We start from the raw sequence: 282,073 nt of genomic DNA on the forward strand, positions 1-282,073 counted from the left end.
GACCCGCCCCGGCTTCGCACGGGTAACTTATTACAATTTTCGTAGGGATCTCTAATTTTTTTAAAAATAAAATATAGCCTATGTCAATCAGGAATAATGTAGCTTTCTACTGGTGAAATAAATTTAAAAATGAGTAATTAGTTCACGAGATTACCCCCTACAAACAAACTTACAAACTTTACCTATTTATAATATTAGTCTACGAGTAAATGTATTAAGAGAGAAAAAAAGGTGACTGACTGACTGACTGACTGATCTATTGACGTACAGCTCAAACTACTGGACAGATCGGGCTGAAATTTGGCATGCAGATAGCTATTATGACGTAGGCCGGATGCGGGGTTAATATTTATAGTTTAACTAGCTTACGCTCGCGACTTCGTCCGCGTGGACTACACAAATTCCAACCCCCTATTTCACCCCCTTAGGGGTGAATTTTCAAAAATCCTTTCTTAGCGGATGCCTTCGTCATATCTATCTGCATGCCAATTTTCAGCGCGATCCGTCCAGTAGTTTGAGATATACATATATGCGTTGATAGATCAGTCAGTCAGTCAGTCAACTTTTCCTTTTATTTTAGACTACCTTTTATTTTAGACTAGATGGTTTTTTTTAAATCCCGTAGGAACACTTTAATTTTCCGGGATAAAATGTAGCCTGTGTCCGTCCCCGGGATGTATGCTAACTCTGTACCAAATTTCATCAAAATCGGTTAAACGGTTCGGCCGTGAAAAGCCAGCAGACAGACAGACACACTTTTACATTTATAATATTAGTATGGATATGAGAGAAAATGGTTTGAAAATGTTTAGCAAAAGCGCATCAGCTATGCATCACTATTAAATTCGTCAGCCATTGAATTTAATTTTTGGATATTATTCTTTAAATACCACGATAGCCCAGTGGTTAAGACGACCGGCTCCTGATCGGAAGGTTGGGGGTTCGATCCCGGAGGATTTTTGGACTTATGTGCGTTATAAGAAATTAAATAAGTAATATTACTTGCTTACCCGTGAAGGAAAACATCGTGAGGAACCCTGCATGCCTGGGTTTCTCACGATGCCTTCTCCATAATGTTCTCAAAGGTGTGTGAAGTCGTGCTCAGTAGTGAACCGGCGATAGGTTGATCATGATGCAGGTCATATAAAATGCAGAACTCTTAAATCTAAGACTTTCGCAGTACTACTGTACGCAGCAGAAAATAATGTACACAGACACACAAAAAAAACCCATATACACATTTAAAAATTAAAAATTACCTACCTACAATTTTTTTTAATTCTTTGGTGAGTAGATTTTTTTTTTTTAATTTTCGTAGACAAAGGTATAAAGTTCCCACACTATGTCTACGAAGAAAAAAATAGAGAAGCCCTAATGACAGTAACGCCCCGGACATCGAACCTGAACTAAACCGAGCGAAACGGTTGACATTCACACAACCGGGATCGGTATCAGCTGTAAAACAACAAACTTTCAACCTTAACAAAAGTCAAAACCATTATTTTTTAAAGTTGGAAACAATGAAACTTAGTTCATATTTAGAGATTTTCATTTTGTATTCTGTTACAATTTTTGGAAATTTTAATTATAAAAAATGGGGGGATTAAAATATAAGGGTTAGTATTTAAAGCCGATCCCAATTGTGATTACAATCGCGAAACAAGAGTTGAACCGTATCGCTGAGCATGCGTGGACTCTACCGGTGTGAAGTGCACGAAAGTGAATATGCTCTACTCATTTTTTTTGTAACGAAATTAAAAAAAAAAGTTATTACAAAATTGACGATTGTATTATTGTTGAATGGTGCCAAGAATACAGGTTACATTTCCGCGCTGGACAGCCAGACTGATTCGTTGCGCAAAAAATGAGCCAGCCCTTCTGTCACCACAATGAGGCTATTAATCGCAGTGAATAAATCGCTATAAATGTTATATAAATCTATAAGATATATATACTACACTAGATGATGCCCGCGATTTCATCCGCGTGCATTTCAAGTTTTTTTAAAATCCCGTGGTAACTCTTTAATTTGCCGGAATAAAAAGTAGCCTATGTCCTTCCCCGGGATGTAAGCTAACTCTGTACCAAATTACATCAAATCTTAAAGCTAGCCTTATCTAATTACTATACAAATCATGCCCACGTGGAATGGTGCCAAGAATACTGGCTGCATTTGTTAGCGATTGAGATATCAGCCTAAAAACTAACTAACGTGTCTTGGAATAGAGCAAACTGCAGGTCGGATACGCATCACTTACGGCTTACTAAATACGTCACACATGCACGATTACAATTACAACAGGTGGGCACTCACACAAACAAACAACACTATACAGGCTGATTCATCTAAATATATAAAAGAAAAATTATTAAAAAACCGACTTCCAAAACCACAACAAAGTAAAAAACCGGCCAAGTGCGAGTCAGGCTCGCGCAATGAGGGTTCCGTACTACAGTCTTATTTTTTCGACATTTTTCACGATAATTCAAAAACTATGGATCAAAATAAAAATCTGTTTTGGAATGTACAGGTGAAGACCTTTCATAATATGATACCCCATTTGATATAGTCACTCACTTCGAAAGTTGAAAATACTAATTATTAATTCATGACCACAATTTAATTTTTTTTGTGTGATCTAACCCTAAATTCACGGTTTTCAGATTTTTCCCCAAATGTCAGCTATAAGATCTACCTACCTGCCAAATTTCATGATTCTAGGTCAACGGGAAGTACCCTGTAGGTTTCTTGACAGACAGACGGACAGACAGACAGACAGACAGACAGACAGACAGACAGACAACAAAGTAATCCTATAAGGGTTCAGTTTTTCCTTTTGAGGTACGGAACCCTAAAAATAACTTTTGTTTCTAGTTTCTACACGTGTAGGTATTTAAGTTGAAGTCGGGCGAGCTAGATGCTTTGATTTCTAGTTTCTTTTATGCTCGCCCGACTTCATACATATGTGGCGGTTGCCACAGTACAAACTAGATGGCGCTGTTCAATCGATGACGTAGTCCCGAACAAATGTACCGCCGACAGTACTCGCACTAACAGAGTGTTCGGCAATCTGGACTATATATAGAAGTTTCAAGATACAACCGTCGGCCCAGCTGGCGCTACCGAGCACAACCAACCGCTCGGTGGGAGATCTCCCCTTTGGTACGGTCGAGCCTGTACACCGCTCTTGTACACATACATACCTACACGTGTAGAAACTAGAAACAAAAGTTATTTTTTACTTTGTGGTGGTTTTGGAAGTCGGTTTTTTATATATTTTTTTATTTTAAGCTTTTTAATAATTTTTTTTATTTTAAGTTTTCCTTTCAAGAAAGAAGTGATATTTAATTGCTTAAAACGCACATAACTCCGAAAAGTTAGAGGTGCGTGCCCGGGATCGAACCACCGACCTCCGATTAGAAGGCGGATTTCCTGACCACTAGGCGATCACAGATGTCACCAATATTTTATTTTAATTCTGATCATATTTGGAACATACTGTATCTCTTATCACTTGGTTACCTTAACATGTACACAATCTACAATTTTATTTAAACACTTCAAAACACTCTTATTACTATAGAGTTAAAGTGGCATTTCAAATAACACGAATGAAAACTAACTATGTAAAGTAATGCACATAAACCAATATAACGTGATCTTCCTCGCCCCTCTGTGCAAAACAAATTTGTATTAAAAAGCGGCAGTATTATTATAGTCCAGGGTTCTTAGTTATTTGGCTGTGGATATGTTCCGATTTTGAACAACGGATGGTTTTTCGTATTTAGAATTACGTTCGGCGCCATTTCGAACGGACGCGACGTTTGGGCTTGATTTTTTTTTTAATTTTCGTTTTTTTCGAGTTCAGTGCAAAGGTTTAAAGGGAAAACTCGTCAAAGGTTTAAGTGTCGTGATTTTTTTTCTAAGTGTAAGTGTTGCGTAATTTTTTTTTGCTGATTATTAACGATACATTTTTATTTTTTATAATACAAAACTAGAGGATGCCTGCGATTTCGTACGCGTGGATTTCATCATCATCATCATCAAGATCAACCCATCGCCGGCTCACTACAGAGCACGGGTCTCCTCTCACAGTGAGAAGGGTTTTGGCCATAGTCTACCACGCTAGCCATGTGCGGATTGGTAGACACGTGGATTTAGGTTTTTTAAATCCCGCGGGAACTCTTTGGTTTTCCGGGATACAAGCTATCTCTCTACCAAATTTCATCAAAATCGGTTAAACGGATGCGCCGTGAAAAGCTAGCAGACAGACAGACGTCTGTCTGTCTGTCTGGTATGGTCTGTGGCGGTGTTCCCGCTAGATTACAACATGGGGTCACATGGGGTTATTCAAGGGGTGGACCAACAAATTCCTGAAAGAATATAATAGAATAGAATAATGTTTATTCGAGGTATATAGGTGGTACATGGTGTAGGCAATATCGTCCTGTACAGCAGTGCAACACCTCGAACAGGTAGGCCACTCAGCTTGTGTTGAGACGTCGGGCCCCTCCACACTCAGACACAAACCTCTAGAGCAAATATCTGAGGTACCAGATGCCCCAACGCTGATTTTCAGTGACCGCCTTTTAAATATTACCTAAACGTCAGTGGCATAGAATATATAAAGTTGGCGAGTAAATGGATAAATAAAATGAAATAAAGTGTTTACAGTTTTTAAATTTAAAGTGATATAGGACATAAAAGAAGAAATAAGAAATAATACATTGAAATAGATGTTGTAAATTGTAGGAATAGGAAAATTGTACGATAGTTTTTTTTTTTTTGTAAGTATAATAAAGAAAAAATAAAATAAAATAAAATAGGTAGCTCGCAAGGTGTGGATGATAAAGTAAAGTTTGGTAAGATAAATAAATTTTGACTAAAAAGAAAGAAAGGCCGGTAACGCATTGGAGGTTCCTCTGGTGCTGCAAATGTTCATGGGCAGCGGTAATCACTTAACATCAGGTGATCGGCTGCTCGTTTGCCCGCCATTATTATTTAAAAAATCTTTATTTAACGTTCAGAAAAGCCTGTGACCTTGACGCCATTTTGAATATTACCTATTGTTTTTCTTTTTCACGATTCAACACTTGTGCATACAATTATTATTACTTCAGTTTAAAGTCTTTCAAGCAATTAATTTTAATAAAACGATATTGTTACGGTTGTGTGAAGTAGATATACGATTTTAAAATCCCATCGAGGTAGGTATAGATATGTATTTTATTTATAAGCGACCAAGCTTATGCTCGCGACTTCGTCCGCGTGGACTACACAAATCTCAAACCCCTATTTCACCCCCTTAGGGGTCGAATTTTCAAAAATCCTGTCTTAGCGGAGGCCTTCGTCATAATAGCTATCTGCATGCCAAATTTCAGCCTGCTCCGTCTTGTAGTTTTTCACGGCCCGAATAGTTTAATTGATTTTGATGAAATTTGGTACAGAGTTAGCTTATATCCCGGGAAAGGACATAGGCTACTTTTTATCCCGGAAAAGCAAAGAGTTGCCACGGGATTAAAAAATAATCTAAATTCACGCTGACGAGGTTCGAGCATCATCTAGTCTAAATATATAAAATGAAAAGGTGACTGACTGAGTGACTGATCTATTGACGTACAGCTCAAACTACTGGACAGATCGGGCTGAAATTTGGCATGCAGATAGCTATTATGACGTAGGCATCCGCTAAGAAAGGATTTTTGAAAATTCAACCCCTTAGGGGGTGAAATAGGGCTTTAAATTTGTGTAGTCCACGAGGACCAAGTGGCGAGCATAAGCTAGTATAATATAAGATCTGATATAAAATCTAAGTAGGTATCTATGAACTTCTACATAAAATCGCAACAATATTGGTTTTTTCTTACAACGCTCGTGTTAGCGGGTTTTTATCTTATCTTGTTTGTCGCACTATCACAATAAGATAAATCCATGTTAGAGATAAAATGTACATACATTAAAAAAACTATAAAGTAAAATCAAAACTACATGGAATAGGTACGACTAGGACTTGAGTCTTATACCTAGCTTTAGCTTATGCTCGCGACTTCGTCCGCGTGGACTACACAAATTTCAAACCGCTATTTCACCCCCTTAGGGGTTGAATTTTCAAAAATCCTTTCTTAGCGGATGCCTACGTCATAACAGCTATCTACATGCAAATTTTCAGCCCGATCCATCCAGTAGTTTGAGCTGTGCGTTGATAGATCAGTCAGTCAGTCAGACAGTCACCTTTTCCTTTTATATATTTAGATAAAACGAAAAGGTGATTGACTGACTGATCTACCAACGCACAGCTCAAACTAATGGACGGATCGGGCTGAAGTTTGGCTAGAAGGGCTAATTTTCCGGGATAAAAAGTAGCCTATGTCACTCTCCAGGTCTTTATCTATAACCATGCAAAAAGTCACGTCAATCCGTTGCGACGTGATTGAAGGACAAACCAACAAATAAACACACTTTCGCATTTATTATAACAAGGGTACTGATTTATTCAGATACAATTTATAGTCCTTGACTGCAATCTCACCTGTAGGGCGATTGTCTAAAACCTGCATCAATCATTATTACAATCTCAATTGTTCTGATTGGCTTGAATTTGTGCGATTCTTGTTGCAACAATGCATTGTGGCCAATATTGAGCGAGCATTAACCAATCAGAGATGATTGCGATCGTGACATTGTAGCTGTCAAACAACCGCGGTAAGGCGACTGGTGTGATGATGCAATCTAAGATGGATGCGGGCTAACTTGGAAGGGGTATGACAGTTTTTATCAAAGCCATACCCCTTTGGTTTCTATTCTACACGGCATCGTACCGGAATGCTAAATAGCTTGGCGGCACGGCTGTGCTGTACGTTAGCATTCCGGTACGACTACAAAATGAGACCTCAATAGATATTAGTCATGTTCTTAATGATATATCAAACACGCTGTAACTGTATAGTGCGACTTTAACACCTGCCGAAAATATCGGTTTTTAGGGGAGACAGGTTGCATTGCCGTTACAGGTAGGGCTTCAAGGTGCTTCAAACGCACCCTATTTTTATTTGGGGAATTCATCATCATCATCAGCCAATAGACGTCCACTGCTGGCCATAGTATTCTTGTAGGGGGGGAGTCTTCCAACGCTGCGTATCCCAACGTTTTTTTTTATTTTTGTTTTTTTTTTTTTAAGTATTAGCCATGTTAAATGACTAATATTCCCCTTTCCTCTCCAACTAAGCGTCAAGCTTGTGCTAGGAGTAGGTACGACAATAGTGCAACGGGCGGGGTTTGAACCGTCGACCTTTCGGTTTTCAGTCCACTCCTCTACCCGTTGAGCTATTGAGGCTTTTTACGAACTATGTGCCCTGGCCATTGCCACTTCAACTTCGCAACCCGTTGAGCTATGTCGGTTCCTCTAGTTCTCCTACGGATCTCCTCATTCCTGATTTGATCACGTAGAGAAACTCCGCACATAGCTCTCTCCATCGCCCGCTGAGTGACTCTGAGCTTTCTTATGAGGCCCATAGTTAGCGACCATGTCTCGGATCCATATGTCATCACTGGCAACACGCAACTAGGTTTTCTTTGGTAAAAAAATCTAGATATTTGAACGTTTGAGTCACGTCTGTCTAGCTATTTTGTTGTTTGGTTTAGTTTATGTTTGTAGCCAAGGTGAGAGCTGATAACAGCTGATAAGCAGCGCCTTCATTGTAATTGATATGTAGATCTTTTAAACTACGCTACGGATTGTATTGCGGTTTTCATCAACAGATTGATTCAAGAGGAAGGTCTATACTTGTGTTAATTTGGTGAAAATATTATAATGTTGTTGGGTCGGGTGACTAACTCTAGGGGACTCAGTTCAGTGCTTTCTTCATACAAACGTAGGAGGGAAATTACAACAATATTCGATATTGTACGCACAAAACTAAGAATTATATCGATTTATCTCGTCATTATCTAGGTTTATTGATATATAAAATATTGAAAAAATATTGATTTAAAAGTTACCTGGCTCAAAAGATTCCTATTTTAACACTAAATTAATGACAACTTTGGGCGTAAATAAATAAGATTAGGGATATGAAGATGCTAAAACAATTTATCATTAGACATAGTTTATTTATTCATTAGTTAAAATAAATATACTTTGCAAACATAAACTCAGTAGTTTTTTCTCAAAAATACTTGTCCTAAACCCTTGATTTCGGTGAAAATCATCGTGCCTCTCACCTTTCTCATACAATGGCAAGTAAAAAGCAAATAGGTTAGGTCGAGCGTACTGCGTCACCTTAACAGTAACTAATGTCTGAGCAAGCCCAACGTACTGTACGCTCTATAGAATCTCTCAGACTAATGACGAGATCTATAGAGTGTACTTTGACTTTGCTCAGACTTAAGTTTCAGTTAAAATGAGACAGATTTATGCCAGCGATATAACGCTGTCTCATATTAATATAGTGTCTAGGTCTGAGCAAAGTAAAGTAGATCTCAGACACAGATCTCAGACATCATCGGAATTTCCACAAAGTAAATAGTTTTCTAGTTTTTTACAATGCACTTAGGTTTAGTTTTATTGTTTACAGTCAAGGTAAGTGCTGATAACAACTGATAATGGGCGCCTCGATTGTAGTAATACCTATGTAGGTACGACAATGCACTTTTAGTACCAGCATTGTTATGGTATACAGGTTGTAACGGTAGCAAAAACAAGGACAGGTGATATAAGTCCCGCAAAATGCTATTGCGCTGGGACTATGTCTCATTAACATCGAAATGAAGTCATTTTGACGTCATTTGAAGTAAAAATATACTATCACCTCGAAACTTCAGGGCTGACGTCACTAAAATGGCGGCCACACGCAAGACGGAGTGACGTGTGGAAGTCCCTACAAGAGACCTATGTCCAGCAGTGGACGTCTATCGGTTGATGATGATGATACCTAGTTGCTTTCAGAGCCCTTAACTCTTCTTTTACTGTATGACGCCTGCGACTTCGTCCGCGTGGTTTAAGGATTTTAAAAATCCTATGGGGAACTCTTTGATTTTCCGGGATAAAAGTAACCTATGTCCTTCCCCGAAATGCAAGCTATCTCTGTAGCAAATTTCGTCAAAATCGGTTGAACGGTTGGGCCGTGAAAGGCTAGCAGACAGACAGACACATTTTCGCATTTATAATATTACTAGCGACCCGCCCCGGCTTCGCATGGGTTTAACGTAGATACTAATGTGGTATCATTGAGGTGTCATTGCCTCGGAAACTCTCAAATGAGAGGATTTTTTCCGACCTAATTCACATTACTTCAATTTCCCTAGGGATCTCTAATTTTTTGAGAATTAAACTATAGCTATAAACCTTCCTCTTGAATCACTCTATCTATTGGTGAAAACCGCATTAAAATCCGTTGCGTAGTTTAAAAGATCTACGCGTTCATACATACATACAGACGCGGGAAGCGACTTTATTTTATACTATGTAGAGATGTAGAGATATGGATTAGTACCTATAGATTCATTTATTACGTAAACCCACCTGTGCGAAGCCGATTCAAGTCAGCTAGTTTCTACAAAGTGAAAGAATATAATATTATGCATTTTTGAATGCATTCAATTTCTAGATTTAAAATGGTCTGCAAAAAGATTAAATTAACATAATCTGTAATTATTAAACTAACGTTTTATTATTATGTATAACTGAATAAGACGTATTTATGCTAAAATTTTCCATAATTTAGTGAATTTAGACAGAGAGTTATTTATTACTAGAAGAGCAAACGATTTCTCTTTGCATCGTATCGTGAGGGAACTCTCGGTTTGATTCTGAATCGACGATAATATTATGTCAAATATTAGGCTATAAGTGACGTGAAATCAAAGAAAAAAAACCGACCAAGTGCGAGTCAGGCTCGCGCAACGACCGTTCCGTATAACTATAGTTATATATTATTATATTCAAAAACTATGATGCATTAAAATAAATAAAAATCTGTTTTAGAATGTACAGGTGAAGAACTTTCATATGATATCCCACTTGATAAACTTCTTCTATATCTTACTTCGAAAATTGAAAATACTAATTATTAGTTCACGACCACAATTTTTTTTTCCGCACGGTTTTCAGATTTTTCCCCCAATGTCTGCTATAAGACCTACCTACCTGCCAAATTTCATGATTCTAGGTCAACGGGAAGTACACTGTAGGTTTCTTGACAGACAGGCAGACAGACATACAGACAGCTAGACAGACAGACAACTAAGTGATCCTATAAGGGTTCCGTTTCTCCTTTTGAGGTACGGAACCCTAAAAATATTTTATCCCTGAGTGTGATACTCAACATAGCTCGCTCCATAGCACGCTGAGCGACTTTTAGTTTGTGGACGAGGCCAACTGTCAGTGTCCACGTTTCACGTTGCACGTTCTAGTGAATGACAACTCATTGGTTTAAGCTATTTCAATCTAAGTTTTTTAAACACAATATTTATTTCCTTTTTTTCAGATGGAGATTGCGCTGTGAAAAAAAACGGTGAAAAAAAAAATTAACGATACAGACCAGACATATTTTTTTATCAAAGTTAAGTTTAAATTATAAAAGGAATAATAATTAATTTAAACAATTGACAGTATTATGTGTAAGTGAAGTGAAGTGATTAAAATTCAAAATGGCGGACAATGAAGGACCAGTAACAGTCAGTGATCTTCCGATGACTTTTCAAGTTAGTTAAAAAATACTTTTATTATGCTTAATTTTTCGCCGCTATGCATAATGTTCTCAAAGGTGTGTGAAGTCTGCCAATCCGCACTTGGCCAGCGTGGTAGACTATGGCCAAAGCCCTTCTCACTCTGAGAGGAGACCCGTGCTCTGTAGTGAGCTGGCGATGGGCAAAAAAGAAATTATATTCCACTAGTTGATTTGGTAAATGTCCAGCAGTGGACGTCTATCGTCTACGTTGATGATGATGATGATGACTTAATGGTGGATCGTTTAACTAAGTTAACAGTGTAAAACGCTGTGTTCTTCTCAAGCAGGAGCTAACTGCGGAATGATGCAAATTCGATAGTTAACTAACTAACTGCACTGTGAGCTATATACACATGCGTTGATTTTCGTAACGTTCCGCTTCGCATGCGTAACGTTACTAAACCGAAATAACTACCACTAATAACTAGAAATGTGTGATAGCCTAGTGGTTAGGACGTCCGCCTTCTAATCGGAGGTCGGTGGTTCGATCCCGTTCACGCACCTATAACTTTTCGGAGTTATGTGCGTTTTAGGTAATTAAATGTCACTTGCTTTAACGGTGAAGGAAAACATCGTGAGGAAACCTGCATGCCTGAGAGTTCTCCATAATATTCTCAAAGCTGTGTGAAGTCTACCAATCCGCACATGGCCAGCGTATTACTATGGTCAAAACCCTTCTCACTCTGAGAGGAGACCCGTGCTCTGTAGTGAGCCGGTGATGGGTTGATCATGATGATGATGATGATGATGAGTAAATGTTCTGCGCAATATATCTAGGTAGTAAGGAAACTTAATACATTTGACATAAATAGTAAAAACTATAGTATAATCCTCAACTGACATGCTAATAAAAGCCGAGGTCAATTCTTTTGACACCAATAAAAATCTTGATTAGTATACTTAGTAGTTTATATATTGTCATTATTCGTAGGCCAGTAAATAAAGCCTTTTTTTGGTCAACCTCGCCCTAAATTTCCGGTCCAATTTTAATTTTCTTTTAGGTTAAGGGTCACTCTGACCATAAAATCACAAAATGCTGGCAAATCCAGGTGGAGCTTCGATCGTAATCTTAAAGGAAAGTTTTTGGACGATATCTCGGAAACTATCCGCTTTAGAGCAAAAGTTATGTTGACTATTATTGTAGACAATAAAATTTTGCATCTTTTGTTTCCTGTAAACTTTTTTTTTAAACTCACCGTTTACGATTTATGGCCGATTTAATGAACCGGTTTTAAAAAAATATAAATTAGAAATTTAGAAATATTATAATATTTTATTATTAATATATTTCATATAATATTATTCACGCGGGATTTAGCTTTTTATTACACATAAAGTACCCATATATAATACGGAGCATCGCTTATGGGGGCCATGGTGATTGCGATGACGTCACATCCGGTCGCGTCGGGCCCAATTACACACACTTCATGGTGGAATGGCCACAGACTTACATACCTACCTGCTTTTAGTCTAGCTTCGTCCGTGGCCAAAAGTATTGTACATCGACCTTTAGAAAGAGACAGTCGTCTAATTTCGGCTTCGTAGAGCGTTATCTCTGTCGCACGAAATATTAATAGGTATCTATTAGGAGCTGTTAAAACAATTATGATTGGGTTTTTTGATAATTCTTTATAGGTATATAAATACACTAATTTTTAAGGTTCCGTACCTCAAAAGGAAAAAGAAACACATATAGGATCGTTGTCTGTCTGTCAGTCTGTCGTATACGTCAAAAAACCTATAGTGTACTTCCTGTTGATCTAGAATCATGAAATTTGGCTGGTAGGCAGGTCTTATAGCACAAGTAAAGGAAAAAATCCGAAAACCGTGAATTTGTGGTTACATCACATCAAAAAAGAAAAAATGTCTTGTCAGCTAATATCTAATTAGTATTTTCAACTTTCAAAGTAAAATTACCAAGTGGGGTATCAAATGAATGGGATTCACCTGTACGTTCTTTAACAGATTTTGATTTATCTTGTAAAATGTCGAAAAACTACGGCTGTAGGAACCCTCAGTGCGCGAGTCTGACTCGCACTTGGCCGGTTTTTTGTTTGGGAATCTTAAAAATAAATGAAACTGGCTACACTTGCAAATTATAAAATTACTAGACATACCTACTTACCTATTGAAAGTATAATCTGATAACAATGGTATAGAGATCTCCTTTGTAACATCTAATCCCATGTACCTATTGTTTTTTAGGGTTCCGTACCTCAAAAGGAAAAACGGAACCCTTATAGGATCACTTTGTTGTCTGTCTGTCTGTCTGTCTGTCCGTCTGTCAAGAAACCTACAGGGTACTTCCCGTTGACCTAGAATCATGAAATTTGGCAGGTATGTAGATCTTATAGCTGACATTAAGGGAAAAATCTGATAACCGTGAATTTAGGGTTAGATCACACAAAAAAAATTAATTGTGGTTATGAATTAGTATTTTCAACTTTCGAAGTGAGTGACTATATCAAGTGGGGTATCATATGAAAGGTCTTCACTTGTACATTCTAAAACAGATTTTTATTTATTTTTATGCATCATAGTTTTTGAATTATCGTGCAAAATGTCGAAAAAATACGACTGTAGTACGGAACCCTCATTGCGCGAGCCTGACTCGCACTTGGCCGTTTTTTTTAATGTAATTAAGTCAGGGTCATTTGCATTTATAGGTACCTAGTACCTAGCTAATTAAGAAATTTTAAGGTGATTTGATACAACCGGCCGCGAAAATTCAAATTTTAGTTAGTTTTTCGAAAATAGTAGACTAATCGAACATCGAAGGCTTATATGGTAATGAGTTTTGCGGGCAACACTTTAAAACATCATATTTTACAAAAGGATCTAGAAATCGAAAAATGATGTTCCCACACCCACAGTATTTTTAAAAAACCTATTCAACGATACCCCACACTATGGGGTAGACGAGAAAAAAAATTCATCCCCACTTTACATGTAGGGGAGACCCTAAAAATAATATTTATCAAAATTTTATTTCACCACTTTGTCGGCGTGATTAATATTTATACCCATGCCAAATTACAGATTTCTAGCACTAATAGTCTCTGAGATTAACAGAGGACGGACGGACAGACGGACAGACATGGCGAAACAATAAGGGTTCCTTGTTTACTACGGAACCCTAAAAAATTATATTAACTAAAAATTATAAATACTATCTGTCCCGGCTTACTCACGTGTGTAGTCGACGTTAGCCCGACTAGTTTCGAACCCATCCGGGGTCCTTTTTCAAGGGAGTCCGTCCGCGCACGCGCCGCTACGCGACAGATAGTATTTATAATGGAATTCACTCACGGTAGTTTAAACGCTAAATTAACTAAAAATGTTGAACGTTACAGGTCAAATACCTTGGACAAAGCGATGCGAGAGGGCTATGGGGTATCAAACATACAAGAAAACCTGTCGATCTCATGGTGGCTGCTGCCAAGGCTCTACCTCCAGGTACTGTGTTCCTCCAGCCTTAATAATGGCCAAGGTTGACGTTTTAGAATGTAAAGGTAAAGCCCTTTTAAAATAAAATAAAATAAAATAAAAATCTTTTTTATTCGTATAAATACTCATCCTCGCTTCTTTTCAATGTTTCACACACTGCATACGCATACCAATTTTCGTAGAAACTCGTTTATGCTTAGATCTGCCTCATCGTTTAATAAAATTTGTAAAAATGACAAAAATTTGGACCTATTCTGCATCACTGGAACCACTATTCGGAAAGCTCTGGCCAATGAATTCTTTAACGCTCATACTTCAGTTAAATAATTCGTTGGCCAGATCTCGTTTCTCATTTTTTTATTTTATTACTTCTCCCTGAATTTTCTTTCCCCCAGTCGAGTTTTTTTTTTGTTATTCTTATGTGTATTCTATCTGTGAAAACTTGTCATTAGCTTTAATCTTCTTCTGTTTTTACCTATTCATTTTTACATATTAGCTGTAAGTTTTCCTGTTAAATAAAATAAACTTTTACAAGTACTTACGAATGGTCGGATGCATCTACCACTGGTTCGGAATGCCTTTCCTGCCGAGGAGAACCAGCAAGAAACTCGGCGGTTGCTCTTTTCAAATATTTGATATAGGTACAAGATTATGCCATGTATAAAATAGTATTTGCAGTGTTGTGCGTTGCCGGAACGAGCTGCAGGTCAAATCCACGCTCTTTTATCATTTAGATAATCTTCAATTGTGTAATATGCTTTTTTCAGGAGCATATTTTTAATAGATTTTTTAAACTTGTGCAAAGGTAAGTCCAAAATAGTTTGCGAGATTTTATTATAAAAGGTTATACTTTCATATGATACCCCACTTGGTACAGCTGTTATCTTTAAAAGTTGAAATTACTAATTATTTGTTCATGAACCCTCTTTATTTTTTTGTGTTGTAACCACAAATTCACGTTTTTAAGATTTTTAGGGTTCCGTACCTCAAAAGGAAAAATGGAACCCTTATACGATCACTTTGTTGTCTGTCTGTCTGTCGGTCTGTCAAGAAACCTACAGGGTACTTCTCGTTTGGCAAATTTGGCAGTTAGGTAGGTCTTATAGCAGCCATTCAGGGAAAAATCTGAAACTGTGAATTTGTGGTTAGGTACATCACGCAAAAAAAAAAATTAAATTGTGGTCATGACCTAATAATTAGTATTTTCAATTTTCTAAGTAAGATACGAGTAGGTAGCTATATTAAGTGGGGTACCTACCATATGAAGGAGCTTCACCTGTGCATTCTATAACAAATTTTTGTTTATTTTTATGCATCATAGTTTTAATCGAGCCTCAATAGCTCAACCGGTAAAGGAGTGGACTGAAAACCGAAAGGTCGACGGTTCAAATCCCGCCCGTTGCACTATTGTCGTACCTACTCCTAGCACAAGCCTGACGCTTAGTTGGAGAGGAGAGGGGACTATTTGTCATTTAACATGGCTAATATTCTTTTATTAAAAATCGTGCAAAATGTCGAAAAAATACGACTGTAGCACAGACCCTCGGTGCGCGAGCCTGACTCGCACTTGGCCGGTTTTTTTTTCCTTTTGAAGTACGGAACCCTAAAAATATTTCTATTTCAATACTTTCAGGCCAAATCCTGCCCATAGTGAAACTAACGATCACAGTGGATGGAGTTCACCTGGAAACCCTCCACAATGGCCCCAACAAGGATGAGTTCGAACACATGGCCGTTTTCTTCAACATACAGTCCATATCATACGGAGTGCAGGACCTCGTGTATACCAGGTATTTTTTTTTTTTTGGGAACCGTACCTCAAAAGGAAAAACGGAACCCTTATAGGATCACTTTGTTGTCTGTCTGTCTGTCGGTCTGTCAAGAAACCTACAGGGTACTTCCCGTTGACCTAGAATCATGAAATTTGGCAGGTAGGTAGATCTTATAGCTGACATTTGGGGAAAAATCTGAAAACCGTGAATTTGTGGTTACATCACACAAAAAAGTTTAAATTGTGGTCATGGACTAATAATACCTAATTAGTATTTTTAATTTTCGAAGTCAGATAACTAAGTATATCAAGTGGGTTATCATAATATGAAAGGTCTTCACCTGTGCATTCTAAAACAGATTTTTATTTATTTTTATGCATCATAGTTTTTGAACTATCGTGCAAAATGTCGAAAAAATACGAGTGTGGTACGGAACTCTGACTCGCACTTGGCCGGTTTTTTTTAAAGAATATTATCCATGGTAAATGACTAATATTCCCCTTTCCTCTCCAACTAAGCGTCAAGCTTGTGCTAAGAGTAGGTACGACAATAGTGCAACGGGCGGGGTTTGAACCGTCGACCTTTCGGTTTTCAGTCCACTCCTTTACCCATTGAGCTATTGAGGCTCGATTATCATTTTACTCCATGTTCCGTACTTTCGATGTTTGTATAATTGGGTATATTCATACTTTTGAATTTGATAAATATTATTACTTTATTATAAACTAGGATAAAATAATGACGTACCTACACTGAAAAAAATATTAAAAAAAGATTTACAAAGTTACAGGCATTTTAATTTTGGAGTGGAAGGGTCTTCTATCCCTTTCTCGCAAAACGAAAATTTGTATGAAACCGCACGAAGCTACTATGGAATAGGCTACTTGACAATTTTTTTAAGTTGGTCTTAAATGGTTAATATTTGTCCTATTATATCAAAAAAATTAACACTATATTTTTTTGCGCCCTAAAAACCGTAAAACTTTAATTTAAAAAAATATTTTTCTTAGACAGGTGAAAACACTGTCGGCCATGTTTGGCCGATAGATTATCTGTGCTCTGACGTCATGCATTTGTAAACAACAGTATAACCCTGTGGTTATACTGTTGTAAATATTTTTTTAAATTAAAGTTTTACGGTTTTTAGGGCGCAAAAAAATATAGTGTTAATTTTTTTGATATAATAGGACAAATATTAACCATTTAAGACCAACTTAAAAAAATTGTCAAGTAGCCTATTAGTAGGTGTGACGTCAAACTGCTGTATATCGCTAACTCTGTCTAATCAGAAATATTTAAATGCTTATAACTTTTTTGTTATTTGATCGATTTAATTAGTTTTTTCAGTGTACGTCATTATTTTTATTCTAACCTAAATATATAAAAGGAAAAGGTGACTGACTGACTGACTGACTGACTGACTGACTGACTGACTGATCTATCAACGCACAGCTCAAACTACTGGACGGTTCGGGCTGAAATTTGGCATGCAGATAGCTATTATGACGTAGGCGTCCGCTAAGAAAGGATTTTGGAAAATTCAACCCCTAAGGGGGTGAAATAGGGGTTTGAAATTTGTGTAGTCCACGCGGATGAAGTCGCGAGCATAAGCTAGTTTATAATAAAGTAATAAAAAAATGGAGTCAAATACCCAATTATAGCACAAAAAAGTTCCCTTTTCCAAATTTTTAGTATATTCTTGTATGATGGTGTGGAACCCTTCGTGTGTGAATGCGACTCGAACTTGACCGATTTTTTGTACTTCTATTTCTAGGGTGTTCTGCATGATCATCGTGAAGGACAATGCTGACGTGAAAGGGTTGAACCCATTCGAGTGCCACGCTTTCGTCTGTGAATCTAGGTAATGAGATAGTTCATACTAAATACTAGGTATAGTCCGGGACAGGTCGAGATGGCAATCGAGGTACGGTGGGACGCCCCGCACACCCGCACGACACCCGCGCTCGCCCGCACCAGCAACCCAATTACGGTAAACTGATAGCTACAATGTCACGATCGCAATCATCTCTGATTGGTTGATGCTCGCTCACTATTGCTTTATTGGCTACAATGTATTGTTGCAACAAGAGTGGCACACATTCAGCCAATCCGTTTCATTAGAAAGGCAATAATGCGAAACTAGTTTAAGACCCAAAAAAAATGCAGCAATATTTTTTCCGTAGTACACACAAGTAACAGTCAGTCAGTAGGGACTGCCGACAAAGATGAAAACTATCTATCTAATCTATCTATTAGCACTAGCACTATTAACATTATCATGTTGGTGACGTAACCTAGAAGTTTGTAACTTCGCTAAAAACAAAACACTTTTACCTTGCTAAAGCTTCCCCTTTGGCCCTTTGTAAATAGGGCATGAACTAGGACACTATGTCTCATTTCGGGGTGAACCGATGACCTACATAGATTAGTTTATTGCTCCCCATAGATTAGGATCCATGGGAATCGATTGCGGTATTTCAGGTATTTGGGTTATCGCATAAAAATAACATTATCAAAATAATATACCTATACTACTATCTCACATCTAGGCGATAAATGTAGAAGTTTATCTACGACTAGCTTATTCCCGCGACTGCGTCCGCGTGGACAAATTTCAAACCCCTATTTCACCTCCTTAGGGGTTGAATTTACAAAAATCCTTTCTTAGCGGATGCCTAAGTCATAATAGATATCTGCATGCCAAATTTCAGACAAATCCGTCCAATAGTTTGAGCTGTGCGTTGATAGATTAGTCCGTCTGTCAGTCAGTCACCTTTTCCTTTTATAATATATTTAGAAGACTAGTTTATGCTTGTGACTTCGACCGCGAGATATCACTTATAGCCTTCAAATCAAATCAAACCACATCAAATCAAATCATTTATTCAAATAAGGTATCAATAGTACACTTTTTAATCATTACCCATATTAAAAATGCGATAGTGTGTTTGTTTGTAGGTTTGTCCTTCAATCACGTCTCAACGGAGCAACGGATCGACATGATTTTTTGCATGGGTATAGTTTAAGACCTGGAGAGTGACATAGGCTACTTTTTATCCCGGAAAATCAAATAGTTCCCACGGGATTTTTAAAACCTAAATTGTGATAATTTGTAAAACTAAAGCCTTAAAAGTTAAAACTAAAGCTACCAAGGTTCTAAACGCGACCTGTACTTTTTTACTATGAACCCCTAAAAACATACTTAATTCAGTATTAAGCTGTGGTACCTAGCCTAGTGGTTAGGACGTCCGCCTTCCAATCGGAGGTCGGGGGTTCGATCCCGGGCACGCACCTCTAACTTCACATTCAGTATTTCTTCGATTACAGAAATGCAGCGAGGCGCCTCACGTATTCTTTGGCTGCCGCCTTCCAGGATTACTCGAGAAGAGTTAAGGAAATGCAGGCAAATCCAGGTAAATTTACTAATAGACGTATACTGCTGGACATAGGTCTCATGTAGGGACTTCCACACGCCATGGACTTGCGCCGCCGCCATCCAGCGGCTCCTACAGACTCGTTTGATATCATTTGTCCACCTAGTGGAGGTTTGGTTTCTTCTGCGAGGTCGTCATTCCAGCACCTTGGGACCCCAACGTCTATCGGTTGTACGAACTATGTGCCCTGCCCATTGCCACTTCAGCTTCGCAACCCGTTGAGATAATATCTCGGTTACTCTAGTTCTCCTACGGATCTCCTCATTTCTGATTTGATCACTTAGAGAAACTTCGCACATAGCTCTCTCCATCGCCCGCTGAGTGACTCTGAGCTGTCTTATGAGGCCCATAGTTAGCGACTATGTCTCGGATCCATATGTCATCACTGGCAACACGCACTGTTCGAAGACTGTGGTCTTCAAGCACTGAGGAATTTTGGACAAGAAGACATCTCGAAGCTTCCCGAACGCTGCCCAACGGAGTTGGATTCGGCGGTTGACCTCTTTCTCAAAATTGGACCTACCGAACTGGATTATTCTTCTTAGTTCTTTCACACGACTTATCCGTCTTTTGCATGTTGTAACTGCTTATAATTTGAATTATATAATAACTTAGCACCTAGAATTTCAATAGTGATTTTTTTTGTTGTGGGTTCTGTTGGTAGTTCAATAAAAATAAAAATAAAATAAAAAATTGTGTATCCTAAGTATACATAGGTCTTGTCTACAATTTCGGGTGCAGACAATATCCATATCTATACTATAAATATTAAAAATGCGAAAGTGTGCCTGTCTGTCTGCTAACCTTTCATGGCTCATCCGTTTAACCAATTTTGACGAAATTTGGTACAGAAATAGCTTGCATACCGGAAAAGGACATAGGCGACTTTTTATCTCGGAAAATCAAAGCGTTCTCCCGGGATTTTGAAAACCCTAAATGCACGCGTACGAAGTCGCAGGCATCCTCTAGTAATCTATATTTTCCTTTTCAGAACTGGACGAAAGGCCGCCTAGTCTAAAGAAAAGATTCGCGATCGACCTAAGAACACCAGAAGAAATCGAGGCAGAGCTAGAAACTGAAGCATAAAGACAATAACTTAATAGATAGAACTAGAAGACATAAAAAATAATGCCAATGAAAAGACCACAGATTTTCAATACAAAAACTGTCATAACGCAAAAATTTTATATTAATTTGTATACTTAGTAGAATACTTGTTTTCAAGCTACCCGTGTAAAACTGGGGCGGGTAGCTAGTGTTATATCCAATACTAGCTTATGACCGTGACTTCGTCCGCGTGGACTACACAAATTGAAATCTCCTATTGTATCATCCCCTTAGGGAATAAATTCTCAAAAATCCTTTCTTAGCGGGTGTCTACAACATAATAGCTATCTGTACCCGTAGTACAAGATTTTACGTCTCACCAAACGAAACCAAATTCGAGAGTCGAAATACTTCCGCGTTACAGTAAAATGGACCTAAACAGCCTTGAATTGAAGTCAAATATTCAATGCCACTGATTTTAATTTCGCAATGTTTCCGCTTGGAGCGCTGGCTGTAGAAGTGTAGACAAACTTGAGCTTTAAAACAAGGCATTTAAGATCCAGTTTACTGTAACGTGGAAGTATTTCGACTCTCGAATTTGGTTTGGTTTGGTGAGACGTAAAATCTTGTACTACGGGTACAGCATGCCAAATTTCAATCCGATGCGTCCAGTAGTTTGAACTGTGCGATAGATCAGTCAGTCAGTCACCTTTTCCTTTTATGTATATAGATTTACCTGGGTTAATTTGTTGTCAATTAATTACGTAAGTTACTTACGTAAGTTAAACTTACAGGTGTAATCGCGGTCTAATAAAATGGTGCAAAGTTCAAGTCCAAAGACCAACCGTTCCATGTAAAAAAAATAGTAGGTACTTACTTACCTATTTTTAATAATCATACAAAATAAGTAGATATAAGTTTATTTATAATATAGTTATATATATAGTATATATATATATATATATAGTTTATAATATACAAATATGTAATACTATTTAATTTATTTGTATTATGCATTATTTTATGTTATAATTTAGTTAGGAAAAATAATCGTCGTGGTTTCGTTCGCCATGGATTATCAAAAATCCATGGAACCTCTTTAGTTTTCCGAGATAAAAAATAACTTAAGTCACTTTGCAGATCTTCAATTAGGTACCTACTTGAGTACCTATTTGAAAATCATGTTGATTTGCGGTGTAGGATAAACTAACAAACAGACCAGAACCAGTGTTTTTGTGATTTAATTAAGTATTTAGAAACCATACATATTATAGTAATTTTACGTCAGTTATGTATTTCAAAATAGTACCTAACACTTAGTTTAGTTTTAATTTAAGTAGCTATTAGATATAATTATGAGGCTATGTTAAAATACCTGTCTATAATTGAATAATAATATGTCCGATAGTACTTTATTTTTATTTATTAATTTATTCCTCTTTTAATTATTCCTCTTATTATTATTTTTCAATTAGGTACCTAATGCAATAAATAACATTGAGGTATTTTAACAAAACCTTATATTTTTTTACAATTTTGTGATTTTAGTATTAATTGTTTTATTTATTTATAAAAATATTGTTTTATTTAATCAAGTACTTTATATTAGTTTTTGTTTGTTTTCAATAGGTTAAAATAAAACCGTTATACTGAGATTTTTGGTGTCATTTAATCTGCAATTTGTACGAAAAATCCTTTTTTTATTTTACACAAAGGGCACTTATAAAAATTTACGCATTTCTTAAGATAGCTTATATAAGTCAAATATAAACGATGAAATTGTGGTTTTATAACCCTGGCTAAGTGAATCACTTGTAGCATTACTATCCCTTTCGACCATTTATATTGACCCTAGTCTTAAAATAAAATAAAAAAATCGAGATATTATTGTTTGCAAAAATTCGCGAACCAGTAGTTGTACCCCTCCGCGTCGCTCTGTCCTGCTCTGCCTCAGGACAGCGCGGTTGTCACGTGGCCCTCGACCACTACTAATGTTTCTCACAACTTCGAGTTTGTGTCAAGATAATATTTTTTTCTCCCAAAAAGTAAGTAGACTAGTTTTCCAAAACTACACGGATTCACTTAGCCAAACTCACTCGGTTGGGCTCTAAAACCACTAAAATGACGCTGTGTATAACAATAATTCTTTTAATCATTCATTTAATCTTCTCAACTCCTCCAGTACATTTAAAACAAATAAACATTCTTCTTTACTCTTCTTTACAATTTTTTTATTCTTCTTGACGAAATTTGTAAAATTTTCTTCCACTGAAGAAGAACTGTCTTCTATAGAATCTAAAAGTCTGGATAGACTTAAATGTAGGATAACTTTGGCTAGATTTGTCTTGTTTCCTTTTTCTAGGTATATAAAATTAAGATCTTGGAGCCAATTTTGTTTTTTGTATTCGGTTATTATTGATATGTGTTTTATTGCGTCATGCAACTGAAAATTAAAGACTTTTTAGTTTTTAGGGTTCCGTACCCAAATGGTGTCAACGCCCTATTACGAACCCTCCGCTGGCCTGGCTGGCCAAAAATCCCCCTTAATAGTAGGACCACGTTTTAATTGCTACGCTAACAACCCATATACTAACACTAGCTTATAACCGCAACTTCGTCCGAGTAGACTACACAAATTTCAAACCCCTATTTCACCCTCTTAGGGGTTGAATTTTCAAAAATCCTTTTTTAGCGGATGCTTACGTCATAATAGCTGTCTGCATGCCAAATTTCAGCCCGATCCGTCCAGTAGTTTGAGCTGTGCGTTGATAGATCAGTCAGTCAGTCAGTCACCTTTTCTTTTTATATATTATTTAGAAGAAGAAGATTAATTATTATGGTACCATTGCTAACCGACTAGCGGGAATTCACGGTAAGATCGATTGCCAATAGAAAAAAAAACTTACATCGTTTAAATTAAATAGAAGGTTTTCAAGCAAATCTTCAAAATCATTTAGTAAATTATTCTTTTGCCCTATTGTTTCTTCTTCATCTTCTTCACTTCTTAGAAACATTGCATAATTCTTCCACAATTTTATTGGTTCCTTGATTTTATTTGTTTTCTTAGTTTTAGGGAATTTTATAACACTCTGCTTTAACACAAGATCTTTTATTCTATTTGAGTTTTTATTCATTGATTCTTCTTGTGATGCTAGTTTTGATAGTTTGAAAAGGTAAATTGTGTATTTTATTAGTTCGAGATCTTTTGGATGTATGTGTTCGCCATATTTTAATTGTTGACTGAAAAAAATATTGCGTTAGATCATTAGTAATATTTGCTCATGGTTTTACCCACATGAAAATTAATATTTCGGAATTTATTAAATAGATTTTAATAGAGCAGTTTTTAAGTCTGACTAGATTATTATGGCTAGTGGTTTAGACATCGCCTTTATATTCGGAGGGTCCGGGGTTCGATCTCGGGTACGCACTTTCTTTATTATATTATTTTCTTTACGGCAGTTGGAAAAAATCGTGAGAAACGCTGCATGCCTGAGAGTTCCCCATAATGTTTACAAAAACGTGTGAAGTCTGCCAATCCGCTCTGCCTGTCGAAATGCTGTACTTTTAGAAGAATCGCATGCGGAAGGATCACGGAGCCCACTACTACCAAGAAATTCCCTACCATTAAGTGAGTAATGAAAAGAGGCTTGCCCCTCAGCAATGAGGAAGCTACGCATTTGTAATGATAGAAAAGAAGAGAACATTATGAAATGCTTACATTAAATCCAATAATTTTCTCAAAGCTGCCTGTATATTGACAGTCGTTTTCAACCAATTGTATTTGACTAAATTCTCATTTTTAAGCTTTATCGAATCTTTCAATACAACTATCATCGAATCAAATAGTTTTTTGAAAGGCAGATCATTAATTTCTTTATTTATCGATTCACTATGATCCTGTTTTTCTACTACTTGTTGATCTGGTATATTTTCGGATGCTGTTTCATGATAAAGTGGATTTAGTGTCAGTGGAACAATATTTATGTCAGTATTAGGTTTAAAATTCGATTTATTTGATCCAAATAGTTCATCCTTAGTACCAATTTCAGGATCAGCTCTATTAAAATCCATGAACAATTTATATTTTTTTGGTTTTTGAAAATATTCATTAGTTTTTCGAATTGGTGGTTCGCTTACTTGAGGTACTAAGCCAAATAGTTTCTGGAGATATGAAATATTTCTTACTGCTTGAACATAGTCTTTTATACTATCACTTTTTGGTATACTATTTATAGGATGTTCTTCTTCACTGGATTCAGGGGAATACGTTTTGTAATTATTATTTGCATTATGGCTCTTGCTTCTCAAAATTCTACTAGAATAATAATCAGCATCATCTGGATTGTAATCCTGGTTAAACAAATTTTGTGTGACTGGTTTCATAAATCCATAATACTGTGTTGGCTTTTGTTTTTTGTTAGTGTTTCTTACATTTGTATCATAGTACGCTCTATTTTTATCGTTATTGTAACCTGAAAAACGTCTTTTTGCACCTATTAAATTGATTTGTTTTGAATCTTCATCTTTGTTACTTGCTAGTATATCTTTAGTGTCAAAGTCTTCTTCTATGTTTGGTCCAAATTTGTTATAAGGTCTAAAGTATGCGTTTTCCGGTGCATAGTTATACACAGGTGCGTATAAAGGATGTTCGTTTTGTAAACGCTTGCCAGTTGTCATGAAATGCGATTTATTAGGATCTGTGAAAAGATATTATATTTTAATATATTTGAAGGTTACAAGCCAGAAAGATACAAAGTAGGTTTATTTCCATAATTTAAGTAACATTATGTAATACCAATAAAAATTAAGATTTCTATTTTTTTATGACTTAAAAAAAATGGAAAATGACTTTTTATATTATTAAGTTGTTGCACTGCACATTGTTCTGAACAATATGACAAAACGTGTTAAAAATATAATGGACTTACCAACTTCAAAAACTTCGTACACTTTTACCTTTTTGGAATCTTTATCAACGTTTTGTATAGATTCGTTTTCATCAATTCGTGACTCATCTAGATTATCTAGTCTTGCTCTTAAAACAGTCTCATCACTATCCCATTTTTCCGAAAAGTTCACTCTTTCTGTATTATGTTCAACAGGTTTAAAATTTACATTATCTTCAAATGTCGATATTATGTTGACACTTTTAGAAACAAATAAGATTTCTAAATCCTCATTTTTTAATTTTTTACTACTTCATAATCATCATCATCATCAACCGATAGACATCACTTGCTGGACATTAGTGTCTTGTAGGGACTTCCACACCCCACGGTCTCGCGCCGCCTGAATCCAGCGGCTCCCTGTGACTCGTCTGATGTCATCCGTCTACCTAGTGGGGGTCTTCCAATACTGCGTCTCCCGGTGCTAGGTTGCCATTTCAGCACCTTGGGAACCCAAAGTCTATCGGTTTTACGAACTATGTGCCCTGCTCATTGCCACTTCAGCTTCGTAACCCGATGAGCTATGTCGGTTACTCTAGTTCTCCTACGGATCTCCTCATTTCTGATTTGATCACGTAGAGATACTCCAAGCATATCTCACTCCTTCGCCCGCTGAGTGACTGTGATACTATTTCACTATTTTCTAATATAATACCATGATCATTTTTAGTAGAAACTCTTTCATTAATACCTAATTTTTCCATATCCTTCGGCTCACGTTGTGTATCATTCACAACTTCACTAACTGGTTTACTAGGTGAAGTTTTTTCTATGGTAGATAATGAAATACTCTCAGAGGTAGTTTCTATTGTAGATTCTGTTAAAGATATATCATTTTCTGCAGTATTCGTTCTTTCATTTATACTCGGTTCTGTGACAACAGTAGGACTTGGGGCAGTAGTTTCTTTCATTATTTCTATAATATAATTGCTCGTTGTGTTATATCCTTTAGTAGTCTTTTCTTCATGATCATCCCCCTTTTCTTCACTTTCGTTGTCATATATTTTTTGTGTAGAACCCCAAGTATCATTATACATCGTGGTCTCTCCATCATTAATGTTATAATCTGCGGTTTCATTTGAATTCAGTTCAAAGTCTACCATTTCAGCTGTCCCTAGTTTAAACTTATTATGAAATGATTTCCTTAAATTTTCTGAATTTTCAATGTTATCACTTTCTTTAAGCGAATCACTTTCTAAGGCATTATTAGCAAGTATCAAATTGCTTGAATGTTTAAAGTTTCTTACAAAAGCTACACTTTCGTCATGATTTAGATCTCCTTTTTGCTCTTTTTCTGAGTTCATAATAATTTCTTCATCTACATTAGTTATATTACCGTCATGCTCTACATCTAATGTGCTATTTTCTATTAATGACGAAAGCAAAAGTTCATTATCAACTTTAACATCACTATTTTCAAATTGATCATACACAATTTTTACAGGAATAACGCCATATGACATCTCAGTAGTAGCTTCTTTTTGTAATGCATTATTACCATTGGTCCTTTTTTGTCTCTTTCCTTCACGTAGAGTCAAATCTATATGTTCTTCCTTATCACCAGTATTTGATTCAATTCCACCGTCGTTATTTTCATTAAAATTATCATTATTCATTTCTACTCGATCATTTTCATCGACTTTTTTCTTTTCGGATCGCCTCTTTTCACTTTTCAAATTATCTGATTCTTCTTTGATAATTTCCTTGACAAAAGCATCGTGGGCATCTAATTGATCGTCTGTTATTTCTACATGTGATTCTTTTGGACTATCATTATTTTGAATTCCTTCTAGAATTCTTCTTGCTATCCTGTTTAAGAACTCTTGTTTTTCTTCTTCGGGTAGTAAATCAATATATTTTTCGTTAATTTCTTCGTCACTTGCTATAACGTGTTTACATATTAGGATTAAAAATAATATTTTATTCATTTTGTATCACAAATTTTACGTCATTTTTCTGAAAACATCATTTCAAGAAGAAGGAATTGAAAATACTGATTCATAAATTGAATGTGCTTGTAAAACTAATCGTGCGTTAAAAAGCTAAATTGGTTTTTGCAGTAAAAAAAATTAATTTACAGATAAGAAGTAAGTACCTACTATACGTAAGTGACTCAATTCACTTCAAGACATAATTGAGTTATAAAAGAAAGTCTATTTGGAAATGATTTGCAATGATTGCAAGAAAATAATTTATACAGCACTGATTAAATTTTAACTACGTTTATACACTATACGTTTATACACTATATACACTATATGAATGAGATAGTTAATAGGGAACTAATATATAAAATTTAGTTAAAGTTATATATATTGAAATTGAAATAATATTGAAATTGAAATATTAATCACTTAAGTAATTACACAGAAACTTTGACAAAAACCTTGATATGGCCGTCTCTGACGTCCCGTCTTTCAGTGTGCGCAACACTGAAAGACGGGACGGGAGAAAATTTTAAATTTATCAATTAAATTTAATATTTATCCAATCGAATAAAGGGACATATTTCAATGTTCTGTAATTGATCTCGGAGCATTGCAGCGCAGTTTTCTCTAGAGCACCGAGTATTGAAATAAAATAGTATAACAATAACGTTTTTTGCTAGCATTCTACACCCTGTATAGGAAGATGTTAGGATTGCTATTCATATGGATGGATACATGATGGATAAAAATAAAGTAATTACCAAATCTTATCCTTTTATTAGGCATCTTCAAGATAACTTATTATTACAATCGAAACTATTTACAAACATTATCCTGTTTAACATGCTGGCAATCATTTACAACTACATTACTAGGTATTTCATACAATTTTATATTTCATAGACCCTCTCCATATTTTCCTTCCCGTCCTTTTACTATTTCTTTCCGAACCCAATCTTGAGTTTTCAAATTCATCCTTAAATGCTGGTGCGTTAGGGTTATATCCGCTTGTTTCAACGGCAACTTCAGGATAGTACTGAACTGGTTCTATTTTTATGTCAGTTCCATATTGAGCTGTTTCTGTTTTGATTTGAGGATAATATTGGGTCGTATCTATTTTACCATAAGGTTCATATTGGGGTGTCTCTATTTTTAATTCAGGTTTGTTTTCACTTGTTTCAAAAAATGCTCCAGGTTGCTTGTTTTGAGTTGCTTCTTTTTTTACTTCGGGGGCATTTGGAGCCATTCCAATATTTGTTTCCTTTTCTGTTTCAATATCTATAGGTTTTTCATCTAATTCCTCTACCATACCCATCTGTTCCTCTGCGTCTCTTAATAAAGCGTCCATGATTATATTTTGTTTCTTACGATTTTTGTTACGATTTTTATTATCATTTTCTTTTAGCGGTATGTTTTCTGTTTGTTTGTTGATATTTTTATCTAAATCTTCTTTGCCTGGTTCCGCTATTTTACCAATTTCCATGTTCAGGTCGTAGAAATTTGGTGATTCCTCGCATGGAATGGATTCTCTGGGTCTTGCACATACCAGTACCTCCTGTAAAAGGAATTAAGACGTTAGTTCATAACCAAAAATGTTAGTATACGCGTTGTTAGCGTAGCGATTAAAACGTAGACCTCCTATTCGAGCTATTTGATCCCGGGTGGGCTGACGTCTAACTTTTTGGAGTTGGGAGGACCCTGTACCCCTTACACTGTCTTTACTGGACGTGTAAAGCATTATAATAAAGTAAAGAAATCCAACATCTGACTATCAAAAAGAGTTATTAATTACCTATTTTGAATAAATCATTTGACTTTGACTTTGACTAAGTAGATACTATTACTAGTGTTTTGCTTGGGTGCGTGGACCACTAAAGTGGTCAGCGAGTACGCAGAGTTGATTTTTCTATGTGCGTTTTAAGCAATATATCACTTGCTTTAACAGTGAAGGAAAACATCGTAAGGCAACCTCTATGCCTGAGAGTTATCCATAACGTTCGCAAAGGTGTATGAAGTCTGCCAATCCGACTTGGCAGCGTGGTGTGTTTTCATTCGGAGAAATGACACGTGTTCAGGAGTTGAGTAGCGATGGATTTGTACGGGAGCAGTGAGATGTAGGCTCGACTGTCACAAAAAGGAGATCTTTCTTCATGCAAGTGTCATGCTTGGGGTCCAGTTGGTCTAACTGTTGTATTTTGGAACTTGGATATAACCTTCTGGGATTAACACTAAGTTAGCGTGATTGAAAATTGCTGTGCTGCCATCTAGTAAGCTGGGTGTAAGTTGCTTTCCGTCTTAGATTCGTGTCGCGTGGTTGCTGTAGCCTGTAGTGTGAGAAGCGTCACCTAGTGTCAACATGGGGTGACCACTACAGGTAGATGCTGATGATGATTACAGTATAGATAGATACCTGGTTGAACACGGTCTCCTTGGGACATATGAAGCTGTATCTGAAGGTGAGGTTGCGCCCAGTCGCCAGCTGTACGGGGACGCACACGTGGAAGAGTTGGCACTCGTTATCGACGTCTGCGTAGTAGCCGTAGGTACGGTTCTCGCAACTGAAACAAAAAATATTCAAAAAATCCGAGAATATATTTATGATCAAGAGGTGGATCACCCATGAAACTCAATCTTCGTAAATAAATTAAATTTTATTAAATTTGTATAACGCGAACTCGCCATCCTCACATAAACTTTAACACTTTTATTAGTACAGTAGTTGAAATTTACGTGATCAATTAAAAAAAAAAAAAAAAAACAAACAAATATAATTTATTATATTAACAGAAAGACAAATACTTTTTCCAAATATAGAACGCTATTTTATTCTTTCTTCACTTTAGATGTAATGAGTTTACATACGAGTTCATATCACGTTCTAATAGAATAGGGTCTTCGACTGTAGTAATAAAATAAAGTGATTTTTTGTATAGCGGTAGTTTATGGTGCTAGAAATCATTATTGATTAAAGAGAATAATTTAAAAAATCATGATTTTTATTTATTTTCAGGGTTCCGTACCTCAAAAGGAAAAACAGAACCCTTATAGGGTCACTTTGTTGTCTGTCTGTCTGTCGGTCTGTCAAGAAACCTACATACTTCCCGTTGACCTAGAATCATGAAATTTGGCAGGTGACAGGTCTTAGCAGACATAAGGTGAAAAATCTGAAAACCGTGAATTTGTGGTTACATCACACAAAAAAAATTAAAATGTGTTCAAAGTAAGATATCTATACCAATTGGGGTATCATATGAAAGGGCTTTACCTGTGCATTCTAAAACAGATTTTTATTCATTTTTATGCATAATAGTTTTTGATTTATCGTACAAAATGTCGAAATAATACGACTGTAGTACGGAACTCTCGGTGCGTGAGTCTGACTCGCACTTGGTTGGTTTTTTCAATAAATAAACAAGTAGGTAGGTATAGCTTACCTGAAAGTATCTGTAATATTTTCTCTTATCGATGTCGCATTGGCAGGTAGATTTAAACTTTCAGCTGTTGTCTGGTTTACCATTTCCTAAAAAAAAAAGATTTTAAACACGGTTTTGGGCTTCTTCTTATACAAGGGTGCGATGGAACCCCTGTAGGTTTATTTTAACTTTAAGTACTTAAATAATTTTAGTATCACCCTTATGTACCTTACTTTTATTTGTATGTTAAAAATTTAACTGTTGGAATACAAACAGAACCACGAGTTTTATTGAAATTTATGTGCATAGGAAGGAAAAAAGAGGAGAGGTGGATTGATTGCGTGAAAGAGGATATGCGTGTAAAAGGGGTGGATAATACGTTGACGTATAACAGAAGTGAGTGGAATAAGAAGACGTATTGTGCCGAGCGTGGGATAAGGGCAGAAAGAAGAAGAACAAATTTTATTGAAAAAACTAGCTTATGCTCGCGATTTCGTCCGCGTGGACTACACAAATTTCAAACCCCTATTTCACCCCCTTAGGGGTTGAATTTTCAAAAATCCTTTCTTAATATGCAGACGCCTAGGTCATAGCTATCTGCGTGCCAAATTTCAGCCCGATCCGTCCAGTAGTTTGCGCTGTGCGTTGATAGATCAGTCAGTCAGGCTGTCAGTCACCTTTTCCTTTTATATATTTAGATTAGACTAAGTTATCTCTTACCCTTAACATTTTCAAAACTCGATTACTTTGCACCTCCACGTCTATTTCGTCACCAAAAACATAAATTGTAAAAATAACAAATAAAACACTCCTTAATAATATCGACGCCATTTTGAATTATTTTATTCTTAAAAATTGAGATCACAGTTTACCTGAAAGAAAAATATTTATAAATTTTTTTTTTTAAATAATTTGAATTGATTGAATAAAAAAGAAACATGTGGCTTAGTATTTTAACAATTAATGTAAAAATAAATTTTAGCAATAATATTAAAAAAATATTTTAAAAATAAATTTTAGCAGTAATGTTAAAAAATAAATTTCAAGTCATATTTAAAATAAAATATATTCACTTTTTGTAAAATTAAATTATGTTAAATTATATTAAATTTATCTTCTTATTTGGTAAGTATACAATTTAATAAAAAAATATTGTGAATAAAAAATAAAATAAATTAAAATGAATAATATGAATATTGTCCACTAGACGCATAGAGAGTAGAAACTAATATTTTTTTGGTGAATTATATTTTTACACATTATATTTTTAAATTCAGAGGGTTAATTTCAGTATTTCAGCCAATTTTTAGGGTTCCGTAGTTTTCATAACTAGCGTAGTGCTACTTCTATGAATAGTACAAAAACCAAATGGTTATTAATCATAATAAAATCAATAGATATTAAAAATAAAATAATTGTAATAAATCACTAAATACTTATTAAAAAAATATGAAAAGAAATATTGAAAAAGTAAACTCACTAAGTACTTAAATGATCAAGTCCAAAAATTTCACATAGCACCAGAAAAGAAACGAAATTACATAAAACAGATTTTAAAAAAAAAGTTTTCAAAAAATTTCAAATCACACTTGGCTATTGTTCACGGTTACGCAAAATACAGAAGAATGCGAAAATTTTCATTCCATCTCTGTCTTTTATAAACGTTCTGGGAGTCCGTGTTATTTATGCGCGGAATTTCGAATAAGGATTTTGTAGCGTCGGCAAAAAAATGCGAAAAAAAACCTTAAAAAGTACATTTTGACAAAGTTCAAATCATTGTAAAATACGATTTACACATAAGAAAGAAGAAGAAGAAAGAAAGAGAAAGCATTCATTTGGAACCACAAATGTAGAGATAGCTTACATAAATGTGAATATGGGGGGGAGTGCCGACAAAAGTGAAAACTTATAATTATAAATAACAACAAAATAACATAAGGGTTTTTTTTGGATTTTCAAGTAACTGTGGTATCAAAAATTAAAACTATGAAATAGCAGTGGGTTTTTTGGATTCTCAAAAGTGTGGTATCAAAATTAAATTTCATCAGGGTGAGAGTATTTCCATTTTAAGGTTCCGTGTTTCCAAAAAAAGAGGAACTCTTATAGGGTCCTTTCTATCTGTCTTTCATGACCTGTCATTGTCAAGAAAATCAAAACCTAGAGGGTAGGGTTACTTCCCGTTCACCTAGAATCATAAAATTTAGCAGGTAGCTATGTCTTAGCAAATTGTACCTAAAAGGAAGACTGAAAATACATCTCAAAAAGTAAGTGTTATTTCTTGTACGATGGTACCGAACCTTTCGTGTACTAGTCCGACTCGCACTTGGCCGGTTTTTTAATAAAGGAAAATGTCTAAAAAAATTTTTTTTCATAAATATTTTGTATGCTATCTGTACCACTCAAACTTGGCTGTCCCGCAAAAGATGTGATCTGAAACACTAATGTCATTAAATTCGGGATTTGCAGTTACAACCTTGACTTTAGGATTATTATTATCTATTAGTGCCATCTATTGACGATTCACTCGCAATTTGTGCAAAAAAACGCAAAAAATGAATCATTTTAGCGGAAAATGATGAGACGTCATTTACAGTTAGAGTGGTGAAAGCCTAGTGGTTAAGATTTTTCTATTTGGGGAGGTCTGGGGTTCGATCCCGGACATGCACCTCTAATTTTCAGTTGAAGAGAGAAGAGTTGTGCGTTTTAAACAATTCAATTTTTGTTTTAAATTCAGATAGAAGTTAGCCCGTGACTGCAATCTCACCTGGCGGTAAGGTATACTGCAATCTAAGATGGATGTGGGCTAACCTGAAAGGGGTATGATAGTTTTTTTTTATTAAACCCCCTTTGCTTTCTACATGGCATCGTACCGGAACGCTAAGTCACTTGGCGGTACGGCTTTGCGAGTAGGGTGGTAACTAAATTTTAAGTATTTTTAACATTAGAAATACTTTCCAGCAGAAGTTACTCTATTTTTATGATAAAAAATTGAAAAATATTTGTCGTTTACACATTGTGACGTCATTGTTCACCTTCCGTACAGCGTGACGTTCAAGTTAAAAATAAATAAAAATCATGATTTTTTAAATTATTACACAAAAATCACTTCATTTTATTACTACAGTCGAAGACCCTATTAATCACATTACTTACTCAATATTTTCAATATATATAGGTTAACTAGCTGATGCCTGCGACTTCGTCCGCGTGGATTTAGATTTTTAAAAATCCCGTGGGAACTCTTCGATCTTCTGGGATAAAAAGTAGCCTATGTCACTATCCAGGACTTTATCTACCTATACCCATACTAAAAACACATCAATCCGTTGCACCGTTGCAACGTGATTGAAGGATAAACCAATAAACCAACAAAAAAACACACTTTCGCATTTATAATAAGGGTACGATATAAGTACTTAATATGGGTACGGGAAAGAATCTCTAACATTCTTTATTGAAACTAAAGTCTACGATCATTGAACTTAGGCAAGTAGTTACATTGAATCATTTAAGCATCTCGAACGTGACGGGAAAGCCAAATAAACCATAATTACTGCAAATATTTGACCCAATAGGCCAAAAAACCTATAAAAGAACCGATCGGCCCCATCGGTAGATGGTACCTAGTGTGAGATCATTCCTTTTTAGTAGTTTACTTTCTCAAATAGATTCAAAGTAACTTTATTATCGATGACAGTTTGAAATTGTTATTTAAACGGCTTTTTGAAAAGCCGTGATAGTCTTGTGGTTTTTGCCTCAATATTAGCTTATTAGGCTGGTTAATTATCCATACTATATTTAACATTTCTTTTATTCTGTCTGTCTGTCTGTCTGCTAGCCTTTCACGGCCCATCCGTTCAACCGATTTTGACGAAATTTGGTACAGCGATAGCTTGCATCCCGGGGAAAATCAAAGAGTTCCTACGCGACTTTTAAAAACCTAAATCCACGCGGACGAAGTCGCGGGCATCATCTAGTGACTAATATACCTCTTTCCCCTCCAACTAAGCGAAAAGCGTGTGCTAGGAGCTTGGAGTAAATAGTTAGGAACTTGCCAAGTTAAAATCTACGTCATTTTATTTGTCTGCCAGTTTCAGGTTAATCTCAAAACGAACGCCATCTGATAACTGTACAGAGGTCGCTAACTGTACATCAGAGTTACCCAAAATATTTGCGCGTCCGTACATGACTTGAATTCTCGAGCGTACAGATTTTGATAAGGCTCACTCGAGTAGCGTATAAGGAAGTTTGGTTCCGTAGATTCTATTTTTTATTTCTTACTAGATGATACTGTCATCATCATCATGATCAACCCATCGCCGGCTTACTACAGAGCACGGGTATCCTCTTAGAGTGAGAAGGGTTTTGGCCATAGTCTACCACGCTGGCCATGTGCGGATTGGTAGACTTCACACACCTTTGAAAACATTATGGAGAACTCTCAGGCATGCAGGTTTCCTCACGATGTTTTCCTTCACCGTTAAAGCAAGTGATATTTGATTAATTAAAACGCACATAACAGCGAAAAGTTAGAGGTGCGTGTGGTGCACGGGATCGAACCCCCGACCTCCGATTAGAAGGCGGACGTCCTAACCACTAGGCTATCACAGCTTCGTCCCTGTAGGTTTCAGTTTTAGGTCTGGCGCAGTGGTAAGCGCTGTTGTCTTATTAGTGGGAGGTCCAGGTTCGATTTCAGGGTTTGGAATTTAAAATTTCTAAATTTCTGGTCTGGTCTGGTGGGAGGCTTCGGCCGTGGCTATTTACCACCCTACCGACAAAACCGTGCCGCCTAAGCGTTCCGGTACGATGCCGTGTAAGGCCCGGCGCCCATTATCGGCATCGGCACGGAACAGGATCCTTCGGCATCCTACATGCAAGCGCACACTGTCGGAAACTATGCTTTGGCATGCTGCAACGTTCTTAGGGATGACGAGGCGTCCTACAGCATGCCGCACCGTCCTGTAGCCCCGCAGGGCAAGCTATCCCCGAGTGGTGCCTCGGCGCCGGCGGCGTACCGAAGGATGTCGAAGCATCCCGAAGCATTCTTAAGGCTGCCGATACAGCAGCCTCAAGCATACCGAAGCGGTATTTTTATTATAACGACCATATATAATGGAAATTTCTACTTTATTGTCATTATGTTAATGTATATTGCTATTTGCCACCTAAAATCCTCAGTCGTGCCGATGCCGATAATGGGCGCCGGGCCTAAGGGTGTGGGTTTAATAAAAACTGCTATACCTCTTCCAGGTTAACCCGCTTCTATCTTAGACTGCATTATCACTTACCGCCAGGTGAGATTGCAGTCAAGGGTTAACTTGTATCTAAATAAATAAACAGTTGTTTAACAATTTTATTTTTAATATTAGTGTGGATTAAACAATACCGAGAGAATATTTTCACTAAAAAAAAGGGGATCCTAAAATTCAGACATAATAGATACCATCATGTAACCAAACTATGACTTCACTGAACACCTGCAACTGAACAACAAGAACCATAAGAGTCGGCATTTTAACTACAAAATTCAATAAAAAGAAAATACGGGACGAATTGAGAACCTCCTCCTTTTTGTAGTCGGTCAAAAAGTAGCTTACCTACTTTTATAAAAATATTTTAAAACATCCATACTTCCATATTCATACTTAATCAATTTAAATAAAAGCGAAATACCACTCACTCACTCACTCACTCACTCACTCACTTACTCACTCACTCACTCACTGACTAATCACGAAAACTCAGGAACTAAATACGAAAACTTGAAATTTGGAAATTAGGTTCGTTCTAGGGCGTAGGTAAGAAACGGTTTTCAGAAAATCGCCCTCTTAGGGTTTGAAATGGAGGGTGGAAGGTTATATGAAAGTCTTTGAAGTTATAGAACTGAAAATCGACAACACAACGCAACTCAACACAACGCAATGTATCGCATCGCATCGCCATGCAACCTAGACCACGCCACACAACGCAACGCACCACAACGTACCACAAGGCATCGTATCGCATCGAATCGCAACGCAACGCACAGCAACGCAACGCCACGCCACGCCAAGCAACGCAGCGCATCGTATCGGGTGGCGGGGCAGGTCGCTATAATTTACGAATATCATCATAACATCATCATCATCATGATCAACCCATCGTCGGCTCACTACAGAGCACGGGTCTCCTCTTAGAGTGAGAAGGGTTTTGGCCATAGTCCACGCTGGCCATGTGCGGATTGGTAGACTTCACACACCTTTGAGAACTTTATGGAGAACTCTCAGGCATGCAGGTCTCCTCACGATGTTTTCCTTCACCGTTAAAGCAAGTGATATTTAAACATCACTGACTGATATTTTTTTAGTGTTTTACCTACACTTCAAGGAAATTACTAAATAATTTTAAATACATATCAAGGCATTGGGCGCGAACCCAGAAGATGCAGGTTCGGTTCCTGCCGGTTACGCAATTTTTGATATGTATTTAAAATTATTTAGTAATAACTGACTGAGACGGCTCATGGGATAGGGTGTGAGGTGCGGTTGTACCTCACGAACAGTTAACAATAAAAAGTCTGCCTATACGTCAAGGCGACTCCACGCCATTCCTGTTCCATAGACCAGAGGTAAGTAACCGCGTGCGAATCAAAAATAATCGCAATATACTTACAAGTTACAACTCTATTTGTGAGCGTGATTTGAATTTGTCGCATAGATAAGTATTTAAAATATTCAATACTAATGCTTTCTTCTACAAGTCCCGCAAATTGCTATTGCGCTGGAACCATGTCTCATTAACATCGAAATAACGTCATTTTGACGTCAGCCGAAATAAAATATACCATCAGCTCGAAACTTCAATCTAGTGCTGACGTCACTAAAATGGCGGCCACGCGCATTAGCAATTTGCGGGACTTATAATATGATAGCTTATTTCAGCGACTTTTTAAATAGGTGTAGGTATAAGTCCCGCAAATTGCTAATGCACGTGGCCGGCATTTTAGTGACGTCAGCACTAGAGTGAAGTTTCGAGCTGATGGTATATTTTTATTTCGGCTGACGTCAAAATGACGTCATTTCGATGTTAATGAATTATGAGACATGGTTCCAGCACAATAGCAATATGCGGGACTCAGTTAAATAACTTTTATTTTCATAAAATTGAACCATACAATAAATTCTCTGAAAAATATGTAGGAAAATAAATTCTCCCGGTTTCGAACCCGCGATCCTTTAGGACCGGGTGCAACCGAGATGCAATCTTACCAAGAACCGCAATTTGCTTTAGGATGGTACCTTACCTTTGCCTAAATCTGTATCTATGGTTTAAAAAATAAACTCAGTGTTGCCAGCAAACAATATAACCCACTACCACATCACAAATCTCCAGACGATAACAATTTAGATTCCGATAGCATCTCACGTTGGTGGAATACCAACTAGTTCCTGATGCCAACGACCTAGGCAGTAGGCACTTTTACGTAATATCACTCTTTTTATGGAGTAACTAGGGTCATTTACCGGTAAATCATGATTTACCGGTAAATTGCAGTCTCAAGTTGAACGTAATAACCTTGTCCAAACTTGTAGTAGTATTTTCAATTTATCCTCTTCAGGAAAGGCAAAGGTCGTGAACCATGCAGCCTGGTTGCCCAAACTTGTGTGTTATCATCATTATCAATCGTTAGACGTCCACTGCTGGTCTCTTGTAGGGTCGCTACACGCCACGGTCTTGCGTTTGATATCGTCTGTCCACCTAATAGAAGGGTCTTCCAATGCTGCACTTTCCGGTGCGAGGTCATCATTCTAGCTCCTTGGGACCCCAACATCTATTGTGTTTTTAAACTATGTTTTTTTTAATAAAAATGGTGAGCAAACAAGCAGGCGGGTCACCTGATGTTAAGTGATTACCGTCGCCCATGAACATTTGCATTACCAGAGGAACCACCAATGCCGGCCATTCAGGAATTTGTTGGTCCGCCCCTTGAATAACCCCATGTTGTAATCTAGTGGGAACACCGCCGAAAGGCGTTGATTCCACAGTTTGTATGTGCGTGGAGAAAAGCATCTCGCACAACAGGCGGTCGAAGTGCACCAGAGACCCAGGTGGTGAGGGTCCTGGCCATTGCCACTTCAGCTTCGCAAATCGAAACCCGTTTACCTATGTCAGTTACTCTTCTTTCCCTACGTATCTCTTCCAAGCATAGCTCTCTCCATCACCCGTTGAGCTTTATGAGCTTTCTTATGGTACCTAGGTCCCTGGTCCAATGTTGGTACTAAAGACATTTTCACATTAAAAACTTTATCATCACAAAAAGTTAAATCATTAACTTTTATAGGTCCAAAAATACTGCAAGTTTCTGAAAAAGCTTGTGAATATCTTCAATTACTCTGAAATCTAAAAAAATTATCTATTGTTAAATCATGCGTTTAGTTCGATAGAATCTGTGATGTAAATTGAAGCGGGCGTGGGAATAAACACTTTTCGGAATTCATGCATTCTTGTGAATGTAGAATTTAAATGAATGCGATCACTTCTGGACTGGACATAAGCATATCCAGCATGCATTGCCAGACAATTTATTAAAGTTTAAGGGTATCTGGCAGGGGGTTGCCAGACACCCTTAAACTTCATAAATTGTTAGCGATACATGCCCTCACGGGCTCTTAGCCCATAAGTAGGTACAGTAGGCATGACTAAGTTTTTTTTTTTTAAATTTATAGATTAGCGCTTGGCTGCAATCAGACCTGGTGGCAAGTGATGATGCAGCCTAAGATGGAGCGCGCTAGCCTAGAAGATGCCTATTCACTCTCGACTTGAAGGTACCCATATTATAATTGGAGTGGAAAACTGATGCTGGAAGGGTGTTCTAGATCTTAGCGGTTCGAATCAGAAATGAGGAGGCAAATCGCTTCGTATGTATCCGTGGAATTTCGACTACGTACGGGTGCAGAGCTTGGCGATGCCTTGCCATTGATTGCATTGATTGTTTTTAGGACGCCATTTATAATAGTTAGGGAGGCGAGGTAGCTAAATGGCGTAATTCAACGGCGCCGTCGAGACGTATCAAAATCGAAAGATAAAATAATTTCGAAAAGAAAAGCTCGTATGGTAAAAACCATTTTAGCGGTGGGTTTGGCGTGTACGGTTTTTCAAAAATGTTTAAAAAAACAGTTACTTGGGCATTCTCGAGCGCGTCAGATATTCATACTACGTATGCCCCAAGTGCCTCTGATAACAACGGTATACTAATCTGCCGGTTTGCGTGGTGGGGGTAGGCATATAAAGTAGGTAGTCAAAAATGCAAAAAAAAAAAAATTACTCGAGCGCGTCAGATTTTCGGAAGGGGTGTTGAGTAGGCCCCAAGGAAGCTCCCTTTAAAAAAACTGACGATTTCGGCGCGAGTATAAGTTACGATGAATTTTTGAAAATGCAAAAAAAAAAAGTTTTTTCGAAATACTCGAGCGCGTCAGATTTTCATAGGGGAGGTTTATCTCGGTATCCTGAAAGCATATTTTCTTAATCTGACAAAAATGTTGGTGGGTTCTCTTAATCTGACCGAAAAAGGTTTTTTGGTTTCTTTTTTTTCCTTTCTTTCTCCTTGATAATTGAAATTAAGGAAAAATACTGGTAGGACGGCATATTTCCGCGAAGCGCTCAGTCTGTATTACATGTTTATGGCAAATTCCTCTTTTTTGCTTCAATTCTTCACTTCGTTTTGCTTACGGTACGTCCAAAAAACAATTTGAGGATCAACAGGCTATTGAATAATATACATACATGAAACTACATGTTAATGATACTTTTGTATACAGATACGCGTAACTTTTTCCGAGTCCACGAAAATTGTCGTGAAGCTTTAGAAAAAAAAATTTTTTGAGATATAATAAAAGTCACATAATTTAATTATCGTTATTTCATATCAATTTTTTAACGCCCTCAGCTTTTGAGATATACTCAAAAAACCGGGAGTTTGAGTTTTTATGATGCTTCAAGTCAAAAAGTTTTAACTTTGAACAAAAATGTAAAGAGACCTTTTTTGTGTAAAATAAAATTACCTTTTTTGTTTATTTAAACTTTTTTTTGGTAAAATGTATCGTTCGCGACTTATATGCCGCAACGCGTTTTTCGGAAGACGAAATGGCTCCTCCACACTTCCGGTCATGCGGAAACCGGCAGATTTTGTATTTTTAGTAAATTTTAGATTATATTCTTCAAAGTAAAAAAATAAAAAATCGCGCTCGAGAATTCCGGATTAACGTTTTTTTTTACAAGTTCGCGACCCTATAACTCGGCGGCGTCAAGGACTTATCGTCAGATTAGTTAAATTTAGTCTTAAAACACTAAAATCAACCCCCAATATCTTAATCTGACGCGCTCGAGTATTTCAGACTATCGATTTTTTTTTATTAATCTGATCGTCTATCCTAGGCGCGCGTCACTACATATAGAGCTAAATACTTTACAAGGTTGTTCTATTAGGTCTAAGGTATCTCTCATATCTTAAACTGCCACGCTCGAGTATTGCCGAAAATTCCCCTATTCGCCTCCCTAACTATAAAGTTTTGCGTTCATTTATGTTATAGTGGAATTAGATGGTCAGAGACGTTCCTAAATAATTTACAATACTATATATACCTACATTATACAATAATAATAATAGAAAGGGTAAATAGTAGTGATTTAGCGGGACACTTTGAATCAGCACAAAAAATAACTTTCATTTTGCATGGCCCACGTCTTCCAGCGAACTTGTTTTCAGGGGTAGTTCTTTGCCATTAAATTAAATTCTAATTCAGCCCCACCTAAATTCGTGACACGATTTTTTGCCGATCAAAGCAACCGTTGGCATATTTAAAGCACATAAGATTTCATTCATTTAAAATTTGAATGGCTCACTTTATTCAGGAGCGATTAAAATTCACATCACGCAATGCAAAGTTAAGAAAAATAACTTTATAAGTATTTGTTATACAGTTCAAGCTGGCGCGAAATTTATTCGTTAGACGATAAGAATAATATGCGAACTTGTTGCATTGTGTAGGCTTATGTCATTGAGAAGATGGCATGCTTTGCATCCGACTTCAGTAAATGGTTTAATATTAAATACATCGATGTTTAATTAGAGAGACTGGAAAAGCGCGGCAAATTAAAGAAATATCAGTATGGCAGCTCTAAAATTACAGTGCGACAAAGCTATCTTGGGGCGTGGCGAAAATCGGAACTAACGTTTCCGTCAAGTGTCCCCTGTGTTCTTGTTTGAATATTCTAAGCCTTTGTCGTAGACTGACTAAAAAAGCTAGACCAAAGTATATACTGTGTAACCACGTGTGAGATAGCAATAGCGCGACGTACCACGTAACGATCAATAACACGACAATTACCATTGTTTAGTAGTCAATATATTTTGTACTAACCGATCAACAATATTTGTATTAAACGTTTGTTATGTAAAACAAGTAAATAACTAATGAGAAATACAATGATGCCACGAATTCTCAAAGTTTGTTTTGCAACTAAAGTTGTATTCCTTGGAAAAATCGGTTACACGATAAGGGACAAACGTTCCTTTGTCTAGATTTTTACTCCGTCTACGGCCTTTGTTCTCCAACAGCGCCCCCCTGTCATGTCATTCAAGTGCCAAGAAAGCCTTGTCGCACTGACAGACCAAGAATAACCTAATTTGATATAGAACAGAAATAAAAATAAGTGAATTCTAAAGTATCAGATTAGGTTATCGTGGCTAATTCCTTTGTACACAATCTCTAAACTAAACTAAAATATCACGTCTAAATCTACTGCTATCCCTTTCATAATGTTGCTTGCGGAAAAGGAAAGCACTAGATTTAGACCTGTTAATTTAGTTTAGTTTAGAGATTGTGTACTAGAGAATCAGCCCCGATCCAGATCTATCATACTAATTTCAGAACTGCCATATTGATATTTTTTTAATTTGCCGCGCTTTTCCAGTCTCATCTTAGCCAGACAACACGATTAACTATTTCTAAAGAAATCAAACAAGATGGCCAAGTATATAGTAGATAATCTATGAAGATGGCTATGATGCTCAAAAGACTAGAACCCAGAGCTTTAATATCACCCTTTTTAAAAAAGCATAAGTAATTTTACGCTATCAACAAGCAACACCTTTCCATTACGTCAAAATTGTCAAAATTGCGACAAATGGTTCCGTTTCATTGTTTACTGTGTATTTTCTCTTTATAAAGTAGTAATTTCCAAGTAATGTGTACGGAATTATAATAAAAACAATAATGAGTGATGAGACTGAAGGTTATTGTCGACTATGCGCGGAGCCACGACGAATAAGTGAGATGCTATCACCAGACAAAGATGTCATAGCTAACTCGAAAGTGATCACCAAGTTATCGTGGATAAACATCGATATATCTTCGACTGATGGTCTCCCAAACACAATATGTTATGCCTGCTTGGATCTACTAGAGCGTACGTGGAGTTTCCTCAACAACGTGAGAGCAGCGCAAGAGAAATTAATAACTTTGTTCTCGAACACGCTGAAAGACAATGCCTACGAAATCGAACTCGAAAACAAGGATTACAATAACAAAACACCCGGAAAACCAGTGGACGAAAACTGGGCGATCTTCCAAGAGCTGAAACGCGAGATAAAAATCGAGAATTTGCACGATATCGTACCAAATTTATACCCGAATGCCTCAGTTGAAATTTCCAACGCGAATCAATTAGAAATTAAACTCGAGACTAATAGTGATAGAGACAATGATGTAATTACCGATTCCAACGACGATTTCGAGCGTTTAAGTACAGATAGTGACGTTCCATTAAAACAGAGTGTGAAGAAAAAACGTGGCAAACCGAAACATAAAAAATCCAAAGATAGAAGCTCCAAAAAAGGTTTTGAAGCTACAAATTCGACATGGGAGGACCAAGCGTGTATGTGTGCTAAATGTGATGCAAACTGTCAAAGTATTCTGTTGTTACAACTACATTCCTTACAAATACATGACTGTTGCTGTATTTTTAAGTGCACACAGTGCGCTAAAGTATTTCCTAGCTATCGCTCCTTCATAAGACATACAAGAACACATAACAAAGCTTTACAACACTGTTGCGAGTTCTGCAATCAATCATTCCTGTACCTATCCGAGTTATCGACACACAAAATGGAATATCACAAATCAGTATACAAAACTAAGTGTTCGAACTGCGGCGCCAACTTTGACTCACCAGAAGAACTAGACGAACATAAAAACTTATTTAATAAAAATTCAAAATTGAAAAGGATTTCGAACGGCGAAGATCAAATTGAACACAAATGCAATCAATGCAGCAAAGTCTTTAAAAGTCGTGCGAATCTTAACCAACATAAACAATTACATACGGAACGTAAAAAAGACTTTGCTTGCCATGTTTGCGGTAAAATGTTCTACACGAAAGGCACTTTAGGTACACATTTGGTTGTACATGAGGAGAAACGTCCATTCAAATGCAACCATTGTCCGTTAGCATTTCGAGCGAAAGGCAACCTTATTTCCCATCTAAGTTTGCATTCGGGTTTGAAGCCATTTATTTGTGAACAGTGTGGGAAAAGTTTTAGAGTTAAACGACATTTAATGTCTCATTCTATTATCCATACCGACTTAAGACCGTATGTTTGTGAATACTGTAACAAGTCTTTCCGATTTAAAACCCGTTTGAACCTACATTTGAGACAACACACAGGTGTACGTCCGTATAAATGTATTTATTGCCAACGGGACTTCACCAATGGTTCGAACTATAAGAAACACATGAAACGACGTCACGGTATTGACACGTCCACACGATTAAAGTCCAAAATTGTTAGTAAAAAAGAAATTACTGTAATAAGTGACACTATAGCACAGTAAATTACTGTACATAAATATGTCAAAGTAAAAACTGTTATCCAGCAAAAACTATTTTTGACCGACTTCCAATTAGAAATCAGTCAAAACTACTTTTTTCTATTGACATTGGTCAAAGTATTTTCGAAACTCCCATACACATACATGAAGGGAGTTGATGCCACAGTTTGCATTGCGTGGAAAGAAGGATCTGGCATAATGGACATGTATATTTTATTTATATTTGTTAGCAGAGAAAAATGGACTTGTATATTAATCATTTTAATTTAATGCTAGAATATGACTTATTTGATTTATTTAATGAAATCTAACATGGATTAAGTTAACTTAAGACTCGTAATTATATGAAATGATCCATTGTGACATTTTTGAAGAAAATCTAAGAAATGGTTTTATAATTATGACTAGACTAGACTTCGTGTGGACAACACAAATTTCAAACCCCTATTTTACCCCCTTATGGGTTGAATTTTCAAAAATCTTTTCTTAGCGGACGCCTACGTCATAATAGCTATCTGCATGCCAAATTTCAGCGTAATCCGTCCAGTAGTTTGAGCAGTGTGTTGCTAGATCAGTCAGTCAGTCAGTCAGCTTTTCTTAGAAATTGCTGCTAAGCTCTTGGAAAATAACTTTGTTTTAAAAGTATTCATAAAATGATAGATTTATTTTTACTTATTTTTAATAAATAAGTACAGAAGTGATACACATTTTATTTTATTTGATACGAGTCCTGCAAATTGCTAATGCGCGTGGCCGTCATTTTAGTGACGTCGCCACTAGACTGAAGTTTCGGGCTGATGGTATATTTTTATTTCGGCTGACGTCATTTCGATGTTAATGAGACATGGTTCCAGCGCAATAGCAATTTGCGGGACGTATACCCGCCATATTGTAAAAGGTACAATACAATAAGTAATGTGATATAGGTCATGCTCCAAATAATTTACATTGTTCATTGAAGCTGTGATAGCTTAGTGGTTAGGACGTCCGCCTTCTAATCGGAGGTTGGGGGTTCGATCCCTGGTACGCACCTCTGAATTTTCGGAGTTATGTGCGTTTTAAGTAATTAAATATCACTTGCTTTAACGGTGAAGGAAAATATCGTGAGGAAACTTGCATGCGAGAGTTCTCCATAATGTTCTCAAAGGTGTGTGAAGTCTACCAATCCGCACATGGCTAGCGTGGTAAACTATGGCCAAAACCCTTCTCTCTGAGAGGAGAACCGTGCTCTGTAGTGAGCCGGTGATAGGATGACAATGATGATGATTGTAGCGAAGTGGTAAGTACCTATGAACTTATAACGGGTTGCCCCAGGTTCGATTCCCGACACTGGCGTATTTGGGATGTCTCTAAATTTGCTCTACAAACCTAGAGGCACAGACGTATATGACCAAAAGGGTATTGAACTGTACCTAGTAATAAAATAATGTAATGTTTTGTATAGGGGTAGTTTATGGAGCTAAAATTCATTATCAAAGAGAATAATTAAAAAATCACGATCTTTATTTATTTTTAACATGGACTTCACGCTATACGGAAGGTGACCATGCCGTCACAATCCATAAACGACAAATATTTTTCATTTTTTGAACATAAAAATAAAGTAATTTCTGCGAGAAAATACTTTTATGTTAAAAAATTTAAAAATATTTGTCGTTTACGCCTTGTGATGTCCTTAATCGCCTTCCGTACTGTCTGACGTTATTTTTTTTTTTATTGATGTAACGAGCAGGCGTAATTATGTTAAAAATAACGAAAAATCTATTTTTTTTTAATTATTTTCTTCAATAATGAATTCTAGCCCCATAAACTACCGCTATACAAAACATCACATCATTTTATTACTACAGTTAAGACGTTATTTGTGCCATATAGGTATGATTATGTCAAGATTACCACTGGTTCGGAAAGCATTTTCTACTGAGAAGAGCCGGCAAGAAAAGGTCTGTAGTTTCGCTCTTTTATCCTCTGAGAGACATGAATTAATTAGGCATGAATAACTCGAATATGTTATGATTAAACACAATAAACTATGTTCTATGCAATCTTGCTAGTATGTCGCACGCGCGCGATCGTCCGTCTCCGAGGTGATACACACGTGATTTGTAGGTAGGGATAAGTCTTAAGATAAAAATCTCGCGAGTAAAAACTTATTATAAAATAGAATAGAAAGAATAGAATACAACCCACCACCTCCCATGGCCCCACCAACCAATAAAAAAAAAGTTATAAAATAGCTTATTAATAATAGATAATAAGAAAATAAATTTTGCATGCCCACTGTATGGCGGATTGTAGCTGTAAATAAACCACTGTAACACCATCATTTTACCTGCAATCGTGCAAATAAATGATTTGATTTGAACCTCGCGGTTATATGGGCCGAAACGCGGGAGGGCGCCCGTTCGGTACTTGCTCGGTGGCTCGTTCCCTTTTCCTTCTTGACTCCCTACAAATTCTTTCTATCCTTTCCTTGTCCCTTTGAGTCTTTCTCCCCTTTCTGGGGCAGACGTGCACAAAAACCCAGATCCCCGCGTGCCCCGCGGTCCGGATCCTTCCTCAAACACCCACTGTTCCACGGTCACGGTCCGAGACCGACAAAAGTTAAAACAATTAAATAGTTAAAAGTAAATTAAATTAAATTAAATTAAAAGTTTATATAGGTACTAGCTTATGCTCGCGACTTCGTCCGCGTGGACTACAAAATTTCAAACCCCTATTTAACCACCTTAGGAGTTGAATTTTCAAAAATCCTTTCTTAGCGGATGCCTACGTCATAATAGCTATCTGGATGCCAAATTTCAGTCCGATCCGTCCAGTAGTTTGAGCTGTGCGTTGATAGATCAGTCAGTCAGTCAGTCAGTCAATCAGTCAGTCACCTTCTCCTTTTATATATATAGATGAGTGACAGAGAAAACGCTCTACAAAAAAACCAAAATGTAATTCTAAAGCCCGATGTACCTACATTACTTTCTGCCACGTACTGTATAAATAATGTCAAAATTATGATTTAAAATAATAAACCGTCGACGTTGCTTGCTTGAATATTTTATTGTAGAAATCAAAGAAAAGACGTATATTTAGATACGTAACACGATTACGAAAGCAAATCCGAAGATATCATAAATCTTAGCCCGTGCCGCTCTCGTGTGCATCGGCCCGTGTTCACCAAACCGTGCGGAAAACAAAAGCGGCGGAAACATTACTCCAGTCGTTCACAAGAAACATCGCGAGACAGTTTTCTACCTAAAACCGGCGAAAAATACACTAAAAACTAGCTTTAAACCGATAAAAACATCCAAAAACATATTTACAACGGTCGATTTTGAAAGTTCGATAAAAAAGTTCGATCTACCTTTGAAATTTAAAAAGTGGCATTAAAACTTGTTAAAATTACTTCTAAAGTGTCTCAAAATCATTAAAAAAGAGTATCAATAGTTATTTTTGACTACCATTAAAACTTAAAATTGCTTAGGTAAGTAACTAACTACTTATATTAAAAATTGGAACATAAAAATATAATTTTAAAAATTATTTGGATGTACTTATTATACATATGTAGTAGAATGTGCCTTTAACAAAAGCGGCGGACCTCCGCAAGAAAGACCGATAGACAGTTTTCTACCTAAAACCGGCGAAAAATACACTAAAAACTAGCTTTAAATCGATAAAAACATCCAAAAATACAACGGTCGATTTTGAAAGTTCGATAAAAAAGTCGAATCAAACTGCGAAATTGAAAAAAAATTGTAAAGTGGAATAAACTGTCTCGTAAACAGTTAAAAATCACTTTAAAGTTTTAAAATTATAGTTATTTTTGTCAATAAGTATTAAAAATCATTATGAAAGTGAATCTACCTGCGAATATTTAAAAAAAAATTTGAGTATGCCGTCTATAAGTACATACAGTAAAATCTAGTAGTAGTAGTAGTATACAGTAAAATCTGTGTAAAAGTAACTAATACTATCTAAAAACTGTTAAAAAAGTATTAAAATAGATATTTATAGATAACTTTCTTAAGATTGCGAGCTGGGAGGTATAGATAGTACACTATACATTATATTCATATTTAATTTTTAATGTGTTTTAACTTTTAGTGGAATCAGAATAATATTATAAATAATAAACTTAACTATTGACTAAAATTGAGTTTAAGTTAATTATAACTATACCTACTGTTAAAAATAAAAACAGTTAATCGAAAAATGCATGATAACAACAAAATTAATTATTTGCAAAAATAATGCGCGATAAATAAAGTTCGTGCGCGTTGACTCCATATATCTGAGTGTTATTGGTTTTTTTTTTAAACATGGTCGGCAAAAGAGTTGCTCTGTTCTGCCTATTTGCTTTCTACACACGGTATGCGGCCGGCGATGATTACCTCAGGATGGTGAGTGAGAATATGTTTATCATGATCATGATTGTGATCATCACAGTTAAAGATAGTGGAAAACTGAAAACTAAACGCATGCTATGATTTTGCGCATGTCAGTTACCCACAGATTAATCGAAGATACTTTTTCAAGACCTCGCTGGCGCAGTGGTGATGTGGTCTTTTGAACGCGGGTTCGATTCCCGGCAGGAGCAGAATTTATAATTCCTAAATTGTCTCTGGTCTGGTCTGGTAGCCAAGGCCATAGTCTCTCGCTCTGTCTGGTCTGGCTAGTTACTACCCTGGCTAGTCACCACCCTGCCGGCAAACGATTTAGCGTTCCGGTACGATGCCGTGTAGAAGCCGATAAGGGGTAGGTATGGGTGCAATAAAATTGCGACACTCCTTCCAAGTTAGCCCGCTACCATCTTACACTGCATCATCACTTACCACCAAGTGAGATCACAGTCAAGGGCTAAGTTGTAATAGAATATTTTTATTCAAATAAACTTTTACAAGTAGGCTATGGTACTTTTGAATCGTCAAATGCATCTATCACTGGTTTGAGTTGAGTTGAGCTATGTCGGTTACTCTAGGTCTCCTATGGATCTCCTCATTTCTAATTTGATCACAAAACTCCGCACATAGCTCTCTCCATCGCCCGCTGAGTGTCTCTGAGCTTTCTTATGAGGCCCATAGTTAGCGACCATGTCTCGGATCCATATGTCATCACTGGCAACACGCACTGTTCGAAGACTTTGGTCTTCAAGTACTGAGGAATTTTTGACAAGAAGACATCTCGAAGCTTCCTGAACGCTGCCCAACCGAGTCTGGGGACCCACTGCATTACTATCTCAAGAGAACTCCTACCATTATGTTATTAATGGAAAGGAGTCGCGACCAGAGGCGTCTTTACCTATGGTGAAGGGTGTGCGCGACGGGTCTAAGGGGGCGCCGAGCGCCCTCTAATGCGACACCTCCAAAGATGCGTCGATGCCGGCGCTCTCAAAGACCCTGCGCTCGTGTTATGGCCGACGCCGTTATCATTTAAAATTGCACCTTTTGCATCTGAATTTCTGTTTGAAAATATAAATGTTGGTATTCGATTTTGACCCTGCATGCTCCTACTATACTAGAGGGCGCCAGGGTACTGGTTGCACACGGGCGCCACAAGGACTAGAGATGCCTCTGGTCGCGACTCTCAGCATTGAGGAAGAAGAATAGATTTTCTAATCGCATGTTGCGCTTCAGAAGTTGCCAAAAGCACAAACTAGCAATTAAGCTCCATTGCCCTAAATGACCCGGTTTTGGCGGAAAATTTTGTCAACCCGGTCACGCCGTGGTCACACCGTGAAGGTTGTCGTCAGTACACAAAAGACGGTTTAACCCGTTTACTGAGGGCACTACCGTGACGAGGTTTTGGCAGTTTTGGGGTATGAAATACCTATATACATTACAACTACCTAGTCATCATCATCATGATCAACCCATCGCCGGCTCACTACAGAGCACGGGTCTCCTCGAGTGAGAAGGGTTTTGGCCATAGTCTACCACGCTGGCCATGTGCGGATTGGTAGACTTCACCTTTGAGAACATTATGGAGAACTCTCAGGCATGCAGGTTTCCTCACGATGTTTTCCTTCACCGTTAAAGCAAGTGATATTTTAATAACTTAAAAACCACTGAGTTACTCAAATGTGTGCAAAGGAGAAAGCTCGAATATCAGGGCCATGTTATGCGCAACCCAAAATACGATCTACTGCAGCTTATAATACATAGCCGTAGACGAATATCCTGGCTCAAGAACCTTCGCCAGTGGTTTAACATGAGTACAAGATCACTGTTTACGGCAGCAGTAAACAAGATCCAGTTAGCCTTAATGATTGCCAACCTCCGGTAGGAGATGGCACTTGAATAAGAAGAAGAAAAACGCACATAACTCCGAAAAGTTGGAGGTGCGTACCCGGGATCGAACCCCCGACCTCCGATTGGAAGGCGGACGTCCTAACCACTAACCTACGTCCTAATAACTACTAATAGCTACCTACTTGCAATTTTCTCCTGCCTATTGATTCGCTCAGTATCTAACATTGAATGGTCGTCGGAAATCGCAGCGTTGAAAGGTCTCCGACTAGGTGGTCGACATCCGGCGAGTCACAGGGAGCCGCTGGACTGAGGCGGTAAGATCGATGTGAAGTCCCTACAAGAGACCTACGAGTAGGTCCAGCAGTGTACTCTATCGGTTGATGATGATGATGATGATGATGACTAGAATGACAGAAATTGTAAATGATACCTAAAGTTGTAAAATTTTCACTTGCAAACAGTAGGTTACCAGTTGCCACATTGTTTCAAGTTGGCATCAAGTTACGTTATACAGACAGACAAGACAATAGCTATATACAAAACCGCTTTCGCTACGCCTAAGTGTATTTTAATTGCCATACGAAAATGAACTTTTATTTAAGTATCTAAATATTCTAAACTAGCTTATGTTCGCGACTTCGTCCGCGTGGACTACACGAATTTTAAACCCCTATTTCACCCCCTTAGGGGTTGAATTTTCAAAAATCCTTTCTTAGCGGATGCCTACGTCATAATAGCTATCTGCATGCCAAATTTCAGCCCGATCCGTCCAGTAGTTTGAGCTGTGCGTTGATAGATCAGTCAGTCAGTCAGTCAGTCAGTCACCTTTTCCTTTTATATATTTAGACTAGCTGATGCCAACGACATCGTACGCGTGGATTTAGGTTTTTAAAAATTAAAACTTTTGATTCTTAGGGATGAAAAGTAGCCTATGTCACTCCCCAGATCTTGGGCTGAGATCTATAGAGCGTACTTTGACTTTGCACAGACTTAAGATTGAGTTAAAACGAGACAGATTTCTATGAGAGACATAGCTCTGTCTCGTTTTAACTCTGTCTTAAGTCTAAGCTGCCGAGTGCCCACGTATATCTACGTAGTGCTCTATAGATCTCACCCTTAAACTATATCCATGCAAAAAACCGGCCAAGTGCGAGTCAGGCTCGCGCAATGAGGGTTCCGTACTACAGTCGTATTTTTTCGACATTTTGCACGATAATTCAAAAACAGATAAAAAGAAAAGATGATGGATAAAGAATAGATAAAAAATTGTTTTAGAATGCACAGGTGAAGCCCTTTTATATGATACCCCACTTGATATAGTTATCTTACTTCGAAAAATGAAAATACTAATTATAAGTTCATGACCACAATTTAATTTTTTTTGTGTGATATAACCACAAATTCACGGTTTTCAGATTTTTCCCCAAATGTCAGCTATAAGACCCACCTACCCACCAAATTTCATGACTCTAGGTCAACGGAAAGGAAATTAGAGGTTCTGGTTTCAGTCTACCGGTGCAGTTGTGAGCGCTGTGGTCTTAATATTGGGAGGTCCCGGGTTCGATTCCTGGCAGAGGTTTGGAGTTTTATAATTTCTAAATTTCTGGTCTGGTCTGGTGGGAGGCTTCGGCCGTGGCTAGTTACCACCCTACCGGCAAAGCCGTGCCGCCAAGCGATTTAGCGTTCCGGTACGATGCCGTGTAGAAACCAAAGGGGTATGGGTTTAATAAAAACAGCCATACCCCTTCCAGGTTAGCCCGCTATCATCTTAGACTGCATCATCACTTACCACAAGGTGAGATTGCAGTCAAGGGCTAACTTGTATCTGAATAAAAAAAAAAAGGTTAGCACGCTTCCATCTTAGACTGCATCGTCACTTACCATCAGCTGGGTGATTCGCTAACTCAGTTTCTAACACGGAATAATAGGCAAGGCGCCCATTTTTTAATCCGTTGAAGGTTTTCTACGAAAAAATATTTTAATATCACCCAGTGAGACAGCAATGTAGAACTAACCAACCTCGGTGGCTATCATTTAGTGTTAGACACTGAGAGAATCACCTAGCTGGTGAGATTGCAGTCAAGGGCTACATTGAATCTGGATTTTAAAAAATCTTAAGTTATAAACACTGGGTACTTTATTCTGTTCCAAGAAAATAATTTAATGACACTAAGTAGTTGAGTTAATATAACCTTGGTTCCACATTATGAACATGTCATATTAAGTTAATCATTTTAAGTTCATCCGGTAGTTCCGATCTTGTGACAGATTTGAAGGCTCTAGAAAAATGATTCGAGATGAAATCCAAGGTCCATCCGTCGGCTGCGAAGCTGTGATAGCCTAGTGGTTAGGACGTCCGCCTTCTAATCGGAGGTCGGGGATTCGATCCCGGGCACGCACCTCTAACTTTTCAGAGTTATGTGCGTTTTAATTGATTACCACTTGCCTTAACGGTGAAGGAAAACATCTTGAGGAAATCTGCATGCCTGAAAGTTCTCCATAATATGTTCTCAAAGGTGTGTGAAGTCTACCAATCCGCGTATGGCCAGCGTGGTAGACTATGGGCAAAACCCTTCTCACTCTGAGAGGAGACCCGTGCTCTGTAGTGAGCCGGCGATGGGTTGATCATGATGATCCATCAGCTTATACAGGGTGTCACCAGAACGCTAGCAAAAACTTAGCGTTATTGTTATACTATCTAAACACAAACCAATACCAATAACCATATTTTGCCTCATTTTGTAGTTTTAGTATTTTTCAATGTATAGCGCGCAAAACTAGGGTCAAAGCCCGCCTACGACGCGGCATTGACCTACTTACGCAACGTCCGTTGACTTCTAGCGTCAGTCAGATGTCAACGGACATATGACTGACGTCCGTCAGGGGTTATTTGCAATATACCCCTGGTGCAGTGGTAAGCTCTGTAGTCTTATTGGGGAGGTCCCGGGTTCGATTCTGGCCAGGGCAATTTCGGAATTTATATTTTCTAAATTGTCTCTGGTCTGGTCTGGTGGAAGGCTTCAGCCGTGGCTAGTTACCAACCTACCAGCAAAGCCATGCCGCCTTGTGGTTTCGCGTTCCGGTACGATGCCGTGTAGAAACCGATTAGGGGTCCAAGTTAGCCCGCTTCCATCTTAGACGGCATCATTACTTACCATCAAGTGAGATTACAGTCAAAGGCTAACTTGTATGAGAAAAAATAAATTTAATATTATGTTTTTTGCATTAATTACAGGGGATGAACACGAACGCAGCGGAGGCGACGCAGTTCCTTCGAGAATATGACAGAGAAGCTTCTGGAATGTGTTACAGGCAAGTTCACCATCTTCTCCACATTTTGACAACCTGATAATAAAACTTTGGCCCAGGTTTAGATATTAGTTCATCATGATCAACCGATCAGCGACTCACTACAGAGCTTCTCAGGGTGAGAAGGGAAAAATCTGAAAACCGCGAACTTTGACTTTCAAAGTCAAAGTCAAATGATTTATTCAAAATAGGTAATAAATCCTACTCTTTTCGATTGTCAGTTGTTGGATTTGTAAGATATAGTGGTGATAATTATTTCGCAAACTTAAAACTAAAGCTACGAGGGTTCCAAACGCGCCCAAGTCTGAGAAGAAGAGCCCACAACAAACTCAGCATCCTGAAAAAAAATTAAAATGTGTTCATGAACAAATATTAGTATTTTCAACTTTCAAAGTAAGATAACTATATCAAGTGGCGTATCATATGTGCATTCTAAAACAGATTTTTATTTATTTTTATGCATCATAGTTTCATAGTTTTTGAAATTATCGTGCAAAATGTCGAAAAAATACGACTGTAGTACGGAACACTCGTTGCGCGAGCCTGACTCGCACTTGGCCGGGTTTTTGATTGACGCGTCGCTTATTTTTTTTTTAAAGAATATTAGCCATGTTAAATGAGTAACATTCCCCTTTCCTCTCCAACTAAGCGTCAGGCTTGTGCTGGGAGTAGGTACGACAATAGTGCAACGGGCGGGGTTTGAACCGTCGACATTTCTGTTTTCAGTCCACTCCTATACCGGTTGAGCTATTGAGGCTCGTATACCAATACTCAATATACCAAGTGGGGTATCATTGAAAGGGCTTTCTTTACCTGTGCATTCTAAAACAGATTTTCATTTATTTTATGCATCATAGTTTTTGAAATGATCGTGCAAAATGTCGAAAAAATACGACTGTAGTACGGAACACTCGTTGCGCGAGCCTGACTCGCACTTGGCCGGGTTTTTGATTGACGCGTCGCTTATTTTTTTTTTAAAGAATATTAGCCATGTTATGACTAATATTGCCCTTTCCTCTCCAACTAAGCGTCAGGCTTGTGCTAGGAGTAGGTACGACAATAGTGCAACGGGCGGGGTTTGAACCGTCGACCTTTCTGTTTTCAGTCCACTCCTATACCGGTTGAGCTATTGAGGCTCGTATACCAATACTCAATATACCAAGTGGGGTATCATTGAAAGGGCTTTCTTTACCTGTGCATTCTAAAACAGATTTTCATTTATTTTTATGCATCATAGTTTTTGAAATTATCGTGCAAAATGTCGAAAAAATACGACTGTAGTACGGAACACTCGTTGCGCGAGCCTGACTCGCACTTGGCTGGGTTTTTGATTGATGCGTCGCTTATAGGTATCTCTACATTTAATCAATTTGTCGTTTTCAGAGTAACCATGTCCCAATGGAAGTTTGTCACCAACATAACAGAGTACAATAGACGAAGAATGCTGGAGGAACTGGCCCTGAGCTCCAAGTTCGAGAGGCTGTCCTGGAGGAAGGCGGCTGCCTATGATGCTTCAAGATTATCAGACCCTCAGGGAAGGAAGCAGTTGACCAGGATTGTCCAAGCCAGTCGGGCTGCATTGCCTGATGATAAATTTACTGAGGTTATATTTTCTCTCATATTTTTTCAAAGAATTTTAGCCATGTTTATCATGACTTGCTTGGGGTTTGAACCGCCGACCTTTGGGTATTGAGGCTTTAATTTCTCTCGCTCCACTCTTCTGTGTAGTATTATTTCATGTAAGTCTTGTGGTAATTATTACATATCAAGCTGTATATGCCTATAATTGATGATTGTAGTAGGACTGGAATTGTTTGTGACATGTTTTTTTTTTTTTTTTTTTTTTTTTTTTTTTTTTATATTTTGTGAATGTTGTTGTGAATTTATCGTTGGCATATCTAATAAAATAAAATAAAATAAAAATAAAATTACCACCGGTTACGAAACCAGCGTCTACTGAGAAGAGCCAACAAGAAAAGCAATTTAGAAGTTACACTTTTCAAAAGCGGTGATACTTGATAGCCTTGTGGTTAAGACGTCAGCCTCTTGTTCGAGAGGTCGGGTTTTTGACTCAGAACACACACATCTAACTATATCTTAAGAAATTAAATTTCACTTGCTTTAACGGGGAAGGAAAACATCGTGAGAAACCTGCATACCTGAGAGTTCTCCATAATGTTCTCAAAGGTGCGTGAAGTCTGCCAATCCGCACTTGGCCAACGTGTTAGACTATGGCCAAACTCTTCTCATTCCGAGAGGAAACCCGTGCTCAGTAGTGGGCTGGTGATGGGTTGATCATGACGATGATGACAATAGCCTCAATAGCTCGACGGTTAAAGGTGCGGACTGAAATCCGAAAGGTCGCCGGTTCAAACCCCACCCGATGCACTATTGTCGTATCTACTCCTAGCACAAGCTTCACGCTTAATTGGAGAGGAAAGGGTCATGGCTAATATTCTAAAAAAAGAACTTCTATTCCAGATCCAACAACTAATAACAGAAATGAAGGAAGTCTACAACGCAGCGAAAATCTGTCCATTTGGTCAGAAACCCTATGACCCCCATGTTCCCAAGATCCCATTCTCGACAGAAATTCCCGAAACCAAAGCCCACCAACCTTACCAACTTAACAACCAACCGTTTCAGCATTACCAACCTAATCACGAAAATTCCGACTACCCCAACTATTGTGATATGCAATTGGATCCTGAGATTTCGAGGATTTTAGCGCACTCCAGGATTGAGAAGGAGTTGCTGTACGTATGGCAGAGTTTCAGGGATAAGACGGGGCCGAAGCTGAAGAATAAGTTCATGAGATATGTACAATTGGCGAATGAAGCGGCTGTTAATACTGGTAAGATTGTTCTCTTATATATCAACTAGCTTATGCTCGCGACTTTGTTCGCGTGGACTACACAAATTTCAAACCCTTATTTCACCCCTTAGGGTTCGAATTTTCAAAAATCCTTTATTAGCGGATGCCTACGTCATAATAGCTATCTGCATGCCAAATTTCAGCCCGATCCGTCCAGTAGTTTAAGCTGTGCGTTGATAGATCAGTCAGTCAGTCAGTCAGTCAGTCAGTCAGTCAGTCAGTCGGTCAGTCAGTCAGTCAGTCAGTCAGTCACCTTTTCCTTTTATATATTTAGACTAGCCTAGGTGAAATTTAGAAAATCGACGTGAGAGTAGAATACCTTGAAAAATGACGGACTTTCCTACAAACTTTGCAATTGTGAAGTAAGATTTACATCTGCTGAGGATGCTCCGGTGTCGGGGCGAAACGTGCGTCGATTGTGTTTTAGGATTTGTGTGGTGCTGCGTGGTGGTGGTGCGTATTGCTTGCCGAGTGGCTGCTTTTCCTGCATGGTTAGCAGTGGGAGGGCGGGCAGTGCATTTCGCATGCTGCATGTTGCATCATACAGATTCGACCAGTTTCAGCGGATTACAGCAAATTAAGTTTTTGGTTCATTGCATAAACTTTCATCCCTTATTTTTAACCCTTTTGGCAGCAGAATTTTCAAAAATCGTGAATTATGTTTTTTTTAATTCTTAACCGAAAGCCTGTACACCAAGTTTTGTCGATGTGACTTATACAAACTTCCATCCCCCATTTACTTTCGAAAAACCTTTCTTAGTATATAACTACTCTTTACAAAGAACACGCCCTCAAAATTTCATGTCTCTAGGACCAGCGGTCGCACAGACAAGACGCAGTGTTGGAAAACCCCTCCTCCCACTAGGTAGACGGAGATTTTCAAGTCAGAGTGTTACAGAGCCTGACTTCTCTTAACAGTTCTACATCATAATACAATTTTTCAGGTTACCGAGACGCAGGCGATCAAATGCGAGCGGCCTACGAGGACCCATCCTTCAGAGCGAGTGTGGAAGAGATATACAACCAGGTGGCGCCACTGTACAAGCAACTGTTCACTTATGTGCGACGGAAGCTGGTGCAGAGATATGGAGAGACCACCGTCAGACCTGATGGGCCTATACCTGCGCACTTATTGGGTAAGTATATGTACACCAAATGCGAGCGGCCTATGAGGACCCATCCTTCAGAGCCAGTGTGGAAGAGATATACAACCAGGTGGCGCCACTGTACAAGCAACTGTTCACTTAATGTCAGACCGTCAGAGCTGATGGGCTTATACCAGCGCACTTATTGGGTAAGTATCTGTACACCAAATGCGAGCGGCCTCTGAGGTGAGGACCCATCCTTCAGAGCCAGTGTGGAAGAGATATACAACCAGGTGTAAAACTCAAATTTGGTTGTTGCAACTGAAAAATTTCTGTCGAAAATGCAGATTTCCTAACGACTTTTTGTTCTTTATTAGCCTTTCCTGCTTTTTGATATAATAAAAACAAAACCTTCATATTCCAGGGAACATGTGGGCGCAAAACTGGAAGTCAATAATGGATTTGGTGATGCCGTTCCCGCAGTCGCCGAATATAGATGTTACTTCGGAAATGCTTCGGCAAGGGTTTACACCGCTAAGGTATTATTCTTCTTCTTCTTCTCTTAATATATGGCTTTTTCCAGTGCCATGTAAGGTATTATTATATTACACTATTAAAATTAAAATATAAAATATAGAAGACTAAAAAATACCCGGCTGAGTTTGTTGTAAGACTTCTTAGACCTGGCGCGTTCAGTTAAAAATTATCACCACTAGGTACATCTTACAAATCCAACAACCGACAATCAAAAAGTGTAATTTATTACCTACTAGATGATGCCCGCGACTTCGTCCGCTTGGATTTAGGTTTTTTAAAATCCCGTGGGAACTCTTTCATTTTTCGGGATAAAAAGTAGCCTAAAAAGCCTATGTCCTTCCCCGGGATACAATCTATCGCTGTACCAAATTTCGTCAAAATCCGTTGAACAGATGGGCCGTGAAAGGCTAGCAGACAGACAGACAGACACACTTTCGCATTTATAATATTAGTATGGATTTTGAATAAATTATTTGATTTATTAACTTTTATAGTCGTATTCCTCATTTCATATTCTAGTCAAGAGTCCTTTAACCGAGACGTATTATTTCTGTTGTCGTCATGCATAAGGCCATTTGCCAATAAAAAATTGATTTGTCTATTCCAGAATGTTCCAAATGGCCGAAGAGTTCTACGTATCTATGGGCCTGAAGCCAGTGCCTCCAGAGTTCTGGCGCGGCTCCATGCTGGCGCGGCCTCCGCAGCGTAGTGTGCAGTGCACCGCCAGCGCCTGGGACTTCTGTAATAGGATAGACTACAGGTTTACAAGCTCTTCATCCTTCTAGAACAATGACGTCACAATCCGTAAACGACAAAAATATCAACCGATAGACGTCCACTGCTAGACATAGGTCTCTTATAGGGACTTCCACATGCCACGGTCTTGCGCCGCCGCCATCCAGCGGCTCCTTGCGACTCGTCTGATGTCGTCCGTCCACCTAATGGGGGGTCTTCCAACGCTGCGTCTTCCGGTGCGAGGTCGCCATTCCAGCACCTTGGGACCCCAACGTCTATCGGTTGTACGAACTATGTCCCCTGCCCATTGCCACTTCAGCTTCGCAACCCGTTGAGCTATGTCGGTTACTCTAGTTCTCCTACGGATCTCCTCATTTCTGATTTGATCACGTAGAGAAACTCCGCACATAGCTCTCTCCATCGCCCGCTGAGTGACTCTGAGCTTTCTTATGAGGCCCATAGTTAGCGACCATGTCTCGGATCCATGTCATCACACTGTTCGAAGACTTTGGTCTTCCAGCACTGAGAACATAAACTACCTACCACCATACAAAACATCACATCATTTTATCACTACAGTCCAAGACCCTATTGTTTCTTTATGTTGTAGAATAAAGCAGTGCACAGAGGTGTCGATGCAGGACCTGATCTCCACTCACCATGAAATGGCACACATACAGTACTATCTGCAATATGCTGACCAACCGCAGCTTTTCAGAGATGGCGCAAATCCTGGTAACTTGTTTGATAGTAGTTAAAGGCAAGATGCCGTTAGGCAAGATGGAGAAAGATGATAATAGTAACTAATAAAGTCAAAAGTCAAAATCTAAAGGAAAGGTGACTGACTGACAGATCTATCAACGCACAGCTCAAACTACTCGTACTTTCCGGATCGGGCTAAAATTTGGCATGCAGATAGCTATTATGATATTGTAGACGTCAGCTAAGAAAAGATTTTTGAAAATTCAACCCCTAAGGGGGTGGAATAGGGGTTTGAAATTCGTGTAGTCTACGCGGACGAAGTTGCGAGCATAAGGTAGTTAGGTATAGATCAAAAGCAACAAAAATTACGAATTATTAATTAGTTTGTAATTTTTAATGCCGATACACAAAAAGACTAATTTTTCAAGTTTTGTCTAATTATTTTTGCAGCATTCCATGAAGCGGTAGCTAACGCAGCCACATTATCTGTATACAACATACCACATCTGCAACGAATGGGACTTTACCAAAACAAGTAAGTTTTTAGTTTTTCATTTATCTGTATCACTAATTCGCCTTTTTCTAATACAGATTAAATGCAGATTAATTAATCCTTAAATTACGTAAAACATTTAGTAATTCTCTGAACTTGTGTTTTTAAATAAAACTTAATAAACGTCTTCAATAAACTTTGACCTAGAGCTCTACCCTGAGTAACACCCACAGCAATTAGTACTCGTATATCAGGTAACTCATAATCTCAACTTGTGATTAAATTAGCCGAACTTTTAAAAACTTATGAAATAATATTAGACCTGTTTTAATTTAATTACTTATCTTTCTTTAGTCTGATACACCCAGTCAAAGGCTGGCTTAAATCCAAATATAAAAATTAACTTTTTTTTAATGTATTCGATCAGGTCCCACGACCCGTATGAAGTCAGTATGAACTTCCTGATGTCCATGGCTTTGGAGAAGGTGGCTTACCTACCTTTCGCATTTATGGTGGATCAGGTAAGCCATAAATGAGACCTTTTCGTCCTAACATGATCTTGGCATTTCACTAGAATCTGCCTATTCTTATTTGGAAGAATGAACTTGATGAATGAAAATGAGAAGTTCTAGTTTTCTTATCCAGATACAAGTTAGCCCTTGACTGCAATCTCACCTGGTGGTAAGTGATGATACAGTATAAGATGTAACCTGGCTAACTTGGACCCCAAATCGGTTTATACACGGCATTCGTACCGGTACGCTAGATCACTTTGCTGGTAGAGTGTTGACTAGGCACTTTACAATCACTTAACTTTAACTATAGCCATCAAGCGATAATGATATGAGCAGAACCGACAAAAATCTACCTTTCTGACTATAGTCGACGCATTTTAAACTGAGTCGTCGAGTTATCTGTCTGTTACCTACGACCTATAAGTGCGAGCGAAACAGACAGATAACTGGACGACTCAGTTTAAAATGCGTCGACTATAATCAGAAAGGATATTGGAAAAATTCTAGAAAGGGAATTCTAGAAAGAACAACTTATGAAAGAAATCACAGGTTAATAATAAGAAAAAAATTATATTTTCAGTGGCGATGGTCAGTATTTGAAGATGGCGTACAACACATGAACGCAAGATGGTGGCAAATGAAGTTAAGATTTCAAGTAAGTTTGAAACAAAGAATCTGCATAAACAAAAGAAAATAATAGCCGAACAAATTATAACGGAAGCAAAACTACATGTAGAAGAGATTAACACCCTCAGAAATGAGGATTAAGACATAGAAGGAAAACTAGATAAGGCTAATGAGGAACATTTTAAATTTATTGCAACCTTTCAGGGTGTATCTCCTCCGATTGCGAGAACAGAAGCAGATTTTGATCCCGGATCGAAATATCACATAATATCTGACCAGGTAAGTAAGTAATCGTAATTTCAAATTTACGATGTGATCCTATTTGATACTATTATATCCTATCATCTTTTTAACTTTGTTTAAAATCTCTACGATCTCTATTTCTCTTCTAGAAAAACTCTTCTAATATAATTAGATGTCCTTATTTTGCTGGTCTTCTCTTAGAATATATAGTCACTTGTTTTAAAACTTGTTATTCTACATATAATATTATGTATTTCAACAACAAATTCAACAATTATAAAACAAATCCTGAACTTTCTATTCACTAAACTACTTACCAACTAATTTCTAAAATGTCTATAACATTCTATAAAATAGGTAAAACTGCTTCAACATTTTTGAGTTCTAACTTTACAGTTTTCATTACTTTTAGTCCTTTGTTTACTATGCCACTATTTTAATCACGGTTAAGTATTAATATTTTTAGTTTTTTAGTGGTTCATTTTTTAAATAATAATTATTAGGTATTTTTTTTAGGTATTTTAAGTCTTTACTTATGTCTTACTAGCTTATGCTCGCGACCGCGTGGACTACAGAAATTTCAAACCCCTATTTCACCTCCTTAGGGGTTGAATTTTCAAAAATCCTGTATTAGCCGATGCCTACGTATATAATAGCTATCTGCATGCCAAATTTCAGCCCGATCCGTCCAGTAGCTTGAGCTGTGCGTTGATAGATCAGTCACTAGTCAGTCAGTTACTTTTTCGTTTTATATAATATTTTAGTACTTAGATTTCATTAATTGTCATTTTTTGATTTGTTTCATTAATTAAACCACCTGAAAACTACCTGACTATTCATAAGCACTTGTAGAAAGTTGACATGAATAAAAACATAATCTATTCTATTCTATTCTAATGACAGGAGTACATCAAATACTTCCTAGCAACGATCTTGGAGTTCCAGATCTTCGAGCAGCTGTGTGTAGCAGCTGGATACACTGGGCACCTGTACGAGTGCGATGTCTATAGGAGCAGAGATGCTGGGAGACTTCTCAGGTAAATACCTACTTACTCAACAATAAAAACCGGCCAAGTGCCTGGCAGACTCGCGCATCGAGGGTTCCGTACTTGCGTATTTTTTTCGTCATTTTTCACGATAAATCAAAAACTATCTCTATATATAAAAAACCGGCCAAGTGCAAGTCAGACTCGCGCATCGAGGGTTCCGTACTTGCGTATTCTTTTCGACATTTTTCACGATAAATCAAAAACTATATCTACATGTAATGTTATACGCAGAAGCTCACCAACATCGACTTCGCCATCATGTTAATTTGGAGGCTGTGAAGCTTCTAGATAACATGGATATCAAAAGGAGGCTCAAAAGAACCAAGCCGTTCGAATTAGTGTTAAAAAGTACAAAAGTGCAGCGTTTGTGTAATAGTGCTTGTGCTACTTTATTTTTCTAGGTCACAAGAACATAGTGAACTGTAAGTACGTGTTAGAATAAACTAAGGACAGTTATTGGACTGTAAATTAGATTTAAAAATTTAATCATAAGTAGAAGTTTAAGCTAGAATAATATTACTCATTAGCCCATAGGCTAGATGGTAGTAGTAATAAAGCTGCCATTTTATAATGGTGCTTTATGGTAGGAAAAAAAAAAAAAAAAAAAAAAAATCTACATGTAAAAAACCGGCCAAGTGCAAGTCAGACTCGCGCATCGAGGGTTCCGTACTTAAAAATTATTGTACATAAAAATAAATGAAAATCTTTTTTAAAATGTATAAAATCAATAAAGCCTTTCATATGATATCCCCACTTGGTATAGTTGACATTTTCATTTTTAGGGTTCCGTACCTCAAAAGGAAAAACGGAACCCTTATAGAATCACTTTGTTGTCTGTCTGTCGATCTGTCAAGAAACCTACAGGGTACTTCCCGTTGACCTAGAATCATGAAATTTGGCAGGTAGGTAGATCTTATAGCAGACATTTGGGGAAAAATCTGAAAACCGTGAATTTGTGGTTACATCACACAAAAAAATTCAATTGTGGTCATGAACTAATAATAATTAGTATTTTCGATTTTCTAAGTAAGATAAACTATATCAAGTGGGGTATCATATGAAAGGTCTTCACCTGTGCATACTAAAAGAGATTTTTATTTATTTTTATGCATCATAGTTTTTGAATTATCGTGCAAAATGTCGAAAAATACGACTGTATTACGGAACCCTCGTTGCGTGAGCCTGCCTCGCACTTGGCCGGTTTTTTCTACTATGTGCCATACTCTGCTGATAATAAATAACTGTTTCAGTGAAATAATGCAGCCCGGAGCTTCGATTTCAGCGTCGGATATAATAAGAAGTATAACCCGCGGCAAGACTAACAGGATATCCCCGGAATCTCTCGTCAAGTTAGTATCAACCTATCGCCGGCCCACTACTGAGCAAGAGTCACTTTTGTTAAGTTTTATTATATACTAGCTGATTCCTGCGACTTCGTCCGCGTGGATTTACGTTTTTTAAAATCCCGCGGGAACTCTTTGATTTTTCGGGATTGTTGTCGTTGCTTGGTATGAATTCACTATGAACACTTCCTGAATCTTGATAACCCAGGCGGGCAGTAACCCTGCAGCATCAGGATTAAGGAGTTGAATCTAGAATTTTTTATGTGACCACGACGTAAACTTTTTTTGTTGATTTAAAAAAAAATTTTGCAAATCGGTCCAGAAACCTCGAAAAAATCGATGTAGAAAAAAGAACCACCTCCTTTTTGACAGTCGGTTAAAAACCGATGACCTTGAAATATTTACGGAACAATCTTTAAAATATCCCCTTTCTAACAAAAAAAGAATGAATGAAATCGGACTACGCGTTAATGAATTACAACTCGGTATACATTTTAACTTTCATCCCCTCTCCTACGGGAACCATGCTGAATTTCGGGATAAAAAGTATCCTATATTCTTCCTCATAGTATGACCTCAAATCGTACCAAGTTTCATTGGAATACATTCAGTAGTTTCAGCGTGATGCGCGGCCGTGATACAGACAGACAGACAGACAGACAGACAAAAATGAAAAAAATTACAGTTTTGGGTTCAGTATCGATTATAGAGTGCCCTCGAAAAAAATATTTCAAAATATCTTCAATGTACAGAATTTGACCTGTTACAGTTTTATTATAAGTATTGATTAAAGAGAGAAGAGAAGAAAGAGCCTCAATAGCTCAACCGGTAAAGGAGTGGACTGATAACCGAAAGGTCGACGGTTCAAACCCCGTCCGTTGCACTATTGTCGTACCTACTCCTAGCACAAGCCTGACGCTTAGTTGGAGAGGAAAGGGGAATATTAGTCATTTAACATGGCTAATATTCTTTTTAAAAAAAAAATTGTTTTTAATTTTACGGATCATTAAAATGAAACCATTTTACTTGGCGTCCAATAGACCACAGACTTCTTTATTTTTCTTAAATGTCTTAAAGTAACTCTTTACTCTATTACCATAGATTCGCTTAGATAGACTAGATATTTTTAAAGGCAAAGGAAATAAATTAATTTCTATCAACCTTTAGAATGAGAAGCGTATAGACTATAGTCCGCCACGCGCTGGCCCAGTGGGGATTGGCAGACGAGAGCATTATGGAGAACTCATAGGCATGCAGGTTTCCTCACGATGTTTTCCTTCACCGTTAAAGCGAGATATTGAATTGCTTAAGAGCGTAAAATAGGGTTATGTAGCGTACAAGGAGTTTAAGCCCATTTTTGACCCCTTAAATTTTGTAAATCCCTGCATTTACTTAAAAACTTATTTTCTGTTTTATTACCAAGTAAGACAACATTTTGCAATTTATTGATAGTTTGTTTCTTATTGCCTAAAATATCAAAAGACTATTATTCAATTTTCGATTTCGTGCCATCTTTGACATTCACTACATCAAAAGTTACCTATTAAATTTACACAAAAAGATATATTTATTAAAGGAGAGGTCCTAAACTACTACTATACCAGATAAAAGTTTTCTATTTAGTATTTTTTACATTATAAAACGCACATACGTAATGATCTATCAACGCACAGCTCAAACTACTAGACGGATCGGGATAAAATTTGGCATGTAGATAGTATTATGATTTATGACGTAGGCATCCACTAGGATTTTTGAAAATTGAACTCCTAAGGGGGTGAGATAGGGTTTTTTAAAAATAATAATAATACTTTTTTTTTAGTGATAAGTTTTTCTGTATGTATAATTGTATATACTATATATAGTCTGTAATTAAAAATATAATACTAGCCGTGTTAATTAAAACTAATATTCCCCTTTCCCCTCCAACTAAGTGAAAAGCTTGTTCTAGGAGCTAGGAGTAGATACGCCAATAGTGCAACTGGTGGGGTTTGAACCGGCAACCTTTCGGAATTTAGTCTGCTCCTTAACCGTTGAGCTATTGAAGCTCTGGTTTAAAATTCGTGTAGTCCACATGGATGAAGTCGCGAGCATAAGCTAGTCTTATTGTATTATTTTTCATTTTTCCAGGTATTTCCGTCCGTTAGAACTATGGCTCCGCGTCCAGAACCGTGACGAACAAGTCATAGGCTGGAACTCCAACTTGCACGACGTTGCCCTGTTTGCCCCCCAGAGGGGACTGTCAAATACTAACTATCTGTCATTTATGTTGTTATTTACCTCTTTTATTATTGTAATTAGTTTGTAAGATTGTTTTTTGTAAGCAATAAATGATGTTTTTGTTTTATTAATTTTTTTACTAAATCTTTAACTTAAACTAAAACTGTAACTTTTTAACCTTCCGGGATAACAAGTATAGCATATAATATGTCCGTTTCTGGGATCCAAACTGCACCAATTTACGTCTAAATCGGTTAAACGAATAAGCTGTGAATAGGTAACAGACAGGCAGATACACTGTTGCATTTATAATAGTATATTTAGTATGAATGTGAAAGTTTATGCATAGTTACTTAACGAGTCATTCATAAGTTGGAACCCCAACTTTCAAGTCCGTTAGAACTATAACGAACAAGTCATAGGCTGGAACTCCAACTTGCACGACGTAGCTTGTTTGCCCCTCAAAGGGGACTGTCAAATACTAACTGTCTGTCATTTGTGTTGTTACTTACCTTATCTCGTTTATATTTTCTACTTATAAATAGTTTGTAAGATTGTTTTTCGTAAGGATTAAGGAATAAATGATATTTTTGTTTTAATGTATTTTTTTACTAAATCCCGAATCCCTTTGATTTTCCGGGATAAAAAATATAGCAGATGTCAGTCTAGCCCCTTAGTTTCTACACGACATCATACCGGAACGCTAAATCGCTTGGCGGCACGGCTTTTGCTGGTTGGGTTGGTAACTAGCCACGGTCGTAGCCTTCCACCAGACCAGACCAGAGGCAACTTAGAAAATAAGAATTTCTAAATTGCCCCTGCCAGGAATTGAATCCGGGACCTCACACTTATATTAGACCACAGCGCTTACCACTGCGCCAGGGCCTTCACCTTTTATAGTACCCGTACGGATTCGAAATTGGGTATTTTACTCCAATTTTTTTATTACTTTATTATAAACTAGGATAAAAATAATGACGTAAACGACGATTTAAATATTTCCGATTAGACAGCGATATAGCATTTTGACGTCACAACTTACTAATGCCATAGTAGCTTCGTGCGGTTTTATACAAATTTTCGTTTTGCGAGAAAGGGATAGAAGACCCTCCCACTCCCAAAATTAAAATGCCTGTAACTTTGTTATTCTTTCTTGGATTTTAATATTTTTTTCAGCGTACGTCATTATTTTTATCCTAGTTTATAATAAAGTAATAATATTTATCGATTTCAAAATTAGGAAAATACCCAATTGACGGATACGTACAAAGCGATTTGCCTCCTCATTTCTTATTCGTACCGCTAAGATTTGGAACAACCTTCCAGCATCAGTTTTCCTCTCCAATTATAGTACTACAGCCGTATTTTTTCGACATTTTGCACGATAATTCAAAAACTATAATGCATAAAAATAAATAAAAATCTGTTTTAGAATTTACAGGTGAAGTTACCTTTCATATTATGATACCCCACCTGATATAGTCACTCACTTCGAAAGTTGAAAATACTAATTATTAGTTCATGACCACAATTTAATTTTTTTTTTGTGTGATCTAACCCTAAATTCACGGTTTTCAGATTTTTCCCCAAATGTCAGCTATAAGATCTACCTACCTGCCAAATTTCATGATTCTAGGTCAACGGGAAGTACCCTGTTTCTTGACAGACAGACGGACAGACAGACAGACAGACAGACAACTAAGTGATCTTATAAGGGTTCCGTTTTTCCTTTTGAGGTACGGAACCCTAAAAAAAGTATGAATGTGAAAGTTTGGGCATGGTTACTTAATGATTCCGAAAGGGCCGAACGGATTTTAATGCAAATTGGCAAAAAAGGTAGATACTGTTATTGCTGTGTTCATAAATTTACGGTCAACTAGTAAAACCACCCTTTCCTTTTTGCGGTCACATTTAGATCTGACGACCTCCCTGGCGCAGTGGCGGGCGCTGTGGGCTTACTTATAAGTGGGAGATCTCCTGGAGATCGGCAGACTTCACACACCTTTGAGAACATTATGGAGAACTCTCAGGCATGTAAGTTTCCTCACGATATTTTTTAAGCAAATGCTGCAAAAAAGCTGCATTGTCATATGGGCCTTTGAAAGTAGTTTCGATAAACTACAAAGTGTCGCTACTAGATGGCATTAAACAGTCGCTTCAGTACTGAGTGAACATGCATATCACTAACTAGCTTATGCTCGCGACTTCGTCCGCGTGGACTACACAAACTTCAAACCCCTATTTCCCCCCTTTAGGGGTTGAATTTTCAAAAAACCTTTCTTAGCGGATGCCTACGTCATAATAGCTATCTGTATGCCAAATTTCAGCCCGATCCGTCCAGTAGTTTGAGCTGTGCGTTGATAGATCAGTCAGTCAGTCAGTCAGTCACCTTTTCCTTTTATATATTTAAGAAGAAGATTTCGTCACTGGCAGTAAGCGAAACCGTGGCCGACTAACCGATTCCTGCCGGTTACGCAATTTTTGATATGTATTTCCTTCGCCGTTAAAGGAAGTGATATTTAATTAATTACTTAAAACGCACATAACTCCGAAAAGTTAGAGGTGCGTGCCCGGGATCGATCCTCCGACCTCCGATTAGAAGGCGGACGTCCTAACCACTAGGCTATCACAGCTTGTTCTATTGTTGAAATACTTAGACTGTCAAAAAAAACAACCTTTCTCTAGATTACTTTAAAACCGGTCAAGTGCGAGTCGGACTCGCACACAAAGGGTTCCGTACAAGATACCTATGTATTGATATGTTTTGATTTTTTATTATTTGTTGTTATTGCGGCAATAGAAACACACACTGAAAATTTCAACTCTCGTCCTATTACGGTTTATGAGATACAGCCCGCTGACAGACAGACGGACGGACGGACAGCGGAGGCTTAGTAATAGGGTCCCGTTGGCACTCTTCGGGTTACGGAACCCTAAAAACCCTCGCAGAGTCTTGTCACTTTGTGGTTAGTACAAAAAGCTGTAACTTGAGAGTTAACACAGAATTCAGAATCAATCTAGAAGTGGTAAAGTAGCGTGAGCACAGCTATGCGACGACAAGCTCCAATGTAGGCCCTTGACTATGATCTCACCTGGTGGTGAATGATAATGGTGGTTAACATAGAAGCGACCTAACCTGGAATGGTTACAGCCTAGTGGTTAGGACGTCTGCCTTCTAATCGGAGGTCGGGGATTCGATCCCGGGCACGCACCTCTAACTTTTCGGAGTTATGTGCGTTTTAATTAATTAAAAACACTTGCTTAACGGTGAAGGAAAACATCGTGAGGAAACCTGCATGCCTGAGAGTTCTCCATAATGTTCTCAAAGGTCTGTGAAGTCTACCAATCCGCACATGGCCAGCGTGGTAGACTATGGCCAAAACCCTTCTCAGTCTGAGAGGAGACCTGTGCTCTGTAGTGAGCCGGCGATGGGTTGATCATGATGATGATGATTAAAGTCAGTAATTACTATTTCTATTGCTGTATTTAAAATTCTGTGATCAAAGGGGCTCGAAAACATGATATCCAACTTTTTCGAGGAGAAAGTCGAAATTTCTAACTCTCTTTAAAATAGGTGTTAATTTCTGTAATAAGAAGCTTCCTGCCTAAAAAGCTTTGTTTATAAAACATCTAATATATTGCCACTGAATTGAAATGAGAATATATCAATTGAAATCTTAAATACATTATTTTATTTTTTTATTCAGATACAAGTTAGCCCTTGACTGCAATCTCACCTGGTGGTAAGTGACGATGCTGTCTTAGGTGGGAGCGGGCTAACCTGGAAGGAGTATGGCAGTTTTTATTAAACCTTTGGTTTATAGACGGCATCGTACCGGAACGCTAAATCGCTTGGCGGCACGGCTATGCCGGTAGGATGGTAATTAGCCTCGGCCGAGGCCTCCTACACCAGACCAGACCAGAAATTTAGAAATTATAAAATTCCAAATCCCTGCCAGGAATCAAACCCGGGACCTACCACTAATAAGACCACAGCGCTTACCACTGCGCTAGGGAGGTCGTCAAAATATAATATCGAGACACAAGTAATTTTAAAAGTTTCTACTGCCAAGGGGGTTAAATAAGGGATGAAAGTCCGTCATTTTTCAAGTTATTTCCATGAAAATTGATATTTGGGTTCTTCTTCTTCTTCATTCTGGGCTGGTTTCCGCACTTAAACGTTTCCGTCTGTTGTGCGTGCATCGCCCCTCCCCGCCGAAGTCACTCCAGCCATCCAAGCTCGCTCCAGAAGCCAAATAGACCGGATATTTGGGGTTTCAGTTACAAACGAAAAAACAGGATTTTTAAAAATTCTACCCCGACGCCGATTTTCTAAATTCCATCCGAGCGAAGCGGGGGTCAGCTAGTTTATATATATTAGGTATACTATACCTACTACATAAGATTCTGTGTATTGCGTGTAAGTACTATCCAACACACTTAGTTTCTCCTTTCACCAAAGGTTGCCTGGTGGAAATTGCTCTGAGCAATAAGGCCGCCTGAAAGAGTAGGCATCCACTAGTTATACACTAAGTAGTCGGTTTTGATTTGTTTTTTGTCAAATAAATTATTACTTATTAAAAAAGAGGAGAGGACGACCAAAGAAAAGGTAGATGGATTGCGTGAAAGAGGATATGCGTGAAAAAGAAGTGGATAAAACGTTAACGAATGACAGGAATGAGTGGAAGAAGAAGACATGTTGTGCCGAGCGTAGCGTGGGATTAGGTAAGGAAGAAGAAGAAGAAGTTATTACTTATTACCTTGCTATCATTCTTGATTTCATGCGTTTCCTACCCAATTGTTTAGTTGTAGACATAATTTTGTTATATTTAAGTATTAATTTTTCATTGGAGACTGTTTAGGTTTAAGTGTTTTAACTTTTATATATTATGTACTTAACTATTTTTGTAACTGTTTGTTTCCATAAAAATAAATAAATTAAGTACATTAAATTAAATTAAAGGATTTTTCGAAAATCTACCCCTTAGTGAGTTAAATGGGGGATGGAAGTTTGTATGAAAGTCCGTCATTTTTGAAGTTATATCGATGAAAATTGGTATTTAAACTTTTGATTAAAAAATTTGTAATTGGGGGTTCGGTCACAAATGAAGAAATACGACGTGTTCACGATTTTTGGAAATTCAACCTCCCCCTCGATTTTCTAAATTCCACCCGAGCGAAGCCGGGGCGGGTCAGCTAGTTTATAAAATAGCGGCTATATTTTTTGATTAGAAAAATAAAATAGACTGACTGACTGACTGAATGACTGACTGATCTATCAACGCACAGCACAAACTACTGGACGGATCGGGCTGAAATTTGGCATGCAGATAGCTATTATGACGTAGGCATCCGCTAAGAAAGGATTTTTGATAATTCAACTCCTAAGGGGGTGAAATAGGGTTTTGAAATTTTGTAATCCACGCGGATGAAGTCGCGAGCATAAGCTAGTGTAAGTATAATTAGAAATCGGTGTAGCAACCCGAAATTGCGTTGTGAGTAGGTAATTAGTTAATTGCAATTTAATTTTGGCAAAAACGTATCTAGATTTTATTTTTGTTTTTGATAATTACTAGCAAAGACGCTATAGAGCATAACTTTTATTTTGATTACTCATTTGATAAAGTCCGTGTCAGGTCGAGATGGCAATCGGGGTATGAGACGAAGGGACGCCTCGCTCACCCGCACGTCACTCGCTCTCGCCCGCAACGGATTAGTGCGGGGGCTGTGCGGGACGTTACCTACCTCTACGATTGGCATTTCGACCTGTCGCGTACTTGTCTTTACAGTATGCGCCCGAAAGTAATGTACATCGACCTTAAGAAGGAAATAGCTGATTTGTAGAGCACCGTCTCTGTAATTGAAACTGACAAAACTTCATATAGGTATGAGTGACAGAGTCAACGCTCTACAAAGCCGAAATGTCATTCTAAAGGCCGATGTATATTACTTTCGGCCGCGCACTGTAGGTAGGTACTTACTTAAAAAGTGGTGATAGACGTCCGCCTTCTTTCAGGAGGTCGGTGGTTCGATCCCGGGCACGCACCTCTAACTTTTCGGAGCTATGTGCGTTTTTAAAACAATTAAATATCCCTTGCTTTAACGGTGAAGGAAAACATCGTGAGGAAACCTGCATGCTAGCAAGTTCTTCATGTTCTCAAAAGGGCCAGCGCGGTGTGGCAGACTGTGGCCTTAAACCTTCTCATTCTGAGAGGAGACCCGTCCTCAGTAGTGGTAATGGGTTGATCATGATGAAGTACATAATTCGCTCTCTCTATTGCCACTTCAGCTTCGAAACCCGTTGAGCTATGTCGGTTACTCTAGTTCTCCTACGGATCTCCTCATATCTGATTTGATCACGTAGAGAAACTCTGCACATAGCTCTCTCCATCGCCCGCTGAGTGACTCTGAGCCTTCGAAGGAAACAAAGTTCGGACTTCCAAAGTTGATCACCCATCCAGAATTGAATCCAGAGAAAGCGACTGCGTATGCACTGTCGCAATTAGGACGCACGTCTTCCAAACCTAACCTATAATCCCAAGCCATCGCCGTCGAGCACGGGTCTCTCAGAATGAGAACTGTTTAAGCCATAGTCCACTATGCTGGCAAAGAGCCGAATGGTAGACTTCACACACCTTTGAGAACATTATGGAGACAGACGGACAGGCAGACAGACAACACAGTGATCCTATAAGGGTTTTTTTCCTTTTTAGGTACGGAACCCTAATAATTTAAAAGTGTTCTTATACAATGGTACGGAACCCTTCGTGTGCGGATCCGACTCGCTCTTATTTTGCATAGAGGCATCTATAGGTTGATGATGATGATGATATTGAATATATTACCTAGCTACATTATCTAGCTTAAAATGTTTGTACAACGAATTATCGATCAAAAACTTAACAAACGATTGCGTTAATGGACTAAGAGCTCACGAGGACCAAACCTTCGTCTAAATAATATATAAAAGGCATTGACTGACTGACAGACTGACTGACTGATCTATCAAGGCACAGCTCAAACTACTGGACGGATCGCGCTAACATTTGGCATGCAGATAGCTATTATGACGTAGGCATCCACTAAGAAAGGATTTTTGAAAGTTCAACCCCTAAGGGGATGCAATAGGGGTTTGAAATTTGTGTAGTCCACGCGGACGAAGTCGCGAGCATAAGCTAGTAATATATAAAAGGCATTGACTGACTGACAGACTGACTGACTGATCTATCAAGGCACAGCTCAAACTACTGGACGGATCGCGCTAACATTTGGCATGCAGATAGCTATTATGACGTAGGCATCCACTAAGAAAGGATTTTTGAAAATTCAACCCCTAAGGGGATGCAATAGGGGTTTGAAATTTGTGTAGTCCACGCGGACGAAGTCGCGAGCATAAGCTAGTTATTTTTAAAAGCTGAAAGCTTCTTTGCGTATTGTCCCCAACACAGGGACGAACGGAACTATCAGCGACTATGAAGTTTGGATCATGGTGACTTTGGGAGATAACAGCTATAAAGGTGTAAAAAATCTTACGCCAAAGTCAAAAATCTATTATTAAATCTATTATTAAATCTATTATCTATAGCTCTTGCCACCATAAATATTCCTGCGCTCATTGAGCCGGCAGGGATTAGTCGGGATGATGGCAAGAGACCTGATGGATTGACGCTGGTTCCCTGGGAACGGGGACGGGCGCTAATGTGGGACGCAACTTGCGTTGACACATTGGCCCCGTGTCATATCAGGAAGACAGCATCAAGACCGGGAGCCGCAGCAGAAACAGCTGAAAACGGCAAGCGGCGCAAGTATGCCTCTCTTATAGAGAGTTACATTTTTGTGCCGTTTGCCGTGGAGACCCTGGGGCCATGGAGTCTTAGTGCTAAAAATTTTTACGAGACATTTCACCGCGATTAATAGCCTCAACTGGTGACAGAAGGGCTGGCTCATTTTTTGCGCAGCGGATCAGCCTGGCTGTCCAGCGCGGAAATGCAGCCAGTATTCTTGGCACCATTCCACGCGGTCATGATTTATATAGTAATTAGATAAGGCTAGCTTTAAGTTTTATTGTATTAAAAAAAAAAAAAAACTAATTTTTTTTTCGGAATAGTATTAGAAACTAGATGATGCCCGCGACTTCGTCCGCGTGGATTTAAGTTTTTAAAAATCCCGTAGGAACTCTTCTAGTTTCCCGGGATGCAAGCTATCTCTATACCAAATTTCATCAAAATCGTTTGAACGGATGGACCGTGAAAAGCTAGCAGACAGACAGACAGACACACTTTCGCATTTATAATATTAGTATAGATTACGTCATGCATTACCAGACACGTAAGTATCGTGGCAACCCTCTGCCAGACGCCCTTAAAGTTTAAAAGTTTACTGAGTATTCCGAAGAAAATATTAAAAAATTAGACTTTATACTTTGACGTATAAGTTTTTTTACACCTTTATTTCCAATAGTCACCATGATCCAAACTTCATAGTCGCTGCTAAATCCACCCAGTGTTGGAGTCAATACGCAGGGAAACTTTCCGCTTTTATAAAATAACGGAGGTCTGGCACGCGCTGGCTCTCCCTGTATTACCAAACAAATCCACTTTAAACCGGTAGTTATTTTATTTAACCAAAATTTCTTTTAAAAAGACAATCGAAATCGAAATTGCATTAGGCAGTACTTTACTTTCTTCGTGTAATAACTCAGTTGCAACAGTTGTAATTCAAAAGTCGAATGTCTCGGACATAACAAGATGGCGCGGATAACTTTGACATTTGTTTTTTTAATTTTCGCTCTGAATAAGGCAAAGGCGGATAACCAAAGAGGTTTTTTAACAGCGTTAGAAGATAACTTGGAAAACAAATTAGTTTTTTATGGTAATATTTTCGCGAAATGGTTGGAAAATGTGGATGATAGGCATTGGGGTAGCAGTGAGTTGGGGAAAATGCTTAATTACAATGAAATTAAGCCGAAATTGAGCAGGATTAGTGATGGTAAGTTTTTTTTAAACATTTAGTAAAGGTTTTGTTGTTCGTGTAACTATACGTATGTGGCGCCGATTCTCTTGTCTTCCTCTAAACTAAATTTAGAGTTATAAATCTGCATCTTTTTCTTTTTAATATTGCTAAAAAAGGACGAAACATGAATTTTACATTTAAAGACTCTAAATTTTAGTGCACGCTACGAATTTAAACAATAGGCCTGTGACTGGCAGCTAAAGTCACAAGGTTTGATCTGCTTTAAACTGTGTCTGCCCTTTTCATATTACGTTAGTAAGAAGAGGATGCGAATAGTCTATCAGAATCAGTACCATTGTGCGTGCTATAATACGTAGTCTCTATGACTGCCTCCGCTACGGCGTAGCCTAGATCTACTCCAGTTTGCCTTTGTTTGCTTAAAACAAATCGCAGAGAACTTGGTAAACGCGTAAGCGACGCGTTTTGCCCGGCGCTTTAGACTTTTTGGGAGTTCAGTTTTTCTCCCGTAGATATGATCACTTCATTATAGAGCGCAGAGTAATTTAGAATCGTCAAACGCATCTACCACTGGTTCGGAATGCCTTTCCTACCGAGAAGAACCAGAAAGAAACTCGGCGGTTGCTCTTTTGAAAGATTTGATATACCTAGGTACAATATTATGCCCATACTTATAATATAAAAACGTAATTGCAGTCCCGCGCATTGCTGGAACGAGCTGAAGATCAAATCCACGACCTTTTATCAGTTCCATAATCTTCGATTGTGTGATATGCCTTTTTCAGGAGCATACTTTTAATAGATTTTTTAAACTTGTGTAAAGGCAACTTCAAAATACTAAGAAAAATTCAAAAAAAAAAATCTAAATATATAAAAGCGAAATACCAACTCACTCACTGGCTGACTGACTGACTGACTAATCACGAAATCTCAGGAACTATAAAGCCTGCAAACTTGAATTTTGGAAGGTAGGTTCTTTCTAGGACGCAGGTGTCACCTAAGAAACGGTTTTGAAAAATTCCCTCCTAAGGGTGTGTGAGGGGGGTCGAAAGTTGTATGAAAGTCCTATGTTTTTGAAGTTAGAGACATGAAAATCGACATTTAGGTTATCAGCTTTAAATAATATAAATCTGTATAAGTCAATGTGGGAAACCAAGGGTGGTAAAATAGGGAGGAAAAGTTTTTATAGAAAGTTTTAACTATTGTTATTTTTACTTGAAATTTGAAACGTAGGTTCTTTCTATTCTAGGGGGTAGGTATCAGATAAGAAAGGATCTGCCTAAATCCCCCCCCTAAGGGGTTGAAATGGGGGTTGAAAGGTTATATGAAAATCCTATGTTTTTGAAGTTAGAGATATGAAAATTGGCATTTAGATATTCTGGGTTCCGTGTCTTAAGGTGAGACTGAGTGAATAGGTAAGTGAGGCCTTTTGCAGCGGGAAAATTTCAGATCTCATGAGAAACCAGAAATTTTACGCGGACGAAGTCGCGGGCAACTGCTAGCCTAAATATATACCTAAAAGGAAAAGGTGAGTGTCTGACTGATCTATCAACGCACAGCCCACCGATCGGGCTGAAATTTGGCACGGAGATAGCTATTATGACGTAGGAATCCGCTAAGAAATAGTTTTTGAAAGTTCAACCCCTAAGGGAGTGAAATAGGGGGTTGAAATTTGTGTGGTGAGTATGTGACGAAGTCGCGAGCATAAATAAATAAATAAATAAATAAAGCCTTTATTCCAATTCGATCATAGTATGGTTTTATACAATTTGTCACAGAAGTTGCATTTAAGTTACTATTATGGCAATTAGAAGTACTTACTTACATATTAAGATTACTATTATTTTAAACATTATTACAAAATTCAATTAATAAAAAAATTAGAATGAAAAATTATCATGAAATTACATAGTCTTAGATTAATAATAATATTGTGATTTTGTAAGTAGTACCATATGTCAAAAACAAATTAGAACACTAAATTTAAATTATATAATATAAACGTCAATTATTATTTTTAGTCAGCAAATTAAATTGTATTTAAGTTTAATGTCATTCACTAATTTCACTATGTCGCGAGCGTAAGCTAGTTCTAAATAATATAACAAAAGGTCCTGATAAATTCAAAGTTAATTTCCAGAATCCCGTGGCATGAAGAAACTATCAATGATGCTATTGCCTATAATATTTCACGTCGGCGCCACGTCAACTTGGCTGATGCTGACAGCACTAATGGCGGCAAAATCCGTCGCCATTGGAATCCTGCTGCTCGTTTTCAAAATCGCCGTCAGTTCTGCTAAGGTAAGATATAATAGTTGTTCAACATCATCATCAACTGTGGATGTTGAGATAATGATACTGCGTAGTTATTCGCCCCTTCCGCTTTCTTTAATTTTTATAATACCACCTACCCTAAGGTTGCCTGGAAGAGATCACTATTTTAGCGATAAGGCCGCCTATTGTACATGCTATGTTTGTTGTATTTCTATTGTTTTGGTTTTGGTGTACAATAAAGCATATTTTACTTTTACTTTATAGTTGGTCCATTATGAACGTGCGAACTGGATCATAAATTATTACAGTTCTTGCAATTCACGAAGGCTAGTGAACTTTACTTGTGGTAACGTCGTTTAAATGGTTATTGCGTAAGTGTGCGTGCATGTCGGACCAATCAGTCGCGAGCAAGCGCTGTCAAACGCACACATTTAGTGTACCTTACGTATACCGATACGACTTAAACACAAGCATGAGTCACTCGCCTTCGTGAAATGCAAGAACTATACGATCATAGGGTTTTGAGAATGCCACGGAAGTTGTTATCCATAAAGGGATATCGCGTTCGGAGTTTAACCGACTTCCAAAAAGGAGGTGGTTCTCAATTCAGCCAGTTTTATTTTTTTAATGTATTTTTTCAAGGTTTCTGGACCGATTTGTAAAATTTTTTCTGTTACACACAACACCAGAACACACGAGTAGTGTGACCAAAGTATAATGTTCCAGATCCATAAGGTTTGTAAGTGCAAGCGAGAGGTGTGATAAAAATTATTTATGGCTCAGTTCGCAAGTTCGTAATGACCCATCTATACTTGTTTTGCGCGCATTTAACTATTAGTTTTTATCTCTACTTCTCAGGTGGCATCTTTCTTCACAGCGTGGAAGCATAACCACCCTCATTACGACTCCTGGACCCCACATTACGAACATGGCAAGTATCTCTAAATGCAGTTTTTAACAGAATCCTATTTAAATAATAAGTACCTACAGTACGCGACAGAAAGTAATGTACATCGACCTTTAGAAGATAGCAGATTTGTAGAGCACTGTCTCTGTCGTTGAGACCGACATAACGTCATAGAATAGAATAGAATGTTTTTTTATTCATGTAAACTTTTTAAAAGTGCTTATGAATAGTCAGGTAGTTTTAATTTACCACTGGTTCGGAATGCCGTTCCTACCGAGAAGAACCAGCAAGAAACTCGGCGGTTGCTCTTTTTAATTTTTCAATTTACAATGTTATTATACCGTACTATACAAGCCATTGCAGCCCGGTGCATTGCTGGAGCGAGTCAAATCCAAGCTTTTTTATCGTTTACATAGTCTGCGACTGTATAATATGCTTTTTTTAGGAGCATACTTTTAACACATTTTTTAAACTTGTGTAAAGGCAAGTCTAAAATTGCTTGTGGAATTTTATTATAAAATATTACACTCATTCCCACAAATGACTTTCGCACCTTCCAGAGGCGGAGCGCAGGAGTAGCTAGCTTATTTTTGTTTCTAGTTTGCCTATCATGGAGATCACTGATTTTTTTGTAACTGTGAATGTTTTGTCGCACAAAAATTATATTATTGTAAATATATTGGGAAGCTACTGTAAGAATACCTATTTCCTTAAATATCTCTCGTAGGGAATCGCGCGGTTTTAAATTATAAATTGCACGTATAGGTATGAGTGACAGAGACAACGCTCTACAAAGCCGAGATGTCACTCTAAAGGCTGATCTACATTACTTTCTGCCGCGAAGGACTGTATAAATGTAATATTATAATAAATTGATCTGTTTTTGCTTACAGGTCACTATCGCAACATAGATGATGCCGGTAAGAATCAAAATATTATATCTTAAACCTTTTTAAATAGGATTTTGTTAATCATACACAGTTTGTCCGGTGGGAGACTTCGGCCGTGGCTAGTTACCACCCTACTGGCAACGCCGTGCCGCCAAGCGATTTCGCTGACCTCTAGCATCAGTCGTCTAGCGTCAGTTTTGTCGTGAACTTTTACAAAATATAGGATATTTTTTATTTTTTCGCGTTTTTTTGTGGTATCATATCAGTAATCATCAGTACTATCGCCCGTCTTTGTTTTTGTGGTATCATATCAGTAATCATCAGTACTATCGCCCGTCTTTGTTTTTGTGGTATCATATCAGTAATCATCAGTACTATCGCCCGTCTTTGTTTTTGTGGTATCATATCAGTAATCATCAGTACTATCGCCCGTCTTTGTTTTTGTGGTATCATATCAGTAATCATCAGTACTATCGCCCGTCTTTGTTTTTGTGGTATCATATCAGTAATCATCAGTACTATCGCCCGTCTTTGTTTTTGTGGTATCATATCAGTAATCATCAGTACTATCGCCTGTCTTTGTTTTTGCCAGCGTTCTGGTAACATCCTGTATAACGTGCACTATCCGATATGCACAACCAAAAAAATTTATGTATTATAGTCCCGCAAATTGGTAATGCGCGTGGCTGCCATTTTACTGACGTCAGCACTAGACTGAAGTTTCGAGCTGAAGGTATATTTTTACTTAAATATACGTCAAAATGATGTCATTTCGATGTTAATGAGACATGGTTTCACCGCAATAGCAATTTGCGGGACTTATCCGGAACCCTTCGTGTGCGAGGCTGACTCGCACTTGACCTTGTTTTTTTAATTTCAGGTCCTCACAGCGATTCACATTACGTTTCATACAATCCTGATCCAGTTTGGAATACAGAATACAAGACTTTGTCTACCAACTTGGACTCCGAGCGTTATGAGGAGGCTGATTTGGAAGAGAAAATTGATAAGAAAGCATAGTTCTGTTGTAAGTCCCGCAAATTGCTAATGCGCGTGGCCGCCATTTTAGCGACGTCAGCACTAGACTGAAGTTTCGAGCTGATGGTATATTTTACTTCAGCTGACGTCAAAATGACGTCATTTTGATGTTAATGAGACATGGTTCCAGCGCAATAGCAATTTGCGGGACTTATACCTATGAATAGTTATACCTAATATTTATTTCAATGTTATACATGTTATTTTAATGTTATATATGTTATTTTAATGTCTTAATTTATTAAAGAAACTGCATTTGTCAATGTAAATAGATAAATTTATTTATATCAATAAACTATATTATATTCTTTTACAACTGTATATTTCAACATGTTTACTGTCCTTAATAAATATTGTATATACAAAATTAATACAAACATTGTATACCCAAAAAATCATCGAAAAATATACATTTTTAGCAAAAACATTATAAAATAGAGAGCATAACACAAAAAAAGTAAAAATCAAAAAAAATATACAAAAAATAAATAAGATTCTTAATAAAATCGTAAAAATTAAAGCATAATTTGTGATGGAAAAAATTATTGTAAACATAAATAATTATATCACTAAAAATTCTAGTTTTTTTTAATGGGACGGATGGACAAGTCTTTTCGTTGTTTTTTATCTAAATAAAAAGACCATATCAAAATTATTATAAATAAATATTATTCTTAAAATCTATACGTTACACATTTTGGAATGATAAAATATATTATTATCACAACATTGTACAAAAAATTCCAAAAAATATCAGATCTTGGTATTCAAGACTATGTATTTGTATATAGTTACATTTTATATAACAATATATAACGTTATTTAATATAACATTATTTTGTGATGTCAAATATCAAATAAATAAACACGTAATGGCAAATAAAGTAGGTATCTTACTTTGGTAAAAAAATATTTTCAGTGTTTATTTGTGCACATTTTTTCATGTAAAAAAATTAACAACAAATATTACTGTTGCCAAAACTCGATATTTTATATTTTTGTATTTAAATATACCGATTTTAATAAAAAATTACATAATCAGAAGTCTATCCAGATATTTTAGGTCGGTTTAAACTACGTTATTTCCTGTAATGACACACCGGGAATCGAATTCGGAACCCGAGGTCTACAAAATGACCTTCTTTTATGGAACGATATCAACTTCAAATATCGATTGAACTTCATTCGATTCAACAACATTCATTCAGGTACTCTAAATATAACAGGACCTTCTTTTTTGACAGCCTTCGTTTGTCAACTCTCAATTTTTTCAGCCAGATTTTTCGATTTTGTCGCCATTTTGATTATTTTTAAGCGCAGTTCGTAATCTTTGATTCCTCAATCCGTTTCTAAGAAAAAGACGCACGGACGGACGGACAACAAAGTGATCGTTGGGTCCCATTTCTATTAAGGTACGGAACTTTATGAAAAATAGTTTTTGGTTCCAAATTCTAAGATTGTTTTAATGATTCACCCTTTCAGGGTAACAGTAGTATATAGACCCGTTAAAAACAGGGTTATTGCCGAAAATCGGCCTATTTTTTTTTTAATATGTCAGTTTTTCGTCCAAAATTCAACTAAAAAGCCCATCAAACCTCCAAATCGGCTAATCTCCGGAAACAGACCCCTATAAATATGCAAAGCGTTATTAAAATCGAATCGCTAGCCAAACCCAATACGCTGTTCGAGAACCAACTATATCTGACTTTCTTTTTTGACAGTCTCCGTTTGTCAACTGGCAATTTTTTCGATTTTGTCGCCATGTTGATTATTTTTAAGCGCAGTTCGTAAATATTTGATTCCTCAATCCATTTCTGAGAAAAAGACGCACGGACGGACGGACAAGAAAGTGATCGTTGGGTTCCATTTCTACTAAGGTACGGAACTTTATGAAAAATAGTTTTTGGTCCCAAATTCTAAGATTGCCGAAGTTTTTGCCGAAAATCGGCCTAATTTTTTTTTAATATGTCAGGTTTTCGTCCAAAATTCAACTAAAAAGCCCATCAAACCTCCAAATCGGCTAATCTCCGGAAACAGACCCCTATAAATATGCAAAGCGTTATCAAAATCGAATCGCTAACCAAACCCAATACGCTGTTCGAGAACCAACTGTATCTGACTTTCTTTTTTGACAGTCTCCGTTTGTCAACTGTCAATTTTTTCGGCCACGATTCGAAATTTGACTGGACCGCTTGACATTGGCTGTCAAACCATTTGCGCGCGAAATTGTTGGAACTCTTCGCTTGTATGCATATTTCGATGTCGCCATTTTGGTTGTTTTTGAGCCCATTTCGGAAATCTTTATCGATGTTTATTGTTAAGGAACGTAGGTTATACGCTATATCTTGGCTGAATAGTAAATTATTTGAGCTGTCCCGCACGTATATATAAAAGTCTGCGACGTCGTCTGTAGTTGATACATACCAGAATGCGTATATTGCAGTTTGTGAACTGAAAAAATATAAAAAATTAAATCACGTCCTCCACTGCTTGAATATTGCCTACTGAGCAAGTACAATATTTATCATCATCATCATTAACCATCGCTGTCTTACTACTGAGTATGGATGAAAAAAATCTCTCAGAATGAGAAGAGTTTGGCCATAGTCTACCACGCTGGCCAAGTGCAGATTGGCAGACTTAACACACCTTTGAGAACACTATGGAGAACTCCCATGTCTCTAGGACCAGCGGTTTAGGCTGTGCATTGATATATATAAGTCAGTCAGTGGGTCCTGTCAGTCAGTCAGGACTTTGAATTTTATACTAGCTTATGCTCGCGACTTCGTTCGCGTGGACTACAAAATTTCAAAACCCTATTTCACCCCCTTAGGAGTTGAATTTTTAAAAATCCTTTCTTAGCGGATGCCTACGTCATAATAGCTATCTGCATGCCAAATTTCAGCCCGATCCGTCCAGTAGTTTGAGCTATGCGTTGATAGATCAGTCAGTCAGTCAGTCAGTCAGTCACCTTTTCCTTTTATATATATAGACTAGCTGACCCGGCGAACTTCGTACCGCCTAACAGTCGATTCTTTTTCAGGCAATTTTTAAAATTTTTCTCTCCGTAAGAACCATCCTCGTACTTTAAGGAATATTATAAAAAAAGAATTAGCGAAATCGGTCCAGCTGTTCTCGAGATTTGCGATCAGCAACACATTCATTCATTCATTTTTATAATATAGTTTTTGATTTATCGTGCAAAATGTCGATAAAATACGGTTGTATACGGAACCCTCAGTGCGCGAGTCTGACTCGTACTTGGCTGGTTTTTCGTTAGTGTAGTCGTTTCCTTTTACATTAGTTAGTGACATAAGACAATATATTTGGGAAGACGATGAAATCTCCCCAATGAATCACTTTCTCACTCGAATCATTACTCGTATGTTTCAAAACTTTGTTGCCCGAAGAAGAAGATATAGATTGAGAAAAAAATACTTACAATTGTATATCTCTAAACAAAACATCGGGTTCGGATGTAAAGTCAAATTCAGTGTTGCCATACGCCCGTATCTTGTCATTCAACTCAACATTGCTAGCGCACAATAATCTATCTTCATTTAATTCCAAAAAGTTCTCGTCTTCCAAAGAAGGCGGCTCGAAACAGACCAGGTTTTTGTATTTTTCGTCATTTTTCAAAATCGATTGTGGTATTTTGTGTAGATAGTGCTTTAGGGGGCGAGTGAAGCAGTCGCATTTCAGTTTGTTGTCTGAAAAAATAGGAATGAATCAAATAAATGAAGTGAAACAGAAATAAATTAAATAAATCAAGTCAATTATTATTTTAGCATTTAAACTACCGTGAGTGATTTCCATTCTAAATAATATCTGACCCCGTATGGGTTCGAAACTAGTCGGGCTAACGTCGACTACACACGTGAGTACAGCCGGGACAGATATTATTAAGAATCAATTATTATTATTTTATTTTGAAACAAAAGTGAATAAATTAGACCAAATATAAAAAAATGAAGTCAAATAGAAATAAATTAAATTAGATTAGATCATAGCTTGCAGCCTGGAAATACTTTTTGTCCTGGGAAAACCAGGAGCTCCCATATTTGAAAACCTGAACCATCAACGCGGACGAAGTTTATTTTTATTTTTATTCAGACACAAGTTAGCCCTTGACTACAATCTCACCTGGTGGTAAGTGATGATGCAGTCTAAGATGGAAGCGGGGTAAAGTAGTCAAGGTCATAAGCTAGGTTCATATACAAAAATAAATATTTGTCTGTCTGCTCGTAACTTATGTGTCCACGCGTCGTTCATCCAATTGATTAGAGACTTTGTACAATTGTTGTTAGCATTTGCGTGAAGGTTTCTGGCATAGTAACATCAACGTATATTACGCGTGTCAGATTGCAGGGCATGCCGGGTATTAGCTAGCATAGCCTCAATAGCTCAAAGGTTAAAGGAGCGGACTGGAATCCGAAAGATCGACGGTTCAAACCCTAACCATTGCACTTAAAATGTCTATCTACTCCTACCACAAGCTATACGCTTAGTTGGAGGGGAAAGGGGAATATTTTTTTAAATAAAAATGGCGAGCAAACGAGCAGGCGGGTCACCTGATGTTAAGTGATTACCGCCGTCCTTGAACATTTGCAGCACCAGAGGAATCACCAACGCATTGCCGGCCTTTCGGCAATTTGTTGGTCCGCCCCTTGAATAACCCCATGTTGTAATGTAGTGGGAACACCGCCAATGGGAGTTGGCTCCACAGTTTGCATGTGCGTGGAAGAAAGGATCTGGCACAACGGACGGTCAAAGTGCACCAGTGGTGTCTGACCCAGGTGGTAATTTTTTTTTTAAATACCTACTCTCAAAATACACCATCAAGTTCTTTTCTCGGATCTTCTTTACCAGCTGAGGATAGAAACTAGTCAGCAAGTTGTTCCTTAGGTCTAGAACTTTCAAATGGCTAGCGTTAGTCAAAGTCTCCACCGGCAGCTTTTCCAGTGTGTTGTTTTGTAGATATATCTCTGTTATGTTTTCAGGTAGGTTGAATTTTGTATCAGCTGTAAAAAAATAAGGTTTTAATCAGTACCCTTATTGTAAATGCGAAAGTGTGTTTGTTTGTTGGTTTGTTGGTTAGTCCTTCAATCACGTCGCAACGGTGGAACGGATTGACGTAATTTTTTGCATGGGTATCGATATAGACCAGCTAGTAAAGAATATAAAAATTAACATCATCATTTTAGCGTTTAAACTATCGTGAGTCCATTTCAAGGGTTAGGCTAACTACTGGACGGATCGGGCTGAAATTTGGCATGCAGATAGCTATTATGGCGTAGGCATTCGCTAAGAAAGGGTTTTTGAAAATTCAACCCCTAAGGGGTAAAATAGGGGTTTGAAATTTGTGAAGTCCACGCGGACGAAGTCGCGAGCATAAGCTAGTTTTAATATAAATAGATCAATGCTGAACAATACAATTCAATTATTATTCGACTTGGTTGGTTTTACTTCTGTATTTATCACCTAACCTCTTGTGCTATTTATTTTATACATTGAGATAAAAGTAAACACTAGGTTGTTAGCTTCTAATTATTATAGAAGCCTGTTTAGATGATTAGGATTCTTACTTTGAAATAATACAGCAGATGCTTTGCTTGATTTTTAATTACTTAGTATTTGGCCTTACCTGACAAATAATTGATAAATGATAACTTTCATTAGTAATCATTGGCTTTATCATCACTATTAAAGCCCACTGTTTAACACTATACAAAAATCTCACCCCACCACGTCCACCACGCTGGCCAAGTGCGGATTGGCAGACTTCACACACCTTTGAAAACAATATGGAGTACTCTCAGACATGCAGATTTCCTCACGATATATTCCTCCCGTTAAAGCAAGTGTTATTTAATTACTCAAAAATTAACATAGTTTTAAAAAAAGTTTTCATACTTACATGTTCTTGAAACTAAATCTTTTAGCTGGTTGTTTGATAAATCCAAAACTTCTAGTGACGTCAAATTGCCTAAAACATCTGAAATAGAAAATAAATCGAGTTTATTTTTGTAACTCACTATACAGTCAGTATTTTAACTAAATCGTGACTCAATTAAACTTTTCTGGACTGTATTTTACTTATATCATTTTAAATTGGTCAATATTAATTTTACGTCTATTTATTATGTTATATTTTATTCGCATAATATAAAACTCTATTATGTTTTCATTTAAATAAATAAAAGATCACTTACTGTTCCTAATATCATTAATGTAATTGTTAGATAAGTCCAATTTCTTCAACTTTTTCGCTCCAAAGGTTATGTCAAACGTAACTACGGGTATCTCATTGTAACTCAGATCCACTTCCATCAGTCTGTACGGTATCCATGGGTTGGCTGGAAACATCTTTCTTGAGAGAAATCCGAAATGATTATGACTTAGATTTACCTGAAATAAGTAAAAAAATTAAAATAAAACTACTGCAGCGCCACCTGTAACCGTAAAACATGTCTAAGAAACTTCTCTAAGATGATAACTATGTAATATAAAAATCGAATCAAATTGGTAGGATGTTTAAGGGGGGGAGAGGGTCGAGTCAAATCTCATCTAATCTTACGTTGGAGAGAGGGGGCGTCTCGGCAAATATCACGCAATTTTTTTTCTGATTGAAACAAAAAATATATATACTATTTTGGTCCATTTAATCCAGATTGTACATGCTTAAGATTTAATCTTAAGCGTAATCGTAACACGATTAAGATCATTCGCTAATTCGTTCGAAAGCAAATATTTTTTTCTTTTTACAATAGCAATCCAACGCGTTTACGTAAGAAACCCACATTTTGAAAAAGCTCACGTGAGATTGGAGTTTGGGGGAGGGGGGTTGAATAAAATCTCACGACATCTCACCGGGGGGGGGGGGGGAAGGACAGCAAATACAAAAAAACACCTCACGTAATTTATGGATGCCCCCTAGTTTAATTTTATAATAATAGGCCTAGCCGTTTAGAAAAACACATATTTACTGCTGTAACGAAGCGTTACATGAATTATTACTTATATTATTATTTTATCCTATCTATTATTATAAATCTTATTTTAAACGTAATTAAGTATATTTTTTTAATTAATTTGCATTCTTATTAAAAGTAGTTGTTGCGAAATGGCAATACCCATTTCCAAACGCTGTCTGTCAAAAGAAGCCTTTGAAAGAGGCCTTTGCACTTTTTCTCGGTTGAGAGCTCGCTCTGGTGGCGAGCCGAAGTTTTTGTCTATTTACATTGTTCCTTAATTTAAAATAAAATTGATTTTTCTTTAAAAATAAAACGTAATTAATCTAAAAGTGCTCCCGTAAAAGGGAGCTACGTTTGGATTTGAAAGCGAGGTTTGAATTTAAAGGCGGGTTTAAACCCTATCATCTAGTCAGCACCGTCGGGTACCCACGGCAACATCTGCTGACATCGAACTCCCGGCCTCACACCATCTACGAGGCCGTCAACACGGGACACGGGAGTACACATTACTGCCGCTAGGGCAAAGGCCGAAATCAACGTAACACCACGACCCTACAAATTTTGTGTGCCGACCTACGAGCTAAGCCGCGGTAGTTTTCTGTACCTACTATCATTTTTATATTATTAAAATTCTACCGTGTGCTATTTATGCCGTTTCATTTCTATCATTACAATCTTTTCATTTTTTTTAACACCCGGTACACTGGCGCCCAACGTGGGGCCAGTGTACCGGGGGGGTGCAGCGCCTTTTAGTAAAAGTAGTCTAAGAATCTGCGGTATAAGCTATGAAAAACCGCAATGAAATCGGTCGTGTAGTTTTTGAGAAAAATGGTAATTGATGTGCACTCAAATATACATACGACCTCCTACATCACAGTCATCTCTTTAAGCCCTCTCTTTCATTGGTTAAACTCAAAAATAAATGGTTAAAAGTTGCGAAAGAACCACTTTCAAAATAGAAGTAAATAAAATAAATAAAGTCAAACAAGACCGAATTATAAAATTAAATAATAAACATAATAAATTATTAAATGTTTCGTGAAAAGAAACAAGGGTGAATAAAATAAATGATTACAAATAGGAATAAATTAAATAATTATTTTCTTAAAACTAAAACGGGATGGTTAAAATAAAATCTTACCATTTCAAGTGAGAGACAATCATCCAAAAGTCCATTAGTTTTGTTGTCAATTTTGTCCAGACTATTGTATGATAAATCTAACCTCCTGCAAAAAAATTGCAATTCTAGATTTACAACATTCACCATCAGACTCAAAATTTACTCTAATTGGGTACTGACTGACTGATCTATCAACGCACAACTCAAACTATTATTTATTTATTGTTTATTATTAATTTATTTTGTCTGGTGGGAGGCTTCGGCCGTGGCTAGTTACCACCCTACCGGCAAAACCGTGCCGCCAAGCGATTTAGCGTTCCGGTACGATGCCGTGTAGAAACCAAAGGGGTATGGGTTGAATAAAAACTGCCATACCCCTTCCAGGTTAGCCCGCTATCATCTTAGACTGCATCATCACTTACCATCAGGTGAGATTGCAGTCAAGGGCTAAATTGTATCTGAATAAAAATAAAATAAAAAAAATTATTATTGTACGAATCGGGCTGTAATTTCACATGCATATAGCTGCTATTACGTAGACATCCGCTAAGAAAAGATTTTTGAAAATTCATCACCTAAGGGCGCTTGTGCACTTGTGATTTCACGGATCTGTCAAAAAATACGAATCGAATATACGTATTCGTATGACGACCACTTCGAAAAATCACGGATACGGACCGAATACGGATTAGTGCACAAAGGCCCTATGGGGGTTGTGACGGGGTAGGCCGTCACAGTGGCCCCACGTTGGGCGCCACTGTGACGGCCTACCCCGTCACAGTATTGCTCTATTATGTTATCCATAGTAGTACGTTGCGATTCGTTTAGATCACGGTAGGAACGTGCGGTGGAGGAGTTGATTAAAGGCAATTGATTCACGACCCTGGTCTTTTCTTCACTCTCCTCACTACCTGTGACGGCCTACCCCGTCACAGGGTAAAATTGGGGACGAAGTCGCGGGCATAAGTTAGTAAACAACAAACCTCAAAGCAACTAATCCCTTGAACACCTCGTTCTGTATGTGCGCAAGTCTGTTCCCTCGCAACGACAAATCTAGCAACTGCTGCATGCCGTCGAACGTCCTCTGGCCCAAGTCGACCAACTGGTTGTACGACAGATCCAGCTTGAAGGTCGTTGGTAGATTTCCAAAAGCAGATTTCGATAGAGATGTCAAATTGTTATGCTGGAAAGAGACAAAATACATTTTGACTAATTGTTCGACTCTTTTTTTTTTTATATACCATACAGTATGCGGCTGAAAGTAATGTACATCGACCTTTAGAAGGAGATGGCAAATTTGTAGAGCATCTGTCTCTGTCGTTGAGACCGACCGACTGAATAAATTAGACAAACTTACCTGTAAATATAAATATTGTAAGCTAGTCAAAGTGTTCAACGCTTCCCAGGGCGGTTTAGTCAACCCGTTGCTCGACAGGTCGAGCGACTGCAGCGTCAGTAGACTAGAGAACGCGTCGTGAGTCAACCGGTCTTCCAACATGTTGTGCGACAGGTTGAGTCGGAGTAACGCGTTCATACTCGGCCATGTACTTATTTTGATTTCACTTAGGTTGTTGTGCGCGAAATTTAGTTCTCTAAAACATAAATACTATTTAGTATCGATATTTTAGTGGATTTGTTGGCCTACAAATCTTCAATCAATCAAACCATTTATTTCCTAAAACATTTCATTTGACGACCTCCCTGGCGCAGTAGTGAGCGCTGTGGTCTTAATAGTGGGAGGTCCCGGGTTCGATTCCTGGCAGGGGTTTGGAATTTTATAATTTCTAAATTTCTGGTCTGGTCTGGTGGGAGGCTTCGGCCGTGGCTAGTTACCACCCTACCGGCAAAGCCGTGCCGCTTAGCGATTTAGCGTTCCGGTACGATGCCGTGTAGAAACCAAAGGGGTATGGGTTTAATAAAAACTGCCATATCCCTTCCAGGTTAGCCCGCTATCATCTTAGACTGCATCATCACTTACCACCAGGTGAGATTGCAGTCAAGGGCTAACTTGTATCTGAATAAATAAAATAAAATAAAAAAAGTTATGTTTGTTAGATCTAACAATTCTCTTAATTTAAAATCGCATTTCGATTCGAAAACTGATAGACATTGGGATTCCAAGGAATGGCGACCTCGCACGGGAAAGCGCAGTGGAAGACCTCCCACTAGGTGGAAAGACGACATCAACGAGTCGCAGGATGCCGGCGAAAGACCGTAACGTGTGGAAGTCCCCACAAAAGACCTATTTGCTTGTCCAGCAGTGGACATTTACAGGTTGACTATGATGATGATGATGACAATAATAATGATGATGATGATCATGATGATGATGATGATGAAAGCTTACCCCAAACTGATAGAGATCTGGAATATTCTATCCAAGCTGTTGAAGCTAACATCCAATAGTCTACAACTGGCCAACTTAGCGAGACTGCCCCTCGACACGTCGACCAACCTGTTGTGCGACAGATCCAGCTCTAGTACTGTGGGGATCGTACCGAAAGTCGACGGTTTGATGCGTTCGAGAGAATTGTAGCTTAGGTTTAGGAATCTGGAAAAAATGCAGTAAAATCTATATACATACTAGCTTATGCGCGCGACTTCGTCCGCGTGGACTACACAAATTTCAAACCCCTATTTCACCCTCTTAGGAGTTGAATTTTCAAAAATCCTTTCTTTGCGGATGCCTACGTCATAATAACTATCTGCATGCTAAATTTTAGCCTGATCCCTCCAGTAGTTTAAGCTGATAGATCAGTCAGTCAGTCAGTCACCTTTTCGTTTTATATATTTAGATAAAAGGAAAAGTTGACTGACTGACTGATCTATCAATGTACAGCTCAAACTACTGGACGGATCGGGCCGAAATTTGAAATGCAGATATATATAATAACGTAGACATCTGCTAAGAAAGGATTTTTGAAAGTTCAACGCCTAAGAGGATAAAATAGGGGATTGAAATTTCTGTAGTCAACGCGGACGAAGTCGCGAGCATAAACTAGTAAATAAATAAATAAATAAATAAAAGTTTACTCAGCTCACAAAAAATACAAGAAAAAAAATATAACCAAATGTTAAAAATTACAAAATTAAAAATGAAAATTTAGAATTCAAAAAGTAGCTTTTAAGTCTTAGTCAAAGTGCAAAAACATGATTTGTAATTAAATATCACTTGTTTTAACGAAAAAGGAAAACATCGGGAAGAAACCTGCATGGCTGAAAGTTATGCATGATGTTCTTAAAGGTGTGTGAAGTCCGTACTTGACCAGCGTGGTAGACTAAGACCTATAAGCACTTCTCATTCTGAGAGAAGCCTTGTGATTAGTAGTTGGCCGGAAATGATGATGATGAATTGCGAGTAAAAATTTAACTAAAAAAATAACAGGTAAAAATGAATAATAGTGTTATCGAAACTTACCTTAATGAGAATAGATTTTGGAACACAGCATTAAAAATCTCTGATAGATTATTGTGTGATATGTCTACAGTGTGAAGTTCGTACAGTTTAGGAAAGGCTGTTTTCGGGATGGTGGTAATACTGTTGTATGATGCGTTTAGTACTTTTATACCTGTCATGTTTTGGATTGGTATCTGGAATTGATATATACTTTTAAATTACCTGTCACACAAAACCCAATTGCTTCATCCATCCATACTAATATCTTCTAAATATATAGAAGGATAAGGTGACTGACTGACTGACTGATCTATCAACGCACAGCTCAAACTACTGGACGGATCGGGCTGACATTTGGCACGCAGATAGCTATTATAACGTCGGCAACCGCTAAGAAAGAGTTTTCGAAAATGCAACCCCTAAGGGGGTGAAATAGGGGTTTGAAATTTATGTAGTCCATGTGGACGAAGTTGCGAGCATAAGCTAGTCTAAATATATAAAAGGAAAAGGTGACTGACTGACTGACTGATCTATCAACGCACAGCTCAAACTACTGGGCGGATCGGGCTGAAATTTGGCATGCAGATAGCTATTATGACGTAGGCATCCGCTAAGAAATGATTATCGCGAACGAAGTCGCGAGCATAAGCTAGTTAGGATTATAAACAACACTTACCTGTCCCAAATCAGTGAACTCATTATAGGACACCTGAAATTCAGACGCATAAGTGTTTTCATCAAACGCTTTATTATTGATTTCCTTCAGTTTATTGTGGCTCAGATCCAACAGAGTCATGTTGTTACAGTTCTGGAAGGCCCCGGGTTCAATGTTTGACAATTCGTTGTGGGAAATGTTGACCACCGCTAAGTAGAGGTCTGTGAACGCTTGCTTGTCTATGAATGTTATATTGTTCTCCGCTAGGTTTATTAACTGTAAAAAAAAAGTTTTCGATAAGTTTCCTTAATCCATACTAGAGCCTCAATAGCTCAACGGGTAAAGGAGTGGACTGAAATCCGAAAGGTCGACGGTTCAAACTTCAAACCCCGCCCGTTGCACTAATGTCGTATCTACTCCTAGCACAAGCCTGACGCTTAGTTGGAGAGGAAAGAGGAATATCAGTCATTTAACATGGCTAATGGGGCCGATTCTCATGTACACAATCGTTAAAACTAAACTAATTTAAGAGGCCTAAATCTAGTGCTATCCTTTTTAGCAAGCAATATTATGAAAGGGATAGCAATAGATTTAGACGTGTTATTTTAGTTTAGTTTAGAGATTGTGTACAACAGAATTAGCCACAATATTCTTGTAAAAATTAAAAAAACTAATATTATAAATGCGAAAGTGTGTCTGTCTGTCTGCTAGCTTTTCACGCCCCGACAGTTCAACTGATTTTGATGAAATTTGGTACAGAGTAAATTAAACTCTCTCCGAACACATAACTCCGAAAAGTTAGAGGTGCGTGCCCGGGATCGAACCCCCGACCTCCGATTAGAAGGCGGACGTCCCAACCACTAAGCTGTCACAGCTTTGCTTAAGATTTGTTTTGATTGAGCCTGTAAAGCAATGATTGCATCTGAATAATTTAGGGGTTAGAACAGCAAGTTTCAGACACAGGCAAGTTTGAACAACATTGACAGGTAAGTTTGAATAACACTGACAGGTAATTTTGCATAATATTAACAGGTAAATTTTAATAATATTGACAGGTCGTTTTGCATAATATTGACGGGTAAGTTTAAATAATATTGACAGGTAAGTTTGGATAAATACGTTACCTCAGCATATTTGACAGCCTGGAACATCTGGTAGGAGACTTTGGTGATCTTGTTCCTGGCTAGATCCACCGTGCCTATCCTGGTCACCGCGGTGAATGTGCCTGTACCCACTTCTGAGATCTCGTTGTCTTGGAGGTAGAGACGTCTAGAAGTAGAAAAAAAAAATTTGCAAATCGGACATTTTAAAAAAACGGGCGCACAAACGTGTCTATCCTTTCGCAACTCGGAATCACTGCTCGACTCTCCTCCATATGTTACCAACGAACGTTACGGCGGGGAGACGACAGCTTAGAAAAGCTCATAGTGACGGGTAACACTGAGGGTAAAAGAGCGAGAGGCCGCTCACCAACTAGGTGGTCCGACCAGCTAAAGGAGTCCAGCAGGTGTGGATTTCATCACATTGTAAAAATGGCCACCGACAGAAGCCGATGGAAACAGATAAGCCATTCGAGGGCAGTTTGCCAGGACCACGATCTTCAGCAATGAAGGAACGACCGGAGAGAGAAAAAAAACCGGCCAAGTGCGAGTCAGGCTCGCGCAATGAGGGTTCCGTACGACAGTCGTATTTTTTCGACATTTTGCACGATAATTCAAAAACTATGATGCATAAAAATAAATAAAAATCTGTTTTAGAATGTACAGGTGAAGACCTTTCATATGATACCCCACTTGATATAGTCACTCACTTCGAAAGTTGAAAATACTAATTATTAGTTCATGACCACAATTTTCTTTTTTTTTTTGTGTGATCCAACCCTAAATTCACGGTTTTCAGATTTTTCCCCAAATGTCAGCTATATGATCTACCTACCTGCCAAATTTCATGATTGTAGGTCAACGGGAAGTACCCTGTAGGTTTCTTGACAGACAGACGGACAGACAGACAGACAGACAGACAACAAAGTGATCCTAGAAGGGTTCCGTTTTTTCTTTTGAGGTACGGAACCCTAAAAAACGGGCGAATTGAGAACCACCTCTTTTTTGGAAGTCGGTTAAAAAAGGATATTAATTAATCAAGTGGCGTTAATTGCAACACATATTTTTGTTGTCAATAGGTATATGGGACAACCCAAAAGGCATCAATTGATCTTACCTTAAAAACCTCATTCCTTTAAAACTGTTTGTGTCTAACTTTTTAATTTTATTATTATCCAAATGTACCACTTTTATTACTGTGTTTCTTGCGAACATACCCCTGAAAAAAAATGAAATTCTATATAAGTATATTATTTCGATTAATATAAAAATACGATTTTAATAAGGCCCTATTACACAATTATTATTATATGAACTTTTTTTTTTACACGGAATTAAAATGGTCTTCTTGAGTAACAAATAAGCGTTAAGTCACGCAATGCATGGCGTGACTTAAATGTGATACATTCATACAACAATGCATTTTTACACGGAATTAAAATGGTCTTCTTAAGCGTTACTTTACATGGTTAAGTCACGCAATATGTGTGGCTTAATTAGGCCATAAATACATGGTGCGACTTAGATGTAATAGTCTTGCAATTATACATTTTTGCTTTGTATAGAAATGAACTTAAGTCACGGATAAGGATAGTTTAAGTCACGCAGTGCTATATTGGTGCTTTACCTGGGTATGTCGGGTAGCAGGTTGTGACTTGCGTTGCACCAGCCTAGTTTAGTTAGATCACCAATATGGCTGCCGTCCAGTTTTGTGATGTTGTTATAACTGTAAAAAAAACGCAATCAGTACCCTTATATAAATATAAGTATAAATATAAATAAAAATAAATATAAATATAAATATAATATAAATATAATATAAATATAAATATAAATATAAATATAAATATAAATATAAATATAAATATAAATATAAATATAAATATAAATATAAATATAAATATAAATATAAATATAAATATAAATATAAATATAAATATAAATATAAATATAAATATAAATATAAATATAAATATAAATATAAATATAAATATATATTATAAATGCGAAAGTGTGTTTGTTTGTTGGTTTGTTGGTTTGTCCTTCAATCACGTCGCAATGGAGCACCGGATCAACGTGATTTTTTGTCATATGGGCCTTTGAAAGTAGTTTCGATAGCTGCAAAGTGCCGCTACTAGATGGCATTAACAGTCGCTTCAGTACTGAGTGAACATGCATATCACAAATTTCGTCACTGGCAACAAGCGACCCGTAGCTTATCAGTCAAAGCGTCGGGCGCGATCCCAGGAGATGCGGGTTCGATTCCTGCTGGTCCCCAATTTTTGAGATGTCTTACCTTAAATCTAATACCTCTGTGTCCCTTAGTCCTCGGAACTGATTACGTTTTAACGTCGCCAAGCGATTACCGTGGAGGTCTAGCTTTTTTAGCTTTTTGAGATTCTGAAATTAAAATAAAACATAACTTAGTAATTAAAGGAGCCTCAATAGCTCAACTGGTAAAGGAGTGGACTGAAAACCGAAAGGACGACGATTCAAACCCCGCCCGTTGCACTATTGTCGTACCTACTCCTAGCACAAGCTTGACGCTTAGTTGGAGAGGAAAGGGGAATATTAGTCATTTAACATGGCTAATATTCTTAAAAAAAAAAAAATTACGTTAAATGAAAATAATAACAAGTATCATTAAAAACAGTTATTAATTATAATCAACTTCCAATTGTATGATTTAGAAATTTTATATGGTAGAAATAACAACAATATTTCTCGTACGAACGTCGACGAACACGTGAGTAAAGCCGGGTATGAGATATTATATATAACTAGTTGATGTCCGCGACTTCGTCCGCGTAGATTTAGATTTTTAAAAATCCCGTGGGAACTCTTTGATTTTCCGGGATAAAAAGTAGCCTATGTCCTTCCCCGGGATGCAAGCTATCTCTGTACCAAATTTTGTCAAAATCGGTTGAACGGATGGCCCGTGAAAAGCTAGCAGATAGACAGACAGACAGACACAGACAGACGGACAGACACACTTTCGCATTTATAATATTAGTATGGATGGAAATCCCTCACGATAGTTTAAACGCTAAAACAATATTTCTGTATAATCCGCGACAGGTCGAGATAAAAGACCTCCCCGACAAAAGACGCCCTAAGCACGTCCTTAACGATCAAATCATGACCGACAATGCTTCCCTCCCTATCTCATAGGGCTACACAACTCAACCTTAAACCGTTATCCTAAGCTGTAGTCGAATCGAACCTCATAGGAGACGCCCTTAGGAAGATGTTACCGTTGCGGCGGTACAAGAAATCTCTGTTTAGAGATAAGCATTTCCGATGTAACTTAATTTATTTACTTTGTAACTACAATTTTTGGTACATCTATATATATAAAAGGAAAAGGTGACTGACTGACTGACTGACTGAATGACTGACTGACTGACTGACTGACTGATCTATCAACGCACAGCTCAATTTACTGGACCGATCGGGCTGAAATTTGGCATGCAGATAGCTATTATGACGTAGGCATCCGCTAAGAAAGGATTTTTGAAAATTCAACTCCTAAGGGGGTGAAATAGGGTTTTGAAATTTTGTAGTCCACGCGGACGAAGTCGCGAGCATAAGCTAGTGAATAATAAAAATAAAAATAAAAAATAAAGCGGAGATGTGAGCTGTCCCTCGCAAGCTGGCGACTGCGCGGAGTGGAGACGAGAAGAGATGTGTGCTGCGTGCAGTGCAACTCGACATCCGCCGCACGCAGCTGAGTTTCGCTCTAGCCAGCAGACATTTTATTTTTTTATTTTATTTTATTTATTAAATTAACTAACGGCTACTTACACTAATACATTTTAAAAAAAACTTAATTCTGAAAATATTACTTACTAAGTGCAGTCGCCAATTATAAGTTAATACAACATTTACAAACATATGTGACAAAATAAAAAACAAACATCAATAAGATTAAAGATAATACTTCCTACTCAAGACTTCCAATATGCAAACATCTCCACTCTAGCCAGCACGCTGCATCTCCGCACAGCTTCGGTGGAAAATATCTCTTCTCGTATCCGCTCCGCTCTGGTGGAGTCCAGGAGTTAGACTTATAAAAGTGGGTAGCACAGTAACTCACTTGAAAAGCCTCGACGGGAATGTCGGACAGCCGGCCATTGGCCAAGTGTAGCCTCTCTAGCCGACCAGTTGCCAAGCTACCCGCGAATATATCCTTGCTCAATGACGTCATACGGTGCCCGTCTATAGACAGGGTTGTTAGGTTGCCTAGAATCTAGAACAAAAACCACTATTGGCCCCAATTCTCTAGTCTCTCTATTTTATTTTATTTTTTATTCGTTATAGGCGCACGCTTGACCACGATCACACCTGATGGAAAGTGATGATATGGCCTAAGATGGGACGCGTTTGCCTAGAAGGTGCCTATTCATTCTTGTTTTGAAGATACCCGGATTATAATTGACAGGAAACACTGATCTAGGAAGAGTATTCCAGACCCTAGCCATGTGTATAAGGAATGATGACGCAAAGCGTTTCGTACGCGAAGATGGAATGTAGACGACATAGGGGTGAAAACTCGCCCGGTGTCTTGCGGTACGGTGGTAGAAAGGTGAGGGAGGGACAAGATCGAACAGCTCCTGCGCACACTCTCCGAAATATATCCTGTAAAACACCGATAGGCCGGCAACTTTTCGGCGGTGATCAAGACTTTGAAGCTTCCCCAAAAGTGGTGAATCTTCGCCTATAAGTCTCCTGGCTCGACTATCAACGGCGTCTAAAGCGGCTAGTTGGTATTTAGCAGAGCCATCGAAGAGATGACTGCAGTACTCCATGCACGACCGGACCTGGGCCTGATATAAGGTTACCAGTTGGTGCGACGTGAAGTACTGCTTGACTTTGTTGAGAATACCAAGTTTTTTGGCAGCAGTCTTGGCTTTAGCTTCGATAGCCCTTCCGAAGTTGATATTGGCTGAAATGTCGAGACCTAAGAGATCTCTAAACTAAATTTAAAGTATCTGCATCCTTTTCTTTTTACTAATGCTAAAAAAAGGAACGGAACATGACTTTCACATTTAAAGACTCTAAATTTTAGTGCACAATACAAATTTAAACGGTAGGTTCGCGAGTGCGTGCTAAAATCATGGGTTTTACCATCTAAAAATTAAACTTAGAAATGTCAAACTGCTTCTGTCCTTTTCATATTACAATAGTAAGAAGACGATGCGAATACTCTAAAATTAGGTTGTGCTTAGAATCGGTGCCAATGTGGCTGATTCTGTTGTACACAATCTCTAAACTAAACTAAACAGACACGTCTAAATCTATTGCTATCCCTTTCATAATGTTGCTTGCGGAAAAGGATAGCACTAGATTTAGACCTGTTAATTTAGTTTAGCTTAGAGATTGTGTACTAGAGAATCGGCCCAAATAGCACAATAAAATAGAATCGCGTGCGCGAACTGAGTCCCTGTGAAAAATGACCCCGGATGAGTTCGAAACTCGGGCTAACGTCGACTAAACACGTAAGGCTGCCTGTCCACTGGTGCGGAGCGGAGCGGAGATGTGTATAGTTGACCAATCAGAATTTTATCACATGACTGAATAAAATTATCACGGTATTTAGCGACAATCTGATTGGTTTGCTCAACACATCTCCGCTCCGCTCCGCACCAGTGGACAGTCAGCTTAAAACCGGAGAGTGATATATCTATATCTAAATATATAAAAGGAAAAGGTGACTGACTGATCTATCAACGCACAGCTCAAACTACTGGACGGATCGGGCTGAAATTTGGCATGCAGATAGCTATTACGACGTAGGCATCCGCTAAGAAAGGATTTTTGAAAATTCAACCCCTAAGGGGGTGAAAGAGGGGGTTGAAATTTGTGTAGTCCACGCGGACGAAATCGCGAGCATAAGCTAGTTTAGGTGTAATGACAAGTCTCTTTTGGCGCGTGGCGAAAATTAGAACTAACGTTGGCGTCAAATTTGTTCTTGTTTCATGTTGATCCAGCGGCTCCCTGCGACTCGTCTGATGTCGTCTGTCGCGTCCGTCGCGTTTGCCTAGAAGGTGCCTATTCACTCTACTGCTGTCGCGTTGCTGTCGCTATGCAACGTTTTACGTGATCACCCCGCCGTGCTCTGTAGTGAACCGGCGATGGGTTAATCATGATGATGATGATGATGATGAAAAATGTATACCTTGAAAGCCTTCTTGGGGAACTCATCGATCCTAGTGTTGTACATGTATATTTCCTCTAAGGTCCTGTTCACACCGAAGAACGCGTATTCGTCTATCGACTTTATCGGCGTGTCTACAATGTGAAGCGTCCTTACTGTCGATCTGTGGAGGAGTGGGCCGAATAAATTCGCTGAAAAAAGAGAAAAAGAATATTTTAGAACTAGTTTATGCCCGTGACTTCGTCCGCGTGGACTACACAAATTTCAAACCCCTATTTCACCACCTTAGACGTTGAATTTTCAAAAATCTTTTCTTAGCGTATGTCTACGTTATAATAGCTATCTGCATGCTAAATTCCAGCCCGATCCGTCCAGTAGTTTGAGCTGTGCGTTGATAGATCAGTCAGTCAGTCAGGCACCTTTTCTTTTTATATATTTAGATATACAGGGTTACTGGTAACTTGACGTATTTCTTGCAGGACATGATAGGAGAGCAACAAAATGCAACAAATTTTGTCCTATACATGTATGGGCGGAAGTCGATAGCCTTCAAGATTAACGTTTTTTCATGAATCACCCAGAATTTAAGATTTAAGTCCAAAATAAAACAAAACTGTCATAGATTGCCATGCCTCGGTTTATAAGAAAATGCTAAAAATGCTAAAATTCTTAAACGTGAGCGTAGCAAGTGTGAATTTTTTCATGCGCAAAGCGTCTGTCACTCTGACGCACACGCAAGGAAATAACAACGCATTGTTCGTCTCTCTCTAACAATGTTGGTTAGAGAGAGAGACAACAATGCGAAATGAAATTACTCACATATTTTACATTCCTCAATGAGCAGCCTCTCTATGGGCAGTCCCATACCGGCGATGTTCCCTAAACCCACGCTCATAACCGCGAGCCCAGTGTTAGAGCAGCGCACATAAAGACCTGCGTCTGTCCCTTTCTCGCACACGCAGGGAAACAACAACGCATTGTCCGTCTCTTTCGGACACGGGTAAGCAGGGCCCGGTGGGATGTACTCTGTGTTCAAATGCGGGAGGAATGTTGCCAGCACGAAAAATGTCAATGTATATGTTGCCATCTTGTGATCTGAAAAATAAATCAGTACCCTTATTATATATTGGCTGATGCCCGGGACTTCGTACGCGTGGATTAAGGTTTTTAAAAATCCCGTGGGAAATCCTTGATTTGCCGGGATAAAAAGTAGCCTATGTCACTCTCCAGGTCGCTTGCTATATCCATGCAAAAAATCATGTCAATCAGTTGCTCCGTTGCGACTTGATTGAAGGACAAACCAATAAACAAACACACTTTCGCATTTATAATAGGAGTACTGATGCAAAAGTGTGTTTGTTTGTTGGTTTGTCCTTCAATCACGTCGCGAGTGTGCAACGGATTGACATAATTTTTTTGCATGGGTATAAAGACCTGGAGAGTGACATACGCTACTTTTTATCCCGGGAAATCAAAGAATTCCCACGGGATTTTTAAAAAACCTAATTCCACGCGGACGAAGTCGCGAATATATAAGAGTGATAGGGTCCAAAACCGTATTGTTTAAAAGTTAAAACGCACGTAACTCCGAAAAGTTAGTGGTAAGTTCCCGCCCGGGTTCGAACCCGGACCCCGGACTATCTAGGCAACCGGCGCCTTAACCACTAGGTTATCAGCGCTCTAGGGTTTTACCTAAGTAAATATTGAATATTATGTAATAATATGTATACAAAAGGCAGGGAAAGCCCAATTAACTTAGGGGTTTCCCCAAGTGACGAATCTTATCTTAGCACATATTGTTTTTATTTTTAATTTTTTTTCTTATTCTTATCTTAGCAGATATTATTTTTATTTTTTACTAGCTGAGCCCGCGACTTCGTCCGCGTGGATTTACATTTTTCAATTCCCGCGGGAACTCTTTGATTTTCCCGGATAAAGTAGCCTATATGTTAATCCATGGTATAATCTATCTCCATTCCAAATTCCATCCAAATCCGCTCAGCCGTTCAAATCAAATCCAAACATCCACACTTTCACATTTATAATATTACTAGATGATGCCCGCGACTTCGTCCGCGTGGATTTAGGTTTTTAAAAATCCCGTAGGTGCTCTTTAATTTTACGGGATAAAAAGTAGACTGTCTTTCCCCGGGATGCAAGCTATCTCTGTACCAAATTTCGTCAAAATCGAATCAACGGATGGGCCGTGAAAGGCTAGCAGACAAACAGACAGACACACTTTCGCATTTATAATATTAGTATGGCAGTACGGATGTAGTTTATATACTAAGTACCTAAATAAAAGTGTTTAGGTACTGTACAACTTATACAAATTTAGCACAATCTATAAATTCTAAAAATTTCTAAAAAAGCTGTGATAGCCTAGTGGTTAGGACGTCCGCCTTCTAATCCGAGGTCGGGGGTTCGATCCCGGGCACGCACCTCTAACTTTTCGGGAGTTATGTGCGTTTTAAGTAATTAAATAACACTTGCTTTAACAGTGAAGGAAAACATCGTGAGGAAACCTGCATGCCTGAGAGTTCTCCATAATGTTCTCAAGGGTGTGTGAAGTCTACCAATCCGCACATGGCCAGTGTGGTAGACTATGGCCAAAACCCTTCTCACTCTGAGAGGAGACCCGTGATCTGAGATGATGATAAATTATTCTTACTACATATAAGGTAAAAACACAGTGATAACACAATAATTATATTGCAGTGTAGATAATAATGGTTAGTTGTTAGTTAGTTAAAAGTGTTGCATCATATGGATTGTTTTGATTTCATTTCAAAACAATCTCTCAGACACATTAAAGTACTATCACGGGCTTTTTTATATCTTTTTTTAGGGTCTGTACCTCAAAAGGAAAAACGGAACCCTTATAGGATCACTTTTTTGTTGTCTGTCTGTCTGTCTGTTTGTCTGTTTGTCTGGCCGTCTGTCTGTGTATCTGTCTGTCGGTCTGTCAAGAAACCTACAGGGTACTTCCCATTGACCTAGAATCATGAAATGACTCACACTTATACACAAATATTTGAAAAGAGCAACCTCTGAGTTTCTTGCTGGTTCTTCTCGGTAGGAAAGGCATTCCGAACCAGTGGTAGATGCATCCGACTATTCGAAAGTACTTGTAAAAGTTTATTTGAATAAAAAAAAATGTATTTATTTATTTACTTGACCAATTTTTTTATAGAGAAATTTACCATTTCATATTTTTGTAGGTACGACGTATCAACGCAAACCTTTGCACAAGGCTATAACCAACTTCTAGGAAGTGTGATTAAATTAAAAATAATAACTTCTGTAACACTCACAAAGTAGCTTTACAACATTACAAGGCCAAATACTAATCTGAGGGTCAGAGAAACTAGTTCTGATATTATTCAACTAAAGAATTGCTTAGTGATTGCTAATTAAACTAGCGACTAATTACAACTTTCCTTGAAAAACACAGTCGTTTAATAATGCTTTATTATTATTTATTACTACATTCTTGGATAACTTTACAAAGTTATATATTTTACTACGAAACTCAGAACTTGCCAAGTTATGACTCAAAGACTTTCACTTCGAAATAAACGACGAAAAAGAACTCACCTGCATATAATGAATTTTGAAACAGCAAACTGAGATACTAGTCTATCTGTTTTTAATAAGATTTTTATTATAACATAACAATTGCGAGTTAAAATACGCAATGTTATTTTTATGTAGCTGCAACGCAGCCCACTCCACAGAAGGGAAAACGGAACTGTCAAATTCAATTGAAATATTTAAAAGGAAAGGAAAGGAAAACTTCAAAATGTTTTTTTTGTTTAAAATGGCTCCGACATCGGGTCTTTTAGTTTCAGGCTAATAGTACGGTCATTACAATGCTACCGAACTAAAATGTTTTATTTAATGCAACTCTAAAATTAATACCAGTGCTGACTGCTGTAGTTACAAGGTAAAAAAAGGTTGATATACCTAGATGGATTTTAGCAATTTCCTAGTTTGTTTCAGTTTCATCTAACTAGTTTACTGAAACTTGTTGAAGTGGAAGCTTGTTGCGGATAGGTACTTGTTGCTGAAACTTGTTCTTGGAACTTGTTGCAGTACCTTGTTGCTGAAATTTTTACCCAAAAGTTTTTGTTGAAACTTGTTGCGAAATAACACATATCAATATTGTTTTGGTTGCTGTACATGGTGCTACAAACAAGAACGATAGTGGCGCCCTCATTTATTTAACTCTTTTCGGTCGATCAAAAAATCAAACATGTTTTAACGAAAGCTAAGTAGGTACTCTATGAAGTAGGTCTAATCCACAGAGTACATTGGTATAGGGTATAGTCTAATCATCATCATCATTTCATCATCAACCCATTGCGGGCTCAATACCGCTGAGGTCTACGCACAGGTCTACGGAACCACAGTATGGAACTACGAATGAGAAGGGTTTGGTTAGCCAAAGTCCACCACGCTAGCGAAGTGCGGAGTTGCACACACTTTTGAGAACATTACGGATAACTCTCAGGCATACAGATTTCCTCACGATGTTTGCATCATTAAAGCATTTTGTGATAAAATTGCTTAAAACGCACATCGAAAAGACAAAATCAAAATACGTCTCTTTGACAATGTAAATATTGACATATTTGCGCAAAATGATTTGAACAAGGATTTGAATTTCATAGCAACAAATTAATATAAATCTTTTTATTAAAACAAGTCTTGAAGATATAATCCAAGAATGGCACCCAAAAAAAAGAAAAGGCCCGAACCTATAAGGTGTGATGAGATTCAGGGCGAGCGATTCAGTGCACCACAAGAAGATGTATTTACACACAACTGGTGGGATGTGTTCTGCTTCCCCTATATTCTGTGTGGTAGACTGTGGGATTGCTTCGTCTCTTTATGCTCTGGCACCAATCAATGTCTCGTTTACTGGATGGCAATCCAATGGGTTATATGCAAAATAACACGAATAACCACACCAAACGCTATTATATTCCCATATTACTTCTACATGTTCTGTCAAGTTATTTTACTGACTGCATTTTTCGTTTTACTGTGGATTTGGTTTGGCAAAAGTGCGCTGACGGCTTATTTTAAAGCATTCTACGATGCACTCACTGGGAAGAACAAGAGTCCCTCAAACACAACAAGATTGTCTTTTAGAAGATATTGCTTTCGAAAAAGTGAAATATTCGACACTGTTGTAGGTAGCTCAGCTGTGTATGTAAATGGGAATCATTTATCATATTATTATTACTATGGAGCTACATTTTTTGTTGATTACATTATACAGGAAATGCTTATTTACGGGTTCATTTTTATTTTCCACTGATGTGGTATGTCAAAAACGCCTAACTACATATTATTAGAAACTGAAACTTGCGTGTACTTTCAGTTATAATATCCTGCATTTGAACAACAAATACTAAAATTTGATAACTAAATATTATTATAAAGAAACGAAATTATTCCATTTTTAATGGGATCAGTATTTTTAACATGACTTTACAATAATTTTAATAGATGGCGCTGGTAATATTATAAAATTGTTGGGAATTATGGGATACCGCGTCGCGGCTTGTCTCACTGCTGCCCAGGATTTGCGCGTGTAAATGTAGTTCATCTGTCTCTGCAAGCTATAGCCGTGTCTTTGTGGGAAATTCGAAATCAGCTAAAAAGTTAGGTAACAATAGCAAAAAATAGGTACTAGGTAACTAACTACATCAGTTCATTCTAGAGAACTACGAATAGTAAACATTGAGTCAATAAAGGATTTTGGCGATCGTAATTAGGCTATTTTGCTGGAATAAATCCAATAATTATTTTAAGAAGTTCCTAAGAAATTCAATATTCAACGACAATGTTAATCGCATTTCTAAAGTTACCCAGCCCAATTAAAAAGCCCTTATTATCGCTATAGATTATTTTTTTTGCTGCCAACACTGGCAAACACAGGCTACTTTCAATGTAGAGGCAACAACCCAACAACCAAAACAAGGATGGCGCCACATACTTAGCATTGCCGTCGGCAAGTTGAAGAACTAAATGTCAATTGTACTAATACCCTTGTAATAGGGTTCAATATGCCAGAAAAAACATAATGTAGTTGACAGAAACGCCGCCCTAACTGACAGAATTAAGTTTGTAAAGATGGGAGTGCTTTAAAGAGATTTGAGTAGGGCCATAGACTTACTGCATAAGCGGCATGTTAGTTCGCTATTCGATGCGATATAGGTATAAAATACCGCAAATTGCTATTGCGCTGGAACCATGTCTCATTAACACCGAAATGACGTCAGCCAAAATAAAAATATACCTTACCTTCAGCTTGAAACTTCAGTCTAGTGCTGACGTCACTAAAATAGCAGCCACGCTCATTAGCAATTTACGGGACTTAGTATAGTGGTCTATTTATCTGAAACGAAATGTATTTGTATTATCTATCTGACATTAGTTTTATACCACTTTCTAGTCACTACGCTCAACTAAAATCACGCTCATAGAATTAAACCGTGGCCCTGCCTATTGTAAATATTGTTTAGACTGCAGTTCGACGTGATCACTGGATCAACTCAACAAGTGACCAAAATCGATCAGTGCAGTGCAGTGATCACTGATCAGTCTTGGTTAGTCTGTGGACGCAAGTAGCACGTCAAAAATGTCGAAAAGTGTGTCAAAGCAATTTTATTTCACAATTTACGAATTTTAAAGCGCTAGTCCGCTCGCGAATTCATCTTCTCGCGTTCGTGAACTGTGCGTTTTTACGGAGAACATATTTTGAAGGAGGAAGAATAAAATTTTTACCATTTGTAAGTAGAAATTTCTTTTTTCCCAAAGTGAAATTTTCACGTAACACTTCCAACTTCCAATTTTTTCCGTCTTTCTTTTTATTTTTGAATATAGAATCAAACTTATCCCGTGATTTAGTTTAAAAAAGTGATTTTGAACTAAAAGTTCAGTCATAAAATGCTGTTCAGTGTTTACTTTCTACGTGTTGATAAAGATTTCACTTGGTTAGTTAGTTGGACGTAATTATCTTGAAATGTATGGATGATATAATTATGAAGAAATAATTTACTAGCGGGTCAAAAACCAGTTTCAGTAATAAAAGTGAAATTTTAATACAAAACTTGTATGATTTAACTATGTCACTCTCTCTCTGTTGGGTGACCTTGATTTTTTGGCATACTTTGAGGTACCTACGTCAAATGAGAAGGTATGAGTATAAAGTTTAAAATCACGTATTGTGCAACCTAAAATAATACCTAACTTGACTTGATGTGAAGACCAATTATTGTTTGATCATCATCATCAACCGATAGACCAACCGATAGCACCTTGGGACCCCAACGTCTATCGGTTGTACGAACTATGTGCCCTGCCCATTGCCACTTCAGCTTCGCAACCCGTTGAGCTATGTCGGTTACTCTAGTTCTCCTACAGATCTCCTAATTTCTGAAGATGCTTTACATTGATTCAAATACAGTAAATACTTGATTATTTGGACCTTATTCACTTATACAGATTTTTTTTAATGTAAGTAGCGAGCATTTGCTCACATGAAGCTCATGGGTCGCCGCACATGAACATTTTCATGATCAGAGGCACAGTCAATCCGTTGCTGGCCTTTCAGTAATTTGTTGATCCGCAAATATCTGGATAACAAGCAAGACCATCTCTTGTGGAAGAATTTCAAGCATTTAAATGATCCAAAAAACCACCAGGCCGTGCCATGGTACAGTTACTTTACTGCGATAAATCTAAATGAAATGAAATGAAATAATTTATTTGTGTGAATATGGGAAGACAAGGTGTTTACAATAGAGAGTTGCCAACATATCCAGTCAGGAAGCCCTGACGTACAAATGTTTTGACAAAGTAGGCAGTACATCAGATAAGAATATCATATTGTGTCAAAGATAGAAATGTCAGTCAATAATATTAATAACTTAATCAAATTCATTCTAATTCTTGTGCTTAAATTCTAAAAACTCACCAACAGAATAAAATACATTTTGCGACAGCCACTTTTTTAATGCATTTTTGCATTTGTTTACTGGTAGTGCAGTTACAGATTTAGGAATTGCATTATAGACTTTTACACACATGGCACTACAATTCTTTAAATACTTTGTGTAGTACACGCGGACGAAGTCGCGAGCATAAGCTAGTATAATGCAATATGACTATTAAAAAATATGGCAGTTTTCCTCTATAATAATTTGAGAAATTTTGACATTGATTTTGAATGTAACAGAGCAATTTCAGTATGACAAAACCAAGCGAGACCAATAATTAATCTATGGATAAAACATTTTAAATAATAATGTAATAATTTACAAAAATGCAATAAAATAGAGTTGTATAATCCTGTTTTAAAATGGAAAAATAAGGAACAAAGAAAATTGTAAAATGTGTGTAAAATTCAAAACAGTTTTTTGTGGTGTTGTGTAAATGGGCAAAATAACTTTATAATATCATCAAATAAATCAACAAATACAAAGATAAAACATCATAAAGTTGTTATAAGAACAAAATTACTTTTGAGCCAAGTTATTTATAAACTGCCTTCGAAAAGGTTATGTATTCAACTCCTTTGTATGTATATCATGATCAACCCATTGCCGGCTCACTACAGAGCACGGGTCTCCTCTCAGAGTGAGAAGGGTTTTAACCATAGTCTACCATGCTGGCCATGTGTGGATTGGTAGACTTCACACACCTTTGATTATGGAGAACTCTCAAGCATGCAGGTTTCCTCACGATGTTTCCCTTCATCGTTAAAGCAAGTGATATTTAATTACTTAAAACGCTCATAACTCCGAAAAGTTAGATGTGCGTGCCCGGGATCGAACTCCCGACATCCGATTAGAAGGCGGACGTCCTCACCTCTAGGCTATCACAGCTTTCAAATCAGTTTTTTTGTATGTATGTATATCCACAATCATCTCAAAGAGGAATTTGATTTTGATATTTTTTTGGGTTCTGTACCTCAAAAGGAAAAACGGAACCCTTATAGGATCACTTTGTTGTATGTCTGTCTGTCAAGAAACCTACAGGGTACTTCCGTTGACCTAGAATCATGAAATTTGGCAGGTAGGTAGGTTTTATTATAAATACTATCTGTCCCGGCTTACTCACGTGTGTAGTCGACGTTAGCCCGACTAGTTTCGAACCCATCCGTGGTCCTTTTTCAAGGGAGTCCGTCCGCGCACGCGCCGCGGTTTTGACTGTCAAAACCGCGGCGCGTGCGCGGACGGACTCCCTTGAAAAAGGACCCCGGATGGGTTCGAAACTAGTCGGGCTAACGTCGACTACACACGTGAGTAAGCCGGGACAGATAGTATTTATAATGGAAATCACTCACGGTAGTTTAAACGCTAAAATAGGTAGGTTTTATAGCAGACATTCAATGACAGACATGAATGAGTACCTAAATAGCGAATATTTGTAAATTTTATTCTTAGAATTAAGTTCTCATGTAAGTGACTTTGTCTTTATGAGAATAAACGTCTTTAAACCTAAACCATTCGGGGGGAAATCTGAAAACTGTAAGTTTGTGGTTACATCACACACAAAAAATTAAATTGTGGTCATGAACTAATAATTAGTATTTCCAATTTTCAAAGTAAGATAACTATATCAAGTGGGGTATCATATGAAAGATATTCACCTGTGGATTCTGAAACAGCTTTTTATTTATTTTTATGTATCATAGTTTTTGAATTATCGTGCAAAATGTCGAAAAAATACGATTGTAGTACGGAACCCTCAGCGCGAGTCCGACTCGCACTTGGCCTCTTTTTTGCATAGGCATAGGCATAGGTAAAGACAGACTGGAGAGTGACATAGGCTACTTTTTATCCCGGAAAATCAAAGAGTTCCCACGTTATATTTAAAAAACCCCACACGAATGAAATCGCGGGCATCAGCTAATTATGTTATAATTATTTGTTTACTCACAGTAGGAAAATGGTTAATTAACAATTGAACGGCTAAAAACAAGTAATTTAGTGTGTTAAATGAACCACAACCCATTTCCACTTCCACACACAAATCATGATCACAGTACAATAAAAAGAACCTGTTTCATGACAATATAAAAGAAAAAGGTTAAAAAAAAAATGCCTTGTTAAGCTATACAAAGTCTCCGATAACCATGTCGGAGGATTGCCAGCAAAAAAAAAAAAAAAAAAAAAAAAAAAAACCATTTCCACTGACCTAAAGGAAAAGTTATTATTGCATACTTACCTTAGAATTGCATAAATTTTAATTGCCTTGTTGATTTTGTAGCTAGCTTAAGTATAGTGGAAGGTCTTGGATTTGATTCTTTTTAGGGTTCCGTACCTCAAAAGGAAAAACAGAACCTTTATAGGATCACTTTGTTGATCAAGAAACCTACAGGGTACTTTCCGTTAACCTAGAATCATGAAATTTGGCAGGTAGGTAAATCTTATAGCTGACATTTGGGGAAAAATCTGAAAACCGTGAATTTAAGGTTAGATCACACAAAAAAAATTAAATTGTGGTCATGAACTAATAATTAGTATTTTCAACTTTCGAAGTGAGTGACTATATCAAGTGGGGTTATCATATGAAAGGTCTTCACACATTCTACCTGTAAATTCTAAAACAGATTTTTATTTATTTTATGCATCATAGTTTTTGAATTATCGTGCAAAATGTCGAAAAAATACGACTGTAGTACGGAACCCTCATTGCGCGAGCCTGACTCGCACTTGGCCGGTTTTTTTTTTAATATTTTACTAGCTTATGCTCGCGACTTCGTCCGCGTGGACTAGACAAATTTTTAACCCCTATTTCACTCCCTTAGGCGTTGAATTTTCAAAAATCCTTTCTTAGCGGATGCCTACGTCATAATAGCTATCTGCATGCCAAATTTCAGCCCGATCCGTTTAGTAGTTTCAGCTGTGCGTTGATAGATCAGTCAGTCAGTCACCTTTTCCTTTTATATACGAGTATTTAGACGAAGGTCTGGCACGCGCTGGCTCTCTCTCTTACGTGACACGTGCGTGTACGACTCGAACTTGGTCGATTTTTAGGGTTCTGTACCTCAAAAGGAAAAACGGAACCCTTATAGGATCATTTTGTTGTCTGTCAAGAAACCTACAGGGTATTTCCCGTAGACCTAGAATCATGAAATTTGGCATGTAGGTAGGTCTTATAGCTGACATTCGGGGAAAAATCTGAAAACCGTGAATTTGTGGTTACATCACACAAAAAAAATTAAATTGTGGTCATGAACTAATAATTAGTATTTTCAATTTTCGAAGTAAGATAACTAGGTATATCAATTGGGGTATCATATGAAAGGTCTTCATCTGTGCATTCTAAAACAGATTTTTATTTATTTTTATGCATAACTAGCTGCCCCGGCGAACTTCGTACCGCCTAACAGTCGATTCTTTTTCAGGCAATTTTTTAAATTTTTCTCTCCGTAAGAACCATCCCCGTACTTCAAAGAATATTATGAAAAAAGAATTAGCGAAAGCGGTTCAGCTGTTCTCGAGATTTGCGATCAGCAACACATTCAGCGATTCATTTTTATAATATAGTTTTTGATTTATCGTGCAAAATGTCGATAAAATACGGTTGTATACGGAACCCTCAGTGCGCGAGTCTGACTCGTACTTGGCTGGTTTTTCGTTAGTGTAGTCGTTTCCTTTTACATTAGTTAGTGACATAAGACAATATATTTGGGAAGACGATGAAATCTCCCCAATGAATCACTTTCTCACTCGAATCATTACTCGTATGTTTCAAAACTTTGTTGCCCGCGACTTCGTACGCGTGGATTTAGGTTTTTAAAAATCCTGTGGGAACTCTTAAATTTTCCGGGATAAAAAGTAGCCTTTGTCCTTCCCCGGGTTGCAACTTGCAAGCTACCTCTGTACCAAATTTCGTCAAAATCGGTCGAACGGTTGGGCCGTGAAAAGCTAGCAGACAGACAGACGGACAGACAGACACACTTTCGCATTTATAATATTAGTATGGATGTGTTTCCTGTTACACTGTAGGTATGGTAGGTACATTGTATAGATCTTGCGATAGCTATCAGCATCTACATTCGGCGCGGCGTCTGCGCAAGTCTCTGGAATAACAATTGGTTTGCTTTACGTCATCGTGTACCATGTACCGACTGAGTGCTCGTGTTTTGTGTTTTGAATATCGAGGAATATCATCATCGTCATCATTATTATTATTATCAACCGATAGATGTCCACAGCTGGACATAGGTCTCTTGTAAGGACTTCCACACACCACGGGTCTTACACCGCCACCATCCAGCGGCTCCCGCAGATTCGTTTGACGTCGTCTGTCCATCTTTTTTTAGGCTTCCGTACCTCAAAAGGAAAAACGGAACCCTTATAGGATCACTTTGTTGTTTGTCTGTCTATCCGTCTGTCTGTCAAGAAACCTACAGGGTACTTCCCGTTGACCTAAAATCATGAAATTTGGCAGGTAGGTAGATCTTATAGCTAACATTTGGGGAAAAATCTGAAAACCGTGAATTTAGAGTTAGATCACACAAAAAAAATTAAATTGTGGTCATCAACTAACAATTAGTATTTTCAACCTTCGAAGTGAGTGACTATATCAAGTGGGGTATCATATGAAAGGTCTTCACCTGTACATTCTAAAACAGATTTTTATTTAGGTATTTTTATGCATCATAGTTTTTGAATTATCGTGCAAAATGTCGAAAAAATACGCCTATAGTACGGAACCCTCATTGCGCGAGCCTGACTCGTACTTGACCGGTTTTTTTAAAATATTATAGACCAGCGCTTGGCTGCAATCAGACCTGGTGGCAAGTGATGATGCAGCCTAAGATGGAGCGCGCTTGCCTAGAAGATGCCCATTCACTCTTGTCTTGAAGGTTACCCACCTTACTTTGAAAGTCGAAAATAGCAATATTTGTTCATGAACACATTTAAATTTTTTTCTTGTGATATAACCACAAATTCCCGGTTTTCAGATTTCTCCCCTAATGTCTGCTATAAAACCTACCAACCTGCCAAATTTCATGGTTCTAGGTCAACGGGAAGTACCCTATAGGTTTTCTTGACAGACACGACGGACAGACAGACTGACAACGAAGTGATTCTATAAGGGTTCCTCTTTTCCCTTTGAGGTACGGAACCCTAAAAGTATATACAATTTATTTATTCAGATACAAGTTAGCCCTTGACTGCAATCTCACCTGATGGTAAGTGATGATGCGGTCTAAGATGATAGCGGGCTAACCTGGAAGGGGTATGGCAGTTTTTATTAAACCCATACCCTTTGGTTTCTACACGGCATCGTACCGGAACGCTAAATCGCTTGGCGGCACGGCTTTGCCGGTAGGGTGGTAACTAGCCACGACCGAAGCCTCCCACCAGACCAAATAATAAAGTCCTCAAACTAAGCTTATTTGTTGACTCAGCTACTGCATTCAAAAAAAAGCTCTTATCATTTTACGGTGGGTTCATCTCCTAAGTAACTTAATGATTAATTGTTTAGTTAAGTAGTTAGTTAAGTTCTTTTTATTTGTCTAGATATTTTGCAAATGCTGTGTACACATTTTATAGATACATTTATCAGCCTGTGTTTGTCTATAAGTGTCGTAGTTTGTGTTAAATTAATGTATTGTGTGTGTTCCTAATAAATAAAATAAAAATAAAATAAGCTAAGAATACATAATAGTACCTATTAAGTGCTTCCTTACGATTAGACCATTATAATAATGCTCTTGCAAAAGTCTTCCTAGGTCTTATGGATTAGTACAAGATCGAAACATAAACTCATGGTCATGACCACTCATTACTTAAATCCTCTAACATCTTAAGATCTTGGAAAGATAAATTAATTTCAAAAATCGGCCAAGCACAAGTCGGATTCGCACGTGTCACGTAAGAGAGAGAGCCAGCGCGTGCCAGATCTTCGTTATTTTATAAAAGCTGAAAGTTTCTCTGCGTATTGTCCCCAACACTGGGAGGAACGTTTGTTAAGGATGTTATTTTGAATTTTTTTCATTGTATAGCAGGAGGGGGGGATAAAGTCCCGAGTCTTTGCTAGACTTCCAGTCAACGAGCAAGGCTTAAACCTACGACCTTTTGGGTGCATGCCATTATAATTTCTTAACTTGAAAAACCGGCCATGTGCGACTCAGGCTCGAGCAACGAGGGTTCCGTACTACAGTCGTATTTTTTCGACATTTTGCACGATAAATCAAAAACTATGATGCATATAAATAAATAAAAATAATGACCAAAAACAGTTTAGTTCATGACCACAATTTAATTTTTTTTGTGTGATGTAACCACAAATTCACGGTTTTTTCCCAGATTTTTAATGTCTGCTATGAGACCTACCTATCTGCCAAATTTTAAGATTCTAGGTCAACGGGAAGTACCCTGTAGGTTTCTTGACAGACCGACAGACAGGCAAAAAAGTGATCCTATAAGGGTTCCGTTTTTCCTTTTGAGGTACGGTCTACGGAATCCTAAAAACCAGCTTTGAAGAATGTACATAATATGTAAAAGTGGCCCTGGACGAAGGGAAACCCCTATTTTAATAATAACTTTACTAAGGAATGCCATAAATAAAAACTTGTCGTCTTGAACAAGATAGGTCCGGGTTCAATACTCAACGATTTTGCGGTAAATGATTAGTAAAGGTTGTAAGAAAGCTCAGAGTCACTCAGCGGGCGATGGAGAGAGCTATGTGCGGAGTTTCTCTACGTGATCAATGAGGAAATGAGATCCGTAGGAGAACTAGAGTAACCGACATAGCTCAACGGGTTGCGAAGCTGAAGGGGCAATGGGCAGGGCACATAGTTCGTACAACCGATAGACGTTGGGGTCCCAAGGTGCTGGGATGGCGACCTCGCACCGAAGGCGCAGCGTTGGAAGACCCCCCACTAGACACCAGACGAATCGCAGGGAGCCGCTGGATCCAGCGTGGCGCAAGACCGTGGCGTGATGGAAGTCCCTACAAGAGACCTGTGTCCAGCAGTGGACGTCTATTGGTTGATGATGATGATGATGATGAAAGGTTGTAAATGTACTGACAAAACGTCATATAGGTATGAGTGACGGAGACAACGCTCTACAAACCCGAAATGTCTTTCTAAAGGCCGATGTACATTATTTTCTGCCGCGTACTGTTATTTGAGCAGGAAATCTTATACTGTAGTCTGTCCTGTAGTCCTGTAGTCTTCTTCTTCTAAATATATAAAAGAAAAAGGTGACTGACTGACTGACTGATCTATCAACGCACAGCTCAAACTACTGGGTGGATCAGGCTGAAATTTGGCTTGCAGGTAGCTATTATGGCGTAGGCATCCGCTAAGAAAGGATTTCTGAAAATTCAACCCCTAAAGGGGTGAGATAGGGGTTTGAAATTTGTGTAGTCCACGCGGACGAAGTCGCGAGCATAAGCTAGTTATGTAGTACTGTAGTAATAGTATATAGTATTTATCTTATGTGTGCTCTGATACTATTTTACCGGTTTTTGTACGATGTAAAGGTGCTATAGTAAAAGTTGTTTATACGATGAGTCGGTACAGTGACCCCCTTTCTGCGTGACCCCGTAGACTCTGATACAGGTTATATTTGGAGCCCCCAAAAGACGAGTGGCTGCCGTTTGCCCTTAATAGTAATATCCTCTCGACCGAATTTCGGCCAAGGAGGCCAATCTCCGTCCAAACCGCTGAGGGTTCCTTATTATATTGTCATATTTTTTTGACTTTTTGCACGAAAAATTAAAACTTTTTTATTTTTTTTGGATTCCGTACCTCTAAAGGAAAAACGGAACCCTTATAGGATCACTTTCTTGTCTCTCTGTCTGTCTGTCGGTCTGTCAAGAAACCTACAGGATACTTCCCGTTGACGTAGAATCATGAAATTTGGCAGGTAGGTAGGTCTTATAGCAGACATTCGGGGAAAAATCTGAAAACCGTGAATTTGTGGTTACATCACAAGAAAAAAATTAAAATGTGTTCGTGAACAAATATTGCTATTTTTTTTCAAAAGTGAGATTACTATACCAAGTTGGGTATCATATGAAAGTAGATGACAAGACTTGTACATTCTAAAACTGATTTTTATTTATTTTTAGGCATAATAATTTTTGATTTATCGTGCAAAATGTCAATAAAATACGACTGTTAGATGCTCGCGACTTCGTCCGCGTGGACCACACAAATTTCAAACCCCTATTTTACCACCTTAGGAGTCGAATTTTAAAAAATCCTTCCTTAGCTGCCTATGTCATAATAGCTATCTGCATGCCAAATTTCAGCCCGATCCGTCCATTAGTTTGAGCTGTGCGTTTATAGATCTGTCAGTCACCTTTTCCTTTTATATATTGAGATACCTACGTTAAATATTTAATGTAACGATAAAATATTTGATGTGTGGCGATTCGATGCGAGTCATAAATCATAGGTCGCGCGTGTTGAAACGTCAAAATACCTAACTTTAAGGCTAAGGTCACGTGCGATTGCGGCTGCGTTCTATATTGCTCCTTTGTGGTTTTGTCCGACCAATTTAAACTATTTCTCAGAGTTCTTAATGATGACTAGACTAGATGATGTCCGCGACTTCGTCCGCGTCGATTTAGGTTTTTACTTTTTAGGGCTCCGTGCCCGTAGGTGCCAATCACTAAGCCGGCCCTCCGTCCGTCTGTCTGTCAGTAGGCTGTATCTCATGAACCGTAATAGGTAGAGACTAGAGATATGGCGGCCATTTATAAACTTTAATTTTAAAGTTATAGCGGCAGCTAAAATAGGTACATATTCGGTGAAAATTTCAACTATTTGCCTATTACGGTTCACGAAATACGGCCCGCTGACACACAGACCGACGGACGGACAGCTGTGGAAACTAGTTATAGGTTCCCTTAGGATACGGAACCCTAGAAACCAAGATGGCGTATTTCAAAATGGCTGCCACACAGTCTTAAGTCATAAGTCTCGTGTTGAAACATCAAAATACCTAACTTTAAAGGCTAAGGTCACGTGCGATTGCGGCTGCGTTCTATATTGCTCCTTTGTGGTTTTGTCCGACCAATTTAAACTATTTCTCAGATTTCTTAATGTATTTGTATAGAAGCAGGCGTTACTTTGCGGAAGTCCATGATATACAATGAACCAAAAGCTTAATTTGCTGTAAGCCGCTGAAACAGGTCGAATCTGTATGGTGCAATATGCAGCATGCGAAATGCACCGCCCGCCCTCCCACTGCTAACCATGCAGGAAAAGCACCACCACCACGCAGCACCACACAAATTCCAAAACACACTCGACGAACGTTTCGCCCCGACACCGGAGCATCCTCAGGAGATGAAGACCTTACAATGCACAATTGCACTTGACTTTGCATCATACAGATTCGACCTGTTTCAGCGGATTACAGCAAATTAAGCTTTTGGTTCTTTTTTTTTTGTATTCTTCGTTTCATTGTTCTTAATGTATGCCTACTAGACTAGGTGAAATCCGCGACACCGTCCGCGTGCATTTTTTAAAAGTAAAAAACCTGCCAATGAGCCATGAGCTAAACAGGCTCACGTAATCTAAATATATAAAAGGAAAAGGTGACTGACTGACTGATCTATAAACGCACAGCTCAAACTACTGGAGCGATCAGGCTGAAATTTGGCATGCAGATAGTTATTATGACGTAGGGATCCGCTAAGAAAGGATTTTTGAAAATTCAACCCCTAAGGGGGTGAAATAGGGGTTTGAAATTTGTGTAGTCCACGCTGACCAAGTCGCGAGCATAAGCTAGTCTTAAATATATAAAAGGAAAAGGTGACTGACTGACTGACTGACTGATCTATCAACGCACAGCTCAAACTACTGCACGGATCGGGCTGAAATTTGGCATGCAGATAGCTATTATGACGTAGACATCCTTTAAGAAAGGATTTTTGAAAATTCAACCCCTAAGGGGTGAAATAGGGGTTTGAAATTAGTGTAGTCCACGCGGACGAAGTCGCGAGCATAAGCTAGTACTAATAAAAGTAGGGAAATGGTAAGCCTTTACTTCTCTAATCTGTGGTAATTATTGATGAACTACGTTCAACGTGCATCGCCGTTAGTTATGAGTTATGACCTTTTTAATTGCGGTTCGCCCTTGACCGATTACGACGCGACGGCTCGCCATACAACCGTTGTATTGCGCAAATACTGCATATCTTACATCTTCAGGGTTACGTACCCTACGGGACCCTATTACTAAGGGCCGGTTGTTTCAAACCATTGGTCTTCGTAAGATACGTTCGTTAAAATTTAACAGACGTAGACGAACTTTAACATCTGTTAATTTAAGAGCGTTGCTTCATTATGCAAAAAACTGTTCGTCATTGTTATTCTGGTTACGAAACTAACCCTAAAAATTAACTTACTTTTTCCGTATACTTTTTTATTTCATTTTATATTAAATCATATAGTTGTTGATATTGCTACTTCGCATTTTAAACACTTTTTCTTTTTTGAAAATTCTCTTTCATCTTCAAAAAAACTACCATTAAAAGCATTGAATTCAATTGATTCCATTATAATTTGTAAATAAAATATTCCGTTTGTAAGAAGTATGAAGTTACGAACTGATTTGACGATCACCAATGGCGCCAGCACTGGTTAACGTAAACGTAACTTTTTAACGAACGTTAGCGCTAATAGATGCTAAATCAACGCTTTTTCTTTTCTTACGTTCGTTAGCGCCATATTTAAGGTTACGTGTCCGTCAAAATTTGTTGAAACAACCGGCCCTAAGCATCCGTTATCCGTCCGTCCGTGAGTCTGTCTGTCAGCGTGAAATATAATAGTTAGAGTTGAAATTTTCACAGAATGTGTATTTCTATTGCCGCTATAACAACAAATAATAAACATTCCTGAAAGGCCGGCAACGCATCGGTAATTCCTCTGGAAGGCATCTTAGGCTGCATCGTCACTTACTACCAGGTGAGATTGCAGTCAAGGGCTAACTTGTACTTATCTGAATTAAAAAAAAAACCGGTCAAGTGCGAAACAGGTTCGCGCACCGAGGGTTCCGTATTATAGTCGTATTTTTTCGACATTTTGCACGATACTTCAAAAACTATAATGCATAAAAATAAATAAAAATCTGTTTTAGAATGCACAGGTAAAGCCCTTTAGGCTTTCATATTATGATACCCCTTACTTCGAAAATTGAAAATACTAATTATTAGTTCATGACCACAATTTTTTTTGTGTGATCTAACCCTAAATTCACAGTTTTCAGATTTTTTCCCAAATGTCTGCTATAAGACCTGCCTACCTGCCAAATATCATAATTCTAGGTCAACGGGAAGTACCCTGTAGGTTTCTTGACAGACCGACAGACAGACAGACAACAAAGTGATCCTATAAGGTTATAGGTTATAGGGTAAGGTTTTTCCTTTTGAGGTACGGACCCCTAAAAAAGACGTGTGGGTGTGTGGGGTCCGCGTCATACCCCGATTGCCATCTCGACCTGTCGCGTGCAATAGCTACTAGCTTTACCAAGAAAAAGAATCATGGCATGCTTTAACAGATTCTATGATAATATTGTTCCTTATGTGTTGACTTTTTCATGGGATTTTCCTTATGGGTTTCAGTTGAAATGATGACGCAAATACAGTCTTTGTCTTTACAATATTTGCGTATCTATCTAAATATATAAAAGGAAAAGGTGACTAACTGACTGACTGACTGACTGATCTATCAACGCGCAGCGCAAACTAGTGCGAGTCAAGCTCGTGCAATGAGGGTTCCGTACTACAGTCGTATTTTGCACGATAATTCAAAAACTATGATGCATAAAAATAAATAAAGATCTGTTTTAGAATGTACAGGTGAAGACCTTTTATATGATACCCCACTTGATATAGTCACTCACTTCGAAAGTTGAAAATACTAATTATTACTTCATGACCACAATTTAATTTTTTTTGTGTGATCCAACCCTAAATTCATAGTTTTCAGATTTTCTCCCAAAAGTCAGCTATAAGATCTACCTACCTGCCAAATTTCATGATTCTAGGTCAACGGGAAGTACCCTGTAGGTTTCTTGACAGACAGACAGACAGACAACAGAGTGATCCTATAAGGGTTCCGTTTTTCCTTTTGAGGTACGGAACTCTAAAAATGATGCCGTGCGGGCAATGGTAAAGGATATAAGTTCATCTCAAAACAAACCTAGTCAAAATTAACATAAATATATAATTTTCTTGGTGAAAGTAGAGAAAGTATAGAAATAGCGATTTCTAATCTTTGATGTTAAAGTACCTAATAATACTTATTATGAATTTTGATGTAAACCTGTCTGAAGAAATGTATATAAAAACCGGTCAAGTGCGAGTCAGGCCTCGCTATTTTGTGGTTCCGTACATAATTATGTTTTGGTCACAGCTTATAAACTACTTTATGATTCGTTGTTTTAAGTATTTGTTTTTTAAATACAGTATATTGTACATAGTACACCGAAATTTCATGTTACTTACTAGTTTGAAATAGATCCCGTCGCAAAAAAAACCGGCCAAGTGCGAATCAGACTCGCGCACGGAGGGTTCCGTATTACAGTCGTATTTTTCGGCATTTTGCACGATAAATCAAAAACTATCAAGCAAAAAACAATTAAAAAGCTGTTTTAGAATATACTAGTAAAGCCCTTTCATATGATACCCCATTTAGTATAGTTATCTTACTTTGAAAATTGAAAATACAAATAGGTATTTGTTCATGTACACATTAATTTTTTTCTGTGATGTAACCACAAATAAATGTTTCTTTCTTTCTTTCTAATTCTAACTTACTTGTTCACAGGTAACGCACCGCAGACAACATGAAAGTGTGGGGGGCGCATGGAGAATTCTGTGCCAGACACCAGTGGGAGGTTATAGTGGCTACCTTAGCGTTATTAGCCTGTGCTGCCAGCGTGGAGAGGCATGGCACAGGATCTCGCTCAGAGAGATGTGCAGGATGGGCCAGGGCGTGCCCAGGATTGGAAGCGGAATACCAGGCTGCCGACGCAGTGGTCATGACTTTTGTCCGTTGTACGGCACTACTGTACGCGTACTACCAAGTCTCAAACCTTCAGAAAATCGCCTCAAAGTACTTGCTGATCCTAGCTGGTGTGTTCTCCACATTCGCAAGTTTCATCTTCACATCAGCGCTTGCTAGTTTGTTCTGGAATGAATTAGCAAGTATCAAGGATGCTCCGTTTTTATTTCTGCTAGTAGCTGATGTAGCTAGAGGCGCAAGAATGGCTAAAGCTGGTTGGAGTGCTGGCGAAGATCAAGAAAAACGAGTCGGGAAGGCTCTGTCGTTATTGGGACCGACAGCGACGTTAGATACACTTCTAGCGGTTTTACTTGTCGGTGTTGGAGGTTTATCCGGTGTTCCACGGTTGGAACATATGTGCACATTCGCCTGTCTAGCATTATTGGTGGATTACCTTGTATTTGTTACTTTCTACCCAGCTTGTCTATCATTGGTAGCAGATTTTGCATCTGGGAGAAAAGAAATGGCTCCAGACAGCCCGTTTTCTGAAGAGGACCTAAAACCAAACCCAGTGGTTCAAAGAGTTAAGATGATTATGGCTGCTGGATTGCTATGCGTCCATTTAACAAGTAGATGGCCTTGGACAAGAGAAAACGGCATGATTGAAGGGTCTTTAACTGATGATTTTAAATCTGGGAATCATGAAAATGTTTTATTCCACTCTTACGTTAAGTGGTTTTCGGTTAGCGCTGATTATATCGTTATAGCAACGCTTCTCTGCGCTCTGATAATCAAATTCATCTTCTTCGAAGAACAGAGGAATTGGGTTATAGATATGAACGATTTGACTGTTAAAGAGGTTGTCCAACATAGCGGCAGCAATAAAAAGTTGTTTACAGTTGGAGAAGAAGATATAAAAACTGAAACGTCCACGCAAACGGATCCATCACTTAATTTTGATGAAAATGAGTGGCCATCTCTTTCCCCAAGCTCGTCGTTTGCTAGATTGAATGCTAAGAAACGTCCAATGGCAGAGTGTTTGGAAATATATCGTTCAGAAGGAATCTGTACTTCGCTAAGTGACGAAGAAGTTGTCATGCTTGTTGAACAATCTCATATACCGATGCATACTCTCGAAAATGTGTTAAACGATCCCTTGAGAGGTGTAAGACTTCGCAGAAAAATCATAGCCTCAAGATTCGAAACGGATTCTGCCGTTAAAAAACTACCGTATCTAAATTACGATTACAGTAAAGTTTTGAATGCTTGCTGTGAAAATGTTATAGGATATGTTGGTATTCCAGTTGGTTATGCCGGGCCTTTGGTGGTCGATGGCAAAGCATACATGATTCCTATGGCCACAACGGAAGGTGCTTTAGTAGCATCTACAAATAGAGGAGCAAAAGCAATTGGAACTAGAGGCGTAACTAGTGTTGTTGAAGATATAGGTATGACTAGAGCACCAGCAGTGAAGTTACCTAATGTAGTAAGAGCGCATCAATGTCGTCAATGGCTTGACAATAAGGATACCTATGCATTGATTAAAGAAGCGTTCGATTCTACTTCAAGATTTGCAAAACTCCAAGAAGTCCATATAGGTGTTGATGGAGCAACATTATATTTAAGATTCAGAGCAACCACTGGAGACGCTATGGGGATGAACATGGTATCCAAAGGCGCTGAAAATGCTCTCAAACTGCTCAAAAACTATTTCCCTGACATGGAAGTAATCAGTCTTTCCGGAAACTACTGTTCTGATAAGAAAGCGGCTTCTATTAACTGGGTTAAAGGAAGAGGTAAAAGGGTTGTCTGCGAAACGACAATTTCCGCTGAAAACTTGAAGAAGATTTTCAAAACTGATGCTAAAACTATGACAAGATGTAATAAAATAAAAAATCTTTCTGGATCTGCTTTAGCCGGATCCATTGGTGGTAACAACGCACACGCTGCTAATATGGTTACAGCTATATTTATAGCAACAGGACAAGACCCAGCTCAGAATGTAACAAGCAGCAGTTGCTCAACCAGTATGGAAATCTCTGGTGATAACAGAGACGATTTGTACGTAACTTGTACTATGCCTTGTTTGGAAGTTGGTACGGTTGGTGGCGGAACCGTTTTGACAGGACAAGGTGCGTGTTTGGAAATCCTTGGAGTCAAAGGTGCTGGTGAAACCCCTGGTGAAAATTCTGCAAGATTGGCTTCCCTAGTCTGTGCTACAGTGTTAGCTGGTGAACTTAGTCTTATGGCTGCACTAGTTAATTCTGACTTAGTAAAATCTCATATGCGTCACAATAGATCGGCTATAAACGTTCCTGGCTCAACAAATGATATGACACTCAAAGTACCCACTTTATAACAGTTGTTACAGCAAATAGCTGAAATGAAATGAGCTTATGGAAGTTAATGATTTAAAATCGACTAGTGACATGTCGTTATAGAAGGTGTTATATTTGTTTGGGATAATATGGAAATATTTTAAACTGAAAATAGATACAAATGTCATGTTGCACTTATATTAAAGTTGATTAAGTAGACTTGTGATCTATCTATTGTGCCTAGATTTTTTGTGTCCTAATAATTGATCATTCCATGAAATTGCGTCTTAAATGAAATAAGCTTCATTATGGAAAGAATGCTTGACCCGAATTTGTTCTCATAAAAGGAATTTGCTTGGACAGTGTTCCAAAAAAATATATCACCCTGAACAACTGTAAGAGGGAGAGGGTGCGTTTCTAATGAAGCTAGTCGTACAACGTGGAGAGAATTTGAGAGTCAGAGTAAAATGGACCTAAAATTGATTGAATTAAAGTAAAAAATTCAGTACTACAGATTTTAATTTATTTCGCAAGGTTTCCTCTTGGAGCGCTGGCTTTAGATGTATGGATGAAATTTAATTTAGAAACAAGGCAATTATGGTTCTTTTTACTTTAACGCTGAAGTGTTTTGATGCTCGAATACTATAAACGTCTTCAGCGTACCAATCAGCTTATTGATAGATGACGTGGTAAAATTATCTCAGTAATCTGATTGGTCAAAGCACTCCACTCCGCTCTTCTCCGCTTCATTTGAAGCGTACTGGAATCTGCAACTCACTGCCGATGTTTAAGTGCGCAACGTACACTTGTATTCCTTGAATTTCAAGTCATTTTAACAGTAGTAAGATCTCTGAACAATAACTAACGCATATCTAAGCTTTTCTTCAGAAGGAATTGTCAAAATCTAAACTAGTCCGTACAAAATGAGTTTTCATGCGCCATTTTAATTCTATATGTCATGTCATGTCTCGATTTAATTAAAAAAACTTAGTAAATAGGCAGGGCATATTTCGAAAAAGCGATAGACGCTGGAGTCTCAACTCAAGGTACTAGAATGGGTAACCTCGCACCGTAAAGCGCATCGTTGGAGGACTCCCCACTAGGTGAACAGACGACATCAAACTAGACGGCGCAAGACTGTGGCGTGTCGAAGTCCCTACAAGAGACCTATGCCCAGCTGAGGACGTCTATCGGTTGATAATGATGATTCAGTAAAGCTGTAGTTTCGTATCGTGTATCGTAGGATAACGCTAGTGTAGGATAACACCAAGGTGGCGCGGTTTCCTAGACATCTGTTTTGACGCTAACTTCAGTTTGAAAAGCGTTCCATCTAGCGACACCGCTATTCTAGAGCCAGAGCTATAATATCTCTTGGGGATATTAATACTAAAATTCTCTATCTATTCGATCTATTTTGTACGATAAATCATCTATTTGACAAATATAATGTGTTTAGTAAATGTACGCTATGACTATACTTTGGTTATTGTTCTAAGATTAACGCCTATCATAGTATTAGTATTAGTAATTATTAAAAAATCATATAGTGCTCGCATATAACTATGTTTTTCTCGATATTAAACTATGCCAGTTAGTGGTTTATGAACGGTATAGATTAGGAAAAGTGTTGGGCCTCAAGATACGCCTTGTTTCACTCCCAGTGTATTTCACTATACTCTATACACGAAAAGAAGTTTGTATAGCGCTCTCTCTCTCTCTGTTACGGCAATCCCATACAAATGACAGAGACAAAATTCTCAGTGGGCGTTTACTCAGTAACCTATCACAAACATGTTTGCCCGGCCAAGTGCGAGTCAGACTCGCGCACCGAGGGTTACGTACTACAGTCGTATTTATTCGTCATTTTGCACGATAAATCAAAAACTATTTTGCATAAAAATAGAATAGAATGGAATAGAATAGAAGTTTATTAGTTGATCCGACACATGATAAACACAAACACAAATATTTACAAAAAAAACATTCCTTAAAATCTAATAGGTACCTATTATCTAAAATGTGTCGTGCCAACGAAAAGGTCCGAACTCAGCTGAATGTTGAAAATAAATAAAAATCTGTTTTAGAATGTACAAGTGAAGCCCTTTCATATGATACCCACGCGGTATATTTATCTCACTTTGAAAATTAAAAATGTCTGAATGAAATAAATTAAAATTGTACATGTCTGGTGGGTGGCTTCGGCCGTGGCTAGTTACCACCCTACCGGCAAAGCCGTGCCGCCAAGCGATTTAGCGTTCCGGTACGATGCCGTGTAGAAACCAAAGGGGCATGGGTTTATTAAAAACTGTCATACCCCTTCCAGGTTAGCCCGTTTCCATCTTCGACTGCATCGTCACTTACCACCAGGTGAGATTGCAGTCAAGGGCTAACTTGTATCTGAATAAAAAAAAAACTAATATATTTGTTCATGAACACATTTTAATTTTTTTTTTTGAAATTACATACCAGAAATTCACGGTTTTCAGATTTATTGCTTTACTTGTGCTATAAGACCTACCTACCTATCAAAATTCATGACTCTAGGTCAACGGGAAGTACCTTATAGGTTTTCTTGACAGACAGACAACAAAGTGATCCTAAAAGGGTTCCTTTTAAGGTACGTTAAAAATTATCCAATTTGGGGCAGTCAGTCGTTCGGAAATTATTCACATACAAACATTCATTTCAGGCGATTCATTTTGATTTAAGTATAAGTCCCGCAAATTGCTATAATGCGCGTTGCCGCGCCCGTCATTTTAGTGACGTCAGCACTAGACTGAAGTTTCGAGCTGATGGTATATTTTTATTTCGGCTGACGTCAAAATGACGACATTTCGATGTTAATGAGATATGGTTCCAGCGCAATGCGGACTTATAATTAATAGATTTATTATCTGTAACTGATCCATCTGAAATGACCACCCTGTATAATATGCACATTATTTGAACATTTAATAATATAAACGCGTGAGGTAATGTGCAAGTATACTAATCTTTGCTCAACACTCACGATGATACAAGGTCAGCTTGCAACACGCTGTATAATGTGAGGCGAGATTTCGACAAAACGACCGACAAATCGCCGGTTTTATATTAAAATGGAGGTTATCTATATATCGAGGGCATCAAGCTGAAAGTTCTTTTAAAAGGACCCCGAGCCGAAAGTATGGAAAATGGAGTTTCAGTGAAAATATTACAATAAAGCTTAAAGCTAGCCTTATCTAATTACTATACAAATCATGCCCGCGTGGAATGGTGCCAAGAATACTGGCTGCATTTCCGCGCTGGACAGCCAGGCTGATCCGTTACGCAAAAAATGAGCCAGCCCTTCTGTCACCAGATGAGGCTATTAATCGCGGTGAAATGTCTCGTAAAATTTTTTTAGCACTAAGACTCCATGGCTGGGAAAATGTTCTGGGATTTTGATATGTTGTAGATTTCAATGCCCTGAGCAAAAGTCTATATGGTTTCAAGTCCCTTTCAGAGTTTCGACTGATTTTCAAACAAATCTACGTCAAGGCTAATATTAAAAAAAAAAACCGGCCAAGTGCGAGTCAGGCTCGCGCACCGAGGGTTCCGTAGTACAGTCGTATTTTTTCGACATTTTGCACGATAGATCAAAAACTATATGATTCATAAAAATAAATAAAAATCTGTTTTAGAATCCACAGGTGAAGCCCTTTCATATGATACCCCACTTGATATAGCAATCTTACTTTGAAAGTCGAAAATAGCAATATTTGTTCATGAACACATTTTAAATTATTTCTTGTGATGTAACGACAACTTCACGGTTTTCAGATTTTTCCCCAAATGTCTGCTATAAGACCTACCTACCTGCCAAATTTCATGATTCTAGGAGGATTGCTCAGTTGAGTTTATTTCCGTAGCATTCAACTCTACAATTTCGACAGATTTGAACGAAAATCATAGCAATATATTATATTATTATTTATAACTGACTGAAAAATAGCTTAGTTTTAATAGTATTTTAAGTTTTTGTGTACTTAAAATATATACGTGTTTAGATATTATTAGTAGTTAATCTTAGTTAAAAATACTACATGGAATGTGTAAAATTATATGTGAACTTTGTTGAAATGTTACACGAAAAGTGTAAAATTATATGTACTTAGGTAAACTTTGTAAAAATGTCACACAAAAAGTGTAATAATGTCACGCGAAAAGTGTTAAAATGTATGGGAACTTTGTAAAAATGTTACACGAGAAGTATAAACTTGTGTAAACTATTGCTATAGGTGTACCAATGAACTGAAACAGCTCGTGGGAGCTTGATTGTGTTAAAATGACAGCTGCAATGTCACGATCGCAATCACCTCTGATTTGTTGACGCTCGTTCACTATTGGCTACAACAATGTATTGTTGCAACATGAATACCTTAAATTCAGCCTATCACAACAATTGCGATTGTAATGTTTTCCGAAAAACCTGAATCAATCATTATTACAATCGTAATTGTTGTGATTGGCTGAAATTATGCTATTTGTTGCAACAATACATTGTAGCCAATAGTGAACGAGTGTCAACCAATCAAAGGTGATTGCAATCGTAACATTACAGCTGTCATTCTACCGCAATCGAGCTGCCGGAATGGCTGCGAGAGGGTGACAGCAATGTCGAATTCCTTGATTTTTACGTCGACTGTCTCTCTCCCACAATCCAGGCCTTACCTTACGAGCCGTCTCAGGGAAACGATATAGGTTTACAGTATGTAATGTACCCGTCTAGGCAAGTATATAATTTAAGTTTTCGTTGTTGTTTTTGATTATTATTTAAATATCTATTTATTTATAACCATTTTAATGGGTAAGGCAATATTTTTGTATTAAAAATCGTTTAAATACATACGTTTTTTAATTTATTCTAGTATCATAATAAAACCTCCCTTTTCACTCATTTTCATTTTTAATATTTGTTTTTTCGAAAACATAGCTGTACGACTCTATTTTTAACCGACTACCAAAAAGGAGGTGGTTCTCACCCGTTTTTTAGGGTTTCGTAGTAAACAAGGACCCCTTATAGTTTCGGCATGTCCGTCTGTCCGTCCGTCCGTCTTCGGTTAATCTCAGTGACTATGCTAGAAATCTGTAATTTGGCATGGGTATAAATATTAATCACGCCGACAAAGTGGTGAAATAAAATTATACTGCAGAAAATAATTGGGGTTACCTACCTACATCCACCTTTAAAATTAGATTTCAGCTTTGTAGAGCGTTGTCTCTGTCACTCGTACCTATGTGACGTTTTGTCGGTCTCAACGACAGACAATGTTCTACAAAACCGCTATCTCTTTCTAAAGGTCGATGTAAAAAACGAAACCTCGGAGAAAACTAAAGTTTTACCTACCTATAGAAGGTACGCCGACGCGACTGGTCGACATGGCAATCGGGGTATGAGGCGGGGGAACGCCCCGCATCTCACCCACGTTATCCCGCACTAACCCGTAGCGTGGGGCTGTGCGGGGCGTCCCCACCCCGATTGCCATCTCGACCTGTCGCCTACCTACTATAGGTACATAACACACAAGTTTGGTACCATGTACCTATCTAGTTCTATTTTATGCTATGTCGTTATATTCTCAGGTAACTACAATATAAACACTAAAATAGTAAATCTTATTACAAGTATACTTATATCTCTATTGTAAAAAATTATTGACGTAAATCCTCAGTTTTTAACTCTTTTATACATGGGTAGGTACTTAAATATAATATTAGAATTATAATAATTATTCTAATCCTTCCAAGACTATAATCCTTTCTTATATATTAATAGTATATGGTACCTACTGTGTACCTAGCTGTTCTGAAAATCATTGTACCTACTACATTCAATTTTTTTTTTAATCGACACGGTATACTTTATTTCACAGTTGCACTTATTCGTTTATCGATTTAACACCTACTTAAATTTTTTTTATTTAATTAATAATCTATTAATAAACTTAAATCTAAAAAAAACAACAGTAAATTAAAACTAAAATAAATTAAATTAAATAATAATAAATAATAAATTTATTCATAAGAATGCAGGTGACATAACATAGTTATAAAATTAGTTGGCGAGCCTTATGCATTCTACCTTAGAATATTGGTGTATGAATATTATTTTAAATATTACATTAGGTACAGTTAAATTTTTAGAAACATGTAAGTACATATAAATTACAAAATCTTTAAAATTATATAATATTCAGAAAGTAAATTAATTAAGTCATACAAAAACAAGAGAAAAAAAATAGAAATAAAAAACAGTCATTTAAATTTTTCATGTCATACAGAGGGGATACCTAACTATTTACCTAATTAAATGTAAAACCTCATCGAGACCACCGCAGCGAGGCATTGTACCCAAGATGCTGGCAGCATTACCCCTTTGGATGGCCAAACTAATTCTTTGACCAAGGTAGCTGCCAGCTCTCGGACATTCAAATTATATTGTGTCTGAGCCATTGTCAGCTCAGTAAATGAATCATTATATTCATTGTAGGGGCAACAAATCTATGCAATATGCGTAGGCAATAAAACTTATTATAGGTGTAGCTAACTATACAGTGAAATCATTGTTTTATTACGTTCGTAATCGTAACAATAATTGAAATTGAAAATTATTACCACGTTCGACACATATAACTAGAAACAATCTAAATAATTTTTCACACCACTCGCTCTAAAATGCCTTATTACAGACCTGTTAGATAAGGGTTTTTTTTTTAATTTATTTAATACTAGCTTATGCTCGCGACTTCGTCCGCGTAGACTACACAAATTTCAAACCCCTATTTGACTCCCTTAATCAAATAGGGGTTTGAAATTAGGGAATAGGTTAGGTAGACCTCATATATAGACTTGAATTTTCAAAAATCCTTTCTTAGCGGATGCCTACGTTATAGTAGCTATCTGCATGCCCAATTTCCGCCCGATCCGTCCAGTAGTTTGAGCTGTGCGTTGATAGATCAGTCAATCAGTCACCTTTTCCTTTTATATATTTAAAAGTACCTACCCTTATTATAAATGCGAAAGTGTTTGTTTATTGGTTTGTCCTTCAATCACGTCGCAACGGATCGACGTGATTTTTTGCATGGGCAAGACCTGGAGAGTGACATAGGCTACTTTTTATCCCGGAAAATTAAAGAGTTTCCACGGGATTTTCAAAAATGTAAATGACACGTGAGCGAAGTCACGGGTGGCTAGGGCCCGCCATCTTGGCTTGGGGCCTCGTGGCTGGTTGCGTTCCCCGCGCTGCGGGCGATAGATTCGCCGTCGCGCACGGGGGTGGTGTCTGGTCCGGTGGAGATCTGCGCGCTGCGGACGATAGGCTGGCCATCGCGCGCGGAGATAGTGTCATATCCGGTGGGTCTCGCGTCGTCATCATCATCGCTAGGATCGCCTGCGTGCCACGCTAGTGGTGGCGGTCGTAGGAGTTCCGAGGCAGAGGACGCCCGGTCGGTGGTCGAATGGTCAGCGGAACGATGCCGTGAAGGTGTGTGTAAGGTCCGTTGTCGTGTACGGACGTACTCCTCCACGGTGGGCGTCTTGAGGTCGCGATGAATGACATCATTCCTCATGTACCTCGGCGCTCCTACGATCATGCGTAGGCACTTGTTCTGCTGGACTTGTAAGCGGCTCTTCTGGTGTTCTGAACAGAGACCATACCAGGCAGGAGGAGTCTTGGGCTAATTCTAATTTATCAACTCACATATAGATGGCGCTGTTGTCATTATCTTGCAATGTTGTACGATAGTACGGAACCCATCGTATGCTCGCACTTGGCCCGTATTGATATGCACGAAGTAGGGTATATGTAGTTATTTAAAATAAAGTGTAGGTAAGAACACTAAGTACCTAATTATCAAAAATTATAGACACCTAACTACTCAGTATGTTTCCAGTTTTAATACCTAGGTTGTGGATTAACAATTAGTATTTGAGTGTTAGGTTTTTTGGAAGAAAATTAGTAAATCATTATTCATAGTGTTTACAAGATATAATTTTTCCACAATTATATTAATTATACCTACGTACTTAGGTAGGTATAGTATGCGACAGGTCGAGATGGCAATCGGATTTTAACAACTCTGATCAGAAATAGGGCTACCAAAAGCATTTTTTTTAAATACAAAAGCAATGTTCCACAATTCTATAAATGAATGAATGAAATAGTTTATTTGTATGTTTATGGGAAGACAAGGTGTTTACAATAGAGAGGTGGATGACACGGGTCTGCCCGCGAAAATCAAATTTAATTTGGTTTTTCGCAATTTGTAAACTAATACGACAAAGTATATTAATAATGGCATTCAAATTGAGCCCCTAGCAGTTATCATCTTCACAGGTTTATATAAAAATCTTTACTTGAAAGTGTCCAGTTTAAGAAATTAGTCAAAATAATGAGTTTGACGTGATAGCTCACAAATTAGTCATTATTTTGACTAATTTCTTAAACTGGACACTTTCAAGTAAAGATTTTTGTATAAACCTGTGAAGATGGATATTGCTAGGGGCGAAATTTGAATGCAATAAGTCTACTTTGTCGCATTAGTTTACAAATTGTGAAAAACCAAATTAAATTTGAATTTCGCGGGCAGACCCGTGTCTTGGGCCTTGAGCCAACACAAATATCCAGTCAGGAAACCCTGAAGTACTAGGTATAATATTTTTGAAATATGAAACTAGGATGGGATGTAAAAAATAAAAATACAACAGTTTATTATAAATATAATAATATTTATTTTCCTTTCGACACGTCGTCATCTTTTTATAAGAATTAACAATATTGGTTCCTCAACAAGTAACTCTATACATCACTCTCACTATTTACAACAAACTGTACTTTTACACAAGAGATCTTTACACTACGCGATTAATTATTTCAGAGTTCCTTTTTTTTAATATTTACAAGGGCAAAGGTTTGGTCTCTGAAAAGCATTAATCCTGTAGTTAGGGTCTAAAAGACCCCGTTCTGGGCCCCTAAAACGTGGCCCAGAGTTTTTGAGCTCGGGAGTTGGTGGCAAATTTTGAAGAGGCGCTTGAACTAAGGGTGAGATCTATAGAGCGCACTCGTCTCGGCTTAGACTTAAGACAGAGTTAAAACGAGACAGCTATATCTCTCAAATAAATCAGTCTCGTTTAAACTCAATCTTAAGTCTAAGCAAATTCAAAGTACGCTCTATAGATCTCAGCCTAAGAGGCTAAGTTTGTATTTGTAGTATGGTAACGTTCCCCGAATATGAAAAAATAGCATGTTTTCCTTTACGAATTAATTGTATCGAAAACTAGTTTGTTGGCGTAAACCTGGCACTAAGATAAAAAGCGATCACTAACAAGTAAAACGAGATAAAAATTGTAACTTTTGAATTCACAAACAAGCTGTCTAGTCCATCTTTCCACATTCAGTAACTTAACCGAACCATTTTTATAACTTACAAGTTTCATAACGTACAAGCGTTGTTCAAGCACCTACTCAAAATCTGCCACAAGCTCTCAGAGTTCTTTTGGATGAAATCGGTCCAAAATTTTGAGCGGCGCATTCAATCTCACAAACTCATTCTTTATTCGAGACTATACAAGTTAATACCCTGTATTTCCTTTTAGGACCGATCCCATGTGTATACGCTCCGTTTTCCCGCCAAAATACTGACAACGGCTATTACAAAAAAAAAAAAAAATGGTGCTTACGCACTATTGAAGTAAAACTAAACTTGCGCAAGATTACATTTTTTTAAATGAGACAGTGAAGGTTTTTTATCATATCATGTAGTTAAATATAAGTCTAGCAAATTGCTATTGCGCTGGAACCATTAACATCGAAATGACGTCATTTTGACGTCAGCCGAAATAAAAATATACTATCAGCTTGAAACTTCAGTCTAAAGCTGACGTCACTAAAATGGCGGCCACGCGCATTAGCAATTCTCAAGTAATTTCTCAAATAGCGCCTGAAGTTTTACTTCAAAAATACTTTTACTTATCAAAATAAATACATAAATTTAAATTACAATAACATTGTAATGTAAATTTTAACACTTAACAAAAAAATCAATTTCATCAATAGAGATTGTGAAAAAAATCATCAAAAACAAAAACAAATTACAATGAAAAACAGTAATTCAACAATATTTTACGAAATATCGTAGGAAATTGTAATTTCAACTGGAAAATCCTTTTGCAAAATCATTTTGAAGACAAAAACTAACAAAAAACAAAACAGTTTAAAATTCAGAGTTTAACCTAACAAAATAATAATATGAAGAATTATGAAAACAAAAATAAGTTTTACAACAGCGCACGAAATAATAAAACATTTTTGCATATACACCATGTTTTTAATATAATTCCAATTTGAGTTTATAGAAAAAATTAAAATGACAAAAATTCAGGTAATTTTGAGAACTATGCGAAAATATTTTATAATTAAAAAAAAGTGGGGGCGAACGGAGCGTATTATAAATAATATATATTTTTATAAAAAAGATATATATTTTCATTACTATATCTTTTCGTAACCATTTATATACTTGCACGACTGTCTTAATCAAAGAATGACATTTTTTACATACAAAAACAATATTTTATACTAATTTAATTATACGAAATGAGAATTCGACTAACCATTTTATTATTAGTCACAAGTTTTATGAAATATCCAAAAATATATTATGTAATTTGAATTTTTATAAAATTTATTATTCTAATTACTTAATTAATTGCCAATTTCTCACTAGAAAATTTTACTATTCTAAAAATTTAATTTAGTTTGTATGTTCATTTATCGTACACTAGCTTACTCCCGCGACTTTGTCTGGACTACACAAATTTCAAACCCCATTTCACCCCCTCAGAGGTGAATTTTCAAAAATCCTTTCTTAGCGGATGTCTACGTCATAATAGATATCTGCATGCCAAATTGCAGTCCGAACCGTCTAGTAGTTTGGGCTGTGCGTTGATAGATCAGTCAGTCAGTCACCTTTTCATTTATATATTTAGACTAGCGGCTGCCTGCGGTGTCGCTCCCTTTATTCCTTGTTTGAATTATAAAGTTAACCTCTGTGCAAAATTTTAGCTTTCTAGGTCCAAGGGTTTTACTAAGTGTTGATAAGTCAGTCAGAACTTTTTACACAACTGCCAGACAAAAGGAGTGCAATGTTTTCTGTGTGCGTGTGTTTCTTTATTCCGTCATAACTTCCAAATGCCTGAACAGATTTGGATATATGGGGTATCGTTAGAATCCTTACATCATCTCGAGTAACACTTACTATAAATTTTTATGGCGGATGTATGGCGCCATTTTTAAATGTGATTTTTTTACAGTCGTCTTTTTTAATTACGACTTGATTATATTTAGCAAATATAAGTCCCGCAAATTGCTAATGCGCGCGGCCGCCATTTTAGTGACGTCAGCACTAGACTGAAGTTTCGAGCTGATGGTACATTTTTACTTAAATATACGTCAAATGACGTCATTTCGATGTTAATGAGACATGGTTTCAGCGCAAAAGCAATTTGCGGGACTTATACCACTAGATCGATTCAGACAAAACTTACGAAATACCTAAAATAAATTTCGTGTCGAATTTCTTTGAAAAACTAGTTTAATTATATTTTCTAGTACATTTTATTCACTAATTGAAGTATTTAAAATAAAACAGTCGCACAAGTATATAAAAATGTATAAAATTCGCATTTTCAACGCTGGCTCGTTTCCATCTTAGACTGCGTCGGTTACCATAAGGTGAGATTGCTGTCAAGAAAAATCTACTTTTTTACATTTAGTTACAAAATTTTGAAGAAATCTCGAATATCAGTCATTTCTTGGAGTAATAACTAATAATATACCTTATTTGGTAATAACATAGATTTCACCTTATGGTATTTTTCAAAATCATTTAGTAGTAGATGACTCTTTGCAAAAGTATGGTATTCTGATCATTTTTGCACGCGTTTTGAGTTTTGACCAATTTACAACACATTAATTTCGTATTTTGGCCTTTGTGCACGTATTTTGGTCATTTTTTGAACGCATTTTGGACATTTATTCATGCAATATGGCCATTACTTCACGTAGTTTGACCATCTCCGAGCACAGTGAAGTCCCAGTAAGGTGCACTCTGTGCCCGAGTGAGGCGTGGAAGAACCTTACCTGCATACTGCATTCTGATCTTTGTGTACGTATTTTGGCCCTTCTTTCACACATTTTGGCCATTTCTTAACGCATTCTGACCATTTCTTAGCACAGTGAAGCCCCGGCGGGGTGCTTCGGTGTCGGCTAGGTGCGGTGCGGGCTGCGCGCGAGCCAGGCGCGGAAGCGGGTCTGCCTCGCGGCGGAGAGGCGCGGATGCGAGGCGCGCGCGCTCGCGAGGCAGCCCGGCCTGTACAGCTGTTGCGGACGGCATGCGACTAACCTGCAACAAGATTTTTTTGTTTTAGGCGCCCTGATAGCCTAGACGTCCACCTTCTATCTGGGGGTTCGATATCGATCCCAAACACGCACCTCTAATATTTCAGTCGTTATGTGAGTTTTGAATAACCAATAAAATAAATATTGCGAGCGAAGCGAGCACTAAATTATTTGATTTAACGCGATGGTATACACGCTGAAATTTTGATGGTTGTTTTCCCGAAGCGAAATGATTTTGTCGTGGTATTAAATGTCAAATTTACAATCGAGAAAAACAAAAATCGAATGAGACCTCGAACCAATAGTGATACCGCGTGCGTTTTAGTGCTAGTTTATGTCGTATCACTACGCGCGAGAGCTCATTTTTCTCTAAACTTTTTCACTTTATTGGCAGCGCGGTTCGAGTGGATGTACCTACCTGCTATTCATGTTACTTCTAGGGCGTTACTATTGTTTCTCACACTTTCGAGTTGTCGATTTTTTTTTAATTATTTCAAAACAAAAACATTGTTATTTTTTAAGTTTAACTCAAAATTGCGATAGTACTAATGAGGGCTAATCATTCTGCCGCGGGAAGACAACCACTAAAATTTCACCGTGTATAATTAAGGTGAGCGAAGCGAGCATGTGATTTATATGTAAAATGGGCTCGGTGCTCACCGTATGCTGTTGGCGAGGGTGCACTCCGAGTGGTCGTGCAGCCTGGGCGGCTTCCTCCGCCGCACTATCGGCGTGCTCTCGGCCGGGGTGGTGGCGGTGCTGGCGCCCGCGACGGCGCCCGCGCGGCGCACGTTGCGGCGCAGGAACACGGGCTTGTTGCGCGGCGGCGGCTGCGTCACGTCGGGCCGCGCGTACTGCTCCGTGTACAGCGACCACGCCGCCAGCCGGGACACCGTCTCGCCGTTCGTTTCACGCGTTCGCGACTGTCAACCGCACACATATATTAATAAGTAATTCAAAAAGCACATTTTTTTGGACTAATCAACCTAAAACCCCCAAATATAAATGCCAATTTTTATTTTTTTTAAAGAATATTAGCCATGTTAAATGACTAATATTCCCTTTACCTCTCCAACTAAGCGTCAAGCTTGTGCTAGGAGTAGGCACGACAATAGTGCAACGGGCGGGGTTCGAACCGTCGACCTTTCGGTTTTCAGTCCACTCCTTTACCGGTTGAGCTATTGAGGCTCAAATTGTGTTTGTTTGTTGGTTTGTCCTTCTATCACGCCACAAAACGCAGCAACGGATGACGCGATTCTTTTCATAGATAGATAAAATACTCATACTTCACCTCTTCTGATCATTAACTAATGATCTAAATGGCATTCCGAACCAGTGGTAGATGCATCCGACGATTCGAAACCGCTTTTGAAAGCTTACTTGAATAAAAAATATATTAATTTATTTTATTTATTTATTACGTAGCCTTTTGACAAGACGCCAAATATGCAGATCGATATTTCACCCACTGCACAAGTTCGTGACACCAACTGAATAAGTACCAGGAGAGCATACGGACATAGGAAGCTGGGCTCTGGCTCTATAGAAATTTCCATACAACACTTTAAAGCACGAGACCATAAAAATTAGTTTTAGTCCGCTAACGCCCAGCACAAAGAAGAACTTTACGAGCATGAGAAGTGAAAACCATATTTACCTGGTTGGTAGGTGATAATCTCGAGTCATTGTGCGGTGATGTCCTTCCCTCAGCCGCTGCTTCTAACAGTTCAAACGTCGTCTTTACTTCATCGCCGCCATACTGCAACAACCAAAGTAAAAAAATCAATCAAAGTAATAAGATTGTTCTTACATTTTGCGTTTCACACTTTTTAACTGACTTTAAAAAAAAGGAGGAGATTCTCGATTCAATTGTATGTTTTTTTTAAACATTTTCAATGATTGAAGTACGAGTACACATACTTTCGACAAAGGTATGTAAAAGGTATGGATATTTTAGTTAATTTCTAGAGTTCCATACCTCAAAAGGAAAAACGGAACCCTTATAAGATCACTTTTTTGTCTGTTTGTACAGGCTACTTCCCGTTGACCTAGAATTATGAAATTTGGCAGGTAGGTAGGTCTTATAGCAGGACATTAGGGGAAAAATCTGAAAACCGTGAATTTGTGGTTACATCACAAGAAAAAAATTAAAATGTGTTCGTGAACAAATATTGCTATTTTCTACTTTCAAAGTAAGATTGCTATATCAAGTGGGATATCATATGAAAGGGCTTTACCTGTAAATTCTAAAATTTGTATTTATTTTAATGCATAATAGTTTTTGAATTATCGTGCAACATGTCGAAAAATACGACTGTAGTACGGAACCCTCGGTGCGCGAGCCTGACTCTCACTTGGCTGGTTTTTTTAATATCACCATTTCACATATAATTTCAAGTTATTATATACATGTATGAACATTTTCGGCACGCCGCAACTCATATAGGCGCAGCGGCGCTTCCAATGCTCAGTCTCTCTGTCCCCCTGTACGCAGCCAACACGCCTATAGAGGCGAGCGACGGGATTAGGGGACGTGGAATCGAACATTTATATCTTAAAGAGTACTCGGTAAGAGATGGCCGTAAACCAGTAATGTGATGGACGTAAACTCATGTGATGGCTGGAGGTCTTTAATCTGATGGACGTGAACTCATGTGATGGCTGGAGGTCTTTAATGTGATGGACGCGAACTCATGTGATGGCTGGAGGTCTTTAATGTGATAGACGTGAACTCATGTGATGGCTGGAGGTCTTTAATGTGATGGACGTGAACTCATGTCATGGCTGGAGGTTTTTAATGTGATGGACGTGCACTCATGTGATGGCTGGAGGTCTTTAATCTGATGGACGTGAACTCATGTGATGGCTGGAGGTCTTTAATGTGATAGACGTGAACTCATGTGATGGCTGGAGGTCTTTAATGTGATGGACGTGAACTCATGTGATGGCTGGAGGTCTTTAATGTGATGGACGTGAACTCATGTGATGGCTGGAGGTTTTTAATGTGATGGACGTGATCATGTGATGGCTGGAGGTCTTTAATCTGATGGACGTGAACTCATGTGATGGCTGGAGGTCTTTAATGTGATAGACGTGAACTCATGTGATGGCTGGAGGTCTTTAATGTGATGGACGTGAACTCATGTGGTGGCTGGAGGTCTTTAATGTGATGGACGTGAACTCATGTGATGGCTGGAGGTTTTAAATGTGATGGACGTGAACTCATGTGATGGCTGGAGGTCTTTAATGTGATGGACGTGAACTCATGTGATGGCTGGAGGTCTTTAATGTGATAGACGTGAACTCATGTGATGGCTGGAGGTATTTAATGTGATGGACGTGAACTCATGTGATGGCTGGAGGTCTTTAATGTGATGGACGTGAACTCATGTGATCCACGGAGGCAGCAGTGGACGTCTATCGGATGATGATGATGATGATGATGAGACTAGTGTAATCCACTTTCGCAGTAGCTGTAATAATTACTGTTACTCACCAGTTTGACAAGAAATGTGGTGTAATGACTAAGCGCCCTCAGTGCTCTCCTGACATAAGACGCTGGTCCCCTCATGCCCCCTCTGGCGGCCATCTCCGCCGCTCTCACTGACCAACTCTCGGACACACAACGTTGTAACTGTGGAGAGAATATGAATTGGTTCATTTTTTACATATAAAAGGAAAATGTGACTGACTGACTGACTGACTGATTGATCTATCAACGCACAGCCCAAACTACTGGACGGATCAGGCTGAAATTTGGCATGCAGATAGCTATTATGGTGTAGGTATCTGCTAAGAAAGGATTTTCTAAAATTCAACCCCTAAGGGGGTGGAGTAGGGGTTTGAAATTTGTGTAGTCCACACGGATGAAGTTACGAGCATAAGCTAGTCGTGAACAAAACTTTGTTAGCGCGATTCAGAGAGATTGAAACTCCCTGTGACGCCATCTAGTTTGAGCATTGTAAGTTACTTCGACGTTGATGATTATAGAACCCTTTGTGACTTCGAGCAGTGTCATCTGTATAGGACCAGCGACGGACAACATGTCCAGCAGTGGACTCACCTGTCTGACGGCGATGGAGACGAGTTTGTCGAGGGTGTACGCGGGATACGCCTTGATGCCCAGCATCTCGCGCGCCGCGTCTTCGTACGCGTTCGCTTCCACGTTTCCGTCCAACACTCCTTTCACTAGCTCCAGTAGTGCGTTGTAGTACTCCGCTGGTGAAGATGCGTCCGCCGGCAGATCTGCAAATAAAGAAAAGATTACTTCTTGTACTGCGTTTAAGTTGCGAAGTAAGCTGCATTGTAATGTGTGCCTTTGAAAGAAGTTTCGATAACTGCAAAAGTGTCGCTACTAAATGACATGAACAGTCGCTTCATAGGCCAGTAAATAAAGCAGTCTTTTTTGGTCAACCTCGCACTAAATCAGTACCCTTATTATAAATTCGAAAGTGTGTTTGTTGGTTTGTCCTTCAATCACGTCGCAACGGTGCAACGGATTCACGTGATTTTTTGCATGGGTATAGACAGTGGCGTGCAGCTCATAGAAGCATAAACACACTGCTTACCCTCATTGTAATAAATCAATGCTTATTTTTCATTATAACCTGCCGTAAAATAAGTTCATACCTAAATGCATACCCTGGCTTGAACTCCTGTGCACGCCACTGGGTATAGATAAGGACCTGGAGAGTGAGATGGGCTACTTTTTATCACGGAAAATCAAAGACTTCCCACGGGATTTTTGAAAAACCTATTCCTAACCTAACCATCAGCTAGTTTATGATATTTTTAAAAGTTATCGGCCAAAATAGAAAACCCGGTTCATTAAATCGACCGTAAATCGTAAACGGTGTTTTGCAAAAAAGTTTACAGAAAACAAAAGATGCGAAATTGTATTATCTACAATAATGGTCTGAATAACTTTTGCCCTAAAGTGAGTAGTTTCCAAGATATCGGTCAAAAACATTCCCTCAAGATTGCGATCGAAGCTCTACCTGGATCTGTCAGCATTTTGTGATTTTATGGTCAGGAAGTGACCCTTAACCTTAAAAAAAAAATTGTATAGGAATTTTAGTGCGAGGTTAAAATATGCTCTATTTACTGGCCTATCAGTACTGAGTGAACATACATATCACTGGCAGCAAGCGAGCTGTAGCTTAGTGGTCAAGAGCGTCGGGCGCGATCCCAGGAGACGCGGATACGATTCCTGCCGGTCCCCAATTTTGATGTTTTTAAAATTATTTAAACATTTCCTTAAAGTGTAGGTAAAACAACAAATAAAAAAACTATAGTATAAGTTGGTAGTATAGTTCCGTTGCGTCACCCGGTCCAGGGTCTTTGTGTGTCACGGCATACAGCATAATATTATAGTGCTGAGCTAGAACCCTTTTCTGAGATGTGCCAAAACAAAAACACCCAATTTGCATAGAAACTCACTCGGGTCAGACATCACTATAATAAGACAAGAAAAACAAATGTACGAGCATTTTCGGCACGCCGCAACTCATATAGGCGCAGCGGCGCTTCCAATGCTCAGTCTCTCTGTCCCCCTGTACGCAGCCAACACGCCTATAGAGGCGAGCGACGGGATTAGGGGACATGGAATAGAAGATTTAGATCTTAAAGAGTAAACTCGGTTAGAGATGGCCGCAAACCACAATGATGGACGTGAACTCATGTGATGACTGAACTGAAGGCCATTGATGTGATGGGCATAAACTCATGCGATGTCCGGAGGCCATTTATGGGATTGTCACAAACTCATTTTGATGAGCAAAAGCTAGTAATGTGCTGGGCGTGAGCTCATTTGATGGCCGGAGGCCATTCATAGGATGGCCACAAACTCATTTGATGGTCAAAGGCTAGTAATGTGATGGGCGTGAACTCATGTGATGGCCGGAGGAAATTAATGGGATGGTCACACATTCATTAGAATCGAAAGCTAGTAATATAATGGGCGTAACCTCATGTAATGGCCTGAGGCCATTAATGTGATTAGGCATAAACTCATTTGATGGTCGAAAGCTAGTAATATAATGGGCATTAACTGTGTGATGGCCGGAGGGCATTAATGTGATAAATATAAACTCAGATGGTTAACATTAATGTGATGGGCGTAAATTCGTTTAGATGTGTGTATTATGTGTTTTTGTGTCGCGCGAAGGCGAAAGCTCGCTATGAAAGCACTGAAATGAAACGATTACCTGTAAATTGTAGTTTAGGAAAGTACGATAACATGAATAAATTATGCAACTCACTGTTGGGCTTGAGTCGTAAGGCGGCGGCCACACTGGCGGGGCGCTGCTTGTCGCAGGCCTCGGCACGCGCGAGGGCGAGCGCCGCGCGTCTGGCCGCGCCGAGCCTCTGACACAGGATGGCGTGGAGCCTCAGGAACAAGTACCACGAGTCTGTGCACACGAAGCGGGCTTCCTGCGAAATACAACTTCAATTAGTCATCATCATCATCAGCCGGTGGACGTCCACTGTTGGACATAGGCCTTCCCTAAAGAACGCCATCACACCCGGTCCTCAGCCTTCCTCATCCAGCCACTTCCCGCCAGCCTCTTTATATCGTCGGTCCATCGTGCTGGAGGGCGTCCCTCCAGCACGATGACGAGCGGACGGGAATTAGTACTTGAAATGATTAGTTGAACTAGTAGTTCATTTGATATGGGTTCAGAATGTATACCACCCTGGTGGCAATATCACTCCATAACAGTAAGTACAGTACGCGGCCGAAAGTAATGTACATCGACCTTTAGAAGGAGATAGCAGATTTGAAGAGCCGTTGTCCCTGTCGTTGAGACAGAAAAAGTCAAAGTCAAATGATTTATTCAAAATAGGTAATAAATTACTCTTTTTGATAGTCCGATTTTGGATTTGTAAGATATTTGTAAGATATAAAACTAAAGCTGCGAGAGGACAAAACGTCATACAGGTATGAGTGACAGAGACAACGCTCTACAAAGCCGAAATGTCATTCTAATGGCCGATGTACACTACCTTCTGCCGCGTACTGTAAAATAGAGTGTACGGGAGGGTTGTGCAGGCTCGACCGTACCAAGAGTTAATATAGTCCAGATTACAGAAAACTCCGTTAGTGCGAGTACTGTCGGCGGTAGATTGAATAGCGCCATCTAGTTTCAACTGTGGCAACCGCCACAGGAGTAAATAAAAGCGAAACAACGTGCGCCGATGATACTTACATTGGGCGGATGGTCTCTGAAGTCTTCCTCCAAGTCCTGGTCACTCCTGGCTTCCAGCTTTATGCTGACTGAGTCTTCGTTGCTGCTGCTGCGTTTGATTGAGTTGGCGCTCTCTGTCATACAAAATAAAATATTTTTCAAAAACAAAGACAGGAATAAAGTTTTTATTTTATTTTTACATATTACATAATTATTATTTAAATCTAAATCTAGTTTAAACAGAAGGCCACAAGAGATAACTTAAAATTAAAATAATCATTTTTAATGAGTTAAAATTGAGACCTCAGCAGGAAGGCAGCATGCGTGTATCAACACTGACAATCTGTTGTATGCACATCGCATGGGTTTCATCATTAGTCTCATACTGTGTATAAAATAAAATCGGTTAAGTGCGAGTGAGACTAACACACAAATGGTTCCGTACCACCGTACAAGACATCAATTTTCATGGCAGCCATTTTGAAATTTTATTATTTGTTGTTATACACATCATTTTTGCTTCGTAGAGCATCGTATCTCTCACTCATACCTGTGTTTCGTCGGTCTCAACGACAGAGACAATACTGTACAAAACCATTATCTCTTTTTAAAGTTCGATGTGCAATATTTTTTTCCGGGTACCGTCCACATTCTGAAGTCTCTACCTATTACGGTTCAGAAGACACAGCCCGGTGACAGACAAACGGACGGACAGCGGAGGCTTAATAATAGGGTACGGAACCAAGTTAGTTATAAAACAACAATAAAATGGTTTTACCTTTGCTGTCAGTGTTGTTGTTGTTCTTGGGTTTGTTTTCCTTGTCGTTCTTGTTGTTTCGACTGCTCTTGTCCGACGCGTTGTCGGACTCTGATGACTGCAACAACAAACAAAAAACATAATGAATTTTTTATTTAATAGGGTTTTGGACTACTTGGTTTTTTTTTAAATTTACAGGCTAGCGCTTGGCTGCAATCAGACCTGCAGGCAAGTGATAATGCAGCATAAGATGGAGCGCGCTTGCCTCCAAAAAAGAGAAAAAATCAAGAATTAAGCCTCAATAGCTCAACGGTTAAAGGAGCGGACTGAAAACAGAAAGGTCGCCGGTTCAAACCCCATCTGTTGCACTATTGTCGTACCCACTCCTAGCAAAAGCTTTACGCTTAATTGGAGGGGAACGGGGAATATTAGTCAGCAATTAACTTGGCTAATATTCTTATTAAAAAAAAAAAGTAAAGCGCGCGTCGCTTCGTGAGATAAAAATACTATATTTGGCTGCAACCAGACGCTTATCTCTAAAAGAAAAAAATCAAGTTACCTCCTGTTTCTCCTGTTTGACAGAGCCCTTGTCGTCGGCTGGCTGGTCAGCGCTCGGGCTGCCCGGACTCGTGGCCTCCTCTTTTTCCTCTGCAACAAATGCTTTGTGTTTAAGTTTCTGTCTCTCTCGCACATTATAACATTTATATTGATAGTGAAATAATCAATACACTTTTAACAAATGTGGTTCGGCCAAAACAATGAAATCTATACTAATATGTATTATAAATGCGAAAGTGTGTCTGTCTGTCTGCTAGCTTTTCACGGCCCAACCGTTCAACCAATTTTGACGAAATTTGGTACAGAGTTAGCTTATATCCCGGGGAAGGACATAGGCTACTTTTTATTCCGGAAAATTGAAGAGTTCCCACGGGATTTTCAAAAACTAAATCCAAGCGGACGAAGTCGCGGGCATCATCTAGTTATGTATAAAAAGAAAAGGATGAGTGAATGAATGAGTGTGTTAGTGAATGACTGATCTATCAACGCACAGCTCAAATTACTGGATGGATCGGGCTGAAATTTGGCATGCAGATAGCTATTATGACGTAGGCATCCGCTAAGAAAGGATTTTTGAAAATTCAACCCCGAAGGGGGTAAAATAGGGGTTTGAAATTTGTGCACTACCACGCGGACGAAGTCGCGGGCATAAGCTAGTTTTAGACTGTAATTTCACTAGGACAGACGGCATCTAACGAGTCCCAGGGAGCCGATGGATCCAGGCGGCGCAATACCGCGGCGTGTGGAAGTCCCTACAAGAGGCCTATGTCCAGCAGTGGACGTCTATCGGTTGAAGATGATGGTACACATACCTTCGTCTCTCTCGTCATCAGACAGCGGTTGCCTGGGATGCGCGAAGAGATCCGGTAAGAAGTGACGTAGTAGCTGTTTGATCCGCCGCTTTTCTGCCTTCTGTATGCCGGTCTGTCGCCGAGCGTGGTGGATTAGGAGCTCAGCCGCGTCGCGGACGATTTTGATCGCTGTGGAGAACGAAATAGATGTTACTTTTGCCTGTTATAAATATAGGTAGAGTTGAACTTCTAATTTGTTCAATGAATATAGTACGCGGCAGAAAGTCATGTACATCAACCTTTATGTAGCAAATTTGTAGAGCATTGTCTCTGTCGTTGAGACTGACAAAATGTCATAGGTATGAGTGACAGAGACAACGCTCTACAAATATTCATGTTTTTTTAACAATTCTTTGAAACCCAGTAGAAATCGTCAAATAAACAATAGAAGCGCGAGCGAAGCGAGCGGTATGTTTCTCATATAATGCTCGTACTTATAAACTGTAGTGGAAAGCAGTATTTATCATTGAATGCAAATGAGAGAGTATTTGGATAACTATATATCAAAATACTAGAAGATACCCGCGCCGCGTTGATTTAGGTTTTTAAAATCCCGTGGGAACTCTTTGATTTTCCGAGATAAAAGATAGTCTATTTCGTTCCTCAGGGTGTAAGCCAACTCGGTACCAAATTTCATCAAAATCGGTTAAACTGTTGGGCCGTGAAAAGCTATCAGACAAGCAGTCGCACTTTCGCATTTATAATATTAAGTATGGAAGGACGGATAAAAGGCGAGCGCAGCGAGCCATTAGAATAAATTTACCTTCATGCCTGGTCCTGAGGCCGTAGTCGGCCACGAGGTGCGGGCCGGGGCGCCGGGCGGCGTAGGCGCTCTCCACCTCGTTGAAGAGGCACTTGGAGCGCAGCGCCTTCAGGTCGTTCTGCTTGAAGTTGATGCCCTGGTGGTCGAGCGACTTGAGGTAGTACTTCTCGTTCTGCTCGCGCCATTGCTTGTTGAAACCCTGCACAATAGAAATGAAGTGTCAATGAAGTTGGTTACAATTTTTCATTATTTTTTTTGTCAGATACAAGTTAGCCCTTCACTGCAATCTCACCTGGTGGTAAGTGACGATGCAGTCGAAGATGGAAGCGGGCTAACCTGGAAGGTGTATGGCAGTTTTTAATAAACCCATGCCCTTTGGTTTCTACACAGCATCGTACCGGAACGCTAAATCACTTGGCGGCAACGTTTTGCCGGTGGGGTGGTAACTAGCCACGGCCGAAGCCTCCCACCAGACCAGACCAGACATTTAGAAATTATAAAATTCCAAATCCCTGCCAGGAATCGAACCCGGGACCTCCCACTTATAAGACCACAGCGCTTACCACTGCACCAGGGAGGTCGTCATCATCATGATCAACCCATCACCGGCTCACTACAGAGCACGGGTCCCTTCTCAGAGTGAGAAGGGTTTGGCCATAGTCTAAGTATGGAACCCATAAAACATAAACAAAGTATACAATACCTTCTGGGCCTCCCTCCATTCCTCCTCTTTAGCCTTCAGCCTCCTCAGCACAACGGGAACGGCCACCACTGGGTTTTTCTTCAGGCCGGCGATGATGTCCACCGCCTGTCAAAAATTATTGACATTTGAACATTTTGACGATTGTTCACAATTTGATAGACAGATACAGTAGCCGGCAATAAAATATATCATCGACCTTTAGTATAAATTTCTACATAAATTTCAAACCCTTATTTCACCCCCTCAGGGATTGAATTTTAAAACATCCTTTCTTAGCGGATGTCTACGTCATGATAGCTATCTGCATGCCAAATTTCAGCCCGATCCGTCCAGTAGTTTGAGCTGTGAGTTGATAGATCAGTCAGTCAGTTCGTCACCTTATCCTTTTATATATTTAGATTTCGGCTTTGTAGAGCATTGTCTCTGTCATTCATACATATGTGACGTTCTGTCGGTCTCGAAGACAGAGACAACGCTATACGAAACCGCTATCTCTTTCTAAAGGTAGATGGACAATATTTTCTGCGGCGTACTGTACACAGATAGGTTTAGGCCAGAATAATTGTATGCTGCAGCGCCATTGAAACATATTTTAACTACCACATAACTAGCTACATAATATTTAAAAAATAAATTAAATTTGCAAGCAAAAAATAAACATATATCTATCTAAATATATAAAAGGAAAAGCTTACTGACTGACTGATCTATCAACGCACAGCTCAAACTACTGGACAGATCGGGCTGAAATTTGGCATGCAGATAGCTATTATGACGTAGGCATCCGCTAAGAAAGGATGTTTTAAAATTCAATCCCTGAGGGGGTGAAATAGGGGTTTGAAATTTGAGTATACTTAAAAGCCCCTGCCCATTGTGATAAAAAAGGGGTTGCTACCCTCAGAAATAAGGAATACAACGCAGAGAGAAACTGAAGCCATGCTTGCAAATAATACTTTGAAACTATTCTATATCTAAAGCTACTATAGTATGAAACTTATTATTCTACGACTACAGCATGCACAACTGTAGTATTATTGTAGTGTATAGTACGCGACAGGTCGAGATGGCAATCGGGAAGGGGGCGCGGGTGTGCAGTCCCCCCCCCCCCTGCTATCCCGATTGCCATCTCAACCTATCGCGGACTAGTGTTTATGTGTAAGGTGATAATCAGTGTATTCTAACAAAATTGCAGTAAAATTTTGTTGTATTAATTTCGGTGTATTGTGTAAGTGTCCGTGTATTCTAGCGTAAATGTACTAGCACTGAGTCAATGTATTCTAGTAACTTAAATGTACTGGCACTGTGTCAATGTATTCTAAGATTTTTTTGTGTAATCTAGTGTGTGTGGTGTGCAGTATCGGTGTATTCTATCATAATTTCGATGTATTCTAGTGTGTGGTGTGTAGTATCGGTGTATTCTATCATAATTTCGATGTATTCTAGTGTGTGGTGTGTGGTATCGGTGTATTCTGTCATAATTTCAATGTATTCTAGTGTGTGGTGTGTAGTATCGGTGTATTCTGTCACAATTTCCATGTATTCTAGTGTGTGGTGTGTAGTATCGGTGTATTCTGTCATAATTTCGATGTATTCTAGTGTGTGGTGTGTAGTATCGGTGTATTGTCACTATTTCGATGTATTCTAGTGTGTGGTGCGCATGCGTAGAGCGCGTGGTGCCGTACCACCTTGTCGCCGTAGATGCGTCGCAGCGCCCTCTGGTGGATGGTGGGCGAGTGGCCGCCCAGGCACTCGTCCAGGCGGTACTTGGCCGCGTCTTCAGCAGTCATACGCGAGAGCTTCTTCTGTACGCCCTCCAACACGCGTATGGTTGCTGCATTGGTTTCTATAACCACGTCCAGCTGGAATACGAAGGTTTGGTTAATACAGAGGATTATCCCTAAGGCAAACTAAGCAAGTGCCTAGGGGCGCGAGATTAGGAAGAGGCGCGCGATTATGTAGTTTGATTAGTGGGTTTGGTTAGTTGTGGGCTCTTCTCAGACCTGGGCGCGTTTGGAACCCTCGTTTAGTTTTAAGTACGTATTAATTATCACCACTATATCATCTTACAAAATAAAATTTTGACCATCAGTAAGCGTAAAATTTTACCTATTCTGAATAAATAATTTGAGTTTGAGTTTGAGTGAGTCTGCATTTCAGATATCTTCGTTCCTATGCAAAATCTTGAAATGATCGCCTCTGACTAGATTTAAAAAAAACAACTTGATATGGATGTAATTTCAGAAGTTCTACAGGACGCTGATAAAGAAAATTTTTTTGAAAAAGAAAAATATTTCGTCAATTATGAACGTACCTCAAATCTCTCATCTTCACATCGATAGATATACTCCTCGTACTGAGTTTTGCGTGACGTCACGAAGGTTGAATCCTCACTCCAAGTGGGTATCGACACCCAGGTGTCGTTCAAAACCTGTACAAATAATAATTTCAATCAATCAACATATAAGAATACGATATCTATTTGGGGTTAAGATAAGATCTCAGCAGGAAGGCAGCATGCGTGTATCAACACTGACAATCTGTTGTATGCACATCGCATGGGTTTCATCATTAGTCTTTCAGAGTAAAAAAAAACCTAAGTTTATTGTACCTGTATTTTTTACTTAGTTTTAAATATATAATATATATAAATATATAATAAATATATATAAATACCTAAGTGTTTAAAATAATTTAGAAATTTTCTTGAAGTGTAGGTAAAAACACTATAAAAATTATAAAATATTTTGTACTTATACTAACTATTTGTATGTAGGTATTAAAAGTGTATTCTAAGTTTATTGTACCTGTATTTTAAGTATTTTGTACTTAATTTTAAATAGATTATGATATATGAGATATGTATTTAAAAATATTTAAAAAAAAAACCTGAAGTGTAGGTAAAAACACTAAAAAAAATTATAAAACATTTTGTTCTTATATTATTCTAAAGGTGCTGATAGACTTGAGCATTCACTTGTAATGAGCATTCGTGCGAATGTTACATCACAGAAAAATACGAGAACATTTTAGCGAACATTCTATCGAGCGTTTTGGCGAGCATTCTAGCGATCAGATTTGCATCTAAGACGAAACAGATTAGTTTGCCACCATCTTTTATTTTTCTTTTCTTTTTTTTAACATAACCAATGTGTATATGCAGCACACGCGACCGTCAAGTCTGACATCTTCATGAAGAATTGACGAGCATCGAATAGAGCGTTCGCTAGAATTCTTAAGATGTTCGTAGCAATATTAGGCTCTATGCTTGGCTCGGCTCGTTGTTCAGTTCGACAAAAATAAAAACGGCGAATGCTCGATGTTCTGTTACAAGTTTTTTTTTTTTTTTTTTTTAAATTTTGTGATTTGCGATCAGTCCGAGGACTTTTAGCAAATTAGGTGTAGGTTATTGTTATGTAGCGGCTGCTCCTCTTTAGGAGCTAGCACTCAACTCTTTATTGCCTATCAAGAAGCGAGGTCGAGAATACATTTTCTCTTTAGGCGTCTCGGGTAGTCCTCAATTAAGAGCCTGGTGGCTAGTGGATTCGGATGCATTAGAAGCCGTTCTTTGTAGCGTTTCGCTAGCCCCCGACCTTCCTCCTTTATTGATATTACGTTCAGGTTCTGATGGAGTTCTTCATTTGTTATAAACCACGGCGTGTTAGCGATCGAACGTAAAATTATATTTTGCATTCTCTGTAATATGTTGAGGCTGGAGTCACATGCACTACCCCACAGTTGTGCGCCATAGGCCCAGGTTGGCTTCAGGACTGATGTGTATATAAGCAGTTTATTATCCACTGATAATTTAGAGTTTCTACCCAATAACCAGTGGAATGTTTTGAACCGTATGTTGAGCTCCTCCCTTTTTGTTTTGATGTGCTTTTTCCACGTTAATCTTCGGTCAAGATGTAGTCCTAGGTATTTCACATGGTCACTGTGTGGCAAAGTGTTACTACCGAGATTAACTGGCGGGCAGTTTCCTTGTCTTAGCGCGAAGGTTACCTGTTACAAGTGAAAGCTCAAGTCTTATCAGCACCTTAAGAGTGCGTGTATTGTACCTCCTTGCATAGCGGCGTGCGTCCCGAGCAGCGCCTGGCGGCGGCGTCGCGCGGCAAAGCGCAGTATGAAGTGCCCAGCCGCTTGCATGTTGTCAAATCTGTGTGAAACGACATAACGTTAATATACATTACTAGCTTTATTGTGACTTCTGGGTAGATTTAGGTATGAGAACTCTTTGATTTTCAGAGATAAAAGAAATCATGTCCGTCTTCGTAAACGTAAACCTTGCCCGCGACTTCGTCCGCATGGACGACACAAATTTCAAACTCTGATTTTACCCCTTCAGTGGTTGTATTTTCAAAAATCCGCTTTAGCGGATTAAAGCCTACGTCATAATAGCTATCTGCATGCCAAATTTCAGCCCGATCCGTTCAGTAGTTTGAGCTGTGCGTTGATAGATCAATCAGTCAGTCAGTCAGTCACCTTTTAGGTATATATAGATTTGTACAGTTTTGCTTTTGGTGCGTTTTATGTTAAATCACTTGCTTTAATATTGAAGGAAAACATCGTGAGGAAACCTGCATGCCTGAGAGTTCTCCATAATGTTCTCAAAGGTGTGTGAAGTCTACCAATCCGCACATGGCCAGCGTGGTAGACTATGGCCAAAACCCTTCTCTCTGAGAGGAGACCCGTGCTCTGTAGTGAGCCGGCGATGGGTTGATCATGATGATGATGATGATGATAGTTTTGGTAATCTCTGTTAAATTATTTTCACCTATATCCATAGCGGTGTCGCCGGTCGGACGATCGTAGCGCAACTGAGCGGCCATCGGCGGCAAAGGCTCATATCTCGCTTCCCCGGTGCCGACCGTGCTCGTACCGGTCCCCAGCCGTGACCGTTCCGTGCTCAGCACCGGAGCGGCACTGACTGTACTGACGAAACTGTTGTAACCTGCACAGAGAAGATAATGATGTAAAACCGGCCAAGTGCGAGTCAGGCTCGCACACTGAGGGTTCCGTACTACAGTCGTATTTTTTCGACATTTTGCACGATAATTCAAAAACTATGATGCATAAAAATAAATAAAAATCTGTTTTAGAATGCACAAGTAAAGCCCTTTCATATGATACCCCACTTGATATAGTTATCTTACTTCGAAAATTGAAAATACAAATTATTAGTTCATGACCACAATTTAATTTTTTGTGTGTGATCTAACCCTAAATTCACGGTTTTCAGATTTTTCCCCTAAAGCCAGCTATAAGACCTACCTACCTGCCAAATGTCATGATTCTAGGTCAACAGGAAGTACCCTGTAGGTTTCTTGACAGACAGACAGACAACAAAGTGATTCTATAAGGGTTCCGTTTTTCCTTTTGAGGTACGGAACCCTAACAAAACTGGCTGCAAGCAGACCTGGTGGCAAGTGATGATGCAGCCAAAGATGGAGCGCACTTGCCTAGAGTAAGATGCTTATATTCACTCTTGTTTTTTTTTTTCAACACTTACATCTAGCTTTACAGGATTTCTAATACACTAGTGTAACATAGCTGCGATAGCCTAGTGGTTAGGACGTCCGCCTTCTAATCGGAGGTCGGGGGTTCGATCCCGGGCACGCACCTCTAACTTCTCGGAGTTATGTGCGTTTTCATTAATTAAATATCACTTGCTTTGACGGTGAAGGAAAACATCGTGAGGAAACCTGCATGCCTGAAAGTTCTCCATAATGTTCTCAAAGGTTTTTAAAAAAAATAGAGATAGCGAACAAACGAGCAGGCGGGTCACCTGATGTTAAGTGATTACCGCCATTATTCTAGTGAAATTATTATATTAGTGAAAGGTGTGTGAGTCTACCAATCCGCACATGGCCAGCTTGGTAGACTATGGCCAAAACCCTTCTCACTCTGAGAGGAGACCCGTGCTCTGTAGTGAGCCGGTGATGGGTTGATCATGATGACTGTAGGTACTAGTAAGCGTAGTGTAAGGTGCTCTCCAGAACGATGGACTGATGACATAAAGAGGGTGGCGGGAAGGTTGAGGACAAGGCGTGGTGGCGCATACTAGAAAAGATCCTATGTCTAACAGAGCACAACTACAGTATGTGACAAGTCTAGATGGCAATCGGGGAGGTAACGCCCCGCACAGTTCCCACCCGGTGCGGGCGAGCGCGGGTGAGGTTATCTCATATCCCGATTGGCCATCTCAACCTGTCGCGGACGTCTACAGATGATCACTTACCAGGGTGTGTGTTGGTAGGTGTGTGAGGAGGTGACACGGGCCCCACGAAGTCCTGAAGCCATTTCTGCAGCTCCGGATGTCGGCAGAGGAACGGCGAGGTGACGCAGAGCAGTTCTGATGAGGATATGATCTCGTTGGTGAAGAGCATCAGGCATCTGTTGGAGAGACGTGGAGTCAGGAAGATCAAGATAATTTTGTCGAACTTTATAAATCTAAAAAAAAAAACAAAATTGTAGGTCGAGGGGCATAGAGAGAGAATTTATAGAAACCCTATAAGTGAAAACACTAGCGTGACATATCCGGAAATTGGACCAAGTGCGAAAGTGAGAGTTGGACTAATTGGCCAAATTAGAATACCACCGATACACTAGTTTTTATAATTATGTACCATCATCCTGGGTGTGACCGGCAAATCCGTGGATTGGACTAACCGAGAATTGGACCAATCCAGAGTTGGACCTATCAAAATTCGGACTAACTGCGAATTAATAGACGAAATGAGAATTGGATCAGTATTTGAATAATATTGTATAGACTTACGAGAGCCACATAGGTCACACTAGTGACAGCTCTTTAAATGAGAATAAAAAAAAATTGGATCAATCGCGCCTAAATTGTAGAGCAATACGCTGTTTTCAATTTTTAGGTCTCTTTGGCGGAATGAAGGGAGCACGAGAGGATTTCTACCGCGCAAAGTTCTTGATTGTTGGGGCTTCGGAGATAACCGCCAATAGACTAACGACAAGTACCACTGTTCTGTAATTATGGGACGTCTCCCTGGGTGTGACCGGCAAATCCATGGATTGGACTAACCAAGAATTGGACCAACCGAGAGTTGGACCAATCGAGAATTGGACTAACTGCAAATTAATGGACGAGAGAATTGGACCAATCGCGCCGTTCGGTACTTGGGCTCTTGGCGTTTTCCCGGGGCGCCTTCTTGACTCCCTACAAATAGTTTTATAGTTTTAAATAGTTTTATTTTTTAGTTTTTTTTTTATTTGCAAAAAAAAGATTTGACACATAAGACTTTGACCACTGGCTCCCAAAGAAGTAGAAACTGTGTCATGGGAGCCAGTGCCTTCCCTGTTACATAAGCTTTTTCTAATTTACAAAACGCTTATTGAGTATCTAACTAACTATTACTTAATAATAAAATCTAAATAATTATTGCTAAATACTAAAAAAAATTATGTCTCCTCCTTGTCCCTTATGCCCGCTCTTTCGCCCTTGGGGGAAGAGTGATACTGACGGACAGACTTACCGCAGGAAGTTGTCGTACACGTGCTGCGGACGTAGCTCCTTGCGCGCCTTGTCAAAGAACTTGTAGTCGTGCGCGGTGGCGAGCTTGGCCGCGTCCGCATACGACACGTCGCGGAGGGCGGGCGGCGGCTGTATGGGCGCCGGTGAGGGCACCACTGCCGAACGGGGCTTCTTAATGGGCGGGGCTCCAGAGGCTGCTGACAAAATACCTCTTCTTAGCAAGGATGAGCGCTTTGATTTAAGTGAGGGATCGGGGGGATATTAAAAGTTTATACTAATCCATAATATAGTCTGTACAAAATGAGTTTTCACGCGTCATTTTAACTCTGTGGCAACTTTCATGTCAAAAGTATGGTTCTCCTTTAAAATGTTAAAATTAAAATGTTAAAATGGCGCATGAGCATTTTTGTACGCATTATACTAATTTTAAATACGCCATAGTGTCTGCAATTTTGACGAAATTTGGTACAGACTACAGAGATAGCTCAAACCCCAGGTATGGAAACTTTTTATCGACAAAAATCAGTACCCTTATTATAAATGCGAAAGTTTGTTGGTTTTTTTTGTTATTGGTTTGTCCTTCAATCACGTCGCAAAGGTGCAACGGATTGACATGATTTTTTGCATGGGTATTGATAACCTGGAGGAAAATCAAAGAGTTCCTACGGGATTTTTAAACACCTAAATCCACGCGGACGAAGTCGCGGGCAATCATCTAGTATAAAATGTATTAGAGACCTCAGCAGGAAGGCAGCATGCGTGTATCAACACTGACAATCTGTTGTATGCACATCGCATGGGTTTCATCATTAGTCTCTTTACAGTAGTACTAGCGCTCGCGACTTCGTGTGACAAAAGAGATTGCCCATTTTCTTAGGAGCTTTGGGCCCCCCCTAATATAATTGTTGTGTCACCATGGTTTTAATTTTATTTTGTAGACAAATAATTAACTCTTTATATTCTGCAAACGATTTCTATTTATTCACCCTGGTTATAAAGAAATCTTATTTTTTATATTGCTGATATTGAGGTTATATTTAATTAATACTTCTTCAAAATAAATGCTTTTCAATAATAGAGTGAAAAAACGTTGTTATAAAACATAATCGTAAAAAAATAACACATTTAAAAAAACTTCATTTATGTTTTGACACGAAGCCACAAAAGAGGGCCCCGTTCACGGGTCATCTCCTTTCAAATCCCTTTTTGTTATGTTTAAAATTTTCAAAATATATTTAATGTACAGAAATAATCCAGTTACAGTTTTATTATAAGTATAGATACAGATATTCAAGTTAATTTTATAATCCATACTAATATTATAAATGTGAAAGTGTGTCTGTCTGTCTGCTAGCTTTTCACGGCTCAACCGTTCAACCGATTTTGACGTAATTTTGTACAGAGATAGCTTGCATCCCGGGGAAGGACATGGGCTACTTTTTATCCCGGAAAATTTAAGAGTTCCCAGAGGATTTTTAAAAATCTAAATCCACGCGGACGAAGTCGCGGGCATCATCTAGTAATAGATATAGATATTCATGTTAACGTCGGTTTGTTGGCTTAGAAACTTATCTGGTGTATAAAAAGTAAAAAACGAACCGCGACGGTCATATTATTTTGAAAACGGACCCCAAATGGAACTAATTGGTGAACCCTGGACCTAGAAGATGTGTATTCAGTCCTTGGAAGATAATTTCGCTAATCATTATAAGACTCACCAATCTGCGTAGAGGATCCGAAACTGGGTGATCTCTTGAGATGATGATGCTGCGGTGGCTGGACACTGGTGCTCGTGTGTTTTGACACTTGCTGTTAAACAAAGCCCATTATTAATATTGTAAATGCGAAAGTTTCTGTCTGTTAGATTTTAACCGCCCATCTGTTTAACCGATTGACGAAATTTGGTACGGAGAGAGCTTGCATCTCGCGGAGGGACATAGGCTACTTTTTATCCCGGAATGGGAAAGCTTGCATTCCGGGGAAGGACACAGGCTTCATTTTATCCCAAATCAAAGAGTTCTAAGATAGCTTGTATTCCGGCGATGGGACATGGCCACTAAGGCGCCATCTGCACGGGCGAGAGAATCGCGGCGATAGTCTCGCCATGCCACAAAGTTCGATACAGCTCTTATAGACCAACCTCCACAGGGCAATACTAATGTCGACGATAATAGGAAGGCCTCGTTGCGATTAGCCCTCTCCATGGAGAGTGCGCCTTTACAGTCAGTTTTTTTATAGAATAGCGCTTGGCTGCAATCAGACCTAGTGGGTGGCAAGTGATGAGACAGCCCAAGATGGAGCGCGCTTGCCTAGAAGATGCCTATTCACTCTTGACTTGAAGGTACCCCACCCCATTGGAGGGGAAACTGATGCAAAAATAAAACAGTTGGATACATGGATAGATGATAGATTGGGGGGGGAGTGGGGTACGATTCTAGGATGATTGAGAAAGCGGGCGACGGAGAGAGCTATGCTTGGAGTTTCTCTACGTGATCTAATCAGAAATGAGGAGATCCGTAGGAGAACTAGAGTAACCGACATAGCTCAGTAGAATAGAATAGAATAGAATGTTTTTTTATTCATGTAAACTTTTTGCAAGTGCTTATGAATAGTCAGGTAGTTTTAATTTACCACTGGTTCGGAATGCCGTTCCTACCGAGAAGAACCAGCAAGAAACTCGGCGGTTGCTCTTTTTAATTTTTCAATTTACAATGTTTTTATACCTTACTATACAAGCCATTGCAGCCCCGTGCATTGCTGGAGCGAGTCAAATCCAAGCTTTTTTTATCGTTTACATAGTCTGCGACTGTATAATATGCTTTTTTTAGGAGCATACTTTTAACACATTTTTTAAACTTGTGTAAAGTCTAAAATTGCTTGTGAAATGTTATGGTGTTAAGCTAAGTGGCAATGGGCCGAACACTTAGTTCGTAAAACCGATAGACGTTGGGGTCCCAAGATGCTGGAATGGCGACCTCGCACCGGAAAGCGCAGGGTTCGGCCGAGTCTGCGGGAGTCGCTGGACGGCGGCGTAAGACCGTGGCGTGTGGAAGACCCTACAAAAGACCTATGTCCAGCAGTGGACGTATATTACCTGTGGGCAGTGGCGTGCACAGTGTTTGAAGCCAGGGTAGGCATTAGTTAGGTTGGAACCTGTTTACTGGCAGGTCATAATGAAAATTATGCATTAAGCTATTACAACTGGGGTAAGCAGTGCATTTATGCCTCTATGACGTGCACGCCACTGCCTGTGGGTGATGATGTATAGAGTGCGGAGCGGGGGCCGAGTGCGCCGTGTGTGACACGAGCGGCACCTGTGAAGGCGAAGCGCTGGGGAAGCGTTCCGTCTCGCTCTCTCTCCACACGGGGCTGTTTCACAAGTAAAGCCTCTCTCTTTCTTATGAGATAAGACTTACCTGTGGATGATGTTTGGGTCATGTGTTGAAATGACGACCTCGCACAGGTAAGCGCAGCGTTAGAAGACCCCCTACACTAGGTGGACAGACATCAAACGAGTCTGCAGGAGCCTATGGCAGTCTATGTCCAGTACAAGTGACCTATGTCCAGCAGTGGACGTATATTACCTGTGGGTGATGATGTATAGAGTGCGGAGCGGGTGCCGAGTGCGCCGTGTGCGACACGAGCGGCACCTGTGGGGGCGAAGCGCTGGGGAAGCGTTCCGTCTCGCTCTCTCTCTCCACACGGGGCTGTTTCAAAAGTAAAGCCTCTCTCTTTATCTATGAGATAGACTTACCTGTGGATGATGTTGGGGTCAATGTGTTGGTTGTGGTCCAAGGTGTTGGAATGGCGACCTCGCACCGGTAAGCGCAGCGTTAGAAGACCCCCTATACAGGTGGACAGACATCAAACGAGTCTGCAGGAGCCTATGGCAGTCTATGTCCAGTACAAGTGACCTATGTCCAGCAGTGGACGTATATTACCTGTGGGTGATGATGTATAGAGTGCGGAGCGGGGGCCGAGTGCGCCGTGTGCGACACGAGCCGGCACCTGTGGGGGCGAAGCGCTGGGAAGCGTTCCGTCTCGCTCTCTCTCCACACGGGGCTGTTCACAAGTAAAGCCTCTCTCTTTCTTATGAGATAGACTTACCTGTGGATGATGTTGGGGTCATGTGTTGTTGTGGTCCAAGGTGTTGGAATGGCGACCTCGCACCGGTAAGCGCAGCGTTAGAAGACCCCCTATACTAGTGGACAGACATCAAACGAGTCTGCAGGAGCCTATGGCAGTCTATGTCCAGTACAAGTGACCTATGTCCAGCAGTGGACGTATATTACCTGTGGGTTGATGATGTATAGAGTGCGGAGCGGGGGCCGAGTGCGCCGTGTGCGACACGAGCGGCACCTGTGGGGGCGAAGCGCTGGGGAAGCGTTCCGTCTCGCTCTCTCTCCACACGGGGCTGTTTCACAAGTAAAGCCTCTCTCTTTCTTATGAGATAGACTTACCTGTGGATGATGTTGGGGTCATGTGTTGTTGTGGTCCAAGGTGTTGGAATGGCGACCTCGCACCGGTAAGCGCAGCGTTAGAAGACCCCCTATACTAGGTGGACAGACATCAAACGAGTCTGCAGGAGCCTATGGCAGTCTATGTCCAGTACAAGTGACCTATGTCCAGCAGTGGACGTATATTACCTGTGGGTGATGATGTATAGAGTGCGGAGCGGGGGGCCGAGTGCGCCGTGTGCGACACGAGCGGCACCTGTGGGGGCGAAGCGCTGGGGAAGCGTTCCGTCTCGCTCTCTCTCCACACGGGGCTGTTTCACAAGTAAAGCCTCTCTCTTTCTTATGAGATAGACTTACCTGTCGATGATGTTGGGGTCATGTGTTGTTGTGGTCCAAGGTGTTGGAATGGCGACCTCGCACCGGTAAGCGCAGCGTTAGAAGACCCCCTATACTAGGTGGACAGACATCAAACGAGTCTGCAGGAGCCTATGGCAGTCTATGTCCAGTACAAGTGACCTATGTCCAGCAGTGGACGTATATTACCTGTGGGTGATGATGTATAGAGTGCGGAGCGGGGGCCGAGTGCGCCGTGTGCGACACGAGCGGCACCTGTGGGGGCGAAGCGCTGGGGAAGCGTTCCGTCTCGCTCTCTCTCCACACGGGGCTGTTTCACAAGTAAAGCCTCTCTCTTTCTTATGAGATAGACTTACCTGTCGATGATGTTGGGGTCATGTGTTGTTGTGGTCCAAGGTGTTGGAATGGCGACCTCGCACCGGTAAGCGCAGCGTTAGAAGACCCCCTATACTAGGTGGACAGACATCAAACGAGTCTGCAGGAGCCTATGGCAGTCTATGTCCAGTACAAGTGACCTATGTCCAGCAGTGGACGTATATTACCTGTGGGTGATGATGTATAGAGTGCGGAGCGGGGGCCGAGTGCGCCGTGTGCGACACGAGCGGCACCTGTGGGGGCGAAGCGCTGGGGAAGCGTTCCGTCTCGCTCTCTCTCTCCACACGGGGCTGTTTCACAAGTAACATTGTTTTAAAATATGTTTTTGAACTCAAAACGTCTACAGCTGCATCTAGAAGTGATTGTAATAATTATACACGCTGAAATTTTAATGGTTGTTTTCCCGAAGCGGAATGATTTTGTCTTGGTATTACAATCAATCTATCTTCTATATATATATAAAATTCAAAGTCCTGACTGACTGACATATATATCAACGCACAGCCTAAACCGCTGGTCCTTGAGACATGAAATTTGGAGGGTCTATTCTTTGTAAAGAGTAGGTATCCACTAAGAAAGGATTTTACGAAATTCCACCCCTAAGTGGGTTAAATGGGGGATGGAAGTTTGTATGAAAGTCCGTCATTTTTCAAGTTATTTGCACGAAAATTGGTATTTGGGTTTTCGGCCACAAATGAAGAAATACGTTTTTCAGGATTTTTGGAAAATTTGCCCACAAGGGTGGTAAAATAGGGGATGAAAGATTGTATGGGAAAGTTTTAATTATTGATATTATTAACTTGAAATTTGGAAGGTAGGTTCTAGAGGTGGGTGAAAGCTAAGATTTTACGAAAATCTTACGGGTCTAAAGGGGTAAAATGAGGTAAAATGGAGAATCTATCAACGTACAGCTCAAACTACTGGACGGATCGGGCTGAAATTCGGCATGCAGATAGCTATTATGACGTAGGCATCCGCTAAGAAAGGATTTTCAAAATTCAACCCCTAAAGGGGTAAAATAGGGTTTTGAAGTTTGTATGAAAGTCAGTCAGTTTTAAAGTTAGAAGTTTGAAGTTTTGTAGTTAATATTTTTGCAATTAGCAGTATGACATATTTTATGTTAAAATCTCATTGTGAAAGATCAACCCTAAGGGTGTAAAATAGGGGTTTAAATTTTGTTTACTCCACGCGGACGAAGTCGCGGGCATAAGCTAGTTTATAAATATAAAAAATTAAAGTCAAAAATGTCAAATTTACGATCGAGAAAAACAAAAATCGAATGAGACCAATCGAACCAATAGTGATACCGCGTGCGTGCAGGCTAGTTTATGCCGTATCACTACGCGCGAGAGTTTATTTTGCTCTAAACTTTTTCACTTTATTGGCAGCGCGGTTTTTTTTTTTTTTTAAAAGAATATTAGCCATATATAGGGCCGGTTGTTTTAAACCATTGGTCTTCGTAAGATACGTTCGTTAAAATTTAACAGACGTAGTCGAACTTTAACATCTGTTAATTTAAGAGCGTTGCTTCATTGTACAAAACTGTTCGTCATTGTTATTCTGGTTACGAAACTAACCCTAAAAATTAACTTACTTTTCCGTATCCTTTTTTATTTCATTTTTTATTAAAATATTATATAGTTATTGATATTGCTACTTCGCATTTTAAACACTTTTTCTTTTTTAAAAATTCTCTTTCATCTTCAAAAAAACCTAATTTTATTTACATATAATTTGTAAATAAAATATTCCGTTTGTAAGAAGTACCTATGAAGTTACGAACTGATTTGACGATCACCAATGGTGTCAGCACTGGTTAACGTAAACGTAACATTTTAACGAACGTTAGCGCTAATAGATGCTGAATCAACGCTTTTTCTTTACTTACGTTCGTTAGCGCCATATTTAAAGGTTACGTGTCCGTCAAAATTTGTTGAAACAACCGGCCCTAAATGACTAATATTCCCCTTTCCTCTCCAACTAAGCGTCAGGCTTGTGCTAGGAGTAGGTACCACAATAGTGCAACGGGCGGGTTTTGAACCGTCGACCTTTCGGTTTTCAGTCCACTCCTTTACCGATTGAGCTATTGAGGTTCGAGTGGATGTACCTACCTACTATTCACGTTACGTCTAGGGAGTTACTATTGCTTCTCACACTTTCGAGTTTAGTTTTTAGTTTTTTAGTTTTAATATTCTTTATTGTACACCAAAAAGAAAAGACACAAAAAGAAACATGTAAAAGAAGAACATACAATCAGCGGCCTTATCGCTGTGAAGCGATCTCTACCAGCCAACTAGGTTGAAGAGGATTTAAGGGCTAGTGAAACTGGGTTTAAGGTGTACGTAAGTTGTTAGGGAACATAAAGATAATAATTATAATATAAGTAATATGTATATTAATAGGCACAGAAATGCCTTAATAATAATATATAGATAGAGTTGATGATTTTTTTTTTGAATTATTTCAAAACAAAAACATTTTAACTTTTTAAGTTTAACTCAAAATTTCGATAGTACTACTGAGGGCAAATCGTTCTGCCGCGGGAAGACAACCATTAAAACTTCACCGTGTATAAAACAAATGAAAAATATACATATATCTGAGGGAAAACACAAATGAAATGAGTTGGTAAACACATATTATCTCTTTATTGGTAATCTAAATATATAAAAGGAAAAGGTGACTGACTGACTGACTGACTGACTGACTGACTGACTGACTGATCTATCAACGCACAGCTCAAACTACTGGACGGATCGCGCTGAAATTTGGCAAGTAGATAGCTGTTATGACGTAGGCATCCGCTAAGAAGGGATTTTTGAAAATTCAACCCCTAAGGGGGTGAAATAGGGTTTTGAAATTTGTGTAGTCCACGCGGACGAAGTCGCGAGCATAAGCTAGTAATAAAATATGAAAATGAAAAGAGATTTGAATGTTATCTCTTTTCATCAGTAAACAACAAGCTCACCTGTGGCGGCGGGGACCTGGAGTGCGGCATGTGGGTCGGTTTGGTCACCGCCTTGGCGTCGGGCAGGAATTGGCCAAACTCCGCCAGCAGGTCATCTTGGTTTTCAAACAGTTTCGCCACCTTCACATTATAAAAATGGTAATTTTTAACGTTGTGAAACGCTAATAAACTTTATTTCAGGCAATTTCTAACTTTTTTTCAATAAAATACAAATGTACAAAATGTTTAAAAATAGTAATAAATTAAATAAAATTACAATAAAAGACTCATGCTCACTAATAAACTTTTTGTTAACTAATAAACTTTTTGTTAACTAATAAACTTTTTCTTAACTAATAAACTTTATGCTCACTAATAAACATTATGCTCATTAATAAACTTTTTGCTAACTAATAAACTTTATGCTAACTAGTAAACTTTATGCTAACTAACAAACATTTTTATTGGAGTTTAGGTGCAACACCTGGATCAATGTGATGACTTACCTGTGAGTAGACTTCTTGTTCAGTCTGCTGCTTAGCCTGTGGTTCTTTGACGTCGCGATGTCCACGTTGGTAGGCGTGGAGGATCTCCAGAAATCTCTTGTATTTGTCCGGTTGCCGCGAAAAGCGGGACTGTTTAGAGGAAAAATTATAATAATTTAAGTAAAAAAAGGTAAAGTATTTGAAATAAAAATAGTTGCATATCATAATACATGTAGAATGATAACATACACATTCAACGAGATTTTTAATAATTTAAATCCAGGTGGATGAAGTGCGGTTCATCAATAAAATTAAATTATCTAAATTAAATTGTCTAATGTGGCTAATTCCGTTGTACACAATCTCTAAACTAAACTAAAATGTCACGCCTAAATCTATTGCTATCCCTTTCATAATGTTGCTTGCGGAAAAGGATGGCACTAGATTTAGACCTGTTAATTTAGTTTAGTTTAGAGATTGTGTACAAGAGAATCGGCCCCATTACCTAAATCCTAAATATATATAAAAAATAGTCGGGTAAAAAGCTAGCTGGCTGGCTGGCTGACTGATTGATCTACCAACGCACAGCTCAAACTACTGGACGGATCGGGCTGAAATTTGGCATGCAGATAGCTATTTGACGTAGACATCTGCTAAGAAAGGATTTACGAAAATTCAACCCCCTAAGGGGGGGTGAAATGGGCGTTTCAAATTTGTGTACGACCACGCGGACGCAGTGGTTGAGCCATTATGAACGTGCGAACTGGGTCATAAATTATATATTACACACTCAGATCACATGGTTGTGAGAAAAGGATGCCGTTCGGACGCAGGTAGCTAATCTGTCTCTTCATAATCTATTATTGACAAATCCTAGTTTAAGTTAAATTAGTTATATTGTTTTAGTTGGATTATCCATACTAATATAATAAATGCGAAAGTGTGTCTGTCTGCTAGCCTTTCACGGCCCATCCGTTCTACCGATTTTGATGAAATTTAGTACAGAGGTAGCTTACATCCTGGGGAAGGACATAGGCTACTTTTTATCCCGGAAAATCAATGAGTTCCCACGGGATTTTTAAAATCCTAAATCCACGCGGACGAAGTCATTACATTTTTACTACGAATGTGTATTTTATATCTAATATTAATTAATTGTCTATTATATTAATTAACTAAAATATATAAAATGTATAAGTAGGTATAGCTTTAAAAAATATGTAAATAATTAAGCAAAGGAATAAATAAAGGCTTTGAATTGAAAAAAAATATGTGTATTTACCTTTATCTTGTTGACATACTCGATGGCGTGGTTGAACTCGACGGGTTGTCCCGCCGTGGCCGTGTGACCGCCGCCGGTGCTAGGTACGCTTCCTGTCGAGAAAATAACTAGTGATATTTTATAAAAAAACCCAGTCAAGTGCGAGTCGGATTCGCACACGAAGGGTTCCGTACCATTGTATATTTTTTTAATTTTCACGGCGGCTATTTTGAATTTTTTATTATTTGTCGTTATAGCGGCAATAGACAAAATACGTTAGCGGCGTTTTAAGTGGGTTAAAAAAAAATTAATTAAAAATTATTTTTATAATTAACTAATCTAGTATTCCTTCCGAAGTTAGGAAAAGAATTGACAAAATGTATTTAATTTTACTTATTAGGAAATATCGACCGCGACCTCAATAGCTGTTTGGTTGCATAGGTGGGGCCGTGCAACGTCTGCAAAATTCATTGGGCTGCGATATGTAATTCACAGTACGCAGCCAAAAGTAATGAACATGGATCTTTAGAAGGAGATAGCAGATTTAGTAGAGCACTGTCTCGGTCGTTGAGATCGACAAAACGTCATATGGGTATGAGTGACAGATACAACGCTCTACAAAGATGAAATTTCATTCTAAAGGCCGACGTTCATCACTTTCGGCCGCGTACTTGTACACATTCTGTGAAAATTTCAACTCTCTACCTATTACGGTTTATGATATAAAGCCCGCTGACAGACAGACAGATGGACAGCGGACGCTTAGTAATAGGATCCCGTTGGGTATGGAACCCTGAAAGTCGTACGCACGCAGTGCATGCAAGAAATTAATCTAGTAGATTGTACTGCGTTGCTTTACTAGTTCCAATAGCACTAAATTATTGTCGCAAGCGAAGCGAGCGTGATTTTTTTAACTCGAACTCACCAGGCGGATGTTGTATGACGGCGGCTTCAATCTGTTGGTGTGCTTGCGATATGTAATGCAGAGAATTGTCCGCGCGTTCACTGACAGGTTGTGAACTATCGTCATATTGAATTATATGTGACGTCACATGCAGACACCTTACCCACCGCCATACTATACTGACCAAAAAACCTATATTGAAGACTTAGTTCAAATTGAGTTTCCTTTGAGTTTCCATCGAGTTTGTTAGATATCACGATTTTACCGACCGAAAATTCGGCTCTTGCTTGCACTTTGTGGCACTTTCGAAAAAAACTTAATTTAGTGAAAATCGCAGGCGAATAAACGCGCACGGTTTTACAGCACAATTTTTCGTATACATTTTTTTTCATCGGAAAACCCCCTACTACAGATGGACAGACCTTGTGGAAGTCCCTATAGGTGACCTATGTCCAACAGTGGACGTCCACAGGAATTAAGCAGTACTCACCAGGCGGATGGTGTATGGCGGCGGCTTCAATCTGTTGGTGCGCTTGCGATATGTGATGCAGAGTGTTGGCCGGCGGAGCGTTCACTGACAGGTTGTGAACTATCGCCGTACTGACGGACCTGCAAGTTTTATTGTTATTACACATTTTTGTCAGGGAAGAGAGTATATGGAGTAAAATTTAAAATAATGGTTCAGAACTCTTATAGAGCAGCCGCAAGTTTTTATCACTTACAATCAATCGGTAATTAATTTCATCATAGTATTTGGGACCAGTTATGCTAAAATGTATCAAGCCTCGTTGCATTGATTCTCTTAATAAACTTTTTGCTAACTTATAAACTTTTTGCTGACTAATAACATTTTTGGTAACTAATAAACTTTTTGTAATAAACTTTTTGCCAACTAATAAACTTTTTGCCAAGTAATAAACTTTTGCTAACGAATAAACTTTGCAATTTGTGGAGTCTTACATCACCATAGTCAAAATGTACCAAGCCTCGTTGCATTGATTCTCCTACTAAAGTTCCGTGAAAGAACTGAGTGATAAAGTAGTATGACAAAGTGAGAGTAAAGCTAGACACCAGCCGCAGGGTGCAAAACCGCCTCAAACGGTCTCCAGCACGACGATATGAGAGGACCCGTCTGTGTGTAGGTACAGTTAAGTAGGTAGCCCGGTGACGCTGTAGCGGCCAGTAGGGCCTACGTAGCATATTCAATCCGAAAAAAAGTGCGGGTATACACTCACGGTGGCACCGGCAGCAAATGCACAAGTTGTGATTGAGGAGAGGGGTGGTGGACGCCCATCATGACGCCGCCGCCCACGCCCGCACCCATGCCGCCCACGCCACCCATGCCGCCTGGGCCCGTGGGAGATGGCATTGACACTGACACCTGTGTATGAAGGAAAAGATAATAAGAACATGGATAATTTTCTAAAAGAAGTTTTAATAATCAAATCATCTATGTATTTCAAAATAAATTTAAATAATTTTAGTAGGTAAATTATTTTTTTTGAAAAAAATGAAAGCCAATTAATATACAAAATATTTTTTATTTCGAAAATATTATTTTTATTCCGATACAACTTTGACTGCAATCTCACCTGGTGGTAAGTGATGATGCAGTCTTTCGCGGTATAAAAATCTTTTATTACCGCGAAAGCAGTGTTCCCCACGGGATAAAAAATCTAGAACAGTAGGTTGCTAGCAATCATCATGATTAACCCATCGCCGGTTCACTACAGAGCACGGGTCGCCTCTCAGAGTGCGAAGGGTTTTGGTCATAGTCTATCACGCTGGCCATGTGCAGATTGGTAGATTTCACACACCTTTGAGAACATTATGGACAGGTAAGTCTGTTTCTGTATTTGTATTGACTATGGCCAAAAACCTTCTCACTCTGAGAGGAGAACAGTGCTCTGTAGTGAGCCGGCGATGGATTGATCATAATGATGATGACGACGACGACGACGACTATGATGATGATGATAATGATGATGATGGTTACCTGTCCATTGCTCTGAACTTCAATCTTGTACCCCGGTGGCAGAAAGGTGTTGAACCCGACGATCAGCTCGGGGTGACCCTGGAACAGGTTCGAAACCCGCGTGATGACGCCCGGCGTGTCGATCCTGTAACCGACACTGTAGTTCAATGAGGGGTTATGTGTTGGCGTCTGCTGCTCGCGATGGTCAAGTCTAATCAGCACTTTAAAAAGCAGCCATTACAACTTTTCATTATTTTCAAACGGTAATTAATGTCATCATAACGACTCTGGGGCTCGATAATGGTAAACTAGCTGGTGCCCGCGTTCTATGCAACCTGGCCAGGGGACTGGCAGAATTGTCCAGAGGACTGACAAACTGATGTGAAGTGTGGCACAGTTTGGTAAATAAACGTCTTTTCTTTCGTCTTTCTTTACAAACTGAAGTCTTTTAGGTTGAAATTAAGTTTTCGGGTTTAAGTGGGTATTCTTCTTGTGTGTCAGTGAGTCCCACATACACAACTTACGTCTGACTTTAGAATTCCTTCGTAATGCCCAGGAAGTCGTAGACCTGCAGCATAATGTTGAACTTGTATTTGACCTAGTTGAGATACGACAGTGCGTCTTATACCAAGCCCTGGATCTGACCCAAAGACGCTACCAGAGTTCAGATTAAAAATTCCTTATTTACAGGTGTTAATGCAACCCAGCCAGGGGACTGACAAAATTAAGTCTATAAATAGTATGTAACGTCTATGAAACTCACGTCTGGCTTTTGAATTCCTTCATAATGTCCAGGAAGTCGTTGTAGACTTGCGGCATAGTGTTGAACTTGTATTTGACCTGGTCCAGGTATGATAGCGCGTCCTCCACCTTCAAGCGCTGGAACTGACCGGGCGGCGGCGCGGGGAGCGGCGCGGCCAGGCCAGGGGACTGACTACCCTGCATGGGTAATGGCGGCTGGCTTACGATCTGTAACAATGGGATTTTGATAGTAAAATCTACACATATATAAAAAGAGTTTACTGACTGACTGATCTATCAATACATAGCCTTAAACAGCTGGGGTTAGAGGAAACTTGAAATTTTGACAATTATATAGTTCCTTTGAGTGTCACTGGGTAGGTATAGTACGCGACAGGCCCCACACACCCGCACAGCCCCAGTGCGGGTGAGCGCGAAAGTGCAGGGGCACCCCCCGCCTCATACCCCGATTGCAATCTCAACTTGTCGCGAACTGTACATAAAATTCTTAAAAAATCAAAATGGCGGATTTTATGCTCTTATGAGAGTGAAAAGGATGCAGTACAAACCGCAATCGGGGTTTATTGAAAACTTTAAATTACTTATTTTTTATTCCTTGTTGTATAAAATACATACCTTCAGCCTTGGTGGTACATTTGGCGGTTGTTTGGGCGCGTAAGGCACCGCGTTGCTCTTCAAATAGTTGATGACGGCGGGCGTACCGGCACGCGCCGGCCCACGACCGAAGCCACCACCGACAGACATCATTGCTGTCGCTCCTGTGCCAAATTATACAATTAAAGTTGAATTATACAGTTTAAGTTAAATTATACAGTTTAAGTTGAAATATACAGTTTAAGTTGAAATATACAGTTTAAGTTAAATTATACAGTTTAAGTTTATACAATATAAGTCAAACTAAACACTTTAAGTTGAATTATACATAGCTGAAAATAAAATGAGAGGTTGGACACAAATAATGGTAAACAATGTCATTTATTAGCAAAAATATTTGTTACAGTTGAATAAAAAAACCGGCCAAGTGCCACACAGACTCGCGCACTGAGGGTTTCGTACTAGAATCGTATTTTATCGATATTTTGCACGATAAATCAAAAACTATTATGCATAAAAATAAATAAACATAAACATCTGTTTTAGAACTATCCGGTAAAGCCCTTTAATGTGATATCCCACTTGGTATAGTAATCTTACTTTACAAGTTGAAAATACTAATTATTTGTTCATGAACACATTTTAATTTCTTTTTGTGATGTAACCACAAATTCAGTTTTCAGATTTTTCCCCTTGTCTGCTATATGAGCTGCCTGCCTGCCAAATTTCATGATTCTAGATCAACGGGAAGTACCCTGTATGTTTCTTGACAGACGGACAGACAGACGACAAAGTGATCCTATAAGGGTTCCGTTTTTCCTTTTGAGGTACGGAACCCTAAAAAGCGAAGCGAAGCGAGCACTAAGGTTTTTAAAGTGATGATGAGAAAAGAGACCTCAGCAGGAAGGCAGCATGCGTGTATCAACACTGACAATCTGTTGAATGCACATCGCATGGGTTTCATCATTAGTCTCTTTACAATATTAACTTCCAAAGATGTCTTATAAAAAAACCGGCCAAGTGCGAGTCAGGCTCGCGTAACGAGGGTTCCGTAGGTCAGTCGTATTTTTCGACATTTTGCACGATAATTCAAAAACTATGATACATAAAAATAAATTAGAATGTACAGGTTAAGCCCTTTCATATGATACCCCACTTAATATAGTTATCTTACTTCGAAAATTGAAAATACTAATTATGTTCATGACCACGATTTAATTTTTTCTGTGTGATCTGTGTGTGATGTAACCACAAATTCACGGTTTTCAGATTTTTCCCCTAATGTCTGCTATAAGACCTACCTACCTGCCAAATTTCATGATTCTCGGTCAACGGGAAGTACCCTGTAGGTTTCTTGACAGACAGACAGACAACGAAGTGATCCTATAAGGGTTCCGTTTTTCCTTTTGAGGTACGGAACCCTAAAAAGTAGTACTTAATAGGCATCTTACCTAGCATTTGTGGTTGTGTCGACTGCTGGGCTAGAGTATGCATGCTGCTCGATCCTGGCTGATGGACCTACGACAAAAAGAAAAAACATTCAATACACGAAAGGCTACTACTAAGTGGCTGACTGAGGACTGACTGATCTATCAACGCACAGCTCAAACAACTGGACGGATCGGGCTGAAATTTGGCAAGCAGATAGCTCTTATCACGTAGGCATCCGCTAAGAAAGGATTTTTGAAAATTCCACCCCTAAGGGGGTGAAATAGGGGTTCGAAATTTGTGTAGTCCACACAGACGAAGTCGCGAGTATAAGCTAGTTATTATATAAAATCCCTAATTCTGTTATTTTTAACCACTGAATTGCCTAAAGAACAAGACGGCAGAGAAAGTATGTTTTGAAATTCGGATAAAGTTAGAAAGAAACCTTTTCTTTATTCACGAGTGATGAAACTTTTTACCAAAATAAATACCAACCTTTGTATGTCGTAAGTTATTTCTTTATTTTATCATCATGATCAACCCATTGCCGGCTCACTACAGAGCACGGAGGCATGCAGGTTTCTTCACGATGTTTTCCTTCACCGATAAAGCAAGTGATATTTAATTAATTAAAACGCACATAACTCCGAAAAGTTATAGAATAGAATAGAATGTTTTTTTATTCATGTAAACTTTTTAAAAGTGCTTATGAATAGTCAGGTAGTTTTAATTTACCAGAGGTTACAGAGAGTTAGAGGTGCGTGCCCGGGATCGAACCCCCGACCTCCGATTAGAAGGCGGACGTCCTAACCACTAGGCTATCACAGCTTACTTCTTTATTTATATCTTACTTTATTCTTATCTTATTATTTTCTAGTTTTTATGTAAAAAAAACCCATACATATAATATACGCTGACGAGCCATCTTTGTTGTCGAGGGATTGATGCTAGGGAGGGGGCCAGTCGTACGGACGTGTTGAGACTAGTTTGTATGTCGGGGGAAACCAGTTCCAGTGAGTCTGACTCAGGGCGCGTTCCCACTGTCGATGTCGTTACGGTTAATTTGTCGTTGGACGACTACCTATCGTCTCAAGCTTTTTTTTTTAAAGGATATTAGCCATGTTAAATGACTAATATTCCCCTTTCCTCTCCAACTAAGCGTCAAGCTTATGCTAGGAGTAGGTACGACAATAGTGCAACGGGCGGGGTTTGAACCGTCGACCTTTCGGTTTTCAGTCCACTCCATTACTCGTTCAGCTATTGAGGCTTTTAATTTTGTGACATATGCTACTCTTTATCCCGGAAAATCAAACAATTCCCACAGGATTTAAAAAACCTAAATCCACGCGGACGCAAACCTAAAACCAACAAGCAAACACACTTTCGCATTTATAATAAGGGTACTGATTTGACGCCTGCCAGTGACGTCGATGCCTCGACGTTTTGTGTCACTTTGACATTTGCTTACCCCTATGGCATATTTCGTGACAATATTTTTTTTTAAATAGATATAGCGAGCAAACGAGCAGAAGTGATTACCGCCACCCATGAACATTTGCAGCACCAGAGGAGCCGCCGATGCGTTGCCGGCCTTTTAGAAATTTGTTGGTCCGCCCGCCCCTTGAATAACCTCATGTTGTAACCTAGTGGGAACACCGCCGATGGGAGTTGGTTCCACAGTTTGCACTTGCATGGAAAGAAGGATCTGGCGCGAATCTGGCCAAACTATACTTCATGTCGCGACGATAAATTCTGGCGAATTTATCGTCGCGACATGAAATATAGCAGTAATTAACCAAACCACACCTTTGAAGCCACCCAATAAAGCTACAGGTGCGTTTGCCGATGTGCCAAGAGTGATTCAACTTCGAGGTATTTATAGGCGCGCCACGCGGTCAAAACAAGCTTTTCCGGACACAAACTATAATACGATATACGATTATATACGTCCTTGGTATATTATGTTTGTTCGGAAAATGTAAATAAATATGTTATGATGGAATGAAAATAATTGAAGTGCTGGCGATAAAACAGTAGTTACTATAATATAATTCGCGACAGGTGATGGCAATCGGGGTATGAGGCGGGGGGACTGACGACCCGCACGGAATCTTTGGGGAACACCACAGTTACCACAATACCACAGTTTGCACGTGCGTGGAAAGAAGGATCTGACACAACGGACGGTCGAAGTGCACCGGACACCCAGGTGGTGAGGGTGAATTGCTAATGGTGGGGCGCGGTGCGGTTGTAGGAAAAGGAGGATAAAATGAGATCAAAAAACTCTTCAGAACCCATATCACTCTCTATGTATTTAATTATAATAAGCAATAAGCATGCATAAAATTACCTCGATGCGTTGCTCCGTTGACACGTGATTGAAGGACAAACCAACAAACAAATACACTTTCGCGTTTATAATATTAATGGGTAGTGATAAATAATTATATATACATTCAATGGCACCGATTCTGTTACCGTCTGTCTGTCTTTTTCTAAACTTAATTTAGAGTATCTGCATCCTTTTCTTTTTAATATTGCTAAAAAAGGATGGAACATGAATTTTACATTTAAAGACTCTTAGTGCACGCTACAAATTTAAATAATAGGCTCGCGACTGGCAGCAAAGATCACGAAGTTTGAAGGCTCTAAATTAAATTTAAAACTGTCAAACTGTGTCTGTCCTTTTCATATTACATTAGTAGGAAGAGGATATGAATACTCTAAAATTTACTTGAGCTCAGAATCAGTACCATTATGTTGTTAATTGTAAACAAAAGCTTGTACGTACCTATAGACTGATAAATCAATCATTATTACATATGCAATTAATACAGACTGATAGCACGTTTTGTAAACAACGGGTTATCGATTCTTTATCGGCAGTAGTGGCAATGGGTGTCAAAATAGCCTTATATACTAAGGTCTCGTTCACAGAGACGCAGGGGGTTATGCTTACACTCTTGACATATATTACTTCATATGGACAGGGTTATTGAACAAACAAATTGGCAGACTCATTGGTCTGCACCAATGCAACCTCAGTGATGTCTGGATTTCAAACGGGTGGTTCATTAGTATCTAAGAGGTGGCGCTGATTTATTTGGTTTCTAAACTGTGAAAAATGTTGTTCACTTGACCATGATATCTTGTCATTTATATCGATGCCGGTAGCACGTTTTGTAAACAACGGGTTATCGATTCGTTATCGGCAGTAGTGGCAATGGGTGTCAAAATAGCCTTATATACTAAGGCCTCGTTCACAGAGACGCAGGGTGTTATGTTTATAGTACTATAGTTTATGCATTTCACGAAGACGAGTGGCTCATAAGTCATACGATCGGTATCGGACCGCACCCTCTGTTTTTTGTCTTCTTTTTTTTGGGGTTATAGTACGGGTTATCGATTAGTTATCGAAAGTAGTGGCGATGGGTGTCAAAATAGCCTTATATACTAAGGCCTTGTACACAGAGACGCAGGGCGTTAAGGTGCTGATAAACTTGAGCATTCACTTGTAATGAGCATTCGTGCGAATGTTACATCACAGAAAAATACGAGAACATTTTAGCGAGCATTCTAGCGAGCACACGCGACCGTCAAATCTGACATCTTCATGAAGAATAGACGAGCATTCGCTAGAATGCTCAAGATGTTCGTAGCTTCGTATATTTGGCTCTACGCTTGGCTCGGCTCGTTGTTCAGTTCGACAAAAATAAAAACGGCGAATGCTCGATGTTCTGTTACAAGTGAATGCTCAAGTTTATCAGCACCTTTATGCTTACAGTCATCGATATAAATGACAAGATAATATGGTCAAGCTAACAAAATTTTTCACGGTTTAGAAACCAAATAAACCAGCGCCGCCTCTTAGATGGTACTAAGGCAGTCTATCTATTAGCTATCATTTCCATTACGTTTTAAAAATTCAGTGACCACACCCCTCTGCTGAAAGCAGATTCTATTTAGTGTGAATTCAATAGTCAATACGTAAGAAGCGCAACTTCCTTTGCATTGTGATCGGGTTGTGAGTCAATGCACCCATTTGAGCGCATGCCAAAGTATGTTATCATAAGCCTAGTGGAGTTTACTGGTAAGGTGTGAATTGGCGACTTTTCAATCTTAAGTTAGTTAAGAAATATTATGAAGAACTCTCAGGCATGCAGGGTTCCTCATGATGTTTTGCTTCACCATTAAAGCAAGTGATATTTAATTACTTAAAACGCACAATTAGAAGGCGGACGTCCTAACCACTAGGCTATCATAGCTTTTCCTTCGGGTACCAAATACTAAACGATCTCTTGAAAACCGCAACCGCCGAGTTTCTTGCTGGGTCTTGTCGGTAGGAACGGCATTCTGAACCAGTGGTAAATTAAACTAGTTGACAATTTAAAAGCACTTGTAAAAGTTAACTTGAATAAAAACAGGATTGATATGATTTAAATCAGTTGATTTTAATCGTGATTTTTTTTAAAATCATTGATTTAAATCAATACATTTTTACTGCAACCAAATCAGCCAAAAAGTGTCGGCCAAATTAGTCTTTCTTTTGAAGGGACTAAATTCTAAAAAATAAAAACTTTCTAACAGAAACATATTCTAAGTTTATTAACATCGGTGGACCCGAAATGGTATTATGTTCCTTTTTTATTCTTTTAAGTTTTGACTTCCCTTGTTATTTTTTCATTAAATAATATAAACCAAAATACGTTGTTTTCTTTAAATAAATAACTGACTATTAAAAGTTCATAAAAAAGACAAGAAAGTAAAAAAATCAAAAAAATCTGATTTAAATCATATTAATCCGATTTAATTCAAATTAATCCGATTAATTTGATTTTTTTAAAAAGATCATGATTTTTATCAACCCTGAAAAAAAAAAATATTCTATTCTATTCTAAAAATATGTAAGTTTCCACCAACCTGAGCGGGGTTGGGTGGCAACGGCGACTGCTCGTCGGGCCCCAGGCGAGGACCGGAGCGCTTCATCATGGTGCTCAGCCGCCCATCACACTCCAACCTGGAACCAGCACACACATCATCATCGTTTAAACTACCGTGAGTGATTTCCATTATAAATAATATCTGTCCCGGCTGTACTCACGTGCTTAGTCGACGTTAGCCCGACTAGTTTCGAACCCATCCGGGGTCCTTTTTCAAGGGAGTCAGTTCGCCAGCGCGTCAGTCACAACCGCGGCGCGTGCGCGAATTGACTCCTTTGAAAAAAGACCCTGGATGGGTTCGAAACTAGTCGGGCTAACGTCGACTAAGCACGTGAGTACAGCCGGGACAGATATTATTTATATATCACGTTAAGCGAAAAAAAAGTGTGAGTCAGACTTGCGCACAGAGGGTTCCCTACACGCCGTCTACCGCATGGTGTATGGACAGACAAACACTACAATAACTACTACAGTGATGATGAAATTAGAGGAAACTAGCTGCCCTGCCGAACTTCGGTCCGCCTAACAGTCTATTCAAATTTTGTAAATTTTTCTCTCCATAAGAACCATCCCCGTACTTCAAGGAATATTATAAAAAAAGAATTAGCGAAATCGGTTCAGCCGTTCTCGAGATTTGTGATCAGCAACACATTTAGTGATTCATTTTTATATTATAGATATGAAATAGCAGTAGGTAGGTACTTATCTATACCGCATGGTATATGGACAGACACACCAGACCATCAATAAGAGTAATTTATTACCTATTTGAATAAATCATTTGACTTTGACTTTGACTTTGACACTACGATAAGTAGGTAGATGATGAAATTAGAAGAAATAAAAGGAAGGTGAGTATTTACTTATCTTTTCATATATATCAATGTGAAATCAGTGTTATGTAGTTTGCCTTATTGACATCTAGCTTATGCTCGCGACTTCGCCTGCGTGGACTACACAAATTTCAAACCCCTATTTCACCTCCTTAGGGGTTGAATTTTCAAAAACCCTTTCTTAGCGGATGCCTACCTCTTAATAGCTATCTGCATGTCAAATTTAAGCCCGATCAGTCAGTCAATCACCTTTTCCTTATATATATTTAGATTGACAATGTAGTTATCTCTTACCCATGTTACGTAATAGTAATGGACAGACACAATATTATGCTTTATCAAAGCAACGTACTTCAAACACAACAAAACATCTAAATATCGACCATTTTCACACGATGACGTCACCCCAGATGCGTGGGTTGGGCGAGCTAAATAAAGGATTCAAACTCTGTCAATGCACGGTGCATTAACATTTAGCCATTTATCCAAGCTTACACACATTTAGGTATATTACGCAACTAAATATCGAAATCTACAAGGTTCGTGCACTCGATACCACTTAGAAAATTCCAAACCGCTCGCGGCACTCACACAGGTTTAGACGAACCGGTCCCCGCGGCGAAGGCGATGACACAAACTCGCACTTATTTATAGCGGAAAACGTATACAAATCGATAACACAGTATACATACACAATAACTACCGAGCGACAACGCAAAATACTTTTTTTTTTTTCAACTTTCCAGTTTTTAATAAAAAAAGAAAGGTTAAAAATTAAAACGCGCCAAAAGAGGACTAAATTGACATTTTGACATAGATGATAGACAATAAACTCACTCCCACCTTTTCAACATTTCGTAATGGCGCGCAACGTTCGGAAACCGAATTTTTAAAGTGTCTCTTTTCTGTGTAGGTATGTCGCGGATGGGAGCACGTAAGAAAAATTATTTCTACAATGAATCATTGCATAGTGGTGTCGTTGCAGATTGTTAACTGTAATCGACTTTCAGAATAGAGCGGTAAAGTCCGGTTTACCGTGGGCCGAGGGAAACGAGGACGGCGCGGTGGTATTCGTCACCGACGTAGAAAATGGCGATTAAATACCAACAATAATTACAAAGCGCTACCGAACGCGATTCACGTCGATTTTTGTTGATCAAATAATCACTCGAGTTGAATTCAATCAGTTTAGAAATCGAGATGTTGGTACTTTGGTAGCATCTACTTACATCAGCAGTCTAGAGATAACGCGTCGCCTCGAATAATAGGCATATTATTATGAATTAAATTGCCTATTTATACGTACCGATTGATTTTCTGCTAAATTGCGTCGAAATCTTCAATATTCTGCTGAATTCACTTCCAATAACTCAATAAACTGTTTTTTAAGACAAGGGTTTATGATAATAACGCGTCACTGACTCGGAGCGGGCACATTCGTGCGCCTCCAAATAGCGCAACGGCGCAACTTTTTCGAGCGCGGCGTCAACACGGTCAGGTGGGCGAGGTTGCGACACTGCCATAGCGTCGTCTCTCTCTACTACCGTTTCCTCTCTCTGCGAGGTGCCGTCCCGCTTGCACTCGCGGCTAGGGCGGGCCGAGGTCGTGAGGGACGCAAACGAGGCCCTCCGCGCACGAACGTCGCGCACCGAGCTGCGCGGCCGACTGACTAGCCCGCTGCCCGGCCCGCGGTCGACCGAGCGATCGAGCCGGAGCCCCGCCCGGAGCGGCAACGCCGCATCGCATCAAATAATAGCGAGCGAAACGGACGTGCTCAGCCGCGATATGAATTGCCACGATCAACGAATCTCCACGAAGGTGGTGGACCAAAACAAATCTCCTTTCTCTAAAATTATACAACAGACAGTTGCGTTCGAGAGCGCAACTGGGCGCTGCCGTATCTATTTCCCGCCGAATGTTAATATTTCATGAGGGAGTAAAAAGTTTTTGATAACCCAAATAACGATCCATATCAGCCACACGGGCGGTTTTACGTGACAGCACAATGGCATCATGGAAGGCAAAAAATTACAGCTTGGTTGTTGGAGGAACGAGTTGCTATGGCAACTACGTAGGGGACAAGATTGCAGCGTAGCCGCGAAGAAAATAAAAGCAAATAGGTACTTATATAGGTAGCACTCACACAAAAAATAAGACTACTTGCGCGCACGAATCGAAAATTCAGATGATTCTTGCTTCATTATGTTAAAAAAACAACAGCTCAGACGAACTGTCACCATTGGGTAACACCTAACGCTCAAAGGAAGTTATATTTCGTAAAAAGAATCATAAGAACTTATATAAACTGTGAGTTATAACAACTTGCAACAACTATGTAGTTAAGTACTTAAAAAGTTATTAATTCAGAAAATCACTGTATAGACTTCAGTAGTTATTTATTAAACAAGAAACTAATTACATAGGTAAATTATATAGGTAGGTAATAGGTAAACATTTCTTGCAAATTATAGGTAGTTCCCTTTCCAAATTGACGTCTTCAAATATCCGTAGAAAGGCCTATACTACACTGAATTCCATATTTAAATTAAAGACAATTTTTCCACAAACAATGGGTACGATCCATTTCGAAGACCTTGAATTCTTCATGTCAGTTTCACATAAAATAATATGTCAACACAAATTCACCTTGTAAAATAATATGGTTCCACTTTAAAATATTTCAAATTGATGTCTTCGATTTTTAAACACCTACGTAATTTTAAAATGTTTTATCGAAATGCCCATAAAAAGACCGAAACTGAATAAAAAAATTAAATTAATAGCAAGGATTTTTTTAAATTGATTAATGTTTCCATTTCGGAATTCCTAAACCCTTATTTATCGCAGACCTCGAAAAAGAAAACAGACAGTAATTCAAATGTGTATGTCAAAAATTTACTTTTTTCACATTTTTGAAAATATGGTCCCATTTTAAATTTTTTGGAACCATTCTTAATGAAGTAGCAAAAAGCCTTGAAAAAGGTTGCGATAACCTCGATCGCTCACAATAGTACTTAGTTGGCGCTGTTTATAACACGTTTGCATTAATAAGGACAAGGAAAAACCAAACAAGCGTCGTTCGTTTCAAATTTTTTAATACAAAGTCTTATATACTAAATATATTGTATTAAGATGAAATCTCGCCCCATAATGGTCGAGTAGATACATAATATTTTTCAGTTTTATCTAACTTCACTCACAAAATTATTTTTTCAAAAAAGTATTGAGTGAAATTAGCAGAATTGCAAAATCACGCATGTTAGCATTTTGAAGAGCTATTTTATCAGATAAAAGATTCAATTGAAACTAGATTGACAAAGCGATTAAGCAGTACTGTTAGTATACAATGGTTGAATTATTGATAGGTAAACAATTGGTGAATTAAAAAGAAATAAATTATGTACTTACTCACATTTTTTTTCACAAAATAGTGTTATGGTTGATTAAAAGCTGCTGCAGTTCTTGATGTATTAATTTGATTAATGATGTTAATTTCTAATTAATTAATCGTAAAGCCAAATCAATCAACAATTAAAAATGTTTTGATATGAAAATCAGTTTTAGATTTCATAATAAGAAAGTTCGACACTACAAAAGCAATGAATATATCAATGATTTAAAAAGGATGAATGCTGGATATTCTTAAGCTTATTGATAATATTTATAAAATAAACAAAAAGCGAAAGAAATCAACAACACATAATTCAATTTCATGTTTAGATATATTTATAAATAAAAAGAGAAAGCAATATACTTAAAAATAATTGAATTGGTAATTTAATCAACAAAATGATTCGTCTGATATTTTTTTTAAAGTTTTTTTTAAAGAAGAAATTCAACATTTTTATGATATTTAAAGTAATTTTAAAGTAAAGAAGCAGGAAATTTTGATATGAAATCGTAACAATGGTGCTTCACAGTATATTAATTAAACTAAATGGCCAAGTCCAAAAATAATATATACTATCCTTTTCCGCAGGGAGAATTTAGAAAAGGATAACTTTAATTTTAGACATCTCAATTTAATTTAGGTGACTGTGTACAAAGCACCATTAAAATAAACTACAACAAGCGAAAGCTCAATTTGATAACGACGATTAGTAGCAATTGTTAAATGCAATGACTAAATGACACATCTACTATAGTGTCTACTAATAATAAACAAAATTATGATGAACAATGGAACTATTATGGTAGGTCAGTTAGAGACATCACGAAAGGAAGATTTTATTATTGCGCATAATACTTTAGAATAGAATAGTCATCCTAGAGCCAGTTTTTGGTTATATTACATAATCTAAATATAAGTATAAAAAGAAAAATCTTGATCTACAAACTGATTCATCAACGTCCAGCCCAAACTCTTGTAAATAGAAATCTGAAATTACCGACAGAGGAACTTTAGGTATAATGAAAAACTAAGGATTAAGGCAGGATTATGGCAGGATTTTGAGAAATTTTCACGGAACAGAGAACAAAGATGATATCTTTATTTCGAGCGAAGTCGTGGGCTACTTTTAGTATAAAAAGTAAAGGAGAAATTAGCCGATTGAAATCATACCACGCTTGCTTGGCCTAAAAACTGGAATTTTGCATGATAACATAGACCCCCTATGAAAAAAAACAGGAGGGAGGACTGGCGGTGCGTATCGCATGCTGCAGGTTGGTTCATACAGATTTGTCTGTTTTCGTGGATTATAGCGAAGTCTATTATTACGTCTACTCAGTCTAATTTAAGTAAGTATGTACTTATTTCAGTATGTAGAGGTCTTTTCGCTAAGTTTAATTAAGCTTTGCAGGCTTCTGCGCAGGCGGGTTTCTTAATTATATCAAGGTTTTTTCTTTTCAGATTTTTTCGTAAACTATAAATATTTTTGAAGAAACGTTGTCATAAACCTCATACCTAATTATTAACCTTATTCAAAGAGTTTAACAGCGAAAATTTTAAGCAAATGAAAGTTATATTAACCATTGATTGAATGAAAAATGTATCAAACAAATATAAATGTTAATTTTTCATTTTTTTCAATTAAACTTTACCAACATCTATGAAACTCCAATATCTATGTGGAAAATGTCAACATGTTAATATGTTACAAATACAGCAAACCAATAAATCAATGATAGAGGTGGATATTAGACCAACTAGTGATAACAAAAGTGGAGAAACACTTCAACTGATACAGCACGTCCAGTCTGATAAGCACCTCCGATTTTAGCAATAGTTCAAGAGTAAGCAATAGCTGCGTGTTTTTATGGACAATGCAAAGGAATCTTTGAAAAGAGGTCCAAACAGATGAGGTGTTGCACTCGTTTCCTTTCTTAACCAAGATTCTATTCCACGAACCCCTGGCTAAGCAGGATATTCTATAAAATATATAACCACCAGGCCATTACTTGTAAGCAGTGGCGTGCACAGGGTTTGAAGCCAGGGTAGGCATTAGTTAGGTAGGAACCTGTTTACTAGCAGGTCATAGTGTAAAATATGCATTGAGCTATTACAACTGGGGTAAGCAGTGCATTTATGCCTCTATAACTTGCACGCCACTGCTTGTAAGTACGTAAGTATTTTTTCATTTTTTGGCAGTACTACTATGGTACAAGAAAAGCAAAATGTTTAATGAAATTATAGAGGAAAAGTCCAAAAAGAAAATGTTTGATGAAATCATAGAGGATCTAAGTATCAAATACTTGCTACTTGCAGCTGATGCTGATTGCTAATCAAACATCCAAAGCTCCTTGCAGATTTTGAAATTTATGTGTCCGTCGCGTCGGTAATAAATCTATAACTCTGTGGAATTCTTTTCCTACCGACAAAGATTTTCAAAAACTAATTTTTTCAAAGTCAAAGTAAAATGATTTATTCAAAATAGGTAATACATTACTCTTTGTGATAGTCAGATGTTGGATTTGTAAGATATAGTGGTGATAATTATTACACAAACTTAAAACTAAAGCTACGCGGGTTCCAAACGCGCCCAGGTCTGAAAAGAATTTCACAGAATATATCAAGTAGAGAGGTGGGGTGACCTTCCAACATCAATGATTTTTTTTAGATGTAATAGAACTTCATCCAGTTGTCTACGAATAGATTGCTATGTTAGTTAAGTTACAGAGTACTACATCACAGATAAGTCTGAAACCTTACAACCTGATTATTATTAGTCTTCATTATCCATACTAATATTATAAATGCGAAAGTGTGTCTGTCTGCTAGCTTTTCACGGCTCAACTGTTCCACCGATTTTGACGAAATTTGGTACAGAGGTAGCTTGCAACTCGGGGAAGGACATAAGGCTACTTTTTACCCCTGAAAATTTAAGAGTTCCCACAGGATTTTTAAGAACCTAAATCCACGCATACGAAGTCGTGGGCATCAGCTAGTGCGATATAAATCATTACTGCTAATAATTACTTCTGTTAACTTCATCAGTGTAACTGCTGAATTAAACGTAAGTAAACAAGGAGCTACACGAGGCTACCAACCGAGCTATCGCCTGTATTTGAGGTGACCGTCGACTCGAGAAGAAGAAGATTATTAAACTGTGGGCTTCCTTCCAAGGACGTTGCTCTGGATGATGAATGGAGGGAATCCACCACTTAGGACGCATTTCTTGAGGCACAGCTCAAGTCAGTCAATAAGTGATAAAGCACTCCCCGAAGTCTTCCCCGGATAATGGAGTGAGCTCGGCTTGCTGGAGTGATCCAGCGGCAAGCGGCACGCATAGCGTACGAAAAAGAAGAACGGGAAAGAAGGAGAAAAGAACCCCAGAAAATTGCTTTACTGGAAATTTTGTGTGACCCCTATAAATGAGTGACGTGTGATGAAAAAAAAAATTCCTGCTGGTTGAAACTAAACCCACTGACATTGGGGTTTGGGGAGGCAGAAAAAAACCTGCAGCCCTTGAAGGTAGCAGAACAATAGGGCAAAAGTGCTGATAACCATATTTGCCTAATATAACTCGCCACCAAAGACATTAGCCACTCGCCACCAAAAAATTCAATTCTTTTTAAATTCAAAACAGGTAATAAATTACTCTTTTTGATTATCAGTTAGATTTGTAAAATATAGTGGTGATAAGTGCTACGCAAACTTATAACTGAAGCTACGAGGGTTCGAAACAGGTCTGAGGAGAGCCCACAACAAACTCAGCCAGGTATTCTTTTTATTATCATCACTTCACAAAATCTCTTATTAGAACCAAGAAGTAAAATGTGTTTGCTCGCTACGTATAGTGTTCCAAATATAATGTCTGATTATAACTCCTAAACAACACCTCTATGAGGTGATATGACACAGAGCAATCGAATTCAAGGCATTTTTTGTGGTGTTTTACCGCGAAAGTAGTCTTCGAGATAAGTTTTTCAAGGCCAACGTATTTTATTCGTTTTTATAGTAATTTATTACAAAAAGTTCTTTATTCTATAGAGCTACTTTATAAGCTCCTTTGAGGCTTCCCAAAGGCTTTTCAGTTTGTATTAAATCTACTAGTGTTCCAACCGACCGAACCGACTTCCAAAAAGGAGGTGGTTCTCAATTCGGCCCGTTTTTCTATATTTCAAGATGATGGAAAGAAATGATGAGCTGTACATTAGAGCGCGCTTGCTTCAAAGATGCTTATTTACTGTTGCCTTAAAAGTACTTACCTACTCAAAAAGTCAAAAGTCAAATTGGGCACTATTGTACACTTTCTGATTGTCAATTGCTGAATTTGCTATACAGCGGTGTCGTGGTGATAAATTAATGACATAAACTTAAAACTAAAGCTACGAGGGTTCCAAACGCGCCCAGGTCTGAGAAGTAATAGGTACAAGGCAAAATTTTGGAACTTTGGGTATAGAGTTATAGATGAATATATTATTGAAGCTATAGCAAAAGTTCTGTCTAGTGTAGTATCTGAGAAGTGACCGGGAATCGTAATATGATAGTCAAATCTACTACTTCATTCACGTTATTATTGTTGTTTTAGCCGAATCGAATGAAAAAACCTTTAAAAAAAGTCGGAGTCGGACTCGCACACAAAGGTACATCGTACCTACAAGATATTTTAACATTTTTATATACAACACTGCAAGTTAATGATAACAGCGCCATCTATATGTGATATAGTAAATTATTTTACCTTGAACACATTTTAATTTATTTTTTGTGATGTAACCACAAATTCACGGTTTTCGGATTTACTCCTCTACTTGTGCTATAAGACTTTCCTACCTGCAAAGGTAGGAAAGTCTTATAGCACAAGTAGACCTATAATCATTGTTCATAATTATAGGTCAACGAAAAGTACCCTATAGGTTATCTTGACAGACACGACAGACAGACGGACAGACAACAAAGTGATCCTATAAGGGTTTCTTTTTCCCTTTTAAGGTACAGAACCCTAAAAAATACCACGTAACTTTAACAAAATATTATAGGTTAGTATAGCTGATGCCAGAGACTTCTATTCCAACCGCATGAACTTGGGTTTTTAAAACTCCCGCAGGCCTCTTTGATTTTTTGGAAAGAAAAAGTATTCCTCGTCCCTCTCCAGGATTTTTTTAAATAGAGATAGCGAGCAAACTAGCAGGCGGGTCACCTGATGCTAAGTGATTACCGCCGCCCATGAACATTTGCAGCACCAGAGGAACCGCCGATGCGTGTTGGTCCGCCCCTTGAATAACCCCATGTTGTAATCTAGTGGGAACACCGCCGATGGGAGTTGGTTCCACAGTTTGAATGTGTATGCTAAATTTCATTAAGATCGATTTAGCGGCTAAGCCGCAAAAAGTAATAGACTAACGGACATACTTTCGCATGTGTAATGTTTATACTTAATGATATAGTATGGCTTACCTAATTAGTTAATTAGTAAAACGTACTTACGTGAGCACAAGTCAACAACATTATGTAAAAAATACTTGATAAACGAAAAAACATATTCTGCTTATTAAGAAAACATATTATATTTTTTGTTTCAAGTTTCATTTCAACATACCTAATTTAATATGGTTTTGTTTTTAACGTTTTGGATTACCTGCTTAAGCATTTAGAAGTGATTTTTTTGTTCGTTTTTTTCTTAATTGAAACCTAAATGGAAGAGATTTTTTTTTCATTTTCTTTATATCTATACTTTAGACAAATACAGACGCTAGTTTATACAGATACACTTGAGGCTTTCGATAGTTTTCTCTACTCATCCATATTTTTTTCAGATACAAGTTAGCCCTTGACTGCACTCTCAGTCTCACTCCTTTGGTTTCTACACGGCATCGTACCGGAACGCTTAATCGCTTGGCGGCATGGCTTTGCCGGCAGGGTGGTAACTAGCCACGGCCAAAGCCTCCCACTAGACTAGACCAGAAATTTAGAAACCATAAAATTTAAAAGCCTCTCAGGAATCGAACCCGGGACCTCCCACTAAGACCATAGCGCTTACCACTGCGCCAGGGATCCGTCAAATCAACATACTACCAAATGCCGGCCAATTACTGATTACGGGGCTCCTCTCAGAGTTAGAAAGGAGTAAGGCTAAGGATTAGCAGATTTCACATATTTTTTAAAAATAAAAATGGCGAGCAAAGGCGGGTCACCTGATGTTGATTACCACCAGCCATGAACATTTGCAGCACCAGAGGAACTGCCGATGCGTTGCCGGCCTTTCAGGAATTTGTTGGTCCGCCCCTTGAATAACCCCATGTTGTAATCTAATGGGAACATCGCCAAAGGGAGTCTATTCCACAGATGTTTTCCTTCGCCATCATTTCCGAAAAAGCATTGTCGAAAAACTTCGGTGGCTGGGAAGCTTGGGAACTCTCAAAATGGAGGGCATTTCTGGACCAATTTACTGAGGTACCTACTACATAAGCTATGAGGATTCAAGAACTGTTGATGATGAATTCATATTGTTGGTACCAAATATAGTCTTTGCCATTGAACTTCAAGTCCCAACTCCTCAAACCTCATGCTGTGGGATACAGCACTCTTAAGTCGTAGCCCGTGGGGATTCCAGAAGAATTATTGCATTAAAAAAATGCAGGCAAAATCGCGGACATCAGTTAGCTAGCTGTATAATTTAACAAAACATCAAAAGATATCCTTATATACAATGTTTACAAGCAAAATTCAACAGCATTATGACGTAATTAGGTACCAGAGATAATGTAGTATAATGTGTGTATATATATATATCCAGTATATATGTACACAGTCCGATGCTTGTGTGCGTGTCTATTATATTGTGTAGTAGTGTGAGTACTAAGTACCTATACAGTATGAATGTGTGTATAAGACCTAGCTCAATATCGACTGTGGTATTGAAAAAAAAAAGTATAGGACCAAGTACAAAGTATCGTTACAAATATAACAAGTATATATACCTACCCTAAATTGTTTATCACGCATATTTTGTCCATTGTTATTAGGATACGGTGGAAACGGAACGGTTAGCCTTGAAATGCTGTTATCGGGTAGAGCAAGTGACTGTGCGACGTTGCCAGCGTTAGCGCGCTACTGCGTCTTAATTTTACAATTACGTCCGCCATCTTGTTAAGATTTATCAGATGCAAGTTTGCATGATGACTTGTTTTTTTGTGTATAATAGGATGATGTTTTGTTTTGGTTGTTTTACTGGTGCAAGCGCCTCGAATAAAAAAAAGCTTAAGAGCAAAGTGCTCTGCAAAACGTATTAGCATTACGTAACCATGTAACCTGAAAAAAAAGTTGACCATTCGGAGTTCTAGAAGGCATTTAAGTAGGTAGGTAACTAACATTCTAAATTCAATATCATTCTAAATTTGAAAGTTATGGATATGCAAGCGGGGCGTCACCGGTCTATGTAGATCTCGGGGTGCTAGGCATATCCATAGCTACCTAAGTGTCGGCGCAATATGGTTGGGATACGTACATGGGGGTCGGACACCGGCACAGGCGCTGGCCCCGCGGTCACAGGGCACCGTGAGGGCCGACCAACAACCAGATACATCACAAATACGGTCATTTTTAACGAGGATAACACGGTATCGATCACGCACAGGCGCCATTTTGAACCGACACTGAGCGGCGAGCGCAGCGCGGTGTTGCCACGTCGCTCGTTTCCAATCCGCGCTTCTATTTCGAGCGCCCCCCCTCCCCCCGCTCGCACCCTCCCCGCCCGTGTGACGCTCCGCAAGCAGCGTTCGACAATACATTCACGAGTCCGGACTATCACCCACTTCACGCCACCTATACCAAGTATAAATATGAAATCGAGTTGGCCGCGCGGACAAAGCGAGCGACGCAACAGCGTCTAACGTGATAAGATTGTAGGTAGGTACATATAATATACATGGGAGCGTGATACATCGCGCCGGCTTTCACCGGAGCGGGGCGAGGCACCGCGCAGGACATGTGCCATTGGCCACCGCACAGATCGATAGACAAACACCGACGAGGACGCCGACCTACATACCATTATCCACTTTAACGTACTATACATACGGGTGATTTCGCTGTAGCCTGTACTATAAACAAACTACCGCACGAGCACACCGATGTGCTCCGTGTGAGTACACACGAACACAGCGGTATTGGAAACGACGCGGGGAACGGCAGAGCGCGGTTCGACCGATGAATGTATATCATCATGTATTATGGCACTTTTCTAGAGTCGAAATTCCTGTAGCCCGGCGCACCCAGCGCTCCTACGTGAAGGACAAAGGGCCGATTTCACACGGAAAACAAAGGGAAACGCCAGTACGAGTTAAAGGACTCAGTACTTGCTTGTTTACGACCATTGAATTTTATCTACGCGATTAACTTGAAGCGAACGTCGCGTTGCCAACTCGAGCCGTATAGAGAGCGCGAGGTGTATCATTATGAAATTATAAATTAAGCATATGTTTTTAAAACAAAACTTTCGATTATCACGGAATTTCACGGTCTACGATATGCTATTGGAATTTACGTAGTACGAAACGACCGTATGGGTGAGGGCACAGGTGTGAAAAAAACCGTGTCGACAATATGGCATTTAGAACATCACTTTTTGACTACAAGGGGTCTGTTTTTGGTGGAAAAAGCAATCACTACTGGTCTGAAATGTAATTAATAAGCATCGAATAGGATAAGACGCAGTCCGTGAACTGTTCACTTGCCTGTATTTTTACTCGAAACCGGCTTCTTTCTTCGCAGTATTCACGGGAAGGGCACTTCTCGACGAAATAAACGCGTTGATTATGGTATTTTGAGATTTTGTGAGGATATTATGTGCACAAAAAATATATACATTCCGTCAAGTAAACGTCCTGCGCGCATAGAAACGAATGCGAACTGTTGGTTTTTAGTTTGGGCTTTGGGTCGTTTGATGGTGGAGGGCGGCGGGCGGAAAACGGAGAATGGGTGAGCGAGAAAGGACAACTACTTTTTTAACGTAACTCCATAAACATGACTTATAGATACGCAATTTATACAAAATAAACAAAATATTGTATTTTTCATACAATTTACACTTTACTAAAGACTTGGTAACTATCATTTGACGTAAATTCAATAAAATAGTTTTTGTTTTGACGTCCATGCACATTTTGATTGATAGCTCTATCACATTTTTAGGGCCTTAACAGACTACAGACATTGTGTTTGCAGTAGATTTTTTATTTTATGTCAATGGCAGTTCCATCTATACTATAAGTATATATGTGGGATACGCGACTGCGGAAACCTAGTGCAGCTATGACGTATTTTCGTAAAATAAACCATTTTTAAAGCAAATTGATTTCTTTCAACAACCAGTCCTCCCGGTTCTAGGTCTAGCGTGCCTCCAAATCTTGTAAAGTTATTTAATGAAATCGTAAGTCATTTGCAGTTACAGTGCGACAAGGCTCTCTTGGCACCTGAATGACATTGACAGGGGGGCGCTGTTGGGGAACAAGCGCTTAGAATTTTCCATAAAGATATTATAAAGAGTTGCCCTAATGTCCTATAGAAAATAGCGGTTCGGAAACTAGCTCAAGCTTATCGAAATTTTCATAAGTGTGTAAGAGACAACACTACCTTTCAACATAATAATTATAAAAACAGGTTTTCGGCACAGTCCGCCATTTGCTGTGCTAGCGTAAGTACTTGTTTTTCTTGTAAATAAATAACGTAATCTTTTGTTATGACAGCTGATTAGCTGATTACTATAAACAAGCTCCACCATTTTCTATTTTTCTGTGCTAAAAAATACACGATAAAAACATGGATATTTTCTTTCTATTAGTTTAAATACTCGAAGGAATTTTCAAACAAGAACAAAGGGGACACTTGACGGCAACGTTAGTTCCGATTTTCGCCACCCGCCAGGATTGCCTTGTCGCACTGTAAAGGGCAACATAAAAATTCAAAGATTGTAAAGTTGTGAACAACATAGAGACTTTTCTGAAATATTTAAAAACATTTTCACGCTCACCTCACACTTTTATACCGTAATTACGTCATTATTTTATGATTATTTTTCGAGACTTCAAACCTAGTCCTCTGCTACTCTAGACTCGGCCTAAGACAAATGTTGCTAGGATTTTATCTCTTATTGATAAGTAGGTAAATAAAATTTTTTTACAAAAAAAATAAAACCGACTTCGATACACAAACACTAAAAATTGAAAAATAATTTAATTTATTACCGAATATATTATGTATACAAGAGTTAATACAGTTCCATAATAATACTTTTTGGTGCCGGTGCCAATTAGCTTTAGCTGCGCGAATCGTCTAGACTTCATATTTTTATGAGACTCCACAATGGCACCTCATTGGCACCGACCCCAAAAAATATTATTATGGAACTATATTAACTCTTGTATACATAATATATTCGGTAATAAATTAAATTATTTTTCAATTTTTAGTGTTTGTGTATCGAAGTCGGTTTTATTTTTTTTGTAAAAAAATTTTATTTCACAATTTTTAGTGGCCCCATGGAATTATGCTATGACTGGTTAAAAATCTACTGTTTACTAAGCTATTACACTGATCGCGAGCAATTTACTCTTATCCGTTGAGGAGTTCCAGTATCTATCTTCGAAGATGTTCATCAGATCTTCACCAAATTTAAATGGGACCAACTTTGAACTATACCCTTTCAAACAAAAAAAGAATTTTCAAAATCGGTCCAGGCGTCTTTGAGTAATCGGGGAACATACATAAAAAATAAAAAAAAAATAAAAACAAATAAAAAAAAAAGATTCCGACGAATTGAGAACCTCCTCCTTTTTTTGAAGTCGGTTAAAAACTGAAAATAAAAAATCACTCAGATATTTTAGTACGTCAGTATAAGTCCCGCAAATTGCTAATGAGCTTAAAAAAGTTTTCAAAATGAAAAAAATAATGGTTGTTATACTTATAAAAACAGGAATTGGCAACACTGATAAAAATACAAGGCACACTGACCTCTACTAATACAAGTACGCTGGACTTTTGGCGCTAATAGCAGTAGTGACTAGTGAGCGTCATGTAAATTGTAAACGCACTGCAGGTACCTACTTGGAACCAATGTGAGTGAGGACAATATAAGATCAAATGAACTTCGTGAAGTTCGATCATTATTATATGAGTCGCTTCATCTGAAGATACAATTAACAAGGTAGTCCTTTTAGCCTACAGGCATCATTCGCACGTTTAGAGCATCGATTTGTAATCGATCTATACATTTTTTATTTTTTTTGTCTATGGTCACTCACCGCCGCGCCGGCGGCTCGCTACCTTCCTCATTCTTTTTAGAGATATTACATAAAAAGTTTTTTCCCTTTGGTTGTGGGTGGGTGGGAACTTGTATCTTCAGATGAAGCGACTCATATAATAATGATCGAACTTCACGAAGTTCATTTGATCTTATATTATATGTTCGTCGCTTCATCTTTCAGATACAATTAACAAGGTAGATGTTCAGAGAAATGATAAGTTATTTTTTAACATCAGTAAAAAACATTCAGATACATAATTGAAAAAACTTTTAATATTTAGTAACGTTAATTAAGAGTAATATTATGTTTCTTAATCAACACACAATAGTAATAATCAGCTAATTTCTATAATCAGTTATTTCTAATTGGTTATACCTATTAATCATCGATAAATCAATCATTATTGTTAACTCCACAAACCGATCGAGCAAATGCTCCTTCGTCTGTAATTGGACGGTTATAAAACTGAGCAAACATCGAGGACGAGCTAGTCCAGCCAGCTGTCTTTCTTATGGTGTCAATGCAGACACCTGCGGAGGCCGCCGCCGAGGTGGAGGCGTGACGAGTGCTATGTGCACTAAATATTGAGATATCGACGCCGCTCTCCGCCAGAGTCTGTTTTATCCACCTACTTATTGTTTGTGATGTTACCATCTTAAAAGGTTTCTTATAGCTTAAGAACAAATTAGTAGTAACCTCTGTTCGTAACTTTGATGTTGCCTGAAGATAATCTTCTAGGGATAATAGTCTTTGCCGGGCATATGCTTGGGTTGTTAACGAAATAGGGTAAAAAAAGCACGGGCTGCTCACGGTTAGCTGCCGAGGTCTTTGTAATGTCGGGTATTAAGATTTTTATACCTGAGACGCTCTTGTTAATATTGGTGATCTTAATTAAAGACAGCGTTTGTACTCGGTGAGAAGTACACAAGGCTAACAAAATTGCTAATTTTTTTGAAATTTCAAACAAGCTTAGATCGCTATTCGGGTACCATGCAGAAATATGGTCGAGTACCGTTTTTGGATCCCATGTCGTGGTGTATTTCGGATGGGATGGTTTTTGTCTATAAAAAGCTTTTAATAAGCGTTTTACGCGTTCGTCTGACCCGATATTATTTCCTAGAAGTAACGAAAGGGCAGATCGATGACTGTTAAGGGTACCATAGGAAGCACCCTTATTGAAAAGGTTAACGAGAAATGTTATTACTGCCGATAATGGAGCGTCAAAAGTCTTTATAGAGTTTTCTAAGCAAAACGACCACCACAATTTATAGGTGACTGAATATTGCTTCATCGTATTGTCCGAAATCGATGCCAGCATTAAATCAAGTGCTATCTCTGGGGTACCTAGTCTACTGAATGCTTCCCTGAGAGTGTCGCGGCCCCCAGAGAAAGGCTGCGGTGAAGTCGATGACACGATCTGTAATTTGAACGTAAAATATCCCGATTAGGTTCAAAGATAACAATATCTGAAATAAGCATTTTTTTGAGAAGCGGAAACCAAGCCTGCCCGGGCCAGTACGGGAAGACTAGAATGCCCGTAGCTTTATCAGTGATTATTTTTCTCAGGCATTTAAGAATTAGGGCAAACGGCGGAAATGCATAAAAGAAGAGAGACTGCCAGCTAATTGTGAAGGCGTCGATATACGTTGCGTCGGGGTCAGATTTCCACGAAACATAAAGGCTGCATTTGGCATTGGTTCGAGATGCAAATAGGTCAATTTGTGGTTCCCCTAAAGATTTAACAATTTTTTGGAATGTCCACTGTGATAGTTCCCACTCTATATCCCAATTAATTTTTCGTGATTCCTGATCAGCTTCTATATTTGCATGTGTATTAATATATGACGCAAACAATGAAATCTTTCGCATCTCACACCATTGCCAAATTTGTTTCGCCAAATCATTTAAATGAGGAAACCGAATACCCCCCATGCGATTAATATAGCATAAGGCTGTTGTATTGTCAACATGTAACAATATCGAGCAATTATACTGTGTGCTAGCAAAGCATTTCAATCCCAGAAAGGCAGCTAATAATTCTAACCTATTAATGTGGAAAGAAGATTCATCAACTTTCCACCCCCCATTTACACGTTTTCCATTGCAAAAAGCGCCCCAACCGATTTTTGAAGCGTCCGTAAATATTTCTAACTCAAAATTATTGTCAGATCTCAAAAGGTTACAAGTGGATGATATGTTCTCTCGCCACCAATATAAGTCAGGTAAAATAACGTCCGTTAGTCTAATTTTAACTTCAAAATTTTCAAACTGTTTTAAGGCTAAGTACTTTTGGCGTTCAAGGGTTTTTGTATATAACCAACCGTATTTGACTGCTGGGCAAGCCGCAGTGAGAACTCCAATAAATTGTGATAGTTCTCTGATTGAACATTTGGGCAGTGTGATAAATTTTTCAACTAACCGCATAATACTTTGACGTTTTTCGTCCGGTAAACTTAAAGTCATATCTAACGTGTTGTAGATGAAACCTAAAAACCTACAGACTTGTCGAGGTTTGAGGTTACTTTTAATATAATTAATGACAAACCCCAGACATTGAAGCCAATAAATGGTTTTGTTGACATTGTCTTGGCATTCTACATATGTATTTCCGATACATAGAATATCGTCGAGATATATTACTGATTTATAGCCCATCTTACGTAAAAAACTCATGACTTCTTTCATTAGTTTTGTAAAAACCCTAGGTGCTACGGATAAACCATAGGGCATGGCGTTAAATTCATAACACATTCCGTCAAACTCAAAGCGTAAGTATTTACGGTGTGCTTTTATGATAGGAACTAATAAGTATGCCTCGGTGAGGTCTATATTTGCCATAAAACCTGATCTAGGTACCAATCTAGCTGCTGTCCTATGGTCCTCCATTTTAAAATGTGTTGTATGAATAAATTTATTTAAGGCTTTGAGGTTTAAAATAAATCTTTTAGACCCATTTGGCTTAGGAGCTAAAAATATTCTTGAACAAAAATCATTTTTAGATCTATTGCATACAGATATAGCACCTAGGTCTAGCAGTTTATTAATTGAGTCTATCATATCTACACGATCAGTACCACAGAGTAGGTTACTTGGACTTGAAACTTGTTTAACCTGCCTACAAAATGGTATTGAATACCCTTTCGAAACCCACTTAAGTATTTCAGAATTATCAGTAATATGAAGCCAGCATTTCTGAAAATGTTGGATTCTACCGGCATGTACCTTTATTGCTGCGTTGTTGCACGCGGCTGTTTGGTCTGCGTAGGCTGCTTCTGCTGGACAGGACCCACTGATTGAGGCCTCCGTCCTACTGGAGCACCTCTGCTCCTTTGCCCTCCCCTCCCCCCCCTGATCGAGGAGAAGCGAGGAGGGCCCGTCCAGTTTCCCTGACGTGAGCGGCTCGTCGATGCTTGATTTGTAGATGTGGATGTGGACGTTTTTGGGGTTGGAGGAGGCTTTTTTATCTGCAACCCCTGTTTTTCTATTACTTTTGTTGCTTTTATTTTTTCGGAAAGCTTATTACCGAAAAGCAAGTCGTCTCTGTCTACATCTTGTATGATATTTAAAAAAGCTTTGTCTAATCCTGGCGTAATAAATTTTTTTCTCGACTCTGTTTCTACGTAGTGCAGGTCGCATAGAATGCGACAGCTGTCACTTAGAAACTTTATGGCTTGGATCCTGTTTTTTCCATCGTCTAACAGCAATTCTAAACCTTTATTAAGGGCGGCGATGCCTTGTCCTAATTGCTGTTGTACCGTTTCTACCCTCTTATCCCGTGTGCGGGCGCCCTCGACTACGGCCGCTGAAATTTCCGGGTTTAATTTTGGCGCTTGCAACAATGAGCAATTTTCTGGTATAAGGTACTCCTTAACCAGTTTTTCTTTGACGTCCTTATTTAAGCTCTTTTTTAATATAGGTAACCACAGGCACGAGAGCTTATCATGAATCTTTAGACCAAATTTAGGGACCTCTTTAGTGGTCTCTCCTAGGGCGGAAAGAATGTCCGGATCTAATTCTGGAGCAGCCGGTTCTGTAGCCGGCCCTGGGGCTGGTTCACCGCTGTTCCCAATATCATTTTCTACATGATCCCCGATGTCATCCTGATTTACAGGTTCCAAATTTTGTGGATCAGGCTCGACAATACCATCGTCTGGAAAAAACCAGAATACTACTGAGGGTAGGTAAAAAATTAAAATATTGTGGGTAGATGAAGAAAAATTTTCGGTAAAGAAAATATTTTCTGCCATGTGGTAATTTTTAATATAAAGATCGCCTTCGCGAGGATACACGATCCACTTCCAGGCACTTCATATTATTATCGCATACTCCGAAGCATGTACTAAGAGATTGCCTTCGCGAGGATACACGATCCACTTCCCGGCATTACATGTTCCGTACTATATAGCATGTAATTTAGGATTGCCTTCGTGAGGATACACGATCCACCTCCCGGCATTACATGCGTAATCCCACTATTTGCTCTCAAGATGATGTAATCACCCTTCGGATGATTACGAAATTCCCACGTGTTAACACACGGTTAACCTCTCGGGATGAAAGCCTTTGTGATGACACACGATCAATCTCAAAGGGATCGAGCCTTACTACTGTAAATATCACTGAAAAATATAATATAAGGTACTAACCTGATTGATCAGAATCTTCTGACGAGTACACAATCCTTTTGTACTTATCTTGTTTCGCTTCGAGTTTTCGAAGCTTGCGCTGATATCGTCGTATTTTTTCCTCATTTTTTCTTTTCGGCATGATGAAGAAAAAGTAAAAATAAAACCAAAACTTCACTTCCAAATGTAGGTTATTATTATAAACTTTAGTAGGCACGTGCGAACGTTGCCCGCTCGGAAAAAGAATGAGGAAGGTAGCGAGCCGCCCGCGCGGCGGTGAGTGACCATAGACAAAAAAAATAAAAAATGTATAGATCGATTACAAATCGATGCTCTAAACGTGCGAATGATGCCTGTAGGCTAAAAGGACTACCTTGTTAATTGTATCTGAAAGATGAAGCGACGAACATATAATGTTAATGTAGACATCTGCCAATACGAAGATCATTCAAATATTAATAAAGTGTCAAGTTCAAGCGTAAATTCGAAGTGCTCTCTGATCTACCAAGCGAACCGGGAATTAAATTGACACCACGACACTTTCACTTTGTGTTAAATGGTATTAACACTATGTTGTTACCACGGTTGTTACATACATCACTAACATTCAGTTTCCTAAATTCAGTTCCGACTTCCGAGTACGTAGCTACATGACACTTATTTATAGACAATTAATACATTATAGCACTTACTGCTGCTATCAGCGACAAATAGCAAAAATAAAGTTGCTTCAAAAACAGGTCGGCAATCGTATGTCCAGCGTGTTTAATAGAGATTACCAACAGGAAATTGATTGACCAATCAGAAATGAGTGCGTGGTTATGACAGATAGATAAACAAATTTTCCACGTAGAACAAATTCCTAACTCATATTTTCAGAAGTTTTCCTATAATACGCTCAATACAAGTGAAAACTGTTAAACATGAGGATTAAAACTGCAATTTTTACCTTTGCTCTTTTAATGGTAGGAGTTTCAGCTAGGATAGACGCCAAGAATTTGAAATGTTTAGGTTTGTTTTCGTTCAAGTTTTTGTCGTGCTTTTCTTAGGTTTTCTGAGATAAAAGTAATATTAAAAGTGTAACTACATATTTCAGTGTGCCGGCAGACCTTCGAGGAGTTAAATAAAGCGATAAAAGGAGTCGAAAAGTGGAAAAAAGTCGACGTAAGTATTTTTCTAAACATTTCCTCAATGAAGGAGTTAAAGGTCACATCTCACGACAAAAAAGATTTATTGCGAATAAATTAGTACTTAAAAAATACCAGTTTCGATATAGAAGTAGGTTTCTATAATTCACACTAGATGATGCCCGCGACTTGGTCTGCGTGAATTTAGGTTTCTAAAAATTTCAAAGGAACTTTGATTCCGGGATATTTATATATTTATATATTTTCCGGGATAAGAAGTGACAAGCTATCTCTATACAAAATAAATGATGCCCGTTGTCTGCATGGATTAGTTTTTAAATTCTTGTTGGAATTATTTGATATTTCTAAGATAGGTACAATAGATAAAAGTATATGTCACTCTCCAGAGGGCATAGACAAATGGCATTCGATTCTGAACGATTCCATTTCTCGATTCGCCATCGCTTTAACGGAAGCGAAGTTCGACTGCTAGACAAAGTTACCTGCGATCAGCGATCGCCTATTCCATCAGTCTTTTCGATAAAAAATTACTATTGTCTATGGTCTCAGGTATTTAAACAGCAAAAATGACGACGATTCGTTGCTTCGGTGCGACGTGATACAAGGACAAAGCAACAAACAGACACACTTTCGCATTTGAAATATGGGTAGTGCGTGCTATGAGTATTTTCAAAGTGTGTTATTACTAGCTTATGCTCGCGACTTCGTCCACGTGGACTACATAAATTTCAAACCCCTATTCTTAGGGGTTGAATTTTCAAAAATCAAAATTCAAAAAATCTCATAACGTCTAGCTATCTGCTTACCAAATTTCAGCCCAATCCGTCCAGTAGTTTGAGCTGTGTGTTGATAGATCATTCAGTCAGTCAGTCAGTCAGTCAGTCACCTTTTCCTTCTTCTCTGAGACCTGGTTTCAGTGTGCTAGCGATGATGGGTTGATCATGATGATGATAATAATCTAGATTTTAGAACATAATGTATGTTTCTTCACTTCAATCATGATTGATAGATCAGTCAGTCAGTCAGTCAGTCAGTCAGTCAGTCAGTCAGTCACCTTTTCCTTTTATATTATTTGTAGGTTGGCAACTTCCGGATGGATGCGGCGGGCAACACAATGCAAGACAAGGTTCCGGCTCATCGCTCTGCTGTTTATATATCTGAAGTTATTGATGACATCTGTGAGTATTCTGTCAGTGTTATGTATACAATAGGGATAGAATATATTTTATTCAAGTAGACCTATTACAAGTGCTTTTGAATCGTTAACTAGTGTACAGTCCCAATATGCTAGAATGAATGGACGTCCTGGGAAAAACAGTCTTGACAGATAGACAAAAAATGATCCTGTAAGGGTTCCTTGTTTTTATTTTAGGCACAGAACCCTAAAAATAGTTATCATTGTCTTGAAATTCAAGTAGCTGTTTAGTTTTTTACTAATAACTTGCTACTGCAAGAGATTAGAAGCATAAACTACTTTACTGATTAAAAATACCCAAAGATAAGATTAATATAATATATTTGGCTACATGAAATAAATATAAATGTACTATGTAGCTGTGGTAGCCTAGTGGTTAGGACGTCCGCCTTCCAATCGGAGGTCGGGGGTTCGATCTGAGTTTCGGGCTAAGTTTATTGTGGGCTCTTCTCAGACCTGGGCGCGTTTGGAACCCTCGTAGCTTTAGTTTTAAGTTTGCGTAATAATTACCACCACTATATCTAACAAATCCAACATCTGACCATCAAAAAGATAAAAATTTAATTTATTACCTATTTTGAATAAATTATTTGACTTTGACTTTGATCCCGGGCACGCACCTCTAACTTTTCAGAGCTATGTGCGTTTTTAAGTAATTAAAATATCACTTGCTTTAACGGTGAAGGAAAACATCGTGAGGAAACCTGCATGCCTGAGAGTTCTCCATAATGTTCTCAAAGGTGTGTGAAATCTACCAATCCGCACATGGCCAGCGTGGTAGACTATGGCCCAAACCCTTCTCACTCTGAGAGGAGACCCGTGCTATGTAGTGAGCCAGCGATGGGTTGATCATGATGATGGTGATGACATGAAATATTACTAAGCAAATCAGTGGAGGGAACGCCCCGCACACCCGCACAGCCCCCGAGTTAATCCGGTGCGGGCGAGCGTGGGTGACATGTGGGTGTACGTGGCTGGCTACGTGGCCATCTCGACCTGTCGCGGACTACCTATATGTCATTCAAATGCTAACTTAGCAGAATATGTAAACAATTAGACTTCTATTATTATTTTAATGTTACAGCTGCTTTAGTCAATGTGGGTGTTTAATTATGTAAATAAAAACAGTTTTGATGTGAAGAAACATACATTATGTTCTAAAATCTAGGTTATTATCATCATCATGATCAACCCGTTATCGTCAGCACACTGAACACAGGTCTCAGACAAAAGGAAGGAAAAGGTGACTGACTGACTGACTGATCTATCAACGCACAGCTCAAACTACTGGGCGGATCTATCGGACTATTATGACGTAGACATCCGCTAAGAAAGGATTTTGAAAATTCACGCGGACAAAGTAAAAGGCATAGCATATAAGCTAGTTTTTTAGGGTTACCCGAAAGGTGCCAACGGGACCAATTGCTAAGCCTCCGCTGTCCATCCATCCGTCCGTCCGTCTGTCTGTCTGTCAGCAGGCTGTATCTCGTGAACCGTTATAGGTGCAGTCATATTTTTCACACAATATGTATTTCTATTGCCGCTGCCGCTATAACAAGTAACTAAAATAAAATTTCAAAATGGCCGCCATGAAAATTAAAAAAATCAAAAGTGTTATTTCTTGTACGCTGGAAGTGTACGAGTCCGAGTCGCACTTGACCGCTTTTTAGGGTTCCGTACCTCTAAGAATTTGGAGGGAGTCAAGAAGGCGCCTCGGGAAAGAGCCACCAAGCAAGTACCGAACGGGCGCCCTCCCGCGTTTCGGCCCATATAACCGCGAGGTTGGTGGGGCCATGCGAGATGGTGGTTCCGTACCTCAAAAGGAAAAACGGAACCCTTATAGGATCACTTTGTTGTCTGTCTGTCTGTCGGTCCGTCTGTCTGTCAAGAAACCTACAGAGCCCTTCCCGTTGACCTAGAATTATGAAATTTGGCAGGTAGGTAGATCTTATAGCTGACATTTGGGGAAAAATCTGAAAATCGTGAATTTGTGGTTACGTCACACAAAAAAATTTAAATTGTGGTCATAAACTAATAATTAGTATTTTCAACTTTCGAAGTGAGATAACTATATCAAGTGAGGTATCATATGAAAGGTCTTCACCTGTACATTCTAAAATAGATTTTTATTTATTTTTATTATGCATCATAGTTTTGAATTATCGTGCAAAAGGTCGAAAAAATACGACGAGCCTGACTCGCACTTGGCCGGTTTTTTCACAGGGTCTCAGTTCGCGCACACGTCGCGGTAAAGATTAAATGCCAAAATTTAGTTTCTTTCCTCAGGCAAGAAAATGGACGACTATGTCAGAGTGCATTATAAGTCGACTGGCAAGTTGGCCATCATGTTACTGGTCACACGGGAGGGGCACATGAACCCTGAGTTCTCCAAAACCAAGTTCGTCACTGACGATGATCTTAACAAGAGTTTAGAGTATTATGTGAGTATTTAGTTAACTTTGAAGTACGAGGGTAAATCTGATAAAGTCAAGACTACCCTCGTCAGATAACCCTATGAATTACACTGTAATTTAGGGTTAAGTTGATGAACTTAACAAGAGTTTACTATGTGAGTATTAGATCTGTTATACCAAACGGAATTTTAGAGAATGAGGGTAACTTTGACGTGGTCAAGACCACCCTCATCTGCTTTAACCATATGAATTAAACTGTAAGTTAGGGTTAAGTTGATGACGTCTCCTACTGTAAAGAGTATGAGGGTTAATTTGATGAAGTCAAGTTTACCCTTGATAGCTTGATAAAATAGCTTGCTAAATATAAACTGTATAGATAGGATGAGATAGGGTGATAGATTTCTATTTTAAGACAAAAAATACTTTTGAGAGTCTAAGAGTTCCCACTTCCCACGGGATTTTAAAAACCTGAATCTAAGTAAAGTAAAAAATTTAAATTGTAATTATTTTCGTCACGTATTTCAGTGCGAGCGCATGTTTGAAGACAATGAAGACGAAATCACAGACCTGTACAAGAAGAGACCTGATGACGACATCATGCCTGATGCGGAAAGAGAGGTATTTGCTACAATAAGATAGTATGTAAAATCAAAACATATGAGGAGATGGTGAACAAATCGATGTAATAGGCTATTTGACTAATTGGGTATTTGACTACATCAAAAATAAACTATTTCTCAGTGATCATTAAATAGAGGGTCTTCCAAAATACGTAAAATCCACGTCCTTTGTTAGTTTTAAGTGTAATAACCATTTAAAATTATCGATTAAACTAAAAATGTACGTCATTATGATGTGACGTCACATTCCAGTATTAAGCAGAACAGTTTTAAGCTGTTTTCCTTAGAAATGAATTTAAGTTGGTATTCAATGGGCTCAAAACGGACTTTAAAAAAAAAATAAGTGTTTTAATCACATTGAGAGTGTTCACCAGCTCGTATACTGAAATTATTAGTCCCTTCTTGGGGTTCTGTATATATATTTATTTTATAATTATGTTGATGTTTCGCAGATCTGTTTCAACCACGCCAAATACTGCGAAGAGTGGATGTTGCCCAATGAACAAGACACCACGTGGACGCCGGAGATGGAAGCCGAATACGTTAAAGTAAAGTTCAAATTAAATAAAAATTACGATAAAAAATATTTAGATTCTATGCGTGAACTTGACCAGTATTTTTTTTAATATTTTTTCTTATAGCATATTAATATTTTTTTTTTTTTTTCCACACAAACAGAAAAAACACAATATCGGTTTCTTCGTGCAATATGATGAGGATAAAATATTTTAACTTAATCCATATCCATAGTGCATACTATCCTCTATACTAATATTATAAAATTAAAAATCTTGTTTATATTATAAGGTCCACGGTCCAGACCCCTATGGTTTCGGAGGTGGAATGCAGCAGCCGATGCAAACTGAAGTCACAGACGATGAGGGCTACGATGACTTAGATGAAGACGTTGAGGAAATACCTGCTGAGGATGAGGGTAATGAGGTCAAAGTTGCTGAGAATGAGGGTAAAGATGAATTGTAAAAAGCTAGGTTTTAATTGTTGACCATTTCTACAGATTCTTGTGGATGAGGGGTTTGATAGATTTTTCACAGGGTTTTGATATTGAATTTTTTTTTTCAGTATATTATAGTGAATGTGCTAAATTTGTTAAATTTGACTTATTTGACAGATGAGTCAAGTTTACCCTCATCTAGTAAGTCAAGGTTACCCTCATTTTTGTTAGGTAGGTACCTTTATATATAGGTATATTTTTCACATTATAGAATCTAAATTACTAAAAAGCATATTTTAAGTAATAAAAATTAAAATCTTATTGTTTTACATTAATAGATTTTAATTTTTTTAATTTTATTCATTTATTAGTAATCAACAGCGTTACAGATAATATAATTTGATGAGATTATAAATGAGGATAAAATTTACTTATCTGTTGAATAAGTCAAATTTTACAAAAGTATTCCTGGTTACCTACTTAGAATAAAAACGCCCATAACTAATAACATATACGTTTCAAATAAAAAGAGCATCACAATATTTGAAATATAATTTTTAACTTATATTTAAATTGGAGAATTATTTATTGTTATATTTATTTTTTATATTATTGATGGATTTCTTTAAAATGAAAAATAGTAGCATTAAAATCGAGCGAATTTTTCTGTTACACAAGTAAAGTCCCGCAAATTGCCATTGCGCTAGAACCATGTCTCATTAACATCGTAATGACGTCAGCCGAAATAAAAATATGCCATCAGCTCGAAACTTCAGTCTAGTGATGACGTCACTAAATGGGCGGCCGAGCGCATTAGCAATTTGCGGGCCTCATAACAAATAAGTAAGCTAGTTACGAAGTGCCTTACTGATGGTATTTTCAATTGAAACGCATATTATTTTGCTATTTTGTCTCAAATGCTTAGAAATATCTAAAATTTTTGTATTAATAGAGAAATGAAATTAAGTTTGCGCCTAAAATTTTTTGACGACCTAAAGCTTGAGCTTAGTAGCTGGTTTCATATCTCTACATAGTATAAAAGAAAGTCCCTTCCCGCTGTCTGTATGTATGAACGCGTAGATCTTTTAAACTACGCAACGGATTTTTCAATCTTCACTTCGCAATCGTTTTATTTCAAGAGCAAGGTTTATAGATATAGTTTAATATTGGTTTGTATTAATTTGTTGAAATATGACGATGTGCGGGAGAGAGGGAACTTCTATATATAGTCCAGATTTCAGAAAACTCCGTTAGTGCGAGTACTGTCGGCGGTACATTTGTTCGGGACTACATCATGAAATCTTATCGATTTAATAGCGCCATCTAGTTGCAATTGTGGCAACCGCCACAGCGATTTTGAATAAAATGTCGGAAGAAATCAAGCTTCCATCGAAAATTAATAAAATATAGGCGCATATTTAATTTTGTAACTTTAGTATTAACCGACCGTGCTAGAGTTGTGACTGTGTGATTTTAATTTTAAAGAACATTTTTATGTGTATATAATATAATATTATGTTGTAAATTTTTGTAAGTATATCAGATATTTAAAAACAAATGCATTTTATTTTAACATCTACTCTGCTATATATTGGGTAACATTTTGGAGTACCTATTCACATATTTTTCTAACCAACGCAATAAGAAAAGGACAGCCAAACCAAATTTAATTTAGAGCTGTCAATCCTCGTGACTTTAGGTTGCGAGTCCGGCAGGGCGATTACGTAAAACGTTGCAGTAGCAATGCGACAGTTCATTTGCTGTCTTTTTTTTTTTTTTTTTTTTTTAATGGCGCGCGGCTGCACCAAGCGGGCGCAATTTACTTCGCCAATGTCGTGTGGAATTGAAGAGACACGATACGAATGGTTGGTGATAGCTGGGAAGAAGACTATCTATTAATTTGGATAATTTATAAGTAGCAGGTTTTTTCAAAGAATAATATATTATTGTATAGGGTTAGTTTCAGGCCTGGAACAACACAATTATTAGGTACACAAAATACACACTATATTACATAAATATTTACAGCTTAATAATGGGGCTAATTCCTTTGTACACAATCTCTAAACTAAACTAAAATGGCACGTCTAAATCTATTGCTATCCCTTTCATAATGTTGCTTGCGGAAAAGGAAAGCACTAGATTTAGACCTGTTAATTTAGTTTAGTTTAGAGATTGTGTACTAGAGAATCGGCCCCATTATCTGTCTCTCTTCTTGTTATTTTGCTTTGTGGCTATTGCTGTCTCTCTCTAGCCGCTGTAACGTGTGACGTTTGACAGCAATGATCGCGAGATACGTAATCACGTATTGTTTAAAGTAGCGCGCTCTAACATTTAGAGTCTTTAAATGTAAAATTCATGTTCCGTGCCTTTTTAGCAATATTCAAAAGAAAAAGATGCCGATACTCTATTACTTTAGAGAAAGACAACAGAATCGGCGCCATTATTTCATTGTTTTTGCACTTGTATTATTTTAGTGTAGGTAGTTAGAATCTCACCTGGTGGTAAGTGATGATGCAGTCCATAAACCCATAATATACACCTTTGGTTTCTACAGGGGATCGCGAATAAAAACAAGAATTGTTAAAAAATATTTATTTATTCCTTTAATATCACATGGTATTCAAGAAATGTAAAAAAAAAACTACAACGTAAATACAAGTATATTATATTATATTATATTAGTAATAATAATATTTATTACTTTTAAAAGAGATAATTTGTAACTAAGAACAAATAAATTCGATGCATCGAACGAGAGGACTAAAATTTAAGTCCCGCAAATTGCTAATGCGCGTGGCCGCCATTTTAGTGACGTCAGCACTAAACTGAAGTCTCGGGCTGATGGTATACCTATTTTTATTTCGGCTGACGTCAAAATGACGTCATTTCGATTGTAACGTAGACGGAGTAAAAAATCTAGACAAAGGAACGTTTGCTTTCTCATTCACACTAAAAAGAGAGCACAGATAAAATTACCTACTAATGTGATAAACAGAGACGCAGCTAACTTATTTTTTATCCCTTATCGTGTAGATAACCGATTTTTTTCAAGGAATACAACTTTAGTTGCAAAACAAACTTTGAGAATTCGTGGCATCATTGTATTTCTCATTAGTTATTTACTTGTTTTCACATAAAAAACGTTTAATTAATATTGACTACGAAACAATGGTAATTGTCGTGTTATTCATCGTTACGTCGTGTTATCGCTATCTCAGTCGCGGTTACACTGTACTTTAGTCTAGCTTTTTTATTCAGTCTACAGATGATAATGAGACATGGTTCCAGCGCATTAGCAATTTGCGGGACTTATACCTAATACAAAATAAAATTATTTATAGCTCCAAAGAAACTTAAATCAAACCGTAAGCCTATACAAATAAGTCTGTTTTTACAATACAGCTCCGACTTCTTTGCATTAAGGTAAAAAAATACAGTATTTTACTATTTTTACTACCTTCACAACTTTTTGAGGTACTATTAAAAATAACGTAATCAACAAACCAGTCAAAAGCGAGTCGGACTGGCACACGAAAGGTTCCGTACCATCCGTAAAAGAAATAACACTAACTCTAAACAAAATAAAACTCCTAAAGGTCGATGTACACATCGACCTTTAGAAGAGTTCTATTTTGTTTAGAGTTAGTTTTTTAGTTTAGAGATAGCGAACTTGTAGAGCATTGTCACTGTCGTTGAGACCGACAAAACGTCATATAGGTATGAGTGACAGAGACAACTCTCTTCAAAGCAGAAATATCATTCTAAAGGCCGATGTACATTAGCATAATTAAAATTTTGTTGTTTCGTAGGGCAGACATGACAGTTGCCACATGGAGCAAATAGGCAGTGTGATCTCAAAATGTGTCAAAAGTCATTTGTGGGAATGAGTGTAATATTTTATAAACTTTATAAAATTTTAGACTTGCCTTTACACAAGTTTAAAAAATGTGTTAAAAGTGTGGCTAATTCCATTGTACACAATCTCTAAACTAAACTAAAATGTCACGCCTAAATCTATTGCTATCCCTTTCATAATGTTGCTTGCGGAAAGGGATGGCACTAGATTTAGACCTGTTAATTGAGTTTAGTTTAGAGATTTTGTACAAGAGAATCGGCCCCAGTATGCTCCTAAAAGAATCATATTATACAGTCGCAGACTATGTAAACGATAAAAAAGCTTGGATTTGACTCGCTCCAGCAATGCACCGGGCTGCAATGGCTTGTATAGTACGGTATAATAACATTGTAAATTGAAAAATTATAAAGAGCAACCGCCGAGTTTCTTGCTGGTTCTACTCGGTAGGAACGGCATTCCGAACCAGTGGTAAATTAAAACTACCTGACTATTCATAAGCACTTGTAAAAAGTTTATACATGAATAAAAAAACCGGCTAAGTGCGAGTCACGCTCGCGCAATGAGGGTTCCGTACTACAGTCGTATTTTTTCGACATTTTGCACGATAATTCAAAAACTATGATGCATAAAAATATCTGTTTAACAATGTACAGGTGAAGACCTTTCATATGATACCCCACTTGATATAGTCACTCACTTCGAAAGTTGAAAATACTAATTATTAGTTCATGACCACAATTTAATTCTTTTTGTGTGATCTAACCCTAAATTCACGGTTTTCAGATTTTTTCCCAAAAGTCAGCTATAAGATCTACTTACCTGCCAAATTTCATGATTCTAGGTCAACGGGAAGTACCCTGTAGGTTTCTTGACAGACAGACAGACAGACAACTAAGTGATCCTATAAGGGTTCCGTTTTTCCTTTTGAGGTACGGAACCCTAAAAGCATTCTATTCTATTATATTCTATTAAAATTTTGTTGTTTCGTAGGGTCGCCATGACAGTTGCCACTTGGAGCAAATAGGCAGAGTGTGATCTCAAAATGTGTGCATTAGAAAAATAATTATTCCTAAATCATTATTGACATAAAGTGACCTTCAAAACTATAGGTTAAAACTGAAAATAACTTAGCTAATTATGATCTAGCAAATTCTATTTTTATAAAAACTAAAAAATATTTAAAGGAATGTTAAAGTTTTGTTTCAACAATATTTTTTCTATATTCTATATTTTACAATCGCAAAAAAAAACTCTTTTAAAAGTGACTAATAAATTATTTGACATTTCGACAGACTTACAATACAAATCGTGTCAAAATTTCTTAGACAATAATTACAGTAGACGGCAGGAAAGACTTTACATCGACGTTTAGAAAGAGATTTTGACTTCATAGAGCGTTATCTCTGTCACTCGTACCTATGTGACGTTTTGTCGGTCTCAACGACAGAGACAACGCTCTACGAAACCGCTATCTCTTTCTAAAAGTACAACATTTTATGCCGGGTACTGTACATTAGTTAGCGATTGAAATATCGCCTCCAGCCTACCGATTCACTAACTCAGTGTCTAACATTGAATGATAGTCAGCGTACTCATTTGAACGAAGCTGTGATAGCCTAGTGGTTAGGACGTCCGCCTTCTAATCGGAGGTCGGGGGTTCGATCCCGAGCACGCACCTCAAACTTTTCGGAGTTATGTGCGTTTTAATTAATTAAATATCACTTGCTTTAACGGTGAAGGAAAACATCATGAGGGAACCTGCATGTCTGAGAGTTCTCCATAATGTTCTCAAAGGTGTGTGAAGTCTACCAATCCGCAAATGGCCAGCGTGGTAGACTATGGCCAAAACCCTTCTCACTCTGAGAGGAGACCCGCGCTCTGTAGTGAGCCGGTGATGGGTTGATCATGATGATTCATGATGTACTCATTTGACATTTTTTTTTAATCCATTGAAGGTTTTCTATGAAAAATTATTTTACTATCACTCAGCGAAGCAGCAATGTAGAACCAACTAATGTCAAAAGAGCTGTGTGGCTATCATTTATTGTTAGACACTGAGTTAGCGAATCACCAGGTATTTTTTTTTAAAATTATTTATTTTATAGTAAGGCAAGTTACAATTTTAACATTAGATTAAGGCACACCAGACAAACAATATTTATTCATACTAAAATCCAATTTTACATAATATTAATTTTAAATATATGAGTATTAATTATATATTTTTAACTTTTCAAAAGGTACTACCACTTCTAATAAGTTATGCCGATGTACCTGCGCAGAAATCTTATTTTTAAATGGCGCGAAAATATTTCAGCCAATCACAGCGCGCGTCCGTCCGCTATTGGTTGTTGTGTACGCGCCATGTTTTGTACGCGCGAATTATGAGCGAGATAGCACGAGTCTCTGTTGTTCTTGTGTATAAAATCTTAACGTCAAGCAATAAGGTCTTTATTTCATTGGTGTACATTCGGCTTAAGTCGGTGTTAGGTTGCGCTTTTCTGCGCAAATGAATTTTGCTGATGCGACTTATATAAGTAGAAGTACTGTATCCCGACTTATAATATTATAAAGGCGAAAGTTTGTATATGTGTGTGTGTGTGTATGTTTGTTACTCCTTCACGCAAAAACTACTGGACGGATTTGGCTGAAATTTGGAATGGAGATAGATTATACCATGCATTAGCACATATGCTACTTTTTATCCCGGAAAATTAACGAGTTCCCACGGGTTTTTGGAAAACTTAAATCCACGCGGACGAAGTTGTGGGCATCAGCTAGTAATGCATAAAAAAGGCCTTCTCACGCGCCATTTTAACTTTGTGACAAATTTAAAAGTACGATTTTAGTCCTTAATTTTAAAAGTGAACTTTTTTGGCATGACTTAAAATGCCCCATATAATTAAAATGGCGCGTGAGAGGTCATTTTGTATAAACTATAACGACAGAAATTTGAACGAAATGTGTTTAGAACCACTTTTTAACTAATATTTGTTAGTCAAAACACACTGTTAAACTAGATATTTTCAGTCTTTGTTGCTAGCAACATATGGTTTTAGTCTATTTCTCACTAGCAACACATGATTTAAGTGTATTTCTCGCTAGCAACACATGGTTCTAGTGTATTTCTCGCTAGCAACACATGGTTCTAGTGTATTTCTCGCTAGCAACACATGGTTCTAGTGTATTTCTCGCTAGCAACACATGGTTCTAGTGTATTTCTCGCTAGCAACACATGATTTAAGCGTCTTTCTCGCTAGCAACACATGGTTTTAGTGTGTTTCTCGCTAGCAACACATGGTTTTAGTGTATTTCTCGTTAGCAACATATGGTTTTAGTGTGTTTCTCGCTAGCAACACATGGTTTTAGTGTATTTCTCGTTAGCATCACATGGTTCTAGTGTATTTCTCACTAGCAACACATGATTTAAGTGTATTTCACGCTAGCAACACATGGTTCTAGTGTATTTCTCGCTAGCAACACATGGTTTTAGTGTTTCTCGCTAGCAACACATGATTTAAGTGTATTTCTCGCTAGCAACACATGGTTTAAGTGTATTTCTCGCTAGCAACACATGGTTTTAGTGTATTTCTCGCTAGCAACACATGATTTAAGTGTATTTCTCGCTAGCAACACATGATTTAAGTGTATTTCTCGCTAGCAACACATGGTTCTAGTGTATTTCTCGCTAGCAACACATGATTTAAGTGTATTTCTCGCTAGCGACACATGATTTAAGTGTATTTCTCGCTAGCAACACATGGTTCTAGTGTATTTCTCGCTAGCAACACATGGTTTTAGTGTTTCTCGCTAGCAACACATAGTTTTCTGCAGCTCGCCGTGCTTGACGCCGTCGCTCCACGCCGGTAGCTCCACTTTACCCGTGTGCGTCGCTTGCTCTTCCGTGGGTGTACCTGCAACATCATATAGAAAATCATCATCAACCGATAGACGTCCACTGCTGGACATAGGTCTCTTGTAGAGACTCCCACACGCCACGGTCTTGCACCGCCTGACTCCAGCGGCTCCCTGCGAGTCGTCTGATGTCGTCCGTCCACCTAGTGGGGGTCTTCAGACACTGCGTCTTCCGGTGCGAGGTCGCCATTCTAGCACCTTGAGACCCCAACGTCTATCGGTTGTACGAACTATGTGCCCTGCCCATTGCCACTTCAGCTTCGCAACCCGTTGAGCTATGTCGGTTACTCTAGTTCTCCTACGGATCTCCTCATTTCTGATTTGATCACGTAAAGAAACTCCGCACATAGCTCTCTCCATCGCCCGCTGAGTGACTCTGAGCTTTCTTATGAGGCCCATAGTTAGCGACCATGTCTCGGATCCATATGTCATCACTGGCAACACGTACTGTTCGAAGACTTTGGTCTTCAAGCACTGAGGAATTTTGGACAAGACATCTCGAAGCTTCCTGAACGCTGCCCAACCGAGTTGGATTCGGCGGTTGACCTCTTTCACGTAATTGGACCTACCCAACTGGATTGTGTGTCCTAGGTATATATACTTGTCTACAATTTCGAGTGCAGAGCTCTCAACGATTACTGGGTGGGGCCGGACATAAGCATTAGACATGATTTTTGTCTTACTCCGGGGTCTTAACCACCGCTTTTTGTGTATCTTACCTATAGGCAATCTCTCTTCTCCGTCCGTCGAGTCGTACGACCGCAGAGACGACACGAGACTTGAAGACGACATTTTCAGTAGTTCTGTCGCTTGTTCAGAAATACTTGATCTATGTCCTGAAGATAAGAAAAAGTATGTTTTTATGTATCTTACCTATAGGCAATCTCTCTTCTCCGTCCGTCGAGTCGTACGACCGCAGAGACGACACGAGACTTGAAGACGACATTTTCAGTAGTTCTGTCGCTGTATTCAGAAATACTTGATCTATGCCCTGAAGATAAGAAAAAGTATGTTTTTAATGAACAATAAAAAACCATGGGTTTTGATACTTAAATATACTCGGTACCCCTTTCATATAAATATCAAAATGAAAGGTTCTGGTGATGATCTTATATTAGGATTTCAATGATATACTTATCAAATACACAGGATCTATGAGTAGAATTCAAGAACATGTTACAAAAAGAAACCCTTCAAGGGCGGGGGCATGTTTAGCTCAAATTCGTCTAGTTAATTTAGTTACAAGAATTTATACTAGATGGCGCTGTCTTCCGTTGTCTCGCGCAATTATCTAAGTCCTGTAGCTGTATATACCGTGTAATTAAATAAATCAGTTCAGTTCATCCCTGCCTTGTGTTTTATTTCTACCTGTGTCTACAACGTGGAACGCACAGCTATGGAATGAACCTCAGATCTTTTAGAAGTTATTTGTTTAATTTTCTACTAAATAAAACTTATTATAGTGTTAATGTTTTTTTTAATGACAAATTTTAAATAATGCATGTGTTATATTACGATAAAATTGGATACATAATTATTATGCTAAAATTCATCTAATCATAAACTTGGGAGTCCGAAATAAATATTTGTTGTGATATTTAAAACAAAATCGTTATTCCGTTTCCGGATTCAATGTCAATGTACGGAAAGGGTATGATTTAAATAGTATCTTTCTTGTATGTTGTTTAATTTAATATTTAGGAATGTGACAATACGATAAATAAAATTATGTGAATTGTCAATACTGATAACTAATTATTCATCGTAAATTAAATACTGTCAATGTACTAAGAGTGACATTATACTAAGCTATTGTCAACATACAGTTGGCAATAGCTATTATGTGAAATAATAATGTTGTGTAAACTGTCCATTTAAGTTGCTTATCATTATTGTAAATTATTAATACGTAGACCATCAATGTTACTGATTTTATTATTGTAAATCGGGTGTGTCGACATACCTTTTGTCAACAAACCTAAAATAAATAATGATTAATATTAAGATCATGTGATAGTCGACGTCCGCCCTGTTTGCGATGGCAGTGTTATAAAAGTACCCTACCTCGACAGAGAGGGGACAGTCTTGTATCGACAGCCCAGAGCAAACACAGCGGACCTTACTGAAGTTAAGTATTCTTATATTGTATTATAATGTAATGTAATCATTTGCCTTTTATAGATTACCTGTTGTAACTGTGTACCAAATATGTACCTACTACTTTACTCAACGTTCTAATGTTTTAAAAGATGTGTGTTATGGAGTTTCTTTGCCCTTTCTTCTCCATGACTAAACACCTTAGCGAAATGGGTGGTAGATTCATTTTAATATAAATAGATCAATGCTGAACAAATACAATTCAGTTAATATTCGACTTGGTTGGTTTTACTTCTGTATTTATCACCTACCCTCTTCTGCTATTTATTTTATACATTGAGATAAAAGTAAACACTAGGTTGTTAGCTTCTAATTATTATAGAAGCCTGTTTAGATGATTAAGATTCTTACTTTGAAATAATACAGCAGATGCTTTGCTTGATTTTTAATTACTTAGTATTTAGCCTTACCTGACAAATAATTGATAAATGATAACTTTCATTAGTAATCATTGGATTTAATTTATCATCACTATTAAAGCCCACTGTCTTAACTTCTCTTTTTATCTAAATTTGTCACATGCATAGAAATAGACATTTGAATTATTAAAAACATTTAAATGATGAGTGATGACATAACAATATTAATGAAATTAGATAATTTATGAAGATAATTTAGAAATAATTTTGCACGCCATGCTTGGCAGGATATGTAAATAATTTACATGTACCTACCATATCTGAGCAAAATAAATAAATGATTATGATTATGATTATGAACGTGTGGTGAGTGTACAGGGCAGGTTACTGATTTCAAAGGGTAGACGCTTACGACGAGGATCTTACCTGGTCATGTAAAGCTGACGTCTCACAGTACGCGGCACCTATCGAAGCAGCGTACTGTGTCGCCTCGCTTTGAGTGACCGCGCGACATTCCTCGAGATCTGATTTGTTGCCGACCAAGGATAGGACCATTGGTTCTGGGACGTTACTGAAAAAACAAACATTTTTTTGAGTTCCGTACCTCAAAAGGAAAAACGGAACCCTTTTAGGATCACTTTGTTGTCTGTCAAGAAACCTACAGGGTACTTCCCGTTGACCTAGAATCATGAAATTTGGCAGATAGGTAGGTCTTATAGCAGACATTCGGGGAACAATCTGAAAACCGTGAATCACACAAAAAAAATTAAATTGTGGTCATGAACTAATAATTAGTGTTTTCAATTTTCAAAGTAAGATCTAGTAGAGTAATTATATCAAGTGGGGTATCATATGAAAGAGCTTCACTTGTGCATTCTAAAATAGATTTTCGTTTATTTTTATGCATCATAGTTTTTGATTTATCGTGCAAGTGAAGTTATCGTGAAAAAATACGACTGTCGTACGAAACGCTCGGTGCGCGAGACTGACTCGCATTTGGTCGGTACAAATCTGTTTAGGCATTTAGAAGTTATGGTAGAATAAAGAAACTCACATACATACACATATGAACCCTGAACCTCCTTTTCTGGGCAGTCATGTAATGATGATCATCTTACCTCTGCAACTCTTTGACCCAGCCTTTGATCGACGCAAAACTGTTTGCGCTGGTGATGTCATAAACTAGTAGAGCAGCATTCGCGTTTCTGTAGTACATGGGCGCCATTGACCTGAAGCGCTCCTGGCCCGCTGTGTCCCATACCTAGAAAACAACCCAAATTAAATTAAATATGGGCCTAAGCTATTGTATCACTACTAAGCGGCCAATGGCGAGCTATGCTGAGAGTTTTTCTATGTGATAAAATAAAAAAAACGGTCAAGTGCGAGTCGGACTCGCACACGAAGGGTTCCGTACCATCATACAAGGTATGTATACCAATCACTTTAGAACACTGCAAGTTAATAATGGACTGCGCCATCTATATGTGATTTAGTAAATTAATTTTTTCGTGAACACATTCAAAATTTTTTGTGATTCATTTCCGATTTTCGGATTTTTTCCGCGGATACGGATCTTAACATTCTTACTCTATCAGTGTAACAAAAGCTGTTTATTACTTTGTAGATAGTGGTTTTGGAAGTCGTTTTTTTTTGTTTATAATTTAGTGTGACATTGGGGCCGATTCTCTTGTACACAATCTCTAAACTAAACTAAATTAACAGGTCTAAATCTAGTGCTATCCTTTTCCGCAAGCAACATCATGTAAGGGACAGCAATATATTTAGAGGTGTCATTTTAGTTAAGTTTAGAGATTGTGTACAAGAGAATCGGCCCCATTGAGCAGCATTAACGTTTGTGTTTGTTTGTTGTTTTTTGTGGAATTATTTAATAGTATTTTATTGCTACTTGATCACCTAGAAATAGAATTTAATCTATGTAATTTTTGTTTTTATAAAATAGGTAAAATTTTCATAATGATAATATTTCAAACATCAAAATTAATATGTTGTTGGTATTTACTCTAAGGCTTTATATAAATCTGCGCATACGTTTATAATAATATAAATCTATGTACCTATTAAAAATTAATAGGTTAAAAGATCCGTAAAAGATCCGCCAAAACGAAACGGATACGGATATCCGGAACATCACTAGTCATCACTGACAACACGTTGGTTTTTAAGCACTGAAATTTTTGGACAGTTAAGACTCACCTGGAGTTTGATCCTGGCATCATCCAGGTTAATGTTGCAGGTGAAGAAGGAAGCCCCGATGGTGGGCGAGATGTGTTTGGAGAACATCTTCCCTATGTACCGCACCACCAGGCTGGTTTTGCCTACACCTGGAATAAAAAAATCGGATTAAGGGTTCCGTACCGTCGTACAAGAAATAACACTTAATATTTTTTTTTAATTTTTGGATTTTTTATTATTTGTGTTATAGCGCCATTGGAAATACCTACACATTCTGTGAAAATTTCAACTCTCTATCTACGGTTCACGAAACAGTCGATTCGTTGCTCCGTTGCGACGTGATTGAAGGACAAACCAACACCCTTTCACATTTATAATACTAGGGGTAGTGATTTTCACGGATTCGGATCGGATGAGTGCGTGATCGCTCTTCGGGTACGGAACCTTACCAAACAACAAAATTTTAATTAAAACCAGCTAAGTATATTTTCTTTAGTTTGTTTAAAAGATAAACAAGTAGTTTCACAGACAGACAACAAAGTGATCCTATAAGGGTTCCGTTTTTCCTTTTGAGGTACGGAACCCTAAAACCTAAGGCTGATGGACCTATGTTGCTTACACGTTTCTCCATTTTTTTTGATTTTTTTGACTTTTTATGCCAAGAAAATATAGATTAGGTATACCTACCTACGCAAGCTGCGATAGCCTAGTGGTTAGGACGTCCGCCTTCTAATCGGAGGTCGGGGGTTCGATCCCGGGCATGCACCTCTAACTTTTCGGAGTTATGTGCGTTTTAAGTAATTAAATATCACTTGCTTTAACGGTGAAGGAAAACATCGTGAGAAAATCTGTATGCCTGAGAGTTCTCCATAATGTTCTCAAAAGTGTGTGAAGTCTAACCAATCCGTACATGGCCAGCGTGGTAGACTACGGCTAAACCCTTCTCACTCTGAGAGGAGACGCGTGCTCTGTAGTGAGCCGGCGATGGGTTGATCACGATGATGATGATACCTACCTAGTAAATTAGAAATATTGGCCTTTATGATTTAATTTCACGCTGGATAGGCGTAACTATGAATAATTATGATTTAGTAACTATTTAACCTTGAAAATAGCTTAGTCAACTGGTTTCAAACATATGCCTATAATTGTCTAGTTTTTTTAATAAATGAAATGTATTATTTTATTTAGGACTAGCTTATGCTCGCGACTTCGTCCGCGTGAACTACACAAATTTCAAACCCCTATTTCACTCCCTTAGGGGTTGAATTTTCAAAAACCCTTTCTTAGCGGATGCCTACGTCATAATAGCTATCTGCATGTAAAATTTCAGCCCGATCCGTCCAGTAGTTTGAACTGTGCGTTGATAGATCAGTCAGTCAGTCAGTCAGTCAGTCAGTCAGTCACCTTTTACTTTTATATATTTAGACAACGTGGGCCACTTGGATATATCAAGACCTTACCACCGGCTCGGAAAGCAGTTCCTACTGAGAAGAGCCGGCAAGAAGCTCAGGAGTGACCCCACGTTCCCACTTCCCACGTCTACCGATACCCTATGTCAAATCGAACTAGACTAACACGAGTAGAGTAGAGTAGAGAGTAGAGTGAAGTAGAGTGAGTGGAGTAGGGTAACAGGCCCTTATTTAAATCAGTTGAGCCGCTGAGTAATTACGAGCGGACATAGGATCGGACATAAGTACGCGGCCGAAAGTAATGTACATCGACCTTTAAAAGGAGATAGGAGATTTGTAGAGCACTGTCTCTGTCGTTGAGACCGACATAACGTGATATAGGTATGAGTGACAGAGATAACGCTCTACAAAGCCGATGTAGGTACATTACTTTCGGTCGCGAACTATACATCGTACCGGAACGCGAAATCGCTTGGAGGCAAGCACAGCCGAAACCTCCCACCAGACCAGACCAGAAATTATAAAATTCCAAACCCCTGCCGGGAATCGAACCCAAGATCTCCCACTAATAAGACCACAGCGCTAACCACTGCGCCAGGGAGGTCGTGGTTAGGCCATAGTCCACCATGCTGACCAAATGCGGACTCGTAGCATTAGAAAAAGGGCTTAAAAATAAATAAATCATCTATTATCACCATCAATCACATTATTATCAGCTGTATCAATGTGATGTGATGTGATACATCACAATAAAACATTACGAATAGGTATTAAAGCTTATCTGTAAACTATGTTGTACTGACTACTGACATCTATCTTCTATCTTCTAAATATATAAAATTCAAAGTCCTCACTGACTGCCTGACTGACATATATATATATCAACGCACAGCCTAAACCGCTGGTCCTAGAGACATCAAATTTTGAGGGTGTGTTCTTTGTTAAGAGTAGGTATCCACTAAGATAGGATTTTTCGAAATTCCACCCCCAAGTCGGTTAAATAGGGGATGAAAGTTTGCATGAAAGTCCGTCAAGTTTGCATGAAAATTTGTATTTGGGTTGTCGGCCACAAATGAAGAAATACGTGTTCCAGGATTCTTGGAAATTCAACCCCCACCTCGATTCTCTAAATTCCACCCGAGCGAAGCCGGGGCGGGTCAGCTAGTCTAAATATATAAAAGTATTGACTGACTGATCGATCTATCAACGCACAGCTCAAACTACTGCACGGATCGAGTTGAAATTTGGCATGCAGATAGCTATTATGAAGTAGGCATCCGCTAAGAAAGGATTTTTGAAAATTCAACCTCTAAGGGGGTTAAATGGGGGTTTAAAATTTGTGTAGTCCACGCGGACGAAGTCGCGAGCATAAGCTAGTTTGTGATAAAAATATTGCGTTAAGATATTTTATTGATAAATAGAGATTTATGATGCCTTTATTGTTTCAGATTATAAATGTACAGTTAACAGCAAAAACCACTACCCATATTACAAACTAGCTTATGCTACTACACAAATTTCAAACCCCTATTTCACCCCCTTAGGGGTTGAATTTTCAAAAATCCTTTCTTAGCGGATGCCTACGTCATAATAGCTATCTGCATGACAAATTTCAGTCCGATCCATTCAGTAGTTTGAGCTGTGCGTTGATAGATCAGTCAGTCAGTCAGTCAGTCAGTCAGTCACCTTTTCGTTTTATATTTAGATTTTTAGGGTTCCGCACATCAAAAAGAAAAACGGAACCCTTATAGGATCACTTTGTTGTCTGTCTGTCGGTCAAGAAACCTATAGGGTACTTCCCGTTGAACTAGAATCATGAAACTTGGCAGGTAGGTAGGTCTTATAGAAGGCATTAGGGGACAAATCTGAAAACCATGAACTTGTGGTTATATCACACAAAAAAATTAAATTGTGGTCACGAACTAAAAATTAGTATTTTCAATTTTTGGAGTAAGATAACCATAATATCAAGTGGGGTATCATATGAAAGGGCTTCACCTCTGCAATCTAACACAGATTATTATTTATTTTTATGCATCATAGTTTTTGAATTATCGTGCAAAATGTCAAAAAAATACGACTGTAGTACGGCACCCTCAGTGCGCGAGTCTGTCTCGCACTTGGCCGGTTTTTCAAATGGCTGTAACACACAGTCAGAAAGACTCGATGAACCTATAAGGCTTCTTTATTTACCTAAGGTACCCTAAAAATGCAGGAAATACTTGAAACAATAGCTAGTATTGTAAGTATAAGCGTGAAGTAGAGCATATAGAACGGTGTAGTATTTCATAGCGTTCGGCCGAGCATGACCCAGTAAATACACTTTATTTTATATTCATTTCATGGATTCATCATCATCATGATCATCCCATCGCCGGCTCACTACAGAGCACGGGTCTCCTCTCAGAGTGAGATGGTTTTCTAAAAATCCTGTGGGAACTCTTTGATTTTCCGGGATAAAAAGTAGCCTATGTCCCTTTCCAGGTTTTAAACTATACCCATGCAAAAAATCACGTCGATCCGTTACTCCGTTGCGACGTGATTGAAGGACAAACCAACATACTTTCGCATTTATAATAGGAGTAGTGATTTCATGTTGTTTTAGTGATAGTTCTCTATTATTATTAACGGTTCTTATTCAGTACTTCAATAACAATTAGTTTCCCTCAAAGAACTGGTTCTTACTGTGGTTTAACTTAACAGCTATTAGGTAAAGGTGTTATAAATAAGTACTTTTCAATTAAATGATATTTAAGTCTAATTTACTTTGAAAAAATAACGAAATATTGAAATGCCTATAATAATGTACTTATTTGGTTTATAAGTAAAGTTATGTATAAATAACTTTCAATTTTGTTTCCTCATATTGTATGATGATTTCATAACACAAAACTAGTAATTCTAATTACCTACTCATACACCTCACAATAAAATAGGTATCGAATTATTATGAGAATATTCAAATTCTTACCTTGTGAACCCAACACAACTATTTTCGCTTCAACAACTTTCATTGTTAATAACAATTACACTACACTAAACAACAAATATTCAATAATAAAAGTTTACATTGTTTTCTCGAGTTTTAGTCGAAAAATGTTTTTTTAAATTATTTTGACGTCCATTCACAACAATACAAAAACATTTCTGAAGTAAACCGGCAGATTTTAAAAGTTTTGATGATCTAATGTGATTTCTATCAAATCGGACACATTTTAAGTTAGGTGGTTTATGTATTACTTTACTCTATGCCTATTTCTAGAAAGTCTATGATTCTGGTAAAATATCAACATTTCAAGCTAGCGCCATCTCTGATACGACTAAAACTTTAAGATACTAATGTACAACGCTCGCTTTAAATCGTTTCTAATACTTTACACCGTTGTTGATAGATGGCAGCACTTAATAATATTAATTTGAAATAATAAGAACAAAATATTAGGTAGGTACCTAGGTACTTTGTATTGAATATTTTAAGTCAGAATTAAAAAAAATAGAAAGAACTTGGCTTACTTTAACGGTATTAATGACATTATTTCAACTTTATAACTCACCCCCTTTTTACATCCCTCTCAAAAGACGATCAAACATAGCGATCATTAAACGTCAATCACTATTAAATGTTGCCATAAACCATAGTTTCCCACATAAGAGCCATTAATAAGTTTATGTGAATCCATAAAGTGGCTATCAATATTTTATTACAATTAAATCGATAATGAGGTCATTATAACAATTAAAGGCTACATAACAAAGATGACGTATTAAAGAAATTATGTATCATTTTATATCGTCGTTAAGTCTTCATGCATTTGGTTACGATCAATAATTACCTATTTCGATTTTTATTTTTCATTTAGCTTTTTGAATAAAAAGAATACAATAAGGATCAAAATTGCAATATAATTTTTACAAACGATAGGTTACCATCAAATCAATACGGATAAGGCGGGAAAGTAATCCAAATTGCCGATTTTCGTCCGCTTTGGCTGGGATTCGGGACGCCATTACAATATTTGAGAAAACTGATTTGCAAACTCTTAAATTCGCCTTTTCTAAGCTCTATCACGTGCGTATAAGGTTGGTTTTCGCGTGGAGAACTGTTAGAAACAAAATTGCGAATGTAAAAACATCCAGCCACAAGTCAAGTTCCAAATCGAAAACATTATACAGATTAAATTGTGAAGGAATTACATGGAGCAGTTGGTACCGAAATTGTCGGTATATTTTTATGACGTCAATTTTGACACTACTGTGCGACAAGCTCAGAACAAGGACTATTAGAAGTAGCCCTATTGTGACACTTATTGTTAGAGCGAGATAGCTAAATGCATTTAAGCTCTTATTAGAACGTGACAAAATGATTATGTTTTGTCCTTATCACCGTGGCCACTTTTTTTTGTTTGCCAAAATGTATTTGTACATGAGTATTTGGCAAACAACGTGAAGACGTGTAGAAGGAATGACATTTCACAAGTAAGAAAATTTGCTTGAGCGAGAGGGACTGAGGGGGCCACGCTAGTTGCAATCTGGACATATCTGTGGCGACAAGGCTCTCTTGGCACTTGAATGACATTGACAGGGGGGCGCTGTTGGAGGACAAAGGCTTAGAATATTCAAACAAGAACAAAGGGGACAATTGACGGCAACGTTAGTTCCGATTTTCGCCACGCGCCAAGATAGCCTTGTCGTACTGTATAGTAAACGTTGAAATTGCCGACATTACCTTCTTGATTATGGCCCCTGGGTGCTTTTGTTAGAAACCCTAGACCTCGTATTCCGCAGTTGATTATACAAACCACTGGACAATCCAGTCTAGAAGGTACCTATACTATTAAGACCGCATCCGCCGCGGTTATTATCAACCCATCGTCAGCTCACTACTGAACATGGGTCTCCTCTCAGAATGATGAAAGTGTCTACGGCCTGCAGGTTTCTTCACGATGTACCTACTGTTACTATTAAGTATTATATAGTAATATCTCTCTGCGCCTCGTATCCCTCATTTCTGAGGGATATTACCCCTTTGCATCAATCACATAACGATAGTAGTTTTTTAGAGAAATTAATGCAGTGGGTTCCCTGATTCTTCCGCACACAACTTAACTAAGAGAACGTGTTGTATAGAAGCAGGCGTTACTTTGCGGAAATCCATGATATACAATGAACCAAAAGCTTAATATGCTATAATCCGCTGAAACAGATCAAATATGTATGGTGTAACATCATGCGATAACCACCACCCACCCTCCGACTGCTAAACATGCAGGAAAAACCAGCCACCAAGCAAGCAATACGCACCACCACCACGCAAATCCCAAAACACACTCGACGCACGTTTCGCCCCGACACTGACCTGCCTTTAATTTGTTGCGAAGCGGGTTAAATCCGTCCACCTAGTTGGGGAATGCCCATGGGTAATATCACCTCTACATAAATACCACAGCCAACCCCCACAAAAGGTTAGCTCTTTGTATCCCCGCAGTACATAGCCACTTTCACATTCACAAAATGCGAATGGTTTACATAAAAAAGCAATTGAGCTGGCATATACGCAGTTACCGAGACCAAATGGCTGCTCATCGTAAATTAACTATTCGGCCGAGCCTGAATCTGATTTTATTTTACTTATATATACTACATTTTTTAAACTACCCAGCTATCTAGTGGGTTGTTTTTAGAGATCCGTACCTGAAGGGTGCCAATGGGACCAATTAGTAAGCCTCCGTTGTCCGTCCGTCCGTCTGCCTGTCTGTCAGCAGCCTGTATCTCATTTTTTTGTTTGTTTTTGTTTAGATCAATGCCTAGGTAAACTGTAATTTTATAAACAATGGTTGAGTTCATGCTTAGTGATTACCATGAAAAAAAATATGCCCAAAAACGTTCCATACAAAGAGAAAAAAAAATAAAAACCTCTGACGGATGAAAATTATAAAAAAAATAAAAATAAATAAAATGTTTTTATTTCGACCAACAAGGATCATATTGGTGTTAGTAATTACACGAAACTTAAACCTAATTGTTAGTAATTATTAATATTAGTGTTAGTAATTACACGAAACTTAAACCTATTTGTTAGTAAAAAATCTATAACTATTTAAATTAGGACAGGATCGATTATGAAAAAATCATTCAAAAATTCATATCTCCTAAACTACTAAAAATCGCTGAACATACATAGGGGTGATTTGGATACCCCTTAACATCCCCGAACATTCTGTATAAGTATACGTTAGTATTATAGGTTAATGAAGTATACAACAGAAAACGCATACTCTACCATTCCATTATAGCTTGAGCCCATTGAATAATATATTAATCGCCCAAGACTGAGCAACAAAGGAATTGCTGTAATTTCGGTAAAAGCCTGCGAAAATCGGGCAAAGTGGTCGTAACAATAAAGTGGCAATAAATTGCGTAAAGCGCCATCTGTTAGGTGTGTAGTCATGTTGAACTCATGGGAATTGCTAATAGGTGGCGTTAGTGGTGATTTAATTCCGGAAAATTTCAATTTTTGCTCTTCTTTAGTTTAACTTTAACCAACTTCAAAGAAAGGAAACCGGCCAAGCGCGAGTCAGGCTCGCGCAACGAGGGTTCCCGTACTACAGTCGTATTTGTTCGACATTTTGCACGATCATTCAAAAACTATGATGCATAAAAATAAATAAAAATTGGTTTTAGAATGCACAGGTGAAGCCCTTTCATATGATACCCCACTTGATATAGTTGTCTTACTTCGAAAATTGAAAATACAAATTATTAGTTTATGACCACAATTAAATTTTTTTGTGTGATGTAACCACAAATTCACGGTTTTCAGATGTTTCCCCGAATGTCTGCTATAAGACCTACCTACCTGCCTGAGAATCCTGAGAATTGACCTGAGAATCTTTTTATCCCGGAAAATTAAGGAATTTCCATGGGATTTTTAAAAACCTAAATCCACGCGTATCACGAGGGCATCAGCTGATAATATTATAAGTAGGTATGTATAATTATACACACACACACACACACAAACTCGTAAGTAATGTGTGTTGCGGTGTGCATATAATTCAGCCTGGCTTTGTCTCTTGTGCTGATTGTCGCACTCACGCGGACGATGGTGTACTGGCAACACTGAACAGCATAGTGTGGGTATTCCTTTATTATTCCACATTTCAAAGAATAGAATAGAATAAGTAGAATCTATTTTTATTCAAGTAGACTTATCACAAGTGCTTTTGAATCGTTAAACTAAATTTACCACTTGTTCAGAATGCCGTTCCTACCGAGATTAGAGAAGAACCAGCAAGAAACTCGGCGGAGAAATTAAGCACAAAAAAAACAGCTTAGCACTATTCATATTTCTTAATTTTACTCATAGCCTGCTTTTGAATCGTTAACTAGTTTAATTTACCACTGGTTCAGAATGCCGTTCCTTCCGAGATTAGAGAAGAACCAGCAAGAAACTCGACGGAGAAATTAAGCACAAAAAAAAAAACTTAGCACTATTCATATTTCTTAATTTTACTCATAGCCTTACTTATTTACTTTACTTAGCCGTGACAGAGCGATCACGCACTCATCGATCCGAATCCGTGAACATACGGACATAAAAAATATCTACGTCATATTATATTTCATCAATGAAGAAAGACTAAGATGCGTCAATGGCCAATTTCTTAGTATATCTAAATTTTTAAAAGGAAAAGGTGACTGACTGACTGACTGACTGACTGACTGATCTATCAACGCACAGCTCGAACTACTGGACGGGTTGAAATTTGTCATGCAGATAGGCTTAGGATAGGATTATGACATAGGCATCCGCTAAGAAAGGATTTCTGAAAATTCAACCCCTAAGGGGGTGAAATGGGGGTTTGAAATATTTATGTAGTCTACGCGGACGAAGTCGCAAGCATAAGCTAGTTAGTCATAAATTAGGCTAGATCGTAATACACTTAAGTAGCTAATTGGCACTCAACAATAAGGAAAAAAATATTTCATAAGCTACCATACAAAGAGTTGTATGATAACTTCGGGGCGTACTTTCACGTACTCAGATCGAATGAGTGCGTAACCGCCGTAATGATGAAGACATTCACTTCCTAGTTGGGAAGTCGAATGCTCGATCCCGGTGCGTTTTAAGCAATATATCACCTGCTTTAACGGTGAAGGAAAATACCGCGAGGAAACCTGCATGCCTGAGGGTTCTTTACAATGTTCTCAACACTGTGTGAAGATGTCAATCCAGTCAGACTTAGTCAGCGTGGCAGACTATGGCCTGAAATTGGTAAACTTTTTTTAATAGAGATAGCGAGCAAACGAGCAGGCGGGTCACCTGATGTTAAGTAATTACCGCCGCCCATGAACATTTGCAGCACCAGAGGAACCGCCGATACGTTGCCGACCTTTTAGGAATTTGTTGGTCCGCCCCTTGAATAACCCCATGTTGTAATCTAGTGGGAACACCGCCGATGGGAGTTGGTTCCACAGTTTCCATGTGCGTGGAAAGAAGGATCTGGCACAACGGACGGTCTAAGTGCACCAGACGCCCAGGTGGTGAGAGTGAAATTCCTTACGGTGGCGCGCGGTGCGGTTGTACAAAAAGGAGGGTGGAATGAGGTTAAAAAGCGCTTCAGAACACTCCCCATTATAAAGGATAGAACACGCACTATGGCCTGAAATTTCGGCTATGAAAATAAAACGTTACCAGAAAAACAATAGAGCTATGTCCATACAAAACCCGTCGCACCACAAACGAGCAATCAGCCAGCGATCGCCAACACGACAATACCCCCGCTCCCGCTTCCAAATTCAATTTGCACCAATCAACGGGCGCCGTCTTCCCGCCTTCTGCGCTGTTAGCGCGGACGTGAGCGTTCCTTTTTTAAATTACATCTTTATTCTTTTTAAATTGTTCGCTTTGTTTGTTTTAGCTTTTTCTTTTTTTTGGTTGTTTTTGTAATTCGGAGCAGACCGTACTTATTTTTAGGGTTCCGTATCTCAAAAAGAAAAACGGAACTCTTATAGGATCACTTTGTTGTCTGTCTGTCGGTCTGTCAAGAAACCTACAGGGTACTTCCCGTTGACCTAGAATCATGTTTGGCAGGTAGGTAGGTCTTATAGCAGACATTAGGGGAAAAATGTGAAAACCGTGAATTTGTGGTTACATCACAAGAAAAAAATTAAAATGTGTTCTGAAAAAATAATTTGTATTTTCAACTTTTGAAATAAGATTACTATACTAAGTGGGGTATCATATATGAAAGGGCTTTACCTATACATTATAAAACAGCTTTTTATTTATTTTTATGCTTAATAGTATTTGATTTATCGTGCAAAAAGTCAAAATTTTGTTATACGTAATACGACTGCAGTACGGAACCCTGAGTGCAACTCTGACTCGCACTTGGCCGGTTTTATTTTTTAGGGACTATCGGATTAGGAAAGTCCACCTTCGTCAGATTTTTACTTGGAAATAAAATAACGATTTTAGGTACCTACATATCTATCTATAATTTACATAATTTATACTGGAATTCAGTGATTCAGTTTAAATAATATAGAGTCTGGCCAACGAAAGTAAATACTGGAAAAGCGCGGCAAATACAAAAATAAAAGTAGGTATGGCAGCTCCAAAATTAGTATAGGTACTAAGACCTAAAATAACCTAATTTGATAGTAGTAGAATTCCTTATTTTCATTTCTGTTCTGTTACTCTAGTTCTAAAATATACCTAAGTATTGAAATTGCGGCTGCCATACTGATATTTTTCGACTTTGCTTAAAAAAATTGCTCTGCAATCTGCAATTAACCCGGTTCAAAGGACCAATATTTATATACCTATCTATTATCTATGGTTTCACTGAATAGATAACAAAATAAATCTATAACTAAGTAAACCGCCATATTGGTGTGCGAGAGGTGTCAATTTTATATGCAAATAGTTTATTCACAAGAATAACAATGAACAGGGACGGAACGAATATCGAAACGCGAAATTGTAAATAGTATCCGAACACCTCAAACAGAATACGGAATCGGGAATATCAATATTTGATATTTGATTTTGTAACGAAAACTTGACGCTCCGCCATGTTGCTTTCCCTTCCCGCGTTAACTTTGACATTAAATTTTTTTTTTTTAAGTTACTTACCAGACTAATATTGAAATCCATAGAGATATAGTTATATATCCATAGAGAAAGTTATTTTTGGAGTTTCTCTACGTGATCAAATCAGAAATGAGGAGATCCGTAGGAGAACTAGAGTAACCGACATAGCTCAACGGGTTGCGAAGCTGAAGTGGCAATGGACAGGGCACATAGTTCGTACAACCGATAGACGTTGGGGTCCCAAGGTGCTGGAATGGCGACCTCGCACCGGAAGACGCAGTGTTGGACACCGACCTTAAACACAATCCAATACCAATAACCATACCATACCATAGCGTGCAAAACTCGGGTCAATGTCCCACCTACGACGCGGCATTGACTCCGAGTGGCCTACTTACGCAACGTTCTTTGACCTCTAGCGTCAGGTCAGATGTTTTATTTGCAATATATCGTGAACTTTTACAAAAATATATGATTATTATATTTTTTTTCACGTTTTATATCTTTTCTTCGTTTTTGCCAGCGTTTTGATTATACCCTGTATTTTACTGCGTAATGGGCTTGCACTTGATAATTATCAAACAATCTGGCTCGTTGGAAAGCCTGGAGCACCGCAGAGACGTAAACTCTCTATGCGTGTTCTATCGCCTTTATAATGGAGAGTGCTCTGAAGAGCTTTTGACCTCATTCCACCCACCTTTTTCTACAAACGCACCACGCGCCACCATAAGCAATTTCACCCTCATCACTTGGGCGTCTGGTGCACTAAGAGCGTCCGTTGTGCCAGATCCTTCTTTCCACGCACATGCAAACTGTGGAACCAACTCCCATCGGCGGTGTTCCCACTAGATTACAACATGGGGTTATTCAAGGAAGTTCCTCTGGTGCTGCCAATGTTCATGGGCGGCGGTGATCACTTAACATCAGGTGACCCATCTGCTCGTTTACTCGCTATTTCTATTTTAAAAAACATGCTTAAAAAAAGAATGTTGAGGTCTACGTTTAAACGCACTTGACTAGAAGTTTTGCTGAGTAGATTAGAGATGAAACGCGTCAGAAATTACAGCGCAGTGTTAAATATCAAGATGGCGGGAAATCCGTCGGCGAGCGATCGTTTACATTACACGGGAAAATTAAGGGGAAGAAGCCGCCGAGCTGAGAGGGTGACCATGAAATAGATTTTTTTATTTTTTATGGTTCCGTACCTCAAAAGGAAATACGAAACCCGTATAAGATCACTTTGTTGTCTGTCAAGAAACCTACAGAGTAGGTACTTCCCGTTGATCTAGAATCGTGAAATTTGGCAGGTAGGTAGCCGTAGGTCTTATAGCAGACATTTAGATAAAAATCTGAAAACCGTGAATTGGTTACATCACGCAAAACAAATTAAATTGTGGTCATGAACTGATAATTAGTATTTTCAATTGTCATAGTAAGATAACTATATCAAGTGGGGTATCATATGAAAGGGCTTCACCTGTGCATTCTAAAACAGATTTTTATTTATTTTTATGCATCATAGTTTTTGATTTAGCGTGCAAAATGTCGAAAAAATACGACTGTGGTACGGAACCCTCGGTGCGCGGTTGGCCGGGTTTTTTAAGAGAACCATAAAAAACACCTTTTTCCACGCACATGCAAACTGTGGGATCAACTCGGCGATGTTCCCATTAGATTACAACATGGGGTTATTCAAGGGGCGGACCAACAAATTCCTGAAAGGCCGGCAACGCATTGGTGGTTCCTCTGGTACTGCAAATGTCCATGGGCGGCGGTAATCACTTAACATCAGGTGACCGGCCTGCACGTTTGCTCGCCATTTTTTATTTAAAAAAGTCCAGCTTTTTCCTCAAAACATGGCCACCTCGTAAATTCGCGCGGGTATAAATAACGTAGGAAAAACTCTGCCGTTCAACATTCATGCCGCGTCCGCGAGCGAGACAGACGACACGCTCTCTCTGTCTGCATCTTGTTACTTCGGGGATGCTGTATTCATAGGACTAGGAGTGATCTGTATAGGTCTAGGAGTGATTTTTAAAATCCCGTGGGAACTCTTTGATTTTGCGGAATAAAAAGTAAGCCTATGTCACTCTCCAGGTCTTTATCTATACACATGCAAAAAATCACGTCAATCCGTTGCACCGTTGCGACGTGATTGAAGGACAAACCAATAAACCAATAAACCAACAAACAAACACACTTTCGCATTTATAATAAGAGTACTGATAAAACTTAGAGCAGCTAAGCAATAAGTCTAAAAATTTGAGTACCTAATTTGAAATAAGCCTTTTGGCTGATATTTTTCGGGCCGCATTTGAAGCACTGATTTCATTTCTTGAGCATTTTGAGTATAGAGTATAGACTATAGATGTGCGCGAAGGGGCGTCTCCCGTCGTGATTGATGCCCTTTGTTTGTACAACTCACAACTCGCTCCGATCCGAGCCGTCCCAGATTGAGGCTTGACGCGCACCGGCGGAGTCGAGCGGAGCGGAGGCGAGGCATCTTTCTTGATGACAACTCAAACTAAGCTTCTGAGCATTATCATTTTCTTTATTCGTAGTGCGCTCCGGATAAAAGTAGTTTGCCTCTCATTTGTATACTAACTAGTCGAATTTAATGAAGAACTAATAATAATTGTGCTGTGATTTGTTATCAGATTTCCGTTAAAATATTTAGTTCCAAAGTTACTCAGACTTGAAATTTACATACAAATCTTTAAAATTCGGGTCACAGCTGAAAATCAGCGTCCTGCATCTTTAACGCATAATATGACGCAGGACATTATGCTGAGCTGTACACCCATTTGAGGTGGTGTCACAGATGAAAATGTTACATTTGTACTTTGTTTTTATCTGTGACACCAACAACAAATAAATGCATTTTCTTTCTTTCTTTCTTTAAAACCGTTTATTCTAACTAAAATGCTTGGGACTTCGTTCGCGTGGACTACACAAAATTTCAAACCACTATTTTACCCCTTAGGGGTTGAATTTTCAAAAATCCTTTCTTATTGGATGCCTACGTCATAATAGCTATCTGCATGCCAAATTTCAGCCTGATTCTTTCCAGTAGTTTGAGCTGTGCAGTGTGCGTTGATAGATCAGTCAGTCACCGTCCCACACCACTCCACTACGCTATATCTATAGTAAACTGTCAAAAAGAGTCGGCTCAGCTCCACTCCGTCTGTATGCGTTGACCCTTATATATATATTCTGTGCCAACAATCAACAGACAGACGGACTGCGACTCTAAAATATTGATGGAGGACGATTCTTTAGTTATTCGAAAGATTATCGTTTTAAGTTCAAATTCGATTTCTTTTTGGGATTTATGAGTCTTCATTTCTTTTGATTTTGCTCTTTTGGCATTTTTAGAGTTCCGTACCAGAAGTGTGCCAACAGGACTCTTCGGACTAAGACTCCGTTCGTCCGTTTGAACGTAAAAACGAATCTTGTTAACAATCGAATAAAACTGGGTTTTCTAATAGTCGTGTAAAAAAATGCTTATTTGGGGAAACTTCGCAATTTTTTTGTATTGTTTGTTTTGTATCGCAAATTGTGTCAATCGTGTTTTGGCTCTCGTACTTAATTCACTAAATCTTTAACATTGTTAATATTAAAGATTTAGTGAATTAATTGTCTTTAATATTTAAAAATAAATAAACAAATTTCTAGTTTTTGAGGCCAAAACTTGATTCTTTGAACATCGGAATGTATCTCAAATTCTCAACACCGCTTTTGGGACGCGTTTCGCCTAAAGTTTAGAGACCAACCAGAATTAGCTACAATTTTCCAAAAAAGTTTTTGGTTTGATAAAGCTTTGTTGCAGATTTCATTTAAAAATAGTTGTCCCATTGAGTAACAGTGTGACTTAACGGGACAACTATTTTTAAAAATTCCCGTTGAGTAACCGTGTTACAAACGGGGGTGTGACTCAACGGGAATAACCCTTTCTGGTGAGGTCATTTCAGAAAATGATTTTATCTTACCATCCTTAGACTGCATTTAAGTTTGTAAGTAGATAAAGGAAATAATCAAAACAACTTTTTTAGAACATAATTTTTTTATATTTTACACGTTTAATTATTTTACAATCGTTGTAATTTGTAATTATTTAATAGGATTTACTATACAATACAAATTCTTATAAGTACCTACTTAACTAAGTTTAGTTTATATTTTTATTTAAATGCTTATTAATTTATTAATACATAATAGTAACTGGCACATAACATATATTATTATATATGATTATAACTACCTATTTCTTATAATTATTTAATATTTACAAAAAAAAATGTTAAAATATTTTTAACACGAATCAATTTATAACTTGACTTGCACAATAAAAATCTATTTAAAGGAATAAAAATATTACTTCAAAGATGATTTAATTCTTCTATGTTCAATACTGATCTGAAGATGTCGTTATAAAAAAATATCGTAAAAATACAGTAGAAACGGGTAACATTGGTATACAATCGGGAGTTTTTAGGTTTCCATCAAAAAAGTTTTGCATAAATGTGGTATGTTTTGTGGGATTAGGAATAAGAGAGAAAGGATTCCAAAAAATCTGAATAAAAAAGAAAAGATATACTTATGTATTTTAAAAATAATTTTTGCAGGTTGGTTTTAGTATAATTTTTTTGCCATTTCTAAAGTTACCCGTCACCACTTAATTTTATTTTTTTAGTATTTTTTATTTAAGATTTTAAAAATTAAAAATAAACCTATTTATTTTTTACAATTATAGATAAATATATGTGATTTGTCTATAATACAGAATTAAAGTTAGGTAGGTACCTACTTATACTAAATACTTAGTTATCCTACTTACAATCTAAGGCATTTAAATATTACAAATAATTTAATATTACACTATATTTGGCCTGTATCAGTTCGAATGGATTATATTAGGAATTACAAAAAAATATACACTTACTCATCATCGTAAAAAACATTTCTAGGTAGGCATTAATATTATTTAAAAACCAAAACATTGTTATACCTAAGAAATTATTTAAAAAAAAACAAAATAAGTAAAAAAATGTCGGTAGTAAAATGCATAATAACTCAGCAAAGTATAAATTAATAATAAACATCCTTTGCTAAAAATATTTAAAAAAAAAAAAATTTTTGCTAAATTAAAAAAAGTTCAACAAAAAAGGACCTTATCTGTCAATTTTCCCCGCCTTTTATATTTTGCTCAGATATTTTGTATGCGGACAACATGAGTGCGTACTACAATTTAAAGAAGAACAGAAAATATAACTTTGAGTTCAACGACCAAAACTATTTTCAGTATTTTTTTATTTACATCATTAAATTTCTTAATTATCTACCGTAAATAATTCAGCTACCTTTTATAATACGTACCACATATTTAACTTCTTATTTGGCATTTTTATATTGCAGTAAATCTAAAGTTACCTATTGTCTTTTTGTAAAAACTAAATATTAAAACCTACTTTTCAAATTACACAGTTTGCTATTAGAACGCTAGCAAAAACGAAAACTGGTGATAGTACTGATGATCACTGACAAGACAACACGCTTTTTTAAATCCTGTATTTTTTACGAGGTTGCAATGTATTGCAAATAAAACATCTGACTGACTAGAAGTTAAACGTTGCGTAGATAGGTGTCACAGGGTCAACACCGCGTCGTAGGCGATTGACCCCGAGTTTTGCACACTACCTATACATTGCGAGTTTGAAAAATACAAAATCACTAAAATTAAAAGAGCAAGGCAAATTTTTATTGGTATTTGGATTGTGTTTGACTAATGTTGTGATTGATCCCACCGCTGCCACCATTGTTGTGCTTGTGATTGAAACGAGCACTTGATGGGAACTGACACTTGTTACTTTTCTATTTTCTAACATACCCACTTAGTTATTAACATAATTATTACAACAGGTAGTATGCGATAAGTTTTCGCTAGCGTTTCTAAAATACACTTTGTATTAAGTGCTGTGTACCTAAAATATATTAAACTAAGACTAGATTTAGTTTTTAAGGGCTGGGGGGGTATTTACAAATTATTTTTTCATAGTTGACCTGTAGTTTCCCTATTAGCGCGCGCTCTCGTTCATATAAACGTAGTGTCTTATAATTTGAATAAATATACCTAATAATAACCAATCACGGATCCCTTCTCATTCTGAGAGGGGATCCGTTCTCAGTAGTGGACCGGCGATGGGTTGGAACGATGATGATTGGAAAGTGTAGTCATACAGAACTTTTTTGACGATGCTTTGACCTGAGTGATAATAACAAGAATTAAAAAAATAAAAACGAGGAATAAAAAGTAATAAATTATTAGTTATCACCACTATATCATATCATCTTACAAATAAAAAATTTATGACAATCAGGAAGCGTATTTTACCAATTCTGAATAAATAATTCGAGTTTTGAGTTTTTTTTAATCCACGTCTATTGTTTTCCAAATTAGAATTAAAATTCGCCGCCGCCATAGCTCTTTCTGTTTCTAACGCGATAATTCTATCCCTGTCTAGCATCGGGGATTATTTGACAGCTGTCAGGTAAGCCGCCATGTTTTGTGGTGCAGGTTGTTTATCGTGTCCGGATGTCGGGACATCTTTGGGTTTCTTTTCTTCGCTAGGATTTACTATTCTGTTGCGACTCTTAAGTAAGACAATCTATTAACTTTAAGAAATAAAAATAAATTTATTCTCATACTACATACGGCCTAAACATATCAGGTCGCCCATCTGGGCTCAAAACCAGTCCACGTCTATTGTTTTCCAAATTCGAATTAAAATTCGCCGCCGCCATAGCTCTTTCTCTTTCTAACGCGATAATTCTATCCCTGTCTAATATCGGGGATGGTTTGACAGCTGTCAAATCCGCCGCCATGTTTTGTGGTGTAGGTTGTTTATCATGCTCGGATGTCGGGACGTCTTTAGGTTTTTTTTCTTCGCTAGGATGATTGACGTGTGAATCTTTGGTGCCTTTGGTGTCTTGTTGCGCCTTTTTGGAGCGTTTCCACTTCATTCTTCTGTTTTGGAACCATATTTTTACCTGCGGGCAATTGGAAAATATGTTACTGTAACATTCTTTATATATACCTACTACAGTGCCACAAGGCTCTATTGGCACTTCAATGACATTGACAGGGGGCTCTGTTGGAGAACAAGTGGAGAACAAAGGCTTAGACTCAAACAAGAACAAAGGGAACATTAACGGCAACGTTAGTTCCGATTTTCGCCACGCGCCAATATAGCCTTGTTGCACTGTACTTATGAGGGACATGACGTGTCACGTAGCCTAGTTAGTTACAATAGCGCATAATCATCTTCGTATCCTACATATAAAAGCGCAATTGCCTTTGTGGCTTTTTATTCTTTTGGCTGATTTGACACTCAATTTCACATCACTCAAATTCGTCAAATTTTGGAACAATGAAAATGTTTTAAAATTAGCATTCATGCCCATCGCTAATTGTCACAATGTTTTTTTTAATTCGCAGATCCAATCCAGGATATCTGGTACTCTCTAGAGCCTAGGGAATACGTGCATTGTACTCGCAGATTACAATCAGGTGCGTTGCATTGTTACAAAAAAAAATCATGTCGTAGAAACGCACGCTTCCATGTTTTTATTGATTAAAAAACAAGAAAAAAGATGGCTGAAACGAAACAAAATGGCTGGCGCCAAAAATGAAATTTGTTTTTACGTAGCTTGTGTTTTATTAATTGGTTTTTAATCTATGAGTTAGATACAATATCATGTTTTGTCTAGAATCAAGATTTATCGTATCGTATCAAAAAAGTTGTATTAATAGATCTGCGTACCTAATCGATATAGTGCGAATAGTTAATTAATTAACCTTTTTCACAAAATTCAATACCTATCCACAAAAATATCAAACTAAGATTCCATTTTAACCCACTATTTTAAAGAGTTGGTTATAGGCAGGTATAGTAACTTTATACACATTTCCGTTATCCGTTCCGTTATTCTAAAAACTTAAATAAAAACCCAGAGCCGTGAAGCTAATTAAAAAAAACTGAACATATTTTTTCTTAGAATAAAGTAGCAACACCACCATATATCATACCCTGACACGGGCGCCGAGATTAATCTTTAAACCCACATAAAACGCCCCAAGCAATAACGTTTATTGCGTACGTTTTACCGCCCCCATAATCTTGTTGCAAGCATTTGTAAGCTCAAATCCGGGCATCGTTCAACTTGACAGCTACTTCGCGCCATTTCGCAACTGTCAAAATAGGGTTGTTTTTGGTGTCGCGATTGGAGTGGTGTAAAAAGGTTTCTCGGGGAAGTGTTTTTATTGGGGCGGGTGTAACCTTTTTGGGCTATGAACTTGTATGTTTATACTTTATTAAGTGGCTGGAAATATTCGTACCTACTAGTTTTCCTTAGTTTGCTTAAAAGATAAACAAATCGCAGAAATCTTCTCGGAGAAACGCGTACATGCGCCGCGATTTGGCGCGGTGATTTATATCTTCCGCTGTTTGATTGCGGTAAAATGACAGCTACAACGTGATTACGATCGTGACATTGTAATGTCACGATCCTTATCACCTCTGATTGGTTGACGCTCGTTCACTATTGGCTACAATGCATTGTAGCAACAAGAATCGCACAAATTCAGCTAATCACAATATTTGAGATTGTAATAATGATTGATGCAGGTTTTACGAAATCGACCTGCTGCGGTGTTAGATAACGATTTCAAAGTCAAAGCAATTGATATTGAATTGCTTAAAACGCATATGACTCCGAAAAGTTAGAGGTGCGTGCCTAGCTGAAGTGGGCCAGCAGGGGGCGTGGGGCTCCTGAGGATAAAAACCGTCTCACCTGTGTCTCAGTAAGCATCAAACTGGTCGCGACTTCGAATCTCTTGGGTCTGGAGAGGTACTTGTTCATCCGGAACTGCTTCTCTAGTTCCAGAAGTTGCTGGGAGGTGAACGCAGTGCGTGGGCGACGGGTCTTGCCCAGCAGTGGGTGTGGGGCTCCTGAGGACAATATTATATTTAACTTCTTATGCTCGTAAAGTATTTTTTTTATTTTTAGGCTCAAAAGTTTGAGGTACGGGACCCTAAAAAGTAGCGTAAATCCATCTCCGGTATATTATGTTGAGATGTATAACATCATTTCGGCCATAGGCGCACACCTTACCACGACAGACTGAAACACTTTGGGTTACGAACTTTAGAATTTCGCCGGAAGTATTATCATTTAATATCTCTACATAGGATTATTCACTCCAAAATAGATTCTCCCGTATTGCTGTCGTTGATTAATATTAATTATAATGTCCGATTTAGAAACCCTAGAACTTTTGCCCTTAGTGTATATAAGAACAATACTTCCTTTTACAATCCCGTTGTCCGTATGTGTCGCCTGTATAATGATCTTTTCACAGCTAACCGTAATATTGACATTTTTAATAATAATTTGAACACATTTAAAACACATATTAATCAACATTTTGCATCTTCTCCACTTTAAGTATATTTTTCATAGTTAATTTTCTTGTATTTCTTTTTTCTGTGTTTTTATAAATTGTATCTTATCAGTTAGTTAGTGCATATATTTATTTAAGAATTGTTGTGTACACATATTTAGGGTTACCGCTTAGATTTAATCTATTGTTTTTTATTTTTATTTGGACCATTTATAGCTGAAACCTGTTTTGTGTGCCTTTATAATAAAAAAAAAAAAAAAAAAATAAAGCTATGAATTGTGATATCCTAATTGGAGGTCGTGGGTTCGATTCGATATGTGCGATATATCACTTGCCGAGTAAAGATCCAATTTAACGGTGAAGGAAAACATTGTGAGGAAACCTGCATACCTGAGAGTTCTCCATAATAGGTATTCTCAAAAGTGTGTGAAGTCTGCCAATCCGCACTTGGCCAAAACCTTCTCACTCTGAGAGGAGACCCGCTGCTCTGTAGTGAGCCGGCAATGGGTTGATCATGATGAAAGGGGTAAAATATGGATTTGAAATTTGTGTAGTTCACGTGGATGACGTCTCGGGCATAAACTAGTTAGTTATGGATATTTTTACGCTACTAAATGACGTCAAATTATCTTAATGAATATAATTCGCCTATGTTTCTCTATCTGCAAGATAAGCATTAGTAAATGTTATTGAGCAAATTAGTGAGATAATCAAAACTAATATTTTTATCTGCGCTTTAATTAAAACGCCTACCGCGTCCACGTATCATGATTTCTGACCACAATTCTGCTAACTAATATTATCATCGGTACACTATTGATATTTTATGGTAGGTACATAGATTAGAATTTTTAAGTGTTTTTCGGATACATAGTAAACTAGCTTATATGCTCCTGACTTCGTCCGCGTGGACTACAGTGGACCCCTATTACATCTTTAGTGGTTGAATTTCATCAGTAGTTTGGGCTGTGCGTTGATAAATCAGTCAGTCACTTTTTCATTTTATACTTACTTTACTTAAGTTTATAGTTACTTTCAAAGTAAGATACCAAGTGGAGACATCATATGAAAGGGCCTATACCTGTACATTCTAAAACGGAATTTTGTTCATTTTTATGCATAATAGTTTTTGATTTATCGTGCAAAATGTCGAAAAATACGGCTGTAGTACGGAACCCTTAGTGCGCGAGTCTGACTCGCACTTGGTCCGTTTTTTTTAAAATTACGACTTGTTATGTTTGGTCGTGATCTTTCTTTCCACGAATGCCTTTAGGTATCAATAAAAAAGCTAAATACCTACAAGTCTTTTTTATATACTCGAAAGCGCCTCCATTGTGCGGTCCAGTACAAATTACACATTCGAAAGATATTTAAAATTAAATTAAACATGGCGCACGTTTAAAAATCAACACCAAATCGTGCTTAAGGGTCGGAATGATGAATCAATAATTGTAATAGCCTTATTGACTGTACGTGACGCCTCTATGGGTAAATTGGTGTTCGAAATGGGCTAGTTTGTTTGGTAAAAGGGACTTTTAAATGATAAATTATGAGTTTCGTTAAATATGGTCAGTTATGTTGTCCCAATGCACGATAAAAGCTTTAAATGACATAAAAAACTTTTCTGATGATTAAAATGTACGTCATCATCATCATCTAGTCGAAATTCCACAGATACGTACAAAGCGATTCATCTCCGCATTTCTAACTCGAACCGCTAATTTTTTTTTTCGAAATTCAAAAAGGAGCCTCTGTAGCCGTTTTGTAGGCGTACTTTCGCGCTTTGATAGACAATTAGTATGAAACTGCTCGCGACTTCGTCCGCGTGGACTAAAGAAATTTCAAAACCCTATTTCGCTCCCTTAGAGGTTGAATTTTCAAAAATCATTTCTTAGCGGATGCCTACGTCATAATAGCTATCTGCATGCCAAATTTCAGCTCGATCCGTCCAGACCAGTAGTTTGAGCTGTGCGTTGATAGATCAGTCAGTCAGTCAGTCACCTTTGCAATAATATGTTGGACTAGCTTATGCTCGCGACTTCGTCCGCGTGGACTACACAAAATTTCGAACCCCTATTTCACCCCCTCAAGAGTTGAATTTTCAAAAATCCTTTCTTAGCGGATGCCTACGTCATAATAGCTATCTGCATGCCAAATTTCAGCACGATCCGTCCAGTAGTTTGAGCTGTGCGTTGATAGATCAGTCAGTCAGTCAGTCAGTCAGTCACCTTTTCCTTTTATATATTTAGACTCAACAAAAACAGAAAGTGTAATTAAGTAGATTTAAAATTAAAATAAATAAAATCAAAAGAACAATAAATTCTAAACGGTACACAAAAAGAAGCTCGCCGTCACAATGACATTTCCGCGCGGCCTCCCGCGCAAACTTTGACAGATGCGTTCAGGAATTACAACGCCGTTTATCGGTTGTGCAAACACGGCCAAATGTCGCCCCGTGCTTCAATCCGGTTATAGTAATTGATAATTATCATTTTTATGGGATTTTGTCGCTCTTTGGACGTACAATTAATTTCTGTTTATTGCTAATGTAATTTTTGACGACGTTGTTACCGAATAATAATTTATATAGTATAAGTAATTTTAGTTTTAGATTTTATTCAATGGGGTTTGTTTAGTTTAAATTTTTTAGGGTTCCCAAAGATTAAAAACTGTACGTCCATTCTTTTCCTTTGGAAATCTGGTAGTTTTGGCGAACTATTTAAATTAAAGCTTATTGTAAAAACTGACGTATTAACGTAATTTTTCTAAATTTCTGGTCTGGTCGGCTGGGAGACTTCGGCCGTGGCAAGTTACCAACCTACCGGAAAAGCCGTGCCGCCAAGCGATTTCGCGTTCCGGTGCGATGCCGTGTAGAAACCAAAGGAGTACCTATGGGTTTAATAATGACTGCCATACTCCTATCAGGTTAGCCCTCTTATAACTTGCAGTCGCATCATCACCTACCACCAGGTGAGACTGCAGTAATAAACCAGGCCAAGTGCGAGTCAGGCTCGCGCAATGACTAGGGTTCCGTACTGCAGTCTTATTTTTTCGACATTTTGCACGATAATTCAAAAACTATGATGCATAAAAATAAATAAACATCTGTTTTAGAATGCACAGGTGAAGACCTTTTATATGATACCCCACTTGATATAGTTATCTTACTATGAAAATTGAAAATACTAATTATCAGTTTATGACCACAATTAATTTTTTTTGTGTGATGTAACCACAAATTCACGGTTTTCAGATTTTTCCCCGAATGCCAGCTATAAGATCTACGTACCTGCCAAGCTTCATGATTCTAAGTCAACGGGAAGTACCCTGTAGGTTTCTTGATAGACGGACAGACAGACAGAATACAAAGTGATCCTATGAGGGTTCCGTTTTTTCCTTTTGAGGTACGGAACCCTAAAAAACGCTCCTTTTAGGCAGTAGTGTAAAAATTGGTGTCACGACTCACGATACCAGATATACCATTTCTATTAGCTTATTTGTAATTCAGCGTTAGAGACAGAGATGGCTGGCGGCGCAAATCGAATCAGGCTGATTGGGAGCGCCGCGCAGTCAAGCGTCTTAATATTATTGTTAGGGAACCCTAATCAAACGCTCTGTGTATCCTATTGTAGGTATAATACCCAATGTATATACCTACCTACTGTTTTAAAGGTTTACGTAAGTACTAGATGACTAGCTTATGCCCACGATTTCATCCGTGAGGACTAAGTAAACATATATATTTATCTGACAGACGGATCTGTCAACGCAAAGCTCAAACTACTGGACGGATCGAGCTGAAATTTGGCATGCAGATAGATATTATGACGTAGGCATTCGCTAAGAAAGGATTTTTTAAAATTCAATCCCTAAGGGGGTGAAATAGGGGTTTGAAATTTGTGTACCTAGTCCATGCGGACGAAGTCGCGAGCATAAGATAGTTTATATATAAAAAAACTAGCTTATGCTCGCGACTTCGTCCGCGTGGACTACAAACACCTTTTTTTTATTTTATTTTATTACCAACATAGAGAATGTTTAACAAATCCAATTTAGACAGCAAAAAACCACGAAGGTTTAAAAAGTGTGTCATTCCGTCTACTTCTTAATACATAATAATAATAATAGTGTTTCTATAAACAATATAAATTGTTTATAGAAACTCTTATTACATTACATTTCATACAAAAATGGGGATCATTACACTTCAAAACCCTATTTCGCCCCCTTAGGAGTTGAATTTTCAAAAATCCTTTCTTCTATGTGCCTACGTCATTATAGCTATCTGCATGCCAAATTTCAAGCCAATCCGTCCAGTAGTTTGAGCTGTGCGTTGATAGATCAGTCAGTCAGTCAGTCAGTCACCTTATCCTTTTATTATATATTTAGATATATATTAACACAACAGACGGTCATAATATTCACAAAACATAATTTTAAACTTTATAATTATCTAGATAAAGTTTATAATAAGTAATTGCTTTTTAAGTGTGACAGAATCATGTTATCGACGGATAAAATCTTATCAGAGTTTGTTCCCTGTCGGTGGAGATCAAAGTATGGAGGCGTTACGATCCCCCCCTCTTTTATAGGAAGACAGAAAAATACTATCATCAACCAATCGTCGGCCCACTACTGAGCGGGGGTCTCTTCAAAGAATGAGAAGGCTCCACCACGCTGGCCAAGTGTGGATGCATGAAAAGCATATTATACAGTCGCAGACTATGTAAACGATAATAAAGCTTGGATTTGACTCGCTCCAGCAATGCACCGGGCTGCAATGGCTTGTATAGTACGGTATAATAACATTGTAAATCGAAAAATTTAAAAGAGCAACCGCCGAGTTTCTTGCTGGTTCTTCTCGGTAGGAACGGCATTCCGAACCAGTGGTAAATTAAAACTACCTGACTATTCATAAGCACTTGTAAAAAGTTTACATGAATAAAAAACATACCTATTCTATTCTATTCTATTCATGCAGGTTTCGGTAAACCTTCAAAGTCTTGATCACCACCGCAAGGTTGGTACGCTATCGGTGTTTTACAGGATAATATATGGAGGAGCTGTTCGATCTTGTCCCCCCCTCACCTTTCTACCACCGTACCGCAAGACACCGGGCGAGTTTCCACCCCTATGTCGTCTACATTCCATCTTCGCGTACGAAACGCTTTGCGTCATCATTCCTTATACACATGGCTAGGGTCTGGAATACTCTTCCTAGATCAGTGTTTCCTGACAATTATTATCCGGGTATCTTTAAAACAAGAGTGAATAGGCACCTTCTAGGCAAACGCGTCCCATCTTAGGTCACTTCCCATCAAGTGTGATCGTAGGGGAAGTGTGCGCCTATCTAGAGATAGATATAATATATAAAATTCGAAGTCCTGACTGACTGACTTAATATCAACGCACAGCCTAAACCGCTGGTCCTAAAGACATGAAATTTGGAGGGTCTGTTCTTTGTAAAGAGTAGGTATCCATTAAGAAAGGCTTTTTCGAATTTTCACCCCTAACGGGGGTAAATAGGGTATGGAAGTTTGTATGAAAATCAGTCATTTTAAACTTACATCAATAAAAAATGGTATAAATGCTTTCGGTTAAGAAGAAAAAATACATGTTTCACGATTTTTGAAAATTCTACTCCCAAGGGGGTTAAATAGGGGATGAAAGTTTGTCCTTTTTCAAATTATTTCCATAAAAATTGATATTTTGGTTTTCGGTAACAAAAGAAAAAATACGTAGGTTACCTTATAATACCTACCTATTTCAGGATTTTTGAAAATTCTAGCCCCACACCGATTTTCTAAATTCCACCCGAGCGAAGCTCAGCTAGTAATGAATAAAATGACAAAAGATATTCGACAGCAATATAATTAACAATTAATTTTAAAGCCCTTTTAAAGCGCCAATTTGACCCCCATTCAAATGGTATCAACACATTAACATGAAAAGAAATAAACAAACAAATAAATAAATTACTTATACAATACATCCCCTTAAAAACAAAAATACTATACTAAACAATCAATTTTCAACTTTATTTTTATTACAAATAAAGTTGCTATTAACTAATTCAAATAAACCAAATCGATAAAACTGAAACAACTGATTTTACATCTTATCTCCATAGAAATAGAGTTGGTTATATGAAGTATAGTTTTGTTAAGTGACATAAGTATTGTTTGTCATATGTTATGGCCTAGGGGGTTGGTTTTGCTAATTTTACGGTCGAATAGATTAAATTAGGGGATATGGATTATAATTTTTGCTTCGGTTAGCGGTAAATCGAATTTAGATCTCCAGTGGCACAGTGGTCTTGTAAGCTAGCTGTAGATCCTCAAAGAGGTCCTTTTAAGGGTTCCGTACCTCAAAAGGAAAAACGGAACCCTTATAGGATCACTTTATTGTCTGTCTGTCTGTCCGTCTGTCAAGAAACCTACAGGGTACTTCCCGTTGACCTAGAATCATGAAATTTGGCTGGTAGGTAGATCTTATAGCTGACATTTGGGGAAAATCTAAAAACCGTGATTTTAGGGTTGCATCACCCAAAAAAAATTAAATTGTGGTCATGAACTAATAATTAGTATTTTCAATTTTCTAAGTAAGATAACTATATCAAGTGGGGTATCATTTATGAAAGGTCTTCACCTGTACATTCTAAAACAGATTTTTATTTACTTTTATGTATCATAGTTTTTGAATTATCCTGCCAAATGTCGAAAAAATACGACTGTAGTACGGAACCCTCATTGCGTGAGCCTGACTCGCACTTGGCCGGTTTTTTCCTATTGAGGTACGGAATCCTATAAATCAGAAATTCCTTTCGAGCAAAGCCGAGGCGACTCAGCTAGTATATACGCCAATAAAATATACCTAGTATAATATATTGTACGCTAGCGAAAACTTAGCGTTATTGTTATCCTACCTAAACACAATCCAATACCAATAACCATTTGCCTCGTTTTGTAGTTTCAGTGATTTAGTATTTTTCAAACCCGCAATGTATAGCGTGCAACATGCATTGACTCCGAATGGCCTACTTACGCAACGTCCGTTGACCTCTAGTGTCAGTCAGATGTTTTATTTGCAACTAGCTTATGCTCGCGACTTTGTCCGCGTGGACTACACAAATTTCAAACCCCTATTTCACCCCTTTAGGGGATGAGTTTTCAAAAATCCTTTCTTAGCGGATGCCTACTTCATAATAGCTATCTGCATGCCAAATTTCAGCCCGATCCGTCCAGTAGTTTAAGCTGTGCGTTGATAGATCAGTCAGTCAGTCAGTCAGTCACCTTTTCCTTTTATATATATAGATATATCGTGAACTTTTACAAAATATAGGATTCCGTAAAATAGTTTTTTGCGTTTTTTGGTGATATCATTATCAGTAATCATCAGTACTATCACCTGTGTTTGTTTTTGACGGCGTTCTGGTTACACCCTGTCGGAACTGGCTGTAAACTAAATTGTTTATATTTAAATATGTTCTTATTCTTATATTTTCTAAGAGTTTTTTGTTTTACATTCGATGACATATTCACTTACTTCAAATATATATCTCAAACAGGACGTCCAAGTTTTTCTTTTTAACCGACTTCAAAAAAAGAAGGAGGTTCTCAATTCGTCGGAATCTTTTTTTACTGATATTTTTCCTATAAATTCTAAATATCCCAACACACCCTGTATATGTTGGGAGCACTAGCAATATATCAGGGTAACGGCCGGCCCGTTACTGTATAAATAGATTCTTTGCTGGAAATCCACTGAAAATCCACCCTTTTTCGGACTACATGCCACCGTAGTATGATGTAGTGATGCTCATTTCGTAAAATTAATGGTTGTATCGATACAATACGGTATTTATAAATAAATAAATAAATAAATAACCTTTTATTTGGGACCATAGCGCACAGTACAAAACACAACAACACCAGACAAACGTACATAAACAAAACAAAAAAAACACAACAAAAAACAAAGCATGAAGACAAAAAGATCACAAATACTTAACTAATACGTACGGCTTTCCATGCATTATTTGACACCTAGTCAAATATTACACCTAATTTATCAAACTTCAAAACGCGCACTTAGCTTGCAATATGCGTGTTCTATCGCCTTCATAATGGGGAGTGCTCTGAAGAGATTTTTGACCTCATTCCACCCTCCCTTTTCTACAACCGCACCGCACGCCACCGTAAGGAATTTCACCCTCACCACCTGGGTGTCTGGTGCACTTCGACCGTCCACTGTGCCAGATCCTTCTTTCCAAGCACATGAAAACTGTGGAACCAACTCCCATCGGCGGTGTTCCCACTAGATTACATGGGGTTATTCAAGGGGCAGACCAACAAACTCCTAAAAGGCCGGCAACGCTTCGGCGGTTCCTCTGGTGCTGCAAATGTTCATGGGCGGCGGTAATCACTTAACATCAGGTGACCCGCCTGTTCGTTAGCTCACTATCTCTATTAAAAAAAAAGTACTGGAATGTGAAGTCACATCATAATGACGTACTTTTTTAGTTTAACCGATAATTTAAAATGGTTATTAGAAAGAAAGAAAGAAGAAACTTAGAACTAACAAAGGACGTGGATTTTACGTAGTTTGAAAAACCCTCTGTTTTGATAATCACTGAGAAATGATTTATTTTTGATGTAGTCAAATACTTTTGACAATTGACTTTTATTTACTTTCATTGAAATAATTGCGTAGTGCATAGAAATCGTTGTCTACTTTTGTAGTGTGACTAGCTTATGCCCACGACTTTGTCCGCGTGGACTACTCAAATTTCGAACCTCTATTTTACCGTTGTACGTTGATAGATCAGTCAGTCAGTCAGTCAGTCACCTTTTCCTTTCATATATTTAGATTTCGGTTTTGTAGAGCGATGTATCTGTCACTCATACCTATATGACATTTTGTCGGTCTCAACGACAGAGACAGTGATCTACTTGCTATGTCCTTCTAAAGGACTTTTATACATAACTTTCAGCCGCCACCATTGGCGTAACACCATTTAAAACGAATGATCGACTTCAACTCCATCGACACTTGCCCGCCCTACGCGTGGATCTAATTTGTCAAGGGAGGGCCCTTTGTTTGCGCGAACAAATTGCTGCTCATAATTGGCTTAGGGCTCTTTAGGGAGTGCGGCCACAGTGCCGGCGGGGCGTTCACTTTCATTATTTCTCGACTCTAGTATCATAAGGTCGGATGTGGATTTTTGCTACTTTTCAGGAGAGCGAAAACAAAAATGCTAGGGAAATCGGGTCATAATTTCTTAACTACTAGAGATACAATTTCAGTTGTTTTTGTAATATTTAACACTTAACTGTACCTATCATTAACCATTACTAGAAATACTTTATCATTAATAAATAAAATATAAACTCACAATTTCTTCAAAATGGACGATATGCGACTTTATGCTGGTAATATTCGTAACTGTGCTAAAAAATTGTGTGCATAAGTTGTAAGCCGACTTTATGGCTGCAATTTTTACTATTACAAATTTGAAATAAAAGTCGGATCTATTACTTAATATTTCATAATACGTCTTCACTGATTATACATAAGTAATATTCGGACAAAAGATCACAGTAGTTATCTCACAAAAATCATTTAGGAGTTTTGTGAGATAGCAACAATGTACCTATCTGATTTTTCTGAAACTGATTAGTTAGATCTGAAACATAATAATTGCATTCGCCCGATAGTCTGACCATTGCATCCGTGTAAACCTTGTGACTTCTGAATGAATGAAAATAACATTTACAAATTCACAAATAAAGCCCATTAATTAAAAGTAATTAGAAACCTACAGTGGGCCAAACATTTTTTGTGGAATTGCATACATAACGGTTACATCAATATAGAAATCTAAAACATGCCAACATAGCCTGATTTTCCTTATAATGATTAGGTACGTAAAGTAAGAATGGAGGTCAGCAGGTGCCTACTGCAAAAGTTGGTTATATTTTACAGTGGATAATGGTTTCTCATTATGTCGTATATTGGGCGAAAGCGGGAAGAATTTTAAGTTTATATGTACCTATAACATACTAATGAAATACAAAAAAGTCTTCTTTAAAGTAGTTTTTATAAAATAATAACACCCAGCATTATTGCGTTAGTTGTAGCCAGGTAATATATTCCGAAATCTGAAAATCCCCGCCGTTCTTATATATATTTTTTTGATATAACAAACGGTCCTGATATATCACCTTTGTAAAGGGATGTGGTCTTTAAAAATATGTTGTAGTGCCAAATCATACTTATCAAAAAGTTTTGTTTCCTTCGCATGTTCTTGTAAACTGTGACCAATCTCTTAGTTTAGTAATCTGCATTGTTTTCAGCTGTTCCATTTTTTTCTATTTGTGCATGGATTACATCTTACTCCACGTAGGTACATTTTACATTTTTAGCATAAAGCTTGTGATTTATCATCTTTTAGTGTGGTAATCCTTATAATAATCATAAGTAAGCCATAACGATTATCATGCTCCGATTATGACCGACACAATTATCAGACCACAAAGTCAATTCTTCAACAATTTCGAGAATACTTTGTTTCTTCTCTAGTAGATTAATGAAATAAGACAAGATACTGTTTTATTCCTTCCGCTGCAGCTGATGTTTTCAGACCACATTAAAGTAGCAACACTGCTGGTAGCATCATGAATCGTTTTTAAGGTGCAGAAACTACGCAGGTATAAGGATTTACTGTTAGTCAAATCCGGCATTGCCACTTTTGTAATAAAAAAAATACTTTCTGCTTTCTTGAAAATTCCATTGCTTCTGTTTCGACTGTTCTTTTTAACACATACTTATTTAAACTGTTTCTTTCGTGTTTTAGTTAAGTTTTTTTATTTTTTTACTTTCACTTTTATTAGTTGTTTAATTAATAAATTAATTTATACTACATTTATATTTAAATTAACATAATCTAAAGCTTCCTATAATTAGGTATGTTTCGTTAGAATCACTATCATCACATATTGTAGGTGCCTTATAATTTCTGCTCTCGATTAATATCAAATTCGGTCGATTATAAGACGGGTAAAGAAGAAAAAAATTGATTAGGTACTCTAATTTTTTAAGGCTACCTTAAAAACTAGGGCAATAAATTTTTGAACTGATGATTTGAACTGTGATTCATAAAAAACACCATAAATGCACGGTTTTTTGCTTAGTGGGGTTTTATTATAATAAATGTTTAGATTTCCATGGTGTGATTTTCGTGGTCCTAAAAGATTTTCTAGTCTACATTTTCAAAATGTCTTCAGCTTTATTCTGGCTCTTTACTTTTTTCCCGCAGTTTAGTCCAAAAATTTTGGTGAAATAGGATGGATCTCTTACCTATTAATCATCAACTTTAATGTAGTCACAAACAAAAAGCTTTATTTCAACTTACTTCCATGAATTTTATTGCAAAATTATTTATATTACAAGGCAAAAAGTCTTAAATGATTCACAGTCCAAATATTAATACAAAAAATTCGAAGCATAACATCTGTTGTGATTTTACCTAACAAAATTATTACATATTTTAGAAGCAGAAGTGCGTAACTGCAGTACCAGCTAGTATTACAAATAAACTTATTTCGTAGCATTATGGTCGAACTCAAAATACATCTATAATTTTTCTCCATTGCTTTGGTGCATACATACGCAAGTCAAAAAATATAATTATGGTTCTCCAAATTTTTAGAATGTGTTCAGATACGACATTATGCATGTATTTATCTTTGCAACGAAAAGAGATAGAAATACTGGTGTCAGCTTGGCAGAAAGAGCCCGAAATGCTCATTACCTTTATGTAAAAAAGTGAGTTTGGTCGAAAGTACACATCCGACCTTATGATACTAGAGTCGAGATTTATAAATGTATATTTTTTTCATGATTATGTTTCATTGCTGTATTTTTAGGGTTCCGTACCTCAAAAGGAAAAACGGAACCCTTATAGGGTCACTTTGTTGTCTGTCTGTCTGTCCGTCTGTCTGTCAAGAAACCTACAGAGTACTTCCCGTTGACCTAGAATCATGAAATTTGGTAGGTAGGTAGATCTTATAGCTGACATTTGGGGAAAAATCTGAAAACCGTGAATTTAGGGTTAGATCACACAAAAAAAATTAAATTGTGCTCATGAACTAATAATTAGTATTTTCAACTTTCGAAGTGAGATAACTATATCAAATTGAGTATCATAAGAAAGGTCTTCATCTGCACATTCTAAAACAGATTTTGATTTATTTTTATGCATCATAGTTTTTGAATTATCGTGCAAAATGTCGAAAAAATACGACTGTAGTGTACGGAACCCTCATTGCGCGAGCCTGACTCGCACTTGGCTGGTTTTTTATTGTTTCACAGAATATTAAAATACATACTATAAGATACACAGACCGCCATCCTCTAGAAATCTAATAAAAAATAAAAAGTAAATAATTTATAATAATATTAAACATTATAAAAGTAGGTACCTACTGCAGCATCCCCTATAAACTAATCTTCAAACTAAATTTTATACACCTTTTTCACCCCTTAAGGGGTTAGGCAACCTTAGGGGTTGAATTTTCAAAAATCTTTTTTTAGTGGTTGTCAACGTCATAACAGCTATTCCGTCCAGTAGTTTGAGCTGTGCGTTGATAGATCAGTCAGTCAGTCAGTCCTTTTTAACCGACTTCAAAAAAAGGAGGAGGTTCTCAATTCGTCGGAATTTTTTTTTTTTTTTTTTTTTTTTTTTTTATTTTTTATGTATGTTCCCCGATTACTCGAAAACGCCTGGACCGATTTTGAAAATTCTTTTTTTGTTTGAAAGGGTATACTTCAAAGTTGGTCCCATTTCAATTTGGTGAAGATCTGATGAACATCTTCGAAGATAGATACTGGAACTCCTCAACGGATAAGAGTAAATTGCTCGCGATCAGTGTAATAGCTTAGTAAACAATAGATTTTTAACCAGTCATAGCATAATTCCATGGGGCCACTAAAAATTGTGAAATAAAAAATTTTTACAAAAAAATAAAAACCGACTTCGTTACACAAACACTAAAAATTGAAAAATAATTTAATTTATTACCGAATATATTATGTATACAAGAGTTAATATAGTTCCATAATAATATTTTTTGGGGTCGGTGCCAATGAGGTGCCATTGTGGAGTCCCATAAAATATGAAGTCTAGACGATTCGCGCAGCTAAAGCTAATTGGCACCGGCACCAAAAAGTATTATTATGGAACTATATTAACTCTTGTATACATAATATATTCGGTAATAAATTAAATTATTTTTCAATTTTTAGTGTTTGTGTAACGAAGTCGGTTTTTATTTTTTTTGTAAAAATTTTTACCTTTTACTTTTAGAAATACCTACTTAAAAATAGATTAATTATTATAAACTAACTGATGCCCGCGACTTCGTACGCGTGGATTTAGGTTTTAAACATCCCGTGGGAACTCTTTGATTTTCCGGGATGGATGGAATGTCACTCTCCAGGTCTTAAACTGTACCCATGCAAAAAATCACGTCGATCCGTTGATCCGTTGTGACGTGATTGAAGGACAAACCAATAAACCAACAAACAAACACTTTCGCATTTATAATAAGGGTACTGATCTCGCTTACAGTCACACCATAGCCTGTTTACAAAATGTCGTTTCGCTAATTTTTAAATCAAGTTTCTCCGCGCACTCAAATGTAAGGACTAATTATTTTATTAAGTTGCTAATTTAACTACTTAATTATTTAATTTATAACATATGTATGTAGAGGACATACACATAGTCAAAGATATATAATACTTATAATTGAACTAGCTTATGTTGGCGACTACGTCCGCGTGGACTACACAAATTTCAAACCCCTATTTCACCCCCTTAGGGATTGAATTTTAAAAAATCCTTTCTTAGCGAATGCCTACGTCATAATAGCTATCTGCATGCCAAATTTCAGCTCGATCCGTCCAGTAGTTTGAGCTGTTTTTGTTGAGTTTAGACTTGCCTTTACACAAGTTTAAAAAATCTATTAAAAGTGTGCTCTTAAAAAACCATTCCTAAAGAAAGCTTGGATTTGACTCGCTCCAGCAATGCACGGGGCTGCAATTGCTTGTACAGTATGGTAAAGTAATATTGTGAATTGATCTCTTGAAAAGAGCAACCGCCGAGTTTCTTGCTGGTTCTTCTCGGTAGGAACGGCATTCCGAACCAGTGGTAAATTAAACTAGTTGAAGATTCAAAAGCACTTGTAAAAGTTTACTTGAATAAAAAATTATTTTATTCTATTCTATTCTGTGCGTTGATAGATCAGTCAGTCAGTCAGTCACCTTTTCCTTTTATATATTTACATGAGGCATAATTAATTACATTAAAAATTTAAATTTAACAATAAAAATATTACCAAATTACCCCTAAAACGCATTCAAGTTAGATTCGCACCCATTTGCACCCTATGTTTGCACCCTACAATAAACCGGTCCATATAACAGGTGCCACGTGACATACGGGAAGGTAATAATCGTTCGACCCCAAGTGGTTATGAATGTCCCCATACATTTCAATGGTATGCCCCATCTTTGGCAGACACTTCATAGACGCAAATGTTTTGCCTACCTAAAAAGTCGCTATTTAAAACTTTTTGAGTTGTTGAGTTGGTTTGTTGTGGGCTCTTCTCAGACCCACGCAACATATGGGAAGGCAATAATCGTTCGACCCCAAGTGGTTGACTGTCCCCATACATTTCAATGGTATGCCCCATCTTTAGCAGACACTTCTTAGACGCAAATGTTTTGACTACCTAAAAAAGTCGTTAAACTTTAAATTGAGTAATTTTGTTTTAATTAAAATCAATACCCTCAGTACCCTTATTATAAACTAGCTGATGCCCGCGACTTCGTCCGCGTGGAATTAGATTTTTTAAAAATCCCGTGGGAACTCTTTGATTTTCCGGGATAAAAAGTAGCCTATGTCACTCTCCAGGTCTTTATGTATAATTCTATACCCATGCAAAAAATCACGTCAATCCGTTGCACCGTTGCGACGTGATTGAAGGACAAACCAACAAACCAACAAACCTACAAACAAACACACTTTCACATCCGTACCCTTATATAAATGCGAAAGTGTGTTTGTTCGTTGGTTTGTTCTTCAATCACGTCGCAACGGTGCAACAGATTGACGTGATTTTTTGCATGGGTATAGATAAAGACCTGGAGAGTGACATAGGTTACTTTTTATCCCGGAAAATCAAAGAGTTCCCACGTGATTTATAAAAAACCTAATTCCACGCAGACGAAGTCGCGGGCATCAGCTATTTACCAATAAATATATTATCGCAATGCAAGTACGAAGTTTTACTAGTTGTTACTCTAATAAGGGGGTTGTAAACGTTTTGAGCAATCATCGAAAAAGGGGCAGATGTCACCCCGCGATATAATGCATCTATTTATCGACCTCGATTAGCTTAGTGTCGGCACTTTACAACACTAGAGGGGTATGGTGATATGGAATGCACTTTTTAGTACAGTTGCTCAAAAAGTGGCGTACTGCAGGGACGTATAGCGTTCGGGATGTGGGCTATTCAGAGGCGTCTTTACCTATGGTGCAGGGTGTGCGGCGCACACGGGCGCCGGGTCTAAGGGGGCGCCGAGCGCCCTCTAATGCGACACCTCTAAAGATGCGTCGCTGCCGGCGCTCTCAAAGACCCTGCCCTCGTGTTATGGCCGACGCCGTCATCATTTAAAATTGCACCGTTTGCATCCGAATTTCCTTTTGAAAATATAACTGTTAGTATTCCATTTTGGCCCGGCTCCTACTAGACTAGAGGGCGCCAGGGTACTGGTCGCACACGGGGCCACAAGGGCTAGAGACGCCTCTGGGGCTATTACATACTCGTGGTTTTTTTACCTTTCCCGAACTCGTGCAAGGTGCGTTCTCTTTCCCAACTGTCAAAATAATGTCTATTAAAAAGAAAAACCAACCATGAAGTTTTTACTAAAAAAATTCATAGAAGCTTTTTATGATTCATGCAAATACGTATATTTCTAAAAAGAAGCTACTAATTTGTTTCAATATCAGATTTAATGATTTGATTGAATGAGTTTGGTTAGGTTTCATTTCATTTCATCTAATTAAATTTCATTTTCATTTCATATCAATAAAAAACTTCTACTGAAGACTTGGCTGAATGGGCATAGCTCCCTGTTTTTATTATTTTATTAAATTGCTTAATTTTTTCGAAACTGTATTAAAAATAGTCGTTCAGTACACCTGCGGAGCCGTCATTGCAACTTGTTCCGACTGTCAACCCTCGCCTTCGGCTGCGCCTCGGCTTGGGTAGACATTTGTCGGAACTCTTTGCAATGACAGCCTTTCCACACTTGTAATGAAATATACCTACTATTGTTTAATTTTTGATTTTTTTTATCTATAAATTTTGTTTGTTCATCATCATCATGATCAACCCATCCCCGGTTCACTACAGAGCACGGGTCACAGAATTTTCAAAAATCCGTTCTTAACGGATGCCTAAGTCATAATAGCTATCTGCATGCCAAATTCCAGCCCGATACGTCCAGTAGTTTGAGCTGTTCGTTGATAGATCGTCAGTCAGTCAGTCAGTCACCTTTTCCTTTTATATATTTAGATAGATAACGCGTCACTGAACGGAAAATCGTTTCGCAACAAAAACACTCAGTAGAAAAATACCAATTTGTTTATCAGTACGAGGTTTATTGACTATTGAGTTTGACAGATCATAATAGCGAGATACGGACAGACAGATTTATCATTTGTGTCGTATTATAGAGATTTAACTAAAGGATAGAGCGACTACTGGTTATAATCTGCTAAGCTTCCTGCCAGTTCTTCTCAGAATGCTTTCTGTATAAGTGATAATAAATATGTAATTGTTTAGTATCGATTTTTTTATATAATCGTGCAGGTATATGATTATTCTTTATTTTTATTTGAAAATTATAAACCATAACCGCAACGGATCAGCCTGGCTGTCCAGTGCGGAAATGCAGCCAGTATTCTTGGCACCATTCCACGCGGTCATGATTTGTATAGTAATTAGATAAGGCTAGCTTTAAGTTTTATTGTAATAAAACCATAATAATATTTTGAAATAAAAAAAAATTATTCATTTCGACCAACATATTTTTGTTAGTAATGAGTGACACATATCTTAAAACTAATGTTAGTCCTAAAACTACTTACGAATCCTAAAACTATATCTAAAGGGGCTATTACACCTTCCTAAATTTAGAAAAAACCAAGAACTGAAATAACTGTCGGAAGACAATCTTTAGCTGTCGTCGTCCCTCCCCCCCCTGTGACCTGTGAAAAAGGACCAAGGAAGGGTTTGAACTTCGAAGACAATCGCAGCGATGTACTGTGCGTCCTATCTGTCAATCGTTTAACTATCCTTGTTAGTGCCGATTTCGAAATCCGTCTTATCTAAAATAATTCCCCGGCGGGAAAAACAGTTTACTCATAATGATTTGAGATAATTCTTCAGTTTCTGACAGCTACAAGGTACGGATGATTTTATTTTTCTAAGACGTTTATCTATTTACTTGATTCACAAACAAAATCTTACTTATTTTAGATTTTATTGACCAACAGGGTCTGGTCTTGGACTGCAGTAATAAAATGACGTGATTTTTAGGGTTCCGTACCTCAAAGGAAAAACGGAACCCTTATAGGATCACTTTGTTGTCTGTCTGTCTGTCAAGAAACCTACAGGGTACTTCCCGTTGACCTAGAATCATGAAATTTGGCAGGTAGGTAGATCTTATAGCTGATATTTGGGGAAAAAATTGAAAACCGTGAATTTGTGGTTACATCACACAAAAAAATTAAATTGTGGTCATGAACTGATAATTAGTATTAGTACCCTGTAGGTTTCTTGACAGACAGACAACAAAATGATCCTATAAGGGTTCCGTTTTTCCTTTTGAGGTACGGAACCCTAAAAACAATCCCGTAATCAGTTATAGACCTAGATCATATCGAGATATCGTCTTATTTTCGATCAATAAAAAATGTAACCGAGACAATGACAAATAAGATAAAGCTATCTGATCTCCGGATATCCAGATATTATAGATCGAGGCTATAACATGATCGATTATGTTTCTATTTGCGACGAATTGACAGATTTACTTGTTTTTTATCTTATTATTGTGAAGATAAATCGATAAATAACCTGCCTTTGTTTTATCTATAGGTGTTTTATTGTGTACCTACTCGTTTTCTCAATGGGAAATTCCAGTACAGAAGTAGATGCTAGGAAAATCAAGATTTTGAAAAGTTGGAGGTGGAAATTAGAAGTCAATTTACGGGCCAGCTAGTTTTTGATACAATATCAGCCCATTTTGGCAATAGGGTATTTTACCCTTTTTTGAAAAAGTGTCTTAATTTGATCCTAACGTGATAATAAACTACCAAAAAATTTACAAAAATCTTATTCGATCGATAAGTGCAATAATAATGCATTTTGCATGTAAAACTTCGTCGCGAAAACACTACCCGCCATCTTTTTAGGTTCATGAGCTGTCATGACGTCACACGGATTGGTAAGCAACCAGGCAACGGTGTTTTCTTAGTGAAATAGCAGAAATACATTGCAACTTCAATCCATGTGACGTCACAGTCGCAATTAACATGGCCGGCTACGGTGCCATGCGTTTTGGATATTTATAGAACAGATAAAAAAATGAAATCTATTACTATAAAAATGTATGTATTATATACTGTTTCTTAAGATTCTAACAAAATTACTCAAAAAAAAAAGTTTACCCCCATACTTGTCAACTTAGGGACAAGTTTTTACAAATTGGCCTTGTTAGTAAAAGTTATTTATTTGTGCGGGGGGGTGTTTATTATAAATACACCAGTGGGGTGGGTCACCGGGGTGGGTGACGAGGGTGGGTGGCGAGGGTGGGTAATCGCGCATCGGCACATGTCCTTATTGCCTCAATTACTTAATGACAGGTTTTTCACTTGTTGTAATAATGTGACATTAACGTTTTTATGGTTTATGGTTTAGGTTAGGGTGTTTTCGGAAAGAGTACTTTTTAGGGTTCCATAACCGAATGGTAACCGAATGGAACCTCTAACTTTTCGGAGTTAATGTGTGTTTTAATTCATTAAATATCACTTGCTTTAACGGTGAAGGAAAACATCGTGAGGAAACCTGCATGCCAGAGAGTTCTCCATAATGTTCTCAAAGGTGTGTGAAGTCTACCAATCCGCACATGGCCAGCGTGGTAGACTATGGTCAAAAACCCTTCTCACTCTGAGAGGAGACCCGTGCTCTGTTGTAAGCCGGCGATGGGTTTGTCATGATGATGATGAAGAGCCGAATGGTACCAATAGGATCCTATTACAAATAGCCTCTGCCACCCGTATGTCTGTCTGTCTGTCAGCCCATCTCATGGATCGTAATTTAATTACGATCCATCAAATTCAACTCTCTACCTAATAGGTAGAGTGTTGAATTAAAATTTACTGAAAACGTAATAATTTAACCAAGGAATATTAGAGCGAGCGACCAGAGATTAGTTTCACGAGCGAAGCAAGCGCAAAACTTTTCTTCACCTCTACGAAAATAGACTAATTGTTTTTTTTATTTTTAAACGGCGCGAGTGTGGCGCCTCCAACTACCATATTCATTTATTTTAGCGTTGATACCTTTTTGAGGCCTTTTTATTGAGTAGGTACTTATCTTATTATATATTAATGGGTAATTATATATCCTTTATAAGTTTTTAAAAATCCCGTGGGAACTCTTCAGTTTTCCGGGATAAAAAGTAGCCTGTGTCCTTCCCCGGGATGTAAGCTATCTCTGTACCAACTTTCGTCTAGATCGGTTGAACGGTTGAGCCGTGAAAAGCTAGCAGACAGACAGACAGACAGACACACTTTCACATTTATAATATTACTAGCTTATGCTCGCGACTTCGTCCGCGTGGACTACAAAATTTCAAACCCCTATTTCACCCCCTTAGGAGTTGAATTTTCAAAAATCCTTTTTTAGCGGATGCCTACGTCATAATAGCTATCTGCATGCCGAATTTCAGCCCGATCCGTCCAGTAGTTTGAGCTGTGCGTTGATAGATCAGTCAGTCAGTCAGTCAGTCACCTTTTCCTTTTATATATATAGATTAGTTGGCAAGGTCGCCGGCTTATCAGTGTTTTATAGGATATATTTCGGAGAGTGTGCTCAGGAACTTTTCGATCTTGTCCCCCCTTCACCATTTTACCACCGAACCGCAACACGTCGGACGACTTGCCATCCTTATGTCGTCGACATCCCATCTACACGCACGAAACGTTTTGCGTCATCATTCCTCAGACGTATGGCTAAGGTTTGGAATACTCTTCCACGTTCTGTGTTTCCTACCAATTACAACCCGGGTATCATTAAAACAAGAGTGAAAAGGCATCTTCTAGGTAAACGCGTCCCATCTTACGCCACATCATCACTTCCCATCAGGTGGTCATGGATGAAGTATGGAAGTATGGATAGAGATTTGCGCGTTAATCAGCGCACAGACAAAGTGTCAGTATTCGCGCGTTCAACCCCTCACACAACACCCTTATTTGCTGACCACACATGTCGCTCAGAGTTATTGACTAACTGCCTACTTATGCTGGACTTTTGGGGGACCAATTATTCCAAACGTATACCAAACCAAAAACACACAATATTCTCTACAGTTGTGAGTTGTTATTATTCTATACTAGCTGATTCCTGCGACTTCGTCCGCGTGGATTTACGTTTTTTAAAATCCCGCGGGAACTCTTTGATTTTTCGGGATTGTTGTCGTTGCTTGGTACCTACAATATGAATTCACTATGAACACTTCCTGAATCTTGATAACCCACGACGTAAACTTTTTTTGTTGATTTAAAAAAAAAATTGCAAATCGGTCCAGAAACCTCGAAAAAATCGATGTAGAAAAAAGAACCACCTCCTTTTTGACAGTCGGTTAAAAACCGATGACCTTGAAATATTTACGGAACAATCTTTAAAATATCCCCTTTCTAACAAAAAAAGAATGAATGAAATCGGACTACGCGTTAATGAATTACAACTCAGTATACATTTTAACTTTCGTCCCCTCTCCTACGGGAACCATGCTGAATTTCGGGATAAAAAGTATCCTATATTCTTCCTCATAGTATGACCTCAAATCGTACCAAGTTTCATTGGAATCTATTCAGTAGTTTCAGCGTGATGCCCGGCCGTGATACAGACAGACAGACAGACAGACAGAAATGAAAAAAATTACAGTTTTGGGTTCAGTATCGATTATAGAGTGCCCTCGAAAAAAAAATTTCAAAATATCTTCAATGAACAGAATTTGACCTGTTACAGTTTTATTATAAGTATTGATTGATTAGGTAACTATTTCTTGAGTAAGCAGTGCTTTTACGCCTCTATGCACTGCACGCCATAATAGGGATGTTGCCTAAATTACTTCTCAGCAATAATTAAATAGAGGGTCTTCCAAAATACGTAAAATCCACGTCCTTTGTTAGTTTTATGTGTGATAACTGATAAACATTTTAAATATTATCAATCAAACTAAAAAAGTACGTACTAAATGACTTCTCAGGCGCCATTTTAACTCTGTGGGTGAACTGTCACGTCAAACCTTTAAAACAAGGTCCAAAATCGTACTTTTGACATGAAATTTGATACAAAAAGCTAAAATGGCGCGTGAGAACTCATTTCTTACACATTAAAATGTCTGCTTAAATCTGAAGTAATATTAAGGCAACTTACCACCAAGCTCAGGTATCCGATGGTAGAACATCCCGGACCTGGCGAGCCACTCGAGCTGCATCTGATGCAGCACGCGGTCCCCAGGGTGGTGGAATGCTGACGCTTGCGGCAGCGGCAGCCCGGGGGGCGGGTAGTTGAAGAGGGATGATTGCGCCACCATGGGCGGCTGGAGGAGGCCTGGCTTGGGGATGATTCCTGGGGGCAGAAGATGGCGTTTTCAAAGGAGTGCATTCGGAGTGCGCACCATACAAACGAAGTTAGATTCTTATTTGAATATCAATATAAGATAACAAAAAAATGGAGACTGCTGATAGGAAAGCTTAAAACTATGAATTAATAACAGTGGATTTTTTCGGATTTTCAAATTGATTGCACATGGTATTATATGGTCATAATAGGGTCTTAGGGTCCCCCCGCCCGCTGGACCGATGACCTGAAGAAGGTGGTGGGGAGCGGGTGGATGAGGAAGGCGGAGGACCGTGTTTGGTGGCGCGCTCTTGGAAAGGTCTATGTCCCGCAGTGGACGCAAACAGGCTGATGGATTGGATTGGATTGCATTGAATAGGGTCTTGGACTGCAGTAAGTAATAAAATGATGTGATGTTTTGTATAGCGGTAGTTTATGGGGCTAGAATAAATAAATAAATCAATTAATTTAAATAATTTATTATTAAAGAGAAATTTTTTAAAAAATATATTCAATTTTTTGTTATTTTTCATATAATTAATTTATTAACATCACGCTGTACGGAAGGCGATTAATGACGTCACAAGGCGTAAACGACAAATATTTTAAATTTTTTAACAGAAAAAATATTTTTCCCAGAAACGACTCTATTTTTATGTTTAAAAATTAAAAAAAAATTGTCGTGTACGCCTTGTGACGTCATTAGTCGCTTTCCGTACAGCGTGATATATTTTTTGTGATGAAACCATAAATTTATGGTTTTCGGATATATTCCTTTACTTGTGCTATAAGACCTATCTATCTACCAAATTTACCTAATGATTTTTGGTCAAATGAAAGTAGGTACGTATACTCTATAGATTTTGATTCCCTGGACTGGTTTTTACAGATACGACAGACAGATAGACAGACAACAAAGTGATCCTATAAAGGTTCCTTATTTTCTCTGGTGATATTTAAGTATGGAACCCTAAAAAAATTAAAAGTTAAGCAAATAAAAGATCCTTACCAGGTCTATAGCTGTCATACTCCTCACTCCCACCTTCAACACCTGGTGAAATCGGTGGACTGTAGCACTCAGACCTGTTCCCATCATCGGACCCTGGAGACACACTCCTCGGCGAACTCCTACCAGACCTCGGACTGTCAAAACCGGTACTGCCAGGCCGATTTTGACACTTGTCAATTGTATTCTGCTCGATTTGAGTGTCATAATTTTCGTTTTGATACCTAGTTATGTAGTTTTTGTTCTGGATTAGAGCTAGATATTTCTGTTGCGCCATTTTTTCTTGAATAGTTTGATCTGGTTCTATGTGTTTGGATAGTAATGCGTCGATGCAAAAAGACTTTTTTTGCTGGCTTAAAACGGTTTTTTCTTCGTCTAGTTGTTTGTAATACTTCATGTTTTTTGGGCTGTTGGACCTTGAGGGGTCTGGGTTCGAGTCCTGGTCGATTTCTAAAGGTTTGTCATCGTTGGACGAGCGGCGGTACATTGCTTGGGAGAGGAGTGTTGACATTTTCTGGTTTTGGTCGTTTCACATGGTCCTCCTGTAAAAATAAATTGATATCAGTATGTATGTATCTACTAATAATTGCGAGAGTAGGTATATGTTTGTTTGTTATTTTTTTCTTCAATCACACCGCAATGGAGCAACGGATTGACCTGACTTTTTGCAAGGACTTAGACTCAGGTAAAAATCTAGCCTAATATTATTACTATGCAAAAGTGTGTTTATAAAAAAACTACATGATGGCCGCTTCACTTCATCCGCGTGGATTTAGATTTTTTAAATCCCGTAAGAATTCTTTGATTTTCCGCGATCAAAAGAAGCCTATGTCCTTTCCCGGGATGCAAGCTAGCTCTGTACCAAATTTCATTGAAATCGGTTAAACAGATGGGCTGTGAAAAGCAAGCAGACAGACAGACAGACAGACACTATTATTATGCATCGTATTTTTCGACATTTTGCACGATAGTGAAGGGAGGAACCAGGTCAAAGTAAAATTTAGATTAGGTACCTTTCATTGTTTTGTCACAATTTTAGTGTAAGTATAATTAATTATCTATTATTTATATTATATGAAGCTGTGATAGCCTAGTGGTTAGGACGTCCGCCTTCTAATCGGAGGTCGGGGGTTCGATCCCGGGCACCTCTAACTTTTCGGAATTATGTGCGTTTTAATTAATTAAATATCACTAGCTTTAACGGTGAAGGAAAACATCGTGAGGAAACCTGCATGCCTGAGAGTTCTCCATAATGTTCTCAAAGGTGTGTGAAGTCTACCAATCTGCACATGGCCAGCGTGGTAGACTATGGCCAAACCCTTCTCACTCTGAGAAGAAACCCGTGCTCTGTAGTGAGTCGGCGATGGGTTGATCATGATGATGAATTGATTATCTAGATTAGAGATAAATTGCTTTGATTTTTGTTTAACAGCTTCACGCGCGTTGATGTCTTTTCGATTGACTTGATAGAGAGCCAGCGCGTGCCAGACCTTCGTTATTTTATAAAAGCTAAAAGTTGCTCTACGTATTGTCCCCAACACGGGAGGAACGATCAGCGACCTAAGTATGAAGTTTGGATCATGGTGGGTTTCGGAGATAACAGGTAACAAAAGTGTAAAAAAATCTTACGTCAAAGTATAAAGTCACCTTAAAATTTTACTCTAAGGGCCTCTGTTTGCGGGTTGACACGACACTAAGTGTCTGGCAATGCATGACGTGATTCATTATATTTGAGCCTCAATAGCTCAACTGGTAAAGGAGTGGACTGAAAACCGAAAGGTCGACGGTTCAAACCCCGCCCGTTGCACTATTGTCGGACCTACTCCTAGCACAAGCCTGACGCTTAGTTGGAGAGGAAAGGGGAATATTAGTCATTTAACATGGCAAATATTCTTAAAAAAAAACCTAATCCTGATCTGAAGAATTTTTAAAAATAGTCTTTTTAGGGTTCCGTACCTCAAAAGGAAAAACGGAACCCTTATAGGATCACTTTGTTGTCTGTCTGTCTGTCTGTCAAGAAACCTACAGGGTACTTCCCGTTGACCTAGAATCATGAAATTTGTCAGGTAGGTAGATCTTATAGCTGACATTTGGGGAAAAATCTGAAAACCGTGAATTTAGGGTTAGATCACACAAAAAAAATTAAATTGTGGTCATGAACTAATAATTAATATTTTGAACTTTCGAAGTGAGTGACTATATCAAGTGGGGTATCATATGAAAGGTCTTCACCTGTACATTCTAAAACAGATTTTATTTATTTTTATGCGTCATAGTTTTTGAATTATCGTGTAAAATGTCGAAAAAATACGACTGTAGTACGGAACCCTCATTGCGCGAGCCTGACTCGCACTTGGCCAGTTTTTTTGCTTTATAGGTACCCACTGGCTGGCTCTCAGTTTATGACATTGTCTTATTATGTCTACGCTTTTGAGATTGTTGAAGATGATGAAGAACATTTCTATACTTAAGTAAGAACTAAGTGAGCATATTCATCATTTGTTAAAAAACTAGATGATGCCCGCGACTTCGTCCACGTGGATTTAGGTATTTTAAAAATTCCGTGGGAACTATTGTCAGGTATAAAAAGTTGCCTATGCCAATTTCCAGGACGCAAGCTAAGTACCTTTGAACCAAATTTCATACAAATCGGTTAAACGGATGGGCCGTGAAAGACTAGCTGACAGACAGACAGGCACACATAGGCATTTATAATATTAGTATGAATTAAGTAGGTAAGTACAATATTAATATTAAAATGCGTAATCAGTTTAGGCCATGCGTCGCGCACACGCCCGATAAACAAAAGCTACCTCTCGTTAAAGCGCCCACTGCCGAAGGTGAACGCACACTTATCCGAGCCGAACGCGTCGAACGAAACGAATTTTGGAATTCTGTATTTGAAATCTCATGAAACCTCGCACACTTCTCCGCGTCGAATCGTCCGAATCTGCAAGAACCCCAGAATTCCCAGAAATCCTAGACGAATTCAGATGTCGTCATCAGATTCGGCACGATTTACTTATGCGATCGACTCGACCGATGCGCTCGCATTCTATCAGTTGCGTATGACAGAGCAACGCGCAAGTAGGTACTATTTCTTCATTGTTAAAAAAGTGAGTGATTCTAATTTTTTTTAAAAAAGAATATTAGCTATGTTAAATGACTAATATTCCCCTTTCTTCTCCAACTAAGCGTCAGGCTTGTGCTAGGAGTAGGTACGACAATAGTGAAACGGGCGGGGTTTGAACCGTCGACCTTTCGGTTTTCAGTCCACTCCTTTACCAGTTGAGCTATTGAGGCTCGAATTTGAGTCGATTCTTTCGGCGCGGTCGATTCTTCTGGTGCGAATATAATTGCGAGGCCTTCTTGACTTCGATTCGTTCGACGCGTTCGGCTCGGATGAGTGTGCGTTCACCTTAAAGCGAAAGCTACTGTTGGTAGGTTTATTAATTTTCGCCAGTAATAAGCTAATATTGCATATTATCTATACACAAGCACCTAATTCGGTAGTGGGTTTCGATTATGGCTATTTGATTATGATATCGGAAATTTAATTATATTATTTATTGGATAAGCTGTGATAGATAGCCTTTAGGACGTGCGCCTTCTAATCGGAGGTCGGGGCTTCGATCCCGGGCACGCACCTCTACATTTTCGGAGCTATGTGCGTTTTAATTTTAAATATCACTTGCTTTAACAGTGAAGGAAAACATCGTGAGGAAACCTGCATGCCTGTGAGCTCTCCATAATGTTCTCAAAGGTGCGTGAAGTCTACCATTACATGGCCAGCGTGGTAGACTATGGCCAAAACCCTTCTGCTCTGAGAGGAGACCCGTGCTCTGTAGTGAGCCGGTGTTGGGTTGATCATGATGATTATTTATTGGACTATGATTATGGGATTGTTTGAATGTTATGATAATACTTGCTTTCGTCCTTCAATTGCCTAAATTAAAAAAAAGCCGGTCAAGTGCGAGTCGGGCCTCACTCTTTTAAGGTTCCGTACATAATTACTTAGTACGTATGTACTTAGGTATGTTTTGTATGTTTTTGTACTTGTGCAAGACAATTTATGCTGAGTCGGGACCTTTTTTTTTCGGGTTGTGCCACACTTGACATAGTTTATTCCGGCGCTTCTTCTGGTTGAGGTCTTTTGAATTTACTGCTCAAATACCTAAGTACCTATATTAGAGGTGCCGGGATGACCTAACTAGGTCTAACTGGTAATGTGTGGCACAGCTTTAAAAATAAACGTTTTTCTTTCTTTCTTTCATCATCATCATGATCAACTAATCGCCGGCTCACTACAGAGCACGGGTCTCCTCTCAGATTGCGCAGGGTTTTCGCCTAGTCTAACACGCTGGCCATGTGCGGATTGGCAGACTTCACACACCTTTGAGAACATTATGGCGAACTCTCAGGCGTGCAGGTTTCCTCACGATGTTTTCCTTCACCGTTGTAGCAAGTGATATTTAATTAATTAAAACGCACATAACTCCGAAAAGTTAGAAGTGCGTGCCCGGGATCGAACCCCCAACCTCCGATTAGAAGGCGGACGTCCTAACCACTATAGGCTACCTACCCTAGGGATGCACTAAAAGGGGCTTAGGTTCATTTCTTATTGTAGAATCGAACCTGGCACTTCTTGCTAAGAATAGGTGCTATATGAAATGAAATGAAATGAAAATCTTTTTTATTCGTATAAACTTTTACAAGTGCTTACGAATAGTCGGATGCATCTACCACTGGTTCGGAATGCCTTTCCTGCCGAGAAGAACCAGCAAGAAACTCGGCGGTTGCTCTTTTCAAATATTTGATATAGGTACAAAATTATGCCATGTATAAAATAGTATTTGCAGTCTTGTGCGTTGCTGGAACGAGCTGCAGGTCAAATCCACGCTCTTTTATCATTTAGATAATCTTCAATTGTGTTATAATCTTATAGGTACCGACTACCGTACCTAAACCAGTGGTAGAGTGAAGAGTCACTATTAATAGAGAGGACTAGGTACCTACTGACAAGATATTCTAAAGAGAAATAAACGTTTTTGAAAAAAATAATTTTTAAAAAAAACTTACGTAAGAATCCAGATTCAATTTTTATTATTATTTATTTACACACACATAAACACAGCTGTCATACAATCTAGAATTCAAAAATCGAACACATCACTGCACCCGCGAATAAACTAGCTAAACTGCTTCTTTTTTTAAATTTCGAACGGTCAGAACAACGCAACCATAAAACACATAATAGGTGCTATTAAAAAAAAGCGTTCGGATACTCGCTCTTTCGAAACTCGAGTACGACTGAATTATTTTATTAGTACTATCACCATTATCGTCCCATATTATAAACGTGTGTGACAAAATACTGGGCGGTACTAAACCGCCAATTTAACACGACCTATAACAACACCAAAAGTTAAAACAACTTCATAAAGATTCGCAGGTCTTTGTAAACTGGACGGTTACGCCCCACCTTTTCATTGTTCCCTCTCGTTCTGTCCTATCGTTGTCTCGTTCACTCGCATGGCAGGAAAATTCACGCATGGTATATTTTCTCGGTGTGATACCGCGAAGTAGATTTTAGGTTTATTTAAACAATTGGTTTAAGTGAGTCACTTTATATATCTAGCTACATAGTGAACTAATTGTGTCTAATTTGGCTCTATTAGGTAATTTTTTAGTCTGTTAAAATAGGTAGGTATCATTTTCTTAACCGATTTGAGCAGGAGGCATGTTTTTAGACGTCCTTAACCAGTTAAGAACAATCGAAAACTAACTTAATAAAAATATCTTTTTATAAATCTCGTGGGAAGTCTATAACTTTTCGGGATGAGAAGTGACTTGTTCGTTCTCCTGGATACAAGCGATCTCTGTACAACCTCTCCTACCTTTCATCAAAATTGGTTAAACGGATGGGCCCTTAAAAATCCCGAGGGAATTTCTTGTTTTTTGGGATAAAAAGTAGCTTATATCCGTCACCGGAAATATAAATAGAATAGATTTTTATTCTGCAAATAAACTTTAACAAGTGCTTTTGAATCGTCAAAATAATACCTTTACCACCAGGATTTGCATTCTAGTGGTAGGTAAAGTACTTAGGTAGGCAGTGGCGTGCACAGGAGTTCAAGCCAGGGTATGCATTTAGGTATCAACTTATTTTACGGCAAGTAAAATGAAAAATAAACATTGATTTATTACAATGAGGGTAAGCAGTGCGTTTATGCCTCTATGAGCTGCACTCCACTGTAGGTAGGTATATTATAAAATAGCCTATAGGTTTGCCTATAATATCCTACCTTGTCAAAATCAGTTAAACGGCTGGACCGTAACAAGCAAGCAGACAGACAGACAAGCGGACAGACACATTTTCGCATTTATAATATTAAGTAAGTACTAGGTACCTATGGATTAGGATTGCGATAGGATTAAAAATTAGGATATTAGGATTAGAACTGTATTTTCTTCCCGTATTCGAGTAGGTACCTGCCTAGGATAGGTCCTACCTGATAAACTTCGTTCGAAGTTCTAACACAGTTTTGCTAATAAGATGGATATTTAGTCAATTTGTTTTATTATCATAAATTCATAACATTACTAAGAATTTATTTATCACTACTAAATCTCTACATAATAATTAATTAGGTAGGTACATTAAAATCTAGGCCTAAAGAAATCTAATCACCTACTTACATCTACTTACTTTATCTTAAAAAAGATAATTATCAATCAATTTTAATAAGATATGTGTGACGTGTAGATACCTAATGTTAACGGCTTCGGTATACGGAAAAACTCAAGCTTCGAGTTTATGATTATACCTGAATTTGTGTAACCTGTAAATATTTTTTCTTAAATAAATATATTTTTTATTATTATTAATCGATATCCATTGACGATTGATTTTGACGAAATTTGGTACAAAGATAGCTTTCACCACATCACTGCTTGCATCCCAAGGACGGACAAAGGCTACTTTTTATCCCGGAGAATCAAAACTGAATTAAAATACAGATAAGTAATTAAAATACAGTAATTAAAATACAGATAAGTATCTGAAAATATTTCTTTTTAAACTATAGGTATAGAAACAGTTTCTTTTTTCAATTTTCGTCCGTTCTGTCTTACGTTCTTTAATAATGTCTGATGCACTTATCATTAAAAAATGGCTAAGTGCGAGTCGAGTGCACACGAATGATTCCTTATACCATCGTAAAATAAATTTAACTTTTTTTTTTAATTATCATGGTAGATATTTTGATTATTTGTTAGTACAGCGGCAATAGAGATACCTACTAGGGTATACCCAGTGGCGTGCACAGGATTTCAAGCCAGGGTATGCATTTAGGCATGAACTTATTTTCCGGCAGGTTTTAATGAAAAATAAGCATTTTACAACGAGGGTAAGCAGTGCGTTTATGCCTCTATCAGCTGCACGCCACTGGGTATACCTACATATTTTGAGAAAATCTCAACTCTCTACCTATTACGGTTCACGAGATACAGCCCCCTGACAGACAGACGGGCGAGCGGACGGACAGCGGAAGCTTAGTAGTAGGGTCCCGTTGGCACCCTTCAGGTACGGAACCCTGAAAGCCAAATACACAACCTCTTTATTTCTCAAAAAGGTTAAAATAAGACTCACTACCGAAAGCTACTCAAAATCTCAAATCAAATTCCCTGAAATCAGATAATTAGATTTAACCAAGGAAATGTCTACTTAAAATTACGTTTGGCCACTTTTCAGTTTTCCGAACTCACTAGAAAGGGACGGCCGTACTTTTTTCTTTTTTCCTCGCGCCATTGTCTCGTAATGGGGGGCGGGGCTTCAAGTTTTCGACCAATCAGGAACAGGGAGATAGAGACGGGTTATTGTTTTGGGTAAGAATAAGAAAGAGTGGGCAGTAGGGAGTTTTCTTTGACATATTTATAGTAGGTTAAGAGACGGTGGTTATTTTGTGGCGTTGAGTCTGTTTCTCTGTCTGCTAGCTTTTCACAGCCCAACAGGTAAACCGATTTTGATGAAATTTGGTGCATAGTTAGCTTACATCCCGGGGAAGGACATAGGCAACTTTTTATCCAGGAAAATCAAAGAGTTCCCACGGGAGTTTTCAAAAACCTAAATCCACGCGGGCGAAACCGCGGGCATCAGCTAGTTAGTAATAATTCTGGGATAGGTATGCCCAATTGTGCTTGTCCTGTAAGCGATTTCACCAACTTCAACCGTCCATTGTGCTAGATCCTTTTTTCCACGCACATGTAAACTGTGTTCCAACTCCTTCGGGCGGTGTTCCCTTTACATTTCAAGGGGCTATTCAATAAATTCCAGAAAGGCCGACAATGCATTGGCCGTTCCTCTGGTGCTTCAAATTTATTCAATTCATTTATCAGGGTTCCGTACCTCAAAAGGAAAAACGGAACCCTTATAGGATCACTTTATTGTCTGTCTGTCAAGAAACCTACAGGGTACTTCCCGTTGACCTAGAATCATGAGATTTGGCAGGTAGGTAGATCTTATAGCTGACATTTGGGGAAAACACTTCATCTGTACATTCAAAAATCTGTTTTAGAATGTACAGATGAAGTCCTTTTATATGATACCCCACTTGATATAGTCACTCACTTCAAAAGTTGAAAATACTAATTATTAGTTCATGACCACAATTTAATTTTTTTTGTGTGATCTAACCCTAAATTCACGGTTTTCAGATTTTTCCTACCTACCTGCCAAATTTCATGATTCTAGGTCAACGGGAAGTACTCTGTAGGTTTCTTGACAGACAGACGGACAGACAGACAGACAGACAGACAACAAAGTGATCCTATAAGTTCCGTTTTTCCTTTTGAGGTACGGAACCCTAAAAATTAGTCACTTAGGTTCGACCACCAATATCGAAAACGTGATAAAAATTGTCTAAATCTAAGGGCCACTTTCACAAGGAGTTAAACTGATTTTGTTAGGTAAGTTTTGCAAGCAAAATTTAATGATACGGTTGCCAGCGGGCCCATGCCTAGATATCTATGTAGATTGTAGTACTGTACAAAAAGCTGTTGTGTTTCCTAATAAAATGAAGTGGTTTATTTGGTGTAAGATTCGTCCACCGGCTCTCGGAGTATAAGTGATGGTTGACAGGCATGAGTTGCGGCACTTATGGCAGCGAGCAAATTAAATTGATCGCTTGCTCACTGCTTTATAATCTTTTATTTTGCCCAATTTTTTTTTTTTTTTTTTTTTTTTTAAATTAAGTACCAACATAAAGAATCCAATTTAGACACAGCAAAAAACCACGAAGGTTTAAAAAGTGTGTCATTCCGTCTACTTCTTAATACATAGATACTAATAGTGTTTCTATAAACAATTTACATTGCTTTAGCGATAAGGCCGCCTTTGCATGCTACAGCTATTAGATTAAGATCCTGTATTGTGTTTTTTCAATGTTTACTTTGTGTTGTGTGCAATAAAGTGTAAATAAATAAAAATTGTTTATAGAAACACTTATTACATTACATTTTATACAAAAACTAGCATATGCTCGCGACTTCGTCCGCGTGGACTACACGAATTTCAAACCCCTATTTCACCCCCTTAGGGGTTGAATTTTCAAAAATCCTTTCTTAGCGGATGCCTACGTCATAATAGCTATCTGCATGCCAAATTTCAGCCCGATCCGTCCAGTTGTTTAAGCTGTGCGTTGATAGATCAGTCAGTCAGTCATTCAGTCAGTCAGTCAGTCAGTCACCTTTTCCTTTTATATATTTAGAGATGGGGATCATTACAAATCTATTGTTATGTCAGCGGGGATAGCCTAGTGGTTACCTAATACTCTACCTCCTAGTCGGACGGTCCAGGGATCGATCCTGGACAAGCACCTCTAACTTTTCGGAGTTCTTCAGGTTTAACGTTGAAGGAAAACATCGTGAGGAAACCCGCATGCCTGAGAGTTCTGCATAATGTTCTCAAAGGTGTGTGAAGTCTGCCAATCCGCATTAGGCCAGTTTCTTGGACTATGGCCTAAATCCTTCTCATTCCGAGATGAGACCTGTGCTCGGTAGTGAGCCGGCGATGGGTTGATCATGATTATGATGAGTTGCGGTACTTATTGCAGCGGGCAAATTAAATTAAATTAAAAGCCTCAATAGCTCAACCGGTATGGGAGTGGACTGAAAACCGAAAGGTCGACGGTTCAAACCCCGCCCGTTGCACTATTGTCGTACCTACTCCTAGCACAAGCTTGACGCTTAGTTGGAGAGGAAAGGGGAATATTAGTCATTTATCATGGCTAATATTCTTTTCTAAAAAAAAAACCGGCCAAGTGCGTGTCAGGCTCGCGCAATGAGGGTTCCGTACTACAGTCGTATTTTTTCGACATTTTGCACGATAATTCAAAAACTATGATGCACAAAAATAAATAAAAATCTGTTTTAGAATGTGCAGGTGAAGACCTTTCATATGATACCCCCACTTGATATAGTTATCTCACTTCGAAAGTTGAAAATACTAGTTATTAGTTCATGACCACAATTTAATTTTTTGTGTGTGATCTAGCCCTAAATTCACGGTTTTCAGATTATTCCCCAAATGTCAGCTATAAGATGTACCTACCTGCCAAACTTCATGATTCTGGGTCAACGGGAAGTACCCTGTAGGTTTCTTAACAGACAGACGGACAGACAGACAGACAGACAGACAGACAACAAAGTGATCCTATAAGGGGTCCGTTTTTCCTTTTGAGGTACGGAACCCTAAAAAAAAAATTTTTGCTTGCTCACTGCTTTATAATATTTTATTTTGCCCAAATCTATTGTTATGTAAGCAGTGATAGCCTAGTGGTGAAGGCCGACGTCCTAGACGGAGAGTTCGATCCCGGACACGCACCACTAACATTCCAGTGACTGACTGACTGATCTATCAACGCACAGCTCAAACAACTGGACGGATTGTGCTGAAATTTGGCATGCAGATAGCTATTATGTAGTAGGCATCCGCTAAGAAAGGATTTTCGAAAATTCAACTCCTAAGGGGGTGAAATAGGGGTTTGAAAGAAAGTTTTAGTATATAAAAGTCGTATGCAGCATTTTGTTCATCTCTGATAACTAAACATAGGATTTAACACCTCTAAAACTTGCGTTTTTTCATTTAATCTAAGTTTAAGTCACAATGATTCTAGGTTATATATGCAATTTACCTATAATATAGTGAAACTAATAAAAACATCTGCAAGTTTAAAATCACAATTTAAATTTTTAAGTGGTTATTTAATACTAGGATTGTTGGTTTATTGGTTTGTTTTTCAATCACGTCGCAACGGTGCAACGAATTGACGTGATTTTTTGCATGGGTATAGATAAAGACCTGGAGAGTGACAAAGGCTACTTTTTATCCCGGAAAATCAATGAGTTCCCATAGGATTTTAAAAACCTAATCCCACGCGGACGAAGTCGCGGGAATCAGCTAGTTATTTATATTGTGTGTAAATTGGTAGGTCAGGATTTGTCATTTGCCTTTGTGTAGTCCACGCGGACATTAGCTACCTAGTTCATTACAAAATGACAGAGAAAATAATGTCTCTTTTTAGGGTTCCGTACCTCAAAAGGAAAAACGGAACCCTTATAGGATCACTTTGTTGTCTGTCTGTCTGTCAAGAAACCTATAGGGTACTTCCCGATGACCTAGAATCATGAAATTTGGCAGGCAGTAGCAGGTAGTTGGCATCTTATAGTTGACATTTGGGGAAAAATCTGAAAACCGTGAATTTAGGGTTAGACCAAACAAAAAAAATTAAATTGTGGTCATGAACTAATAATTAGTATTTTCAACTTTCGAAGTGAGTGACTATATCAAGTGGGGTATCATATGAAAGGTCTTCACCTGTACATTCTAAAACAGATTTTTATTTATTTTTGTGCATCATAGTTTTTGAATTATCGTGCAAAATGTCGAAAAAATACGACTGCAGTATGGAACACTGATTGCGCGAGCCTGACTCGCACGTGGCCGGTTTTTTTAGAAGATATTAAAGCTCAATCATCAAAAATGTCTACGGGAAGCAAGATGGCGTCATATTTACGAGGAAACTTTCAGAATTGGCTCGCGGGTCCACGCTATGATTGTACCTAATAGGGGGGACTTAGATTCATTTAGGACAATTTGTTAGAGGGGAAACACCCCTCTATTTATTTTAAAGTCGGTACCTACCTACTTCTAGATGGTTTGTTATTCATCATCATCATCATGATCGACCCATCGCCGGCTCACTACAGATCACGGGTCTCCTCTCAAAGTGAGAAAGGTTTAGGCCACAGTCTACCACGCTGGCCATGTGCGGATTGGTAGATTTCACACACCTCTGAGACCATTATGGAGAACTCTCAGCCATGCAAATTTATAATTTTGCTTTTTAAAATTTATAATTTTAAGTTGTTAATTTTTGTAAGTATGTTTATGTTAGTTTGTACTCGTATTTTAATTAGTGTAATTGGCTTTATGGCCGTTCTAATTAAATAATAAATAAATAATAATAAATAATAATAATAATAATGCAGGTTTCCTCACGATGTTTTCCTTCACCGGTAAAGCAACTGATATTTAATTATGTTATTAAAACGCACATAACTCCGAAAAGTTAGAGATGCGTGCCCGGGATCGAACCCCCGACCTCCCGAAATAAAAGTGGACGTCTTAACCACTAGGCTATCACTGCTAGTTACATAAATAAGTAACTTTTGTAAAATATCAATAAATCTCAATATTATCATGACATTAAAATTCGCATGTGATCAGATATAATATAAACTCTTCAACCTGTTACCTACTATCATCTGATGCTTGCATATTTGCTTTTAAACGACGGTGGCCATAGGTTTCATGGTTTTATGGATATACCTTAAAGTTTTTTTAATCTAATAAACTTTTATAAGTGCGTTTACTACACAAACAAAACCCTATTTTGCCACCGTAGGGACTGACTTTTCAAAATTCCTTTCTAATCCTTTTAAGCGGATGTCTACGTTATAATAGCTATCTGCATTCTGCATGCCAAATTTCAGCCCGATCCGTCCAGTAGTTTGAGCTGGGCGTTGATAGATCAGTCAGTCAGTCAGCATTTCTTTTATAGATACATACATAGTTAGGTATCAGGGGGCACGGTAGTGCGCCCGCCAAGACGAGCCTAACTAAAGGACGGGGTTTTGTTTTCCCCTTATCTTAACTTTACTACTTTTCCCTCTATTCTCTCTCCCATAGTCGAGTTTATTCTTTAGGTATCTTATGTAATTAAATTCTATCTGTAAAAACTTGTTATCTTTCATTTTCTTCTGTTTTTATTGATTTACTTTTTCCTAAGCTGTAAGTTTTCCCGTAAAATAAAATAAAAATAACATACACAAGAAACCAAACTAAGTTTATATTATGGAAAGCGCTGGAGAGCCCACTAGGGATACTTCTATTGAGTAAAAAGTTTATCCCGTTTTTTATTCATAAAGCATGGTGGTGCACCGTGTGAACGGGCGCGGTTATCGCTTTCGCCGAACAAACAAACAAACACACATATTAAACGCCGATAAGCCGCCGGTGGGAACGGCGTAATTATCACAACTGCTAAATCTATACTTAAGTAGTTTGCATTTAGGGACATTTTTAATGACGATGGATATATTTTATGAATATTTTACATACATTTAAAAAGTAATGTAAAAGGAAAAGGTGACTGACTGGCTGACTGATCTATCAACGCACCGCTCAAACTACTGGACGGATCAGGCTGAAATTTGGCATGCAGATAGCTATTATAACGTAGACATCCGCTAAGAAAGGGTTTTTAAAAAATTTAACCCCTAAAAGGGGAAAATAGGGGTTTGAAATTTATGTAGTCCACGCGGATGAAGTCGCGGGCATAAACTAGTCTATTGTAATTAAATGTATCAGTACCCATATTATAAATGCGAAAGTGTGTTTGTTTGTTGGTTTATTAGTTTGTTGGTCTGTCCTTCAATCACGTCGCAACGGAGCAACGAATCGACGTGATTTTTTGTATAGGTATGCAAAATGGAAAATGACATAGGCTACTTTTGTCCCGAAAAATCAAAGAGTTCCCACGGGATTTTTAAAAACCTAATTCCACGCGGACGAAGTCGCGGGCATCAATTAGTGATGCATTTAAGATCTCACTCGCCATTTTAAATCTATGCATCAACTGTTATATCAAAAGTACGGTTCACTTTTAAAATACAATTGGATATCGGCGGCGCAAGACCGTGTCGTGTGGAAGTCCCTACAAGAGACCTATGTCCAGCTGTGGACGTCTATTGGTTGATGATGATGATGATGATGTGTAAAAATTAAATAGAAATCATGTAAACACCTATCATAGGAAGTGCTGATTGACAAGCAACAAGCCAAATTGTGTCATACCACAGTTATCATAGAGTGACAGAGCCAGTTCGTGCCAGACCTTCGCTATTTTATAAAAGTTGAGTTTCTCTGCGTAAGTACTGTCCCCATCACTGGGAGAAACGATCAGCGACTATGGAGTTTGTATCATGGTGGCTTTGGGAGATAACAGGTAATAAAGGTGTAAAATATATAAAAAAACTAGCTGATGCCCGCGACTTCCTATGCATGGATTTAGGATTTCAAAAATTCCATGGAAACTTTTTGATTTTCCGGGATAAAAAGTAGCCTTTGCCTATGATTAAACTTTATATTTTGACGTAAGATTTTTTACACCTTTGTTACCAGTTATGTCCCAAAGCCACCATGATCGAAACTTCATAGTTGCGGATAGTTCCGTTCCTTCCAGTGTTGGTGACAATACGCAAAGAAACTTTCAGCTTTTATAAAATAACTAGCTTATGCTCGCGACTTCGTCCGCGTGGAGTACACAAATTTCAAACCCCTATTTCACCTCCTAAGGGGATAAATTTTGAAAAAATCCTTTCTTAGCGGATGCCTACGTCATAATAGCTATCTGCATGCCAAATTTCAGCCCGATCCGTCCAGTAGTTTGAGCTGTGCGTTGATAGATCCGTCAGTCAGTCACCTTTTCCTTTTATATAAATAAATAAATAAATAAATAAAAGTTTATTCAGCTCACAAAACAAGAAAATACAAAAAACATACAAACCAAATGTTACAAATTAAAAAAATTAAAACTAGGTAAGCTTAAAACTACGAGCTCGACAGTACTAAAAAGAAAAATGAGGTCTTGTTTGAGCTGAAAAGGCTACTGCCTCAGCATGATGCTGCAGTATTTGACTACTGCAGCGCTGATTTTCAGGCAGAGCCCTAGTGTCACGACCCGACAACGAAAGTGTTCTCTATAATTACTAAAATATTGGATTTGACTCGCTCCAGCAATGCACGGGGCTGCAATGGCTTGTATAGTATGGTATAATAACATTGTAAATTGAAAAATTAAAAAGAGCAACCGCCGAGTTTCTTGCTGGTTCTTCTCGGTAGGAACGGCATTCCGAACCAGTGGTAAATTAAAACTACCTGACTATTCATAAGTACTTGTTAAAAGTTTACATGAATAAAAATACATTCTATTCTATTCTAACTATTCTATTCTATTCTATATATTTAGACGAAGGTCTGGCACGCGCTGGCTCTTATCCATCATATTGTGATAAGTGATAGCCACATCCCAATCACACTGTAATTTCTGAATCATTTGACATCTGTCAAGATGTCTGACACCTGTCAGATAATGTCGCCTCTAAGTATGAATTATTTGCTTTTTATATCCCGGTTAAGAGTTTTTGTGCTACTCAGATTTGACATGTTTGTAAATAACAATGTTTTTAGATATGAAAAAAATGGTGATAGCCCAGTGGTTAAATCAGCCTCTTATACGGAGGTCGGGGGTTCGATCCCGGGCACGCACCTCTAACTTTTCGGGGTTAAGTATGTGCGTTTTAAGCAATTAAATATCATTTGCTTTAACGGTGAAGGAAAACATCGCGAGGAAACCTGCATGCCTGAGAGTTCTCCGTTATGTTCTCAACGGTGTCTGAAGTTGGCCAATCCGCACTTGACCAGAGCGTGGTGGACTATGGCCAAACCCCTTCTTATTCCACTGAGAAGAGGCCCGTGGTCCTTAGTGTAGATAATTTTTTAAGTTTGTATGGCAGCCATTTTTAAATTTTCCATATTGGAGTTAACCAAATTAATTAAATATCACTTGCTTTAACGGTGAAGGAAAACATTGTGAGGAAACCTGCATGCGTGAGAGTTCTCCATAATGTTCTCAAAGGTGTGTGAAGTCTACCAATCCGCACATGGCCAGCGTGGTAGACTATGGCCAAATCCCTTCTCACTCTGAGAGGAGACCCCGTGCTCTGTAGTGAGCCGGTGATGGGTTGATCATGATGATATTGGAGTTAAAAAGAGCAACCGCCGAGTTTCTTACTGGTTCTTCTCGGTAGGAAAGGCATTCTAAACCAGTGGTAGATGCATTTGGCGATTCAAAAGTACTTGTAAAAGTTTAATTGAATAAAAAATATTTTTATTTATCATTTATTTGTTTATTGGTTTTTTTTATAATTTGTTGTTATAGCGGCATTAGAAATAGGTTCTTACACGCTCTGTAAAAATTTCAATTCTCTAACTATTACGGTTTATGAGATATAGCCGGCTAACAGACAGACCGACAGATAGCGCAAGCTTAGTATTTAGTAATAGCATACTCCGGGTACGGAACCCTAATGAAGTGGTGATTGCCTAGTGGTTAAAACGCCGGACGTTCTATTCGGAGGGCCGGGAGTTCGATTCCGGGCACGCACACAATACCATAGCAAAAATCCAATATTTCTCAACAACCAAGTCCGCCCCTGCCCTGTTGTCGGCAACAACAGCACTTGATTAACTGTGCGACCGTCTCCCTCGCACACGACCACCCGTCCCGCTCGCACACCGCAAGCCATTTGAATCTTTAATTGTTTTGAATTTTGATACAAATAGGGTAAATAGATATTACTTACCTAATAACTCGTAAGTTATAATAATCAATGTTTAGTTTTGAATCCTCGTAGCTTTAGTTTTAAGTTTGCGTTATAATTATCACCACTATATCTTACAAATCTAACACTATACCAGACAATCAATAAGAGTAATTTATTACCCATTTTGAATAAATCCTTTGACTTTGACTTTGACTTTCACTTTGAATCTCATCATCTAAATATTATTATAAGTATAAAAGGCCTAGCTTATGGTCGCGATTTTGTCCGCGTGGACTACACAAATTTCAAACCCCTATTTCACCCCCTTAGGGGTTGAATTTTCAAAAATCCTTTTCCTTTTTCTGTTTCTTGGAACCCACTCAGTCACCTTTTTTGTCCATCTCATCTTATCCAACCTACAAACATGTCCAGCTCATTTCCATTTTAATTTTATAATAATTTTCCTTACGTCTGTCAGTTTGGTCATCCTCCGAATCATTTTATTTCTTACTCTATCTTTAATCTTTAGACCCAACATACTTCTCTCCATTTTGCTTTGACATATTGTTAGTTTCTGTTCCTCTTCCTTCCTTAGAGCCCACGTTTGACGGCGTACTGTACACAGGTATTATATAAAGCTGCATGTGGTACAGCGGCAGCGGATAGCAATCAGAATGAATGCTGCGCACGTTAGCGTCTTTAATTTGCTGCTCCGCTGTTACCCCCACGCGTAGTCCGAGAGCTGGCGGCATTTTATACGCGGTGACTTGTCGTCTTACAAAACAGTACATATATAGGTACAGGGTTAAATCCTAATTCCTAATATTTTAAATATATAAAAGGAAAAGGTGACTGACTGACTGATCTATCAACGCACAGCTCAAACTACTGGACGGATCGGGCTGAAATTTGGCATGCAGATAGCTATTATGACGTAGGCATCCGCTAAGAAAGGATTTTTGAACATTCAACCCCTAAGGGGGTGAAATAGTGGTTTGAAATTTGAAGACACTATGAAGAAAGTTTAAAAGTTTTCATACAGCTCTTTGGTCAATGGACTCTCAGACTATCTCCCCCCAAAGCCCGCGCGGCTTAATTGCGATGATTAGTGAAAACGGCGCATATTGCACTCGCTCGCAGCCACTTTATCCTCTACGCTATACCATTATGTACTTATACTTAGCTTAGTACCTAAACATTTTACTTATATGGGGAGGATTTCGTCTTAGCTTGCTAAATTGGTTCTTTTATACCTTTTTAGTTTTAACCGACTTCAATTTGTATTTGATCCATAACAATATTATGTTTAAAACCGCCTTCTAGTCGGAGGTCGGGGATTCGATCCTGGGCACGCACCTCTAACTTTTCGGAGTTACCGACGTGTGTTTTAAGAAATTAAATATTAACTTTAACGGTGAAGGTGTGTGAAGTCTACCAATCCGAACATGGCCAGCGTGGTAGACTATGGCTAAAACCCTTCTCACTCTGAGAGGAGACCCGTGCTCTGTAGTGAGCCTACAGAGCACGGGTACGGCACATCTCGACCTCTCGCGGATTATAGACCATGTACCTACGCTAGTTCGAGATTTGTTTCAACAATGAATCAATTTTGGTATGCTTCAGTGTTCCGTACCTTTTTTTTTTTATTGATCACGTAAATTTCAATAATACATTTTAAAATAAACAGTTCGCCATCCTCTAGAAACTGTTAAAGTTTATGTGAGGATGGCGAGTTCGCGTTATACAAATTTAATAAAATCTAGGTAAAAAACTGTTATAAAAATAAAAGCTGTTAATTAGTGCATATTTGTACATATAAAATATCGTACATGAAACACTTCCTAGACCTAGACTAGGCATCCAAAGAGGCACCTAGATCCAGGAAGTGCCTCTTACAATTTCTTATAAAAATCGCTCTTTTACTGTAGGTATTTTGCAGAGTTAAAGGTAAGTTATTCTTTATATTTGCTAAGATATATGAACATGTTCTAGTTCCATACTTATTATTAGTCTTAGGTAATTTAAACTTCTTGTAGTTTGGTAAGATGCGCCGATTTCTGTTTCTATCTTTACATGTTAAGTGCTTTATATCTACCCTAAGGGTGCCAACGGGGCCCTATTATATTAAGCCTCCACTGTCCGTCCGTCCGTAAAAATAGTTTAATAAAAGGTTCAAGTGATTTGACATGCAGAAAGCTATCATGACGTATCCTACTTTGAAAAGAGCAAGCCGAGCTTCTTGCTGGTTCTTCTCGGTAGAAAAGGCATTCAGAACCAGTGGTAGATGCCTCTGACGATTCAAAAAAAATTCGTGAAAATTTAATTGAATAAAATATATTTTTACGATATTCGCTAAGAAACACTACACTACACTAAGTTATTGGTTGAATGTGTTAGAACAAAATAGATTTAAGACTAAATTGTACCACATTCTAGCAAATATACACTATTTTTATTTCTAAGAAAGGATTTTAAAAATTCAACCCCTAAGGGGGTAAAATAGGGGTTTGATTGTTATGTAGTCCACCCGGACAAAGTCGCGGGCATAAGCTAGTTAGAACAAAAATATACAATAGAACAGTAGCAGAGTCCGTCCCTGTGGCCCATCCAATTAGCGATCAGATTAAAGATCTGCCGGGGGAGCCATTACTGTACGAATTACCCGCTCCCAGCCCGGGCCACAACTCACAGGCGATAGCGGATGAGGATTTTTACTGACTATAAACTTACAACACGAGCGCTAGCGGGTTGACTACATAGAAATGGTAATAATATCTTTCTGGTTCTTCTCTGACAAATCTGCTATCTCCTTCTTAAGATCGATGTTCATCACTTTTGGTCGTGTATTGTAATACTTAGCCTTGATTTTAGCGTTTAAACTATCGGTATAGATTATTACGGCTATACTCACGTATTTAGCCGAAGTGAGCCCGACTTGTTTCGAACCCATCTGGGGTCCTTTTTTCACAGGGACTCAGCTCGCTGCGCGTCACGAGTCTCGACTACGTGGACTTACAGTAGCCGGCAGGAAACATTGTACATCGACCTTTAGAATGACATTTCAGCTTTTTAGAGCGTTGTCTCTGTCACTCATACCTACTTATGTGACGGTTTGTCGGTCTCAACGACAGAGACAACGCTCAAATCAGTACCCTTATTATAAATGCGAAAGCGTGTTTGTTTGTTCGTTTGTCCTTCAATCAAGTCGCAACGGTGCAACGGATTGACGTGATTTTTTGCATGGGTATAGTCAAAGACCTGGAGAGTGACATAGGCTACCGTTTATCACGGAAAATCAAAGAGTTCCCACGGGATTTTTAAAAACCTAAATCCACGCGTATGTAGTCGCGGGCATCATCTAGTAAATTTAATAAAACTATATGAGTGTCAGCGATAGAGATATTGTACCGGTTTTTTCCTAAACGCCTTCGCTCGTGACTCGGCCCACTCGCCCCCTCTCTCTCGTGTTAATTGTTTTAATCGCGCCTATCTGTTGTGTGCTGTCTACCTACTACCTAGTATAGTATAGTATAGTAGGTAGCTATGTATTGTATTGGCTATGTATTGTATCGGTTATATGGAAACCTTGTATGCCATGATGGTGTTTCGTACTTTGGATGATAAAGCATTTTTTTTTAAAGAATATTAGCCATGTTAAATGACTAATATTCCCCTTTCCTCTCCAACTAAGCGTCAGGCTTGTGCTAAGAGTAGGTACGACAATAGTGCAGGGCGGGGTTTAACCGTCAACCTTTCAGTTTTTAGTCCACTCCTTTACCCATTGAGCTATTGAGGCTATATATTTCTTCATTGAAAATGTAAAAGAAATGGTCCACGAAACGTTCTCATTTGAATATTAACTATAATATGTATACAAGCTCAACATCTGTCCGTCGAATAATAGTGTATTTAAAAAGTTAATTCTACGAAACGCTACGCAATAGCGGTCGTAGCATTTCGTAGAAGTCTACATATCACGCCTAGTACAATTTCTATACAAAAAATTAGGAACAGTTTCATTTTAACAGTAATTTTTTTGTATATACCTAATTAATAATGGCCTCATAAGCGAATTGCGTCACGGCTGCCTCTATTCCCTCAGTTACTTATACCCATACTAATATTATAAATGCGAAAGTGTGTCTGTCTGTCTGTCTGCTAGCCTTTCACGGCCCATCCGTTCAACCGATTTTAACGAAATTTCGTACAGAGATAGCTTGCATCCCGGGGAAGGACATAGGCAACTTTTTATCCCGGAAAATTAAGAGTTGCCACGGGATTTTTAAAAACCTAAATCCTCGCGGTTGAGATCTAGTCTCTAAAAAGCATATTTTGTCTGCACCACTCGGACGAAGCTGTGGTAGCCTAGTGGTTAGGACGTCCGCCTTCCAATCGGAGGTCGGGGGTTCGATCCCGGGCAGTTTTCGGAGTTATGTGCGTTTTTAAGTAATTAAAATATCACTTGCTTTAACGGTGAAGGAAAACATCGTGAGGAAACCTGCATGCCGGAGAGTTCTCCATAATGTTCTCAAAGGTGTGTGAAGTCTGCCAATCCGCAATTGGCCAGCAAAACCCTTCTCACTCTGAGAGGAGACCCGTGCTCTGTAGTGAGCCGGCGATTGGTTGATCATGATGATGATGACTCGGACGAAGTTATACCTATAGGTACGCGACAGCTGGTTGAGATGGCAATCGGGTGGGGACGCCCGCACATACACACAGCCCCCGCGCTAACGCAAGTGACGTGCGGGTGGGTGTGCGGGCCGTCCCCCGCCTCACACCCCGCTTGCCATCTCAACCTGTCGCGAACTATAGGTACTGGTTTCAGCTACAAAGTAATAAATGAAAAATGAAAATGAAAATCTTTTTTATTCGTATAAACTTTTACAAGTGCTTACGAATAGTCGGATGCATCTACCACTGGTTCGGAATGCCTTTCCTGCCGAGAAGAACCAGCAAGAAACTCGGCGGTTGCTATTCTCAAATATTTGATATAGGTACAAGATTATGCCATGTATAAAATAGTATTTGCAGTCTTGTGCGTTGCTGGAACGAGCTGCAGGTCAAATCCACGCTCGTTTATCATTTAGATAATCTTCAATTGTGTATAGATAGGTATGTGTGTGTGTCTTCAAATAGATACAGATATATTTTATAGAGCAACCCCAGATAGCTCCCCAAATGAGTCAACATTATTATCGCATGAAACGGTAGCACTCTGCGTCCATTAGCGATAAGCTGACCGCTAATGTACCGAATTGCCTAAAACGCTGATTAATATTATGTGGAAACAGACTTTATCACCGGACTTTTCTGAACCAATAGCACAGAGCCAGAGTGAACTAGAGTGAGCGAACTCTAGAATCGACGATATACCAAATAGGTCTTAGACTATGATCAAATCATAGAAAAATATGGCAAGAACTAAGTACAATACGCAACAGAAAATAATGTACATCGACCTTTAGAAACAGATAGCAAATTTGTAGGCTGTCTCTGTCGTTGAGACCGACAAAACGTCATATAGGTATAAGTGACAGAGACAACGCTCTACAAAACCCAAACGTCATTCTAAAGGCCGATGTACATTATTTTCTGCCGTGTACTGTACATTAGGGCTATCTGCGTCATGTACCTACTTACATTTTTTTTTTAAATTCAGATACAAGTAAGCCCTTGACTGCAATCTCACCTGATGGTAAGTGATGATGCAGTCTAAGATGATAGCGGGCTAACCTGGAAGGGGTATGGCAGTTTTTATTAAACCCATACCCCTTTGGTTTCTACACGGCATCGTACCGGAACGCTAAATCGCTTGGCGGCACGGCTTTGCCGACTTATTTGACGCCTGCCAGTGACGTCGAAGCCTCGACGTTTTGTTAGAACTTTAGAAGTTCTCTGTCGTGAACTTTCACAGACTAGTAATGGTCTTTGAGCCCTAGGGCTCACTCCCAGGCGGATCTCCGCTATCGCCACCCCACTCGGTGACACGTTACGTTCGTACGTATATTATCTGCCTATTTTACGAATCTAAATATTATATAAAAGGAAAAGGTGACTGACTGACTGACTGACTGACTGACTGATCTATCAACGCACAGCTCAAACTACTGGACGGATCGGGCTGAAATTTGGCATGCAGATAGCTATTATGACGTAGGCATCCGCTAAGAAACAATTTTTGAAAATTCAACCCCCAAGGGGCTGAAATTTGTGTAGTCCACGCGGACGAAGTCGCGGGTATAAGCTAGTATCTAATAATAATGCTCCTGAAAAAAGCATATTACACAATTGAAGATTATCTAAATGATAAACGAGCGTGGATTTGACCTGCAGCTCGTTCCAGCAACGCACAAGACTGCAAATAGTATTTTAGACATGGCATAATCTTGTACCTATATCAAATATTTGAAAAGAGCAACCGCCGAGTTTCTTGCAGGTTCTTCTCGGTAGGAAAGGCATTCCGAACCAGTGGTAGATGCATCCGACTATTCGAAATTACCTGTAAAAGTTTATTTGAATAATTTTATTTTTTATTTTTATTATTATTTTTAATCTCGACATGATACCCGCTGGTCATCGGACGGTGTTTGCATTCACTTAGCGTCACTTTGCGTCAATTAGCGGCTCCGATAACATATTCATTCACATCGATATAATGCTTTTAAAATAACACTACCGGCAAGTTAAGTGGGTATCAAGCAACGATATTAAATATTCTACTAGATGCGCCGCTTCATCACTACCCATATTATAAATGCAAAAGTATCTTTGTTTGTCCTTCAATCACGCCTCAAGGAATGAGATAGTCAAGATAGGCATGATTTTTTGCATGGGTTATAGGTAAAGACCTGGAGAGTGACATAGGTTACCTATTTATTACCTATTTTGAATAAATCATTTGACTTTGACTTTTTATCCTGGAAAATCAAAGAATTCCCACGGGATTTTTAAAAACCTAAATCCACGCGGACCTCATCTAGTCCTTCATAAATACGTAAGTTTGTTTGTTTGTTTCTCCTTCAATCACGCCGCAACCGATCGGCATGATTTTTTGCATGTGTATTATAGGTAAAGACCTGGAGAGTAACGCAGGTTACTTTTTATCCCGGAAAATAAAAGAATTCCCGCGGGATTTTTAAAAACCTAAGTCTACGCGTACATCATCTAGTCTTCTATATCTTCTATATCTATACTCTATACTTTTTTATATATAAAAGGAAAAGGTGACTGACTGACTGACTGATCTATCAACGCACAGCTTAAACTACTGGACGGATCGGGCTGAAATTTGGCATGCAGATAGCTAATATGACGTAGGCATCCGCTAAGAAAGGATTTTTGAAATTCAACTTCTAAGGGGGTGAAATAGGGTTTTGAAATTTTGTAGTCCACGCGGACGAAGTCGCGAGCATAAGCTAGTCTTTTATAAATGCGAAAGTGTGTTTGTTTGTTGTTTTGTCCTGGTATCACGCCGCAACGCAGCAACGGATGTGATTTCTTGCATGGGTAGTATTGTTTAAGACCTGGAGAGTGACATAGGCTACTTTTTCTCATTGTAAAATGTTTCCGCAAATAAAGAATCTTTGAATCTTTATCCCGGAAAACCAAAGAATTCCA

The 282,073-nt window shown here is 38.2% G+C and overlaps 13 protein-coding genes and 1 long non-coding RNA gene across 20 annotated transcripts; 6 read left to right on the forward strand and 8 right to left on the reverse strand.

Moving 5' to 3' along the window:
• Positions 1-10,567: 10,567 nt before the first annotated feature.
• On the forward strand, positions 10,568-22,077 carry LOC117994731 (low density lipoprotein receptor adapter protein 1-B). Its single transcript, XM_034982684.2, has 6 exons — positions 10,568-10,702; positions 14,085-14,187; positions 15,812-15,968; positions 17,725-17,811; positions 19,278-19,363; positions 20,376-22,077. The coding sequence occupies exons 1-6, from the start codon at positions 10,649-10,651 to the stop codon at positions 20,468-20,470; spliced, it is 582 nt and encodes a 193-aa protein (XP_034838575.1). The 5' UTR covers positions 10,568-10,648; the 3' UTR covers positions 20,471-22,077.
• A 486-nt stretch (positions 22,078-22,563) lies between these two features.
• Positions 22,564-27,467, reverse strand: LOC138404280 (calcium-dependent protein kinase 6-like). Its single transcript, XM_069507897.1, has 5 exons — positions 26,072-27,467; positions 25,363-25,518; positions 24,153-25,131; positions 23,338-23,671; positions 22,564-22,874 (listed from the first exon to the last, which is right to left on the reverse strand). Exons 1-5 carry the CDS (start codon positions 27,306-27,308, stop codon positions 22,584-22,586), a joined length of 2,997 nt encoding a protein of 998 aa, XP_069363998.1. The 5' UTR covers positions 27,309-27,467; the 3' UTR covers positions 22,564-22,583.
• A 618-nt stretch (positions 27,468-28,085) lies between these two features.
• Positions 28,086-31,552, reverse strand: LOC117994618 (uncharacterized). Of its 2 annotated transcripts, none has more exons than XM_034982568.2 (4): positions 31,442-31,552; positions 30,743-30,828; positions 29,719-29,866; positions 28,086-28,863 (listed from the first exon to the last, which is right to left on the reverse strand). In XM_034982568.2, exons 1-4 carry the CDS (start codon positions 31,550-31,552, stop codon positions 28,189-28,191), a joined length of 1,020 nt encoding a protein of 339 aa, XP_034838459.1. In that variant the 3' UTR covers positions 28,086-28,188. The 2 variants fall into 2 exon arrangements, with proteins under 2 accessions (XP_034838459.1, XP_069364184.1); XM_069508083.1 differs by lacking the exon at positions 31,442-31,552 and adding an exon at positions 30,950-30,987.
• An 11,326-nt stretch (positions 31,553-42,878) lies between these two features.
• Positions 42,879-45,292, forward strand: LOC117994746 (putative zinc finger protein 727). Its single transcript, XM_034982700.2, has one exon. The coding sequence runs from the start codon at positions 42,976-42,978 to the stop codon at positions 44,590-44,592; it is 1,617 nt and encodes a 538-aa protein (XP_034838591.1). The 5' UTR covers positions 42,879-42,975; the 3' UTR covers positions 44,593-45,292.
• Positions 45,293-47,813: 2,521 nt separating this feature from the next.
• LOC117994642 (angiotensin-converting enzyme-like) lies at positions 47,814-67,163 on the forward strand. Of its 4 annotated transcripts, none has more exons than XM_069507931.1 (16): positions 47,814-48,064; positions 48,688-48,983; positions 54,067-54,143; positions 55,524-55,743; positions 56,622-56,994; positions 57,960-58,151; positions 58,525-58,639; positions 59,245-59,397; positions 59,983-60,107; positions 60,525-60,609; positions 60,995-61,088; positions 61,663-61,737; positions 61,914-61,988; positions 62,856-62,989; positions 64,252-64,350; positions 66,475-67,163. In XM_069507931.1, the coding sequence occupies exons 2-16, from the start codon at positions 48,903-48,905 to the stop codon at positions 66,650-66,652; spliced, it is 2,076 nt and encodes a 691-aa protein (XP_069364032.1). In that variant the 5' UTR covers positions 47,814-48,064; positions 48,688-48,902; the 3' UTR covers positions 66,653-67,163. The 4 variants fall into 4 exon arrangements, with proteins under 4 accessions (XP_069364032.1, XP_069364033.1, XP_069364034.1 ...); XM_069507932.1 differs by having other exon boundaries at positions 48,747-48,983; XM_069507933.1 differs by having other exon boundaries at positions 48,785-48,983.
• An 8,122-nt stretch (positions 67,164-75,285) lies between these two features.
• Positions 75,286-80,712, forward strand: LOC138404365 (uncharacterized). 2 transcript variants are annotated; one of them, XM_069508087.1, is made up of 5 exons: positions 75,286-75,552; positions 77,675-77,835; positions 78,667-78,739; positions 79,609-79,635; positions 80,486-80,712. In XM_069508087.1, the coding sequence occupies exons 1-5, from the start codon at positions 75,312-75,314 to the stop codon at positions 80,623-80,625; spliced, it is 642 nt and encodes a 213-aa protein (XP_069364188.1). In that variant the 5' UTR covers positions 75,286-75,311; the 3' UTR covers positions 80,626-80,712. The 2 variants fall into 2 exon arrangements, with proteins under 2 accessions (XP_069364188.1, XP_069364189.1); XM_069508088.1 differs by lacking the exon at positions 75,286-75,552 and adding an exon at positions 76,848-77,062.
• Positions 80,713-80,931: 219 nt separating this feature from the next.
• On the reverse strand, positions 80,932-103,790 carry conv (convoluted). Its single transcript, XM_034982597.2, has 19 exons — positions 103,644-103,790; positions 100,866-101,141; positions 100,068-100,237; positions 97,986-98,138; positions 96,186-96,289; positions 95,517-95,615; positions 95,007-95,108; positions 93,914-94,058; positions 92,811-93,065; positions 92,156-92,328; positions 91,085-91,288; positions 90,095-90,329; positions 89,721-89,920; positions 88,759-88,843; positions 86,856-87,051; positions 86,561-86,638; positions 85,467-85,664; positions 84,086-84,353; positions 80,932-83,094 (listed from the first exon to the last, which is right to left on the reverse strand). Exons 2-19 carry the CDS (start codon positions 101,131-101,133, stop codon positions 82,647-82,649), a joined length of 3,381 nt encoding a protein of 1,126 aa, XP_034838488.1. The 5' UTR covers positions 101,134-101,141; positions 103,644-103,790; the 3' UTR covers positions 80,932-82,646.
• Positions 103,791-106,638: 2,848 nt separating this feature from the next.
• Hmgcr (HMG coenzyme A reductase) lies at positions 106,639-126,767 on the forward strand. The gene is made up of 2 exons (XM_034982836.2): positions 106,639-106,849; positions 120,877-126,767. The coding sequence occupies exon 2, from the start codon at positions 120,896-120,898 to the stop codon at positions 123,410-123,412; it is 2,517 nt and encodes an 838-aa protein (XP_034838727.1). The 5' UTR covers positions 106,639-106,849; positions 120,877-120,895; the 3' UTR covers positions 123,413-126,767.
• A 5,331-nt stretch (positions 126,768-132,098) lies between these two features.
• Sin3A (SIN3 transcription regulator family member A) lies at positions 132,099-186,505 on the reverse strand. The gene is made up of 35 exons (XM_069508050.1): positions 186,314-186,505; positions 174,572-174,668; positions 169,675-169,741; positions 168,245-168,387; positions 167,631-167,836; positions 166,889-167,012; positions 166,128-166,273; positions 165,383-165,501; positions 164,010-164,101; positions 162,749-162,877; positions 162,264-162,383; positions 159,463-159,585; positions 159,277-159,332; positions 159,110-159,230; positions 158,402-158,569; positions 157,694-157,816; positions 155,828-155,918; positions 154,111-154,306; positions 152,847-153,001; positions 151,383-151,559; positions 150,667-150,764; positions 148,920-149,036; positions 148,294-148,467; positions 146,609-146,713; positions 145,906-146,104; positions 145,104-145,271; positions 144,293-144,381; positions 143,755-143,851; positions 142,998-143,110; positions 142,050-142,221; positions 139,853-140,034; positions 139,286-139,423; positions 137,447-137,548; positions 136,450-136,712; positions 132,099-135,793 (listed from the first exon to the last, which is right to left on the reverse strand). Coding segments are annotated over exons 1-35 (4,608 nt in total). The 5' UTR covers positions 186,316-186,505; the 3' UTR covers positions 132,099-135,657.
• A 4,993-nt stretch (positions 186,506-191,498) lies between these two features.
• On the reverse strand, positions 191,499-195,130 carry LOC138404354 (uncharacterized). 2 transcript variants are annotated; one of them, XM_069508081.1, is made up of 3 exons: positions 194,756-195,130; positions 193,332-194,259; positions 191,499-191,526 (listed from the first exon to the last, which is right to left on the reverse strand). In XM_069508081.1, the coding sequence occupies exons 1-2, from the start codon at positions 194,874-194,876 to the stop codon at positions 193,334-193,336; spliced, it is 1,047 nt and encodes a 348-aa protein (XP_069364182.1). In that variant the 5' UTR covers positions 194,877-195,130; the 3' UTR covers positions 191,499-191,526; positions 193,332-193,333. The 2 variants fall into 2 exon arrangements, with proteins under 2 accessions (XP_069364182.1, XP_069364181.1); XM_069508080.1 differs by lacking the exon at positions 191,499-191,526 and having other exon boundaries at positions 192,653-194,259.
• Positions 195,131-195,551: 421 nt separating this feature from the next.
• On the forward strand, positions 195,552-202,621 carry sel (canopy family protein seele). Its single transcript, XM_034982591.2, has 7 exons — positions 195,552-195,745; positions 195,831-195,898; positions 196,961-197,060; positions 199,364-199,518; positions 200,017-200,109; positions 200,564-200,659; positions 200,919-202,621. Exons 1-7 carry the CDS (start codon positions 195,658-195,660, stop codon positions 201,090-201,092), a joined length of 774 nt encoding a protein of 257 aa, XP_034838482.1. The 5' UTR covers positions 195,552-195,657; the 3' UTR covers positions 201,093-202,621.
• Positions 202,622-203,642: 1,021 nt separating this feature from the next.
• Positions 203,643-205,027, reverse strand: LOC138404319 (uncharacterized). Its single transcript, XR_011238320.1, has 2 exons — positions 204,972-205,027; positions 203,643-204,656 (listed from the first exon to the last, which is right to left on the reverse strand). It is a non-coding gene; the product is annotated as an uncharacterized lncRNA (long non-coding RNA).
• Positions 205,028-207,177: 2,150 nt separating this feature from the next.
• Positions 207,178-218,115, reverse strand: RabX1 (RAS oncogene family member RabX1). Its single transcript, XM_034982592.2, has 6 exons — positions 217,930-218,115; positions 213,568-213,695; positions 212,472-212,614; positions 211,780-211,924; positions 209,711-209,828; positions 207,178-208,836 (listed from the first exon to the last, which is right to left on the reverse strand). The coding sequence occupies exons 1-6, from the start codon at positions 217,970-217,972 to the stop codon at positions 208,733-208,735; spliced, it is 681 nt and encodes a 226-aa protein (XP_034838483.1). The 5' UTR covers positions 217,973-218,115; the 3' UTR covers positions 207,178-208,732.
• A 13,285-nt stretch (positions 218,116-231,400) lies between these two features.
• Positions 231,401-258,017, reverse strand: exex (extra-extra). Its single transcript, XM_034982590.2, has 4 exons — positions 257,510-258,017; positions 256,315-256,509; positions 233,908-234,065; positions 231,401-232,104 (listed from the first exon to the last, which is right to left on the reverse strand). Exons 1-4 carry the CDS (start codon positions 258,015-258,017, stop codon positions 231,757-231,759), a joined length of 1,209 nt encoding a protein of 402 aa, XP_034838481.1. The 3' UTR covers positions 231,401-231,756.
• Between the last annotated feature and the right edge of the window lie 24,056 nt (positions 258,018-282,073).

Source organism: Maniola hyperantus, chromosome 27 (genome assembly GCF_902806685.2).
Source record: "Maniola hyperantus chromosome 27, iAphHyp1.2, whole genome shotgun sequence".
Lineage (NCBI taxonomy): Eukaryota > Metazoa > Arthropoda > Insecta > Lepidoptera > Nymphalidae > Maniola > Maniola hyperantus.

Coding starts and splice junctions, on each gene's coding strand:
- Sin3A (XM_069508050.1), bottom strand. Junction 168,388..169,674: donor GACACAACCACAAATGCTAG/GTAAGATGCCTA, acceptor AATTTGGCACAG/GAGCGACAGCAATGATGTCT. Junction 144,382..145,103: donor TGATGACGAGAGAGACGAAG/GTATGTGTACCA, acceptor CATTTGTTGCAG/AGGAAAAAGAGGAGGCCACG.
- LOC138404280 (XM_069507897.1), bottom strand. CDS start 27,308: ATGAATAAAATATTATTTTTAATCCTAATATGTAAACACGTTATAGCA. Junction 25,519..26,071: donor GAAGGATATGGAAAAATTAG/GTATTAATGAAA, acceptor AACATAATACAG/AAAGAGTGAACTTTTCGGAA. Junction 23,672..24,152: donor AGAAAATTATTGGATTTAAT/GTAAGCATTTCA, acceptor TATTTTTTTCAG/TCAACAATTAAAATATGGCG.
- conv (XM_034982597.2), bottom strand. CDS start 101,133: ATGGCAACATATACATTGACATTTTTCGTGCTGGCAACATTCCTCCCG. Junction 93,066..93,913: donor AGGCTGTCAAATATGCTGAG/GTAACGTATTTA, acceptor TTTTTTTTACAG/TTAATAAACCTAGCGGAGAA. Junction 91,289..92,155: donor CAAAATCTATTCTCATTAAG/GTAAGTTTCGAT, acceptor CATTTTTTCCAG/ATTCCTAAACCTAAGCTACA.
- exex (XM_034982590.2), bottom strand. CDS start 258,017: ATGTCAACACTCCTCTCCCAAGCAATGTACCGCCGCTCGTCCAACGAT. Junction 256,510..257,509: donor GTATGACAGCTATAGACCTG/GTAAGGATCTTT, acceptor TTCTGCCCCCAG/GAATCATCCCCAAGCCAGGC. Junction 232,105..233,907: donor TGATGCTTACTGAGACACAG/GTGAGACGGTTT, acceptor AATTGCCCGCAG/GTAAAAATATGGTTCCAAAA.
- LOC117994731 (XM_034982684.2), top strand. CDS start 10,649: ATGGCGGACAATGAAGGACCAGTAACAGTCAGTGATCTTCCGATGACT. Junction 14,188..15,811: donor TGCCAAGGCTCTACCTCCAG/GTACTGTGTTCC, acceptor CAATACTTTCAG/GCCAAATCCTGCCCATAGTG. Junction 15,969..17,724: donor CAGGACCTCGTGTATACCAG/GTATTTTTTTTT, acceptor TTCTATTTCTAG/GGTGTTCTGCATGATCATCG.
- RabX1 (XM_034982592.2), bottom strand. CDS start 217,972: ATGAAAGTTGTTGAAGCGAAAATAGTTGTGTTGGGTTCACAAG. Junction 212,615..213,567: donor ATGCCAGGATCAAACTCCAG/GTGAGTCTTAAC, acceptor GTTGTTTTCTAG/GTATGGGACACAGCGGGCCA. Junction 208,837..209,710: donor AGAAGAGAGATTGCCTATAG/GTAAGATACATA, acceptor ATGATGTTGCAG/GTACACCCACGGAAGAGCAA.
- sel (XM_034982591.2), top strand. CDS start 195,658: ATGAGGATTAAAACTGCAATTTTTACCTTTGCTCTTTTAATGGTAGGA. Junction 195,899..196,960: donor AAAAGTGGAAAAAAGTCGAC/GTAAGTATTTTT, acceptor TATTATTTGTAG/GTTGGCAACTTCCGGATGGA. Junction 200,660..200,918: donor TGGAAGCCGAATACGTTAAA/GTAAAGTTCAAA, acceptor TTATATTATAAG/GTCCACGGTCCAGACCCCTA.
- LOC138404365 (XM_069508087.1), top strand. CDS start 75,312: ATGGCGCGGATAACTTTGACATTTGTTTTTTTAATTTTCGCTCTGAAT. Junction 75,553..77,674: donor ATTGAGCAGGATTAGTGATG/GTAAGTTTTTTT, acceptor GTTAATTTCCAG/AATCCCGTGGCATGAAGAAA. Junction 79,636..80,485: donor TCGCAACATAGATGATGCCG/GTAAGAATCAAA, acceptor TTTTAATTTCAG/GTCCTCACAGCGATTCACAT.
- Hmgcr (XM_034982836.2), top strand. CDS start 120,896: ATGAAAGTGTGGGGGGCGCATGGAGAATTCTGTGCCAGACACCAGTGG.
- LOC117994746 (XM_034982700.2), top strand. CDS start 42,976: ATGAGTGATGAGACTGAAGGTTATTGTCGACTATGCGCGGAGCCACGA.
- LOC138404354 (XM_069508081.1), bottom strand. CDS start 194,876: ATGCCGAAAAGAAAAAATGAGGAAAAAATACGACGATATCAGCGCAAG. Junction 194,260..194,755: donor AGAAGATTCTGATCAATCAG/GTTAGTACCTTA, acceptor GGTTTTTTCCAG/ACGATGGTATTGTCGAGCCT.
- LOC117994642 (XM_069507931.1), top strand. CDS start 48,903: ATGGTCGGCAAAAGAGTTGCTCTGTTCTGCCTATTTGCTTTCTACACA. Junction 54,144..55,523: donor GCTTCTGGAATGTGTTACAG/GCAAGTTCACCA, acceptor TGTCGTTTTCAG/AGTAACCATGTCCCAATGGA. Junction 61,089..61,662: donor TCGCATTTATGGTGGATCAG/GTAAGCCATAAA, acceptor TTATATTTTCAG/TGGCGATGGTCAGTATTTGA.
- LOC117994618 (XM_034982568.2), bottom strand. CDS start 31,552: ATGGCGTCGATATTATTAAGGAGTGTTTTATTTGTTATTTTTACAATT. Junction 30,829..31,441: donor GAGTTTTGAAAATGTTAAGG/GTAAGAGATAAC, acceptor TTTTTTTTTTAG/GAAATGGTAAACCAGACAAC. Junction 28,864..29,718: donor AGGAGACCGTGTTCAACCAG/GTATCTATCTAT, acceptor TTCCTTTTACAG/GAGGTACTGGTATGTGCAAG.